Source organism: Tachypleus tridentatus, chromosome 7 (genome assembly GCF_004210375.1).
Source record: "Tachypleus tridentatus isolate NWPU-2018 chromosome 7, ASM421037v1, whole genome shotgun sequence".
Classification (NCBI taxonomy): domain Eukaryota; kingdom Metazoa; phylum Arthropoda; class Merostomata; order Xiphosura; family Limulidae; genus Tachypleus; species Tachypleus tridentatus.
The window spans coordinates 28,504,425-28,792,782 of record NC_134831.1 but is presented as its reverse complement, the minus strand read 5'-3'; the positions used below and the strand labels follow the sequence as shown (position 1 = coordinate 28,792,782).

The 288,358-nt window shown below is 31.3% G+C and overlaps 1 protein-coding gene across 2 annotated transcripts; it reads left to right on the top strand.

Annotated features, from left to right (window-relative positions):
- The first annotated feature begins 63,310 nt into the window (after positions 1-63,310).
- Positions 63,311-223,353, top strand: LOC143255354 (neural cell adhesion molecule 2-like). 2 transcript variants are annotated; one of them, XM_076510868.1, is made up of 13 exons: positions 63,311-63,712; positions 134,689-135,018; positions 152,232-152,342; positions 158,559-158,762; positions 164,738-165,046; positions 165,669-165,959; positions 167,665-167,952; positions 179,963-180,265; positions 203,258-203,374; positions 218,041-218,071; positions 219,043-219,131; positions 220,663-220,793; positions 221,500-223,353. In XM_076510868.1, exons 1-13 carry the CDS (start codon positions 63,604-63,606, stop codon positions 221,689-221,691), a joined length of 2,505 nt encoding a protein of 834 aa, XP_076366983.1. In that variant the 5' UTR covers positions 63,311-63,603; the 3' UTR covers positions 221,692-223,353. The 2 variants fall into 2 exon arrangements, with proteins under 2 accessions (XP_076366983.1, XP_076366982.1); XM_076510867.1 differs by having other exon boundaries at positions 219,025-219,131.
- The last annotated feature ends 65,005 nt before the right edge of the window (positions 223,354-288,358 follow it).

The following is a 288,358-nucleotide window of genomic DNA, read 5'->3' as shown; positions in this document are numbered from 1 at the left end:
CCACTAAGTAGCTATATGCTTAAACAAATCTGAAACACCATATGGTTTTGTAACATTTGTATGAACAAATTGCTTCAAATCTCTAATGCTTTGTTTGTTTTAGAGTGAAGCCACATTTGTCTACTTGTTGTATTCACTACAATGAATGGAGCCCCAGATTTTAGGCTTGTAAGTCATTAAAGTTCTTTAATTAAATACTTAGTAAAATGTAGTATGGAGTCAAAGTTAGTGTATTAATGCTTTCAGACTAAAATGAAGTAAATTGAAACATTTAAACCTATATGTATATGTTCTCCGAAAAACAGAACTTTTTTTATAATATCCTAGAATCATTCAAGTCTGAAATTAGGAGCCTAAATACGCAGAAATGCTATAGTCTCAAAGTTGAGTTAAACATAAATTCAACTTCTTCATGCAAATAAAACGAATAGTAAATAAACTACTTGAATAGCGCCATATGCAAAAATACAATCTTAATAGTTATAACAGTAAACGTTATTTGCTTTTCATATTAATCACAAGGCTACACAATGAGCTATCTTTGCTCTGTCCACCATTGATATCGAAACTCGGTTTCTAGCATTGAAACAATGAAAATGTTATTGAGGTATGCTTTAGATATTTGCAAAAGTTATCTATATTTTCATTGTATTATAAATTATTCAGTCTTATGCATACATATTTGCTATTAAAGTTTTGTGTTTTTATTGCATGAAACGAATAACATTATAAGCAAAAAGTTTTAAATCCACTTATGTTTCCAATTTGTCGATACTGGGTGCCATTTTGTATCTGGAGAACAACCCATGTTTTATGCAAACAAGATTTAAGAGAAAGAAATTCAAACTTCGGGTAATCTCCTACAACAAAACGTTACTATAATCTGGGAGGAGAACAGTATCAATGTGAAAATTAACTTAGTTTTCTATAATTATTATTATAAAACATCGTTGGACAAACATCTAAATGAATCTTCAGGCTTCACGTGCGATCCCCAACTAATATGAAGGGTTGTAAGACCTATATTGTAGTCCAAAGCCATAAATGGTACATATGAATAGAAATGAACTATACATGTAATACACTTTAAGATGCAAGAGGCCCTAAGTTGCCATATGGTGCAAGTGCATTAACGCTATTGCTATAAATATTCTAAATATAAATATTTGTCTCCCTGAATATGTTAATTAATTCTACTAATCAACAAGTTATGTTTCGAACGATTTCTTGATGGTCAAACCAAAACCAAGTAAAAAACTTTTCATGTTTTTCCCAGAGAACCGAGACAACATTTTTTTTTCTTTCCTTTTTGGAAGCTAGTAGTTCTTTCTAGTTGTTCGGATGTTATATAACTTTTCTTAAGAAGAAAAAAAAAATATTAGAGACACTTAACTTAGTGTCCTTAATTTTCATCATGTTAGAGAAGATATTTAGAACAATTAGAAAACATCGAGATGTATTTTTTATCTCTGAATTAATAGAAATAATTTTTATATGCAAAAACGGCTCGTTTGGGCTGAGAAAACACTTTACATAGAAGAGCGAACAACGTTTCGACCTTCTTCGGTCATCGTCAGGTTCACAAAGAAAGAGGTAACTGACCGGAAGCTGACCACATGTTTGAAAGGGGTTGTGTAACTGTGTGTCGAAATGTAGAGGGCGGTATTAGATGTTTGAATATATAATTTTATTTATTATATTATATTAATATAGGTATAAAGGCGTTCCTTTATATTGGTTTATTTTGGGTTTAAGTTGTTGTATAAGTAAGGCTTCTTTAATTTTACGTTTGTTTATCTTTGTTTCTTTATTTAGTATTTGAGTGTTTTCTATGGTTATGTTGTGTTTATTTGACTTGCAGTGTTCGAAAACGTGTGAAGGTGACTTTTTATTTACAGATCAGGTGTAAAATTATATATTCAAACATCTAATACCGCCCTCTACATTTCGACACACAGTTACACAACCCCTTTCAAACATGTGGTCAGCTTCCGGTCAGTTACCTCTAGGTTATTAAATTCTGCTTTTGATCTCAGTTTTTACATGTGTATACTTCTGTAGTATTCATGACTTTGAACAAATGATAGATGAAAAAGTTGAATAAGGCAACTGCATAAATTCTGAACTTGTTAAAATAAAACTGGGAAGTTTAAAGAATAAGACTTTTGACCAGATAATATTTCTCCAAGGATTATAAAAGATCGAGGACTGAATAAATCACTTCCCACAATTCTGTTTTCGTAAGTCATTGAATATTGTACAGGTACCAACAGATTAGAAGTTAGCCTATCTATCTTGGAGGTAAGTAATAGTTGTTCCAATAATTATAGGCCAAAAATGTTGTGGGAAACTTTTTGTAAAGTCTGATAAAAGATGGTTTGTAAAGTCATTTAACAAAGTTTTGAATTTTATCAAATAGTCAACAGTTTCACAAAGGGAAAATCTTGCCTTACAAATCTTTTGACATACTTGGGAAATGTTACTGCACATGTAGATGAGAGTAAGGATACAGATCAGGTGTACATTTATTTTCAGAAAGCATTTGATAAAATGCTGACTTATAAGACTTGTAAAGAAAATTTTTTTTCTATAACAAAACGTACATTAGACCAACAATAGAATATGCATCACCTGCCTGGATTAACATAGCACCCACACATGTACAGAAACTTCAACGTATACAAAATTCTGTACTAACTTCAGCATACAAAGTACCACGTAGCACCTCAACCACATTCATGCACAAGTATGCAAACATAGATACAATAGCTGAAAGACTCTTGCATAATTCTCTAAAATATTTCAATAAGAATTGGCACAAAAATGACTTAATGTGTGATCTCGACAGATATCACGTACATGATGTAAATGGTACTAAATACCTCTCCCCTTTTAACATATATTTAAGAAATGTAACACAAGCTGGCCACTATGCACTAGACACTTAGTCCTTGTTTCTTTTTATTTTTATAATTATTATTTTCTTTTTTTAATCATTATTATTATTTTTATTTTCTTCTCTTTTTGAATTATTATTCAAGTATTGAATAATAATAATTATTATTACTTTCTTTTCTGTGTGAGTGTTTATGTTACTACAAGTAGTAGTAGCATTCTCTCAATCGAGAAAAAGGAGAAAAAATACAAAAAAAAAATATATATATGAAAATACAAAAAAAAAAATAAATGAAAAAAAAAACCAAAAAAAAACGTGTTCGTCCATGCATGGACCGAGCCCTGAAATGGACCTGAGTATGATGTTATACTTTTACTCTGGCCCAAAGCTTTAAAAAAAAAAACAAAAAAAAAACCCTAAAGACAGACGCTATAATCGTTCGGGAGGGAGGAAGAGGTCAAATGTACCTGACCCTCCTGGGTATTTAACAACATCAATACCCAAATACCCACACAGTCAAACTTCGAACTTCAGTTACCTCTTTCTTTGTGAACCTGACGATGACCGAAGAAGGTCGAAACGTTGTTCGCTCTTCTATGTAAAGTGTTTTATCAGCCCAAACGAGCCGTTTTTTGCATATAAATTTCTCAACAAGTGGGTTTCTCGTCATCACTGATTAATAGAAATAATTGTAAGATGGCTTTATATATTTACTTTTTTACTGATCCTCGAATTTGATAGTGTTTATTACTTACTATTCTTCATTAATATATTTATTAGTTATATGACATCGCTTTGGTTTACAGTGTTTCAGCGGTGTTTTCACAAACATTTGGCATGTGTGAATTTTCTCATGCTTTTGTAGTGTATGTTGAACTCTTTTTTGAAACTTTAACCTTTCATTTCAGTTAGTTATGTACCGCAGATAATTTTTTCTAACTTTATGTTTCTGAAAGTGTTGTGCACTAGTTCATTATTCTTTCGTTTGTGAATTAAATCATATGTTCCTGAAATTTTGTGTTTCTGTAAGTATACATACAAACTTAAGCCTCTGTGAAATTAGGAGAAAATATTTGAACAACCAGTATTAACACAGGAAAGCTATTATTCTATGAGTGTTACTTGGAAAGACTCTTATGTCAGTATCCAAGTTTTTATAAGAAAAACAAGTGTCAGTGTTTATAATAAAAGTTGAAAGAACGAAAACTATACGTTTAACACTTAAATTGATGTGTGCTGTACAACATTCGACAAAAGACGAGGTTTCTGTTAGCAAAGGTAGGGTGGGAGTGGTTAAAATAGACTTTCCTTCTCTTGGTTGTTTGAAACCTTTACTTTGTAATTCCTGTATGTAAGTTGTTACTTCCAATATATGACAAGGTGTCACTGCTGATTTTTCAGAGTAAAATGTGTTTCTGATTAACGTAACTTAGTTAATATTGAAACTGAGGGTACTCTAAACGTGTACGAGACCAAAATCATTTCAAAACATCAAGGCCACTCAATATGTGTATTTGTATATAGTTATTTCTAACCAGATCAAGAAATTCTTAATGTTAACAAAATACTCACAATGAAGTTTTGTAAATCTTTAATTCCCTATTTGCACAAATACATCTTATTACTGCTGAATACGAGCTGAAGGTTAATTGAACGAGAGTGATGCAGTAACACATCTCATTTTCCTGCATAGTAACTCTTACTTCTAGGTTCTATGTCTTGGTCGTCCCTCCTTTATCTGGCTGGAAAAAATTTACATTTAAACAACCTGGTACTTGATGAGCGTAAATATAGCATGCAGGAACTCATTCACGAACAGTGAAATATTTTGAAATGCAAAACACATTATCTTTGAGACATTGTTGAATAACTTGTAATCAATCAGAAAGAGAAAAGAAAATGAGATACCTGGGCAACAAACTGTAGAAAAATGAACTTAATAGTAATGGTTTATAAACAGATATATTGTGATAGCTGTAAGAATGATGGCAAAAGAAAAAGTTGAATTTGTACAGTTTTCTTCTATAGAAATAAATTTATTTTAGCACGTTATTTCATTTGAAATATTTCTTGCTGTTTGCAAACATTCCACAAAGCAGATACATGTAGCAATGAAAACATACTTGTAATCTTGAAAGTAATGAGGTGAAAAGATTTTTATAGAGTATTTCATACTGTTAGAATTTTATTGAAATATTATTGTTTGTTTTGAAATTTGCGCAAAGCTACACGAGGGGTATCTGCGCTAGCCAGCCCTAATTTAGCACTGTAAGACTAGATGGAAGGCAGCTAGTAATCATCACCAACAGCCAACTCTTGGGCTACTCTTTTATACCAACATATAGTGGGATTGAGCGTCATATTATAACACCCTCACGTCTGAAAGGGCAAGCATGTTTGGTGTGACGGTGATTTGAACCCGTGACCCTCAGATTACGAGTCGAGTGTCTTAACCATCTGACCATGCCTGGCCAAATATTATTGTTCTCTTTATAGTGTTTTTTGGATCAATTAATAGCTAGTAATCTTTTTTTTATATTCAGAGAAAAACAGTTAGTTGTAGCAGTCTAGTTATTTTACTGAATAAATTAAACATGAAGAGTTATCATTCCATAGAATTCAGGCAAAGTAAAACTATGAAAAAATCCTTTTTGTTAGTTTTTTTTTTTCTGTGCAAGGAAATAGTTATTTTATTTCAAACATTCCATACTTATATCTTCGCTTGTTGTTTGCGTATCGGTATGGGAATACGAGGACCTGGGATTTCGAGCTGAAATATAATTTGCACTTTCAGGGTTAAAAAAACAAGAGTCAATAACACTATTCAGTTAAGAATTATTGTTTCAGACGATAGGTGCTGCAGACTGATGGATTTCTCTTAGATTTACGTTTCAAAGTTAGGGGCAACTAAACTTAAGCAATAAAGGTTTTTGATCTATCTGTTCAGCCCTTTGTGGGCTCACAGTGTCGATGAGGTAAATAAACTTTCTAAATTTATTATAAAATATAAAAAATTAGGAACAAACAATTGGTTTGTTGATTGATTTTGATAAATATGTCTTGCTGCAGTCAAGATATATTAATCATTAATTAATCGTCCAAATACTAAAGCACGAGTACTGTCTAAACATAATTAGTGTTGCAGCTAAATTTCTTCATAACCAAGTTAATTAACAAGTTTACACAGATTTCTTCAACATGTGACGTATCAGCAATGTATACACCTCTCCATGATAAATAATGGCTAGAGTGCTATCTTACGATAAGTTTTATAAACAATATTTATAAAAAATCCAAAATAAATCTATTATTTATTTTCAACCATATCATATGTGAAGTTATAATAATAATAATAATAATAAAAACATTTATATTCATGTAACAAGACAGTTTATTTTAAATTAATACTCGTTTTCCTAAACGAATATATGTCTCCATTTTGGTCTTATTTATAATATTTAACAATTTAATATTTATAATATATATTTTATTTTCTTCCCATTCATAATACAAGCAAAATTTATTCTTGCCTTAAAATATTTATTTATCATTCAACTGTAGATCAAACCATTGGATAAGCAATAAATGTATCGAATAAGAGGTTACTTAGTGTAATTCCATTAATTTATGGTATTTATAAACATTGTATTAATTGTCTTCTTTCGTAATCAAAACGAAACAATGTAAACTTAAGGACAAAGAGTAGAAATAATGGATATTTAATTGGAGTCCTGAAAACAAATTTTCTAGAGTAATGTCATCTACTTAAAACTGTTTTACTGGTGTTCATTTCATACGTTGTAACATCTTTTAAAAACTCAATTTCGAATAAAGTCTGAAGTTTATCTTCTCTTGCTTCATAACTTACTGTCAAACAAATTCTAACTAAATTTTCAATTCGCATATTATCATAGCACATTACGTTTAACTAATAATTAAGGTTGTTCTTTGAGAAAAAAAGTATCAAGTGATTTCAATTTCCTACCTCACGATTAAGATTACTGATAGAACAATAATAGGTTTGTTTTTTTTTAGTTATTTTGATAACGTTTAATGAAAACTTTAATGTTGAATTGAAAGCCGGTGGAGTTGTATTTGTTTTGGAAGTTGGATCTATTACAAATTGTTGATAATGATTGAATTACTCATTTAACAGGTTTCGGTTTCAATTATTCACACAAATATCAAGCAAAAGCTGGCAAACTTAATTATTTTGCACGCTAAAGTGAAATGAATATATATGTTAATTACTATCTGGACATTCCCAAGAGCTTAGATTAAATTTCAGTTTGACTAGATATTAGCATAAATCCGTGACAACTAAAGATTGACTCTAATGATTACTGACAAAGGAAAGACAAGAAATTAACTTGTGTAGTTACAAATTAAACAGTTGTTTTTCTCTAAAAATAAAATTTGTGGTGATTATTTACATTCAGCTATTCATGACAAAGGGAGGTTATTTTAGGTCACAACTAATTACCACACACATGCAAAGATACAATAAAATGTAAATGGATTTGTATTTAATTTCCATACCAGAATTAGTTTCATCAACTTAATTAATTATCTTATTATTTGTTTAGTTACTGACTTTATTCTGACGAGTTACATGTATAAATATGGATATGTTAAGCTAGAACATCGTTAACATCAAAATGCAGCGATATTTGAAGCTTTACGCCCATCAAGAAAAAACAAAATCAATATTATCGTAAGTTTTGTTTCCTCTCTTAAATAAATCTTTTCTCAACAGGCGTTAAAGAGATAAAAACGAAAAGCTAATGTCTGGTAAAATAACAATTCTTTCTTGCAACTATGTTTTAGGCTAAGGATAATCAGCAATCAATCACAACTAACATTGATTTTTGTGACTAACATTTCAACATTACGTTTTAAATAATGAATCACCTTTGGCTAAAACGGTTTCAAAATGTTTTTTGGACGAAGTTGACTATCCAAAAATATTAATAAAATTGTAAAACTTCGTGTACTCATCTAGGAAACCTTCAACAACACAGTTTGTGTCCATTACCTTGCTAAACAAGATTATTTGCGTTTTAGCATATGGAAATTTACAACATTCGTTTATTTATTTATTAGTTTAATATGTTATTGCGTCGATTTACTTAGTTTCCTTACATATTTTCAAAGCTTTGACCTAAAATGTTGAATCAGATATCGAAAAGATGTAAGTGTTACGTTTATATTTTATAGACTTGCAAGTAAAAGAACAAATATATGATTACCGGTGTATCTAAACTGGTTTTAATTTTTCAAATAAAAGTGTTAAAGTAAAGAGAGTGATTTTATTTTAAAAATAAAAAATACATTTTTGGCCTCAAGAAACAACTAATACTAATACACTTTATTAATTTTCTCTCTTTGCTGTTAAGCTTAGCAGACTGATAAGACGTAAATCTTAATCAATGTAAATTCATATTTAAAAGGTACTCTAAATCACCACTGTAAGATAGCTAATACAAAATAGTATTCAATAATCCAAGACTTGCCATTTCGAAACATACTACACATTGTTACAGCGTTATAACATTTTACAAGTTGTATGTTTACAGTCTCTTAAAAGTGTGTATCAATGTAAACACAATAACACAAAAAAACTACATGTGGTTGCATGTGATCGAACAATTGTATGGTTTGGAGCTAAATAAAGTTGCATTCCGACACTTTCAGACAGTTAAATGAAATCAATGTTGATTGATTTTTGTCCTGACGAAATACACTTTCTTTAAACAAATCTTTGTACTCTCTTTAATTGTCAGAAAGTGAAGAAAGTAAGCCTGTTCGATAAATCGATAGTTCAGAAACGAATAAAAAAGGAGCTAAGCGAAACGCTTCGGGTTTACATAATGTTGTTTAAAAGAAAACTGTGACTGAGATCTACTACCAATTGAAATACAACCATTATAATATATAAATATTTTATCATTCACTTTAAAAATACAACTATACAATATTAAGGCTGTTATATTTTTCTCCCAAAGCAGCTAATATTTCCATTTTGCAAGGATATTGAGCCCTGAATTTGGCAATATAATCCCTAAACCTGCTGAGAATTGTGAGAAATTAATATCATTATTTGATAATAATGATACTGTAATTATTAAAATAGATTATGTACTAATTCTATCAAATATTTATTTAAAGTTTATTTCAGAAATTGTTTGTTATCAAGCACAAAACTACACACAAGTCTATCTGCGCTTTTTTCACAACAAGCAGCGAAACCTGGTTTCTAGCAGTATAGGTCCACAGACATACCACTGTGTCATATTTCTGTCGTAAATCGATCGTTAAAGCCTGCATTGTATAAAAGCATATCATTTATTATAAGTTGAGTTATCAGTGTCAGAATGGAGTTAAAACATTGCAATAATTTTGTTTGTTTTGATTTTCGTGCAAAACTACACGAGGGCTATCTGCGCTCGCACTTCATAATTTAGAATTATAAGACCAGAGGGAAAGCAGCTAGTCATCACCACCCACAGCCAGCTCTTGGGTTACTCTTTCACCAATGAATAATGGAATTGTCCGTCACTTATAATGCCTCCACGGCTGAAAGGACAAGAAAATTAGGGTCAAACGCTTTAACTATCTGGCCATGGTGGGCCTCAATAATTTTGGATCGGAAACTTTAAACGAGTTTTACTGATTAATAAACCAACTTATCTGCTTATATGTTTGTAATTATTTCTTAATACCAGTAGCTACACACATAACTTTCAAGACTATTCAGATATTTTTTATGTGTCAATTATAAAACTTCAAATTTAGTTACTTTTACCTATATTTACGCCTTTCCACTTGTATAAATGTATTTTTTTTATTATTTGAAATTGTATAAATGGAACTCTATTTTGAGCTATTATGGAAAAAAAGAAATGAAAACCGTCTAAAACATGTCCAGTTTATCTTTTCAATATACCAGTCAGACCAATTAGTCTATTTTTAATAAGAGTTAATCCATTTGAATTTAATTAGTTAGTATTTTGCTTACGTAGTATATGTACCAAATACATTTATTTTATTCAAAATGAAAACACGTTAAAATCGAAGAGTGTATTTCTCACTTTAAATACTTACAACAGTTTTTAACTCTAGTAATGTATTACAAAGATCGAAAGAGTGTCAAGAATAATATACATCTATATACAATATATTGTTTTGTGGCAAATTTTATATTTCTCCCTGTTTTCTTTTCTTTAATAAATAATATAATAATGAGCTTTTACATGCTAAACACTAAGGTGAAAAATCAAATAATGTATTTACAGGTAAAAAAGTAAATCATGGATATGGTTCTTGCGGAAAACAAAGTGTACGTTTTTCTTTCCGTTTAAACCATTTTAATCCGTATTACGTCATAAATCACAAAAAGTGCTAACAATATGCATAGCAGACATTTACAATGACATAACTCATAGACTGAGGAAGAACAAATTAAATGCCACACTAGTTAACTTTGTGATTACAGCAAGAGAGGCAAAAATGCGGAAGTGGATAGGGGAGATGCTATTTAAATAATAACAAGATAGATATTATTACTCAAGAAAATTGAGAAGATTATTGTATGGAAGAGAGAGCTTGTGCTAAAGCAATGTCAAGCTTCTCAAGGGTAAAATATTAGCACAAGTAATAGTATTATGACTACAATATTTAAATTAAGTAACTGGTGTTAACAGATAAACAATTACAGAAACACATACACAGTAATTAATAATAATAATATGGTACGAGATCAAAATAGTGCTATAAGTACAGGCCAGAAAATGAAGCAAAGGAGAACTATATATCTGAAGGAAGCAAATCATGAGTCAAAATAAAGATAAGTTACCATTGGCATGGTAATAACATACCATAACTCGTCCATAGTGAAATAACTAGACAAATAAATATCAACAGAAGTTAGTATGGCAAAGGTACTTACTTAATTACATTACTGTGATGCCTATCTGTAGAAATATTAGAAAAATAATTATATATATATCTTGTGATATCTTCTCTACTAAAAAACAAATCAAGTGAAATTTAGATAAGTAAGGAAATAAAAAGTAATGAAAAGTTTTCTTAGATTACACTACATTGAAATAATCCGCCAAAACTTGCATGTACATCACAGCGTGATTACTTTGTCTCTATTTAGGCTCAGATTTGAAATTTAATTTCTTCAATTATTATTATAGTTACACATACACCAGCACAAAAACTAAAAAATTCTGCTTAATGTAATAACGAAATCAGTTGTGGGTGGTGTGATTCTTATTTACTATTTTTACTATATTAAATTAATAACAATCCATTAATATCATTTACTATGTTAAAATGCCAGAGTATCAACAAATATTTGAAACATTTGAAAATGAAAGAGGTTTTTTACAAAATGTGTGAGAATGAAAGTTAAAAAAAAATATGTGCTCCTCATACAACTCCAATAAATCCAATTTAACTAAAATTATCACTTTTTTCAAATATAATTCTCTGTTCAGAAATGTTTCATCTAGCTTCCAAAACCCAAAGCATCATGAGTTATTGTTTGTTACGACAGCTTATTAATTAGAGCTTAGCCACCAGGTGTGGCGACTTAGCTAGTAAATGATTACCCTCACATCCTCAGCCCAACGTCAAACGCGGAAGCTAATTCGTTTACTTTCATGTACTCTTTAAGATAAATGATTAATGTCAAACAATATTGGCAAATACGCAATCTGTTAGCCTTTCCATTCTGAAATTACGAGCAGTTATCCGGTTTCTTTTAGTTGAAGAAAGGCTAATCATAAAAAAATGAATGTGTATATTTTCCACATACATTAAGAGATACATTAAATCCCGTGAAAATTGTTGGGACTATTTATATCAGTCATTATTAGGTGTTTGAAAATTTGTATATATTAACTTGCAAAATACGTGAATGCAAAGAATGCGGGTATTGTTATTAAAAGGAATTTATTAAACGTAATATATAAACATGCTTATGTTACTCATAGAATTTACTACGATGAAGATAAGCTTCATGTTCAACAACTACAACTTTCTACAAACAAATGGCCTATGCATTGGCAACCCAGTATCACCAGTTCTAGCCAATATTTTTATGACACAAGTTGATACACAAGCAATTAACATAGCATTACATCCACCACTATATTGGTACAGATATGTAGACGACACGATTGCGGGATTCACATTTACAGAACACACACTTATTTTTTTCAATCATATTAACTCTTTACAACCCAACATTAACTTCACATGTGAACAGGAAGAAAGAAATCAAATATCATTTCTTAACCTCAAAATTACAAGAACCGATACACAATTTAAAACATCTATACATACCCTTTTGTAATAAACAAAAACTCAACATACTAAAAAACCAAATAAACACAGCCATAAAACTATGCTCAACAGATAAAATTAATGACGAATTAGACAAAATAAAACAATATTTCATCAACATCAATAATTTTCCTCCACAAACCGTAGAAAACATTATACGCACACATCTAGACTAAAAGCAAAATCAACTAACGAAAGTAAATATACTCCACGATTTAAAAAATCACGAAACCATATACTGCTGCATACCATACATTTCCGACATCAGCAGAAAAATAACCAACAATTGGCAAAAATCAGTAACAAAATATGGCATTCCAGTTAATACCAAATTTATTCAAAACCCAGGCCCAAAGCTGAGGTTTATACTATGTAGAAACTACACTGACAAACACCACACCAACATTATTTATAAAATGCAATGTGATAACTGCCACGACATCTATATTGGAGAAACAAGTAGAAAAATGGAAACCAGATTCAATGAACATAAAAAGTCACTTTCACACGTTTTCAAACACTGCATGTGAAATAAACACAACATAACCATAGAAAACACTCAAATACTAAATAAAGAAACAAATATAAACAAACGCAAAATTAAAGAAGCCTTACTTATACAACAACTCAAGCCCAAAATAAACCAACTCAAAGAAACACCTTTATACCTATATTAATAAATACAATCAAATATCTATGCACGCCCTCTACATTCCTACACTCAGTTACACAACCCCCTTCAAACATGGGGTCAGCTATCGTTCAATTACCTCTTTCTTTCTTTGTGAACCTGATGATAACCGAAGAAGGTCGAAACTTTGTTCGTTCCTCAACATAAAAGTTTTCTCTATTCACACCAGCCGTTTTTACATACATATTTTACTCTACAAGTGGGCTTTGTCGTCATCTCGGATTATGAATCATTGTAATTGAATGCACAAATTACTTTTGTGAAATTATAACAAGGAAAATTTTAACCGAAATGGTTAATATAATGATATTTTATATAAGAATATACAAATAAGTGTAAAAAAAATATTACATCGTACATTGTTTTCACACTTTTTCTTCGTAATCATAATTTGTTTTGATGCCCTAATGCATGTAAATGCAAATATGTTTCATGGAATGCAATATTGGTTAATTACTGTGTGTTTGTGTGTGTTTTTCTTATAGCAAAGCCACAGCGGGCTATCTGCTCAGCCCACCGAGGGCAATCGAACCGCTGATTTTAGCGTTGTAAATCCGGAGACATACCGCTGTACTAGCGGGGGGCGGTTAATTAATACATTAGTAACTTTATAGGATGCCTGATAACTGATTTTTTTTTTAAGGATAAACCATTCATTAACAGAACATACTGCAAAATAATTACTTTCAACAAAGTATAGTGTGAGTTACTGTGTGTAGAGATACCGGCTGTATGGAGACTCATGGAAAGGAAGCTGTAGGGAGGAAGCTTCCACAGCAAGTGACTATTATATTCTGAAACACATGAGCCTAAAGAATAGTCATGTTTTATCCAAAGGTCCCGAAAAACATGACAGGAATCTTCAAGGTTCAGTTTCATTACGTGCACCATCCATTATTACCTGTGTTCCGTTGATAAAACAACATGGAACAAAATGATAGTCTCATATTAATCAAAGTTCTAACTGTACGTGTCTGATGAAAAGCACTTTCTGTGGCATTAATCTGGAGAAAAGTTTCATCCAACATGTTTGAAGCAAGTATGAAGTATCCTGAGAAACAGAGAACATGGAAACGTATCTCTGGTTAGGAAGTACGATGTATACATTTTGTAAAGACCAAATGCAATGCCAACAAATTTATCGAGATTCTCGAGTCACTGTTAAAGCCAGAAATTTGAGATCGTTGTGATGGAGCTGACCAGTGAACATTCCAGAATGACTTTGCTCCATGGCAATGGACTAAAAAGTTAGTCATACCCATGCACTCAATACATTAGACATAAATTAAAGAGGAATATTTACTATACGTATAATGTTAAAAATGTTTTCATTGCTTCAAGTGAGAGACTATTTTCAAACGTGATTAAGACACAATGATTGACAAGCAACAGTTTAGGTCTCAACCCTATCGAAAATTGCTGGTATTTTCGATAATAAGGTACAAGCGGAGTAACCGCCCTTATCAAAAATGATAGAAGATAATAGGCGTTTTCTAACTTATAGAACATTTTCGTATTTCACAACTACTTGATGATCATCTGCTGTAACACGCTTGTCATTGCAGGTTTATTAATAAAGATGCATGTGTTTGAAAATATGAGTTAACTTACACCATACAATGTCCGTAATCACTTTACACTAGTTCTGACAGATATGTAATGTACAATTATCGTAAACAAATCACAGAAGCCAAGAAAAGTGAAAAAAAAAATTGGTTATACAATATTTTTTTCCACAGTTACATTTTTATATAAAAGCAATAAAACACCTTACGATTACTATATGTTATAAATATAAAATATGGTTATTAATATTATTGCCAAATATTTCACAAAAATTCTAATTATTTATCTTCTATTTATTCGTTTGCCAGAGAATTATTAACTAACATAATGACTTTCAGAGTGCAATAGTCATTACAACAGCCAATACTTAATTTAAGAAGTTTGGTTTGTTTTGAATTCAGCGCAAAGCTACACGAGGGCTACCTGCGCTATCCGTCCCTAATATAGGAGTGTAAGGCTATAGAATGGTGATGACTAGCTGCCTTCCATCTGATTTTACACTGCTAAATTAGGAACGGCTAGGTAATCTGAGGGTCGCGATCCCAAGATTACAAGTCTAGTGCCTTATCCACCTGGTCAAGTCGGACCTGTTTAAGAACTTATCACATATGTTTCTAGAGCGGTTATAAATTGCTAGGACAGTGCTGTGTTCTTGGGCTGAAATTAGTGGCCTGAAAAACAAATCTGAAGTACATGATTGATTGAAAGTAGAGATTCACGAAACTCTCTTCTCGTGCTTTGTAATAATATTTTAGTCTAGGTAAAATTTTCAATTAGTGCACTCTAAGTATTGTTTCAGCAGTATTTAGGAATGGGTTAACGCTGACAGAATGAACAGAAATATACTGGACAGGATTAATCTGAACATAAAATCATGAAGTTAAAAATATACTTGATGAATTATATCGTCTGGTATTATGTTTTAACAATTATTTTTAAAATCAGTGAAATAAAAAATACTAAGTTTTATTTAATTCTCTTTATTGATGTTCACTGTAAGAACATAATGATTCCGCTGATATTTCTTAACCGATGAATGCTTGTCCATTTTATAATTTCCGATGTGTTTCTTATCTCTGTGTATTAGTACAATTCCTTGTTTCCAGGTGTGTGTCTCAACATGGTGTGTTCTTGTTAATGCTATTTTTAATTAATGAATTATTTGTTTGAAAACAGAAAGAAACACATCTAAGATTCTGTTTTTTGTCACTAGCACATCACTATCATTTTTTACAATATCGTGTTTTAAAATATTTCACTCTTAATGGTTTTCAATTTCCAAATTAAACATTATATAAATATCCGTATACGTCACTTCTTCCACACACAAACTGTGTTAATTTTGGGATAAATCAAAACTGTAGTTTACAGTAGGCTTAAATATATTTTTCATCTATAAATTAAAGGTAAAAGTTAAATTGGATTGTTTGTTTGTTTTGGAAATTTCGCACAAAGCTACTCGAGGGCTATCTGTGCTAGCCGTCCCTAATTTAGCAGTGTAAGACTAGAGGGAAGGCAGCTAGTCATCACCACCCACCGCCAACTCTTGGGCTACTCTTTACTAACGAATAGTGGGATTGACCGTCACATTATACACCCCCACGGCTGGGAGGGCGAGCATGTTTAGCGCGACGCGAGCGCGAACCCGCGACCCTCGGATTACGAGTCGCGCGCCTTACGCGCTAGGCCATGCCGGGCCAGTTAAATTGGAATGAATAGGAACAAAACTTATAACTGTAACGTGATGGAATTAGGCTAGTAAAATAATGCTGAAAAAGCTTACTTTATTTTATAGTAATATTAACATTATCTTATATTTGGACTTGAGTTTGCGTTAATTATAATTCTTAAAGAACACCAGCCCCCCCCCAGTGGCTCAGCGGTATGTCTGCGGACTTAAAACGCTAAAATTCTGGTTTCGATACCCGTGGTGGGCAGAGAACAGATAGCCCATTGTGTAGCTCTGTGCTTAACTAAAAACAACAACAAGGAACAACGCCAGTATGGACATTAACGGTTCAACAGATTGATGTGTTTTGTTTACTAAAACGAATGTATATCTATTGCTATTTTCGTTTAATTGGTGAATTACAATCACAAAGTACCAGTAATTTAAATAACATCTAATTATTATTTATCGAAAAATAAATAAAATTATCAAATGAACTTTTAAGAAAACAAATGAACAAAAGTGAGACAATAAATTTTCCGTTATGTCCGGTAGTACTCTTTCTGATGAACTGCTTGGTTTGTTTGTTTGTTTTGGAATTTCGCACAAAGCTACTTGAGGGCTATCTGTGCTAGCCGTCCCTAATTTAGCAGTGTAAGACTACAGGGATGGCAGCTAGTCATCACCACCCACCGCCAACTCTTGGGTTACTCTTTTACCAGCGAAAAGTGGGATTGACCGTCACATTATAACGCCCCCACGTCTGGGAGGGCGAGCATGTTTTGGCGCGACTCAGGCGCGAACCCGCGACCCTCAGATTACGAAGTGCACGCCTTAACGCGCTAGGCCATGCCAGGCCCTGATGAACTACATCTTGACATTTTTCCTACAGTAGAATTTTCATTGCAAAATGCTCTATGGTTAACTTTTCATTTTTAACATACATTCCTCCTTTTTACAGCTTTCCATAACCCATTTAGTGTACGAAGACGGTGGTTTTTCAACGCCTCCTTCAACAATTCGATCTCATAGATATCTACATGGAAATAAATGTTGGGATGGCTAATATCAGTTCTTCACAAACAATAAAAACATAAATGTAGGGATAACATTTAACCCATTCCTACATAATAATGCAGACACCCAGTGTAGTAGAATACTAAGAGACGAAAAGAGTATACATTAATATAGTTATATATTTACTATACTACATATATATACAGTTAAATATGTTAATTCTTGTCTACGCTATTATGTAGGGATGATGCAAATTTAATTCCTACTATCTTGTTTACATATTTTAAAATAGTTCGTTAACCATCTCTACAACTACTTTTTTTTTAAATACTTGTTTGCTTCTGGCTGTTTTTATTTAATTCAGTATTTCGATAGACATAGGAATGTTGAATTTATAACCGAGTTCTAAGTGCATTGAGTGTTTAACTGTAACATAGGTTGTTTATCTATTATAGGCTGGTAATTCCGGTTTCATCCCGTACTTAAGCTTCCTTAAAAAAATAGTAATTACTGTAAGAAAGTTGACTTTAAGTTGTAATAATACCATCGTTTACACTAGAATTAATGAATAATGCTATAAAAAGCTGATACTCTTTTCGAAACTATTTAACTTCAGTGAAATTTGTTGACGCCATTGATTTGGTTTTTCAGTTATCATGTAATAAAAACGAAGCTGAAGAAAGAAGGGCAAATAATTCAAATTTTTTCTACGGTATTTACAGATATTCCTAGAACTTGTGACTCAGTAATTAGATAGATATTGTTATAAAACTAAACACTGTTTAGTATTTCAAAGTTCTGATGACTTATCGAAGATATATTTGAAATATCACTTAGATGAACAATCCCAGCCATCCCTACATAACCAGTGCTACCGACTGCCTGATATGCAATACATCTGGTAAAATGAGGGGCATGCATCTCTATAAAATACATGAATATGTCTTTCATTCTCCGGTTGCTTAAGAGATGTGACGGTTGAATAGATATATCGTGGTAGCGGCTTGTGTCACTTTTGAAAGCTAACATTATTCTTGATAATTATAAATGTTATTCTTTGTAACTCGTAGACGTCTTTCGCTACTGGTATTTTTATTCGTGAATTATCACCTGTTGAAAGATGTCTCTCATTGTTTTCAATGGCTAGAGTACGACTTTTTGTAGGTATCTTTCTAGATGAATTTGGTACCCCCTGCTGACCTGTATAACTTCTAATAACTTCTAACCTGTATAATTTCTAGATGTTTAACGGAACATGTTCAAAGAATATCCCTGTTTTAGAAATTATACATTTTTAACGTGTGAATGTTTTAAATTAATAACTATATGGATGGAAGTAATGTTAATACTGTTATTCAAGACTTTACCAGCTTTGAAAACAGAGACTCAGTGTCTCCTGATTTTTACCAATCTAACTACACAGTTCTGTTACAATGTCAAATGGTCAAATACAAGATGAAATGTCTGATAGGGAACTGTCAAGGCAGATAAGATTTCTTTTAAAAACAAGTAATATTGTTTTTATATACTTTTCTCAACGATATGAAATCATCTAATCACCATAGAATTCAAAATATTGTATATTAAACATGGAAATGGTAGTTACACAGTTGAAGTGCAAATTATCTAAATGTCTACAGAATAAAATATAATCGGTATTAAGACTATCTATCCTAGACCTACTTCCTGCAGTTATTTCAAAATTATTTTATTATTTGGTAATCCTGAATTAGTATGAGAAAAGATAATAAATGCTTCAGGTCACCTCTCTCACCCGATAATTACACTCACTACAAGAGTTGTTTAGTCATGACAGTGATTTTTACATATCTATTTTCTCGTTTTTAAGGCAATTACTAAAATATATTTAAGCTTGTCATTTGTTTAACTTTCTTTACTTATACTAACATTTGATTTATGACTCATTTGTCACTGTGTATTGAAAATGCCTTTTTACTTTATCTTCTTGAAACCTTTGTACCAGTAATCTATGATTATTTCGTCTTTGATGAACTAAAAAGATCCAACACATCAAAAGAGATAGCTTATGATAAAACCTGGCTGAATGCCACAGATAAAAGTTTTCGTGTGCCTTGAGTTGCGGTTCAAACACATCAATCTGAAGTTCTTGATTTTTTTTTTAAGTTTTTACTCAATAATGGTTAAAACATTTATTGCAATATTTTTTTTGGTACAACTAGGTGTCTCATTTCTGATGACTCCAGACTTATTTTTTGTAAATATTTACTTTTATATAATCCTTATTTCGTTTCATTTTGCTTTGTTTAACTACAGAAGACTAGAGAATATTGATAAACAGAAAACTAATAAACGAGAACACATTACATATGTAACTTCTATAAACTATAAAAGGAAATTTCAGAAAGGTGAACTAATTTCGAAATTAATTAAGTCATAATTAATCTATTTCAAAAGAGCTTAGTAGAGTAATGTTGAATACAAGTCGAATACTAATGTGTGTTTTTAATAGCTAATGAATAATGTTAAATATTTTGTGTTGATGTAATATCCATACATTTTGAGTTTTCTTAGCAGTATGCAATGTTTCAATACCTGTAGACTGTGAAATTTTAACCATTTTACTATATAATAGCAATAACAAATGTATATATTTAGATACAAAATTCTACTGTTATGACCTTATATTCGTATACCACGCAAATACTTAGCAATCCGAGATTTATAATAGTATTTACATTTATAAGCTTTGGTTTCGTCTTTTAGTACGTAATGCATTTAACAGATGCATGCACACAAATATTTTTCATAGATACCGGTTTTATTGCACGAAAGAAATGATCAGAATCGTTGATAACTTCATGCCATAGCAGTAACAATGTTACCATATAACAAAAATCACATTAATAATGACAGAATATGTACAAAACCGCATTTATTATTAACTATTTTGTATAAATTGGCAAACTTATTGTTTGGCATTTACTGGCACAGATAGCCTAGTATCTCTGCGCCAGAAAGCTGAAAACATTATCACAGGAACTGATGTGGTTAACTTATTTAGCAAGTAACGGTTTCAAGTAAAATAATATTACATTGTTTAATGCTTAATCTGCAGAGTTTCATTTATTATTACACATTCAAATTGATTTTGATAAACATTTGATCAGGCGTGACTAACCAGTTAGTCTGTGAATCCAAACACGAAAAAAACATGAAACTTCTACACGCTGAAGTAACAGCTTATTTCGTTTGATGTTTCTTTATGTAATTAACTTTGGTAACTGTGTAATCTATATCGAATGTCTAGTATATTTAAATCCATCGCTGAGGTAATGTGTGCGTTGTAAAATTTGGAATGAAATGTTAATATTCGAACAGATAAGAATAGCTCAAGTATTGAAAGGGGGTTCTGTCTTCCCACTGCCATCCCTGTACTCTATCAGACCAAAGAAACGGACATCTATGGATAGATAGTCCTTTGTTTGGTTTTTGAGCAAAGAATCTGAAACAAACAACTGTAAACAATTAATACATGTACGTCTTTTTCCGTTGCCCATCATGACCATATGGTTAGAGTGTTTGACTAGCAATCTGAAGTTTGCGGATTTCAATCCCATTCCATTCAAACATGCTCGCTCTTTCATCCGCTGGAGTATTATAATGTAACGGGCAGCACAACTATCCGTTGATGAAAGAGTAGTCGAAGAGTTGGCTATGGGTGGTAATGACTAGCTTCCTTCCCTTTAGTCTTACACTGCTAAATTAGGGCCGACTAGCACAGATACCCTCGTGTAGCTTTGCGCGAAATTAAGATAATATATAACTTTGCTGTTAAAGGTATAAATTTAACATTTATTTAGTTTAATCTCAATCTGGCTGCTAGCGCCACCACTCACGTTTTTAATGGAAACTGTTTATAAAGTTTTAAAATATGATATTCAACTAAAGCCAAACCCATCAAATATTTCCTGAGAAGTCTGTATTTCTTGTTGTTGGGCTTATAGTTCGACAAAGCAAAAATCTTTTAGAACTGTGTGCGTATATATTTTCTTCTAGGAATGCCAAATCGAGCTATTTACTGTGTCCACTAAAAGGAATCGAACTTCTGATTTTAGCGTTAGAAATCCAAAGACTTACTGCTGACCCAGGGGACTCTAAAATCTGTTTTACTTCAACATGATAACTGGTAATAACTGGTATAACCATCCATAAGCACTTATTACTATAGATTCAAATGTCTGTAGTTATACCTGTTTAATTTTAACATATGTTTATACTTTTTGTGCTTTGATGTATGTATACACAGGTGAATGCTTTGTATACCGAGAAAGTTAGCAATATATACTATAACTACTACCTATAATAATGTCTAAAGTTCAATAATAATCGACTGTTTATATGAAAATGGAAATGTTTTCATATTATGTATCTTGGATTTTCTACAATTTCAACAAAATATAACAGTTGTACAGCAGAATAGGAAGAAATAACAAATTTAAGCGGACTCGGAGAGAAAAGGAATCAATGTAATGGATATTTCTTTAAACGAAGAATATAGGTAAAGAAAAGATGTTGATATTTGTATCTCAATTCTATATAAAACATGAACTAGGATTAGCTAATCTGAAGAATGTGATTAGTTGAAAGTTAAGTGGTATAGATTTTAAATGAGGTAAAAAGTAACAGCAAATTATATTAAATGTGTATATACTCAAGCTAGCGAAAAGACATAATCATCCATATTAATTTGTCTGAATGAAGTACTAAATCAGTATTGGTGTACGTATATAAGAAAAAAATAGACTACAGAGTTATAACGAAAATACAAAGCATGTTATTAAATCATTTTAGAAGTTTTAGTTGAAGTCCTAGTATTCAAGTAGGTTTGCTCTGTTGCAGTAATTTATTGTTAATGAGCTTCATCGCTATAATTAAACCTGTAGTAAAACATGAAATTTTGAAGTAACCTTTATATATTTTACGTGTGGAAATAGTTAGAAATAAAGTTATAAAGGCTATATTTTAAATGTATGCAATTATATGGTGGGCAGAGCACAGAGAGTCCATTGTGTACCTTTGTGCTTCATTCAAAACAGCAACAACAATATATCTACACAATAATTTTAACTTGTTATTGAAGAGAACTGAATTACCCAACCTACATTTCTCGTATTGCCTCACTTTACCAACACATTTCCTCTCCGCGTTGCTCCTTCTTCTTTCACTGAGTCTATTACGGATTTTAATTACGTTCATAAAATTACATAAACGCAACGTGTTTGTGTCCTATTAGTGGTAGTTTATACACTAGTTGGTTTCTGTTATGAGAAGCTGTGAATAGTTGAAACAAATGGTTTCTTCCTCCAGTAACTCAATAAAGTACTTGAATAATTGTTCATATTTTAACATAATAGACATTTCTTTATTCTTGACATGATTTTTACTATTACGAATATTTTAATTTCTATAATTTCTAACAGTAAGCAGACACTTTCATTCGTTTTTCGCATCAGACAGATACTTTTGTTATATACATCGTAAACATTTGGTGCTCATTTGCTTTTATTTTTTCAAATGCCAAACTACTATAAACAAAGAAATGTTAATGAAACCAAAATATTTAGAACATGAAATTGAACGCTGTTGTTGAGAATTTTAAAATTACTGTCTAAAAGGATCGATATGTTATTGAAGTATTTCTATTTGGACAAAAACCCTATTGAATGTGTTATATCCAATGTATGACAGAAATCAGATCCGATAATTTTTGTTATGTTTAGTATGTTGTGCTCACTCGATGGATGTAAGCGGCAATCTAATGCATTAAAGAAAGTTTTTGTTGCTGATTTTAAGGAAAATATTGTCTGAAATAAATATTTGCAATCGTATATCTATATTATAATTTAATTCCTTAGAAACTTCGCGTCATTGTACTAAGGTAAAAATCGTCCCACGAATCACTGTTTCGTTTTATAATTTTAATTTATGAAGTTTATAAGTTACGGAGTAAAATTTTCTCTAAAGCTCATAACTGAGCTTGAACTTTAAATAAACAACATCAAATATTAAGCGGATTTTTGTGTTAGTGTATCTGAAAACATGTACCAACATCTTGAAACTACAAAGTAATAACACGTTACAACTTGTTATCCGTAAGTTAAACAGTTTGTATTTGCTGATATTTTATTCATATTCAATAATTAAGATCCCCGTTCTGCGTTTACTCTCTGATTAAGTTGTGTATTGTTGTAAGTTACAGTTTTCACAATTAGGATTTATATACGTGTCAGATATATACAGCTAAACTTACATAAACTGGTTTTTTACTTATGTCGTCCATCAGAGGCTAGGCACTCCTATATTTAACATACACAATGTTCATCACAGAAAACACTGACGACTGAGTTACTCACTTAACTCAATGCATTACTAATGTAAATCAGTTCCATACTAAAATAGTTTCAGAAACTTTTAAGGAATCTAAAAAATATAGAAAAGAAACACTTACACACACACAATCTCAAATACTCGACAAAATAAATGAAACATAATCACTTGCACCATTCCTTTTATAACTCAAGAGTTGGCCGTGGGTAGTGATGACTATCTGTCTTCCCTATAGTCTTACACTGCTAAATTTGGGACGGCTAGCGCAGATAGTTTGAGTGTAACGTGGGGGAAAATTTAAAAGAAACAAACTTATATACCAAGTATTAACATATCTGTATCACAATTATCTAAAATACCAGCAGATAAATATAACATTGACGTAACGACTAGATCCATTTTCACATATAGAATGAAAGTAAAACGTATATCAAGAAATTTATATAACGAACCCACCCTATCAGGAATCATGTAGAAAATAAAATATAACAAGTGGTTAGCCTTTTAATATAGGTGAAAAAGACACGACTTAAAAATCAAATTAACAAAAAATAACTTCACCCCAGAAAGAACCTTCCTAAGTCCTTGAGCATATGAACAAAAACAAACACCGTTTTTGTTTTAAGTTGACTGTACAAATATATCCTTAAAAGATAATTCACATATAGCTTCTGTATTCTTCCTGTTGTTACGCTTGACATTTGTACATTCAAAAAATAAACAAAAAGGTTTTTGGTAAAAAAAATAATATATCATTACTACGCATTATCGAGTAGTGTAAAACCTATTGAAAATCCATCGGGGCATAAAGTGTGAAAACTCCCGTATAGGCATGTAAAAACTCAGTCAACAAAGATTCTTCTTAACATATCTTACACTTAGAGATGACGTAAATGCAATTAGTGCATTTTTCATAACGATTTTATTGTGATTCACATGGGTTTTTTTATTGAAACAGTTGTTATCAAAGTTATATGGAATAAGAAAAGGTCTTATTAGCTGAAATTAAATAGAAGCAAGAAATGAAAGTGATAAGTTTCTGAAATGTCAAGTTCTTTGACACCCTCTTTAAGATTACGGAATTCTACAGAATGAAATGACTATAGTCACTTTTAGGGTAATGTCAATGCATGTTTATAATTCTATATGAATATCTTTGGTGATTAGCTTAACAAAATCAAGCAGTTTAGCGTGACGTCCATATTAAATTCCAGCTCACCGGTAACCCGGTGAATAAAAACCTAATGTTGTTACAAATACCAAAAGTTATTGGTTAAACAATATGCATAAACTCACAAATAAATTGAAAGCATGGTCAGGTACAAAACCTTACAATCACTATAATAAAATAACCAAACAAATGGTATTACTTCGGTAAAGATTGATGATCATTTATATTTTCAACTTTAGCTAATTATGCCTTCGAAGAGAGACACACTGTTTTCATTTACTACTAAGAATTAACGACCCTATAACTTCAATTGTTGTTTTTATTTAATTGGACTCTCAACTTTTCATTTTATCGCCTCTTTAGGAGCCTTCTATTAAAACACAAACCGCAACGTTCCTGAAGAAACTGTAAAGTGAAACGTTGAGTGAATAATTACATAAAAACAACAGTTTGATGTGATAAAGCCGTTTGTGTGTGGTGATAAAATATCTATTCTATTCAAATATGCTCTAAATAAATTAATTAATGTTTCTCTCAAATACTTTTCAATGAACTACCATTTTTTATTTTCTATGTATTCACTTGAAACGTGTTACAGTTATGTCTTCGTCCGGAATATTTGTCTTTCATTTTTTTCTGACTTATGGTTATTTAAAAATTATCTTGGTTGAAAGGCCAAACAATCCAAACATGTATATTTTTGTATTCCTTGGGGTTATATTTAGAGGAATCAAGATACAAATTGGCAGAAATATAAAATTTTATGCGTCCAACACAGTTAGATTTTAAGTAAGTTTTCTTAGGAGGCCAGAGCGTACAAAAAGCACAATTTTGGGTTTTTTATCAGTTACTCGACCATATTTTGATAAATTTATATGGGATTTAGTACAAAAATTACCTTCTTCAGGTTCCATACATATACACATAAAAGATTGTAGTATGTCTATTTTGAGCCATTTTGGTGTATCAAACAGTTAAAGATATCATAGTTTTTGGGGTTTAAATCCGTTCTGGTCCATTTATCAACCATTTTACGTAAGATCTAGTGCGAAGATATCTGTTGCAGATCCCAAATAGAGATATAGACAATTTTCGATTATTGTTTATTTTTAGTGATATTTCTGGTGTCAATATGGACCATGTTGGGATTACGTTGAAAAGAGATGTTGGAATCGTTAGCGAATGTTGGCTTCTGTAATATCGCTATCGGAACAGCGGTAAACCTACGGATTTATAATGATAAAATCCGCGGTTAGATTCCCTGCAGTAGGCACAGCAGACAGCTAAATGTGACTTTCCTCCAAAATAACCAAATGAAGACTCTTTAATTGAAGCACAAAATAAAAAGAAGTAAAATGACAAAAAAATTTATTATTCAATTAAATAAATAATCATGTTGAAACAGTTATATCAAAATAAATATATATATTTTTTTTCATATGAATTTAAATATTATTATATATTTGCATGACAATTTTTCATTAGAAAATACATCGTGAATAAGCGGGTATATTAAAATTCATGTTGCTGTTTTTTTTTAAATAACTTAAGGCACAAATATCAATTGTAATTGAATATATCCATGGAAACAAGGAGAGATATATGAGATCCAGTTTATATTTTATATACTTCGGTGACTTACCGAAAAGGTACTTTCATCAATCATGTTGTTGGGAAGAATTTAAATACTACGCTGCATTTTCGTCAAAAGTGGAGAAAAACTTCCTTATTTGCGAAGCCTTAAAAACAAACATTGGATTCAAAGAGATTCAAAAGTTTTCTGGTGTTCATATCCCTATAGATTTTTTAGAAAAAAACAACAACTTAAAATTAAGTAATCGAATTTCATGTTTATAACTAAATGTTGTTCCTTCATCTTCCATATCTATAATAAATTATAATTATTACATTGAAATAAGCATCAAAATAAATAAATATTCATCATAACCAACAAGTATTATAGTTATTTTAAATTAGTAAATTTCGTATGGAAAATATCTGATATAGCAGCATATGCGGTGTTATTACGTCCCACGTTGGGATAGCAGTAAGTCTTCGGATTTACAACGCTCAAACCAGGGGTTCGATTTCCTTCGGTGAACGCAATAGGTAGCCCGATGTGGGTTTGCTGTAAGAAAAACACGCATATACACATTGTTCCCAAAATGTGGATACAAAATAGTAAAAAAATATATACTTCTAGTTTTTCTCTTCTTTGGGTTTTATAGGGCTTTCACTTAACCATAAAAAATGAATGGACTTGATGTAATTGTTTATTTTTCCTAGCATACACTGTTTGTAGTACGAGATAAAAAACAAATGTAATGATCTGTCAAAAGCAATTCCTCTTATTTTAGACACTAATTTTGTCAGTTACGTTACAAAATAGACCATTTCTTCATGACATAAGCCGTTCAGACTTCAACAGGGACACAAAAACTTTCCGATTGTCCATTTTTCAGTGGATATAAAATGATGTGGAAAACTTTCTTTTCTACCAAACCAAGTAAATAGATGTAAATCAAACAAAAAGTACTGGCTTAAAAGAGTGTCTCTTTGTGTGTGAAGGGAATATTGCGGTAAAGCTAGTTTTCGTCTGAATTTCTACATAGCAGAAATCATGTTTGAATCTTGAATAGACTATCAATCGATTTCCAGTAAGTCTGATATCATCTGTGAGAAGACTACAATAATATATTGATCAGCTGTTCCTCACTGAAAAATTTCATAATGCTCTAGGCCTATTTTACTAAAATATCAAACGCTTTTACGATTCTCAAGTTTCTCCAACGAGTTCAGATTTTATTTCATTTTGTTAAACACATAGCTACATAACAGACTATCTGCATTGTGTCCATCGAGGGCCAGAAATCGATTTTTTTAAAGTTAGAACCCTCAACTTTACTTTCGTAGTAGTTAATAAGTTTAAGATGTTAAAATAGAAAAACTTTCACAAAAAAGGTGAAAAGCATTGTTTAATAATGTACTGTATAACAGTAACGTTGAGCAACATTGATTATTTACTTGCAATAATAAAATATTTCAAAACACATGTTTTATATGGAATTAAATACATTCATAAAGTTAAAAAAATAAATATAAACCTGTAATCATGATGTGATCTACTATGAAGTGAATATCTTTATTTACAAAACTGATATTAATAGTTTCACACATTGTTGTGTAACTTAATAATTTGATGGGTCATTTTAAGACCATTTCTATCTATACTAGAAAATAGTGATTATAGTTTTCATATTGAAGTGTGACTGATTTAGAAGTGAATATACAATTACATTAGGATTTGTGTGTATCATATCACTTATCTGCAGAAACACTTGACCAACACTAAAATGAATAAAAGTTTTACTTTAATAACACAAAAATTATGGATCTAAACGTAGAAACATAAACCGGATTGTCCATTTCTTGAGAAAAAAAAAACGAAGAAAAACATGTGACTTTCGAATTAATAAATATGGTTCAATATCTGCTTAAGTGTAAATTACGATGTATTGAGATTCGAGCTACAGAATTACCTACATTAACCTTTTATTTCTTCACACGTGTAAAACTAATTATGACATTTACATCTATACTTGCACCTAATCTTTATGCTTCAACTAAATATTAATATTGATTTGAATTTTAGTGTTTAGACTTTAAGATCTATTTAAGTCAGTTTTTGAACTGGTGATGCCAATTCGATATTTAATACTAGGATTTCTACTTTTTATCTTAAAACATCGAACATTACAGTTATGTGTACTTACCATAAAGTATAAATTATTTTCAATTAAATATAATGTCTATAATGGTAATTGTGAAAGGGAATTGTCACGGTAGTATCTGTTTGATAACTATGATTATGTATGATATGTGGTCAATGAAACAGAGGAATGTCTTTTTTTTTTCATTTCTATTTTTAATTTCTTTTATTACGTCAGTAGATATAGTGAAACCGTAAAAAAGCTATTAAAACTTACAAAAAGGAAAAATGTAAGTACAATTCGAAATCATTGAATAAATAAATTTAGTGCATATGAAATGTATAATAATAATAATAAATATAATTATAACAAGATTTTATTATTAAATATTGAATAATTTTATTTGTTTTTAAACATGTGTTATGTACTTAATTTATATATGAACTGTATTATGTATTTGTAGATTTGAAAAAAATATATGTTTAACTTAGATCATTTATATTTAGTTGAAAAGCGGTATTTGTATGTTTTTAGTTATAGATTTTCTGTAAAACTATTTCGTGATGAGTGAATGACCTTTCAAGTCGGAAAATCCGTAGAGGAAAATAATAAGAGAAGGCAAAAGTATAATATTCCAGTGTTTCTTATTCGAATCTAGAGACGAATCTTTTTAATATTTTAGTTATAAATACATATAAATTGATACATAAAATATGTATTAGTATTTTTAGTTTAATATGATAAGTTTTCATGAATGAACAATGTATATATATGCATAATGTAGTGGAACAAATTATGTTGAGATAATGCCCAAACAACAAGGTGTGTGTGTTGTCTTATGGCAAAGCCACATCTGGCTATCTGCTGAGCCCACTAAGGAAATCGAACCTCTGATTTTAGCATTGTAAATCCATAGACTTACTGCTGTACTAGCGGGTGGGCCCAAACAACCTATTTGTTATCAAGACATTTTAGTTGAAGATGTGCTATTAAATCAGACTGCTTTAGCTTTAGTGATTTAATTTAATAAGCCTCCTCATTAATATTAGAATTTTAATAAACTATAGGAAAATTTATGTTTGATTCTGGTTCTTCTGAAAGCAGTCTGAGATTATGACGTATTTTATCAGTTTCATTATCTCTTGTCTTACGTATACATCTTAAGTCATAAAACAATAGCAAAGTTCTATAAAAATCAATATGTATTCAGTTGACGTAAACTTGGTGTATATTATACGCATTAATGTTTCATGAATGTCATCTATGTTTGATTTCATAAGTAAATCTGTAGCAAGACTCCATCGGTAGAGTAATCATCAATTATTCTATGTTTGGATGTTGCTACAAATAAATATATATCGTCAACGTCCAGATCTGGAACGTACATAAACAATATTATTTTTACGATAATAAATGAACATCTTATAAACAGTACAGGATTTAAATTACCTGTTGATGTAAACAGTATTATATTCTAAGTGACAGCAGCGTGTATAATACAAACGAAAGTGTGATATAAGATCTTGGTTTGGTTTGAATTTCGCGCAAAGCTACACGAGGGCTATGTACGCTAGCTGTTCTTAATTTAGCAGTGTAAATCTAGAGGGAAGGCAGCTAGTCATCACCACCCACAGCCAACTATTGGGCTACTCCTTTACCATCATATAGTGGGATCGACCGTCACATTGTAATGTCCCCACGGCTGTAAGGGTGATCATGTCTGGTATGATAGGGATTCGAACCCGCGACCCTCAGATTATGAGATGAGTGCCTTAACCACGTGGCGATGCCGGGCCATACAAGGTCTTGTTATAACATTTCTTGCCCTACACGGCAACATGGTAAGGGGGTTCGAATCACAATTCAAGAGTCTTGGGTACGAAACCCCATGACACTAACCATGCTTGCTCTTTCAGCCGTGGTGGCGTTTTAAAGGAGGGTCAATCCCACTATTTGTTGCTCAAATAGTAGCCCAAGAGTTGGCGGTGGGTGGTAATGAGTAACTGCCTTCCTTCTAATTTTACACCGTTAAATTAGGGAAGACTAGCACAGATAGCCCTCGTGTAGGTTTGCGTGAAATTTGAAACAAACAGTTTAAATTTTTCAACATATTTTACATCCATGTAATCTCGTCTTTTACTGAGTCTATTACGGATTTTAATTGAGTTCATGAAATTACACAAATATCACTCGTTTGTCTACTAAAAATGAAAGTTTATACATTGTATGGTTTCTGCTACGAATAGCTCTTAACATTTCAAAAAATGTATCACTTCTTCTTCTACTCTGCAACATATGTCTTCAAGGACTCAGTATAACACTCACGTAATTATTGATATTTTAACACAACGCGTGCGCTTGACTTAATTATAACGATTCCAAAGCTTTCAGATTTTACGTTTTTCAACAGATAAGAACTATTTTAATGTACCTTTCGTATCATACAACTATGTTTTTTTCTTTTTTTAGTTGTGCAGCCTAAATCTTAGTTACTGTCATATTCACGTTTTCTTTGTTTCTTTCAATGTTGCAAAATTGCAACATATTGTTATAGAATTTCCTTCATAATGAGTTAACTTTTAAGCAAGGTACTTTTAGTTTAATTTTAGCCTGTCATTTAATAATCATTTTTAAGGGTATCTCCAATTAACTTGATGCACCTAGATGGTAATCGTGTACAATGTAATTACTAGTACTGAATGTGGAAGAGATATGTTAGGAAATCGTGTAATAAATATACCAAAAACGTACATGATATGATACCGTAATTTATTAGATGTTTAGAATTATTGTACTAACACAAAGAAAAACAGCATCACGTACGAAAATTAGTGTACTAACACACAAAAAAACAGTATTACGTACGAAAAACATTTTTTTCTGAACATAGAACCTATATTTTATTCATTAAAATGATGTTAAACAGAGAATCATATATTATTAAGTATAAGTATCAGAAAACATTTGTTTGTACAGATGTTCTGACCGGTGAGATATACAGATTTATTTTATATGTGTTTTTAAGTTAATATATAGTTTTATATTAAGATAGCTTTTAATTGTAACGCTATACAAACATTTATGCGTCTCGTTTCATTTCACGCGAAAGTATCTTTGCTGAGGAGTATTCAGAGAAACGATCTAACTTTTTTTACTTCATTTTGAATTTTTCCTGAATCTACATGAGAATTGTTTACAAAAAAAAGTCACCTCTAAGTTTGAACTGAGATAATAGAGAGAGATAAACCACTTGACATCACTCACTGTCAAGACTTTGGTTACCCTTTGCATGGTGTTGAATACTGGAATTTAAGACTCGCTCTTGTAGTGATTTACGGTCTAAATGTACAAATCATTATTTTATGGCAACCAGTAGAGAACAACGAATCATCGGATTCACAGCAGTACACCACTAGTCTACGGTTTTGGTTTACAATAGCATATGAGTCTGTTTATCACAAACAGTTGTTATTTTTGTGTTAAGCACAAAGCAACATAAACTATTATCTGTGCTATGTTCATCACGGGTATCGAAAGCCCGGTTTTTAGCGTTGTAAGTCCTCAAACTTACCACTTTGCACAGGGGGGCCACAAACAAACAGAGCCACGTTTATAGATTCCCGGTATTTGTGTTATAGAAAGTTATTTTATACTATTTTTCTCTTCTTTTAATATTTATCTACGTTTATATTAGCAGAATAGTTGGCTGTGTTAACATACAGACATCCCCAGAACACCTGTATAACATTGTCCAAAAATCGTGTCTGTACTCCCCCTGTTGTCATTGTTGACGATTATGCATCGTGTATTTAAGAATTTAAAAAAATGTTACATAGAAAAGTTAATAATCTGTAACGATAGGGTATTTTAGCATAATGCGAGACTCGTTAAGAAATGAATAGAGAAATAATGTCGCAAAAAACCTTTTAATAGACCTGTAAAATCTCATTAGATGGGACGAGAAAGCTTCCTTTTAAGACTTCTTACAGGTACAGATGACGTAAAAAAGTGAGTGTTTTGTTCGTTATAAAAATATATACATTTAATTTTATTATGATGCACATAAAAACAATAAAATAACTGTGTATGAAATTTGTATGAGTGGCGAGAAAGATTTATTAGCTGAAATTAAATAGATAAAAGAAATAAAGGTTATTAATGTATGAATTGTCAAGCTTTGTGACGTTGTTCTTAAGTTTACTGAATATTTAGCACAAAGAGAATACAATCACGTGCATATGTTCATATTTCTATGTAAATATTGTAGGTGATTAGTACAACTTAATCAGGCAGTTTAGCGTGTCTTGCATGTTAATTTCAAGAGCGACAGAAACCCAGAAAATAAATTATTAATACCATTATAAATACTAGAAGTTATTCGCTAGATACTTAGAGGACTATATGCATGCTCACACAAGCAATTTAAAAATATAATCAGATGCAAAGATTTACCATCAGTATAATAAGGTAGTTGAAACATTCCATTGCTACGGTAAAAGTTAGTGATCACTTGTATTATTTTATACAAGATAAGAATAAGTAGATAATTTAAATATTTTTATTATACAATAGATTCAAATAAATAAATAATTTTAATGAAATGATTGTAAGAAAGACAAAATAAATTTACATCGCCACTTGAAAAGAGTTTAAAAGTAAGTATTTATTGATACGGTGGATTCTATTGGGAAATCTGGCAAGAAAATTTAACAAATATTAGGGAAGAAATTTATCGCTAAGTAAAAAAAAACTTACATACGATTGTCTATTTAAATTTAAAAAATGTCGTGTTTATATTTCGCGCAAATCTAGCGTAGCAGTAAAAGTTTGCAGGGAAGTTAGTTAATTATAGCCATCCACCACCAACTCATAGGCTATTTTTTTACCAACAAATAGTTGGACTGATTTCACATTATAATGCCCCTAGACCTAAAATGTCAATCATGTTTGGTGGGACAATGATTCGAACCCGCAATTCTCATTTTGCGAATCGTGTTCCCTGACAAACTGGTCATGCTGGATTGCATTTGAAAAAGAACCAAACTAGTTATGGATAGAAGTGGACATATCACTTGATCACGTATAAAGCCCTTGTCTCGTGTAGAGCAAATATTCGAATGAAAACAAATTAAAATAAAACAAATATCAGGATGCAATATATTGCTAAATAACAAAGCTATGTAAGGCTGGCTACTGAACATGAAAAATGAACCAAACAAGATAGGAATGGAAGTGGACATATTACTTCAGTGGCTAATGATGATATGACAGACTAAGCCATCTCGAGTTTGCATGGAGAATAAAATTTCTACAATTCTGGTCCATCCATTTAGTCTATCCACTGCATGGCGTTTGAGTAGAATATTAGCTTCCATCGTTATACCTTTTTTTTAGTAATCTTTATAATACTAGTTTTATGGTTATTTAACAATAGAGTAAAATTTTACGAATGAAAACTCTGGTTCTATTTCTTTTGCCAGCTAAGTCCACTTTTATCCATATCTTGTTTGATTATTTTTGTTTTCACGTTCAGCAGCCAGCCCTACATAGTTTTTTATTTAACAATAATAATTTTTTTACTAGTACTTGTTTGTTTACTTTTTTCTATTAAAATGACGTTCGTTGGTTATTAGGTTTTACAGTGTATTTATTTGTTTTTGTTTTTCGCTCAAAACTACTTAAGGGCTATCTGCGTTAGCCGTCCCTAATTTAGCAGCTTAAGACTAGAAGGAAGACAGCTAGTCATCACCACCCATCGTCAACTGTTGGGCTACTCATTTACCAACGAATAGTGAGATTGACCGAACATTATAACGCCCCCACGGCTGAAAGGGCGAGCATATTTGGTGTGACGGAGATTCGAACCCGCGACCCTCAGATTACTAGTCGAACGCCTTAACTCACCTGGCCATGCCGACCCGACACTGTATTCTAAAGCTTCTTAGATTTTGCATTGAATAATAATGAGGCCCGGCACGGCCAAGCGCGTAAGGCGTGCGACTCGTAATCCGAGGGTCGCGGGTTCGCGCCCACGTCGCGCTAAACATGCTCGCTCTCCCAGCCGTGGGGGCGTTATAATGTTACGGTCAATCCCACTTTTTCGTTGGTAAAAGAGTAGCCCAAGAGTTGGCGGTGGGTGGTGATGACTAGCTGCCTTCCCTCTAGTCTTACACTGCTAAATTAGGGACGGCTAGCACAGATAGCCCTCGAGTAGCTTTGTGCGAAATTCCTAAAAAACAAAACAAACAAACAATAATAATGAAATAGATGATGTAATTAATTAGAATTTATCTCAACCAAGTCTTCTGTTTATTATGTTATATATTACGATTTCAGTAGTCTAAAACTGAGTTAAATTAATTTTAATTTAGAAGTCAATTAAGCGTATAAATCTATCAAAGTTATGATGTTTGCCAACAAGATTGATAAACATATTTATTTTCCTAATACAAATATATTTTAATATACAAACAATAATACAACTTATAATAATGATTTACAAACAAAAGTTATACGTTTTTACAAAAAAATATTGAGTCTGTTATCCAAACCAAAACTTCCTTAATACCTCATCAAGGGCTTACGGCGAACCAATTAATTCTGCGTTGATATAGGAACAATTCAAGAAATGGGGAGTTAGCAAGGCTTCACGAGTGTATTTTTTACAACTGAAGTCATGCAATGTTGTTTTTTTTTTGTAGGAGTATTATCGTCCAAAGTTGATCCGCTGAATTTAAAGTTTTTGTAATTTTCGAAATATATAAGCGTTCCTGGCCAAATATCTGTAGTTTCCCCGATTAATAAGCGTTAAGTACAGTTATAGCTTCCGAGATTTATCGTATGACAACTGTTTGAAGCTAACAATTAAACCGTCTCTTGGCGCGTCGGTTTATGAAAGTTAAGCCAAGGTTCTGAATAATTCTGTTGACTCAGCAATACGCTAATCTCCCTCACACCAAACACATTTGCTCTTTCAGAAGTGGGGACGTTTTATTCGACGGTCAATCCCACTATTCGTTGGTAAAAGAGTAGCCCAAGAGTTGGCGGTGGGTAGTAATGACTAGCTGCCTTCCCTCTAGTATTACACTGGTTAATTAATGACGGCTAGAGCAGAGTAGCCCTCGAGTAGCTTTGAGCAAAACTCTAAAACAAACAAATTGGTTATTCGGCGGTTTCGACTTTGGGACGGTCTAGATGGCTGAAAAGTAGCATATACACTGGAGATAGAGGGACTATGTCAGAGAGCTTTTCATTTCTAGCTTCTGATAATCTGTATGGAAGAAAATCCAGATTACTTTTGTATTGTTTTAATAAGTGGCATCCGTGCCATTCATACATAGAGAGTGTTGTCACACTCTCCGTTTACCACCTATCTTTAGGTGTGTTTAAATTTAGGCCTTTTAAAAATTATTCAAAGCTAATCAATGACTGTAACTCCGCATATCCTTGGAAAAATCAAAATGATCTGAGACCCAGTTTGTATTTTAGGTACTGTGGTGACTTACCGAGAAAGTACTTCCATAGTTAACAACTATATATATTCTTGTAAACATTCTAGATTCAATTAACCGAATTCAATAAATTTAAATAAGATTTCGTTCTGAAACATCTAAAACTTAGAGAAATTATAATTCCTAAATTGAAAGAAGAATTGCAAATAAATAAATTATCATTCACCATAACCAACAAGTGTTACTTTTATTTTAAATTAGTAAGTGTATTGTAGTAAATATTTAATATGTCAACCCATGTTGTCTTTTTTCGAAAAGGGTTCAGGAAATTTGATTTCATCTTATTCTAGTATGTCTGTTCTTCTTGTTTATATATTAATAGTGGATAGAGGACTTAATGTTATTATTTAATTTACTCAATATACACTTTTAGTTGGCACTACAAGAAAAAGTAAAAAACAAAACATAATGATCTGTTAAAAGCAACATCTCTTAGATACTAGAATTATTATTTACGTATCAAATTAAACCACTTATTTGTACCATAAGTTGTTCTGACTTGAGAACTGACAAAAATATGTTTTATAGTGGCTGTTAAAAATGAAGTAGGAAACTGTCTGATTTCTATTATACCAATTAAATAAATTTTATTTAACGAGACATACATACTTAAAGGTGATAAAGAGGAAAGTACTACTACCTTGCTGGCATTGTTCGACTACTATTAAACTTTCTACATCACAAAAAGCATAATTGATTTTTGGATAGTCTATCAATCGATTTCCAGTATGTCTGATGTCATATTGTGGAAGTACAATAATATATTATTGAGCTATTTCTCACTTAGCAATTTTGTAATATTATAAGTCTATTTTAGTAAAATATAAAATACTTTTACGACTTCTAAATTTTTTCAACGATTTCATTTTCTGCTCTTCTTTTTATTAAGCACACTGAAGAGGATGCCTGTGCTGTGCCCACAGCGGGTGTCACTACATTGTGTTTAGAGTTATAAGCCTTATCGCTTAGCTTTCCGGAAGTTAATATGCTTAAGGTGTTACAATATTTTGGGTAATAAATAGGTTTCAAATGAAACCTGTGAAAAAGAAAAAGCTTCGAAAAAGCAGAGATTTATTATATTCCGATAAATAATTTATTTCTGAACAGCAATATTTGAACAGCGTTAGTTGTTTAACAACTGAAAGCACCTTATAGTAAGAGATATCAAAGTATCTCTGATCTAAAGCCTGAAAATAAGAAATAAATATTTGCGTGAAATTTAAAACAAGTGTATAACTATAATGATAATCATAAGATCCACTAATATTATACAGAGTCGTATAAAATAAAGTCACTGCTGATGCTTATGCCTGAAAAACTGAATAGAATAAAACAACAACAACAGAAAACAGAAAATATAGTTTTAATATCAGAGAATAACTGATTAAAGATATTATCAAAAATACATTTGACTACAAAAATTGTATTAGACTTATAATAGTACAAAATATCTTTTTTCTACAAATATACTTAGATAACAGTTAAGAGTGAGTAAAATCCTTACGTTTTATAATCCAACAATTTTATTGACATAAAGATACGAAGATGAAATAAATTACATTTCATTTTTTTTAAATATTTAGATACCTGGATCATAAATTACGATTTATAGAGGTTATATTAACATAATTAGGTACATTTTTGTCTCATTCCGTAGCACCGAAAAACTAATGCCGACGGGTATATAAATAACTATAAAAAACCTTTTATTGACAAGTAAATCCATTTAAATACTGTCTGCCACTCATAAATTTGAAACTTAGCTTAAGTGAATCTTAAACACTTAGACACTCAAATAGAAATCAATACTACATTTTATTAGTGTAGCAAACTCTAAAAATACTATAAAATACGTACAATAGCTATAAATCTGTGAACGAAAGGAAATTTTGACAGCAATGTGCGTTTAATAACTATATATACATATGTATAATTATTTAGCGTCAAAAATTTAAAACACATATTTTATGACGGATTATTAGTGTTCTATGCATTAATTCGAAAAGACGCGATAATATAATTGGAAAAAAAAATATGAAACCTAAACGGACGTCAAATATTTGTCAGGATGAGAAATAGCTATTTGGAAAATGGAAGTCAGTACACTACATCCAGATGTTACAGAAGATTTAATATAACTAGACCTTGATCATTGCTTCCACATGAATAATAAAAGTATAGATGGAGTTTTGATATTCTTTATGTATTATTGAAACGTGTGTGTGTGTGTTTTCTTATAGTAAAGCCACATCGGGCAACCTGCTGAGTTCACCGAGTGGGATCAAACACATTGATTTTACGGTTGCAATTCGATAGACTTACCGCTGGACCGGGGGGGATATGTATTATTGAATGAAGAAACACAAATCAAATTTGTTATAACTTTAACATATCTCTGATGTGTGATTACCCTTCAAGTTAAAACTCTCAGATGGAAAATTTTAATAACAACAAAGAAAATTTACTATGTCTATACGGAGATTATTATTGGAAAAAAATACCGTTATTACTAATACTTTAAAAATATCATTTTAGTGAAATGAATATGTGATAAAAACAAATATAAGTCTAAACTCTATATAAGTGCAATACACATACTTTTCAAAGGTGAAAGTTACTACTTAATAAAATAATTAACTCTGCTAATAATTTTATTAAAATCAAACATAACCTCTCGTAAACAAATCACATTACTTCTAGAAAGATAAAAATACAAGTATTCTGTACGCATATTACTGTTTTGAAAAACAAACTTTAATATTCCCATATAGAAATTAAAATTCTTGAAATATCAAATATTTTTGCGATGAAAGTTAATATCGTTAAGGATAGAAATACTTATTTTTTTACACAAAGGATGAGTATTAAAATATCTAAAAAATGCTATTGCATTGTTGAAGATTTTTGTGAGTTATTATAGAAATAGAAAATCTAGGTAACGGGTATTGTAACACAGTAAAGTTTTTTTTTTGTAATTATCTTTTGAAAGGTTTATGACTTGTATGTATTTTCAGTTGTTATTTAAAACTTAATCTCCTAATTTCTATAATTTTAATAAAGAACGAGAAATAAACTATAAAAAATATAGGAAAATAAACAGTACTTATAAAATACAAAGAAATATAGTATATTCTTATGAAATTAGAGCAAAAAATTACTTCAACTGTGTGAAAGACAGTCTTCCTAATTTCTTCTCCAGGTAAATGACCTATATGAATACTACCATCAGCTTTAATATACGGGAAATAGGACTCATCTGAAGAAATGACATGTCATCAATGTCCTAAGTGTAAGTAAGCATGATGTCTCACCCAAGTAACACAGTGTCAGCAGTGAATTCTGGTTAATATCGGTTTGCAGATAGTCCTTGTTGCAAAAATAGGAATACGGACAATGTCTCATCGGATAAAGTCTCACCAGGTTTTGGAAAGAAAAATACAATATCTTACTCAAATATTTTTTTATATATTCTACCTTTTTATTTATTTTTCAAGACATCTTGAAAGTTTGTTTATTTCCAATTTTAGGTTTGGTTGTTTCAAAGTGAGAATCAAATTACGCAGGTAAGTTAATAATTATAGCAGGTATTTTTAAAAATGAGAAATTACACATTGTTGCAGAACATTCGCTATTTTGTTGAATGGCAGGCGTGTTTCTAGACACGCGTCTGCCGATTCGAGAGTGGTGTTTCTACTCGCCGTGGTAGCGTGCACCGAACGAGAAAAGGAGCCTGGCATGGCCTAGCGCGTTAAGGCGTGCGCTTCGTAATCTGAGGGTCGCGGGTTCGCGCCCGAGTCGCGCCAAACATGCTCGCCCTTTCAGCCGTGGGGGCGTTATAATGTGACGGTCAATCCCACTATTCGTTGGTAATAGAGTAGCCCAAGAGTTGGCGGTGGGTGGTGATGACTAGTTGCCTTCCCTCTAGTCTTACACTGCTAAATTAGGGACGGCTAGCACAGATAGCCCTCGAGTAGTTTTGTGAGAAATTCCAAAACAAATCACCAGTACACAGTTGTAGCTTTCAATAGCATACGCCATTATTTGTGTTTAGAAGAAAATTAGAGTAACTAAATTTATTTTATATTTATGTTTGTTCAATATTTTCTACATAGTTTAGATTAGCAGAATTGTGGGCTTACAGAACACCTGTACAACATTATCCAACCACCACGTCTCTATTCTCCCTTTCATCATATTTGATTATTACGTATCGTGTATTCAAGAAATAAAAACGATGTGTTACATACAAAAATAAACAATCTATAATAATATTGTATTCTCGTATAATGCAAGACTCATTAAGAAATGCACCGAAACATAAAATGCTAAATATTCTTCCAAAGATCTTTAACATCTCATTAAAAGGAGTGTGACAGTTATAGTTGGCATACATAAAGTGAGTGCGTTGCATATTATAAAAGATTCAGAAGTTCTATTTTCTTTTGATCTACATTTTTTTCATTGAAACAGTTGTATATTTAATCTTTATGTATAGAACAAAGTAGTTTATTGGCTGAAATTATAAACAGGCAAACAAATGAAACTAGTAGTTATAGGAAAATGAGTTTATGATAATGTATACTACAGACATAATGCAGCAATATAAAAGGACAATGCCAGTCTATGTTCATATTTCTATGTGAATTTTGTAGTTGATTAGTATGACTAAATCAAGCATTTAAGCGTGTCTTCTAATGTAAACTCAAATGTATCGTAAAACCTGAAAGTAACCATTTGATACTATTACAGATACTAGGAGTTACTCGTCAGACACATAGAGGACTGGACTCACAGTAATTTAGGAATACTAACAGATAAAAAGCTTTAAAATCAGTAATCAGTTATATTCATAACTATTGCTAACAGACCAGATAATACAAAGTAATATAACGAATATATTTTTATTATGGAAGAGTTTCAAATAGAAAGTATTTTTTTACGAAACAAAGTTTATATTGTTATCTTATAGAGAAGTATATTTTTGTAGAACAGGGCACGAAACGATATACTGCAGTAATGTGTTAAAAATTCACGTTTTTTAAAATTATTTAAGATTCAGGCATTGAATAAACCTAATATATATATATGGAAAAAGAAAAAAAAAAGACATCTAAACCATGTGAGATTTTTATTTTATCTACTCTAGTGAATTGCGGGAACAGTACTTACATCAATCATTTTATTGGTAAGAAGTTAAACTCGAAGATATACCTTCGTCGAAGTTAAAGGAAAGCTAACATCTTTGCAGAACCAGAAACGAAATATAGTTTTTGTTTGTTTTCAATTTTTTGCAATTCTATACGAGGGCTATCTGTGCTATCCATCTTAATTTATTAGAGTAAGACGATAGGGAAGACAGCTGGTCATCCTCACCTACATCTAACTCTTAGGCTACTTTTTGCTGACGCATAGTGGGATTGGCCGTTACATAAACACCCCTACTGTCGAACATGTTTGATGTGACAGGGATTTGAATCCACGACCCTCAAATTACGAGTTGAGTGCCTTAACCATTTGAACAAATTTCGTACTGGAATATCCTCTGAATTTAACATTCTTGTAGTTTTGGAAAAACCTTGAATACAAATAACGAATTTCGTACTTATAACTAAATGTTCATTATTAAACCTTCAAAACTTCATGTAAGTATAATTTCTAGAATCGTAAACAAACAGATCACCATCAATCATATCAAACAAGTATAATTATTATTTTAAGTTAGTAAACTACATTCAAGAAATATTTGACATATCAGCCTATGTATTAAAAAATAGAAATTGAATTAAATTTCGTGTATGTATAAGGCTTTTGCTTAACCCTAAGCAGTAAATAATAGGCTTCGAATAATATAATTTGACCAATGCACATTGTTGATATGCTTAACAACAATGATAATTTGTTAAAATTAATTTCTCTTCTCCTTGATTGTAACTTTATCGGTTACTTAAAAACATTGGCCAGTTCTTTACGACATAATTTTCTTGAATTTCAACAGTGTTACAAGAAGCCTTTTGATATTCATCTTACATCAGATACATCGGTTAACTGTAATTCTGTTTCCTTTCTCACTAAACAAAGTGAATAAATGTAACTCGAACAAAACTCATTGACTTAAATTTGACAAATAAAGTTATTGCTAGCCCGACTGACTAAATTTTCTTTGTTATATGCAGTTTCTCGCAGTATAATTACGTGCCGCTGGTGGGCATTCATTATAGATAGCATGTTCGAATTTTGAGTATCCATCACTCGACTTCCTGTAGTTTTAATGTCATCACGTAAGGATAAAATCATAAACTGATCAAAATATGAAACATTTTTATGGCTGTTAAATTTTTTTGACGGTTTCAGATTATTTTTGTCATAAAGGGTCCAGCTTCATTTCAGATTATCTATTAGTTGCTCGCTGTGGAAGTCAAACCCTACTTTTAGCTTTATAAACCCTCAGACTTCCCGCTGAGCCACGAGTGGTTAATATGTGTAAGATTTTAGAATAGTTTGATATTTTACAGATTTTTAATTGTGAACTATGAATGAAAGATTTTGTACAAAGATTAAAAGTATTGCCAGCTGATTAATGATTTATTATTGAAGAACAAGATGTAAACCACTTCAGTCAATTTACCTTCGAAAAGGCTATAGAAAAAATATATATCAAAGTACTTGTTTTCTAAGGCTCAATATTAAGAAAATATACCTACGCATATAATTCAAAATAACTGTGTAGCTATAATAATGATAAGATCGCTAAGAAGTTAATATATTTATCTTAGAATTAATATTAAATAGTTTCACACAAAGTTGAGTAACTTGAGGTTTAATGAGTCGTTTTGTGACCATCGTTTTTTTAAACCTGTGTTGCTTGAAGTTAAGCATAAAGTTGCTGAATGGACTACTTTTGCTCTGCTCTCCAAGTGATCGAAACACGGTTTCTAGCGATGTAAGTCCGCAGAAATATCCACTGTGCCTCCAGGAGAGTTTTAATAAAAAATTAAGAACAAAACAACACTAACAAAAAGTAGTTCCTATAGTTTTCAAATTCAACAGTCACTGATCTTGAAGTGTATATGCAATCACATCGGGATTAACATACAAATCTTATATATGCATATTAATTACATTTAAATAATAATAACAAGTACATATATATTTCAACTAAAAGGTTTATAGACAAATAAATCCCTAAAATTATCGCCTTTCATTCATGTTAAAATTTAGCGTCAATATATACTTATCCACTTGTTTAATTTCGCACAAAGCCAAACGAGGGCTATCTGCGCTTACCGTCCCTAATTCAGCAGTGTAAGACTAGAGGGAAAGCAGCTAGTCATCACCACTCACCGTCAATTCTTGGATTACTTTTTTACCAACGAATACTGGGATTGACATTCACATTATAACGCTCCAACGGCTGAAAGGGCGAGCATGTTTGGTGTGAAGGGGATTCGAACTCGCGACCTTTAGATTACAAGTCAAGTTTCTATATTTGTTTTGTAGATAAACACAAAGCGACACAAAGGGCTATTTCTAGGGGTATAATTACGCAGACATACCTCTGTGTCACTGGGATGCAAGCTTCGGTAAATCTTAAGCATTTAGGTACTCAAAAGAAAAAAACACTACATTTTTTACGTACATTTTGCACAATACCTTCATTTTGTGCTTGCAGTGAAGTATGAAAATATTTTTATATGTACACAATAGTTATAAAATATATTATAAAAGTGAATTTTGATAACACTGTATGTTTGATAATTACATATATATGTAGGATTATTTCCCATAAATAATTTTAAATTAGATTTTATGACACATTATTACATGTTCCAAGTATTAATATGAAGAAGTGCAAAAAATTTGTCGAAAACTTTCAAGGAACTTTAGCAGACTTCAGTGAATATTTCAGAATACTTCAGACATTAACATGAAGAAGTGCAAAAAATTTGTCGAAAACTTTCAAGGAACTTTAGCAGACTTCAGATAGTTGTGAGGATCAAAAAAATATTTGTCTGTAATATTAGAATCAATTTATTACATCAAGATGTTGCAGAAGCTTTAATATAACTGGACCTTGAATGTTGCATCCACGTCATTCATAAAAGCATAGATATATTTTTTTTATATTCCTATCTTCTGTGTATTACTGAAAGATGTTTGAAGTAAATTCAACATTTTTGTGAAGTTAAATTCCAATAGAGTTTGATATTGTAGGTAGAAATGATTACTAGTAAAGAGTTGCTTTTTATGTTTATTTTTTCGTAAGGCTGTACAATGGGCTATCTGCTCTCTGTCCACCTAAGCGAATCAAACGCTGGATTTAAGCGTCGAAAGTCCGAAAATGTACTACAGACCCACCAAAAGACTACTAATACAACGCAAAAAGTTAACATTTCCAAGCGAAGGATACGTCTAAAAACTGGTTTAATGAAATTAATATGTACTCAAAATCAAAATAGAACCATTCGTAGGTAGAGTTACTCTTTGATATAACACTTATATCGGTCAGTTGTATTGTAGAAAAGAAAGTTAACCACTCTGAGACGAAAACTGTTACTTATTAAACAAAAAAGAGAAAAATATAATATTGTATGTAAAAATTACTATTAATACCTCCTTTATAAATGAAAATTATTACAAAACGAAATATTTTATCATGTGAAAGTAAGCAGCGTTAAAAATTAAGTAGTATCCTTCTCTAAGACTAATGATTAAAAATACTAAAATGGATATTAGCCTGATTAATATATCGTAGTCTTGTGAGAATTATGCCTACAAAGAAATATAAAATCTATGTTACAGATATTGTATTCGAAGAACTGTGACGGTTATAACGCAATCGCTGTACTTGTTCAACTACCTAAACAACAAGAAATTATGTGATGAAAACATTTAAAATATGTGTAATATACGATCATTATTTTCAACAATACTTATGGTAACCATATCACATACTAGCTTAAGATTAAGCATTTATAACTATACATTAGCGTAATTAGCGTACAAAACTGTATCCTTTTTCCATTAAGACTTCAAATATATTTGTATTTACATAATTTGAAAGCTAATTTATGTTTTAATTTTGTTTGTATAATGAATATAACTATAATACTAGCATCAGTTACAATCAAGGTTCTAAGTTTGTTTTATTGTTTAAATATCCACTTCACCAAAAGTGCCAAAACATATTATATAAACTATTGTAACCAAATATTACCTCTAAACGTAGGCAGAAAGTTTATTTATGTGTAGTTAAGCACAAAGCTATAGATTGGGCAATCTGTGCTCTGCCCACTTTGGATATCAAAACCAGGTTTCTAGCGTTGTAAGTCCTCAGACATCCCTTCGTGCCACTGGGAGACAGGTAGTAAAAAACATAATACATTGTCATAAAATTAAATCAAAACTCACCCTGTCACACAATCATAGTGGCAAGAAAAACATTGCAAAAGGTTAAGCCTGTAAAACGTCTGAGTAATTTATATCAATATCGTTCTTTATTTTATAATGTTTCAAATGATATATCTTTGCAATGAGATAACATTAATGTATCAGACAACAAGTATCTAAAACTTCTGAAAAAAAAATATCTTGATTTTCTCACAGACATATGGGTACGCTTTTCCGGTTAGAAATTAGACTATGACAGCATGTTGGAGAAATGATATATTTATACAACGTTTTATACCCCGTTTCGGAATCGCATACAATGTTAAGAACGCTATGTTTTGAAGTTTGTTTTTATAATATATTTCATTTTGCAATGCTTTATTTTTGTTGATTTCTTAGTGCAAAGCTATACAAGGGGTTATCTGCACTCTGTTCACACCTTATTTTCTTACATTGTAAGTCCGTAAACGTACCACTGACTTACTGGGGGACTTTTGAATAAAGTGGAAAAGGACATTTGATATGAAAATAATATAGATACTTTTGATAATAGTGTCTACAGTGTGCTTGTCCGGAATATTTAAGTTTACATTTCTCAATTTCATACTTAAATCAAATCAATGTAACTTGGAAATTGTTCGGTCTCTAAGTGGTAGTATCTAGTGGTATTCTTGAATTAATAATCTTCTTTACATTTTCAGTGAGTGTTTTAGTTTAGGCAAAAGTATTAAGTACTGTACTTTCGACCCTTAACTTTACTTCATGGAGTAAACCAATATTCGCTCGTAGTCTGCAAGTTGCACGTGATCTAATTGCTAATTTCTCCTTCCTTTTGTATGGTATGACCACGTCTCAAAGTTATTTTCATGAAGTAATTTGTGTTAACGATTGAAGTACATGTATATCCAAACCAAGCGCATGTGAATAATGCGTTGTCTTATGTTGCTAATGTGTTATCAATGGATAACTTAATTACATATATATGTGTGTAATAAACCACTTGACTACAGAATAACCAGATTAACTATACTAGAGTTTGATAAATTCAGCAGAAGGTTATCCTTAAAATACCATATTTTAAACGTGTGCACCATATGCATTATATATGAAAAACATTCTTCTATTTCAACTATATTTCTATTCACATTTTGCTATGCTAAAATGAAAGATCATAAATTAATAGCAAAAGTAGCTTCATCTAGTGTTATCCTGATCGAACTGTGGATCCGAAGGTTCGTGAAAAAACGTATAAAAAAGCACTAATTATATTATGTTATTTTAGTGAGGTTAAGCTCTATAATTTAGTCAGACAAGAGTTGTTTAAATGTTGGTAAAAGATGCTGTTGACTAAGCTACCTTCTCAGCATTCAGTTTGTTCAAAACTAAAGACATACTGCTATGTGACCATGGTGCTTTTCTATGAGCAAATGGTGCTTGTATATTCAGCTTAGCGCAAGGATCCCATAAACAATTAAAAATAATCCTTCATATTAATCTCGATACTCAAGTCTATCACACATTGAAACAAAATAAATAGCTACATGTTTATCTAATGTCATCGGATCTTATTTTATTTCGTTTCGTATTGTGAAATATTTAGGTCACCGCAGGAAAAAAATACTGTTACCTATTATTTTTTCTTTCTCTTTCAATATCCTTTGGTGGGACAGTGGTATGTGTGCGGACTTATTCAACACTAAAATTAGTGGTTCGATTCACCTTTGTGAACATAGCAGAAAACAAGTTGTAGCTTTATTATAAGAAAACACGAACACACTTCTAAAAATACTTTTCAACCAATCGTCATTCCTTTATTTCTCAGCAGACGGACTTTATTCTTGTTAGAGTTATACACAGATATTTTTTATTACTTAACCAATTTTAAGGATTTTATTAGATTAAAGGTAAAACAATCCAAAATATATATTTTGGGCTCATGTGCAGTCATATTTTTAGCAGTTAATATGAAATATAGTTTCACGAGCCCGACACAATGACATACAAAAAAATAGTGAATAATAGAGAATCATTTCAGTAATTTTAGGGAGGGGGGTCAGAGCTAATAAAAAAGCGTAATTTTTGGGTTTTATTCAATTAATTGAATACAATTACGTAGGTTTTGTTATAAAAATATTTTCCTGCTGGTCTGAAACAATGATAAACCATAAGTTTCCACTTTTATGTATTTCCCAAGGTTTTTCTGGTGTTAAAATTGGCTATGTTGGGAATGCGTGGCAGAGACATGTGGCATTGTAAGCTACACGAGGGCAATCTTTTATCATAAGTTGGCATTTTTCATCTAAATTTCGATTCCTATATTTCTGTTATTTTCAAACATATGTTTGAAAAATAATCTTACGAAATAGAATGCAAGAAATCTTATAGTTTAAGTAGTTAACAAAATGTTAATTGTTTCACTAATAAATTAAATGCATAGTGCATATATAAGTATATATTTAAATGATACTATATTGTAATTAAATTTACCAAGGCAACAAGATGGCTAAATTTTTTCCGATCACGATATGTCAAATTATGTGGGACTAATTTCACGATTTTTACAAGTTTCTATTCTTTCTCCTTATCTTCTTAAATCATAAGAACACACATATATATATATATACATGTGTGTGTGTGTGTGTGCACTTGTACATATATCTAATATTATTACACTGTGTAACAGAAATTTTGTTCCTGGATAGTATGTGTTATTTCTTAATTGCTTATGTTGTAAAGGTACAGAAAATGGCCATTATTCGCTTCAAACTTTGCTTTTGTAACCTGGATAATGAAATTTAGAAACGGGCAAATTTTCACATTTTCATTTAAATATGGTCTGCATAAAACAACATATGAATCAAGATTTACATTATTTATACTGAAGTTATACAAAATAAACAAAATTGTTTGAAGGTGAGTAGTTTTTCAAGATAGCTGCTTTCTCTCTGGCGGAGTGGGTACAGTGAGCTCAGGACAGTGTGGCACTGGAGCGATGGATGATGGAAGGTCCGGATACATGATTATTGTCAGCCCGACGTTTGGAAGGGTCCACCATGTAGAAAGAGCAATTGCTTGAGTGGTCAGTGAGTTTACGTCAAATTCTTGGAATAGTGAACCATCTCTGTACCATCTTGCAAAAGAGGAAAATAAAATTGTTATTATGAAGAATGAATTTATTTCATCCACAACTAATCTGTAAGAGGTTCAACAAAAATATTTTATATGTGATATTTTTTTATACTACTGGAATTTAAAAAAAATAAATTAAGAGATATTTAAATTTCAAAAGGTATAAAATGTGTGTAATATAAAATATTACTATTCAAGCAAGCAAAAATTGTCCTTCTTACTTTTTAGAGTTTTTTTCGGTGCTCGCAGGTAAAATGAGTTGCTCAGGGTTTGTCTTTAATCTACCCGGAATATTCTAGAAAATGGGTAAATTTGAAAATTTCATTACCCAGGCTACAAAAGCAAAGCTTGAAGAGAAAAATAGGTATTTTCCATTTACTTTAGGCGTAAACAATTAGGAAATAACACTTTCTGCCTAGGAACAAGAAAAAGTAAAATTTTGTTACATAGTGTTATTTATCTTTATGCTAACACATTTGATTTACGCTAGATGTGTATAACTCGTTTTTGGTAGCTAAACTCCATCTCTTTTTTCTACCGTAATTTGGCATTAGTGTTCACACATGTATTGTGGATTGTTACAGCAACAGCAATGCATGTGTGAACTCTAAAATCAAATTAACAACCCACGCAATTTGAAGGCGGCTGCTGTTAAGGAGTCTAGAACAAGTTAATGTGTGAATTCTTACACATTAACTACTCACTTAAGCGTTAAAAAGTCTGCAGTTAAAGAGTCGAAAGCCAGCTAATTAAAGAAAACGAAACACTAAGGTAACTTATAGCTGTTCATATACCACCGACTCTAAACCTTCAGAGCTCTGAGCCCCCCGCTAGTACAGCGGTATGTTTATGGATTTACATCCAGGCACAATTGGATGAATTGGGTCTGTTCTTGGATAACATTGTAGAATCCACTGGTCAGCCTATCCCACCATGGCTTATTACTGCCCCCAAATGTGACCTTTCTTTCAGTCATCTGAAAAAGGCAGATACTCCCGATTAGAAGTACCGCCTTTTATTTACTGAACATCTTTCGAATAATCATTCTGTTCCAATTTATACGGATGGTTCCAAATCCGGTAATTCTGTGGGCTCTGTTATGGTTTGTTGCGGTTCAGTGGTTGCGCGCAGAATCCCCTCTTCAGCTTCTGTGTTCATTGCTGAACTGTACGCCATATCTCTTGCCCTGGATCATATTAAAGCTGAGCAGTACTCCAACTGCACTATCCATACTAACTCGCTTAGTTATCTACTGGCTCTGGAATCGCTTCACGTTGGCTCACACCCTGTTCTCGCTGATATTCAAAACCGACTGGCCCATTTCTCATTAACATCTACTTCTATCCATTTTTTTTCTGGATACCAGGCCACGTAGGTATTCGCGGTATTAAAGGTAGGTATTAAAGGCTCGGCTCCGTGCCAGCTGGCAGTCCACTTGGAGTGAGCAACGTGACAACAAGCTTTTTTCAAATAAAACCCTATATTGGGCTTTGGCCGTCTAGCTTTCGTAAGGTTCGGAAGGAGGAAGTTGTTCTAACTAAACTACGCATTAGTCACAGTTTTTTAGCTCATCGTTTTCTTTTATCTGGAACTGATGCACCAGTGTGTAGTTTGTGTAACACTCAAATCACTGTAAGCCACATTTTACTTTCTTGCCATCATTACGACTCTCAACAACGGCACTATTTTAAACATGTTTTTTTCCTCTGGGTTTGTCTGTAACATTGGACAGTGTTATTGGTGATGGTGACACTGTCCACCTTGATAAAGTTTTTAGTTTTTAATGGCCATTAATCTTTTTTAATCTCATTTAAGTGTTTGATATTTATTTATTACACATTTTTAATTGTAGTTCCCTTTTCAGAGTCTCAATCTCTCTCGTTCAATTTGAAATTGGAAAATGGCCAGAACATTAAATCACTCGACACCAGGATTGAAAAGGCCAACTTCAGGTGACTAACGCTGCTGTTTGAACTATCCGCTTGAACTACCCGTTAGTCATCCTGGCGAGTTGTTATTACAAATTTGCTGCATGTCTTTTAACTCTTTTATTGCTTTACCTTTTGGTACTGGCCATGATAACCCGGAACCAGGACTGGAAAGACCAACTTCAGGTGACTGACGGTGGTTCTTGTACTTACCTGTTAGTCTTCGTGGCGGGTTATGATCATTACCATTTTGCTAGAGAAAGTCCTTTACAACTTCTCTTACTCTGCCTTCTCTCTTAACATTGTAGACTAGGTGCCAACATTGGTTTTATGCTTTTTTTCTGTTTTTCAATAATGTTTTGTTTTACCTTCATTTCTTTTTCTGTAATTTACTACATTTAATTTATTTCTACCTTTGTACCGGACGTTTGGCGCAGATAGCCTAGCTGCTTTGTGCCATAAAACACTAAATTAATCAATCAATCAATCAACAACGCTAAAATCAGGGGTTTAATTCCTCTCGGTGGGCTCAGCAGATAGCCTGACGTGGCTTTACTATAAGAAAAACACACGAAGACAGGCATTTTTAGGTCCGGCATGGCCAGGCGTGTTAAAGCGTGCGACTTGTAATCTGAGGGTCGCGGATTCGCATCGCCGTCGTGCCAAACATGCTCGCTCTTTCAGCCGTGGGGGCGTTATCTGTGACGATCAATCCCACAATTCGTTAGTAAAAAGAGTAGCCCAAGAGTTGGCAGTGGGGGGTGATGACTAGCTGCCTTCCCTCTCGTCTTACATTACTAAATTAGGGGTGGCTTACACATTTAGCCCTCGAGAAGCTTTGTGCAAAATTCAAAAAACAAACAAACAGAGCACTGAAACACGTACACAAGTTTTCTGTAACAACACCTGTCACAGAAATTGACATATGGCCAACACATGTTGTATCCCATGTCACAATTTTGAAAAGCAGATTGGGGTTATATGAATAAGCATCAGAATCTTCCGATATTATTGCGTATCATAGTTTTATTTTGTTGCTGTTCTGTGAACATTTCCCTCTATTCAAGATTGACAAACGACTTCAAAGAGGAAGTTGCCATTTATTGAACGTAAAGTTTCTGGAAGATTTGTGTGTGTGCATATATCTCAAATAGTCACTTGTCGGTGTTGGAAGTTACAATAACTTAAGCGCACATGTTACACACGTGACCTGCATCACGCCCCATGGTCGAGTGACTCAGCATTAGCTTCGTGAAACATGTAGAGAGAACCTGAATCTACGAGATGGTTTGAACGAAAAATCTCTCGTAAAATCTAGTTTTGTTATTCGTGTTGTTTTACTTCAAATGTTAAATGCATATAATAGATATAAAAGTAAATACTGATTAATAAAAGCATTTAATCAAGTCTACGTTTCCGATTTAAAAGTTACGTCTTCATTTGAAACGACTTCAGACATTTTGTCAAGTGTGTGTATCGTTATTTTGTTATTTAAGCTGCAGAAGTTAGAAACGAATGTTTTAGATTCTACTCTTTTTTTTCTTATTTACCTCTTTCGAATGTTTTTAGTGCCTCTGTTTAACAACGGTAGTTTTAAAACTACTCTTGAAATGCTAAAATCCTGGTTTAATTCCCGCGGTGAATACATCTGGTAGTCTAATGTGGCTTTGTTCTAAAATCAACAAATAATCAATCAATTTTTGTTTTTTAATAGAAAAAGAGCAAATATTTGGTTTTTTTGCTTTTTTTAGAATGTTAAAGTAAAACAAAACCGTTTCTGTGTATATATATATATATATGTATATTTCAACTTTGTCTCTTTAGAAACACGATATTTGTTTTTCTCGATACTTTATACTTCCTTAGTAAATCAGAATAAACGATTCGTCAGCAACTCATCTTTAGAAAGTTCTGCTCTAAAAATGTACGCAAGTGAATACGTTGTTATAATTCATCTTTTCTAACAACTAATATTCCCTCTCCATACGAACATTCTGACGTGAATGTGATGTGCTTATTCACTTTTTGTACGGCATGTTGAATTATCGTCCGTGAAACTAGAATGTTACTAAATCATGGCATTGATTTTCATAAAAAGACTAATCCGGAAAACGTAGTTTCAACAATTTAAGTAGAGCTTATTAGAGGTAAGGCTCTCTGATATGAATGGTAACTGACAGAGAAAAAAAATAAACATTTTATAAGCAAGGTTATTTTCATGGAGACACTATTTAAAAGCACTTAAAATTGTTCGTTTTATTTTTATTTTATTTAAAACTATTAGACACCCCAGTTTCAAGACTGTATATGGTAGATCGGTCAGTAGTGATAAGTTTACAAACTTAGAACGCTAAAATCTAGGATTCGATAATACATCAGTAATTTGAATAAAGCTAATCACAAGCTATTTTTTGTGCAAATAAATGAAACGAAATAACCTCTTTTTTTCTTTAACTGCAATCAATTTTATTGCAGATGATACCACAGCAGAATATCTTAGAAAGACGTACTATTAATTTATATTAAAAGAAGGAAATAATAAAAGAATGAAATTATCCAAGGACTTTACACCTACAATGTAGTAATTGAAGATAATAATCACTTACTATGATACTGCGAAATATTTGAGGGTTCTTATATTTCGAAACGAAATTCATTTCTAAACGTCGTAAACCTTAGAATAATATTGTTAAGCTTAACGTTCAGGTGTAAAATAACAATGAATGAATAAATAAAGAAATATTTCACACAGCATTTCCTGTGAATATATCAGAAACTATATTATTATTGAGTGCAGTTTGGCCCAAAAGTTTGCGTACTGTGTTGTTATTGATGATATTAGCTGTAGAATATCGGTTCATACAATGTGAATGATTTGCTTTTGTTTTTTTGTGTTCTCTTTTCTCCAAGTACAAACATATAGATCATCGCTCCGTCATCAATGGACTGATTTAAGATCTAATTACAATTTTGGATTCAGAAGGTCAGTCATTTCTATTAATGCATTTGATCAAAACAAAGGTCTCATGGATTAATTCACTTAAATCTTACCTAAATTGATAATTTGAGAGTAGGCTGATAGAGATCCTGATGAATAATGAAATTAAATCTGGTATAGGTGCGCCCCATTCTTGTTAATGCTGGTACACAAAACTATAGTTAATAAATGTAGGGAAAGTGGTCTTACAATTATTTATTCCAATCTCACCTAAAATAATTCTGAGTGTCGCGACTATTGAGTGTTGCCTCTTGTTGTCTACATAAATTGATTGGTTATTAAGTAAATGATCGAGTAGTAACAGAGAAGGTATTGTATAATTGAACAGATATGTATTCCTTGTTATTATGGTCTGTATAAATTATTTTGAGCATTCGTTCGTTAATACACACATATCGACACCTGTTTGTTTGTTTTGTAGATTTGTTTACTTGGACAATTTCTCTGTATTTGATGTAAAATCATGGCTTGTCACGTGCCAGATGTTATAGGTAATCAAAGCATTCGAATGTTCAGAAATGTTAACAAACAAACGGACGTTGGAGAACACTAGGGTACCCCAGTGTTCTCTATCTAGAATCTTGATATGTCATTGTATATAAGGAAACCTTGTTGCAGGAGGGTCTACAGAAAGAGATGGAAAAAGTTACTGCCAAGAAAACCATGTTAGCTCGTCAAAGTCGAAATAAACACGTTATTCAGCATGAACTTATTAAATTTAGGCTATTCAAAATAACAGTGAATAAGATACTGATCGAACAAAATTGTTTCGAAAGAATGTTTATCTGCAAACCAATATTAACCAGAATCTATCACCGTCACCGTGTTACTTGGGCAAGACAGCATGCTTGCTAAACGTTAGGACACTGGTGACATGTCGTCTTTTTAGATGAATCCTGTTTCCGGCTTGTTAAAGCTGGTGGTAGAATTTTTGTTCGTCGTTCGCCTGGAGAACAGATAAGGGAAGACTGTGTTTTTTTACAAAGTACACACACACAGGAGGTGGTGCAATATATGTTTGGACAGATGTTCATTACGGTGATTTTGATATCATGAAGAAGACGTCAGTGGCGCCACCTACAGACATCAGACAGAATATTTCTGCCATATGCTAGGATGAAATTTGGCAATAGCTTTATATTCCAGGATGACAGACGTATTGTACAGGATTATCATGATGAAAAGGATATAAAATAATTATGGTCAGCCAAGTCTCGAGATTGTGATTTGAAAGCTGTTAGGCAGAGATGAGCCGAAAAATTGCCAATCATGATTCTAAATCAGATACTGTAGCTGAATTGCATCGCCTTCTTGTGACAAGTTGGGATGAAACATCAATAACCTCATCGACAGCATGCCACATCGCCTTGCTATGGTTAGTAAAACAGGAAGAGGACCAAAGAAATATTAAATGTTTGTTATTAACTGGTATAAAGTTACACACATCATTTAAAACAATTTGATGTTATACTGTGTCGTCATATATGTTTTGGTAAGTTTTATTTATGACAGAAGAAATTGTGGATTACATACACATTTACTATTTTAATAAGTTCTTCATGATGCCTATAGAACTTTTCTCATTATACAATTAGGTGCATTTGTATTCCATTTCTGCAATAACAGTCTTATTTGCTGCAAAATATGCAAACATTTTGACCAAGACTGTATAATGTAATTAGTCAGTTTCGAGTGATCCATACTGAGAATCTATAATATGCACTTATGTACTTGGAATTAATTAACAAAATATAAGTATTCGAGTAAGTTGTTGAAGACTTTTTTGTTTTGAATTTTCGCGCAATGCTACACAAAGACTATCTGCGCAAGCTGTCCCTAATTTAGCAGTGTAAGACTAGAGAGAAAGCAGCTAGTCATCTCCAGCCACCGCGAGCTCTTGAGTTTTTCTTTTGCCAACGAATAATGGGATTTGTCTTCATATTATAACGTCCCTACAGCTAAAAGGGTGAGCATGTTTAGTGTGACGGAGATTTAAACCTGCAGCTCTCAGATTACGTGTCGAGCACCTTAATCACCTGGCCATGTTGGGATCAGTTGAAGATTTAAACAATTCTAAACTTTATATCACGGAAAATTAAGAAGAAAATAATTTTTATGTTCTTCACAGAGTATACTGCTCGTGAACTTATTTAGAACGGTTTGTCAAAGCAAACACACTAAAATTTAATCAGGTAGCTATGTTATTTTTTAAATTAAAGCATTAATGAAGAATAGGAATTTTATTGCTTATACATACTGTTACGTCAAATCTCATATTTATGTCCACAATTACAGATGTAGAAAAGACAACAAAACTTAATTAGATTTTTACAGAGTTTGCCCGGGGATTGAAATCATAATAACTGTTTGTTAAATTTGAAGACGTTTTTATCAACGACACTTTTCTCCAGGGAATTCAAAACAACTTATGGCAGTTCCAGAACACGCACATATCATGAAATCTGTTCTTCACAATCAAAGATTGACAAAAACATTATGCATCATTACATTTCTTTATTTAAAGTAAAGTTAATAAATACAGTAAACACTGGATGCCTGATTCTGGTTCAGTAGTAGGTTTGAGAGCTTACAACGCTGAAGATGGGATTTTAAAAGTGTGAACAACATAAATAACAACTCATTGTGTAGCTTTGAGCTTAAAAACAATCAAGCAAACGAATACTAAAAAAAGCTAATAGCTCATTATAAAAATAAAGTGGATATAAATAGAACAAAAAGCGATAGAAGGATAAAAACAATAGGCCTATAATACTTTTCCAGACAATTTAATCCTTCTTTTATTTTCAAAGTTATTGTACAATGTAACTAAAATTATCATATATGTCTGGACTCTGCGTAATGTTTTTTTATTTTTTAATCCAATTAGTTTAGTGTGACAAAAGCAATTTCTTGGCATATTTTTGATTCATTAGGACCTAATGTATCTATAAGTTGTGAGAATTATTTTGAAATTGATTTTTCTTCCTTGTACAACAAAGAAACATTCAAAAATTTCCTTAGATATCACTATTTTGACAAAATGTGTTTTAACAATATAAGATGTTAAAAATAAAGAAATTAGACATTCAAAACATGTGTGTGTCTTCTTATAGCAAAGCCATACCGGGCTATCTCCTGAGTCAACCAAGGGAATCGAAACCCTTATTTTAGCGTTGTAAATCCGTAGACTTATCGCTGTATTAGCGGGGGACCATTCAAAACATAACGAAAGTGCACAGGAATCACAGGAAGTAAGAATCTATGCTATATTTAAATGCTAAGAAACTTGAAGCAACCTCATGAAACTTTACACGCAAATGTAATTTCTAGTAAACGTCTTTTGCTTTGTTAATGCAGTAATGATGAAAGTACTAACTTTAATATTAAATTATTTTGAAGCAGATTGAAAGTGGGACAATGGGGTTTAGTGGCTTCATGTTTTCAACTTGTGGTCAGATGGTTGCAAGTTTTATTTTGACCTGTTTGATACTGTTACGTTCTTTCTTCTGCAATATACTTTGCCTCTGTTGTTTTGTCTACTTATTTGTATAATGCCAGCTGTTACTTGGGTTAGCTACCTGCAATAGGCTGGCATCCCGTTCAGGGGAAACGTATCACCATTATCATTTGTTTGTATCAATTAAACTGGAGTTCACCTCCGATAATTCCATTTACCATATCGATACGAGAGAAATAGGAGCTTTGAGTTTGAAAAGGTTGAAATAATTTCATATACTTCACAGTTTCTCTAACTTCCATTCTTCTTCGTCTAATTAATTAAATTCTGATTACCTTTCACTCGTTAAACTATCGAATCTATTAACTTTATAAATTTGACTGCTACCTTATTTTGTGTTATTCTTCATATTTGCTTCACACATTATAAATTATCCCTTCATATTTTAAAGTTTCCATCATCCATGTGGGTTTACAATAACCATTAATAACTTGACTTAATAATCAGTAGAAACAGATGCAGACCAGGTAAAAGATGTTAAAAAATTACTGTTTAGATATCCTGTTTTTGAGAACTAATTTACTCTGTTTAATGAAGAAATAAATGTGAAAATATATTGAATTATTTACAACCAGTGCTTTAATAAGCTTACAATAGAATCATTGTTCACTCTCATACATTAAGTAGGAATTTCAAGACAAAATCGCTTGCTTCAAGTGTCCAAAAGCAGAGAAGAGCTAAATTTCTCTTAACACATTTTTGATTCGTCTTCGTTAAGATGAATGATCCAGGCCAAGAGAATCGAATTGCTTTTGATATTTATACCTCTTCTGGAGGAGTCAGGGAATGAGTGTTTGCCATTTTAGTCTGGAGTCTAGTAGTGAGATTTTTAACTGCCTTTAGCAGTTGAAGGAAGGAAACGCAAAGTCCTAGCAAAAATGTATATTTTATGAAAGCTTTGTGTGAGTTAAATAGGCTAAATCAAGCAAAATAAGGAAGAGGGAAGAAATGATGTGCAAACTCTTCAAGACAAATAAATTTGTTTGTTTCGTTAGAAATAAGCACAAAACTACACAATGGGCTATTGTTGCTCTGCCCACCAGAGGTATCAAAACTCGGTTTTTCGCGGTGTGAATCCGCAGACATACCACTGTGCCACTGAGGAGAAACAAACAACCCTTGAAGTTCTTAAAGTTACCACCCACATTGGGAATGCTGAAATCTCATATCCAACAATGATAGCAATCATTGGCAAAAGGTGCAGGAATCCATGGCTAATAATCACCCGTCCTTTATAAGAACGGGTGATTGACAACTGAAAAAGGAATAATGTATCTCAGTACGGCTGGTATGGGTATTAACACTTTTACTAATAAAGTTTCTACTACGTTTCGACCTTCTTAGGACATTTTCAAGTTAACGAAAGGGTTAATACTGATACTAGCCGTCCTGTGATACGTTTTTAGTTCAATTGGGTTTCTCGTCATTATGAAAAAGGAACAGTTTTAGGCTTCGAATTACTAGCATCACTACCAATAATAAATTTCGTCAAAACAATTATCCGGGTCAATGCACTGGGAAGTACAACTGTTTGTACTTGAAAACAATTTATCTCGAACTCCACTTTGTAAATTCAACGACAAATGAAACAAAGGATACAATTACTAAGCTAAGACTGGAGATGATGAGAAAGAAATGTAAACACCCTCGAAATTTCTGATGTGTAATTAAACGTTATATCTTACACTAAAAATTATCGATTAAATTACTTCATTGGTCTTGTAATTAATCACAATCCTACATAATAGGCTATATGTGCTGTGGCCATCACGGATATACAAACTCGATTTTTAAAGTTATAAATTCGTAGAATTATCTCTGTGTCACAGGGAGGCTTGTCGATTAAACACAAATACGTTGTTCACTATTTTGATAATATTAGCACGCATATCAGGTGATAATAAATGTAAAGCAATAATTTTCAATTATGTTTTAAATATGAATTTGATCATAATCTTATTATCCGATTTTGAAAAAACAACAAAAAAGTTCGTAATGAATATGAATGAAGTTAGATCTACCCTTCATTCTTAATAAATTTGTCACCAACTATGTTCTTAGTGCAAAGTAATTTGCTTAACCTAATATTGAATATGTATAGAATATAATTTTCGGTGTTATGGTGATAGTTTATTTTGGTAATTGTTCAAATACATGTCTTATATTGCGATATATTAGTAATGTCTTGTGTCTGTGTCACATAATTTTGTGATTTTTTTATACTTAGCAGTCATATAATGCATGTTCCGCAATTTTTTTTAATTGTATTCTTTACTAAATATCATTAATTAACGTATACTTATATATATATCTATACATATATATACATTTACCTGTAATTATTAGCTGGTTGTGAACTATAATTCACTTGTTATCTATTTATTTACTCCTCCTGCTAGGAACTGAATGCTCGTTTGTCATCCAAATCGTTTTAGTTGACATATTATAGCTAGTGTTCTTTCAGTGTGTCCCGGAATTCATCATTTACAGTTCTATGCTCTCTTACTAAGAGTTTTTGGTTTAATCTCAGACCGTTTCCGGAAACAGAATATGCTACCCAGAAAATTATTTTCTACAAGGAACGAACAATTACCTCGCTCCACTTCTTATTTGAACACCTTGCACTCATCACGAAGGACACATACGAGGTTTAAATGTACAAAGAGTCTTGAACAAGGAACATGTTCCATTCCTGGCTCATATTTCATGCCATTATTTCAAGCCTTTTCTTTTACTAGCCATATATCTTACTCTTCCTATTTCTTTCAATCTGTGTGGTTTTTCACGTTGAAATGCACTTTACTTTACTCCTTACAAATAGATCTGTGCTACTTTATCATAAAAAATGCACTAATAACAAAAAATATGGAATCCAAATAAAAACTAGGTTAGTAAGTTGTAATGTAATATACACACTTTTCAGCATAACAAAATGCTTAAATTATATAGCATAAAATATCATTCTTTGTTTTCAATATCAGAATAGAACGCTGAGGAACAGTATTTGAAGATAAATTCAATATTTTTTTAATGCTATCATACTTATAACTATAACAGAAATTAACAGTTACATCAACATAATACGTGAAAACATATTTCGTTATTAAAACTCAGTAGGACGCATACTTTCGCCACAAATTGTTGATCATATTTTGAAAAAAATACGAAACATTTGTACGTCGTTATCAACAAATGCCGACCGTTTTGGGCAGAACAATGAAGAATAATATTTTACATAGGTCTATTAAATTTCATCAAAATACGACAGTTTTTGAATAAGTTATAGAACAAAAATCATGTGCAATATCGGCCACCATGTCACTTGTCAGATAAAAATTTTATATTTTTTAATTTGTGACTTTAATCGTTTATCTCAACCAAATTTAGTTCAAATCCATTCGGTCGTTTTCGGGAAATTTTGCTGATCAACACACACCCACACAGAGAAAGAAACATAACCCTAGGTGGCAGAAGTAATGAAATACATTTTGAAAATGCCTTGTATTTTAGTAATTATATCAAAAAAGACACAGTGAGATAAGCGTGGGTTTTCTAACTTTTACACAATATTTAAATTAAGAAAATAAATGTAGTTAAACCTGACTCCATAAACTTGTAGACATTTTAACAATAATATAGAATAATTTGAAACAGTTAGTAGCTAGCTGCATTCCAGAATTTTTAATTTGGATCAATGTTCATGGCAGAGTACGCCACAAACACTCGGAAAAAGATCTTTTTTATTTATATAGATACACTCTTTGAACGTTTCCATAAAATACTGTACTTTTTTTTTTCGTATATACCCCTTGTGGCACTTCAAACGAACATTTTGTATCTTTACACATTACCTTACAACTATAAATTCAGGACTGAGATACATCACCTATATTTTGCACACTTTAAGTTAAACCTGTCACTAAATTTAATTATTATTATAAAAGTGTCTTAAAAACTCTTATGACATTCACAGAAAGTAGAAGAATATTTATTTATACCCACATCTTTTCAGTCATCTCAATTTTTAACACTCCTTACTTTATGAAAATTCAGTAGTCAAAAACACGGCTCGTCTAGATGATAAAACATGAACATTGGCTTTAAAAGTGAAAAGTCTTGGTTGTAACACAGTCAGTTGGTGCAGGCGCTTGACTCAAGATGTGGTTGTGAGTATTTTATCGGTGAATTTGCCACCAAGATATCTTTCTATCAGCATGTCTTCATTATTATCCAATTTTGTTGTTAAACAAACTGATCCTGATACATGACGAATAATTATAACTTAAACTCATCTCTAAACAGCATTCATTTTTATTAGAGAGTATTCAATTTAACCTCTTTTCAGAAGACGTTTCTGAGCAATTCATGACCATTGAGACAACTTCGTACTGTTGTATGTCTTATAATTATCAAGAAAACGTCTACTCCTGTGTTTACACCAGTGCCAGTTTTATATTACTTTTTTTTCCGAATTTTACTTCCAACACTTCCTACTGAAACCTGAAATTGACAAAATATTTCTCATAGTATCCTCCATGAATCAACATTTTGATTTATACATTATTGTTATATGATATTTCCTTCACAGCTCAATAAATTAATTCATAATACCATTTCTTGGCATTGTATTAAATACCTAAACCTTTATAGGTTTTTTGTACCGGGTCATTAGTTCATGATTGTTTAAGTAAGTCTAATAACCATGATTAGCAGGTGACTGACTCTGGTGTAATTTATTTTCACATGATAAAAGGATAGTTTTTCATGGTATTTACTTTATATTACGTTCTTGCTCGCCATTTCGATAATTATTTCAAACGCTGTATGTATATATTCTTTCTTTTTATCTTTGTGACAGATTTAGTCTGGGCCCAGCATGGCCAAGCGCGTTAAGGCGTTCGACTCGTAATCCAAGGGGTCGAATCCCGCTCGCACCAAACATGCTCGCCCTTTCAGCCATGGGGGCGTTATAGTGTTACCGTCAATCCCCGTATTCGTTGGTAAAAGAGTAGCCCAAGAGTTGGCGGTGGGTGGTGATGACTGCTAAATTTATACTGCTAAATTAGGGATGGCTAGCGCAGATAGCCCTCGAGTAGCTTTGCGCGAAATTCAAAACAAACCAAAAACAAAGAGACAGACTTGGTCAGTAATTAACTGTAAATCGAGTGATCTGTGATTCAGTATGTTATACCGCTGCTTACGAGTTAAATATTAGTTATAAAAGTGAAAATAAACTCTGCTATGATCTAGGCAAAGTTTTTGTAAAGGTGGATGTTGCTGGCTAGTTATCTATCCTTTTTGTGAATATTAATTAAATGTAATACTTCCGAAACCTACTGGTCTCTGATTTGGTCTCTTTAACCAAGATGCGAATGACGCACGATTCTAGTTAAATATAAATTTATTGTTTTTATTGCATAACCATTTCTCAGAATATTTGCATGATAGCATTTTTTCGAGGATAAACAAATTACGTAGTATTTTTATATCGCGATGCCAATGTTCTAAAGAGGAAATTTTGGACCTAGTATACATAATAGCATGCTTATTTTTGCAATGGATTTTCCAGATGATATACAGTGCAAACACTCGGTTCTCTGTTTCTTGATTGTTTGTTTGTTTTTGAATTTCGCGCAAAGCTACACGAGGACTATCTGCACTAGCCGTGCTAAATTTAGCAGTCCAAGACTAGAAGGAAGACAACTAGTCGTCACCACCCACCACCAACTCTTGCCTTACTTTTTCATCAACGAATAGTTGGATTGACCGTCATTTTATACCGCTCCCACAACCAAAATGGAAAGCATGTTTGGTGAGACGGGGATTCGAAACCGGTGTGTTTATGGAAGTGGATGGAGTGGAGATAAATTCATTACGTATCATTGCACTTTTAGTCAACAAAAATGTCACCTGCAACTGTTTGTGCCATATGACTCACAACGCAAGATGTTGGGTCAAATATCTCAGTTCAGACACCTGATGATGGCTAACACCAACTATAGACTGATACATTTGCATGACAATACATTAGCTATAATTTAAAACATTATTTACTGGATAACAGCCAAGATTTTGTATTCATTATTTATCTGTTATTATATCAATAAATCTGTTTATTTTCACATTTTGGCCTCATGACTGTTTATCTGTATGTCTCTTTGTTTAAAGGCACTGAACAATCATAACTTTTCCACTCTTAGGTTTACTCTAAAAGTTTTATATTTTAACTTTGTGAATAACTGGATCAATCACTCCAGCATTGGCACGAGGATAAAAATATCAGACTCACATAGATGGCGCTGAGATAGAAAATCGATTATTTGCGTTTAACCCGCCGACGCTGGGCAAGCAGACCATTTCAAACACCGCAGTAAAGAACCGTCTTTGACAAGAGATGGTTGGTCGTGAGCACTCATTGATAGAGAAAACTGATAATATGCTATACTTTGCTTATCTTTTGTTGCATACTTAAGTAAATCAATGTACATAACATCACTGTTTACAGAAGGTTGACATCGTATAACAATACTATTTATACAGTTATAGACGTGGTCAAAATGAATGGTTCGAATATGACATCAGACTCCCACAGTTTGAAAAAGAAACTAGATTTTCTTCTCTTTTTAACATAAAAGTACAACAAAGCACAGTAGATTCACGCCATTATTTGTTACTTCATCCACAGAAATGCCAGGAAAAAAGAATTTAAACAGAAATAAATCTCGCATGTTGAAATTCTATTTGCTTTATTTTATCGAGACTATTCTTGTCCGTCAAGCGCAAAATGCAGTAGTTGGTAAGTTTCATTTAATAATTATTGTTTTGGATTATTATTGTTGTTTAATGTAAGATTATTATTATTTTTATTTATAGATTATATTATCAGTGTTTGATGAAAGAGTGCAATAAAATACAATCTTAACATCAAATGAGATTCCTAGAAAATGTGGTTTTAATGTTTTTCGTGCTATTTATTAGTTTGTGCTAATTGATCTGTACACAGCTTATGGAAATACCACGAAAAATCAAGTTCAAGATTACAAAAAAAGTGACTTAAGTCTAAGTCAATAATTTACAGAATTCTCATTACAATGTGTATTGCATAAAGAACAGAAACGTAGATCTTAATGTAATTATTTTAACATATGTTGTTTTTCCCCTTTGGATGATAAAACACTGCAATTATAAATAGCGTTATCAAGTATCTTCAATAATGTTAATCAACTGTGAAAAATATTCCTCAAAGGAAGTTTTTATAAAATTAGTTTTAGTCTTCAAAACTAACGTTAATTAGGGTTTGTGTGAGTGATGTATTTTATTCATACCATAAATTATATATGTTTTTTTACATATCCTTCTAGCTAATATAAGGAATTATAATGGATTATAGAAACTTAAAGTTTCGTGATTTTGTACTCAGTTAAAACAATTTGGGGTTAACAAAACCTACTGTTATATAAATAAAATTATTAAAATAATACTCCACATCTTAGTGTATTTTTTTCAATGTAGGATCTCAATAAGAGGTACAAAGAAGTACCTGAAATTAATTGCTAATTTCTGACTTACATTTTAGAAAATATATTTTTGGTTACATTTCACCCACATATTTATATATATATATAATATTTTAACAACAGTGCATTTCATGCTGTTGTAAGATTTAAAATAGATCTAACCGACTTATTTCTAAATTCTATTGGTATGAGTGAAAATTAATTTTGGCTTAAACTTTTAGAGTCGGAAATTAAAAACTGGACTCGTGGGTTTTAAGGAGTAAAAAGCTAAAACTGTGTAAAGTCACAGTAACACGAAATGTTATTTGTTTGATATATCTATTTACTTCAACAAACATTATATAACCTGAAAACCACATGGGGCAGGGTAGAGTTGATTGATAATTGTCATAGAAACATTTACTGTCTCACACTCCATGATTAGTTTTTGGAGCAGTGGATGCTCCTGTCAGATGACATCACCACACCAACATTCTGAAAATAATATGTCATTGTGCGTGTCAAAGTCTGTTTGAAATTAGTATAATGAACTTTGAAACAGCCTGGAAATATTTTAATTTAGAAGCGATAACTGTTTTATGAAGCGAAAATTATAAATTTCGAAACAGGTAATTTTTCAAACGTGTTGTTTATAGCCGTGAGGTTGTAGTAGACTAAGTGGCTGAAAAGATGATTTTAGAAGGTGCTCGTAATGAATGTAAAATAGAAAAGTATTAAATAAAGATTTAGTGTTCCAATGAAACGATATATTCAAAACGCTTTCATAAGAGTGGGATTCACTTTCTCAATGGGACGCAAGAAGTTAGGATAAAGCCAATAGTGCAATAATGCAAATTTAAGCGCATAGATATATTTTTTGATTAATTAAGATAATAGGTAATTACGAAAATAAATATAACATTTGATATGTATCCGTGTATTATATTTCGTCACTTAACTCACTGTTGCATTCATTTGACAAAAAATTGAGAGGGGCGCACATGAAATCATATTTATTAAAGGGAGTTGACTAAAGTTTGGGAAAAGCTGAAATACTTTTTATACTGCTGCAATATATATATATATATACAAACAGATATGATAAGTACGTTCATAAATATAAACCAAACTAGTGTGTTATAAAATAACCTATATTTCCTCATTTTTATTACTAGTGAGTGCAGAAAAAACTGAAACTGTGACGAATATAGTTTACTTATTTGCAATATTTAATAAGGATGATTGCTGTAAGGTTAGGAAAAGATACATCTCTATATATGGACTGCTGAAAGTAAGAAGCATTAACTATAAATAACCAAAACAATAAAATTATAACTTAGTCACTAGATTTTGTAGAAGAAAATAACGTATTGTAAAATTACCTTAAAATAACAACATGACACATTTAACAAGATAAAGTAGGCATTACTTACGACAACAAAAGTGAATGTATGAACTATTTGACCTCACGAGTGCAGTACGGTTAATCAGTTTATAGGAGGTGCCTCTGTCTTCATACCTCTGGTTGGCTTGAAATCGGATATAGAACATTTATCACTATTTCCATAAACTCTATGAAGGTACAATGAGTACTTTTTTGTTTTATATTTTTCTAATGCGTAAGGCTATATTACATATATTATATTTTAGAGAATATCGTAATATTCTCTAAAAATTATGTCTACCAAATGTAAGCTTGAAGATTTATAATACTTAAATTCAAGTTCAATCCCTGCGGTGGTACATCACTAAAACTGTCTGTATCTTAGATAACAAATGAAGTTTCTTATTTTTAAAGAATATTACGAAACATTGGAATACATAAGATAAAAATGTCTTATTTCATACCGATCAGTTTAATCACTAGCAGAAATTATATTAAAATTAATTATATCTATAGAAATAAATTAAATTTGTATTGTATTAGGCTCCCAATAACACAGCGGCATGTCTGCAAACTCATAACATTAGAAACCTGGTTTCGATACCAGAAATGAGAACATTTAGCCTATTGTGTAACGTTATGCTTAATAACAAACAAATTTCGTATTAAATCTTGAGATGTTTCCTTTTGGACAAATAAAATCATTGAATGATAGTCAAAAATAAAATTATGAATTGTGTGACGCGAGCATATATAAATCTCACTTTATGCCCCGAAACTTTGTAAGTAAATGTTACATAAACCGTATCATTTTTTTGGAAATTTTCATATAGCATTGAAGTTGGAAGCACATTTGAAACCATCAAACCGTCAAAAACGAAAACACTGTTTACGGTTTTGGCAAAGTACGACGTGACGAGACATTACAAATGGCAGAAGGATTATCTGCTAAACATTCCGTTTCTATCTGTCTCGTAGCTAACAAATAATTTTACAATTTCTCAAAAACAATAAGTAATATATACAAGTATGGAACAATAAAACACGTGTCTAATCTCTCAAATCAAAATGTTTAACTCTTATTAGGCCAATAGCACTCTTTTTAAAAACGTCTATCATTTTAAACCGTTTTGATCCAGCAAATCGAGAACAAACAGCGTTAGGAAATAATTCATTAATGAGGTGTAGAAGTTATCGTTCTTTCAAACGTTGTTACAAGGAATGACATTTCTAAAAACAGATTTTCTGGTTAACATTCGTTTGTATCTTTTTTTTAAATGTTGTACAATAACATGTTCGGTACGTAAGAAAAACAATAATTATTAACAGATTATTCTAAAAAATAGTACAAAATTTTGAAATGTGTAAATATATATAATTCTTTGATATAAAAGCCGAAATTGTTTTATCCACTTCATATTAGTAGCAGTTGTCATTTACTTCACTAGCTCATCGATATTGATCTCATTGCATAAAATTGAAACGCGGTTAAAAAAGAATGACTTCACATTACCTTGCTTTTTTGAGAACAATAATTTATAATTATGCTAAATAAATATAATGTTGAAAGATTTACATCCATGTAGAGCATAATTTGGAGTTTCGAATTGTCTGAACTATACAGAGTACAATATATTTATTTAAATATTCAATTTACACGCGTACACGAAAAGAGGGTGCTCTCAGATAGTGACTCATTTATCACGTAGCACAATAGAACGAAACAATAAAACAACAAGCTACAAGATAAGCCATGGCAGTTATAATTTACATTCACACTAGAATCAATTCATTATGCTAGATTAAAAATTTAGGTCTCATACGCGTGTCCAGTCGAATCCAAAAATCAAAGTTGATAATGGTTGATCACACAAATGGCACGCAATGGCAAATACTTCTCGAATTTGCTATCTGTTTAATAATAAACAAAATATTCGCTTACATATTTAAAACATTTGTGCTTTAGGTTTTAGTAAGACACAAAATAATTCATAAATTTCTAAGCTTATTGTGCTTATTCTATTTAAAGAAATGTGTGCAGCCTGGATAAAATTTTACTAGTTTAAATATCAAGTACGAATTCTACGTTAATTATTATTTTTCTGACCACACGTTGTGCCATTCGAAAGTATATCGAGTCCAGATAGCTGTAAGTCTTCTGATTTACAATACGAAAACTAGGAGTTTGATTCCCCTCAGTAATCAAACCAGATAGCCTGATTTCTCTTTATAAATAAAGAAAAACGTCACAAAACTCAATTATCTGAGAAGTCGTAATGTATCTAACGTAAGAAACAAAAATGAAATAGAAATACATTATTGCTTATGAATAATACAGGCCAGGCATCGCCAGGTGGTTAGGGCGCTTGACTCTTAATCTGAGGATCAAGGGTTTGAATCCCTTTCGCTCCAAACATGCTTGCACTTGAACCCGTGAAGTTGTTATAACGTAACGGTCTTTCTCACTATTTATTGGTAAAAGAGTAGCCTAAGAGTTGACGGTGAGTGGTGATTATTAGATACCTTCCCTCTCGTTTTACACTGCTAAATTCGGGATGGCTAACGTAGATAAACCTTTACCTTTACGAAAAATTCAAAACAAACAAATATGCGTCATACATCAACTCTTAATGAAACTGGCACATTTTTTAAGGAAGTTTAAGCAAAACAGAAAAAAAAACTACTTACAAATCTTGCAGAAAGAGAAGGTGTATATATATTACTCCTTATATGTGTGTTCTTTTATAGCTCAGCTACGTCGGTTTCTCTACTGTACCTACTGAAAGAGTAAACCATTTATTTTAGTGTTTTAAATTCGAATACTTACAGAGACACTTACGAGTGGCATAACCTGTCGCCTTGCCGGGCCTCTTGCACATGGGAAACGACAACGAAAAAAAAAAGAAGAAAAACACATATTAAAAAATACAGCTCATTGTAAATGCATCAACATGAAACCTGGAGAATACATGTAAACACAAATTAATGTAAGAGTGCTTGCAGTTTGAAGCTAGTTTATATATCAAGTTCACATTGTAACTTAAATTTGCGTTTTAATTAAAGCATTATAAATTCATAACCATTAAAGTATAAGTTATTAAAAAACTATACATCACAGCTTTAAAAACACATTGTTTTGAATAAATATGATTATAGGATTAATATGAATATTATGAATTTATATAAATATAATAGTATTGTATATTGTATGTTGTAAGTCCATGTTACTAGTTCGTAGGGTGCTGATGTAGCTTTATCAAATTTGGTATGGAGGTTTATTAGATCTATGCAGGGGTTTTGGTTTTTGAATTTTGCGCAAAACTACACAAGGGCTATATCTGCACTAGTTATCCCTAATTTAGCAGTGCAAGATGAGAGGAAATGCAGCTAGTCATCACTCTACCTAGTATTTCATAATATTTGGTAGACAGCACTAGAACAAATAGTATTTGTTTGTTTATTGATAAACCCAAATAAATTTTCTGTGATGTCATCAAGTAGGTATAGAAACACTTTTGTAGCGTTATAATCCTACACGTAAAAAATATTTTCACTAATTACTATAAAGAAGCCAAAATGAGAAGTTTGTGTTGCTCGTTCAAACTATTGCAATACTATTAATATACAATATTGGATTCAAATGTAAAATTTATATGTATGAAGCCTCAAAAGTTTGCAAAGGCTATTTTTACGATGAGATATTTGTTGTTTCGTGGTATTTGATTATTAAGAATAACATATTTTTTCTCCAAACGTTACCACGAGAGTGGGTTACAATCTGGCACGAACCAAAATTTTCAAGTACAGCCACTTGTATATTTAATATTGCAACCCCAGCACTGTTTCGTTGTTTATTTTAGAGTAAAGTCATATTTGACTATCATCGGGAATCGAACCCCGAATTTTAGATTTCTAAGTCTGTAGACTGACAACTGTACTTCTTTCGATTTCAAATATCCTATTATTATCGGATTTAAATTTGCAAACGAAAAAGTTAGATTTATGTTTTCTATCAATACATTTCTCTGACACATTATGGTAATCGTAAAGCTTGATATATGTTACAAATTATAGAAAATTAAACTTACTTATTCGCGCACAATAAGTATTTGACTTTATTGGTTTACTTTTTAACATGCAAAAATATTAAAAATATTCATGCACTCTCTATAATATGTTGTTATAAATTAATAAGCCAAACCTAAAAACATGACTAAAAGCAATTAAAGGATAATCGGATTTTTCTATTTTCTCATTATAACAAGGTACAAATACCACTAATGGTATCCCTGAAGTGTTTATCATACGAAGCACGTTTTAGTTGATCTACCATCTGACACGCTTATTTTATTCAGAGTGCACAAAACACAGTGTATTGTTATCTAGCAGTGTGAACTGTAGCAATAAACACAAAGAGAAACCAGTTGATAATGAAACATTCCAAGACCGTAAGTGAACCATTTGGGCATTTTAGGACATGAGACGTCATAAGCTGGTTGGAAGCCGATTAAACGTAAATTGCAGTAAATTGGCTAGGTCCTAGGAACTATGGTTAGGGAGTTCTAGATTGGGGAAGACCATCAATACAGTTGGCCTAGAAACCATTCTCTCCGTAAAAGGGCTGCTATTTATCACTACGGACACGACGAAACCGTCAGATTTCACCTTTTCAGCTGAATCAACAGATTTGATTAGCAGCTGAACAACAAATTAGCAAATAGGTTATTAAAACAGCTTAATGCAGGTCGTTTTTATACCAGATAAATAATGCTGTGCTTTTTTATTTCAAATCCACGGTGAAAATACAGCTCGCCCTCACTGGTATCATGAGCATATGGACTGGTCAAACGACATACGAACCATTTTCTTATTCACAGATATATTAAGCTTCGTACCGCGACCAAGTGGACACAAGCACATTTGGAAAACAGATTCAATCACAAATTCACAAGATATTGTGTAGTTAGTATAACGATCTTAGCAGCAGTTGCTAATGATGAATTTGTGTACTACGTTATGGCACTGTGAATGACATGGGATATAGGGATACTCTCATATAATCATTGGTGTTCTCATACAAAATTACAGCTAGAAAAACTTTAATATTTAAAAGTGCACTCAGCTAACGGGCTTAATTATTTAGATAATTCTTGGAAGAATAATTTATAAAGAAAACGAACTAGTCGGGATAGTCACTGATTTTAATCTACGTTGTTTATTCATAAGAAAGTTCTTGTAGGATTATGATTCGTAACCAAATAATGTTGATGAAATGAAAGTAGATCTGATGAAGGAATGAGTAATACTATTTCAGTTTGTGTTTCTTATAGCAAAGCCACATAGGGCAATTTGCTCAGCCCACCGAGGGGAACCGAACCCCTGATTTTAGCGTTGTAAATCGGGAGACATACGCTGTACTAGCGGCGGGCGCTATTTCACTAGACCATATAGTTTAGAAATTTCACAACGTTGTACAATTTGCATTAGTGTCAAAGGTGATCTTAAGCCTTATAAACATTTATAAGATTGCAAACTTTGTAATACAGTATTACATTTGCACCTCAGATCATATGTTTGATGTCGAGAAAACCCACTTGTAGAGAAAAATATATATGTGAAACGGCTCGTCTGGGTTGAGAAAAAAATTTACATATGGGAGCGAACAACGTTTCGACCTTCTTCGGTCATCATCCCTCATTGCATGTGGTAATCAGGATATTTGGCATCTTAAATATTAGAATTTTTCTAAAATAATTTAGTTTATTCATGTGTTTATTATTAGTATTATTTAATAACTGTTTCAATAAAATGTTTTCTACCAGTTTAACCTAGTAAACACATTTATAATTTGTTTAAATTCAAACATGTATTCAAAACTTCACGGATAATACAACACATACAAATAAAGTGCATAGGCACTTAAATCAAGTTGTTAGTGAATAATTTTGAAAAGCAGTTGGCTGATTTAGTTTTCACTAAATATTATTTAAATAAGAATTATCTGATATCCGTTTGTTTTTGAATTTCTCACAAAGCTACTCGAAGGCTATCTGTGCTAGCCCTCCCTAATTTAGCAGTGTAAGACTAGAGGGAAGGCAGCTAGTCATCACCACCCACCGCCGACTCTTGGGCTACTCTTTTTTTACCAACGAATAGTGGGATTGACCGTCATATTATAACGCTCCCACGGCTGAAAGGGCGAGCATTTTTGGCGCGACGGGGATGCGAACCCACGACCCTCAGATTACAAGTCGCACGCCTTAACACCCTTGGCCATGTCGGGCCTTATGATATCTATTAACTAGTCAATGAAGATTTTTTGAATGTGTTGTAAAATAGGGGGAGATAAAAACGTGTAGCTTTAAAGTCACTAGTGATATTTAAAGTATTTTTTCTTTAGCTTCAACTAAAGTATGTACCAAAGAAATTGTGTATTACTAGCTTAGAGATGTCATTAACTATGCTCTTAATAAATACGGCCATCAATTCTCTCACAAAAAACAACAACACACACTCTATTTTCAGATCAGAATTTAAATATTCATCTCAGGTTGTTTTTCTGTTTTATCGGTTTCTTACATAACACGATTTAGATGACATTTAACTGACCTGTTTGTTCAATCCATTTTCTTGAAATGCTTCTGTTATGTTAAATAATTTCCAATTACATGTTTCATATTCTTATAATTTTCTCGTTTTCTTCCCCTTTCATAAAGAGATAAGCGTGGTTGCTTAAAATAGTAAATGTTTCAGTTTTAATGTGTTTCAATCATTATCTCCACCCTTTGGATTTACAATGATGAAAACCGGATACCGATACTCGTGGCAGGCAGAGCACAAACATTCCATTGTGTAGGTTTATGCTCAATTACATACAAACAATCAACCATTAATATGGTATTATTTGATTTTTTTTTCTTTCTTCGTGGTGTTTATTTTACAGACTAGAAAATTTGTTTCTTTTTAAGCTACTCATGTTTTATTTTGTTAAGCTGCATAAATGTTTAGCAAAATTGTTAACTGAGCTATTTATAACTAGTGATTGTTATTTAGTTGATTTTAAACTAACCTATTTGAAGCTGAATATTAAATTCACAGACATCGTTAACTTGAGCCTTTCGGACTTCAAAAATTACTGGTAACTTTAATAGTTCAGAAGTGTTTAAATCTATTATTATAGAAATATATATTCTGATATTTTTTCCTAAATATGTTATGGTTTTCGAACACATTCAATGACATTGCAAATAATAACTATTGCTCATAATTAGTGTTTACAATTCATTTTATTATATGCTGCAAATCAATTTATTTTGATTTCTCTAGTTTACAATTTTTTTTATTGAATGGTCGTAAATCAAAATTTAGTTTTAATTATACTATACATTTATTGCTGTGCAATATTTTTTTGTAGTTTATACGATGAAACACGATAGTTTCACAAACTATTTTACTGAATATTTTTAAGTTGTTAACATTATACAACTATGTTATGAAGTTCGATGAAAATGTATGCTTAATTTTCAAAGCAGTGTATTCGTAAGTAGTTAGTGTAACAAAATTAAAAATGTTAACCTAGTTTACATAAATTATTAATCACCCCACTAGTTTTTTCTGCAGTAAACACGATATGACTATATCAGTTGTAGAAATACAGTGAACAGGCGTTTATATCATAAAAACTTATATTTCTGGGAAAATATTCTGCTGACAGTATGATAATTTTATCGACTAAATTTCACAAACTGCTTTTGTATGTACTGTATTTCATAAATCCAGACTTGTTTAATATATATTCTTATTTTAGATATCGAGTCCTAGAGTTAAATTTTATGTTAATTTAATCTTGAATACCTACTCTCTAAATTCTTCCTCGATAATTTTATCATCATGTGAATTTATCGTCATATTTCCAAAGAAACTAATTAATAAAATCGAGGTAAGGGTGATCTTTACATATTCAATAAACACTTCGTTTTATTCTATTGTTTTAGTTAATTCTTAACTTTTTCAAGTTTTTCATCATATGTTTCAAATGTAACTCGTTATTTTGAGATTCGAATTATTTTTACTTTATTAGTTGATACACTTACGAAACGGGTTGGTACTGTGGTTGAGCTTAAGATTTTAAATTATACTGAAAATCTTATGACACCACAAAATATTTCCCACAGATCAGACTTTGAAGTGGTGGTAGATATCCTAAGTATCTTTTCCATAAACACATAATATAAATACACACACTATACAATATTCGTCAAGACATTTATGTTGTTGCTTATTCGATAGCTTGTTGTTTTTAATGATGTTCCATAATTATTCTATAAAAGTGTCTTTCAATAGTTTTTGTTTATTTCGATCTTGAGAAGTAAAAACGCATATATTTCAAAATCAATATCACTGAAATTTATTGCTAACTTTTATTTCACTAAAGTACTATGTACAGCAAGAAATGTTGACGAAAAGTAAACTTCATAATAATCATTGTTACAAAGTGTAATTCTGTAATTTTGTTTATTTCGATCTTGAGAAGTAAAAACGCATATATTTCAAAATCGATATCACTGAAATTTATTACTAACTTTTATTTCACTAAAGTACTATGTACAGCAAGAAATGTTGACGAAAAGTAAACTTCATAATAATCATTGTTACAAAGTGTAATTCTACCCATAAAATAGACTTGTGGATCGAAAAATGCCACAGAGTTTTATTAGAAAGACAATTACAATATATAATATTGACAAAAACACATTCTATATATAGCGTACTTAAGTGTTAAATCTAGTTCAGGAATACGTCATAATAAATGAGTCATTATGCTAACATTTCAATTAGATTGCACTGACGATCATTGCTGCCATGAAAAAACAGATGCATTTAACTAAATACAATTCAGCTTAGTGTATCGATCGGTTCATATTACATTACATGTTTGCTAAGGCAGCTCATAGATACTGAAAGTGCGTTGTACAGATTGATGAACTAAGTAGAACTTAGAGGTAAACAAATTCAAGTAAACAAGAGCGAATTCTAGAAAGAGTAAAATACGATAGAGAGCGTTTTACAATTTGAAATAGTTATTCTCTAGCTTACAACAGTGTAAAAAGCATAGATACATTTTGAAATTTAAACATAGCGTGGCTGAGAAAATTGAATCGCGAAAGGCCAGTAGGATATACAACATTTTTATTATTATTCAACAGTGTATCGAAACCATTATATTTTTAATCGCCTTAGACAAAGAAATGGTACTACGTTTTAACTTTTGGTTCGTTTTATATGGCACTGTAACGTCTTAAGGAATTGTTCCTTCATTGGACAATTGTATATACATATATATTCCAGATGAGGCAGTATAATGAGTTATAACACACAATTTAAATCATATTATTTTTATGTCTATTGCTTAGACTTTTATACGAATCTTTAAGTGGTCTCGATGTTTCCTCAAAAGGTTACTCCTTTAATTGTATTATTATAATAACTACAGCGATAAGTTGTATTGCTGCGCTTGTATTTTTTAGTGTAGTAAAGAAAGACAATTTTGTAAGATATTTGCTCAGTTCACTTTTATCAGCGGTAAGTTTATGAATATGCATTGTTAGAAATTGGTTGTATTCTCTACGATGGACAGAATACAGTGTGTAGTTTAGCACTAAGAAAATAACACTTTACAACGAAATTTCTTTCTTTAACAAGACTTTGTTAACAATGTCTTGCCCCTAGTGATTTGGCGCTATTTCTGTAGATTTATTACAATAAAAACCGGGTTTCGATACACGTGGTGGAAAAAGTCGATTGTGTAGCTTTGTGCTTAGCTTCAAAAGAACACTGTTGCTGTGCATTTTTTTAGAGCAAAGTTTTAGCGTTGTATGTTGTCGAAAAGTTTCTGCTGTCCCAACTCGGACACTTTTAAATTGAGCTGAGCAAACAAATATACGTATCTCAGTTTTATTATTACAACATATACTAACACTTTTTCTGACGTTTAGCTAAATGTGCAAATAAATTATAAAATATAAGTATACATAAGGCAGTGTTATTGACAATTTATTACGTCTTATCTATTTTCACTTCAAAAATATATCACATCTTACTGAAAAATAACATACAGTTGCATCATATGCATTATAGTAAGTTCAGAGATTTCAACAGGAACAGAAACTAATAGGCCAATAGTTTATGATTCGAAATAAGAGTTTTTCTCCCAGAGTATTGTATATATACACCCATTTGTATTTCAACCTACCAGCTAACACTTTATGGTTACACAATATCTAAAATTGCAATTAAGAAGAACCATAGACTTATGATGAATAGATAATTCATCTTTAGGTTATTTTAGAAAAACAGAATACAAGATGTAATTGCAAAAACAAAGTTGCTAAATTTTGGCCCACCATCTTTATTTCTTTAATTACCAAGTACGATCAATATTGTATCGATAGCTTTTCCAAATTTCAGTTTCTCTACCTTACAAAAAGTAATTCTGCCCAAATGCAATTGTAAATCCATACAGAAACAATATTACTCGTTTTAAACTAATTATAAGGAAATTAATAATACTATTAGAATACTTCTGACCTACACTTTGACTTAAACCTTATTTTTGTGTTTCATAAGCAATGAATCTTTAAAATAAAACGGAATCACAAACCAGTTTATTAACAGTCAATAAACCAATAACTGCAATCACGTGTCACGTCACATTTAATTTCTTGAAATAAAAGTTATAAAAGCAAAAGGCATTTATCCAAATAGAATAGTTTCATTACTGTCTGCCCATTACGATTTAAGTGACAGGGGTCCCATGAAATATTTTAAGTTCAGTGAGTATTGAAATAATAAGACTAAAGCAAAGTGTATAAAATTTATCACGAAAGTAAAAATATCGATTCATTTCTTAATTAAGCTATTTTTGGCTATATCACCAACGTTTTTTGTTTTTTTTTAGAAATAAACAATCTCCTTAATCAAATGACTCTAAACTAAGAAAGGTTTGCAGTTTTGTTGTCTCTACATTCCATTTTATACTTCTATTATATGGACGAACAACAATATTAAACTACACTTTTGTTGCTAAGTGACATCACACGACACCCATTGTTGGAATGTAGTGCTATAAGAATTAACTGGCTTTTCTCTATATTAGAGGTTGTTAATATAATTAATTTTTACCAATAATTATTCCACGAATACGGCACGAATTGATTTCACAAATGATCCTAAATTTTATTAGCTCACAAAAGAATTTTCTGACATTTTACTTCCTTGACTGAACGTTTCTGCATTTTTATTAGTCAATCTTGGTTCTACAAAATTTATTTCAGTTTTTCAGTTAGTAAACGTAAAGTTAGGGTATACTATGAGATGCCCGTCATTTTTCTCAGGCTATATAATATACCCTGTTAAATATATAATAAATACTTCGATAGAAACATATGACTTTAAGAAATAGTTTAGTTACAATACAAGGCAAGATTTGTATGTACAAAACCTTAAGACAAACAACGAAGAAAATGGGGCTGTACAAATAAGATTAAAATGGTAAAAATATCCTAAATTACTGAATCTTGTATGTGTTGCAAACTTTCACTTGGAATTAAGAATGCAGTTAAGTGTAAATCATTACACTTTTTATTATTGCCTAAGTTCTAGTGCCTCAATAAGCCAACTTCCTTTACCCTAATGGCTCGTAATAGCTTTGATAAATCAATGTCAGCAAATGTCTGAATGACCTCTTGGACGAAAGTTTCCCAAGAGAATCCATCTGTCTCGACAGCTGTTGTGGACAAGAATTTACTTTTTCTCCACTGATGAGAAGTGCTGGTCAGTTGAAGTAGACACAAGTCTTTGTATATTCCCATGTGACTGGACCACTTCGCTCGACACCAACCCCTAAGTTGGATGCTAAAGAACATGAAAAAAGGTAGTTTTCCAGAATATGCTGCAATTAAGAAAAGACTTGTAGGTACTTCTTCCTTTTTTGTCGAATTTCTTTTTCACTAATAGGGTTTCGGATTAAAGCTGAAAAAAAGCTTTATGGCATTGGCGTTCATGTCAGACTTCCTTTTATGTAATTTTTCAGGTACACTTTTAGCGAAATTCCTATCAATCACATTTTCAATAACCAAATATCGTGCAGAAGTGGCATCATAAATTGTACACAGCGCATTAATAGCTCTCAATATAGAATACTAATAGAGTGTTTATTATAGTACTTTATGTAATTAAGGGTAAATAGGGACTATATAGAGGATTGCGCTTTATTTATTATAGTAATTTACTGCTCATAAACAAAGATGTGTCTGTGTAAATATAATAGTACTGTTTGTTGTACGTTCAAGTAACTACTTCGCAAAGTGAGCATGGATCTTCACCTAAAGTTGGTATGGAGATTTATTAGGTCTTTGCTGGGGTACATAAAGATTTTCAGGTTTGCATTTTGCGGTTTTTATGGGCCATTTTTTTCACACTACTTCACCCCTTTTAAATGGATATTCACCACATGAATTGCAGGTTCACGGGGTTTATAGAAAAACACAAAAAATTTAGTTTTGCACTTTTCATTTTGCTGTTATTATAGTCATCTTCATGTTCGTTTTGCCCCCTGCTGATAGATCTTCATAATATTTGGCACAAAGGTTTGATGAATCCATAGGCAGAAACAAAATAGACTTGCTGTTTCCTGTTGTGTGCGTTGTATTTTTTTTATACAATTAAATATAAGGGAAGCAACTTTTCTTGTCCTAAGTTAACATTTCAATAATCATGAATTCACATAATTTCCGTTCACAAAACGGGTATTCCAGCTAATTATACATATTATAAGATATTATTTATATTAATTTACAGTTTATCTATTTTCATAAACACTTCAGGATTACAAGTTAATTAGAGTCACACATGTTCCATACGTATTTCGGTATTTACACTAAGCTGAGTAAGTGAAAATTTTTAATATTTTATTATTGTTTTAAACATTTCGTTGGTTTGTTTCTGCTGAATTACTCGTACTCGATTACTGTCTGTGCTAGCCGTCTCTAAATTAGAAGTGAGAAGTGATAGTTCAAAACTTGCTGCATCTTTTGTGTTACAGATTATGTATAACATATTCTAAAACAAAATCAATTAAAATAAGCCAGTCATCATTTCATTATTTCTTACCACCAAAAAAGGAGAGTGACAGCTTTAAAGAAGAGTTTAGTCGCTGATGAGATTTAATCCTGTGACTTGGAAATTGAACGTTTTAATCAATACATCATGTCAGTCTTATTTTATTAGTTGTTTTTTTTTTCCAGAACAAATATCAGTTTTGGGGAACAAATTAAATATGACTAGGTTTCTTCAGAATATTGTTAAACCTCGTGTGTTGCGTTGTTGTTTGTTGTTAAGTACAAAGCTTCACCCACCACGGGTATCGAAAACAGGTTTCTCGCATTATAATTCCTAGACATATCCTGTAGCTACTGTCGTTGTTGTTATGCCTGAGAAAATATCAATAAAGAATGTAATAACAACAATAAAAATCAAATAATACGAACAAAGCACGCAAGCTATTTGGGTAACAATGAATATCTATTTTAAAATAAACTTATTTCCATTTATATTGTTATTTCGGCCACCAAAATAACCCAACAAAAACTAAATTATAAAAAAACAAGAAACATTAACATTCTATCTTAACATGCGCGAAATTGTTAGAAAGCAAATTCCGTTGTCTAAATAATTTAACATAGTGCGCCTCATACGAGTATCATCGAAATTTATTCAATAAGTTCCGTTTCATTCGGAAGGTATCTGTTCGAGTCTGTGAATATAATAATGTGAGGTACAACGAATTTTAAGTTGAAGTACCAGTTTTCGGGTATTTATTTATTTGTAGCTTACAATTAAAGTCGTTTGATTATTTTTTTCTACGATTATTGCAGGTTAATAACGAATAAATTGAGGTTAATCAACATGGTTTGATATTCAGATTTCATGTTATTTTTATTGATATTAGAATATTATTCCAATGTTTTAGTAAACGTATAGAAACGCAGTTGTATGTGATAAACTTGAAGGATGTGATCGCTATTATCATGACGCGGATTTCGTGAAACTCGAGTGGATACATCTCTAGTATAACTCAGTTGTTAAAGGAAAGCAACGTTAAAGGTTAACAAATAAATATTTAACAATTAGATTGTCCTTAATCTCGAATATATTAAAACATTTACTCAATAATTCACTGTATGGAAATAAAACTCTCGAAGCTGTACAAGTAAACATTGGTTTGTTTTAACAACCGTATTATTTATAGTTCACAAAGTGTAATTTTCGCTTTAACATTAGCGGAATTTTATAGATGTAAATATTAATATATTTTCACGCTGCTTTAGCTTATGTACTGTTTCAGGAGCTTAACATCTTTCAGCTTGACATTTTTATGTTTTTTTTCTTTTACATTTGTAAAAGAAACACACTTGGAGTACAGACACAAATGGTATAAATATATAATATAGAAATAAGAAAAGTGGAAACTAACTAAATAAAAATTTACTATTTATCATTCTTTAAAGTTTAATTTAAATAAATATATTCCGTTTAACTATTAACTTTCCCTTTTATGACATCATGGTGGAAACAAAACAGCAATAACATTGTTAATATTCTAGTGTTTCTTTTAACATGGCTTAGTGAAAAATCGCAGTAAAACATTTTAAAAATAACGTGGCATCAGAAATTTTACGTACTTACAATGTCATAATCAAAAGTCTGAATACTCACTGTGGACAAAGTGCTGGTAGTCTGTTGTGTAAGTGTGGGTTAAAACAACTAACAACAGTAATAATGTAGTACTTAATACTTCGGAATTTTTTTAAATAATCCTAATCTAACATATGTTTTGTGACATAAATAAACAATGAAAGTGGAGGAATACGAAAATATGAGAAGAAAAATATGCCTCAAATCGATCTATAATATTTTAGTCACTGAAGAAGAGAGTTTTTTCGATAATATTCTTAAAATAGAAATGAAGAGTTGCATAAGCATCCATTATACTAGCTGTTATATATTGAATTTGCTGTTGTTCGAAATGTTTATGTGTTATTTAAATGTCTATAAATTTATAAATGTTTATAAATTAAATTATTTAGGGAAAAAGTTTATAAATTGAACTAGGACGTAATACAACATCATTGTAATTAACATATTACCAAATACTTCACAATAAATAGTTTACTCTGGAAGAATCTTATAATTACTGGATTTTTTTTTTCAGAAATAGGAACTATTAACTCATCTAGAACATAAAGTTGCTTTGGTAAGGTAACCAATTTCCCTAGTAAATTGATTCTTAAGTTAAAATCGATGAACATTTTGATATACTGTAGTTGACTGAAGTTGTAAACTGCAATAAAATAATACCACTAATTGTTATATCCCACACCTGTAATGCACATGTTATAATATGTATATATATATATATATACCTGTGTGTGTTAATAGCTGGAGTACCAGTCTATTGGACGAATGAAACAAAACCTCGTTTGGGCCCCTAGTGACACATTTGTATGTTTGAGGACTTACAATGCTAGAAACCGCGTTTCAGTACCCGTGATTGGCAGAGCACAGATAACCCGTTGTGTAGCTTTGTGCTGAATAACAAACAACAATACAATACAAAAGGTTTAACATAAAAAAAATGTAGAAAATCAATCCTATTTAATTTGTTCCCCAGAACTGATATTCGTTCCTGCATACGAAAAGGCAAATAAGTTACACATGGAACAACAACTATCTATAGCGATATGTCAGTGAAGACTGGACGGAAGATATTATTGTTTTTATCTATGGCTTGAACAAATTATGCTACTAAATTAGAAGTAAAAGATCAAACTACTTTTCTTAATAACGTATCAGTCACATAGATAGCTGAGAGTGTTTAACACTGAGGATTTCATTTGTTGGTAATTTCATTGTCTCCTGTGTATGTAACAAAATATAGGCATTCGGAAATAAGAAGTTGACTTGTTTTCGTTCCTTTTCTTCTAAAGCCCTTTACTTTCATCTTATATGGTCACAAGAAAGGCTTCTAACAGATGAGACAGGTGCTGTTATTTTACATAGAGAAAAAATTCAATCTATTAATCAAGTGAGTTACTTATAAAGGTCGTACTAATATTTAGTCACTGTCGCTACACTAAACAAACTGGTAATGAAATTATATTTTTAATTCGTCACTTTCCAAAACATATTTACCATTTATATAGAACATTAATATTAAGAATATTGTAAGAAAAGAGATACAGAGAAATGTCAAAATGTATTTGCTACCTTGTCTGGCATTACATTGGAGAGTATCATACAGTGAGTGACATTTTAAAGCGAATATACTTAGTTTATGACTGCGAAAATAATCGGACATTTTCTCGAATTTAATATCACATTATTAATCAAAATGAATAATATTTTCAAATAATGTTTTATTACATATTAATTGACAAATTTTAAGCTAGTCTATTGTGTGATATTACACAAATATTGGTTGTTTCTCCTTATAGTTAAGCACAAGGCTACTCGACGGCTATCTGCACTAGCCGTCCCTAATTTAGCAGTGTAAGACCACAGGGAGGACAGCTAGTCATCACCACCTATCGCCAACTCTTGTACCAACGAATAGTGGGATTGACCTACATTTGTTTGTAGGCGAGCATGTTTGGTGTGACGAGGATTCGAACCCGCGACCCTCGGATTACGACTTGAGCGCCTTAACCACCTGGCCATGCCGGGTCCTAACCAGGGATATCGAAACTCGGTTGATATCAGTGTGAATTCGCAAACGTACCACTGAAAGGGGGGCTGAACCGATATTAAAAAAGGAGTAATGATTTCAATATAAAATCCAATCTAAATGATATTCCTTTCCGTCTGTGTGTATTACTAGGATACGAATATATTTAACAATTATATATATATATATACACACCATTGGCCCAAATATTCGCATATGTTGTTACAAATAAGACCATTATTACTATAATTGGGCAAAAATACACTTAGCGTTGTGAAACTGAAAAAAAAAAATTAATATTAAACTTCAAAATATAACGAGACATGTTCGATAGACAAATAATTTAATGAAACACCTGTAAAAAGGTGTGAAATTCAGCATTTCATCCATCACAAAGAAACCTTACCAAATCAAATATGATGACAAAATATAGCTTGGCATTGTTGCAAATAGTGTACTTAACTTTATATTAGTTCGTATTGAACATTCAGCACTTAGTTAATCTCTTCGTATTGTAATAGGCTCCGTAAGGCGTCATGAAATGCTGACGACAAGGTATGGTATTCACATCACACACCATGATTTCATCCTAATATGTCACTAGAAGGCACTGCAACGCAGCTATATAAACTGGTTTAGGGTCATGACTAGCAATTTTCTGTTTCATTTCTGGCCAACAGTTCTTAATGAGATTAAAATCTGGAGACTTTGCTGGCCCTGGCAAACTTCTAACGTCCTTCTCGTTGAGATAATAGTGTAAAACATTCACACTGTGAGCACTTTCATTGCCATCATGGAACACAAAGCTATTGTCAAATCTTGCCCAACATTATGATAGAAATATCGAATTCATGTGATTCCTGTAGAAAATGCTCTTGTTGTTTCCCTGGACGATATGAAGAATAGTTTTTCTACCATTAAAAATAGCTACCTAAACATGTACTGCATCACCTTCTGGTTAATATCGGTCTACCCTTAATCCTTCATGCAAAATTACCTTGTTTGGTCAGTCTCCTATTCACTATTATTCTGAATACCCTATTCTTGTTATAAGATGTTGTAAAACTTCTTTCTCCCTTAACTTAAATCTGATCCAAACATGACCATCTCTGGCAGTAGGTTTTCGGCACCTACTGTAGAATATCTTGGAACCATACTTCCTCTAATCCTATGACGTTTCAATTTTCTGAATACAGTGCACTGGGGCAGTTTAATCTTCTGGCAATATCCATTTGCTTCATACCATTTCCAGAAAGTCGAACAATTTGATACCTTATAACTTTTTACACGTGACGAAGCATGATTCTACACGAAGTACAGAGTAATTGTTTGAACATAGCATTGATCTGTTTAGAAAAAAACTATGAAAAGCACGCTCTTTTGTACAAAACAGGCGTGTATATGTGTTTTGAGGAACAAATGCTCCAAACAATTTATATAGACCAGAATAACAAAGCTTTGTTAACCTGGAGAAGGTGGAAACGTTGTTATCTATTTTATTTTAACAAAAGTTTTAGGCATCTTGAGATACATAATCACTAGTTTTCTCTAATAACACTTAATAAAACAATCTCTATTCCAGATGTTAAGAAAAATTTATAACATGGTATTATTGCATCTAAAGAATAGCTGAATGATTGTGTTTTCACTTATAACTAAATAACTAAACAAGATGCCACCAAACCTAGCATATACACTTAGCAGTTCCTCCACCCCATATCATCCTCAGTTTTTGATGTTCCTGGTGCAGTTCCATTGACATCAACCAAAACTGACATTCAACTTTGCGAACCCTAACACCTTGAATCTTATTTTGTAAATTTAATCTGCTTATTGACAAATTCTTTTCAACGAATTGACCATAGATGTTACCTGTCATAAAGGTTTTTAAAAGTTTTCGTATTGCTTTACTACAATAAAATTAAAAAAAAAAGATTAAATAATTACATTATATAATAAAGCAGAGATCTTTTTATCATTTTACTATGGAAATTATACAGACATAATATGGAGTATAATTTTAACTCTTTCAAAAGCAATATATAAAAAGATACTTCGTTAAATGTCACCGCCATCAAATTTTGTACGACACTCTGAAGAAGACGAATGTTAAGTATTATGGTATCTGAACTTTAATTTAATTATATACTTTTTAGGTGAACAACAAACACAAGAACTATGCAATAATAGATTTATATTTGAACACGATATAGCAAGATTTATGTTACCTAGTCAATACAACTTTGATCAAGTTATTCAAGTTTATTATTATTATTACAAAATTAATGAGAAACTGGATGAAATGGATTTTTTTGAAAAAACACGTACACTTTCTGATCAATTATTGGTGGTTGAGTTAGGTAAGTCTTTCATTGATTAAATACACGAGTTATCGAAAATGAAGTAGAAATTCTAATGGTATTGTTGGTCGTAACATATCACTCAATAGCTTATATTTCCAAAGGAAAATTGTAATATGAAATGATATTTGTAGAAAAATTAGGAATGCTCCAGTAACGTTGTTTCTCAATATTATTGTCTATGACAATAGTTCAGGCCCAGCATGGCCAAGTGTGTTAAGGCGTTCGACTCATAATCCGAGGGTTGCGGGTTCGAATCCTGGTCGCACCAAACATGCTCGCCCTTTCAATCGTGGGGGCATTATAATGTAACGGTCAATCCCACTATTCGTTGGTAAAAGAGTAGCCCAAGAGTTGACGGTGGGTGGTGATGACTAACTTCCTTTCTTCTAATCTTACACTACTAAATTAGAGACGGCTAACGCAGATAGCCTTCGAGTAGCTTTGGGCGAAATTCTAAACAAACAAACAGACAATAGTTCAAGTCAGCATAAGCTGTGTTTGTGTTCTCAAAATAAGGTGAGGTAATAATGAATACTCTAATAATATTCTGTGTTTGAAATACCTGGTTGGAAGCTATGAATTTTGTATTATTTATCATAGATTAAAGTGAAATGACATAGAACAATAAAAGGTGAAAAGACGTGCAAACACAAATATTGGTTAGGCCAAGAAAACTACGTTAGTAATTTCTAATTAAAATTTTAAAAAGAATCATACTGGTAGACAGTTATTATTTACGGTGAACTTCTAAGCCTAAATTTGTCAGTTTTATGAAGTTATCCTAACTGACTAGTGTTTAATGTCACGTGATATTAGCTTTAGCAAAACGTGTAAATGCTTGATACGGCTGTACTAAATGCATGCGGTGATGACAAGAAACTATTATTCTAAATTTCATGGCGCTACCATAAAGGAAGGTATGAACACTCTTTTTAGAGAAGAAAACTATCATCATATATTTTAAAGAATCTGGTTGGTTCTGTAAGGTATAAGCATGTTCTAAATGAAAGGGTTATGATCCTAAAGCTAATGTTTCTTACTTGCTTGGTTTATTAGTGTGAATTATTAACAAAAAGTCGTAATATCTAATCGTAACCACTTTACTTGTGAAGATAAAGTGCGGTCAAGAAAGGATTTAGGTCACACGCTTAATCCTTTTTTGACCGTGCCTTTTCTTTACACTTGAGGTGTTTTTGATTAGATGTGTATTATCACTGTTTTAGCTTTGTCCACAGTGTGCAATTAAAATACGGATAGTTTTAACTTTTCAAATAAATAATTACAACAATATCTTTTTAAACTGTTGTATTTCTTAATTATTAGAAATTTAACTACTTTTGTTTTGGTTTTGTTGCGTGTTACTCGGCGTATTCTTATACAAAATATGTAAGTTTAAAAAAATACTAATTCAATTGAGTTATCACAAATATTTGATTTAATTGAATGATATCTGATGAACTACGAGAATTAAGGAGGATTTAGATAATCACTGAAATGTTGTATAAAAATTAGTTATGTTCTTAAGATAAGATATTTTTGAGTATGTGTGTTTTCTAATAGCAAAACTACAGCGGGCTAGCTGCTGAGCCCACTGAGGGAAATCGAACCCCTGATTTTAGTGTTGTATATCCGTAGTCATACCGCTGTACTAGCGGGGTCCTTTTTGAGGGTTAAATTCTGTGTCAATTTATTTAAATTAAAATATTTTTCTTATGAATTAATGGCCTGTAACCAAATTAAAAGAAATTATATTAATGTTTTAAAATTGAGTTCAAAGTCATATTCATATCATTATTGCGTAATGCAATCACATAGAAAAGTTGATATTTCAATGTGTTTCATATCTTGTTTTGTGTACTTTAACATGCTTTTGATAAAATGTGACAGCACACGTCTAATAATAGGCTATTTGAATTAGCTTACAAGTGGTAGTTCGAATAGCTTACGAGATATTTACAGAAGACTCAGACAGTTTCCGAGTCTATAACACTTGACCATCAAAAATATAAATCTAGTTAGACACATGACCATAGTGTCATATCCATTTATATGTGAAATTATTCTTATAGTATTACTTTCTAAAACAAACAAATGACAGAATGATTTTAATATATGTGGGACAAAATACTGCTCATTGTGGAAATGTTTGCCATAGGTGACCGATAACTAGAATTGTTTTCGTAAGTGGCACCTGCCGTTACGTTTACGACATCTTAGGTACAGTCACTTATACGATTTTAACAGAAGAGTTTGTTTTTGTTTTTTTGGAATTTCGCACAAATCTACTCCAGGGCTATCTGTGCTAGCCCTCCCTAATTTAGCAGTGTAAGACTAGAGGGAAGGCAGCTAGTCATCACCACCCACCGCCAACTCTTGGGCTTCTCTTTTACCAACGAATAGTGGGATTGACCGTCACATTATAACGCCCCCACGGCTGGGAGGGCGAGCATGTTTGTCGCGACTCGGGCGCGAACCCGCAGATTACGAAGCGCACGCCTTAACGCGCTAGGCCATGCCAGGCCCTTTAACAGAATAAAACCTGGTATTTATCAAAAGAGTTACGTAAGAAAAAAAAATGTTAAAAAACAGATAACAAAACACATAAAAGGTATTGGTCATAAAATTAATATTTAACCAGCATTAAGAAAATTGTTTCGAGTATTTTTCTGTGAATTCTAATAATTTAGTTTAATTCTATAACCGAAATGAGTAATACAAAAAAGTTTAAGTCGAACAGTATGACATATTTTATTAAACTGTTGTGCATAATGTATTTATTTGTACAATATTAGATGTGTCTTTTATTAATTTCTATTAATTTCTGTACAAAGCAAGTTAATTATTTAAAACGAACGTAGAAATTAACGTGACAAACAGTATAGATAATATGCTTTTCTTACCTTCCAACTTATGGACATTATAATAGATTACTTTCCCAATTGGATACTTTTGCTTCTGACGATATGTTTGGATATAATACCAATAACATATCACTAATATCTACCACCAGAGAATATTTAAGTAAGAGCTTCTTAAGCTTATTATATATTAAGCTAAAACTGTAACTCATTCTTCATAATGAAAGTAAAAGCGAAAAAAATTAAAAGTAATAATATTCGATGTATTAAACAGTTCATGACGGTATGAGCGTGTTCTGTTAACCATTTTCAACACCTATCTATCTTTATATCCTTCCACGTTGTTTCACGTTATCAATTAATTGATACGGCGGTCATTGGCGGTAGAATTGTCTTATAGGATGAAGTTCTAAATTCACGGGTGAAAGATGGTAGTGGGTATAACTCAGTAAATGACTTTTCCTCTTCGCGTTATAGTGCTGTTGCAGTATAACCCTTATTTGAGTTTATGCATTATTGTAATAATGGCGGCTATTTTTGTCGTTGCATTCCTCCGTAGAGAATGTTAGCGCAATCTTGAGATATATAAGATGTATTACCCCCCAATATTGTGTGTATGTTATCGTAAATAAAATTTAATGTTGTTGTTTTTTTATTTACTTATAGCAAGACCACATCGGACTATCAGTTGTGTCTATTGATAGAATCAAACCATTGACATTAGTTTAGTAAATCCGAAGACTTAATTATGTCGTAAAATTTAATATTGTTTTTTTATTGTGTTGTAGTTTTGTATAAAAACGTTGCTTTGTACAGAAATGTAGTTGACATTAACTTACGTCAAACATAATAAATAGTCAAGAACATACCATAATTACAGGAGGATGGGTGCAACCCCGTTAACATGCCTTTTTATTCAGCCGATCGTCCTACAAAGTTTGATTGAGCTTGGCCTATTAACCTAAATCTAATTAGGTAAGAGACATACAGACAGACAAAAACATTTTTTTGTGTGTTTCATATAGCAAGATAGTTTACAGTATTACACTTTGAAAGATTGGATCGGAACTACTATTTGTTGTTGCTGTTCATGGAACTAGTTCTTTCTAAAAAAAACATATTTATTTTGATATAAACTATAATATTTGATATTAAGATATGAACACTTTTAAGGATTTACGTTATAGATAAATATGTGTCTGTAAAAAAAAATTGTGTTGTTTAAAATGCTCGATCTTTAAAAAATGCTGACTAAATATAGATGGTTATACAAAAATTTAATGTTTCATTGTAATGGAATGGATTACTTTAAAAAATGTTACTTCTATGAAAACATAGGGAAAAAATAAATGTTAACAGTATAGAACCATTAAAAACAAAAACGATGATAATTTATAAAACAACTCATTTACAATTCTACATAAAAAGTAGATGAAAAATAAACACCAAATTTGTCCTAATTGAGATAATTTTAAACCACTTTATCAGTATTGGACACAACTAAAATGCAACGTAAGACATACTTGTAAACAAAAAAAAAATGTGTTTCTTGAAACAACACCTACAAGTAAAATTTAGGTGCCAATAATATCATCGTGATCAATTTCGAACTCTAAAGGTGTCTATAAACATTATAAAGGTTATATATATTTGTATGTAATAAAAGAAAATCTTAACATAATATTTGAGAAGTATCAAGAATAATACTAAATGATATCGATTTTCGTTTTCACTTTGAAAAAATGTTTATCGGGATTTTAAACCTTTCTTTTTGAGCTGTGTTTAGGCTATTTAATATGTAATAATGTGAATAAAGTTTGCAGTGAATACATATTTACACTAATAATAATTCGTCTTATTAAATTAAAACAGTAATGAAATTTAACACTTGACCAATATTTACAAACACTATTTTCCAACAATATAGTATGTTTATATAAAATGTCTATTTTGGAGGAAGGAGTTCGAAGCTTCCTTGGTATCAAACACGAAAGTAAAAACCGTTTGACTATGTTGTGTTGTGTTAAGTTTAGGAATGACTCTTCGAACTGGAATATAGTAATAATGTAATCTATACCTAAAGTATCATTAATCTCTGCTTCTGAAAACCTCATTAGATATCCTTTAGGTTCTTGTGAATTGCAAAACCACACAATATGCCATAAATCCTGTGTCACTATGGGAATCGAGTCGCAAATTTTACAAGTTTACTGGTGAGCCAGCCACCTGAGGATGCAGACGAAAGTAGATAAAATTAATATTACCTACAACCTTGATGGAATTGTAAATATTTTAAAATCATCGTTTCGTTCAGTGTTTGAAAAAAAATGTGCAAAGCTATTCGAGGACTATCTGCGCTAGCCTTCCTTAATTTTGGAATGATGGACTAAAGAGAGGCAGCTTGGCTTGGCATGACTTGTTTGTTAGTAGGATAGAGTTGGGAGCTACAAACCCTGTCATGCTCGTCCTCTATGATTGCTGAATAGGCTAGACACTCGATAGACTCTGGCCGACCCCAAACCAGCTGAGATCAAGGTCGCTGTGGAGAAGGTGGGGAGAGAGAAGACAAATAGTCAACACCATCAATCGCCAGCTCTTATACCAACAAAGAGTGGGATTACTGACTCATGGGTGAAAGGGCGAGCAGGCTCGGTGACAAGAATCGAACCGAACCCGTGATGCGCTGATTACGAGTCGAGTGTCCGAACAATCAGGCGCAACCAACAAACAACAAATGGATATCATAGCAGAAAAAGATATAAACATTTCTATATGAATTATGAAACTATTATAGCCTAAAGTGTTATTAACATGAATAAATTAATTGCTCACGTTGCAGAGAGAATAAGTAAAATCTTAGCCTAAAATCATCGTAAAGGAAGTTGATAAAATGCAAACCAATTCGTAAGAGATTACGCACAAAAAATACTCATTATATAGCACAAGAATGAAAAAAGGTAAAATCTCATTAGTAATACCGTACATGTCAAACAAAAATAAATAACACGTGCGTCATATTCTCATAGCAAGTGTTAAAAACAAACAATTTAGAATCATTGTCATATTTCACAAAAAAAAAGCAAAACTAAAAAAAAATCATGCCGGAAGGGTCTATTTTTAAAGTAAATAATTTCAAAAACTAAAAAAAAATTAAAGTTTAAAACATATTTATGAAGAATTTTGGAACGTACAGTAAATTAGGATACATTAAACACTATGATATAGGGTCATTCTTGTCAGTGGAGTGGTCACTACAATCGACTTTGTTTAACACTCATACGAAAAAAAAATTACATTCACTAAAGTGATTTTGGGGCCTATCAGGCCGCATATATTTTTCCAATAGAAACACAGTGATTTAGCAGCATTCATTACAAACAACTTTAGAATTGCTCTGACAAACATTTTTTTTTACAATTTGAGCAAACAATTTTCGACTGTCTATCTTTTGATCTGCCGCACAAATGGCATCGTCCTCTTTTTGCCCTCTTTGCAGGCGGTTCACATGAGGTTGTTTTGTCATTATCTTTGCAGTAAATTTCTTTGATTTCAAGCACCAATTGCCGTATAAATTGTCTTCTGGCTCTTGATTTATGTTGACGAAGAAATTCTGGATGTTTTGTCGAGTATAGAACGAAAGCATTGTACTCAGCAAGACCTAGAATGTTATAGAATATGCAGACTGACCAGCGCTTTGATCGCCTCTTTGTTGTATAATATCTCACCAGTGTCGACACCTGCCTTCGTTGCATTGTAAAGATTGACGATTTCGGGCTTTCCATTCTCTTCTATTTCACCAGACTGATGCTGAGAACTCAGTAGTAGAACATATTTTCCTGGTTTGTCTGAGTGCCTGAGAAGAGTGGTGTCGTCATGGTAGAAAAATTTTGGTGATAACTCTCTAGATTTTGCATTTATTTCAGGAGGCAGGAAGGTTCTTGATTTCCGTATTGTTCCAACAAGTCCTGTTCTTTTTTGTTCGCAGGTACTTGGCAAGTGTCATTGTTGTGAAGAAATTATCTGTCGTTATTGTCCTTCCTTTTTCAAGAAATGGCTGACTCAGTTCTCTGACTATTCTTTCTTCTCGATTTGTTTCTGTCGTATTTCCAACCTTTCCAGTATAAATTTGAGCGTTGAGGAGGTAACTTGTCTTTGCATCTGTTAGGCACCAAATCTTTATTCCGTATTTGCCTGGCTTTGTCGGAATGTATGTTATGAAGCCAACTCTTCTTTTGAAGTTACATAGTTGTTCATCCACTGTCAGGTATTCGCTTGGGTTGTAACTGTTTTTGCAATTTTCAATGAAAAAATTCCAGACTCCAGAGATGGCGGCATCTTTGATTTCACTATTTCTTTGAGAGTGGATGTCAAATCTGATTTTTGAGCACATTTTTTTGAATTTGTCTTGTGTAATCAGTTTTCGCAAAAATGGCAAACCGAATTCGGTTAAAAACATTTCGTCTATCGATGCATTTTTGGATTTGCTTATTCCAAGGAAAAGATTAGCTGCGATCCATTTCCAGAGGTCTTCTTCAAAAAATTGGTTCTTTCATGACGGTGTTTGTTGAGTGAATGATCTGTTCCATCATATTATCAGAAATGAAACTTTTGAATGTTTTGAATGGTGTAAAGACTCTTGGAGCAGCTTGCCTTGTAATGCTTGGGTTCCCATTGAATATATTGAGAACTGCGGTTCTCCTGTTGATCCTTGAAGGTGTTGTTGAATAACTAAAATTCTTATTTTTGGACAAAGGTTCGTTCACTGGCATCGTAGTAAGATCTTCTTGATTACTTTCTTCACTTTCAGAAGGGTACGGCGCGATTTGTTCATCATTTTCGGCTTCAGAAGAATCATCATCACAACTTTCAGAGTAGTCTTCGACATTATCATGTTCACTTTCATCGTCGGATGGTTTTGTCAGTAAATGTACAGCTTCATCAAGAGATATCATTTTTGACACGGTTTAAAGATTTCAGCTCCTATATATATAGGATTTGTGGATTCTTCTAAAATATTCTAGAAGCTTCAAGAATATTCTAGATTATTCTAAATACTTCTGTAAAGTTTCTAGAATGTTCTAGAACAGGCGTGGGCAAACTAGGCAATAATCAGGACCGTCTAAAATTATTGTTGGAGTAGAGTTATTATCCTAAATATCCATCTTTTGAAAAGAAGTTGTAAAATTAATATATTTTTACTATAATTTGCTTTTTTTCGGTTGCCCAGGCCTGTTTTAGAATTATTCAGGAAATAAATAAAGTCATTTTTATGTTTTTTGATCTGGGGCCTAATAGGCCCCAAAATACCCTTAGTGGATGTTTTAAAAAAAATTTAAATATTATTTCGCAAATGTCTGAAAAGTCAAAATATTATTGCTCCTTAAAATATAAAGGGATAGAGTCAGTTAATGGCAATTTCATTTAAATACAAAATTATTAGCCTAATATTAATAACCTTTCAAGTTGCTCTGGGGCCTATTAGGCCCCAGTTTTCGTAGGAGTGTTAATAAACCGTACACTTTTTCCATGTTATGTTATAATAACACATTATGTTATTTGCTTAGAGCATGTCAATATTTCTCACTTTGCTAAAAGTAACAGAGGCTGTGACAATTGTTTACTGTGAAATTGTTTCATTTTTCTGTCAAATATTGAAAACCAATATGTTTGCCTGGAGCTGAAGGCTATACTCAAAATCCAAGATGACGCACTGAAGAAATATTAACTTATAATTCAATCAAGATTTCTAAACGAAAATATACTTCATTCTCAATAAAATATTATGTAATTTATTCAAGAATGAAATTTAGAATACATTGCTACTAACAAACATTAAAACTTATGTTGATGAAAATCAAATACAAGATCTAGTACGATGCAGAAGGCACATTATTAAAATATTTGGTCCTATTCATATGACCCACTGAACAGAAATAAATATTGTGCCCTTTACAATAAGAATGGGAAGTAGGTTTTAGTTGGCGTACATAAAATATTATAATAAGTATGTAATGTATTTATATTTCTGTTTAATTGCACTTCTTGGGTACCTTTAATAATTCTATCTTCAATGTATTCAGAAAGGTGTTGATCTGTATCCTGTAACTAGTTTAACCTGTCTGGCTATTCTATTTAAAATTTTGAAACTGACTGAACTATTCGTTTCAAGAGTCCATGTTCTTTAGTAAAGAATGTGAATACAAATACTTAATTGTATATCTAGGTGGTTAGGGCACTTGAATCAGGAATCTAAGGGTTGCGGGTTCGTATTTCCTTTTTATCAAACATGATTGCTCTTTCATTCATGGAGACGTTATAATGTGACGATCAATCCCACTATTCGTTGGTAAAAAGTAACTCAAGAGCTGGTAGTGGATAGTGACGACCAGCTACCTTCCCTCTAGTCTTACACTGCTAAATTAGGAATGGCTAGCGCAGATTGCCCTCGTGTAGCTGTGTGTGAAATTCAAGTTAATCCGTTCAACATTAATTGACAAGTTACATAAAATGTATTGTTTAAAAATGACATTTATACAATTAATATGTATTCATATTAGAAACATAAATTTTTATATTAGTTTTATATATTCTTTAAAAAATATTCATTATCGCTATGTTGGAGCGTGCCAATAAAATTGCATCGCGTGCCATGTTTGACAAGCATGCCGCATATATGCCATCCTGCTCTACACCCATATAATAAACTTCAGGTTAATATTTAATACAAGGTAGTAACGTGTAGAGGAAAGCCGATGTGCCAGAGTTCACGATGAAATTTGTTTGAATGTGCCAAGAGACGAATGATCCACAAAAACAAGCTTTATATATATGCTATCCAAACTAACTCTAATGTGATGCTGTGATCCATTTCCTTTTATGAATTGAAGTCCTTTTTTTTCGCTCACTTAAACATTGAAAATTCCGAACATCACTTCTATCCTGAGAAATGTCCTATATATTTACTACTCCAATTTGTAACTAATTGCAATCATTAGTTAAGTGCTTTGAAAATGTAGAAAGTGCTTATTTTTTAAATGTTGTTCACGATTGCTTATATTTTCAAACAGTTATCTTTATTTAACTGGCCTTTTGAAGACGTATTTATTTTTTACTGCAAGTGTTACCATATAATAACATTAAGCGATTGAATAATTATCATTAAATTGGGGGAAGCGTCAGATGAGCATATAAATAATATACCAAATATATATATCGAAGCATTTGTTTGAAGGACTTCAAACCAGGAAGACATCGGGAAAATTTATTTGGATACAAATAAATAAATTCTTCAACAATATGGGCAAAAATAAAATCAATTGGATGTAAGATAGTTCAAAGTCTAGCTGAATTTCAAAACTGTTTAACGATGGTACAAATTGTCCAAGTTTTTCTATTCAAAGAATCATCCTTTGTATATCAGGTTAGCCTGAAGGTGATCTAAGAAGGCAAAAACGTTGTTCTTTTTTTATAAGTTAAAGTATTAATACCCATACCAATACTTATAATGGGTTTCTCGTCATCACAGAGAATCATTCCTTCCATATCAAAACCTTATAGAATACTTTTGCTCATTGTTTCTTCCATGTTTCTCATTGGCAGAAAGAAATTTCTTTGGGTTTCATACTATCCAATCCTCATGACATAATGTAATTGCCCCTTAGTGGCACAGTCCTTAGACTCACATCGCTAGAAACAACTTCAATACCTGTGGTGCGAAGAGTTTTGTGCTTAATAACTGACAAACAACACAATGTAATTATTCAGGTCGCACTGTCTTTTTTGTGTTTTGTTTCTATACTGGATGACATATAAATGTTCGGCGGAGGGGTCTTTAAACTTATCCATAACATACTGTGAAGGGCACTAAATGAAAATTATAATAAACAATCTCAAAACTACGGAAAAAGAAGCATTTACTTCGTAGTTATTAGAAGAAGACACATGTGTATAAAAGTTATATTCTTCTAGTGATATCATACTTAACTGCTGTAGTAACAGGCTTTATAACATGTTTTTCACTCCTTTAGGTTTAAAAATCTTCACAACTTTAGTATTTCATATTTTTGTTCCCATTTAAAACATAGTTTTTATCTTTTTCACTAACTAGGTAAATGGAGATTAAGCGTCTTCTTGTTTCATTGAATTGGGGTATTTCCGACATGGTCAGGTGGTTTAGGCGCTCAACTCGGAATTTGAAGGTCACGAGCTCCAATCCCAGTTCCACCAAACGTGCTTGCTTTGGGGGCATTACAATGATCGATGAATCCCATTAATTGTTGATAAAAGAATAACTCGAGAGTTAGCGGTGATGACTAGTTGTCTTATCTGTAGTCCTTAACTACTAAATTAGAGACTGCTAGCGCAGATATTCATAATGTAGCTTTGCTCAAAAAAACATTGAAAACAAAACAAACCAGTCTGTTGCTGAATTGAAATGTGCTCTTTAGTTTCTTCACTTAGTTATTTTTGTCAGAGAATCGAGTATTAGTTGGAGGTTAGCTCTATCATTATTTTGACTGCCCAATGGTAAACTGATTTAAAGAACACCAGTAACTATTTACTTGCTTCCGAAACTCACTATCATGTTTTAACATTTAAAGAAATATTTGAATTTGAAACAGGATATTTCTGTAAATTTCGGCAGATTATTGATGCTCTTCACCTTATTTTACACATGATTCCCACAAACATTAACGAAAATTTTTGATAATGTATAAATATAATATATAGCAAGAATTCCTAAAGCTCTCGCATTAAAACTGTGTGTGAAACTTTTGATGTTGAATATTATTAACTTATTTTATTGTGTTCTGTTTTATTTTATTAGAGTTACGCATTTTATAAGCTTTGTGTATTCAAACACAAAATACTACAGCTAAAAAAAAAAAGTCCGAACTCGAAACACAAGTTTTCGCCTTTGAAACAGGATAAATCAATAATATAAACACAAGTAGTTAGTGTGATATTTTATTACAATTTAGTGTGTGTGTTTTCTTATAGCAAAGCCTAATCGGGCTATCTGCTAAGCCCATTGAGGGGTATCGAGCCCCTGATTTTAGCGTTATAAATCCGTAGACTTACAGCTGTACTAGCGCGGAGCATACAATTCAGAGTAACATAATAAGTATGGTAAACTTAATGAAAGACATCTAGCGAGAGATATATGAAACGCTGGCGATGTACCAAATGAAATAAGACTATAGGCCCGGCATGGACAGGTGGTTAAGGCACTTGACTCCTAATCTGAGGATCGCGAGTTCAATTCCCTGTCGCACCAAACATACTCGTCCTTTCAGCCATGGGGCGTTAAAATGTGATGGTCAGTCCCACTATTCGTTGGTAAAAAAGTAGCCCAAGAGTTGGCGGTGGGTGGTGATGACTAGCTGCCTTCCCTCTAGTCTTACACTGTTACGTTAAATACAGCTAGCGCAGATAGCCCTCGTGTAACTTTACACAACATTCACAACAAACCAAACCAAATATAAATATGCAAATAAATGTGTTTATAAGTTAGTTGTTTGTAGGCAATTCAACTGCAAGGCAGAAATATTTTTAAAATAATGAAATGTTATTAATCAAATATTTTCTAGGCTTTTTTGTGGAGTTGTTGCTTGTTATTAAACAAAAAGCTATACAAAGGGCTATCTGTTCTATACCCATCACCGATATCGAAACCCAATTTCTGGGTTTAGAAGTCCAGAGATACACCGCTGTGCCAATGGGAGATTTTGTTGACAGAGATATTATTGTTTTTACAGGAATGACACAAACAAATTCTAACTGTTTGTTGGTTGTTTGGCGTGTTTTGGCGCAAAACAACTAAGCTAACTGTTCTAAACAACTGACAGTAAAATGCTATAAAATGTGAAACTAAAATCGAATTTAAAACTAAACAATGTGCAAAAATTGTGATTAAAGGTTTATACAAAAGAAAGGCCAATGACAAGTAAAAATTAAAAATACAATAAAGCTAGAGTGTGTCACCATTGTTAATGACATCATCCAATGTCAGAGCTAAACCCTAAAAAAAACACGTGTGTAAATGCTGCCCCTACTTACCTACATAAAGATAACATGAAAGTAAAATTTGGTGTAGTGTGATTTGAATTTCACAAAGATTACTCATTTGTGGATTAGTCCCAGATAAAGGAAAACAATGAGTTAAAAACTATGATCCTTGCGTAACGAAGCAATGACAACTCTCAATCCTTAAGAATACAAAAACGACCAAAGAGCAATGGAAGATTTGAGATGGAAAAGTCAAAGTGGGGTATTTTAGGGCCATAGACACCCCTTAACCACAAGTATCCTCTCCTGCCTTCGTGGGTGGCCATGTGCGGAAAACATGTGGGTGGAGCCTCGGATCTACTATAGGGTAAACTGAAAATATAGAACATTTCCTGGGAAGTTCCCTCACCTTGTACAAGAATCCACCTTGAGGGGAAGTTCAAAGAGCCGACTCAGAAATTACCGAGCCACATCTTTACCTTCAAGTTTCATATCAAATACTGGAGATCATTTTCATACTTTATTCGACCGATCGTTTTTCGTTATTAACAAATCTTTGTTAAAGGCCACATGAGACATCTGTATACTCTTGATAGGTCTTTATATCAGCAAATTATCAGTTCAGCATATTTAAATACAAAGAATATTTCGAGTTACTATATCTTTTAGTTGGTAGTTAAATCCAAACTACACATTTGGCTCTGAAATCCGATCATTATGACTCAATTGACTTACCTCTTAACAACTGGGGGCTACGTGTGGGCTATTGATAAAGAAATTATTTTGTTATTTTCTACTCTTTGTACAGATATTCCTTTGTATTTTACTTAACATAGAATTGAAAAAGAGCAATTACATAAAATTATCTTTAAAAATTCAGTTTCTTTTTAACATAGCGATAGAATTTCCTCACCATTGTAAAATATTAGAAAAAAATAATATTTATTATCATTAGTGTAGTTGTTATAAGGTAGAGTTTAGATTCTGTTCATTTGCATGAGGCTTTTGATAAATATCACGTATTACATTTTCTACCTTTGACTTTTCGATCATGTTGTTTAATATAATTATTAAAAGTGTTTTTTTCTGTTAAGGTAATTTAAACTTGATTCTATTATTTGTGGGTGGAAGCAGTTCCAAAGTGGAATTCAGTTTATATGGTGATTAATATGTATATAAACATACATATATATATATGCCGCTCAGCAGTATGTCTGCGGACTTCCAACGCTAAAAACCGGGTTTCAATACCCGTGGTGGGCAGAACACAGATTGCCCATTATGTAGCTTTGTGCTTAATTTAAAAACAACAACAACATATATATATATTTATATCTGTATTTGTATGTGTATATATTTAACTAATTTACTTAGCAAGAGTAAATGAAGGTAATCAAATTTTACTGTAGTTGTTGTTTTTTATCTCTGTGTAATAAGAATGTAAATATCTAAAGGTATTTTCGCTGATTTTACATCTTTAGAAGTAAATGTGAGTAAATCTAGTTCTGCTCAATTATGTTTTATTAAGTGATCGTGAGTCTAGGGATAAAAAGAACTGTTATATGAATGTTTTAAATAATTAAATATTATCTTAGTATTTAGAAATTGCTTAGTTAGCTCTTCTCTTATTTCCAGAACTAGATAATAGAAATTATGATTCACAAACGTGTATTTCTGTTATTTAGTTTTTTGAAAACGTACTTATCCAATTATTATAGTTTTATTTATAGACGTTTAGAAGAGAATCGTTAATATACATATATATATATATTTCTATTTTTTTTAGAAATTTAGATCCAGGTTTCCTTATTAAAATCAAAACAAAGATAATGATTTTAGCAACACGTTTCGCTATTTAATTTGGCAAATGATTCAGTTCGTGCAAATATTTTGCTGCCTTGAATTAACCATTTCATTTCATTAACGATATTAAATTACTAGGAAAAAAAGTACAGTTAATGAAATGAGATAAAAGTAAAAATAAATATTAATATATCGTGCACTATTAATATGCTAATTTTCATGTAAATCAATAGTTGAACGAAATGAAACTAATTATCTCCATTCAGACACAAATACATAATAAAAAAGCTAAACACCTTAGACAAAAGTTATTCTTGTAACTGAAAACACTTATTCTTTTGAAAATAGAGAAATAAGACTGTACTGGATCTTTATCATGTTTGATGGTGTAACTAATCACGATCCAAACACAATGGATATAAATATATGTACTTTAAAGAGGATAGCTAATATATTGAATGAGCTACCATCACCTTGCTCTAACCTGCCCTATTTCGAAGGAATAACTATTCAACTATATTAATGCTGTAACTGTACAGTAAATCTTATAAGTTCTCTTTTGCCCAGCTGATGCACATATCATTACAACAACACTCTTTATACAAGTTCTAACCGTTCTAATGTCGTTATACGTATTTTGCTGTGTTTCATGTTTTCTGTTTCAACACTAACTTTGATCAATACAAAGTGACTTTGCTGTATAGTAATAAAGCCTGATCTGAAAGCTCTCAATCGCGTCACAGTACACTAGTAGTTTGATAAAGAATAACGGAAATGATTCTTTTCCTGTTGATAGTGGTTAGATGTATATGTTTAAACGAGACTGTAACGCATATTGGTTGATTTTTTTTGTTAGATACGATGAAAGAAAAATCAACTAAGCAGATTTGGGCAGATGGACAGAATAACAGGTTGTATAGAAAGTGTAAAAATGTTAACAAAAGAACTAATGCAAGTGTTAAAATAAAGAAAAACACAGATTTCAGGCTGCTTTCATAGAACAGTGAAAGGTAAATCACTGATGAAACATCAACATTTTATCAACTTTCACATTTAGTACTAAAGAAACTCAGTGACAGTGCTTGTGTTTAGCAAACAGTTCATACTTTGTGTGTCTCTGTCGTTACTTTAATAATTGTAAGTAATTTTCAGGGATAATTTCAACACATTTGTCAAAGTTTCCTTTGATATTTTAATTCAACTGTCTGTAATATACTCCCATAAAGTTTATCTAGAAATGACTTTTGAATTATCAAGTTTCTGATTTATCAAATCGCAAATCTGCTCAATGGGGTTGAAATAGGTGCTCTGTGGGGGCCATTGGATCATTTGAATGACTCCAGCAGCTTCTTCGGTAAGTAATTTCTGCATAAGTTGGATGGGTGTTTAGGGTCATTATCCTTTAGGTAGTATAATTCTTTACCAAAAATACATAAACCACTATGTATACTGTGAATATCTGATAATATTTGTGGTGGTCCATTATTCCATCTATTTTCCAAACATCTCCTTTCGCCTCAGAGAAAAAAAAACACTCCAAGCCATCACACTGCCTCCTTCATGCTTCATTGGAAGTGATATTCACTGGGGTAAATATATTTCAGCTTTCTAACTCAATATGTCCAACCTAAAATTAGAACCAAATATTTCAAACTTGAACTCATCTGTTCACATCACTCTTTTATAATCATCATCAGTTCAGTTATTGTATGTTTAAGCAAATTTCTGTCTCTTGACAATACTTGGAGAACAAAGTAAGGGTTTTTTGACCGTTACACGACCAATATACCATTCTCTTTGAGTCTTCTTGAGACTGTAGATTGAACACTTTTCTGTCATTTGGTATATGCTCGTTTATCTCGTGCTTGAGATCAGAAGCAGTCTTTCCTCTCTCCTCAAGGCTACATAAATAAATGAAGATACTTAGAATCAGTATAATTCAGTTTAGATGTTCTGTCTCTTCCTTTCCTATTTTCAAATTTACTTGTCTCAATCTCACGATATAGAGTGTATTTGACAATTTTGGGGAGCATTTCAAGTCTGCAGCAATTTGTCGTAGAGAATCGCCAGTAGAGAAGAGAATTCGTATAAAAGCTTTACGTGATACTGGCTGGACTCTTCGAAATTAATATATGTTGTTAAACTTTGTTGTTATCAAGGTTTAAACGTGTAATGGTATTAAATTTATTTCTTCTAAGATATACCAGTATCTCATCTTAGATTCTTGTTAGCCTCTATCTATATAGCCAAGACACTGCATGTAATACCATAACAGTTATTTAAGACCCTAAATATGATCACCATGTTCATTCAATCAGAGCCCTTTGACATGCCCTCGGTACAAGTATATGGGAATTGTAAAGAATGATAAATATTCTTACCCTGGCTCATTCAATTGTCAACAGAGCTCAGTGAAGCATTATCACAGTGTTGAAATTTATGTTCTTTAATGATATGAAACAATTAGCTTCATAAAATGGAAAGAATGATAAAATATTCCTTTTTTCTAACACTTTTTTCAGAGTACTATGCAGCGGGATAGCACTACTACAACCTGGCTTCAAAAGAAATTTCTGATAATTGAATTTTGGTAAAAATATTTTAAACGTTAAAATTTCGACCAACTTATCCGTAATGTGAAAACCTATCTCTATGAATATGATTTCAAAATAATACAGATGTAACTTATAAGCTGTCATGTTGTCAATGTCACTAAAAATCTATTAGAGTTTTTCAAAGTTCAGGAAATCTAGCAGCTTGACAGTTCTTTTCATGAACAGTGCGTCAGAATAAATTGCAGTATTTTTACGACTTCTTGAAAATAATTCGCTACAATATAGTTTACAAACTGTGCTATGTCTCAAACCAATAATATATGCTGCTTAAGATGTTACAATAATGTTGTACATCGATTATTTAACTTATTGTTTTGTAGTATTCATTGAGAATTTGTCTTTGCTATATAAAGTGAAAATAATTATGGTTAAATAAAAATTATTAATTATACTTTAATTCGCCAGAAAATGTTTAACGAGAAATGAGAGGGACAACGAAAAACTATAACTGAAATGTGTTGTTTCTAAGTTTCTCTTTCTGTACTGACTATTTTTCTTATCTTTTATCAAATCGAACTGGCGTGTGCATTATGTCACGCAGTGAGACAAGTACAAAAGCATATACTGTAAGCATACACAACGTCTCGTTTCACCGTGAGGTGCCTGTACCATTAGTGAGAAATGTCTTTAGATGGCGCTCACAACAGGGACAATGACAAGATTACATGGAAACGTTATTTTTAACATTTCCCTCCAGAATATTGCTCATTTTTGTTAGCTTTGATAAGTCTCGTCGTGGTTATCTTTTCACTTGCCATAAAGTAAATGGTTAACCATTACAAACGAAACACTGAACATTTTTAAGGTAATCCATAAATTACATTTTTGACGAAATGTAGGGATAAATACCATCCTTACCTAAGAAACATTATCTAAACCATATATAAACCTTTAGAAATACATTTTATTCACTTTTTAATCAAACAGGAAAAGCAGAAAGGTTGTTTTATTTTCTGAGCTCGCCAGCCCTAAAATTTTATTTCAATTCGAATGATAGGCCCACAGTCTTCATGACTTAAGAGCCTCCTGCCAGCATACACAAAACAAACTATTTATGTATATTTTACGCCTTATATGACCATTTACTTTACGCATAGACTAACAAAACCTGATAAAAACTTTCTAAGATCTACGCACATTAACGTTTAGTTACAAAACATTTTATTATTGACGAATATAAAAAGGTCAATATCAATAAGACACAACTGGATATCTTAAATCCTGTTTCTGTGATTTCCTAAGCGTCGCGTGTATGTTTACATCCATGATATTATTACTTGTCATATGGTGTTTTCAAATGACTCAGCCGATCATAAATCAAACGCGGTGCGATATTACAATTGTACTAGAACCTAATTTTTTGTATAACTGGAAAAGTTTATTTCTATTTTGCAGCAAACATTTGCTCCGAGATCAACCATGCAGTTTAATTGAAGAAATTTTTCAAAAAATAAAAATACATAGAATCATATCAAAAGGACAAATATTTTCTGATAATACAAAAGTACCGATTTGCTAAATCTGTAAGAGTTTTAACTGAAATACCACGTGAGCTCTATAACTACCATAAGTTGTTATTTGTTTCTCTCAAAACTACAGTAAACCGTCCCAAATTTTAAGCGGATCTACAATTGTGGTAACATTTTCAGGCTACGCTCTGATCAGTTGAATGAGTAAAGTGTTTAGTTTTTTTAAGTATGGATTATAATTATATATTATAAAATATTATTAACTTTTTCACTCAGTATGACACTGATTTGCTACGGATAGAATTCGGATTACGAGATGCGGCAAAAATGTTCTAATTCTCTACTACAGAATATTCGATTATCACCTGATGTTATTGGTTTCGCGCAAGACAAAGAACAGTGTCTTGCCATCATATTTTACTTGTTTTAAGATACTTGGGCTACGACAATCTTAAAGGTACATCCATGTTTCTTTCAACACCACACGAGCAGTGTTAACATGAAGTAATTGAGTAGGACAAGATTCTGCTGATGAAAGTTATTCACATTACCGAAATAAATAAATGACAAAAATTGGTTTCATTTAAATGTGGGAGAAACTGCGTAAAGCCTTTACTGAACAAAACACTGCACTGTCTCAGAACTAAGCAAACTTGCAAACAGCGCGTTTTGACATTCATGTTTCCATAGTAAAGCAAAACAAGCAATATTTTTAACATTCTGAGATGGTTTACTCTATTAAACTTTGATGAAACATAGTTTCACATGTTGGAGAAAGTTTAAATGCTTGAAAAGAAAAATGGAAGCAACTAAGCAATGAATGATTATCAAACGAATGCTCATTTTTCATTAAATTGAGCTTCTTTCATAGAAAGGACTAACAACCAATTTGTAATGAGTATACGTAGCTAAGTACGCTCATTTTATATTATGAATTATAAAGATTAGAATATATTGTTTCACCCGTTATGTATTCTTAAGCGGTGTTTTTGGCAGTAACCCCAATAGTATTTTATAAGGTTCTACTACTTTTGGAGACTTAGTTTAGTCCCAAGTCCATATACTAAATTAAAATTTGCAAAATATTCTTTATAATAAAAATAGTATTAAAAAGAAATTGAAATAATTTAATATTCTAATCAATACTATTAATGAAAGTAGTATTATTAATGAAAAAGAGCATATTTACTTTGGCAACAAAAACATTAGCCATTGATTTGAACTACTGTCATTTTCTTTGAAATACATTTACCTCACGAATTACAGTCGAGTTAATGTTCCTTGAAGAACCTGATATTATTATAAGCAATTATTTATAAAATCCTGCCTAAGATCGTCTTGTCACTAAATGAAGGATCCTTAAAGGGGTTTAATTATGTAGCCATAGCTTACTCTCAAAGACAAAGGTTTACAATTCATGTTATCTAGCTATAGAATTCGGTAATACAACAATGAAAATAATACAGCAAAAATGTGTCTTCATGAGAATAATGAATAATAGCTAATAATAACTTAACTAAATAAAAAGTGTGAAGTAATTGGAAATAATATTGGTACTGTAATTAAAATGTAACCAAGCTGAATATTTTTATAAATACACATGCTTTGAAGTGTTTATAAAACATTTAATATGGTGGGAGCAGTCAGGAGTAATAAATAAATCAAATCCTAAGTATTGCCTGAAAATTATACGCTATAAAATTTGAGGAAGATCACAGCATTAATGACAATATCATACTTAGAAAAGGAAGCAAGCACAATGGTAAATATAGCAATTAGTTGCCTTTTTATTATATCCCTAACATTTCTTTTTTTATAAAGTGCTTTAATGTACTTTAAATTAGAAATAAATATCATGAATAAACAAGGCACATTTAAATTGTGTATTATGATGTAAATAGTGCAATATATATAAAACTCTAGACGTTGTCCAGTAATATTTCTTAAACCATTTTCTTAATCATTATAAGTAACAGAACACGGTCAGAAGAACAACGAATCAGTTATGGTACAATACATTAATATTCTGTGGTTTAACTATAACAAACACATTGAGTAATTAAAAATAAAATAGGTTTTAAAACCAACCTTGAACTTTCGATGTGAGGATTGTATGGATAGTTGTAAATTACAAAAAATAAAATTTTGAAAAATCAAACTCTGTAAAGAACTGTCAGTAAACTAATAGCGTTATGATATCATGACAACGCCAATATGGCACTATTAATTAAAATCACTAGCTGAATACAAATTGCTGTCAGATCAGAACTATATTGAAATAAGACAATAAACATTATAACAGGGTAAAAACGTCATTGTGTGAGAGAACGTAACCGAAGAGATCAGATTCAAGCTGAACAAGTACAAAAAAATGACTATTCTTATGAGATCTGCCGAGTAAGAGACTATTGGACGATTCGATTTTTCACAACAACGTATGGTTTTCCATTTAGTTGAAGCAATTATTAAATTAAATTAATTCCTAATCTTAAAAGTTGTCAAATTAGTAAATCTGTTTTTAATGTTGAAAAAATATTTTAGAAGGTGTAAAAAGTTTTAGCAATCACGTTAAATAAAGATATTTGCGGCGGCATCGACACTCCCAGAAAAAAAAATCACTCAAATATTTTCACACTTTATGTGTTTTCTTTAAATGTATAAAAAATAAAACTAGCGTTACCAAAACTTTTAGGAGATTTTACGAAACAAAGATAATGGTCCTTCTGAAAATTTTCGATTTATCATTGGAAACAAAGAGAACGAGATTTATGTCGATTTTCAACAAACATTTGGAGTATGATTTTTATTCCAGGTTTACGATTCATTGTAAACCTGGAATAATGGCTAGATTGTTCGAAAAAGAAAATTTAGAAATACTTTGGAACTCACGATTATTTGTTTCTGATAAAAATCCTAGTGAAATTATATTTGTTCGTAGAAACGGATCGAAAACACTAAGAAGCGAGTTGGTCCTTACTTCTAGAGCTGAAATAGCCTGGTTAAAAACACGTTTACATTACTTCGAACGTTTAACTGTTTTACATCATACTGATACAAGATACTTGTTTGTATTAACCAATACATTTCATTCTTAAGCACGGTGTAGTGGTAATACACCATAAATTAAAAAACGTTATATCCAGGTAAATAATACGACATATTATCACGTTGAATTACTTGATTCGATAATTGGTATGTAGTATATATATATATAACAAATAGTTGATATCCTCACAATTTTTATTTGAAAAGCAATTTTGAACAAAAGTTAAAAACGTCAAACAGCTATATAATATAATCCAAAAAAATCCCTTGAAGTTCCATTATGCTTTATTCCCATGGATACATAATTACGATGTAAACTTCTTCTCATTTATTATCACAAGAAGTTGTATTGTTTTTCATACACATGAATATTTTTAACACATTCAAGTGTTTTTTCTATAGATTTTTCACCTAAAAGAGAGGTATTATACACTAATTTCTTTGTAGATTTCTGAATATTCTAAGGTATTGGTAAGCTTAAGTTTATATCAACTTATCTCAAACATTTTAAACAGAAATACGCTGAACATTTAATAAATGAGACTTACCTATGCGTACAACCTAAAATTTGAAAAATTTTATTAATTTTTTTTCCAAATGGTATCTTTCTAATCTGATTTTTTACAAGTTTATTTTTATTTCGTGTGAATTGACAGTTAAATTGTTTCTAATAATTTTATTTAGTTTTGTGTAATTTAAGTTTCATTATATCTTCGTATAGAGATTTAAAATACAAATGAATATTTCAGCATTCATTTTGTTCAAAACTGTAATACTTATTAACTAAGTTGTATTAATGTTTGTTTTATTATCACACAATTGCTTTTTTTTTTTTTAAATGAATAGTAGATGAATCCGTATCAGGTGGTTAAAGCGCTTTATTCGCAATTTCAGAATCGCGCATTCAAATTCCAACCTAACTAAACATGCTGGCCCTTTCAGGCTTGCGGCGTTATATTGTGACAGTCAATCCCACTACTCGGTGGATGTTGATGACAAGATGCTTTCCTTCTAAGCTTACATTGCTAAATTACGGACGGCTAACGCAGATCATCCTGAAACTTTGCGCAAAATTAAAAACCAAACAGACAAAGAAAAAACGCTTTTACCAACTGTTTTCGGTTTATAATAACATTCTCAGTGTTTAGTTATGAAGTTTAAAACATGTATGTACAAGAGATCAATTTAAGACAAAAATACAATACTCTATAACCCGAGTGCTTTGGAGAGTAGGACATTTCTTCTTCATTGGCAAAGTTGTTGAATAAGATATATATTAATTTGTTGTGACTGTTTCTTTTCTTTTCAAATGATCAACTAGCAAAACGCCCTCTTCCAAAAATTATCAATGATCTTACCAGTAAAAGGTCGTATTTTGGAATTATTTGGGGATGGTAAACTTGAGTATTTATATGAAAAACTTTCACATTTGTTTTCTGGGTCGGGGTGTTGACATTTTTTATACGTTTAAGAACCTTCTGGAACCTTTGGAGTTGGAGTTGGCTTTCAAAAACTCAATGTCGTTTCTTCTCAGGTGACGACATTTTTGGAATTCATCTGATCATTACCTTACTCTTGCCCAAGCTGTCACTAAAATGCTTCATATAGTACGTTTATTGATTTACACTTTCTCTGCTAGATGTTGAATGATAATTCATCCATCATATTTAACACAATCATGAACATCATCTATAATTTCTGTTATGGTCGATGACGAGGGTCGACCTGATTTGAGATCATCTTGATATAATTAAAATTTGCACGCCACTTTTTAATGTGGAATAGACCTGGCATGGCCTGGTGTTTATGACACTTAATGTCAAACTGAGAGTCGCGGGATCGAATCTCCATCATTTGGTATGCTCACCGTTTCAGCTGTTGAGAGTTATAAAGCAACGTTGAATCCCACTATTCGTTGGTACAATAAATAGTGGTGAGTGATGTGAATTAAATGTCTTCCCTTTAGTTCATTATTGCTATATTAGGGAAAGCTAGCTCAGATACCTATTGTGTAAATTTACACGAGATTCAAAACAAAAAAAAATAACCGAGAGCCTCCCTTTCCTAATGTCTTCATGTTCTGAGGGATTTTTTGTGGTCTCAGTTATCTTGAATACAATGTTTACTCACAGCATGAAGTTTGAGTTTCTCTATTAATTTTAACCCTTTCCACTTCTTTCCTTCAAAAACCAGCAACACCCAGAATAAACTCGTTAACTGATATATTACATGTTGTTTAATCATTAAAATATTCTAACTTAATAGTTATGAGAAACAATGTACCTTCCCGTCGGGCCATGAACCTTTCAGACAATTTTAATAACTAGAAGCTTATGGTATTTTGGCTTAAAAATCTTTGTCAACTTCAAATTATTGTTTATTATATTCTTAACGCAGCCACATATATATCCAGCTTCTTGGAATTGGTTGGTTTATTTTGAATTTCCCGCAGAGTTAAACCAGGGCTATCTGCGCTAGCAATCCATAATTTACACGCAATAGACAATATTTAAGGTAGTTAGCTAACTACACCCACCACCAAGTCTTGGACTACTCTATTACCAATAAATAGTGGGATTGACTTTCATATAACAACGCCCCTAAGGCGTTGGTGTGACAGATTCCAACCCTAGACAGTTCCTTTTTTGTTTTGTTTCAGAGTATTGTCTTTTGTAAGTTAGGAAACTTCTCCAGACTGGAGAATGTGGTTGGAAACCAATGGATTTTGCAAGCTCATTTGTGAGGGTTTCACCTTTCAATGAAGAATACTGTACTTCATATACTCACATTATAAAAATATTCTTTTTCTGCTGGGAAAGACATGAAGCACACCTTATATTTATACATAACGAGATTGTATCTCTGAATAAACAGTGATTTGTGGTGAACAAAACAAAAAAGTATTAAAGATGTCACCTGTGATACGTACTCACATAGTGCGACGACACACTACAAAATTAACTTATGTTATTCGGTTGCATAAAGAGTGATAAAGCTTCTGAAACCTTTTATATGTCATAACTGTATCCACTGTACTACATTTATATATGTATGTATTAAAAACAACTCTTAAGGTTACTAAACTCGTATTTTTGGAGAGGCATTCTCTTATTACAAACAAAGATCTCTTGTACTTACGAATTTCACATAGTAACTGAAAATTAACTAGTACTTAGATACCATCTTCATACAATTACACATACATTCTTACCCAATTTTTTGTCAAGAAAACATTTTCAGGATGTGAATATGATGCTATCATCACGGAAAGTGAGAAGTATAAAGATGTCTATTTGAATAGTCAGACATTAGTGTTGTATGGGAGGTGCAGTATGTGAAATTGGTTTGTTCTGTATCTTCCAGAGAGTAGTTATTATTATTTTAAGATAAAATATCTGTTCAGATTTTGAAAGTTTGTATGTTGTTTTCTAGGTGACGTATAAAAAATTATTGCTGCTTATTTTTTAAAAAGTACAGCAAAACTCACAAACGTTAAACTTCAATTTATCACAACTAGATTACCCGAATTCTCAAAGTGTAGTTAAGTTGAGTTATGAAATGGATCTTCATTGTGCTAGTTAAGATAAATTATTAACTGTTTCCTAATTTTGCTAGTTAAATTGAGTTACAAACTGGATCTTTAGTGTGGTAGTTGAATTATTAACTGGATCCTCAATGTGCTAGTTAAGTTGTGTAACTAACTAGATCCTCCTTGTGTTAGTTGAGTTATTTACTCTATTCTCAGTGTGTTAGTTAAATTAAATGATTATGTTAAAGAGGTCTTAAATTAGTTACAAATATTGATAATCTTGGATAACATTTACTTATTATAAAACAACGATAAATAAATTTTATCGTGCCTTAAGAAAATATTATTTTAATGTGTGGCTCGTTATTACATGTTTCTGATATCGTATCAACATTTTTTTCCTTATAATAGGTAGGATAAAGGTTCAAAAAATTGACAAGATGTTATTAGTTGGAAATGTCAGCATATTTGTTGTTTTTCTTTGTTCAATCTCATTATCAACTTGAAAGCCAAGCAAAAACATTACAGAATGGGATATCTTATTAGGCCAGCAAGTTAGGCGTAATTCTGTTTCTGTATATTATCCTTGTCACGCTACCACGTTCCACAAGAAATTATATTCCCGTACTATGAACCACCGTTAGGAAATATTCCAGATGATTTGCACCCAAACACATCAGCACATGTGACAAGATGGAACAGTGAATTTTGGAATTAGTAATCCAGGACATACCTAACCATTGTGTGAGGCGTGTTTAGGAACATCTATGTTTCATTAATCACTTCATGGATTGATGAAACAAGCGTCATAGGTGATATGTCTTCTAAAATGGTATTTGTTAGATCAAAACAATTCCTTTTTTTGTTTTTTTCTAAAAGTACAGGGAATATTGTTTAGAACACTAGGTTATTTCTGAGACATGATATTGCTATTACACAATTGTCTGTCTACATATAAAGTTCATACCATAAATTATATTGACCAGTATTTCATCAGTATAAAAACAAATTTTAGAAATTGAAAAACTTTCAGTTTATCCCGAACCGTTAAAAAATTTACAAACATATTTTATGACGTATATCTTTTTTTTGTAAACATAGAGCTTTTTTAATATGTTTGTTTTTTGTTTTTTTTAATTTCGCACAAAGCTGCTCGAGGGCTATCTGCACTAGCCGTCCCTAATTTAGCCGTCTAAGACTAGAGGAAAGGCAGCTAGTCATCACCACCCACCGCCAACTCTTGGGCTACTCTTTTACCAACGAATAGTGAGATTGACCGTCACATTATAACGCCCCCACGGCTGAAAGGGCGAGCATGTTTGGCGCGACGGGGATGCGAACCCGCGACTCTCGGATTACGAGTCGCACGCCTTAACACGCTTGGCCATGCCGGAGAGTATGACTGGAGTATTTGTATTTCAAAGCAGTGAATAATATGAACCAATTTAAAGCTTCAACACAGGTTTACTTCAGGAATAACTCTTCTATTTCAAAGTATCATTTAATTTCTTAATAGTTTATTTGTTAATAAATATTTGAAATATTTTGCTTCCTAACACTAAAACATACTGCAAGATAAGAATTAAAAACAATTTTAAGTAATGTTTAGAAATATTCAGAGTACCACAACAAATATAACTGAATGCATTTAACGTTGTATCTTTACATCAAAATGATTTTGGAGCCTCAACAATTGTTACAGTTTTCGTCACCACATTCTATGATGCTCTCTCTAATAAACATGCATCTTGACAATGTTCCTGCGACATAGTTTCCATTAAAAAAGCTCTGATGTAAGGATGTCATGTCAAGAGTCCCTCAGTTGTTCCCGCTTACTGTCAATTAATAATCTAGTGCAGGGGGCACCAAACATTTTTCACAGAGGGCCAGATTACTTATGGAATGAGAAGCGCGGACCGCATGATCATCATGTTTAATACTCATAAGCCAGAACAAAAGCTCTCTGTAAAAGACTTGACACTAAGTTTAGGATGCCACATTAGCCATGTGGGAGTAGCATGAAATACACACATATAATGAAAAACAAACAGAAATACAACCAACATTTTTATTTATCAAAAGGTTATCAAAGAAGGTGACATGAGCAAAAACAGTTGTCACATCGCACATAGTGAGTACATATTTGAATTTCACTAAGCCGCAATAAAGTTAGTGAGATTTATAAAATTGGCGTTTGGCTTTCAAAATATCTTCAATGTTTGGTTTTGAATTGCTGCATCCAATCATTAGAATTGCTTTCAAATGTTCATCAGTGAACCTTGATCGATGTACCGACTTCACATACTTCATTTTTGAAAATGCTTGTTCACAGACATAAGTTGTTCTGAACATTGATGCCATACCAGATGCGAACTGCTTCTGCTTTGGAAAATCATCTTCAGGTATGCAGCTGTAAAATTCAATACGTTGCCTCTCTTTTTGTTTTGCTTTCAACAAGTCATTTCCTTGCAAATCGATGACCTCCAGCTGAAGTTCCACTGGCACGTCATCAATAACACAATCAAAAGGATTCTGAAAAAGGAGAATGTCACTTTTGATTCTGTCGAGACCCGAAAATCTCTCTAAAAATGCTTATTTAAATCACCAATAATGTTTTTCAAAAACTCAAGGTTGACATCTTCTGTGGTTCCAGCATGAAACTCATTGAAACACTGAAAATGAGAGAGGTTTTCTCCTTCCAAATATTTTTCAAACAACGACAGCTTTCTCCGAAATCCTTTATTGATTCTATAGAGATCACAGGCAAGGTTATTTATTCTTTCCCTGAAGTTTTAAGTTCAATTCATTCATGGGATGTGATGTCAACCAAAAATTACAACTTTGAAAACCAGGTTGAATCCGACAGAAGTGGATCGGCTCTATATTTCTCGATATTATAGTGTCTTGTGTTTGCTAGCTTAAAGCGACCATCGGTGTGATTTATTTTGTTTTGATTTTTTATTTCCAAGCGGCTCCAAAATGACCTCGAGGGCCGAATCCGGCCCGCGGGCCGTAGTTTTGTGACCCCTGGTCTAGTGCAACAGGAGGACATATTCTCGAAGCGTGTTTCAACAGTTCTTTCTTACAAAAATGCATAGATATTAATTCTGGCGATTTGTGCGATATGTTTTAATATGGAATAGGATTATTAAACTTTTTCTTCAGAAGATTGGAAGAAAATGTCCAGAAAGTAGATTATGTAGCATACGCTGCTTAAGTTACTTTTTCAGACAAAGATACATACTATTTATATTGAATATCACAACCCCAAATAGAGCACGCATTCTTGATTTTATATACGAATTCTTGTGTCGGAAAGTTCTCTTACATAAATTTCTTAAACAGATAAAATTTTCGGTGACATCGTATTGTACAGAAAACGCTAAAAATGTCAAATTGTATTTCTGTTAAATATCATTTTCCGAGACATTATATCGGTTATGGTTGTAATGCGACTTATTGATTTGCATTTTAAAAATAATCTTAGCATAACGTAATCAATCACACACAGTGTACGCTTAATAATATTCATAACTTGTTTGTCTGTTGTTGTTTTTCTTAATTTTGCGCAAAGCTACACGAAGGCTATCCACTCTAGCCATCCCTAATTTAACAGTGTAAGACTATAGGGAACGCATCTAGTCAGCATCATTCACCGCCAACTCTTGTGCTAATCTTTTGTCAAAGAATAATAAGAATTACTGCACCTTTACAGCTGAAAGGGCAAAAATGTTTTGTGTGACAGAGATTCAAACTCGTGACTCTTCAGATTACGAGTCTAACGCCCTAACCACTTGACTATCTGAGCCTTATATGCATAAAATTGGCTTATACCATGTTCAAACTACTTTAACAGCAGGTTTTCATTGGTATTATGACAGTCTTAAATGTCATAAGAACATGTCACATGGACTGCTCTTAAAATACTGTTAACTATCTGTAAACTAATTTTATGCTTCTGGATATTGTTTTATTCTCAGGTAGCAGGAATGATATCACATGATAATATAGTTTGGTTAAGTAATTATTTTTCCCTTAAGTTCTTGAAAAAAATACGATTCTTAAAGAAAAATTAGTTAAACATTTAATTTTAACATGATATTTTATTATCATTTCATCGCGAACGAAATGAAATATTTTTAATTTTATAAATATTATGGTCAGTGCGAATAAACTCTTTCGCAATAAAAAAAAACAATGTATGTAACAGTTACATATATGTATAATGAATAATCAGTTTTCTATGGACATCATTCTTATTCTTACCAGTCAGTATTGCACCATTAAACAAAGTTGATTTATTTGTCAGTAAACAGTAGACTCGGCATGGCCAGGTAGTTTAGGCACTCGACTTGTAACCTGAAAGCTGCGGGTTTGAATCCTCGTCCCACTAAACATGCTCGCCCTTTCAGCCGTGTGTGCGTTATAAATTTACGGTCAATCTCACTATTCGTTGGTAAAAGAGTAGCCTAAGAGTTGGCAGTAGGTGGTGATGACTAACTGACTTCTCTCTAGTCTTACACTGCTATATTAAGGACGGCTAGCACAGATAGCCCTCGTGTAGCTTTGCACGAAATTCCAAAATAAACTCTAAAAAACATTTTCCTACAACTAATTTAAGATTAGTAGGACTAAAATTACTGGGAGAACTTATATTACTTCCCTTAAGGTAGGAGTGATATTAGCTAATTTCCAGTCTGTTGGTACTTATCCACTATTCAAGAACTTACAAAAACTCTGGCAAGTCACTCACATTTCTTGTTCTTGACCTCCTTTAAAACTTGCGAAGAAATATTATATGTTCCAGGAGCCTCATCGTTCCTTAAAATTCCAAATTTTGTTTATCAAGTTCAGAATTTATTTAATTGTCTTGGTCAACTTTGTATTCCTTTATCAGTTTTTCAAGATAAAGAATACTGCTCAAGTATTCGATAGTAAAAACTGAAGAAAAGACGAAAGTTAATTACCTAGCCATTTCATAATAATCTTAAACGAGCTTTCCTTTGTTATTCCTAAAGGGTTCTAACTGCCTTCCCTTAGTCTTACACTGCTAAGTTAGGGACTGCTAGCACAGATAGCCCTTGCGTAGCTTTGCGCGAAATTCAAAACAAATCAAACCTTAAACAGTAAACTTTTTGTACATGATAACTGTTTGTTCCACTGACAAGCACACATTAGTTTTATTGAGAATGAAACGAGAGACGTCTAGCGTTCACAAAAGAAATTCTGTTTTTTATAGTTTTTTTAAAGAAACCATATTGTAATTATAAACAAAATACCAATATTAATATTATTCCAATTAAAGATATGTTATATTAGGTACCCTGTCTCAACTATCTTGACTTATTTATAGTATGTCAATAAACTTAATTGTTTTGGTTTTATTTTTCAAACGAACAAAATTATTGTAAAGGATATAATTTTTAGAAAGGGATAAAATTGTCTCCCATTTCTTGATTGAAAATAAACAACATATATCTAAGTTTGGTGATCATGTTCATGTGAACTAGGATGTTTTCATTATTAAATAAACAAAACTGTTATAAGCCAAACAAACATATTAAATTGTGCTGGTATTATCCTTTCCTTTGAATTGAAACGCTACTTGGTTTTAATTATATATGTATTACGTAATGACTTTTATATTAAAAGGCACAACATAGAAAGAGGTCTTTTTAATAATAAGTTTATACGAATTAAGGACGATGGCTTTTTATTTGTTAAACATATAGTTACACAATGATTTGTCCCGCGGAGATCAGAAGTTTACAAAACAAAAACCAAAGGGAACTCCATCTTCTTTGGTCTAAAATGACTGAGCAGTAAGGTCTGAGGACATATAGAAGTAAAACCTGAGTTTAGATGGCTGCGGATGCCACAGTACAAATAATCCGTTGTGTATCTTTGTGTTTAACAACAAATGGATCAAGAAAAATCTATATTTTCTATGTTAATATCGAACAGTTATTTAATGTGAGGTATTAATTAACAGTTTTTAGACATATCTAAAACAAACACGTTAATACATTAAAATTTATTGTATAAAGCAATATATGGATAAATAATTGTTAGTAGTGATATTCAGATGCTACTAGACTTGTCTCGTTTAATATCAAATACCTTATATGTTAAAAAATGATATTTCTTCGCTTTAAAACAGCCGATTTTCGCTTGTGTTTTTTCGCTTAATTTATCGATTTATTAACAGCCTCTGTAAATAATTAATGCACTGAACATGTTTCACACTTTAAAACATTTTTGTGATTTTTCTTAAGATGCATTTTACTGTTTTTTTTGTTTTTTTTTCATTTTCCTGAACAAGCTAATGTCAGTTTATGTTACCAGGGGCAAGAGTGTACGAACGAGATTGTAGGGGGCGTTGCAGTTAGATGTTAGGTTACTAATTATTATATGTTTAAGGGTGTTCCTTTATATTGGTTTAATTTTGGTTTTTGTTCTTGTATAGGTAGGGCTTCTTTTATTTTGCGTTTGTTTATCTTTGTTTCCCTATTTAGTATCTGGGTGTTTTCTATGGTGCCTGGCCACGGTTAGTTACAAACTCTCTTTGTTAACCTGAAGACGACCTAAGAAGGTCGAAACGCTGTTCTCTGCTTTATTAATAAAAGTGTTAATACCCATAACAGCCGTCCTGAGATACGTTTTTATTTCAAATAGGTTTCTTGTGATCACTGATGTCAGTCTATTATTGTTCCTGAAATATTATTTCGAATTGTGATATTTACATGCGCATCCCCATATCCTAAATTTTTAACCTATTTAACATGCTAATATTAGTTACATTTTTCTGGATTATGCATTAATATTTTACACTAAAAGTCTAGATACAAATATAGAGGATTATTTCAGACTTGTTTAGTTTATATATGTCATATATTGAACCATTTTTGTTTGCGAGTATTCATTATTACACATTGAAATAAATCTTGATTTGGTACTGTTAATTATTAAAAAAATATCTTAATGAGTCTTCGATTTATTATGTTACTATGTTATGTACAACGATTTCTAATACCCGGGAATATTAATTTTGATTTAAAAGTTAAATAACTGTCAATATATATTAAAGATCGGTAGACCCGGTTTCCTTTCTTAACACAAGTATATTTTAATATACAAACAACAATACAATTTATAATAACGATTATTACAAATAGCATTTCCAAATAATTGTTTACATACAAAAAATTATAAATTTACAAACAATATTCAGTTCTTTACTTGGTCAAGAATTAAGTATTTTATTAACTGTCCAGGTCCACAACCAGCGAATTAATTTTATGTTGAGATACAGATACTCTTCACTTGACAGGAATGCTAATTGTCTCTATTCTTGTTTTGCCTAACGCGAATTTACCAGCTTACTTTTTACAAAGGAAAATAAAAGTCTGATGTCCTTGTTGAAATACTAACGTCGCAAGTTAATTCCCTGGGTTGAATAGCTCGTAATGTTCGAAATTTATAAATGTTTTTTCCAACTATCTCTAATATTCCGATTAATAAGCGTTTCTCACTGTTATAGCTTCCGAGACATAGTATACTGACTGTAACAGACCATCAATAATTTTACTAAACTGTCTCTTGGCGTGTCAGTTTATAAGCATTAAATCGAGGTTTTAGAAAGTTCAATTGGCAACAATACTGGCACTCACTAGTATTTTACATATATCATACATTGCTGATTCTTCTGTTCGAATATCTACTATAAATTTAACAATAAAAGTTACGTACATTAGTAAGTATATATTTAACTGAAATAAACATTAACATTAAAATAAATGTACAACAGTAAATCCGCTACACTTCTCTCCTCAGACAATTAAAAATTGTCTAACGCCAATTTTGTACTAATATATATACATATAGTGAAGATCCATACAACTTCTAAAATCATGACAGTATATAAAGCAATATAAAAATAACATTATGATAATAAAATAACACAGCACGTGTAAGTGCTTAAACACAGATGTTTTTGGCTAAGCACAGTCAAAAACCACATAGCTGAAGGGTTCTTCGAAAGCTGGGATTGGTTTTGAAGGAGTAAATTTAATTTTCTGGTTAGAATTACCAACCACGTGACATGTATAACAATTTTTACAAACCTGAGAAACATCTTTCTTATTTATTTGGCCAAAAGATGTGCCTCATAATTTTGTCACACGTCTTGTTGATATCTAAATACTTACGATGCGGTATTCATAAATAACTTTAAATATTTTAGAATGATATGCTTTTGGAACAGCAATTTGATAAACTACATCTCATTCCTCTGAAACCGGTTCGTTTGGTGAAATCATGATCTTTATAAGTACACCATTTTTGAAAAATACCCATTTGGAACTTTCTCCAGTTCATCTTTCGAAAATGCATATTTAAATAGTGAAGAGTTCTCCTGGTCCTTTTCTTCATCGGTGATCTGTTTACTTCTAGCAACCGGAACTTCACCAGCTGAATCAGATCCCTCACGTTCATCAGTGTAACTCACCAACAAATTGTCAGTAGGATAATTAAATTATTTACGAGTTCTTTGTAAGAGCCAAAAATGTCTGAGACAAATCTATTACATTATCCTCTGAATACACGTCCATCTTTTGTTTTTGGCTTACTTTCTCAGTCTGAGCTCAAGTCACAGCACACGTAGGAAACACGACTGAATCTCAAGAATAAAATCATCCTTATATGAAATAATGATCAGCTCCCTTACCATTTTGGGTTCGACAACAACTTTTAACCGGATCAAATCATTTCCCAACAATAATGATACACCTTTAATTGGCAAGGTAGGTCACAATCAAACACAACGGGACCCAAAACAAGGCCTGGTGTTAATAAATGTTTTGAAGAGGAACATTAAAAAAGTCATCCTCAAATAGCAGACTCAACCAGTGACAGTAATAGAACCTGAAGACAGCATAGTTTATAAAAACAATAATCGAATCCCTAATCTCACGTTAATTGCCTTAATTTGTCGAAACCGTTGCTAATATACATAGAATTCCACCATCGATAAAAAGCACACTTTTCAGTAGACAAATTACAAATAAGTTTGACTATCTTGCTTGCAACAACCTCTGATTCTAACACATATGCTTTAAGAATAGCTGCTTTAACCTAATAATAATCCAAACAATCTTCTAGAGAGAGAGCAGTATAAGCTTCTTGTTCTTTGCCAGTTAAAAGCATTCTCTAATAATAATGATCATTTCTCGGTGGGCCATTGTATAGTTTTGTCAACTTTCTTAGAATTTTGGAAATATTTATTAGCTTCGTTTTCATTACTTAGTGGTACTATAATATATTGATTAAGTTCAAAGTTGACATTTTCCTTTGGTTGATCAGAGTTGAATCTAATTTCCATTTCTTTCACCCTAATTTTTTTCGTCTTCAATACTAGTTTTCTCGGTTTTGAGACGTTTAGTTTCCCTTTTATCTTCGATACTAGGCATTTACTTTATTATATTTTTTAACTTGATTTCTAACTTATCTTTATCGCTAAACTCTGATTGGCTAGTGGAGACGGTAGAATATTATCCAACGCTTTCTCAGATTACAAATCATCATCGACTAGTATTTCAATAATACGCGTCCTTAGTTCATTTCTTCTCATTCATTTATGAGCTTCTAATTCTCAAAATTTGGCAATATCGAGAAATTCAATTTCATATAACTTTCTTGTTGTTTGAGGGTAGGTAGTTTAAGAAAACTTTGATAATCAAATATGATCAAATATTGTTGGCACTGATAACTATAAATTCAATTGAGGTTCGAATTTTAATTTATGACGAATTTTGTTTCTTAATCAGATCTCGAGCATTAACTCCTATTTTACTATATATCACGTATTATAATTATAATTTATCCTGGACGAATCTCTGATTTATGATGTTAGGTATTACGATTTCTAATAGACGAAAATTTTAACTTTATTTAGAAGTTAATTAAGCTTCGATGTGCATTATATTTATAATATTTGCCAACAAAATTGATACACACAGTTTTCTTTCTTAACACAAATATATTTTAATACACTAATAAAATGGAATTTATAATAACAATTACTGCAGATAATTATTTATACACAAAACTTTACAAACTAACAAAAATATCCAATCTTCTCTTTAGTTTGAAAGTACTTTATAAATACTTTATCGACGGCCCAGATTCACGACCAACGATTTAATTTTATGTTGAAACGCAGATAGATACTCTTCACTTTACAGTTATGTTAGTTATCTCTATTCTTGTTTGGCCGAGCGCAGTTTACAAGCTTACTTCTCACAGAGGAAGATAGGTATCTAATGTCGTCGTAGAAATACTAACATTGGAAGTTAATTCCCTAAAGTTGAAATGGGTTCGTTACGTTTGAAATGCATAAACGTTCTTAGCTAAATCTGTGGTTTTCCTATTAATAAACGTTTATTACAGTTATAGCTTTCGGATATTATAGTATACTGATTGTAGCAGACCAACAATAATGTTATTAAATTGTCCCTTGACGCTTCAGTTTATAAACATTAAAGCGAGGTTTTTAGAAAGCTCAACTGGCAACAGTACTGGCAGTATTTCACATAAGTCGTACATTGTTGATTCTTTCGCTCGCGAATCTACTAAAAATTTGGATAATTGGTGGGACTTTTGCAATACACATTTAATAATAAAAGTTACATATATTTTTAAATTATATTTAATGGAAATAAACAGTAATATTACAATAAATATACATTAGTAAATTCCTTACAATAGGTATGTATATATTTTATTTTCCTTGAAAAATAAAACAAGTGCTCAAATTCGAAGTCGCATTGAACTGTTATTTTTTGACATTTTGCTGCGTGATTGACGTCAAACTGAAACTACCATAAATCAATAGCAATTTGCAATTTTTGGAAGTAGAGATAGTACAGCAACTTTTTTGTAGGATAGGAATAACAGTTCTTTTTTGGTTTGTGTGCTCACATTTCTGGTGGCAACGGATGCAGATCAAGACATAGATATTTCAGCAGTTTTTTGTTGTGTTTTGTTTTATTTATGTACAATGATATGAACAGGGACGCAATGTAAATATATGCTCAGCTGAAGAAGTATATAAGTATGCCACTAGGTATAACTTTACTTCTTAGCATCATTTGTGATTCTTGTTATTCTGCTTACTCTACTCACTAATCAAGTGTTATTCTCGTGTCTGTTTGTGTGTTTTGATTTGAAGAAAATAACTAATGTGCTTTAAAGAGCATAAATTTAATCTCTTCAAGTACATCCATAGGATCAAATATCTTGAAGCTAATGGAAACTAACTTTCTTATATCAGTAACATTTCGTAAAAGTAGCTATACTTTCCCTAATAAAACAATAATAGTATATTGAGTGTAATATGACTACAAATGATTCGTCGTCGTTCGTTTTTAATTTTCTTTTCAAATGTGTCTGTAAAAAAATTGAATTACGCACGATCTTTAAAAAAATACTGACTAAATATAGATGGTTATACAAAAATTTAATGTTTCATTGTAATGGAATGGATTACTTTAAAAAAATGTTACTTCTATGAAAACATAGGGAAAAAATAAATGTTAACAGTATAGAACCATTAAAAACAAAAACGATGATAATTTATAAAACAACTCATTTACAATTCTACATAAAAAGTAGATGAAAAATAAACACCAAATTTGTCCTAATTGAGATAATTTTAAACCACTTTATCAGTATTGGACACAACTAAAATGCAACGTGTGACATACTTGTAAACACACAAAAAAATGTGTTTCTTGAAACAACACCTACAAGTAAAATGTAGGTGCCAATAATATCATCGTGATCAATTTCGAACTCTAAAGGTGTCAATAAACATTATAAAGGTTATATATATTTGTATGTAATAAAAGAAAATCTTAACATAATATTTGAGAATTATCAAGAATAATACTAAATGATATCGATTTTCGTTTTCACTTTGAAAAAATGTTTATCGGGATTTTAAACCTTTCTTTTTGAGCTGTGTTTAGGCTATTTAATATGTAATAATGTGAATAAAGTTTGCAGTGAATACATATTTACACTAATAATAATTCGTCTTATTAAATTAAAACAGTAATGAAATTTAACACTTAAGCAATATTTACAAACACTATTTTCCAACAATATCGTATGTTTATATAAAATGTCTATTTTGAAGGAAGGAGTTCGAAGCTTGCTTGGTATCAAACACGAAAGTAAAAACCGTTTGACTATGTTGTGTTGTGGTAAGTTTAGGAATGACTCTTCGAACTGTAATATAATAATAATGTAATCTATACCTAAAGTATCATTAATCTCTGCTTCTGAAAACCTCATTAGATATCCTTTAGGTTCTTGTGAATTGCAAAACCACACAATATGCCATAAATCCTGTGTCACTATGGGAATCGAGTCGCAAATTTTACAAGTTTACTGGTGAGCCAGCCACCTGAGGATGCAGACGAAAGTAGATAAAATTAATATTACCTACAACCTTGATGGAATTGTAAATATTTTAAAATCATCGTTTCGTTCAGTGTTTGAAAAAAAAATGTGCAAAGCTATTCGAGGACTATCTGCGCTAGCCTTCCTTAATTTTGGAATGATGGACTAAAGAGAGGCAGCTTGGCTTGGCATGACTTGTTTGTTAGTAGGATAGAGTTGGGAGCTACAAACCCTGTCATGCTCGTCCTCTATGATTGCTGAATAGGCTAGACACTCGATAGACTCTGGCCGACCCCAAACCAGCTGAGATCAAGGTCGCTGTGGAGAAGGTGGGGAGAGAGAAGACAAATAGTCAACACCATCAATCGCCAGCTCTTATACCAACAAAGAGTGGGATTACTGACTCATGGGTGAAAGGGCGAGCAGGCTCGGTGACAAGAATCGAACCGAACCCGTGATGCGCTGATTACGAGTCAAGTGTCCGAACAACCAGGCGCAACCAACAAACAACAAATGGATATCATAGCAGAAAAAGATATAAACATTTCTATATGAATTATGAAACTATTATAGCCTAAAGTGTTATTAACATGAATAAATTAATTGCTCACGTTGCAAAGAGTTTGTTTGTTTGTTTTGGAATTTCGCACAAAGCTACTCGAGGGCTATCTGTGCTAGCCGTCCCTAATTTAGCAGTGTAAGACTAGAGGGAAGGCAGCTAGTCATCACCACCCACCGCCAACTCTTGGGCTACTTTTTTGCCAACGAATAGTGGGATTGACCGTAACATTATACACCCCCACGGCTGGAAGGGTGAGCATGTTTAGCGCGATGCGGGCGCGAACCCGCGACCCTCGGATTACGAGTCGCACGCCTTACGCGCTTGGCCATGCCAGGCCCATTACTGATTAACAAGCAACAAATAAATAAGAATAGAAATTTATATCAAACATAAATCCAAACCACTGTCTTAGAATGACTTTTTTTAAGTCAACTAGTACAAATATACTAACCACAAGAAAATAAATTAGACTTATAAAATAGAATTCAGGCCATTTTCTGACTTCCAGGCTATGGAACTACACACAATCCGTCAAAATTCATAATGTTACTTCAGAAAATTGTATTGTAATTATAAGTAACTATGAATAAATTAATAACTCGCTACTAATGTATTTTTTAAAATATATATAAGAGGTTAAAAGACCGCATGAAGAATTGCTCAAATCTTATCAAACTTAAAAAAATTCTTTTCTGTCCACTTCAACTTAAAATGACACCATACAAACTTAATTGAAAGGTCTGTGCTACTTTTTAAAGATTATACAATTACTCAGAAATTAAGGGCTCTTCAGCCTCTGATCATATTCACGTATATATGTGTAATCAGGCGATAAGTGATACAAATAGGTGCCTGAATGGAGTGCAAGAGAGAATAAATTCTTTTTCCTTATTTTTCTTTGTCTCGTCAAAAATAAAGATTCGAATGGTTCATTTGCTACAGAAAGCTTGCTCGACTTTAAAAAAAGGATTGTTCATGAATAGTCTAATCGTTTTGAGCACAATGACGAAACGTTCTACCTCATATTCTGTGCTATTTATAGAGATTTATTTCTTGCCTTTCAGGCTAATCAATCATTTTATATAGACGACTGTCATCATATTCGTGTTCCTGATCTGCTAACTTATAAAATATTTATAAGAAAATGGACACACTGGGATATTTGATACAAAATAAATAAACGTTTTGTTAGGGGATACACAGAAACTAAAAAAACAACTATGTAAACAGCACATGGTGTGCTGTACAACATTCATTATCTTCGGAAATCTGAAGGTTTTGTGAGGATTTCTAATGTACAACACAACACTTCGGACTTTATATACGTTATTAAGAAAATCCAAGACATTAAAATTGTCATGCTATTTTCTTTTCTTAATGCGTACAAACTAACTATACTACATTATACATATTAATATGGATTGTTTTAACCCTCTTTCCCCTATCTTTACAAAAAGCACGTGACAGAAAGCCTTTATATGAGTTATAATAGGTAATTTAGAATTTTCTTTTCAAATTTTGTATCTCTTCGCCTGCTTATTCACCAAAGCTTCCTGAATAATGACATTTAACATTTAAAAAAATATTATTAAGATAAAATAGAAAAAAAATAGTCAAACAACTTCAGAATAACTTTGTAGAACTTTCTAAGATAGAAAAGTAAAATAAATTATTAGGTTTTCAATGGTTTTATATATGATCCAGACAATTGTGTCAGTCTACCTATTGAATGATAAGTTATTGTTACTTAAAATAAAAAAGTGTTGATAGTAAATTATAATAATTAATGAAGCATCAATGATTACAAATGCTTATTTTTATTTAAAAGAGAACTTCTGAAGTTATAGTACATTTTTTCTGTTCGAACTGATAATTTAAACCTGTAAAGGAAATAGTTCTTTTTTCCTTCTTAGAATTCGTCGCGATGATTGGAAAGGATTTAATCGAAATCTTGCTCTAACAGTATTGTTATAAATTCTTACTTGTCATCTATAAAACTTTTAATTTATATCCTTTGCTTCAATACCACACATTGTTCATTTTTAGAGAAAAAAAAAATCCTTCGACACAACAATTTTGATCCGAAACTGTCATTAAAATGCAACATCTCATTCTTACTTTATATTGAGTCTACAGTCAATGGTTGAATATCTGTCAGTAAGAATATCATTCTTCATTGTCTCATAAAAATTTAATACCACATATTTTATAATTTTGTATGTACATTAAGCAAAAATACCCCCAGTAATTTCGATAAAACATAAATTCAAGTTTTCAACAGTCTTTTTTAATAATTTTTTTGTTGGACGATACCCACTCCTAAGGCAAAAAATCTCGTCTGGTGATTGGATATAAACTCCTTAAAAACCAAATCTGGGTTTCATAACGACTAAAAGAAATTGCAGAAAAACATAAGATTACAAAACCAACTCAACTCGGATTTCTAAAAAAAAACGTATACGCTTATAGAATATTGTTACAGAACTTTTGATATATATATAATTAGAATGACAGAAATCACTTGAACTGGTTGATGTTCTATGGAAGAGGTGTTGCAATTAGCTTTGATCTCCTACGGTCGTCATAAGACAAAGAAAGTGACGGCAATAAGAATATTTATAATTCCGCTTGATGTCGCTAATAGGGTTCTCAATTTATTGACTGCAATCGCTAATTCACAACTTAAATAGTTTAGTATAAATTAAATAGACGGGGAGGGAGTTAAGTATTAAATAACAATATTTAAGAATTTTTGCTCTTGACTTTGGACTTTTGGAAAAAAAAATGAAAGTTTTAATTCAAAGTAATGAAAACATTCTAAAAACTATTATCTCTAACATAACTTTACATTTATATGGCGGTTTACATTATTTCACAGGAAGTCGCGAGGATTCCTCTTATTTGGAAAGAGACGGGAGCATTCATACGGAACAAGTAGAGATCTACATGCAGAATACTTGTTGTAGCTTGACACATATTAAACCAACAGGAAACTCGAGCCAAGTGATCAAGATTGCACGTGTCCTGCTGTGATCGTGTGGCATGAGCGTCAGTCTTTTCAGAAGCGTGTATGAATTATTAATATAGTTAGATTATTTCGTACGTGGCTTCTGTCGCATCTGTGCCTCATTGAAATAGAGGTAGAAAGCAGGTCTAATAATCCACGCCTTTACAACAACTGTTTCGAACGTGTATGTTTATATAGCTAACAGAAACGTTTCTGAAAAGAGTTAACCAAAAACACGTATCTTAAATTAAGTCATTTTGTAAAAGAGAGGTTTACGTGCTTACATTTTTTTCTGTAATACACTTTGGACTCAACTCAGCACTGATCGTTGTATCTAAAACGTCAGTTTGTTAGTTGTGAGTTACGAAGTGTATATGACTTACTATATGTGTGGTTCTTGATGAATAAGTAATTTGATTTATTTACAAACACAATCGTAAAAGAAATATTTAATCGCGAAATTGTAAATGAAAACCAACTTTCAAAAATTATTTATCAAACATTTGGGTTTGAAAGATACATAACATGAAATACTCAAAATAAATTAGTATATTATTCACATCAAAATACACACAATAATACCATAACATAAACTTTTGAAAGACACATGCTAATCAGGTACTGAAATAAGCCTCATAATAATTTCAAATAAACTATACGGAACTGTTTCTTAGAAACTTAAAGTATGAGCAAAGAGAGTGTAATTAAAGGTGAAACTGTTTGCACTGAATGCACAAAGGTTGTTTTTCACACGATTAGAGTAGCTTGAGAGATTGTACAGAGAATGTCTCTAACAAGGTGAGAATAGTTAAACAGCGTGCCTTTCACGAGGAGAGAGAGTGTGTTTATAAAATGTTCACCGAGATGTTTATTATTATTACTACTTTACAGAGAGTTCATGAAAACCTTGTCTTATATTATGGAACTAATTACACAGGCCTGCAAATTTAAAGTTCATAAAAGTTCGTTTAGTTTTAATAACTTATTTTCTATAATTCAGCTACGCAAATGTCGAGAAAAAATATTCATATTTTCTGTCACGTAAGGATTTCTTACATATTACGCATTTCATTATTATTAGAACAATCGATAAGACTCTCACGTCTCGATTGACCTAGAGAAATCTATAGCCAGTGGTTGTCAACACTTTAAGCATGATCAAATGCGACTTATAAAACAGTACATACAACGTTTTGTAAAAACTCTGTACGTGAATAACATTTGATATCATTTTCGGATTCATGTACAGGAATAAATAATAATAATGTAGAATACGTAAAAAAATAAGGCGATATAAAGGTGAGAGTGTTTATAGAAAAATTAGATGTCAAAACTACAGCACCATGAGAAGACCTGTAAAAAAATTAATCATATTACACTTTATTTTCTTTATACGGGTTTTTCAACAGACCAGTACAATGCAGCATGGAAAAATATAAGAGAAACGTATAGTTGAAACACATACGTAAGTTACAAATATGAGTACATGGAAAATGGAATAGGTTTAACAATGCTCTATTATTGTGAAAGTGATTTCAAAGGGGCAGTACACTATTATACGTTTATTAATGTATGATTTTATATATTGTTACATATTTTCTGTATTGCTTTCCAAAATCGATCAAGTTGTTTTGTTGCTGTTTGACTTTTGTAAGTGCCGTAATAATGTTCTCATCAAGGTTTCGTACAAGTTTTGAGTGCTCTCTTTACCTCCAGGTATCGCTTCTCATGCCTGCTTTGACTCACTGTCTTTATGGGAGTTGTAGCTCTTGTTCCTGAGAGAATAATGGAATGGCGGGTATGGAAATGAAAACACATATCAGCAGCCAGTGTGACATCAGTTATGTGTACAACTCCAACACCTCTAATTGAGATGCAACACAAAGATAATTCACTGAAGATGTTGTATGTTGACCCTAATAATGGTTTCTTCTCAGTCTTTGCATCAAACGAACTGTCTTTGAAATTGTTGCAACACTTTTTGGATTTTGATCCGTTTATCCTAACCTCTAGCATTGATGATTTCTTTGTTTGAATTCTGGTACACATTTAAGTTATTTGATTTGGTTATCTCTTATAATCAGTATTTTTAACAACTAAAAAACTGCACAGCAACATTTTAAATAGCGAAATCTGACTTACCTATGATCGCTTTAAGGCTTATAGTTTTCCATCTTTACTGGTACTATTATCAACAGTATTAGATTTACCTACTGAAAAGTGAAATTTTACCTCAACGTTTCACAGAGGGTAGTTTTCACCAGTCTATTCTTTGATTTGTACACAGTTTTTTCGTATGGAATTGGTTGTTAAAAGCCACGAGTAGAATCACCATACAGCTGACGAAAAGAGTATACTTGTATGTACTTTGATAGACGTTACATTGGCGTGTTGGATGACGGCCAATCACAATATAATCTATTAATATGCGACTGTACAATTCCGTTTCATAAAATAAAGACGGAGAAATACTAAAATATTTTAATCACACAATTTTATTCACTGTTTCTGAAAGTATTTTAGAGTATATTAGATTAAATACAGAGAATTTGTTCTACACTCCTTCAAAGGAAAATACTTCTCCAATATTTTCTTGTGGTCCAAGTACTAATGCAAGACATGAAAAAATAAACAAACATTGCAAATGATACAGTTAATTAATATCCACTAATAATGACAATGATAAAATGGCCCACGCAGTAATGAAAAGTGGAAATAAACATTAAATATCAAAGGATATATTTTTTATTATCCTCTTTGGAACGTATTTATTTGTTTGTTGTTATGACATTTTCTGTCTGAAGCGGTCTGCAGAAGTCAAAGTGTACTTGAAGTACTATTATGTCTTATGCTTAAACCAAACAATGATCGATTCAGTGAAATGTTATTTAATTAAAATTATGATAACTGCTACTGATATGCAATATTACCTTATGTATAAGGTAGGGAAGTGTGCATTATACTTGTCTATAAAAAAAAAAAAACAGCCCAAACTACTAAAAACACAAACTTTAATGTTTCTTAATGTTTAGACCAAAGTAGTTTTTTTTTTCATTTATTTTTGAAGAGATTAATCCTGTAATGATAAGAAAATGGCGTCAGTACAGTCAGTATAGGGTTTAACCTGTAAAAAAAAAAAAGAACCTAAGATGAAATATAGAAATAAATTGGAAGGTTTCTCATTGGTGGCCAGTTGTGTATACACTACTTAGAGATGTGGTTCTGAAAAATATTATTAAAGACAATTTTATTTTAGTAAAAGCGAAATAGAAAATCACGTTGGTAAAATAATGAAAATGGTTTTTCGTTATTCTTACGCAAAATAGAAATTGTAATGTGAAATACAAGCTTTTAGTTAGAAAATAAATGTCAGTTCCATACAATGTCATGGTAAGTGTTACATGGGTTTAATTGTTTTCACTATACAGGTTTTGAATACATAAGTTAACAAACAGGCTTCTGAATGCTGTGTTTGATGAAAGCTGGGTTACAACAGCATCATTCCATTTGGCGTAAAAATGAAAAAAATAATAACGATTTAACCGTTATATATAAAATTGAAAATACTGCAGCGAGGACGACAGCATTAAATATTTAAAAGACCAGTAAAACCAATTTCTTTATCTCTTGTTACTTTATTTGATTTTAGTATTAATTTCTCGTTATTTTCAAAATTGTAATAAACATCTCTTGCAATAAAAAGGTAACACAATCCGTATCAATCATTGATTGTTTTACTATTAAAATATCTATGTATAAATAGGTATTTCTCACTGATGTTTTTCAATCTCGTATACTTAGAGTAAGATAGTTTAGAACTCCTAAATTGAAGGTAGGTTACCTGCCATTCAATCGCTTACATGTATGTTCTTAAGCATTCAATGTAAGGCAATGAAGCCTAATGGTTGACTATGCGCATAGTACTGTTTACCAATATATAACGTAAACCTAATGGTTAACTATGCACATAGTACTATCTACTATAACGTAAGCATAAGAACTATTTCAAAAATAATTATCAATCAGCATTAGATAAAATATTTTATGCTTTATTAGGCTGTATATAATAAAACTTTTAATGTTATTTTTTTCAAATCTCAAATCGGCACACAATAAATTAATATATTTTTGAATACATAGATCTTAAAAAGTTACTTTAACAAAAAATAATTTATATATATGTAAAAACGGCTGGTATGGATAAAGAAAGCTCTATGTAGAGGAGCGAACATTTATTTTTTCTCATTCGTTGACACTGATGTCAAGTCATTTGAAGCTATTTCGGTAGATATCGACATAACTCTAAAACGAAAAAGAACACACAAAAACTAACTATAATTCTTATATTTATTCTCCATTGCAAACATGGCATTTTTAATTTGAGAATCGCTAAGGACGTCATATTGTAATACATCGTTTTATTTGAACTTTAATACTGCCTTTGTGGGTTTTACTTACTGTTAGCTATACACATTGAAACTTATAATTTATTATCTAAGATTCTAATCCAACTTTATGAGGACAACGATATTATATTTCCCGTATTCTTTTTCTCCCTCTCTCAATGCAGTAATCAACTGACGAAATTCATATTCAATGAGATATCAAATCGATTAGGATACGTCCGAATAAGTTCTTTCCTGGGTCCACGGTTTGCTTTAAACCAGGGGTTCCCAACCTTTTGGCGCTCGCGACCCCTTACCTAAATGTTTGAAACCCATGTGACCCCCTACTTAGGGCTTACTATCAGCAGCTTAATTTTTCTTTTATTTTCTGTGAAGGAGAGGGAAAGAAACATCTAAAAAAATATTTAAAAATTCTGTAATTATTTATTAGCAAATTAAATCACATTGGTCCAACCTGAATTTACAAAAATAACATATATTTCTTAAAATAATATTAACATAGGTTTGAACAGCTATCCAACGCAGCCAGTGAGATGCCTGATGTTGCATTTCAGCAGCAAGCTTTGAAATTCGTGGCCGAGTGTTTGTTGGAGCCAGTCCCATGTGATCTCCAACATCCAATCTGTTCCTATTCTTTGTTTTTATATTAACAAGAGTGGAAAATCCTGCCTCACACAAGTAGGTAGAAGCAATGGAACAAGGACACGTAAAGCTATCATGCTGACTTTGGAGTATGACTGATACATAGCGCACCAAAACTGAGTCACGGATTTCACCTTGAAGAGATCACGAGCTGAAGAGTTGTTCCTTAGATCCAAAAATTCATCTTGAATATCATCTAGGATGCTGGATACATCAAGTTCAGTACAAAATGGGTTCCTTACCAGGGCCTCCTGTTCCTGTGATAGCTCAGGGAAGTAACGCTCGACTTCCTTTTCTGGAGACTGAGGATGTTCGATAATCTCATCCTTGAGGAACTGATCCAGTTGGATTGAGACTCATCCGTCACTCCACAAAGTTTTTCAAACATAGCGATGTTTCCAAGATTGTTTTTCCGACGCCAGTTCTGCAGTTTGGAAACAAAGGCCCGAAGAGTATTTTGAAAAAAGAGAACATGTGTTTCCCTTCCTTGAAGCTTCAAATTGAGCTTGTTCAGCTGGTCAAAAATGTCGGCTAGGTACGCAACCCTTTTATTCCATGCTTCATCTTCGAAGTGAGCTACAAGATCTTTCCTTTCTTGAGTCTCCAGGAATAGCTTTATTTCATCTTTCATTTTAAAGACACGATTAATAACGTTTCCTTTCGACAACCAACGTACTGCTGTGTAGAAGAGAAGGACTTCGTGGTCAGCATTCATGTCTTTGCATAGTTCTTTGAATAGGCGAGTGTTGAGTGCTTGAGTCTTCACATAATTTAAAATTTTGATTACAGATTCAAGCACTTCCTGCAGAGAGGCAGGGAGAGTCTTACTGGCGAGAACATGTCGGTGAATCATGCAGTGGATACCCTTTGCTTGAGGTGCTAGCTTCTTCACTCTCGACTGGAATCCTGATTTCGATCCCAGCATAGCCGGTGCCCTCTCCGTACAAACCCCACACACGTTTTCCCATTGAAGATCTTCGTCTTGAAAAAAAGTTGAAACGTTTTCCATGACATCATCAGCTTTTGTTGTGGTTTCAAGTGCACTGCAGAATAAGAATTCGTCTTTGATATCACCTGAATTAATGTATCTCACGAAGACAAGCAACTGAGAACATGAACTTACATCTGTTGACTCGTCGAGCTGAAAGGAGAACAAAGGGGAACCCTTGATTTCAGTCAAAACCTGTTCCTTCACATCCATAGACATTTTAGAAATGCGCCTCTGTATAGTATTATTTGACAGGGATACTTGCTGCATCTTCTTTGCACTGGCTTCTCCAAGAATAAGATTTACTGCTTTCATCATGCAGGGTTTAAGAAGTGTTTCTCCAATCGTGTGAGACTTTTTTTGTTAAGCAATTTCGAATGCAATCTCATATGAAGCTTCCACTACCGCTGCACTCTACTGCTGAAACGACACACTTCTATCGATTCTTTGGCTTTTAAGACACCGTTCATGCCGTTTGAAGAAATCCAAACCCTTCTTTGCGTGTTCTGGATGTTTCATATCGAGATGACGCTTCAGTTTTGATGGTTTCATTGACTCTGCACTCAGGACAGCATGGCACAAAACACACTGTGGTTTCTCGATGCCGTTGTTGGCGAGCACAGTGGTGAAGCCAATGTTGAGGTATCATTCTGAGTATCTGCGCCGTTTAGCCATGGACACAACTCACCTCTACTGCTTACTTATCTCCTTGTTAAAATAAAATAAAAATGTTGAATAATGAACGCTTTGGCAACTGTAGATCTTACACTGACTACTTGTGAGGGGTGCAGGTAGAGTAATGATGGGGTAAGTATTGGGAGGGAAGGGAGCGTGGCCAGTCGCGCGATTCATCATCCACCAATCAGCAACGGACATGTGACTCACGTGTCGACAGCGAACACACACAAGCATACGTACATGCGCGTGCACTGCCATATTTGCTACTCACTAGTACACACATACATACAGTTGCAGACACATACACATTCACACAGGCACGCATACATACACCCATAATATCACCTAATGACATTGAACTAACGTAGCACACGTTTTGCTTTGCACCAAAACAAAAAAAAATGTAAGAGCATGAAAATGTAATTGATGAAATAAAATTAATGTTATCCCAAGCTACTTCTAACAATGCTACGCGACTCCCCTGCCAAGGCTTCGCGACCCCCTGCCAAGGCTTTGCGACCCCCTGAGGGGTCGCAACCCACCGGTTGGGAACCCCTGCTTTAAACGGTACACTTACACCATCACCTTTACCATACAGAGCATTTCAAGCATGTTTCATTGCCACATCGTTTTATTTTTAACTTAAAAGGTATCTTCTAGACCTCGAAAATAGTGTCAAACATTTTCTTTCTGTCTAACCAAAACAACCCAGACCTTTCAGGAATGATTCATATTTCCGCGTAAAGTAATGTGAGACGTGTGAAATGCATGATTTGTAGAAAAAAAATTTTGGTTTGTCAATCACTTATGAGGTGAAGTTACTGTAACAGAAAGCAAATAGCTAAATTGGTAATTTTGCAAAAAGAACAACCAAAATAAACTAAAACACAGTAAATAACAGTGTAAATTTCATTAAAGTATACAGTGAGGATGTTTTTTAAGACATGTACCCAGTTTATTAAAATAGGTATGTATGAAAAACAAACTTTTTTAGTCAACCGGGCGAGAGAGATAATCAACGTGAGTGAAACAATGTTTACGTTACTATTTACGTTTCACTAATATTGCAAAATGCCTGTAAGTATGAATAATCATAATAGAAGTTTGTAATTGTCATGTCCAGCTAATAAGTTTACTATCTCTCGTTAAAAATGTGACTACGAAACATGATGGATTGTGCATACTACATCTTTTTTGTAGAACTAAATACATGTAAACCGTATTAAATGTTGTTTCGGAGCGCGTTTTTTTTTTTTTTTTTTGTAGTTGACATTACCTGACACGTAGCTGACATCTTACTTTCAGAGGAATAAACTCAATTCAAGATTAAACTTGAGTATTTGAGTTATGAATTTTACAGCAAAGTTTCAGTAAAAAGACAAATTCATGCATAACAATCTTGCATCCGAAGTAGGCTGAAGAACTTATTACATTGAAAACGATAGAACTTATTATCGTATTTTATCATTCATAATGACAAATATATTTGCGATATCAGTATCAAAATATCATTGACAAGCAAATTAATGTAGTTTTACTTATTTATTTCGTGTACTGATTAGTTTTGTAGTTTTTTTTATCTGTTTGATTTAAATTAAAGAGAAGAGAGAATGAACATGCTTAAAAAACATGTATTAATGTTATGTTTTTATTACTGTGTACTTAATTTTTCAGAGAAAGTGATTGGTGTAGTAGGTATGAAAGTGGCCATCCCATGTAACATTACACCACCAAGTCCAAATGATGACGTGTCATTAGTTCTGTGGTACCGCGGAGATACATCTAATCCACTGTACAGTTTCGATGCCCGAAGAGGCAACACGGACCGTGGCCGACATTCTCCGACAGACAGCCTCTCGAATCGTGCCATGTTCAGTGTTATTGACAGACCAGCTGTTTTAATATTGGATCCTGTTAAACCAGGAGATGCTGGGACCTACAAATGTCGTGTAGATTTTCGTGTCGCCAGAACGAGATATTCGGAGGCTGAGCTCTCTGTTACGAGTAAGTAATATTTCATAGTGTTTCTTCTTATCTAAGAGAATGCACACAGTTTGTTAAGATTGAATTACAATTACAGACCTGTTTTTTTTACTGTAATTATGAGAATGAATTACATGATAAACAGAAAATTAAAAGTTTCACTTTGTTCACTTTCGTTTACACTTCAAGAGACAAAACAACATTATTTACATTACTCCAACCTAAGCATAATGTTATAAATAGACAATTAATTTAAGTTATTATTATCCTTGTCCTTCAAGTTGAGGATTCAAAAAATTACACACACTTTAGAATGTGAATTAATATCATTCTTGTTTATTTCAAAAATATATTGTATAAACTAACATTAGTATACATACGTATTTATATATACGTATATAAAAAGGAAAATCCCGTTTCGAAATTTCAGGTGGTAAAAGTTCCTAAAACCCAAAATGAAGGTTCTCAAGCTTTCCGTGTAGTGTTTATTTTCCGTAGCAAATCGTTAATGTAAAGTTGTTCTGTAAAGACAACTTTGCTTTACAATATCATTCTTCAATATTTGAAACTATTTTCTGACTATAATAGAGCTGAAATATAGCTACGAATGTTATAATAGGCTAGGATTATATTTTGGAAGCTTTCGTGAACTCGTTTAATCTACAATTTTCTTTGTCTAATCTTTCCTAGAAGTCTTCACACTTTAAAACAGTACCCAGTTTCTTAACTCACTGATTTAAGATGAGAAATATACATTTTGATAATATCAAAAATATTGGGTTTCAGTATTTATCACTTCCAATATTTATAAAGTATGTTGTCTCTTTGTTTTCTGCACTTTCCCAGGGGTTTTCATAATAACCGGCGTCAAGCCACATAACTTATTCATGTGTTCCATAAATCACTAACTCTTCGTTTGGTGCTTGTCGCTACTGTATTCAGAAAGGCTTGAGAGAAGATCACATATTTGTATATTTGATAATTCTTACCTCTCAAATTAAACATAATCTGTTGTTAAATGGTACAGTTCATAAGTCTAATAATAATTCATTTTTCATATTGAGTTATTATCAATAGTTTTGTTTCTAATACAGTTGATGTAGTTGAAATTAATTCCATTCTAAATCATGGCAGTAACACATGTTTTATTATACGTTTCATCTAATTTTGCTGAATCCATTCATGTGTTTTGCTATTATATGCCTGTATGATTATGTAAGAACAATGCGATGTATGTCATGGTATGCACAAATCTACTTGTAACGGGTTTACTGTTGTACATCTATTTTAATACTGTTGTTTGTTTCAGTTATCATTATATTTGGAAATGCGCATAGCTTATATTGTTAAATCTGTATTGCAAAATTTCCACCTATTCATTAGAGTTGTAGAAGATTCTTTGGTGTAAGAATTAACAATATGCGTGTGTGTGTCTGTACTGTCAGTATTGTTGTGCAGGCTGAAATTTCGAAAACTCTCCTCATGCCTATAAATGTAATCATAAAGACGTGTGAAGAAACAGTTTATATTGTTGTAACTGACCAACAGCTGTGGTCAGTTTATATTGTTGATTTGCTTCAGTTGTTATAGTACAAATATCTGAAATCTACAACTGTGATTAGCGTTTATTAATCGGAAACTCAGACATATTGAACAGGAATGTTTATAAATTTCGAATATTACAAACCATTTAACTTCAGTGGATTCATATCGGACAATAGTATTGTTAAGAAAACATGACATAACTTCTCCTGTGGAAACCTTAACGCAGAGCTGGCTACACAAGGGCTATCTGCGCTAGCCGCCCCTAATTTAACAGTGTAAGACAGGGAAGGCAGCTACTTATCACCAACCACCGCCAACTCTTGGGCTATTTTTTCACCAACGAATAGTGGAATTGACCGTAACATTATAACGCCCCCATGACTGAAAGGGCGAGCATGTATGATGTAACAGTGATTCGAACCCGCGACCCTCTGATTACGAGTCGAGTGCTTTAATCACCTCTAGTCTTACACTGCTAAATTAGAGAAGGCTAGCGCAGATAGCCCCCATATAGTTGTGCGCAAAATTAAAAACAAACAAACTAAATTTGAATTTCAGTTTTACTCAGTTTCAGACTATTTTGAATTGTAATACGTATCATGCTTAATGCAAGGTATGTTTTTGATAATAAAATCTACACAGGGATTGCCTATCACACATGTCATCGCTTTCTTTCAACAATATAAATGTTACAAATACTAGAATAATCTTTATAACATTCAAATGTATCATTTCCAGACTTAATTACGCCTACGCTGCATTAAAGACGTGTCACTCTCTGAGGTAAACTAAGATTCCTACTCTGGTGACTATACTTCTTTCTACGTAATGGAGTGTTGTCTATAAATATATGTTGAAAGAATTGTGATTAGTTTACATGTCGTAAGGACTGCATAAACGTGTCAATAACGTATGCGTGTGATATTCAAGTTTACTGGTGACCATCTGAGAAACTTTAATTGATTTCCGAAACGAAGATTCTGGACAATTAACGAAGGAGAACATAAATGAGCAAATAAACAAAATGTTTGTTCGTAGAGAATAACATGTCGTCAAAAACATTCCACTAACTGGCCAGTCCCTAATTCTGCTGTCGTTTAACCAGTTTCTGAGGTTCTAAAGAGAAGTATTTTTTGTAAACATCCGCATCAGACAAAGACAAGATAAATTCTTGTTTCAGGTAAGGTTAACGACGTAGTGTACCAGAACTTAACGCTTTACTCGTACCGATGATTCCAAACAGCATATACATGAGAATGAAACCTCCTAATTCAGATCAATTAGTACAAGCATCTGTAACATCTCTTAGAATGGGCTTGCTTCCCCTTCATTCAAGGGGTTTCAGGAACAAAAACCAAACTGGTACGAATTGCTTGTCTTTGGCAAATGAAGCTTTACCTGAGTGAAAGTATTGGTACATATTTCTGCCATTTCTGCATCCTTTTATCAAGAACTGGATTAACTACATAAAAAAAAACTGCCTGAGAATGTAGAAAAGAAAGATAAGTAAATATATTGTCCAAGATGTACTGTAAATAATCATGGAAGGTTGAAGCTCATGATTAATTAATATGTCCAACAAGATAGTGTTTAAACATATCACGAAGGTGATTAGTTCCTTTAAGTTATCTGTTTAACATGTTGATCTCACGTAGCACGGTATGCATAAGAAAATAAAATGCCGTAAAGCACCAACTTTACTTAGATTAAGTCAAAACTTTAGTTTTGAAAATATTTTGTGCGATACTTCATTTTGGGGCAAGTCTTATTTAAGAATATATATACAAAACTTTTCTAAACGCATCGTTTTGTGCAAATTATATTCAGTTAAATTATAGAAAGAACTTAAATTCTCCAAACATGGTGTAAAAAAATAATGAGCATGAAAGGACTAAAAATCTAAGGAAAATATTCGGTACTGTCGCGTCTACAGTAAACAACGTGGCTCACATTACTATATCCTGTAACACAGCTAATAATAGAATAAGGAGATTGCAATAACACATTATCAGAATTATTTGTGACAAGTGACAGAAACAGCTGATCTGAAAAGTTACAGGTTAATTTATCTTGCACAAACATGATATCAACTAGCCTAAAATCAAGCTTCCTAATTGTTAGAATGCACAACTCTGCAATTTTAGGCATCATTATAGCTACTTACCTTCGAGTTGTACGTGCTTCAAATAAATCAATATACAGATGAGAGAGTAAAGAGACAAAACAGGTTTAGGCTTTATTATAATAATAAAATTGGTTTGGAAATAAATTATTGCCTTAAATTTTAAAAGCGAAGGAAGCCATTTCGGTGCAGTTGTAAAACTTTACTAAAGAAAACTTAATTATACACTGATAATAATGAATTTCTCTGAACAATCTGCAAAAAAATGAAATCAGTATGATAATGTAGCTAAACTGTACTCGTTTCATTCATAAGTCCTCAGTTTCAAAATAGTGGCGAAATCATTAAATGTATTACAAAGTATAGCCTCATGTGAATAATTGCGACAACAAATGATGCAGCGAGTGATACGAGCTTTTGATAATTGGAAGTCAAGGTTTTATTATATATTTATATACCTCACATGACCAATTTGAAATATAAAATTACCATGGGTTATAACTAATAATGGCGACCACGAAGTGTTGTAAAACGTTACAAATTCTACCTGTAGGAATAAATCTTTTTTACAATAATCTTACAATATTATCTCTTAATTAAATACTTCATCCGTTTAGATATTTCTCTGATAATATATTTTGATTTAAGAAATACTGTTCATCAATTATTTCCTTTCAGTTACGTAATTAATTTAACTTGGACTTGGTAAACTACAATATTATTGAGGGAAACCGTTAGCATATACGTTTTTCACTAGTAATATTTTTTCATTATTCAAATTACTTGTGTAAAAGTTTACTGTTATTCTCGTAAAAATTAGAAATAGTTTAAATCAGATAGCTTCGAACACAAAATTTAGCAATACATATTTCAATTAGACTAGTGAATCATATTGTTTGGAAGCCTTTTTTATTTAGTTTTCCGTATATAAATAAAGTTCTACTTTTTTCATTTTCTCATTTCAGGGAATATAAAGTGTTTTTGATATATACATTTCCCTCATACGTGTAAAATGCATCTTCTGCAGTCTTACTTATTCCAGTTGTCTTAATTTTGGTTGAGCTACATTATAACATTTTGTATTTCATTGTGATTTATGTTTGATTTGATATACATAAGTCTGGACCTGGGTTATCACTTTTTACAAATTTTAAGGTAGACTACAACACATAACGTTTTTTCAGAATATTTCAGTTTAGCAGAGTCACAAATCTAAATTATTACATAACTGATTATTGTGTAAATTTAACCCATTAATTCAAAATTACTCAAGGGCTATCTGAAGTTAGCTATCACTAATTTTGAAATGATAGGGAGGGCAGATAGCGAACATCACCTTCTTTCAACTATTAGGTTACTGTTTACCAATAAACAGCGGGTTTTACCACCATTTTATAAAGCACCCAAGAGCTAGCATGTTAGCATGTTTGGCGACAGGATTCAAACCCGAGAATAACCTTATGTTAGATTTTAACAAACAATTACTTAGCTTTATTTATATTTTATATTTCAAGTCCAACAAAAACTATTTTTGCTGATAATTCATGAAGTTTAAAGTACAGTATATTACAATATGTGTATATATAAATATATCACAAGTAAGAAATAACTCTAAAGTGGTATATATAAGCTCACAAACCTGATAAGCTCCTTTTTTATTCATAAAATTAAACCATTTACAAATATTATATCTACTATAATCTACAATGAAGTGAAAGTTTTGATAAGTTTGAAAACAAAATCTGGATTTACTAAAAATATAGATCTTAACTATTATTTGACAAAAATTTATGTGAATCTTATAAATATTGAACATTTGTATTGATTCTAACCAATCCTGGCACGACAGCTAAAGAAATAATTCGCACACTGTTTTTGTTATTGTTAAGCGTAAAACAACAGTATAAATTATCTCTACCCACAACTGGTATTGAAACCTGACTTTTAAAGTTAAAATACTCAGACTTTTCGCTAAGTCAACCAGGGACCACTAGTAAACGACTTTGGTAAGATTAATTATCATTTAGTTTCCTTATCACAAGTTAGCTAGATCATAAACAAAGCTCCAAGAAAAAGTAAAAAAAAAAAAAAAAACGCTATTGGAAACAGTTACACGCTTGAAGTGAAATACAGAGAAGTTGTAATTCCATTATGCTTTGAAATACGAAGAAGTTGTAATTCTATTAAGCAAGATAGGTGACTATTCAACCTGTTTATTTATCTTATTAACGAGGTTTTTAGTGGCATTTTACTATTAGGTAAGTTTTATTTGTATTGTAAAGCATGGACGTCAGACAGCAAGATTTCTTGCAAAATTAGCAAACATATCCATTTCTTAGGAATTGCAACCTTTGAGGATTGTCATACTTAATACCATATAAAACGTAGAAATTGAAATGCAGACAGTTTGTGAACTTTTATTCAGAATGAATGACCAGAAAACACTCCAAGAAATTAAGGAGTTAAAATGCTACAACAAATATTAAATTTTCACTGTTTCTGATTCAGTTTTCAGGTAGAAAATTCAGTATACGTAATTTATCACACTATCAGTGACATAAAATAAACACAGAGAAGTTAACCTTATGTGTATCGTATCATTTAACATGAATATAACATTGTTATATAAGGAATATTTGGCGCGCTGAAAGGAAATAGTGTATTTTACTGCAGAAACATATACTGTTTAGGTTAGCATTATGTGTTAAACAGGAAATAATACTCTAAGTTAGGAACACATACTATGGTTAATATTAATTTATAAGAACAGTATTCTAAGTATCGGTGCTTCTCTTGGAACTACTTACTTCGTTGTTCATCGTCATGTCCGGAAATTTTAACATTTATATAATAACAAGTTGCTGTTAAATACGTCAAGAACGACAGATATTACACCGCACGTCTTCGAAAGCCTGTCACACATGTGATCAAACTAAGGCACAAAGATACATGGGAAGACTTGATAGAAATTTTCGATCCCAGCTTCTTCCATTACACGAAAATAGCTGCTAAGTTTGAGCTGTTTCTCAAGCCTCTTAAGGTTTATTTCTTAGCCTTCATCAACATACAATAATTATTTTAAGTCTTTATATCTGTGGCAAAAGAGGTACTAATATATATCACATTTATATTTTTTGGGTGAGCAAGCTTGTTTTATTGATAACGATGTTGTTCTGAACTGGCTTGAGTTGTGGGGTTGAAACCCATTACTATCCTAAAAGTTCTGCTTTGAATTTTACAATTACCTAAATAACACCAATAGGTTCAATTTCTGGAAATATTATACTTATTGGATATAAACTGTTAAAATGATCTTACCATAGGTGTTGATTAAAGTAGGAGGTGAGAGTTCTATAGTTTGCATTAACAGGCGCTGACCCCTAATTTGAAGTCCAGTTGTTTTACAGGAGGTAGAACACGATTGATTTACTGAACGTTGCCAGTAGTTACCTGACTTTAAACTTTTTCATTAATTCCCCGTATTTTACTTTTCTGAGATAAGACATAATGTACCTTTGTTTACCGGAACTAATATACTTTTTATTTCACTAGTTCCAGTGTAGAGTTGTAATTATTTTAATAAAACTATATAATGAATACTTTATGCATTTATGTCTTTGCATGTATATCCATATGATGGTCTTATCATGTAGTTGCTTTGTTTCTGATATCCATATAGGGCAGCCCAATGTAAATCTTGTGCTATTCGGTATACATATGGTTCATTGTTTTCAGTAACTCAAAGGTAAGAACCATCTGTAACAATAATGACAAGTGATTGTTCACAGTGGTCTTTAGATATGTTCTTACAGGCTTCTTGTAATGCATTCACTACCAAATATAAACATATTCTGTCTGGTCTGAAGGTCAGTAATCTCATTAGTGCCAAATGTTTATTCCGTGATTTGATAGTTACAAATTATTTGAGTATTTGCTATATAACTGTCTTTTGGGGCATTTTATAGGCAAGCTCTTGCTAACTGCTGTCTATAGGTTTGTTGTGAAGCTCAAATATACCAGGTTTTCACCTGTGGTGATCTTTACTTTGCTAGTCTGTTCTGAATATTTCTGCTTGTCAGTGTTGTTTGTTATATGCCATGATGCTGAGGTTTGTGAGGAGTTAGAGATTTTTAAAGAAGATGGCTTAAGTAGATCCCCTGACCAATCTTAATCAGGTATTTTGTATCTATTCAATCCTATCTTTATGAGTAGCACTTATATTGATCATTTATACTACATAAACTTGGATGACATTGGTAATACTTTAAGAGATCATAAACATAAGCAAAAAACATTCTTCAGCTTTATATATAGATGTAACTTTTAGTACACTGAAATACCTGAAAGAAACCTTTGACAGGCTAGTTGACTTCACCAGCTAAATTAACTCGGCGATAACGAGAACTATCGAAGGTATCAAAAATATAGACTGTGTAGAACAATGCACCATTTACTCTTATTATTCGGGGTTATTTGTAAGATGCTTCCAATTACACTTTTACAAGAGAATCACTGCAGAACTTCAGAATTTGATAAGAAAGGTCAGCACAAGGCATGGTATAGATGTTGAGGAGGTATGGTGCTATATGAAGCACATTCTTGCAGTTAGTGCAGCTTTAATTTATCACATGTTATATTGAGGCCAGTTTTGAGCATGTCATTAGCAGTAATAGATTATTGAAGCCTGTTGTAGGCATCTCCAAGATAAGATAAAGGTACTGATAATGTTTCCTTACCAGCCTTAAAACCTTCCTATTTATCAACTGCAAATTCATCATTGTTAATTTACATTATCTTTCTCTGTAATAACCACCTAATGGTGGTGGTTGCAGTGGTTTAATATGATAGGTAATCCTTCTGTGAACAGATTTTTCTCTGGGATCTAAGTAATGACGTTTCGTAGGGCAATGATTTGATGATCTTAAAACAAGAGTGATTTTTCTTGGGTTTGAAAAAAGAATCTGATAAAGACATCAACCCGTACTCCAGGGATGATTCTTGTTTCCAAACTATAATTATATTCCATACTAAGTTTATTATGTTGACTTCTGTAAATTTATTAGAGATATATATTCTTACACCATCCGGGGCAGAAGCTTCGTATTTGGACCTTTTTATGTGTCTGTGTGACTTATCCAAGTTACATTTAGCTTCTAGATCTACATGTAGATGTAATTCAGATAGTGACTGCTGTAGTCTGAGCCTTTTCAACAAGCCAAAATTATTAGTTTGGTTATTATATCTGAATGTTATGAATTTTTTTATCTTTATAAAATGTGATAATCGCGTCATTCTAAATGATTAACATCACCATGTTTTTGGTTACTAGATCTTATGGAAGTCAAAAAAACATTTAGTTGTGAAATTAATCTTACTTCATAGTTCAATTCATTTGATATCACATCCTTTATAAGATAATTACCTTTATAGAATCTATTCCATGCAATTATTGATTTCTTTACCAAGGCTGGATAATACATTCTTTGCTTGAAATCAATCTGTCGTTGATTTCATAAATTACAACTTTTGCCAGTATCACTCACTATTCTATCGGTACTGATGTCCCTTTTGCATAAGCTGTTGTAATGACCTCTGCTAGGTATGGATTTCATTCTAAGGACAAGGAAAAGGAAGATAACCACAGATGTCTCTGTCACTTTGTTTTGAGTAATTTATCTTGGTTCTCCAGACATGAAGAGAAGAAGTTTAGGGACTATATTGTGGATAACATCATGCAAACTTTATGATTATTGTTTTCACTTGCGTTACAAGTAAAGTGTCTACCATTTACGTTTCCTACCACTAGATACATATTGTTGTCAGACAAGTCAAAACAAACCTTCCATCTTTGTCATGATATATTATCATAGGCTTAGTACTCATATTGTTGGTTTGAATTTGTGGGATAACTTTGGTTGAGATATCTGGATGGTTTGCAGCTTGCAAATGATTCTTGTTATTCAGAGAATTCTCGTGATATTCATAGCAGTTTGTGTTTTATTTCAAACTGCAATGGTCCATGAATCAGCAAATAGTATGGATATAAATCCAACTGGAGTGGACTACTTAGGTTATAAGACACTTAAAAGTATTTGCTTTTACTGATTCCTTTCTCCTCATATTTAAGTAATAATAATAATATATAACTGCTGTAGTCATGTGCACTTTTTATTCATACATCATTTGCCAGATTTACATTTAGGCATCTCATTCTCTGCTCATTTCCTTTCCCTGCTGAACAATCAACTATACTCACCGAGTGCATGATCCGACGGTGACTTGGAATACAATTTTTAAATTGTAAAATGTTGGTCAACTTAACTGTTTCAGTTGGCTTGAATCGCTAATAAAGTATCATACCTACAAAATTACGATTTCAGACTGTTGAAAGCATTTTTTGTAATTTCTGAAATGCTCCTCATATGTGTAAAAATGTAATTATAAGATCAAAGCAATAAAAAATATTTACCTCAGTAAATGATTTTTTCAAATAATCAACATCCATTTTTGTATTGTTTTCATTACAATATGGGGCCTGGCATGGCCTAGCGCGTTAAGGCGTGCGCTTCGTAATCTGAGGGTCGCGGGTTCGCGCCCGAGTCGCGCCAAACATGCTCGCCCTCCCAGCCGTGGGGGCGTTATAATGTTACGGTCAATCCCACTATTCGTTGGTAAAAGAGTAGCCCAAGAGTTGGCGGTGGGTGGTGATGACTAGCTGCCTTCCCTCTAGTCTTACACTGCTAAATTAGGGACGGCTAGCACAGATAGCCCTCGAGTAGCTTTGTGCGAAATTCCAAAACAAACAAACATTACAATATATAGCCTAAAATGTTTTTAATACATTGCAGCATTATTTGAGAATGGTATTAAAACCATAATAGCACACACAAAACAGTTCAAAAGAATGTATTTGATGTAATGTTTATCGAAGAAAGTCTTCAATTTGGCAGCAAGCTAGTCAGACACATTATTAATTAAATATAACTTTTATACACCCCCGCTAGTACAGCGGTAAGTCCACGGATTTAAACGCTACAATCAGCGGTTCGATTCCTCGCGGTGGGCTTTGCTATAAGAAAAACATATGTAACTCTTATAGTTTACATCAAAACATGTGTGTGCAAATGGAAACGACAAATATCTCTGTCAGTATTGTACATCTGCCTGTGAACATGATAATAGTATGTACGAGTTTTCTGCAACTGTGTCTAAACGTCCTTTTATACAAGAAGGGAACTACTTACCAGTAAAGGCTGTGTTTTCTCTCCCTTCATGTGGGCATTTCACCTCGACAATAACATTGTCTCCAGCCATTTCACAATGAAATACGGTCAGTAAGGGATGACAGTAACAAAAACGACTAAAATACTTTTAACAGCGAGTATGGTGCAACAACATTAGAAAATTATATTTAATCAACTATACTAACTAGAAGGTTAATTTTTAGTCCTTACCCAAAGTATGTTTCCTACACTGATGGGAAGCAAATGTCAACAACATTTAAGGACAATTTATTTTGTTTTACGAATAAATTTTTCAATGTGTTTGAACACAAAGTTTTTCTTTTATTACCTCATTGGGAAATAATTATACCTCATAAACGATAAAATAAGAATAACTATACTTATTAACTTTTGAAAATTTAAGGCCAGCAAAACATTTTAACAGCAATTATTATTTTTCTGGATACCGAGTGTTTATAGCGTTCATTATGGCTAAATTCGATGAAATAATAATTGCAGTAACACCTCTGCCAAGTGGTACATCAAAACTAAGGTTTACGAATATAACGCTACAAAATATTATTTGAGTGATGTCGAGAAACCCACTTATTGAGAAATTTATATGCAAAAACGGCTCGTTTGGGTTGAGAAAATATTTTACATAGAAGAGCGAACAACGTTTCGACCTTCTTCGGTCGTCGTCAGGTTCACAAAGAAAGAGGTAACTGACCGGAAGCTGACCACATGTTTGAAAGGGGTTGTGTAACTGTGTGTCGAAATGTAGAGGGCGGTATTAGATGTTTGAATATATAATTTTATTTATTTTATTATATTAATATAGGTATAAAGGCGTTCCTTTATATTGGTTTATTTTGGGATTATTTGATTTCCTAATAGAGTAGAATACAAAGAAGGAAATACCTTAATTATTTTTAGCACAAGGTACTCTCTGATCGCTGTTTTTTTTTTTTTGTAATTACACAGGTAAAATAAAATCGGATAAAAATCATAAATAACATGACATATCTAAAAGCTCAATATCAATATCAATAGTTCTTCGGTTTTCGTTCCTCTTCTAGCTACTTTGTCTTTCAGTTTAACACAGCTCAAACTGAAAATATATCTATCACCCTAACCGTGCAAACTGGAAATGATATTGATCGCGCCAGCTGGTGCTAAGAATTTTATACCCAGGTTCTCTATTATTACATGCACTGCAATTTTATTTATCAGTTTTAAAATCTTTTGAATTCGTGCTTTATTATTTGATTTCCAAAGAAATATATCATAACGTTCACCTATCATAAACATTATGTTTGATAGAAGTTATTGTGTTTTAGAAGATTTTTAGAGAGAATTTGAAGATTAACATTTTAAATATTTAAAAATATATATTTTAGGTCGCTGACTCAGTATTATATATTACATAATTAATACAGTCGACACAGGATAAAAAGCATTATTTATATTAACCTTAATTTCTCTACCACAAGTCTGAGCATTTACATTATCAAAGATAGTTAAAAAGAGTTACATTATATACTCAACTTCTCTACCTACTTTTCTTATGTTATTTTTCCGCTTGTTTTCTTCATTATATCCAACTCTGGTCATCGGTTATCTTCACTTCAACACACACTAGTGTATTTAAACTTGATGAGATGCGCCATAGGTTATTTATAAATAAAATAAACTATTGTTTTGTGTACATCTGGCTAGGACTTGACACATAATGAACAAGACGTAAGTTTAAATGCGTTCGTAAAACTTAGAGTAAATTACAGTATTACATTTAATTAGCTTTTAAAGTATTTTAGTTACTTATATTATAAGATAGATTTAACATTTAGCATTAAATATCTTAAATAGTAACAAATGTATATTTTGTTTTGACATTTCTAACATTATAAGCTATTGTTGAAACGCGTTTTATCATTGAGCTAGTTCTTTTCAATTATTTAATAAAATATAAAGCCCACGTTCAATCCACGTGACATTAAAAAAATAGTTTGTTTCTTTCAATTTTCTATAATGCATTTATAACCTACATTCAATTTCATACACGTTGTAGGGCTAAGCTCACAAACAACCTTTCAACAGAAATTCCTCGCTAATGGTACTACATCTAATTAGCAAGAATAAACTTGTACAAGTCAACAGTTAATCGATCAAGTAACTGAATATACGACTAACTTTCACTGAATACATTTTCCGACAATTAACTGAAATATCGTTATTTGTTACTCGTATTTCAAATTCAGCGGTCCAGGTGGTTAAGGCATTTGACTCCAACTCAGAGTGGGGCGGGCTCGAATCCCTCTCTAATTCCCAACACGTGCTCATCCTTGCAGAGGGGAGAACGTTATAATTCCTATTTATTTTTGCAATTTTACGTTTGGTTTTTCCAAGTAAAAATCTAATTAACTAGGTAATTTGGTAATTATAGCTAGTATTTTTTTTAGAAATTACACACTCTTGGAAAAATTTCATAAGAAAGAAATACTTGTATTTCGATAAACCAATTCTCAAAGACATTTTTCGTTTAAATACACGAACCTAACATTTTTCAAGAAATGATTGGAAAATACAACAGACATAATAGTTACATGAAAATAGAAAAAATCTTAACACAAAACAAAAATTATGACGATTCATTTCAAGTAAAGAAAAACTTAGAACAATTCCCCATAGTTGAAAAACAATTTAAAAAACTTAACAGAAATTTATATAAACTAGAGAACTTTTGGTGGTCGGTTTCAAATGATTACCACATTTGTGTCTTATAGTTATAGGTTTTCACAAAGTATGTTTTACCAAAGTAACGCCAAAATTTGGTAAAACCCTGTATTTATAAATAGGAATGCAACATCAAAATTTAGTTCGTTTTAAAGCGAGAGTCAGTGATCATGGAGGTGAAACAATGTTCTGGATCCGAGATTCATAGTTTTAATGTTTATAATAAAAACGTTCCAATCCCATATGAGCCTGTTTAAAAAGCGTTAATCGAAAGCCTTAACTATATGCACTTCGTTCTAGTTTCCACTTTCAAATTATTACTTAAAACTGAATTGCAAATTCTGAAAAGTAATTTTTTTGGGGAAAACAAACAAACTTTTTAGAAGCTATGTAATAACCCGTAACACGTTTAAGAAATTAAGTTAACGCATTTTCATTCTAAAATTATTGTTTTAATTATTACAGAATTTGTTAGAATAAACAATCGCGAATTGTTACTAGAAATTTGAAAATAAATAGTTTGCTCCATTGATCAATGTGAAAAATCTAATTGTATACGTGTTCATGTAGATGAGGTATTTTTAACAATTTTGATATTTTATCAGGGAGGATAGAATATCATCATTAATACGATCAAATGTAATATAATTTGAAACGAATAATATGTAATTTCAATAATTATAACATTCGGTTAGAATAATAATTCTGAAAGATAAATATTCGAGTAATACCACACTTAACCTACAATAAAATATATTTTTATTTTTTTTATTTTTTGAATTTAGCACAAAGCTACTCGAGAGCTATGTGTGCTAATCGTCCCTAATTTAGCAGTGTAATACTAGAGGGAAAGAGGCTTGTCACCACCACCCACCGCCAACTCTTGGGCTACTCTTTTACCAACGAATAGTGGGATTGACCGTCACTTTATAACGCCCCCACGGCTGAAAGGGCGAACATGTTTGGTGCGACCGGGATTCGAACAAACAACCCTCAGATTACGAGTGGAACGCCTTAACCCTCCTGGCCATGCCGAGTCACAATAAAATAATTCAATGTTATTTATGATGTTGGATGCTCAAAATTTGGTAATATATGGAAAACGTCTTAAATATGACAATCTTAAACCATAATAGGCCCAGCATGGCCAGGTGGTTAAGGCACTCGACTCGAGGGTTGCGAGTTCGAATCTCCGCCACACCAAACATGATCGTTCATTCAGCCATGGGAGCGTTATATGTGACAGTCAATCCAACTATCCGTTGGTAAAAGAGTAGCGCAAGAGCTGGTGGTGGGTGGTGATGACTAGCTGCCGTATTACATTGCAAAATTACCAACGGCTAGCGCAGATAGCCTTCGTGTAGCTTTGCGCGAAATTCAAAACAAATCAAACCATAACAATAAATCGCATAAAAAGTCTCCCAAAACCGATAAAATCAAATAGATGTGACGAAGAGAATATGAAAGTCAGAGAAGTGTCTTTAATACTTCGTACTCTTACGCTTACAACTGTAATCAAATCATGTCAATTTCAATATTTCGCTTATGGACGTGTCGAGAAATTGAATCGGGTTGATAAAGTATTGCACACATTATACATCTGTGCCTAAATACATCAACTGTCTTTCCTGTCAGCTTTATCAATTAATTGGTAAAATGATTTTGATGTGTGCAGGAATCAGTTTCTATAACTATCAAATGTGGACTAATTCGTCAGGAATCCATTTTTTGACGAAGCAGGCCTGTAATTAAATGCAAAGTAATACAACAACCCCTCTAAAAATTAATAAAATGTAAGCATACACCCAAAAATATCTAGTCGAAATAAAATAGGATGGAATTTATTTCAAACCTGAATGGTCAAAAATGTAATTTTTTGAAGTACTAGAATTGAATTGGTTTCCTCTTGAGCTTTATAGATAACTGTGTTAGGCAAAAATGTATGTGTTTATTTTTCACAGGAAAAATCGCGTTTTGCTTAAGGGAGTTTATCAAATATACTGCAACTTTTTCAACTTTAATGGTGAAAGTGAGTAAAGTGTTAGAATTATGCAACGGCGCATTAAAGATGCAGAACGAAGCATTATAATACATGTACTTAAATGTGTAATACATATGCTTTAATGAGTTAACTACAGTACCAATAAATGTATGAAATGAAACAAAAAAGCCAGTAGCTAACAATATATGATATTATATGCATTTTAGAAATTAAAATAAGTATGAATCTATGCATTTCGAAATACAACAAGGATTGCTTTTAAGTACGTAATTGTTAGTGCTTCTGTAATACATAGTATAACTGTGTATTAATATAGAGAAATGAAATCTTGAAAACAAGAGCCCAAAAACCGTATTAAGGCGAACACATGTTCAAACTATCTATTTCTTCCTCTTCTAGAAACTGGTTCGCTTCTACAGACCATCCGTATGTTTGAAAGAAAATAAAACTGAAACCGAATGTAGATCAATATTCGAAGAAAAAAAAATAAATCGAATTCTACTATTATAGTGTTGAAATAAACCAATATTTACATCACAGCTCAAATTCAGTAGATTTATATTTATGTAATAATGATGTTAGTAAATTGTTCACTAATTACTCAGGTCTTTGAATTTAAACTTCTTAAAAGATGTTTTGGTTTTAATAACGGATTTCCCATATTTCAACTACGCAGATTTGTTTACAAATCGTGAAGAAAATATTTTATTTAAATCAAATTATTTTTTCATTTACCACAATTAACATTTTTTTATTGTTGTGCTTGGATTCTAGAACGATCATTAACACTCTCACGTCGAAACTGGCTTAGAGAAATCTATCGCTAGTGGGTGTCAACATTTAGACCGTAATAGAGTGTGACCCGATTTTAATATAAAATGATTCATTTATTTAAAAATACGTATGACCTTTTGTGAAACACATGTAACTGCTGAATCAAATGGATATCGTTTTCGGATCCAACATACAGGAATTACTGCAGAACATGTAAACATTTCAAGACAATAAAACCACTACAGGACTGTGTTATACATTTGTTTTCATACTGTTTGTTTTTGAATTTATAAAATTTTCTAAAGTGTGGTTTTAAATAATGATGTAGAACTATCTTTATTATTAAGTTCACACATAATTGCCTACAAATATCTTAATTTTCTGCTTGTTTTTAGTTTAAAGAAAAAACTATTCAAAAGTTATATAAATCTATGAAAACTGACCTGGTAAATCAGAGAGACGAAATTAAATAAAGCTAAAAATGTATTTATCAGAGACAAGTATTTCGTTTTACTTATTATCAACAACATGCTTGATGTTTAAATTTTTAATTAATAAATACTTATAAAACCAGCGTTAGTCTTTTATATATATTTTTACTCTTGTCTGTGAACTACTTTTCTGAGCTTTAAATACATCTTGTCATGCTAAGAGCTTTTCTTGAGATAAATATGCTCAACTTTCTAGGTACCAAAATGTCCAATGGCTGAGTTCTCTGAAACACTTCAACATGGAAGGAACAAAACGGGCAAAAGCGCTTTAATTTATATTAGTCTAACATGTGTTGAATAACAAATTAATCAAAAAATTATGTTAAAATACTTTGTTTCAGTTCCTCCAAATAAGCCAGTGGTGACTGATGTGAACGGACAGGTGTTGGAGAGTTTGGTGGGTCCTTTCAATGAAGGAGAAAGCTTGACACTTGTATGTGAGACAGAAGGAGGTATGTCTGAAATTACTTGGAGAACCATATTAAAATATCGAATTGTTTTATCGGGCGTTCAGATTTTACGATTTTTTTTCAACAGCATATCTCGATATATATGATTTGCAAGAAAGAAATCACTTGACTTATTTTACATCTATCATACTTTCTGTTGCTTAAAGGAAAAATATTTACAACCATTCTTCTATTCGTCCATAAATTGAGTATATACTAATTCAAGACACATTGTTTGTAACTATTATAACAGTGCAGTTATGTCATCAAATGTAGTGAATTACTTAGCTGACAATACATTATTTCTTTTCTTGAAGATTTCATTGAAGGTCAAATCTCATATTGTTTCGGTTTGTGTTCAACCAGACAGATTACGAACTTCGTAAAATATGATCATATCACGTTACTTCAATAGCATGTATACATGTATGGTATGTTTCTGTCTTACCATCGTACTTCAAGGTATTTGAGGTGTGATGTTGTCAACTTATATATTAAACTTCAATAAGATTTAAATTTGACAAGTTACGATTTAATTTTTATCACGTGTTCTTACCATATTTTTTTACATCTATTGTTTATTTCTGACTTCAAAATTCACATGCAAAAACATTTTCGAATAATGAAATTATATGTATTTTATAAAGATACGTCAGATCTGTCATATCAACATTTTCCATATGATAGCTAACTATAGTTAATGTTTTATGTAGAGGTAGAATTAATAGTACTTTGTGAACTACTACGTAACTTAATGACCTTTGTAATGCACATTTGAGAAAAAATATCTATAGAATAAATAACGTTCTTTTTCCTAACTAAAATTATTTATGTCTTTTGAATGTTTTTGAAGTTAAATAATATTTTTGAAATGATATTGGGGATTTCACTTTAAAGCCTTTCAAATGTTATATAATGGTACTAGAAATGAACGACCTTATAAATAAAATTATTTTTATTTAATTAGACATTCAACGTTTCTCTTTACAATTTCTTTAGGAGTGTTAACTATAACACAAACCGAGACTGACAGTACAAATACTTTGAAGCTTTATCTAATTATGTTCATATCAAATATTGATAGCATTCTTACATTTAATAGTCCTAATAATAACAACAACAAAGGAGCCATATTGTGTTAGAGACTTAAATATAAAATCATTGAAAAATCAACAGTTTCAATAACCACAAAACTATAAAACGGATATCTGTGCTTTGTGTTCGATATCCGGATTCTAGTGTTGTAAGTCCGCAGACATACTACTGGGAGGCAAATCAGGGTTTACCAGAATGGTACTGTCCCATTAAGGTGAGTTACACTGCGTCGTGTTTGGAATTATATCAGCCACTTAAACTGTGTGTATACAAATACGTTTTGAAAAAAAAACACCTAAATTCATAAAATATATGAACATGTTTGAAATGGTTTTGTGAGAGACACTTTCTTAAAAATAATTTTCATATTCTTATCGTAGATGTCGGTGAAGATCATTAGTTAAGGGTGTGTGTTTTCTTATAGCAAAGCCACATCGGACAATCTGCTGAGCCCACCAGGGGGAATCGAACAGCTGTGTTTAGGGTTGTAAATCCGGAGACATATCGCTGTACTAGCGGGGTTCACGGTAGTTAAGACATATTTTCAAATATCAATTTTCATCTGAACCACACGCATAAGAAACGTTTTACATTCTTGAAAGAAATGTTTCAATACTTGTATTTAAAAAAAATTATAGAAGTACTTATTTCCTGCCCCACCGTTTCTTGAAGCGAAAAAAAATTCTACAAAAATATATAATAATAAATTTAAATTGTATGGACTTAAATATCAAATAGAATTACATCTTCATATGTTTAAAAACAAAATAGTAATTGCAACAGGAATGCATAATTATTTCAGTTGGTAATGCAGAACCTAATTTTGTATTTATCTGTAGAAATATTTTTTGCTACAATTCTACTTAAGTTGGTCCGGCATGGCAAAGCGTGTTAAGGCGTGCGACTCGTAATCTGAGGGTATCGGGTTCGCATCCCGGTCGCGCCAAACATGCTCGCCCTCCCAGCCGTGGGGGCGTTATAATGTAACGGGTCAATCCTACTTTTCGTTGGTAAAAGAGTAGCCCAAGAGTTGGCGGTGGGTGGTGATGACTAGCTGCCTTCCCTCTAGTCTTACACGGCTAAATTATGGACGGCTAGCACAGATAAACCTCGAGTAGCTTTGTGCGAAATTCCAAAACAAACATCTACTTAAGTTTTTCCTTTTTATAAATTTAAAAAAATAATGATACTCAAACAGTGAATAAGTTATGACATTCAATAAAAATAGAGATAACAATATTTCAAATTTTGGTTTTCTTTGTGGCATTTTAAACCTAGGGAACCTATAAAATTCAGATTTATTATGGTTCTGTAAACCCTATAATAGAATCTACGCACAATATTTTGTATGTTATTCTTAAAGCGATAAAAAAAATATGGAAGATTCCATATTATACGTCTTTGAATTATCCACAATAATATTCTTATTTTTACATGGTTGGAACATTAAAAAACATAAATTTACTATTATTTCAATCTTCGATTTCATCAATCCTTGCATTAATATCTTATTGCCTAATATAATTAGAGTTGTCAATTTTTGTTTAATCTTTTTTTTTTCAGATGTTGCTATTAAAAATCCTCTTATTACTAAATATTTTACTATTTATTTTTCATTATATATCTGTATTAACTTCATGATTACAATTCTTTAAATAGTTACTGGTGTGCCTGTAAGAAGGAACAAAGTGAATCAAGAAATGATTTAAGTTTACTTTCACATAAATTGAGAAATTAACTAATCTTAATAATCAATGCTATACAGAAGATAATTACTTTAGTTTAGAAGCTACAGTTAAACGTAAGACTCTCATTTGAATATTTGATAAAAGAGGAACTTAAATTATGAAAACCTGCGCATATCATAACTACATAGTGTTATACATAGATCTTCAAATCAAAGGTTTATGTTTTCAGAACTTAAACGATTTCAAACCTATAAATATAATTCGGTTAATGCAATGTGACTATTATTAATAAATACGGTTGCTCAATGGTAAGTCTGAGGGGTTACAACGCTAATATTTGATTTTGATACCAATGGTGGTCAAAGCAAAGGTAACTTACTACGTAACTTTACACTTATCATCAAACAAACGCACTTATGACAATATAGAAGAAAAAAAAATTCTATTTTTTTGAAATGCCGTTAATGTTACTCTAAAATATTTCATAAATGAATGTGAAAACTGTTTTCTTTCAGGATATATATATACTGATGTATAGTCACTCAATAATGCAATAATAGATTCTGCACAATAATATGGACACTTTTGATCACTGCTTCACAATTTAGATCTTAGTATTTCTTTTATAATAAGTTGCAATGATTATTATATATAATACGAAAAAGACTAGCTGAGCAAGTATAGAAATCTAACTTATTCTGTATTTTATTAAAATAGATTATTGTTGAACTAAGAATGTTATGAACATATTACTGCCTGGTTGTTTTCTGGGTTTTAATCTGCCTATGTGTGTATTGTTTATTATATCTAAGCTGTGTTTCATAATTGATATGAATTGATTATTTATATTACAATGAAATGGTATATTTGTGGATTATATGACTGATTTCGAGATGACACGTTTATTTCTGTGTTTTGTCGCTAAAAGGTTGTCTAAAACGAATGTTATGTTGATTTTAGAATTTTTACACCATAATGTTTTGTCATTACATTGTTATAGTTCATAAATATTTTTTACAGTTTTTCATAATTGTAACGATAATTACCATTCCATAATCGGTATGGATGGTAAAGGGTAGGACATTAAAAACATTGTGGTTTGAAGCACCAAAAATCTATTCCTCACAAAAATAAAGTATTTTATTTTCATATATTGCTTCACAGTTAATATTTGTATTTTTGCAGTTGTATACTAGTAGATAGAATATTCATAAATAAATTTGGTGTTGAAATTACAGAGAACTATTATTATTAATATTTTTTATAATAATCTAGTTCTTATTTTGATGCAAATTGTTTTATTTGTTTTTTTTTCACATAGGTTGTTTCTTGATGTATATTTGGAGAATTTCTACGGTTATAAAATCAGTTATTGATTAACATTAAGCACATGGGTGTATGCTTTTTCTTGTATGATCGATGCATTTGTATTATTAAGAAAATATTTGTTCGTGACACTCAGTGCATATTTGTAGTAATTTTACATGTTCATTAAGTGCATTTTAAAACCTATCAAACACACACATACGTATATATATGATATAATATACTTGATAACAGTTGTTTTGTGCGTGTTATACTAGTAAATTATTCGTTTTAGAACGATAAATCAATAATAAAAATAGTATTATCGTTCAAGATACCTTGTTTTGCTACGTTTAATCATTTTGTAGTTACTGCTAACAAATAAATACAAATATGTCCTTGTCTTGAAGGAGAAAAGAACGACTATCAATAATCAAAGGAAGATCAGAAGAAATTTCTAATTACGTGAAAAATAAGGTTTATTCATTTTTCCATGAGAATCAATTCTGCAAAGTTAGTTCGTACATTAAATCACCCTTCAATTATCGAACAGGACAACAAAAGTGATCGTAACTGGTGTTGAATAAAGTCAGTTTGAGTAACTTAGCTTGTAAGTGATATAATTATTGTAATTTTTATTGACAAGCATTTTAAATGTAACTTTTTCTTAGGTAGTACAAAATTTGAATTTATATCTAAAAGCAAGTTAGAGCAATATAATTTTTAAACATATGTTTGAAATTTGAATAGTATTTATGTATTATGTTTATTTATATATTTTACGCATTACACAAGCAGCTTTGAAAGTACTTACTATTAGAATAACTGTATACCAACCACAATACTTATTTCAAGTACTTAAAGTAAAAATAACAAAATTGATCTGACAATTTAAAACGACAAAATGCTACAAACAAAGTTCAGAGTAAAAATATATGTTTGATTTAGTAGAATAACGCATAATATGTTTAACAGAACAATTCATTATACCATATGTTTCTTTCAAATACGCGTATTTAATTATAAAGTGGGGAAAGTGAGAGGATAAGCGCATGAATATAAATCTTATATGGTGAGTCGTGCGCGTGCCCATAAAAACAATATGGCGCCAAAATTGGTGAAACACCATCACATTAAAAGAGATCTTATCGTTGCGTGATGTAATAATCTCTACTCTTGCTCTGAAGATAGCAGGAAATACTGTGAATGAGATTAGCTCTTTTGTTGATTACGACACTTGCCTGACAATACAAAGACATTAAGCTGAATCTCGTTTAGTATTACGTATGGTATGTTGTACATTTCTTGTTGTGAGCGTTTACTTAAACAGAAATATCTGACATCTTACAAAAGATTAAATCGAGTGGTTGTGATTATGAATTGTAATAAAACATATGCTGAAGGCAAAAAGGTTACTTTCTTTTACCACTGAATTGTATATCAGTGGTAGGAAAATTGAAATAATAGTATGTGAAAGACAAACATTTGTGTTAAGCAAAATATTTCATTACGTTTAGATTTTTGTAATTAAGCAGAAAGCTACAAAACGGGCTATCTGTGTTCTAATCATCTCTGGTATGGAAACCCTGTTTCTAGCGTTGAAAGTCTTCAAACAGACCGCTGGTCCACCAGGGGGTATCACGCCATTGTGTTTTCTTTTTTTCTTGTGATTACCTGTTTTATCATAAGAACAGATGTTTATTTACACTCTATCTAATTCATCGCTTTAGGTAAAGGAAAAACGTACCAATAAGGATTTTTATTAGCTGAGACCGATTTGGAAAACAGCATTGTCTTATTGAACTATTTTATTGTAATGAAACCTTTTTAGAATGGGAGTCGTAGATTTATTTACAATATCAAAACCACAAATGTCTAATAATACACTCTAAACTAAGGTACGATAATATCAGACTGACATATATTTGGTAATGAAGGCATATAATTTTAATTTAAGTAATTAAAGTAATTAATTTAAGTAAGGGTAGTTTAATCTGTCATTTGAAAGCTACAGCTAAGAACATAAAGATGGTTTGCAAATTTATTAAAATAAGAACAATTAAGTATAGCTGGTACAGGCAAAAGACGTTGTGGATTTGTATTTGATGCTGAAGTAGTGTATTTTTTTCAGGTAAACCACTGCCCTCTGTATCTTGGTGGCGAGAGTCTGTACTATTGGACGATACGTATGAGATTATCTCCAACAATATAGTGAAAAACGCCCTTGTGATTCCAACATTGGAGCGTCAGCACTTGATGGCTACATTCTCGTGCCAAGCGTTGAACAATAACCAGTCTTTACCACAGACTTCAACGGTGACAGTGGACATGAACTGTAAGTGAAGAAGGCACTGTTTACCCGTTATTTACGAGTACCCTAAACTCTCTGTATAAATATGTTTAGCAGTTTTAATTTTATTAGTACGTTTTTGCAATACCTCACTGCAAACTGACGAGTTCTACGTGAAAACTTATATTGTATTTGTTTCAACGTTTATCCTACATAAAAACACGCAAGGTGATTTAGCTTATAATTAACGAATTTTGAATTTTTGAAATTATTTAATTTTTATTATATAGATGGAAGTGTCAGTATTACTATTTTATTTCCAAGTAGAGCCTTTGTTTTGTTCTCAACAAATTCAGGTTTCATGTAATGTCATAAGATGTTTCTAGTTTTGTTTTGTTGATATTACAAATAAATAAAATATGAAAGGTGAGGTTAAAATGAAGAGACAAAGAGAAAAAATAGAAACCCATAAGAACAGTTCGAATCTAATGTTATTTTACCTTGGTCAAACCATGATTTTTGGAGGTGATTATTCTTACATGCGTTTTTTTTTTGTGAAGTAATAAGAGCACACACAGTTGGTTTACGCGGCAATCAATGATTCTTTGGTTTATATCGAACTTAACGTTCGTTTCAGCCTTAATAAGTTTATGTGTGAAAAAGAAAAACCTTAGCAAAGAATAAAAGTTCAATATTATAAAATTTTTATCTCCAAACTAGGTTCAACTTGAGTGATATCATTAATTAAAAGGATTTGTGTCAAAAGAAAGGAATTATTTTAAAACCATGTTATATTGTAGTAAATTCAGAAACACATCAGAGAAACAGGTTTACTCTTTTCATCCAAAGACAGTGCTAAAGAGACTAAGTCAGTTCTAAGCACTCTTTAAAAGTCATTTTCTTATCGGATTGCGATTTTACTTCTTTGTGTGGAGTAACAACTCCTAATGAAAATCTAACTCCTTGGGTATCATTATTCGTCCAAATAAAACAGAAATAAGTCATTGTTATCATTTTGATTTATTGATCATTGTTATTTATCTATGTAGAGAATTTTGCTTATTTACTGTTGTAGAGTTTTACATATCTTACTTGGCATACTCTTTGGAAAAGAACTGGTCTTTTAAACCCAAATGCAATAGTGACATCAGTGACAGCTACAATCCCTTCCTCAATTTGCATTGTTGATCGCATTAAAGGAAGAAGTCGACGGCATCCACCGGCAATGAAACAAATAAGAGAATAACTGTTATACTTATAACACTCCCACAGCTTATAATGTTAAGTGTGTGTAACGACGCAAATCTTGAAACCTCGATACACAGTCATTCGAAATAGTGAATAAAATTAGGGAACCTATGAAACAATCTTATCCTTTCCTATATTTTATATAATTAAACTTCTATATGGTGTTAGTGACTGTAAAATAACACTTGAGTAGTATTTTATTAATTATTACAGAGTATCATTTTTAAATATATTTACGGTTATATACTTCAAGAGAAGTTAATCTTATGATTTAAACAGTTATTTATAGATGATGATATTTATTTAATAGTTTGAAGATTATTGAGTATATGTAACATAATAATACGTTTAAGTTTAGGTATTAGAAAATATTGATTCTTCTACGGCTTATAAATATAATTTTTTTATATATCAAATTTTGAAAAATTTGAAAAAATATACAAATTCCAATTATCAGTTGTAAATATTATATTCTTTTTTCTCTATTCATTCCTTCTTACTTTTTCAGAGTTTCTTTTTATAGTCCTTATTTATAAGCGTAACACCTTAATTAGGGATGATGACGCAGAGCTATGTCGTATTGATATCATAGACAGAAGAATTAACGACCTCCTTTATATCACAAACCTTCGCTTGCTTCTAGAACCTAACCCTAAGGGTGGGTTATTTGGTTTTATAAACGTGAAGTATGAAAAAGAAGTATGCAACTGATTCAGCTATTTCTACAAACAAGCCAGTTATGGTAATTATTTTTAGAAGACAACTACTTCTGAAATGATGTAGTTATGAAAAAAAAATACTTTAAACATTCTGATCGGTTTGGTAGGTTTGTCTATTTTGTTGACGTTGAGCAAAGCTACTCTACGGCAATCAACACTAATTGTCTTTAATCTTGAAGTGATATACTAGAAGTAGAATAGCTAGTCAACTAAACCCATCGCCAACTCGTTACCAAGGAATAATGGAATTAACACCACGGTTTAACGCTTCAACAGCTGAAAGGACGAGCATGTTCGGCGACGGGTTTTGTTCCTTTGACTCGAATTTTGCAAATCGAGCAACCTAAACACCAAAAGGTCATAGCTCTTGTTTTAGTTCTTTCTTTAATTTCTAAGTAAGTAGTGATTCGTTAAGGTTTTCTAGAAATTTCTGTGATTTTGTTTTTGCAGTCATGGTAATGTACATTCTTAATAATATAAAAATTATTTTGATAAGGTTAACTTTAATAACATAAAAAATGCATGTGTGTCCTGCCAACAATTATCGTTTGAGTACTGTGCAGTAGATATATATATATATATTTAGATCCACACAAAAATGTCAAGCTTTATCTGAATCATTTTGATATATTTCTATTCTTAAATCTGAGAATATTGATTATGGCATTTGAACACCATTAATTTTCTGGAGGAGACAGCATCAATTAAATTTCGATTATGCAATTATATTGCCACAGTTTACTGAAATAGACAGGATTATGTATATATATATATAAGCTCTTATGTTTACTGAAACAGACGAGCCATATATCTAGAGATTCTTGTGATAATTTATTGAAGTTTCGTAATTGACGATGATATAAAATTTAATTTTAAAGAGTGATTCTGTAGCAATTAACATATCTGTCTCTTGAATACTTCTTACGTGCGTTGATTATCTAAGTATTAATATCAGTTTTGGAGCTGTTGTTGTAAATATAAATTATATATAACTTACATCAAGGTGCCTTATGCAGTTTATACTAAATCCTAAATCAGCCACATTTATAAACCCAATCAATTTAGATTATGGGGAAAAGAAATAACTATTATTGTCTGTTTGTTATTTTTTTAATTTCGCACAAACCTACTCGAGGGCTATCTGCACTAGCCGTCCCTAATTTAGCCGTGTAAGACTAGAGGGAAGGCAGCGAGTCATCATCACCCAGCCCCTACTCTTGGACTACTCTTTTACCAACGAATATTAGGATTGACCGTCACATTATAACGCCCCCACGGTTGAAAGAGCGAGCATGTTTAGCGCGACGTGGATGCGAACCCGCGACCCTCAGATTACGAGTCGCACGCCTTAACACGCTTGGCCATGCCAGGCCATCTATTATTTCTTAATATCACAGATGTTTGTACGCTTTTATACGAAGACCTGTAGGAGAGATATTTAGTTGTCTAAAGTATGCAAAATATGGTGACGTCACAATTTATTTTTAAAGACAACCGCTCTATGCCTGTACAATGGTACATGTATACACCATTTAGTATTTTAATAGATGTTTGGTTTGCTTAGAAATGTTTATGTTTATTTTAAACACAAATTACTGCTGAGAAAGAACCACGCAAGAGCTGAAAGGGATTTTGTTGTGTGGTATTAATCATACATTTACACAAAGAGTTATCTGTGCTCTGCCCACCATTGGTATCGAAGCCCGATTTTTAGGGTATAAGTCCACAAATATACCACTGTTCCACTGGGGAAGGCAGCTAAGAGGGAGGAAAAACGTTAATATGAATTTGTTTTTTAATTTATTAAAAAAAACCATAAACGCGTATTTTGTTTTAACCCTTAAAAATTGTCAAGTGAAAATAAAAAAAGGAAATTGTAGCCTTTTCTTCCTACATAATTAGTTTATGTTCAAAGAACTCGTGGTTAGCAACATACGTTATAAAGTAAGTGTTATTTTCATCATTACTCTTGTCTGGTATATGTGTAGTACATATAATTAATGGTACCGTGCATGGAAATTTGAAACAGATAGAGATGTAGGATGTTCATATTGTGCAAATACTTTGTTTTTATTGATTGTTTTCTCTTACACCAAAACAGTTTACATATGTTCGATGTGTCGATGAAATGAATAATATCTATGTAGATTACAAACCAAATGTCAAGAGCTCGAAAAAAAGATTTAGTCTACTCCTCTGGTGTGTCAAAGTTTCAAAACGATTACTAAAAAAAAATTATAGCTATGCAAGGTATTACTTCAATACTTCTGTGTATTTAAATATATTTGTGAAACACCAAACGTAAAATTATTTTATCTTACAGCATACTTAGGATACGGGACTCAATTTCTCATTGACAGTCATAAATTTTACACACGAACACTTGGGTAGAAAAAAATAATGTCAAAAAACAAAATAGTCGTAGATAATAGTTCATTCAAACAACTTTACAAGCTATTGCAAAAGGAAACTGTTCTGAAAAGTGTTTGTTTATCTCCGTAATGTTCTGTTTGTTGGCACGAGCTGTGTTCAGGCACCCATCTAAAAGAAAGTAAGAGGAGAAATAATCCCCAAACGTAGAGTATGAGAAAGGACATTTACTTATTTAGTCTAATATGGCCTTAATCAGACTGTACAATATTCAATTAGTTTTCAATACGCCTGTGATGAAGATTTTCTCTTTCTTATAATCAAATGTATAATTTATTAGGTTATTCAAGTGATAACTTACTTTTCCAAAGCTTTCAAATAAAGTACATGTGCTCAACTTCTTATAAAACTCTTTTAGTAGTTTATTAGAAATATATATTTCAAATCTAAATTATTTTCTATATATGTGTATAACGCCATAATTTTGGATATTTCGGAAAAATATAGTTATTATAGTTATCCAACCCTGTCTGAGACAACTCTTTTTTTTCAGTGTTGTGTTCTTTAAAGATCAGGCAAGTACCACCTGTTTGATCTCATGTGCAAATGAGTCAGACTAAAGCTTTCGCATCAAACACTATTCCTTGTAGCTGTTCACTCTAGTTTATTAATATGCTGTTTTTTTTAAAAAAGCGTTTAATGAAAACAAAGCAAAAATATTAACGTTAAAGCTACAGTTTTATAAAATAATAACATAGAAATTTAAATACATCAATCCAAACTGAATTGTTTAGTTGTATGATGATTTATAAACATATAATTCTAGCCAGGATCTAGCTTAACAGTTCGTATACACATTTTGCAAATTTAATTCTAAGGAAAAAATGTATTTTTGTACATTACAACTGAAGCGTACTGGTTTGGTATAAATTTCTTCATCAAAATAAGCTACCTACCAAAATATTCGCTAAAAGTAAACCAGGAATATTTTAACTTTGTGCGAAATTCAAACCAAATCATTTTATTTCCTACATTATTTTTAAACAGCAAACTCAAAATAGTAACAATAATTTGGTTGTAATCACGCTTTGTTTTATGGGAACATGTATGACACAAGATATATTACAATTTTAATTTTGCAGATAAAAAGTAATTTCAAACGGAATACTGTGGTGATAACAAAACAAATCATATATATTACCTTTCCAATTAGTTTACAGCAGGGACTGTAGTGTAACATACATGTTCACATTAAGTAATAAAGCCACATTATGATCAGCTAAGTAAGTGTCTAGGAGGTAATTTATGTGAATTAATTTGTTTCATATATGTGTGTGTAAAAGGTAAAGTCAACATAATGTTGAACCTACGGTTGAAATGGCATAACTTGTTTTAATCACAAAGCTTGAAACAGAATATACAAGCAGGAAGTGGACGAAAATTTGAAATATTGTCTTAATAAATTGCATATTTGGACATTACAGTATTAATTACAATAATTAGTTTAAGTTATGCATTGACATATTTCATTATTTTATTATGAACCAAATATTATGCACGCTTTGTTTTACCGAAAACTCACCTTAGAAGCTAAGAAAAATTCTATGAGGTCTATGACGATAGATCCAAACAATATCTTCACGTTACTTCAAATATAATTATAATTGTGTTTGTCTCCCATAGTTAGACCTGTAGCTGTGCAGATCTTAGATAAAGATCACCCACTTTCTGCAGAACATTCTACAGATCTGAGATGTCAAGCTGTTGGGTCAAGACCACCTGCCAAAATAACATGGTGGAAAGGCAGCAAGCAGCTTAAAAGTACAAAAACAATCACGCCACCACACCAGAGTACCAATGGAAATATAACCATCAGCGTTCTGACGATCACACCTACTAGCGACGACAATGGCAAATACCTGTCTTGTCGAGCAGAGAATCATCTGATTCCAGGAAGTGCTGTCGAAGATGGCTGGAAGCTCGACGTTTATTGTAAATACAAACTGACGTAGATTTGAACTCGCTATATCATTATGAAATTTGAAAAATTAAAATAAGATGTCACTTTACAATAAGATACATTTCTTTGATGTCCAAATCTGATGAATATGGATGTATATATATTTCATTTTCTCATTGTAGAAAATCGGTAGTTTTAGCTGCTTTCATGTTAAGATTACGCCTTAGCTTATGTTAACTTAAGAAAAAAAATATTTTATAAAAACCTTAAGTTTTCTTCTGGAAGAATAAACAAAAATTCGATAAACATTTTGAGACCATAGATTATGATTTCGTTATTAAATTTAAAGGCAGCAAAGCAGACAAAAAATAATAAATTGTTGGAATATATTCATGCGATTTAAATAAACTTTTCATCAAACACCTGATTACAGTGATTTTAATAATTAATAAACTTGCCATCAAACATTTGATTACAGTGGTTTTATTTTTTACAGAAACTGAAGTACGATATTTGAATAAGTCATTTTAACACCATTCTATAGTATTTTAATGTTTAATAAGTAGCTTATATGTATTTTATTTTTAATTTTTATCAAAATTTTTATTCAAGTGTTTAATCATGATGATTTTTTTTTCGAATGTGCACATGTAGTTGTTCCACAAATGTCACTTCGTCTCGGAAGTAAACTTCGTCACAGCCATATCCAGGAAGGAAATGATGTTTACTTCGAATGCAATATTCGAGCTTATCCTTCAGTAACAGATATCAGCTGGCGTTTCGAAGGTCGTGAGCTTCAAACCAATACTTCAGCAGGCATAATAATCAGCAACCAATCTTTGGTGCTCCAGAAAGTTCAGCGTTCTAGTAGGGGGCGCTATACCTGTCTAGCTACCAATAGTGTAGGACAAGGAGAAAGTAATTCAGTGTTTCTGAGAGTGCAGTGTAAGTGATATCTTTGTACAGAAATGTGTAAGGTATATGTTTGTTTAGAAATGTGTAAGGTATATGTTTGTTTACAAATGAAATAAATATTTGTTGTAATATAACAATATCCTTCTTTTTTCTCAATATCATGCGTAATTAAAAACTAAAGAACCTTATATTTTCGCATAGCAGTCATAATGAAAAACATATTGGGTTGAGGAATAATTCGTGAGCGTTTTTTCAAGTTAAAAATATATATTCATAAATGAAACGCTTTCGCAAAATATTTCATGTCATTTGGAAGATAATTTTTGCTCTAATAGATGGTGTGTTTGATTTTCATATGTCTTTAATTTTTGCTTTCATTTTCAGCTCATTAAATGGAATGTCAAGTGGACAAAATCGAGCATTTTCGACACCATCTGCTTTTCGCATTTAATTTCTTGCAATTTCGTTTACAACAATGCATACTATATACCTAGGTATTACATGAAATAAAGTATCATAATAAATGTTTTGGGTGTAATGTGTTCATGCATTGAAGTATTGTATAGTCTTGCATGTAATGCTTGAATGAAATTATTTAAAAATGCTCACGAATTATTCCTCAACCTAATATAAAACTGGTTTGAAATGAGATTAATACTGATTTTGTTAGTGAATTAAAATTAGTAGTATATCTAATTCAATGAGAATTGTCTTTTTAATTATTGTTATTAAAGTTACTGTATTTGCACAAATAAAACTGCATATGACATACACAATTCCCATTGCTACTTTTTACAATAAGTAGTTTGAAAAATGTTTTTCACAGAGTAATTATGGTGCCTATTATTGCAGTTGTATTGTTATTTGGAATTAATCATTTCTTTAACTGTTATAACATTATTTTAATTTCATCAACCTCATAGCTTTATGAATTGAATCTGTCACATTGACATTATTTGATCATTTATCTTATACATAGCAAAATGTCCAGTGGATAACACGGTTATTTATACGCATTACTACACGTACATTTCATCGAACACTTGATGACTATTGATTTTCTTTTAAATACTTGTTAAACATGGGGTATTAAAGATCCATTTGCTTCGATTTTACATCAATTAGTCCTAAGTTAATATAGTCTAAAATTACTTGCCCTAATTCTGGTTCATTAGTTCCAGTTTACAAATCAACAACACGATCCATACTCATTTTGATTATGTGACATTACCGTGTCTCCATATAGTCTGACAAGTCAGTGATATAGCACATTGATTTATTTTTGGTTGTTTCTTTGAACATATCTAACTATGAACAAAGAATAAAATAGAATCGAATAAATTTCTTCTTGATGCTTCATGTCTTTCATATAATAATCTATAATGTTGCGTTACCATGCGGTCAGTTTTAAGCTCTTACTAACAAAATTTAAGTTATGAATCGATTATGCTCTAAACCATTACAATATTCACAAGTTCTCTGTCAATGTATTACTTATATCTCGCTTTTGTTTGTCACACATAACAAGTTCTATTTCAGCAAAAGTGAGATTATTTAACATGAGTGCAACATTACTTGTATTAACGAAACAGTCTTTTGAACATTTTATAAAAAAATATAGAGATAGTAATATAAATGTTTAAAACAATCTAACCCTTATTTTATGTCTTTTGTGTCTAGTTATAAAATACCACTGTCTTAGTAGCCTTATGATTTTATAACCAAATTTTAAAAGATGCACCTCGGTGTGAGAAGGATCAGAAGTTATTCTATGGAGCTGCAATGAATGAGGCAGTAAAAATATCATGCAAGCTAGACGCAGATCCAACGGAGATACAATTTGAATGGAAGTTGAATAACAGTCGGGATATGGTGGACATAATCAATTTTATCAACGATGGAGCCACAAGCTACGCCACAATCATTCCACGAAATCAGTATGATTATGGGTCATTGTATTGTTGGGGTACAAACACAGCAGGAACACAGAAAACCTCATGTAAATTCAATATCATTCCAGCCGGTAAGTTATATTGATTTATTTTAACCTGTTATTAGGATTACGTCAAATATTTTTAAATCTGTTTTTTTAAACATTTAAAATTATCTTTTGATTTATATTTGTTTTCATTAATATAATGCATATGATGATGATCTGCTATACATTAAACAATATTCGATTTTCAGTTTATTTACAAAACACTTAGTTATATTTGATTTTTAGCAAGTAACAACTGAAAAGAACTAGGAAATATTTAGGAACCAAAACCAAATATCCGTCCATTATTCTAAAACTGCATATAACAAGTGAATATAATAAACAACTTTAAAAAATCAACCAAAAACAAATTGTTTGAAAACATTTCAACTTTAAACTTTCGTAAACAAACACAGGTCTTGAAATCCCACGTGATTTAGCGGACACATTTTGTTCAAAGAACATGTTATTAATGATATGTTAAGGTGTAGCAGTCTTCGTTAATAGCTACACATTTCAATCAGTTAATGTATAAAAGAGACTGGTGTTTCTTTAAAAAGTTATGACTAATATGCTACTGCCATTTACTATACTTGACCTGAAAGCTTATTTCGTGAGGATTAAATAGGTTACAGTGGTGCTTCTAATAATCCTCTATGACTAACAGCTAATATCAACATAATTAAATGCTCACATACTCAGTTTTTGAACGTTGTCGACTACAGACGTATTCATTTTACAGTTAGTGTACGTTACCCTGTCTTCATATTAAACTTGTGATCACCTAACCACTGATTTGCTACATTAAAATTTGTTTTATTTTAGGAAATTAATCCAAATATAAAACTATTGTGTCTTTGTTTCACAGCCTACTGATTTTCTATTAAGTCAACTACTTGAATGTTCACACTTTATTAACTCATTATATATTTTGTGCGACATTTATATATTGAGAACCTGAAACATCGAAAATTACTTTCATATAAGTTAATGCGTTACATGTATTAAAATATAACGTTTTCTTTTTCTCACCAAAGCGTTAACGTGCTCATGGTTCTCATTTACCTGCAAGGACAAATCAAAACGGCACCACATGCAGTATTAACAGTCATATTATTCTAAAGTATTTTAGTATTATCAAACTGTTCATAAAAATGTCAAAATTCAGAAAGAGTCTGATGTGGTAAACCTATTAAAATCTAAAATAAACATTATTTTGACGAAACTTTAGGTTTTAGGAAAGAAATGCATTTACTATATTTTTCAACAATATTTATTTGTTCGCTGCGTGCAGAAGGCATTTTTGCTCAATGTCAGAACCAATGATATCAGGTGTGTGTGTGTTTTCTTACAACAAAGCCACATCAAACTATCTGATATATCCAGGGGAATCGAACCCCTGATTTTAATGTCCTAAATCCGAAGACTTACCGTTGTCTCAGCGAGGAATCAATGATGTCGAAAGATGTAGATCGAGAAAATGTTATTCACTTGCACTCATATAATCCGCAAACTATTTAAGTATGAAAAAACGTTTTTTATTTCTTTTATTTACATTGAATTCATAGTCACATTTAACATTACTACTAGTACATTTATATATGCATATGCATTTGTGCTCCATGATACAAAAGATGAATTATTTGTTTCGAAATCATAGCTCATCAAGCTACAGATTTTCAAATGCTATATCAAACGTCTTTATTACAGTCATTTAGGAACCATTGATTTAAAAATTTAACGATGTCATATCTAGCCAAGCGTGAGCTTATTTTACTTTGAAATGAAAGAAATTTCAACACAATTGAAATATTTGTAACGTTTTCTAATCAGAAGAGCCGATAAGTCAGCGTATATGATGAGTTGTGATATTGAGCGAAATATCTCGTTGGCTGATGCAGCAGGAACATAGCATACAACGAGATATTTAATAACATTTAATCTTCTTTGTGTGGTATTTTACGACCATAAAACACGCTTTTTGGAGTGATCGAATTAATCTTTGGAAATAAAAGTAGTTAAACTCTCACGTACAACCAGTAGTTAAACTCTCACGTACCAGCAGATTCGTAACATCAAGTTTTGTTTGTGGTACATTATAGCTATACAGCATTTTGGGTCATCTCAATACTGCGGAAATGATAAAAGTTGTTTTCCAGTTGCAAAAAAGTTATCGATGCCTTATTCCTTTAGTTTCGAGTATTTTCAACATATGGCAGAGAACAGGAATAACCTGCACATCAAACAAACAGAATGCATTTAAAACACATTGTTTGTGAAGAAGATATATTGCGTATTTTGCAACAACAGCATTCTCTAATTTTATTGAAATCATAAGACATTGAGATATTTCATATCTAACATCTACCTCAATTCACAAAGTTATGTTATATTGTTAAATCATCAAAAACAATTTTGAGGTAGAATATTTGGCTCAAAATAAAGCCGTTTTTTTTTACTTCTCTTTGAATGATTCCATAGACAGTGTTTTGAAGTTAAATAAACTATAATATTGGTAATAATTTTCATTAATATATAAAAAAATCATGTATATAGAACCACATGGTACAAAATTTAAGATTTTGTTTTTCAAATCAAATTGATTTCATAATATCATCGTAATTTTACACAAAACAACAGTTTTAAATATTTTAACAACAATTTCCAATATCAAATAAGTGTAGCAAATACGATTCTTGTTAAATTGAGAAAAATAACTAACTCGCTTAAAAAGATGTCTCTCCAGGTGGATAGAAAGGTGCGCTATTTAATTATAACAAGGTAATCCACTACTGATCTAAAACAAGATACTCCACTACTGATTTAAACAAGGTCCTTCACTACTGATTTAGAAAAAATATATTGCACTATTGATTTGAAACAATTATCTCAAACTTGTCATATAGCTTAATAATTGGTTATTTCTCAGGAACTTCAAGAAGACATCTGTGAAACTGGACTTATGTCCGTTGAATTTTGATTCTTACTAACGATTATTTATTTTTTACCTTGAGCTATTAATTGAAGTTTATCAAGTTCTACTGGTCACAAAATATTACAATATGTGTACAGTATACAAAATTAGAAAAAATAATGATCTTCAATTTACAGTGTATAATTTAGGCTATTTTTGATAACGCACAGGTATGTCTAGGATTTCTATATTTGGGAAAGCAGAAGCTAGTTATCTTTCTCACATTTTATTTTTCCAAAAAGACTAAATCGCATGGCAGCTGCTCCCATAATCAAGATCTTATTGATGTGCCATGAACAATAGTTTCCAGCAGGATTTCAACTTAGGTTCAGTGTTCAAAAACAAAGCGGAAATAAGTAGAAGAACAACTGCAGAAATACGTAATATGTGATTGGAAACGTTGTACTCTGAGCTACATTGACACGCAGATAAAGCTATGTGTCAAGCATCAGTTATTAATGTCAGTTAACTCAATCACCTGAGATACAGTGATACAGAAGAAATATCAGATTAATTCAGTAGATTAAAAAACGCATGTTTGTGCCTACAACAGTGTAATTACCACAAATTTTAGACTCATATTATTTTTGTTTATTGCAAAAATTCGCACTAAACTACACAAGAACTGCTCTAGTCATCGCAGTTTTCCAGTCACAGACTAGAGAAAGTGCAGTTAGAAGCAGACTCACTTCTAACTCATAGGCTACTGTAATGGAATAATGAGGCTTGCTGCTATATCATCATGACTCTAAAGTAAAGAGCGAATGTTTGTTGTAACAGGACATGATCTATAAATACTCAAATTTAACTCCGATGCTAAACCAAACTTTTAGAGATGTTATCAGTCCTAACTGTATTATTTACATCAAACACATATTAAAGCGGACAACAAACACTAATTGCACTAAAAGAAACTATTTTGTGAATTACAAATATGTGTAGCAAACGGCTTCAGCTATATCAAATCAAAGCAAATTATTTGTATGTGTTTTTTGTTGTTGTTATTTTCAAGATCATTCTATTACTCTATCTGTCGTTAATGCAGAAATAGAATTGAAGATACAATTTTAATACATTTCTTCCATTAGTTAATGGCTTGTTTAATGATACAATTTTATCTTGTTTTGTGAGTTATTAATCATAATAAATTAATCAGTTTTCTGCTGAAATGTTTCGTAACACTGAAGTGTTTGAAGTTTAAAGCTAAAGTAAGTTTCACGTTTTTGGAATATACCTAATATTATTATTATTTTACAACACTACAACTAGAACTTTATCGAATACTATAATGATCCTACTTCATGTTTTTTTTTTTTGCTTTATTCTTAATGGTGAGTTTTTTGTTTTTTAATTATGTTGAAATTTTTAACTAATTTTTTATCCTTTGTCGTATCGGAATACGGTTTCAAATCAAAACTGATAGAGCAAGTGACATGATTTCTGTATTTACTACAATATTTACTGCAAACTAGAGAAACCTAGGAGTGTTTTGTAAAATTTTATTATCCATTTAGATTCAACGTTAAACTTAAGCTTAATTTCTAATGCGATTAGTTTAAGTCTTTCATGTTGCAGCAATTTCTCAAGCCAATTGTTCGACTAATTAGTTTAGCTTAAAGTTAAATTTTAGTTAGATACCGATTAGACTTCATCCTCGTCTACAATTTGAATACCAATAACTCTTTCTTTACTGCCTTATATTATTGATAGTGTTCGTGTTTGGGAATATTTCCAAACATTATATTGACATTTAGTCACGTTGGCATGACACTGATCTGCTATGTTTATTCCGTTGCGCATATCACGTTATTCTACGCACTTCAGATTCACCCAACCTAGCTTAAGGTTGATTTGCGAGACGACTTTCAAATAATTATAGTTTGACCCAATTTTGACCTCCTCCCAGTGGCACAGCGATATGCCTGAGGAGGTACACTGCTAGATATCGACTTTCGATAAGCCTGTGGTGGACAGTGCACAGACAGCTCATTGTGTAGATTTTTGCTTATTCTAAACAAACAAATAAACGTAATCCCATTCATATTACAATAGCAACAGAAAATATCACTCCTTTTGACCAATTTGTTTTACTCCTTTTTTTTTTTTGTATTCGAAAACAATGTTAACGGTTTTATGTTAAGGTGACTTTATTAAACTCTTTGCTCTTTATTATTTCTTGTCATCACGTTCTTCTTCTTTAATGAGCTCACCGCAGCTAACTGACCTTTCAACAAAAAATGAAATTTTACAAGTGGCACAGAATGGAACATGTAAATTGGATTAGGAAACTACAAACACATATAGCTTATCTGAAAAATGAAGTTACACATCATTTACGAAGCCTCTCCTTAAAACTGTGCATTTTGGTATAAGCAATTCAACTAACACTTTAACATACAGCTACAAAAAATAAAAAAAATGCAGAAATATGTAACTGACAGAAAAATATGAGAGGTAAAAGTGTATCACGTTGGTATCCAATGTATGTACATACAAGAAAGTAAAAGGGAATTACTTAAAGAAGCCATCGGTATCGTAAAGCAGACAAGTGGTACGTGTGATATTTAAAACAAATGTTCAACAAAGAAATCATGCTCAGAATAAAGAAACTCGCAGAAATAATTAATATTTTTTATAGCCTGACAAAATTATCTTATTTTATCCTGGTTTAATAAGTTTCAACTAACATTACAACTAGTCCTAATCCAGGTGAAAAGTTTCTGTTCTTCACATTGAGTCGATACTGAGTTGATATTTCTAGATCTGCTGATACCATGCATTGTGAAATTCATGAAATTTTGTAGGAGTTATTTTAAAGACTTCTGTGTAAAGTCTAATAGGAAAATGTACATCACATCTATGAAAGAAATAGAACTTACGATGAACACCACACATTGCAATGCATGCCACTTATATATTGAGTGAACACCCGCATTATATCCCTTAGTGTTCCACCCATTATTATTTGATTAAAAGCAGTGCTTAAAACATGACTACTACGTATTTTGGCCATATGCCAGAAGATAGTGGATCCCATTATGTGTCATTAGCAGTGTCTCAGGACATGTCATAGGATGTAAGTATGGGCATGTCAGAGGTTCAGAGCAAAGATATGACTGATGATGTAGTCAATGACAGTTGTGATGAATAGGTCTCTGACAAGCCAGAGAAACATTGCAACTTCCCATTGACACAATAGAGATAATATTGTCCAAGTATTCGAATGATGCTATCATGATAAGTATTTAAGTGTTACATGTAAACTCTGTTACCAAAAATAAAATTCAAGTATTCATTTATCTCAATTCTTTATTTTAAATTCGACTACGGGTTGTCGAGAATAGAATGTTTTAGGACAAAAATTAATATTTTACGCTTTTGCAGAAAGTGGAGTCATATTGCATCTAAAAATACATTTCAGCTTCATGAATATACAATTTGCTTGGTTTAGAGTGAAAAAAAACACGCCACGAATATATTTCAGTCTCATGAAATAAAACTTTGGTCGGTTTAAAGTGAAAAAACACACCACGAACATTTATGAAACATAGATACTGCAGCTTTATGTTATTACACGGACAATAGAGCTGGATAGGTGAAATTCTATTATTTAGCATCGCGTGTTATGAAGAAAAGAGGAGACGAGATATTTATTTAGTTAGTGATTGTTGATAGAAAGAATAATAGGTTACATGTCTAGTTATTAATTTTGAAACATATATGTGTGATACTATCTCATAGTATAATTTGCTTAGAGCAAACAAGGATAAATATAGAACAGATTAATCTAGTGACACTCAATTATTAAGATATTAAAATGTATTTCCTGGTTTATTATTTACATGATATCCAAGCACAATCGAGTGAATTTTGTATTATAGCAAAGAGGACGTGTTTATCTTTTCTTTGAGTGCAAGAGTATTGTAAGTTTGTTTCGCATTCATACTGTTAACAGATTTTGTACGTTGCTTATGTCGAGTTTTATTCTTGGTTTGGCTGATTTTTCAATACTGTGACAAGAGTTTATATATGCAAATATATTTTTAACTTTTACATGTACTTTAGTTTTGGAACATTTTATAAAGTTTATGACTATTATACATATAGTAATAACTGATTTAGATATACACTTCAAGACTGGGTGATGTAACAATGGAAATTGAAAGACTTGTTTCTCTAATCTGATATACATTATTCTTGCAACATTATCATCCACTTTTAGTTGGAAAAACTGTAAGTTAAGTCCATTAGATTTTTGAAGTCAGGTGTCACATTAATGTTATTCCAAAAATCAATGCTACTAACATATTTTTCCTTACAGTTCAATATTATCAATATCTATAATAATTATAAAGAAATAACAGTAGTAACTTAATATTTTCAGAAGTATTATTTGTGTTGTGGCTCAGCGGTATGTCTGCGGACTTACAACGCTAAAAACCGGGTTTCGATACTCGTGGTGGTCAGAGCACAGATAGCCCATTGTGTAGCTTTGTGCTTAATTATAAAACAACTCATTTGTGTTAATTTATCTTATTGACTGAATGATCTTGGCCAATTGTAAAGAATACAAATATATTTGACAAAGAAAGTAAGAGCCTTCCTGTGAAACGTGGAACCACTCAGACCAGAATTAACTGATTGGTGTACTTATGAAGTCTTTACTATGATTAGTCAAGATATCTTTTTTTCTTTTTAGAAATGAAAACCTATATACCAAAAGAACCCCTTTCCAAAGTTGGAAACACTATCTGTAATATGGTAAATGGGCAGCTTATCAAAATTTGGCCTTGAGTTTCAAATAAAGAAAGCAGGACGAAAATATCTCATATCAAGTCAATGGAATGCAGTACTGCAACTACGTCGTAATAATATTTTGCCTCTGATCCACGTAACGTTATTTGATACATTTAATAATTCTATATACCCTCATAGAAATTGCTACAGGTAGTCCTTTTTACTATAGTTAATGTTTCTATACTCATCATTACATGAGTTTATTACTTTTGACGTAGTTACTAGAAATAGTAGTTCACCAAGCTCGACGCACACTCAAAAAGAGTGGGAGAAGTTTATAAGGAGCAGACGAGTCAATACACATTTTTTTCTTTCTTCAGATGAACATATATAAAAGCAGTGACAGCCCAATAAATTTTCACTCTCTAATGCTTTATTAAAACAGTATACGAATTGCAAGAACGTTCAATAAATTGTATGCCGACTCTTCTAATATAAACCTGGTATGATCATACTACTCAAAAATAGAATAATAATGAGTTATTAGAAGAACATTCAACTAGATGAGGTTAACCCTAAATTATAGCAGTTATCTCACAACTGATGTATTTCACTATAGCAATGAGCCTGTTTATACTGAAAAATATAATACAATTTGTAACTAACCATATAAATGCATTCCTTCAGTTACACATCTACCCTGCTAGCTCCAGCGTTAAACCTTACTCTAATTGGACTATTATGAAGTATTCAGGTAACAGTCATTTGATTTGGTTTTCTACATTCATTTGTTTTTATCTATTTGTGTGTTTGTTTGGAATTAAGAACAAAGCTACACGACGGGCTATTTGTGCTCTACCGAACCACAAGGAGAAGGGAGTAAGAGCTCAACCTTTTTATAGCACAATATATATATATTTATAAGATATATATATCTTATAAAAATAAGATCAATCTTATTTTTATAAATAATTATTAATAAAAAATAAGTTAATTATTCATAAGCGTATGTATATATTTCGACGTTCGGGATAAAAATAAACTGATTTCACTTGAGAAAAACATTAATAATCTCTTTATATATGATTTTCAGTTATTTATATGTTATTATTTCCACTATAAGGCCTGGAATTACCTCTCGACTCGTAATCTGGGATTCGGAGGTTCGAATCCCCGTCACAACAAACATGCACATCATTAATTTGACGGTCAATCCCATAACAGCCGTCCTGAAATACATTTTATTTCAATTGAGTTTCTCATCATCTCTGGTCAATCCAATTATTCATTGGTAAAAGGGTATACCAAAAATTGGCGATAGGTGGTGATGACTAGCTGTCTCACACTACTAAATTAGGTGCAGCTAGCGCACATAGCCCTCGTGTAGCCTAGGGTGAAATTAAAAACAAATAAACATGTATCTCAAGACGGCTGGTAGGGGTATTAAAACTTTTATTAAAATAAAGTATAGAACTGTGTTTGCCTTTTTGGTTTATAGTGTTAACCTATTTTAACGAAATAATAAAAATTATAAAAATTTGTTTTTTTCTTATTTCACGCAAAGCTACACAAGGGCTATCTGCGCTAGCCGTCCCTAGTTTAGCAGTGTAAGACTAGAGGGAAAGCAGCTAGTCGTCATCACCCACCGCCAACTTCTAGGCTACTTTTTACCAACAAATAGTGGGATTGACTTTACATTTAACGCCCCCACGGCTGAAAGGGCGAACATGTTTGGTATGACTGGGATTCGAAACCGCGACCCTCAGATTACGAGTCTAGTGCCTTAATCACGTGGCTATGCCAAGCTGCCGTTAAGAAATTACATTATTGAATTTTTTAAAACATTTTCATGGTTTATTCTATAACGTAGACTGCGAAATCTAACTTTTTCAAACAAAAGTTTCTGCGGGAATAAAATATTTCTCTTTTCACTGTAATGTTAAAGGCCAAATATCCACACTGCGATTCAAGAGAACAAAAAAGGTGTTATTACGGTACTTCTTGGAAGAATTTTAAGTAAAATAAGAGGAAGCATGATTCTTGGATGGGAGTGTTTATAGTGTTCCGTACACGTTAATGGAAGCCTAGTGTTATTACAGCGGGACCACTGAAGCTTGATAGATTAATAGACAAGCAAGAAAATACAAATATCTATGTATTTCAAAGTGATATTTCTTGAATTGTGCGCTCCTATTTTTACGCTCTGTAAAAATAATTCCTTATTTTGTCCGATTCACTTTCTTATCATAATCTACACGAATGTATTTTTGATCCTGTTATTTCCTAGCTCAGTTACAATGATTATTAATGAATTAATTTATATTGGCGTGATAGTTAGAGCGTTTGACTTGTAGTCTGAGAGTCGCGTATTCGCATTCGAATCCCATTACCGAATATGCTTAACCTTTCAGCCAAATGAACGTAACCATCTGATGGTCAATCTCACTATTCATTGATAAAAAGGAGCCGAATATTTGGCAGTGAATGGTGTTGACTAGTTGCTTTTTCTCTAGTTTATAAGTTCAAAATGAGGGATGGTTGATGCAAATAGTTCTCGAGTAGATTTGCGCGAGGTTCAAGAAATAAATAAATATTTATTTGGTTTCATGAACTGTCTTCACATTATCGCACAAACAATATTTTTTGGGATTAAAGTGTAAGTATCTAAAGAATTGTAACTGCATTATTTATTACCAAATATTTTCTCTAGGAAACTGTAACTGAAATGAAAATGAAATACTTCAGTTTGGAATGTGATAGATTTCATTTAATATACGTTTAATCATTTTGTGTGTGTGTATATATAATGTCATTAGATGAATTAACTATTAAACTAACAAATATTAGTTTATCTTTTTACCAGAAAAACTGCTCAAATAATGAATGAACAATACATACTTCCAAAATTTATCCGAAATATTAGGTTGAGGAATAATTCGTCAGCGTTTTTAAATAATTTCATTCAAGCATTACATGCAAGACTATACAATACTTCAATGCATGAACACATTACACCCAAAACATTTATTATGATACTTTATTTCATGTAATACCTAGGTATATAGTATGCATTGTTTTAAACGAAATTGCAAGAAATTAAATGCGAAAAGCAGATGGTGTCGAAAATGCTCGATTTTGTCCACTTGACATTCCATTTAATGAGCTGAAAATGAAAGCAAGAATTAAAGACATATAAAAATCAAACACACCATCTATTAGAGCAAAAAATTATCTACCAAATGACGTGAAATATTTTGCGAAAGCGTTTCATTTATGAATATATTTTTTAACTTATTAAGTAGAAGTTTTATTATAGAATAATATAATAGAATAAGAATAAGAATTATTCCTCAACCCAATACTTTTGAACAAAATTATTTTTATGCCTAAAATTTCACTAATGATTCCTATCTAACCAGAATAGTATAGCTTCCCATTAAAGGGCATATTTGGGCTTCTTTTAAACATTGCTGAGATTAGTCATTATTTATTTCAGTTCTGCACCTATCAGATGCCTATAAACAATAACAAACATATTAACATATCAACCTTTAGTAATAATTACAACTTCTAATTGTAATTAATGCCATTCAATATAATATTTGACATAATAAGTTTAATCATTTCATTAACATCAACATTATAATTCATACTAACGTAAAATATCCACGTCCTACTGAAGGGTTAAAAGGCCCCTTGTGATTCACAGAGGCTCTAAGATACTAATCCAAGTCCTTCATTATTCCCAATTACATCTACAGCTATCCTAACAGAGTTCCTACTCAAACTCAAACCCAATTGGAGTGCTCGACTGCAGTAATTAAGCATGTTTGCTAGCTTTGGTTATTCTAGACAGTGAATTAGGGTAGAATTCCAAAGATGACACACCGTAATTTTGAGGGGAGCAAGAAACTCGAGCTTTTTTGTCAAAATTTGGCTCGGCGTTCTCAAAATCTGCTCACAGATCGTCATCATGCCAGATTGATTTACCATATAGATAATTTTACACCTTGGCTCTCCTCGAGTTCGTCAGCTAGCTCCAAAACTGTGAGCAAACAAATAAATTTATGACTAAAGTGAATTTAGTGTAACTATTTTACACCATTATAGAAACGACGTAACGGATAGCTTAACAATCATTCCAATTATTCGTGCCTTTACTTATTTTTACCTTGGATGTCTAATGGAATCTGTTTTATCTAGTGTAAACAATGGGATTACTATTGCACAACAGTAAATTTCGTGCCATCATTCAAATGTTTTAATAATGTGATAATATCAAGAAGTAAATGCGTAAAATAGGCAGGTAATTAATTAGCTGTATCTATGTTAAATGTATTTCAGGTGTTCCGGAAACGTTATATAACTGCACAGTCACAAACCAGACACACTCTTCCTTTCGGATAGAATGCGTGGAAGGCTACGACGGTGGCATGAGCCAACATTTCATAATGGAAGTCCACGACACAATGCACAATGTAATTCGAGCAAATTTAACATCTAACTCTCCAGCGTTCCAAGCAACAGATCTGCCTCCTGGTGCCAGTTTTGTAGCAGTTTTATATGCTGTTAACAAAAAAGGCAGAGGAGAAGCTGTCATCCTCCGCCCTGGTACCTTGAAAGTCCCCGAAACTCTTACTCAAAAAGGTAAATAAAGTGCATTGGAACAAATGAACATTTCTATAATTATTTAACAGTTACTTTAATTGCGTTTAAAAACTAACTTTAGCCCCGGAACAATTTGATTTTGATAACATTACATTAGAATATAAAATCAGTTTGCTAAAGTTAATAAATTGAAATAAATAGGAAATATAAGACTACTTTTTAATATATACATAATGTTGTCATTACCAAGAATATTTTCTAAATGTATACTGTTATTTTTATTATTAATATTATTCTAAAATATAATAAACATTTAGCATTACATAATATTTCTTTTAAGTCACGTATGTGTTATAATATACGTATGATGATATGCAACAGCCTTGGTTAATGAAGCAACAACAAACATTTAAATATAGGTTGAAATTTTAATATCTAATGAAATAATTGTATCAATTTAAATCAGAGAAACAATATGTTTTTGTTTTTTTCAATTAGAAATGATTTTTAGATTTAGTAACATATCTTAAAGGAAATGTTTACGAGTCTGAAGACATATAAAATAATTGAATTATTTAACAAAGTTCATATTCTAAAGAAAATATTGATTTATATACCATTAAACCATTGAAGGCATTTTAATAATCGAATAAGACGGTTAGCATTGTTTTTGGACCGGTCAGTAATAGCCTTATTATTGCAAAGCATAGCTTCATTCATATAATTATCGTTAATTCAGTGCTATGAAACAGTACTTCTTTGAAATACTGGTTTATACTGACTAAATTGAATGTCAAAAGTAAACAAACCTGATTTTGATTATGTCTTTTAAAACATACGATTGCAGAACAAGGTGTTACATTTGTACAATTTAATCAATCGAAACTGGATTTATTTAGAATTTCTAAAGTTACTAATTCTGAATAAAGACTCGACATTTAACACAATAGTATTCAAACACCTGCTAAACATATGCAAATAAACATCAGCATTTACACATACAACAAAACTTATTTCCACTGAGCTACATTAGTCATTATTAACACACATTTAGTGTTTAACATTTTGCGATATTATGTCATTTAACAAATGACAAATATATTCTGATATAATTCACAATCATTTCTTTTTCTTTGCAGCTCATACTCAGTAGGTCGTGCCATAATTTTAGTCTTATATTATACATTACACAACATAAAATAATGAAAAAATATTTTGTTTTATAAGAAAAATATAGTACTGATTTGTAAGTTTTCTTGGCAGCATATGTTGAAATAGTGAACCACAAGCATTTGAAACACTAAACTTCTAAACTTTGTGTCACATCAAGAATTAGTTGGCAATCTTTTGGATATTCACAATGCGTTTGATATCTGTTTAGATATTGCTGCTAAATCTTGAGTATTATTTCTCTGACACTGGTAAATAATTTTATATTCATAGTGAAATATGTCCTAATATTTTAAAATCAAACTTACCTAAAGGGCTATCTATATTCCATCCACTGCAAGGACTTTAAGCCTTGATATTGACATGTAATTCCATAAACTTATTATTGATACTTACCAGTATACTGCGCTGCATGTAATAATACTTAAGAAATGTTCAGCTTGCATAATCCAGTTTTCTAACACATAGACTTTAGATTATAAATGAAGTTACTGCATATACAAAAAAATAAAAAAAGATGAATGATAAACTTTCATAAAACTTGTATATGTACTCTTCTGTAGCAGTCAGTCTTTTAAGAAGTCTTAGGGCCACAGGCATTGATGTATAACCATTAATGATCTTGTAAGTTTGCTGTCGTTTTGTAGTAATCGATATTTTCAATGATAGAATAGAAACTCCGAAAACTTTAATTTGTACTTGAAGATGTAAACAAGTGTGTGTATAATTACTAACTGAGTATATGATACATTAAAGCGAAGTCTAATCTATTTGACAATATTTACATTTGAATAATCACATATTACTTTTATTTGACAACAAATATCAGACATTTTTATTCAATTTGAACAACAACGTTTGTCTATCAACAATGATACATACTAACATGATAACAGAAATAGAAATAAAATATTTATCTGTCTGTGGTATAATACAGAAACAATAACACTGTCCAAATTTGTTTAAAATGTGAGTTTTAATTTGATAGTGTTATTTTAACCTAATTTTCATGCTTCGTTTGAGATTACTGTTTTCCATTGTCTTTTATTTGATGTTTCACAATAATATATGGTTAAATTAATATGTTTCATTCTTAGTCAACATCTCGGAAATCAATAACCTAAAAGCAAATGATTTTCTGCATAATGTGAAGTAATTATGTAGTCAAGAAAGCACGTAATATGCATCTTTAAAAAACTAATATAGAAAAATGGAATTTCTGTAGTTTTCTTTTAGATGTATATTGATTAAATGATGCTTGTAACACAGCCATAAAAAATGCGGGAAAATTGTACGTATCTCTTCAACGTCAAGAACTTTTCTGTAACTACCTTATTCTCATTTAGACACGAATCAATTATTCACTCCATTAAACAAGCAACGTTAAAGCGAGAAGTTCAGAATTCTTAATAGTCAGAAACCAGACAACCATTAAACCGCACAACTTTATCATTGGTTACTTCAGAAAGAAGTCCAATTAATCGTTTCGAATGTAGTCTTATTTCCTTTGAACTGAAAATTTTGTACGTGAACTGCTTCCCTTTGAGAGGACAGTTCTGGTAGCGTGACATTTGTGACATTAACAAACAACAAGAACAACAGAAAAAAAAAACACCAGTTGCTAGGGAATTGGGTTCTTTCTATGCGATGTTTTTGCACTGAATGTGGTATGTGTTGTTCTTAAAAGTGCAGCTTACGAATTAGTAAGGATAAGATAAATTAAGGAAATTGACTTTCGGTAATGCCACATTGATTACTGAAAGAATCGAAGTATACACTACAATATTAAATCTCATAAAAAGACACATTAGGTGTGAAAAAAAGGTGCAACCAAGAAATTAATGAAATCAAAATTGGCAGTTAAATTGCACCTACACTTTTAGTAATGATAATAATTTTAGATAAATATTCACCCATCCATTAGCTAGGCCATGTTCTTTCATTTATCTTGGAGCACGAATATTTGCTTTAAAATTATTATCAACGCTATAAGTGTAGCTACCAGTCTGACCGCCAAATTTTATTTCATTTCTTAAAGTAGAATGCTAAATCCCTTTTTGACAACACCTTTTTTCATATGAAAATTGTTTTGTTTTAAATATCATGACTTTCTTATCAATACGAACCAACAAGTGAAATAAAGTAAGAAAGTGACACTCGATAGTAACCCTATTATTTGGAACAGAACAATATTTTACAGAACCAACCAGATTCCCTAATATATATGATAGTAGCTTTTCGCTTTAATTTACTTTATTAGTGACGGCATGGAAAGTAGACTAGCAGTTTATTTCACCACCCATATGCACTCGGTACAGCCATGTATGTGTTTTCGTATAGCAAAACCACATCGAGCTATCTGCTAAGTCCATCGGTACAGACATATCAAGCATCATTATTTACACTAATTACTTAAGCCAATATCAAATAACGCTAAACACTCTTTAATTAGCCAAATTCAATAAAATTTAGCAAATTTCTGCTTAAAAATTGACATTGAGTCGTAATGAATAATAACCGTCCACCAGTAAGATTAATTTGAAAGATTGAGCGAGAAACTGCTAATCTAGTTTTCTTGGCCTAACTAATACATGTGTATCTGCAGGTCCTCTCATCCAATAATTTTACTGTTCTAAACCCGCCGTCTTTAAACCAAATGACAAAATCAAAAAACCTGAAAACGGCCTATCCTAAGTCGTATATGAAGCAGTAGCAAAAAATACAGACCAATAATTTTTTGTTGAATAACAATCGTGTCTTATATTTAGACCAAATATGACAACTAATTGTAGATTGCAAGGATCTATCACATAAGTTAAGTACGTTTTTCTATCGAACAAAGTTCCCGTATGTGCAATGCGAAGAAACAAAACAGGAAATATTCAATCAAAATTGGAAATTTTATATCTCATGTATTTCTTAACGTATTGTCTTAAAATTTGGTATGTGTAGTAAACGTTCAGTTCAACTTATCCACTGAAAGTATTCGATAGTTTTGATTTACACAGCTCAAGCTAAAGAAAGTAGAAGATTGCTAAATTTTCACTCGTATTAATAATGTTTGGTCGTACAACACACTACCATGTGTGTTGATCTTACCAAAGCTTCTGGTATGTTCATTGAAGGTTTCAAAAATATACATGAAGCTCAGTGTCATGTTTAATTACGACAACTTTCATACTTTGATATGCACACAAGATCTGTGTGTTTAAACTTTAACAATATACGGTTATCTTGCGATTTTACCAATATACAGGTCATAACTTACATACAGTAGCTGTATGATTAAATATGAGTAGCATACAGACGTCAAGACGTTTTGCTCATATTATAACAGTTATCATATACACACAGTAGCTGCTTGATTAAGTATGGATAGCATATTGTTGTGAAGTTATTGTCTAATATCGTCTAGATATTAATTTACACACAATAGCTGTAGGACTAAATACTGACTGCATATAGACATCAAAAGACGTTGTCGATATTATACAAGTTATCGTATACACACAGTAATTGTATTATTTACTTTAGTAAATATACAGTTAACAATAGATGGTGTTAATATCATTAAAGTTATCAGATACACAGAATAAATGTATGATTAAATATAATCACAATATAGTTCTTAACAGACGTTATCAGTACTATCCAGGTTATCCTGTTTTGTCAGTTACTCTTTATGTAGAATGTTTATCTTAATAACGTATTAGTTCAATCAGATAAATCGCGATAAATAAACAGCTTCACTGTTACCTTCATCATAAAATTCTACCATATAACTAAATATTTATTGTTAAGTTTTCCAAGATACGCTCTTGTTGTTGTTGTTTTGAATTAAGCACAAAGCTACACAATGGGCTATCTGCGCTCTGCCCACCACGGGTATCGAAACCCGGTTTTTAGCGTTGTAAGTCCGCAGACATACCAATACGCTTATGAATCTGGGTTTTAATTGTACGTTTACTTGTGGTATAAATTTCTTTATAGTATTATTTGGTAAAGAACATGACAAAGTTTCATGAAATTAAGAGTTGTGAAATTAGTTTATCTCAGTTAAAAAAAACAACAAAAAACAATCTCATAAATCCAATAAGTCTGAAAAGTTCTCAAATAATTTCCGCAAGTTTTTTTTTCTTTATATGTGAACTGTGAGATATAGAGAGCCCATTTTATTGTTTCATCAAAATGAAGTACCAACCATAAGGTGCTAAAGTGATTTAATAGCATGGCGATTTCAGATTTATGGAATGGCCCGAAAATTTTATAGATATAACTTTAAACTCCCTTTCATTACAAACACCATTGATGTTTTCCCATGTGGTATTGAGAATCAGGCTCGATTGACGTTTATCTAATTATTTCTTGAACAAACAGCTTTCCAAGTGGCTTCACTTTGACTGAGCAATTCGCCGGCTGTTATTTATGGGACGATGGTATGTCTGTTTGTGGGTGTTTTGCTGTGTGTAAAAATCTTTGATGGAGTGCATGAAGGAGAATATCAAATCTCAGAAGTGTCATTGCAGCAAACCATCTATTCAACTTGTGGCCAACTTTCTTTCATTTTGAATCAGATTTTATTATTTTATTACCATTTTCTTCCACCTAAATTTAACACATCTAGTAGCAAGCTTTCTCATTTTATGTTAAAATTCTCTTTCATTAGATAGAAAGTTAAAAAGTGCAACGAACTTCATTCACAACTTACTCAATTGTATGAGACTACAAAAATTAAATAACACTAACTACACATCAATTGCGCTCACGTATGGTATCGATCAATACAAAGGGAATCAATGTCAATCATAGTCAACTGATTTTATCTCCAAAGAAAAACGTCTTAAAAGTTCTACTAATTTTTACAATCGTGTCTATGTTGCACCTTAATAAAGGAAATCTTCATTTCTGTCTTGAATGCGTGTACAGACACACAAATATATATACACATATAAGTAGAACAGTAAACATTTTGTTATTAAGTATAACTTGCATTAAGATGTAAATTAAATATCGGTTGAGTACATTTTCCAAAAATGTAACTATTACAAAATCATTATATCCTATTGTTATATCATGTACACAAAATAATACTCTTCTAAGTATTGAAAATCATACGTATAACGATCACTACCAGTCAGATACAATTAATATTAGATATAAAAAAACTTTAACGTTTCCAATATACCTGTAAACAAAATATGTATTTTGTATCTAAATTTATTTCAATCAATAAATTAGAAAAAAAAAACATTTGCTAATAACAAACTGCATCATCGGGATTTTCTCTTTGATATAGAAAGCTTATTATTTTATTACCTGTTATTTTACTCTTATTTCTTTTATTACAAAGCGGTACTCAATTTTTATCCTATAAATTACAACTACAGTTCTTGAAGTATTTGTAAACTTTTGATGGAAATTGTATGTAAAATTATATTTCAGCAATCGATATTAAAAACAATGCCAGTTTAATTTAGAAAAAACAAAAGGTATTAATGTGCAATTTTCATAAAATAAATAGGCATTAAAATTTTGCACTTTCTTTGTGTGATGCCTTGATAGTTTTAGTAGCGACCTCTGTTCTTATGCTCATTTTTTATTTTTTTTATTTTGCGCAAAGCAATTCGAGGGCTATCTGTGCTAGCCGTCCCTAATTTAGCAGTGTAAGACTAGAGGGAAGGCAGCTAGTCATCACCACCCACCGCCAACTCTTGCGCTACTCTTTTACCCACGAAAACTGGGATTGACCGTCACATTATAACGCCTTCACAACTGAAAGGGCGAGCATGTTTGGTGCGACGGAGATTCGAACCCGCAACCCTCAAAATACGAATCATACGCCTTAACCCACCTAGCCATGCCGGGCCACGTTCTTGTGCTTATGAGATATCTTAAGGAAATGTACCCCTCGTACATTTTCGTTTAGATGCAGAACACTAATCAAATAATAATAAAAAAGAAATCTCCAAAATTCTGCCGGAAAGCTGTTTCTTTTTCTAATTATAAAATAGTTTGCAGCTATTTACATTATTTTCTCAACTACGTTTCGAAACAAGTGACAGAAGCTTGTTTCTTTGTTCTAGCGCATGGCTATTTGAAGTTCCTCTGCCCTAATCGCTCATAACTTTAAGGTGATATACTGAAAAGAACGTAACTAATCAACACCACCCACCAATATCGTTTGGGCTACTTTACGCCAACGAATAATGAGATTAATTGTTACATTGTGACACACCCATGGCTGAAAGGGCGAACATATTCGGAGACGCATTTCAATCCCGCAACACACGGATTGCGAATTCATTGCTCTAACACCCAAACCATCCTATGACCTGTAAAGATTATGATCATTAACAAAACATTTTGATGCAAAATAATAGATATGGTGATACAAAAATATATAAAATAAATTTTGAAGAAAACAAGTGGTTTATCCAACGGCAGTTGTGAAAAGTGGCTTGAATACCGTTAATACGTTTTGACAGTGATGATTTATATGGAAACACAAAGTACCACTTCAAAACAAACGAGAAAACAAACGCTTACGCCAGCAAAATGTTTTAATATGTGGAAAATAATGGAGTCTTTGTAGGTTGAAAATAAAATCAACAATCACATGCTCCTGGATGCGATAATAATTCAATGTTGGCAACAGTGCGTTATTTCGAATATATTTTTTTAATCACTTATAACAGTTTTAAGTAAAGAGTTCATCTGAACTGCTTATTAATCGCCTACTCACTGTTTCAATGGTTTCTCAACATCTAGTGTTGTTTGATAGATGTCAGCCATGTACACAAACAACGTTAAAGTATTTCATTATCAATATAATATCAGTTAAGGCGTTCCATTCAAACTTTAATCCTAGGTAAAGAACTTCTCTCTTTTCTGACTTTAGTTCAAACTCTACAAGTGCATATTTTAAAACTACGATCAATTCTTGAAAAAAGTTCTTAGAGAAGATTTTATTGCTGAAATATTAACGAGTAAATTCCTCTTTATCTGTTAAACTATGATCTGTAGTCACTTTAAAATGGGCCAAAGTGCATTGTTTATCAGTCGATGTATTTGTTGAATAAAGATAGTTGAACAGATACGGAGAAAATATTCACTGTAAAGTGTTTGTTTTCTCACAGAGCTCTAATGTCGTATCACCGTCCCAAATATTGAAATGATAGACCAAAGGGATGGTGTTACTAACAGTCAACATTTGAGCTACTCTTGACTGATCGAATAATGATGTTTATCCGTAACGTTCGAGAAGTCTCAATAATCTCAAAGTGTAGAGTGCATTATTTTTTTTAAAACAGGTAGCAGGTTATGAACTCTTGGTTTTACAGTTTGAGCTTTTTCTATGATGTACAGTGTACAATGAAATAGTTTCTATACATGAAGGTGGGGGAGCTTGATATGGAGCGAATGGATTTCGTTTCACGGTTAGGGGTGTTTGATTTTCATTAAATGGTGTGAATTAATTTAGAACATTTTACCTCACTGTACAACCGTCCCAAACTATTGATATTTTTGCAAATGAGACATTTGGATTCGTGAGCAAATTTCGATCGAAGTCGTATGTAGTTATGGACTCATAATTACTTTGTCATTAGTGGAAAGTGGCTGACAATTCAAATATTACTATTATGTATTTTCTGACAAAATATTTAAAATACAAAGGAAACATGAAACTGTCGCAACAAGAAAATTATCGATATTAGAATTATCATAAAATAAAACTAGATCAGCCAGCTAAGGGAATTATTTAAATTTAAGTTTAAGCTAAAGTATAGCGACACACTATCAAACTTTATTGTAACGTGTGAAATAGTCGTCCCTAATTTCGAAATGATAAATTAGAGGTAACACAGCTAGTTTAAACCGGCTACAACTAACATTTTGGTTGCATTATCAGCTGAAATAACGTAACTTGCCCACCAATCTTATAATACACTCATGGCCCCAAAGTGCGGAGTAGTATTTTTAGGGTTTGAACTTTAATTCTACTGGAAGAAAAGATATGTTAGTGACTCGACATTGCCAGATGGTTGGAGTCGTAGGTTCAAATCCATGTCACACCATACATGCACGCTTTTTTAGCTGTTGGAGCGTTATTATGTAACGGTTAATTTCATTATTCGTTGGTAAAAAGAGGAGCCCAAGAGCCGGCGATTGGCAGTGATGACTATCTGCCTTCCCTTTATTCTTACACTGTTAAATTATGGATGGCTAGCGCAGATAATTCTCTAGTGGCTTTACGTGAAGTTTCAAAAACAGAAAAACAAACACAGATATGTTACAGGGCTATTTATTGTCAAGAAGGCAATTGTCACGAAACAATGATGTTCCAAAATCGTTTTAAGGTACCGTACTCAACCTTCTGTTTTATTAACATTTTCTCTATTATCGTATATATCAAAATTAGCACAAAGTAAGTGAAAATGTTTAGCCTATATAAATGTAAATTTTTCGGATAATGTATTATCATAAGACAATACCCGTATCCGCACAAACAAATACATTAAGAAATGCATCACATTGTTATTTCGTTTTCTCTCTACTATTATTATTTGATGATTTAATTAATTTGTGATAACTTTAGAATCTCAGAATTTAATTTGTTACCGTTTTCGTTCATCAGTGTTTTGTGTGAACAGTGTACAATATATATATATATAACTTTTCAATTAAACTTATTTTACTTGTGATAAAACAATTTATTTAATTATATAATCATTTCTATCAGAATACATTAAAGTGGTATAAATGCACATTATATTAGAAGTTAAAGATTCATCAAATTCTCTAATTCTATACTGGCCCGCCAATTGCATAGCAGTATAATTGGATTTATACCGCTAAAAACCAGGTTTCGATACTCGTGGTGAGCAGAACACACATAGCACATTGTGTTGATTTGTGGCTATCTTTCAATAAATAAACAAACAAATCTGTCCTGATAATCTCATTTTACTGATTAACATTTATTGTTGTGTTATATATACTGTAAATAATTACGTTATCTTGAAATATATTATAAAAATGCATTAATAATGTAAATAATTGTACAAAAGTAAATGTCTTATGCCTTGAATTTCAATGCACCTTGAGCAATTTACAATCAACTGATGAATTGAATCTTTAGAAAATAATGTTGTTGTTTTCCAAATTTATTTACAAAATTATTACCATTAATGTCCAAAGTTGAATAAAGAAACAATTTCATGATAACATGTTTATTTTTAATTAAGTAGTGGAAAAGGGCGTACTTCGTATTTTTGAGCTAGTAAGCTGGTTTCAAATGTGCGTGATATCATAACTTTCGCTGCACGTTAAACTGTAGATACGTTATAAGAGTGACAGTCGATGGTAGATTGTAAGGTAATGTCTTAAGTACAAAATATAACACAAAACCTAAGTGGAAGGTAATGAATATCTTAATAAAATGCAATACCATTGTTATAAAGTTGACCTATATTATGAACAAAATTTAATAAAATTTGTAGTACGTACTAACGTTTGAGATGAACACAATGATTTTAAATAGTTACTCTAAATTTAAAAGCAAAACCAAGAAAAATGTTTTTAAGCCTTATCAAGTTTTCTACTTACAAAACACTAATATGCAACGAGCTGACATGTTTCGTTTTGTTCTTTTATGCAAATGAGCTAAAAAGCGATAAATATTACGTGATTAGTGAATTAAACAAATCTATCATTTGTTAAAGTTATATAGTTTAACTAAAAGATACAATCTTTTATACTCTATCCAGCATATAACCGTGGCTACTACGAGTAAAATTTGCGTTTTTTACTTATTGTTTTTGATGTAAAAGCAAGTCTGAGAGCTTATAATACTAAAACTTGGGTTTAAGTACTTACTGTAAGTAAAGCATAGAAAATCCTTTGTGTAACGTTACTTTTAACAGTAAACAAACAAACCTTTACAGTTTTTCTCAGACATATAAATTTCTCAAAACTCATCTTAGTTAAATACATTTTATATGTGGTGAGTAAAAAAAAAATCAAGTTTTAAATTCAAATGTCAATGCCATTTCAACCATTAAATTGTGTGTATTGAGCAAACAAGAAACGACATGCGACTCCAACTAAATAAAGTTATTAGCTTTGTTTATTTGACACAGCATTAGCAAATATAATGAATTTTAACCTTTCATATAACCATGAATAGAAGAGCAATGGACACTGAAATTTTACTTTCACCCACTTCGTGGATTATAATAAAATACAAACATATATATATAAAGAGGGACAAACAACGAGGAATAGTATAGCAGTTTCATGTTTCTCAATTTATTCTCTTACACATAAATACCTAAACATTGTTGCAAAAATGAATGAATGGATACACTTGGTTTTGCAGAATATCCGATTTCTTGTTAATCTGACGTGTCAAGTCAGCCGGCATTTATGTTTTATCATTCTGTGCGTGGTTTAATCTAGAGAGGAAATTAGAAACCAGCTCCATGCAATGTGTACTGTAAAAGGAAATTGATATGCTCAGTATACTTGCTTTTTCACCGAAAATATAATGTAGTTTATCAGATACGTTCAGCGAACAAAGATATGTACTGTTGCGTGTTTTATGGGTGCTCAGTCAATTTGTTTTCATGAAGTGTATCTAAAAATACATTTTTGTTTTTTGTTTCTCAATAGTATACTGAAATGATTTTTTGGTTTTTTTTACAATATGAAAGACTTTCTAATTTTTGCTTATGATGATAGAAAAAAGTTCAGGCTTGAACGAAAAGTTTTGTGTCAATTATTCTGAAATGGAAAGTAAATATTGAAAGTCATATTATAATTTTGGAGATATTCAAAGTGTACTGCTTAAGGGTAAATAAGATAAAGAGGGTTTAGTTAGTTTAAGACCAAGCCATTTCGGGCTCTCTGCTGTGTTTATTACAACGAAATGAATCTAGGTCTTTAGCTTTCTTATTCATTAAACATTCTGTTCTCCCACCTAGAGACATTGGGTTTAGTATGTTCCATTGTTCGTGGCTTATAGACAAGAAAAATCGTATATTACAGAAAAACAAATACCTGATGCTCAAAAAAAAACGTGTAATTTAAATTCTAATTATAGCAAATTGATATATATATACTCTCCTGAACTCAGTCAGTAAGTGCTTTTTAATTTAAAAACAACCCTTTTCAAAATCCACAGATGTGTTCAATATAAAGTCTTTATCCTTTATTACCTTAAGAGTTGTAAGAGATTAGTGAAAATTAAAGTATGAATTATATACTAGACAAAGTTTTATATATTTATTCAATTGAAAATACTGTTCTAACTTAACTACGATATACATTTTCATATAAGATGTGAAGATCAATAGGTTTGTAAATTATAAAGAGCATGTCAGGTATTAGAATCGATTAAAGTTTACACATTGTTTTTGGAATCATATGCATTTTAATAAACCTTACACTATTGTTTACTGTTTCAAAATATTAACTTCAAACAAAGCATTTTCTCTCCCAACTGAAGAAACTTGTTAAAAAAAGTTTTGCAAGAGTTCAATATAACAATTTTGTAAGTCGAAATAAGTCTAACGACATAAGTTTATCGCATCTCTGATTGCGCAGGATTACTATTTTTTCCTTCACTTGAATTGAATCTAGTTTTACGTATTATTATACAAGAGATGATGTGTATAATAACATACAGCTAGACAAATCATAAAGTATACGAATCATTTTGCTATTAAAATGTAAGCATAATGATGAGATATTGGATTTACCATGGTCAATAGTCACTTTTGATATTATATTTTTCTGTCTTTTTTAACAAGTATGTGTATTAATATGATTTTTGTGTTAGTTATATAATACAAAAGTTGCAAACTAATTAAATCCTGCTAAAAATCAGAAATAATGAGCATTAATTATTACATTGTTCTGTATATTTATATGTCAATTTTTGTTTAAATTAGGTTATCGCTATACAAGCATACACATATTAAATATGAAAATATACAAGTAAAGCACAAAACTATTGTTAAATGTTAAGAGCATTAAGTTTGAGGACTTGTAATACTAAAAATCTGGTTTTCACACTCATAGTAAGCAGAGCAGAGATAGCCCATTATGGTCGATTTTGTTGTAATGTGCAAAGTATGTTGTGCTAGCTGTATAATTGAATTTCAAGTCACAAATGATTTCATATAGGCTATATGAGAATTGTTTTTCGAGCTGTTGTTTTCGAAGTGTTACTTCAGACATTTTCCTTATTGTATCAAAAGGTAAGAGGCACTTCACATTTATGGTATGGGTTAATATTCCTTGGTAAGGCTGGTCCATACTTTGAAGTGAATTTAAGTTGTGGGTGTTGAACATGTAGACTGAGTTTGCCTTAGAGAACTAAAGTCAGAAGTTGGTGCAACAGAATTTCAATACGCAGAAAAAAAACAAAAACACTTTCGTAGTTGAACACTCATACAAAAAAAAAGAAAATCATTTGAATGGAACAAGTAAGCGAAATTTAGAAAGCTAACAGGAGAAGCTCGAAAGTAAACTCTATACTTAACTTTGTTTTGTTTCTTTCCTGAACTTTGAGGCGTATGTCACGTAATTCAAACGATATATTCAAATATTATACCAACAAAATAGTAGGCGAAACAAACGTTGAAAGAAAAGGAAAATGTTTTTTTTTTTTTTTTTTACGAAGAGCTGTTTATGACATGTTTATATTTCTTTATATAGAAGCTGAAACGTCGTCCCCTTTACATTCAATAGGCAGTTGCGGTCCATTAAACATTTCAAACCTGCTATGTCTATTCTACTTAAAGTTACACTAAAACAACTTTTTCACATCCTGTTCTAACAGTGCAAAATATTTAACAATTTTTGCTTCTCCAAGATGGCCATATGCCGACAAAATTTTTGGACTATTATTTTCTCTGATACAGAAGACTTGTTTGAGATAAATTCTAATAAATTACATTATCTATTTCATTATTATTCTATGCAAAATCTAAGAAGCTTTAGAATATAGTGTCGACTTGGCATGGCCAGGGGGGTTAAGGCGTTCGACTCGTAATCTGAGGATCGCGGGTTCGAATCCCCATCGCACCAAACATGCTCGCCCTTTCAGCCGTGGGGGTGATATAATGTGACTGTCAATTCCACTATTCATTGGTAAAAGAGTAGCCCAAGAGTTGGCGGTGGGCGGTAATAACTAGCTGCCTTCCCTCTAGCCTTACACTGCTAAATTATGGACAGCTAGCGCAGATAGCCCTTGAGTAGTTTTGCGCGAAATTCAAAATAAAAAAACAAACAAGGAAGAGTCTAACTTTACAGCACTACACTTCAAATACAGTTCTTACATGTGATAATAATAGTACTTATGTTTTTTATATAGATAAAAACATTTAAAAAAGTATGTAATGTATGTTGAATGCAAGAGAAAGTTGACCAGAATAAAAATGTGTTCATATGAGATATCTTTGTTTATAACAAAATCATCATGTTCTACGTTGCACGCACAAACGTCTATAGTTTAACTGTACTATGCAAACGCAAAAAAGTTAAAGCTTCGACCAGCACACTAGACCAGTTATTGCTAATTGAAAGAAGAACGGCCTTCACCAATATAAATTAGCGTCTGTCGTAACTGGATGAAGGGAGAGTCATAAATTAATTTGCTTATCCTCATTGGGTGAAGGGCGACTCGTAACACATTAATAACGATAGTACTGCCCTTTCGGATCTTCCAAATGTACCAATAAGCTGATGTATAGCTTGCAAATGAAATTTTTCTTTATTTGAAACAAATTTGACCACAAGTTAACGAATTATGTTAACTTGAATGCATGTTAGTCACGAAATATTTGATTGGGAAAGAGATACAAAATGAAATCTTATTAGTAAAAATCAATAAACATTGTTACGGAAATCATTATGTTTAAAGTGCAAGCATGACCGATACAAAAATATCACAAACTGATTAGGTTAAGTTTATTTGTGTGATAAATTCTGCTCAGTTACTTTTTAACTTTTTGAACTAAAAGAAAATAAATGTTTAGTAAATTTTGATTTGGTTACGAAAGATGAAGAAATTCCACTTGAAGCTTCGAAAAAAAATCGTTACTTCTCGAGAGAAATTTAGAGAAAATCGATTTGAAATTATAATGAAACTTAAGCTAACACTTTTTTAAGACATAAGTAAAATAAAGACTAAAAATAAAATAATTTTATGTGATTTACCAAACCAGAAAAACCAGAAGGGGTATACTTATCTTTTATTTAAACGAAAGAATAATGTTGCAAAAAATGTATTCGAAAACCGATTCCTTAAAATGAACAATTAATTCCGGTTGTTTTGACCTAAGATAGGGGATTTAGCGTTTTATTCAGGAATATTTCAACATGAACATGCAGAATTTTTGAAAAATATATATGAAGTCCAACTTACTTTTGATTCATAATTTATCACAGAATAAGTTCTGTGTTTCAGTGCAATGTTAAACATCATAACAAAAAACATGCTTATTTCACGTTCTTTATGTACTGTTCGTCTATGAATCAAAGAGGGTTAATCGTTTTTTAGTTTATATATGTTAAACTAATGAAAAAGTATAAATTTTAAGTTAAGAGATAAGATGAGAAACACATTAGTACATAGAATAATCTAATAGTTTCTCTACCAAGTAACGAAGTAGTTTTCCAATAACTGTATTATATGATAACAATCTAACCTCTTGTCAGCATCCATGTTTATATTTGTCCTCCAACTGCTAACAAATGAACGTCTTAGATGCACAAATAACCAACGATGACTTGTATTTATGAACTCGATTCAACTACTAGAATTGTAGACTATAAGTTTAGAGTAGATCATTAACCTATAAAAAATACTATTCTACTTAGTGAGATTTAAAACGCCATTAAACGATACTTCATTTTGAGTATTTACTTTAACATACATTTCAGCATATATCAGTTATTTTGGTAAATCATTTCCAAAGTATAGAAACAAACAAAACCGTGGCAGGTATTTCGGTTCGAAGTTAATTGACCCCAAACAAATATATCCGGATATGCTCAAACGTTGCTTTCTGTAGAAGTACTGAATATATGTATCTGTTTATCTACTTTTGACATTTACATACAACCCATACGAACTAATAATAATCCCTAGTGGATCCGTCTGTTCGTGCTTTAACCAGAGTTTCGTGGATACGAGAAACTTTACTGAGTCAATTGTTCTAAGCAGTAATCAGCGATTCAAAGCACTTTAACACTATCGGAGAAACAAGAAGAAAAATGGAAACAACATTCAAAGAACACAAAAAAACACCTTCACACGTTTTTGAACACCACAAATCAAATAAACACAACATAATCATAGAAACTACCCAGATAGTAAGTAAAAGTATAAAAGGTTTTTTTTTTAATTTCACATGAAGCTACGAAAAAGATTTCATCTCTAATTTATCAGTTCAGACTAGAGAGAAAATATCTTTCCATCACAACTCACAGTCAACTCTTAGACTACTCTTTACCAACCAATAGTGGGATTGACTGTTACATAATAACCTATTCCTGACTAAGAAAGAGAGCATTTTTAGAGCTCTGATTTGAGTCCGGGACTTTCATATTGCGAGTGAAGCGCCTTTACCATCAGGCCTTTGAAATTGAATCAAATGCTTTTGGTAATTTTTATGATACGATAATTGAATAGGAATTTATATGTATGTATTTTTAGCATACTTTAGATTTTGGTAGTCGTCATTAATTGTTGTTTCCCACCACATAAGGAAAGAAAAAATAAGCCAAATAAGTTGTGTACCTACTTCATGTTTTACAATAATAATTACCGTTGTCTTATGCTTAGAAGAGCTGCTAGCTATTCTGAAACTCGAACAAACAGTTTGCAAGTTTCCAAAAAAATAACTTTCTAAACTCTGGACACATTAACATTTTTTTTTGTTATTTATAGTGAGTTGAATTGTTCATTGATCTAAATAAAACCGTAAAACTTTTTATCTATCTTGAATCTGTGTTATGAAGTCACCTACCTTTATGCTCAATTCTGAAAACCATAGCAATTCGGAACAATTCCCCAAGTTCCTAGAATCAGCATGTTGTCCAATACACTGTCATGACCATGAATCTAATGAGGATAGGAACAGTTCTTATAATCTATGTGATGTATTGCCGAGTGTTATGCTCCTTAGCTACAAAGGTATTATAGGAATACTGATGTCCTGTTGATTCCTGCTCTCTACAATCGCACCAAATGTGTCGTTGAAAACTATGTTCTTCACTTTGACGAGCATATGATAATATCTGTCAAAACATTTTACCCATCGATATTTTGAGTTAAACTTTAAACTCATAACACATTATTTTCACCAGAACATCCGTAATAACAATTCTAATACGGAAAACTCTTAAAAGCACTATTTCTTCTAGACCATCCATCATACTAAAAGTCTCACGCTACTTTATCTGTCAATCATAAACCACTGACCTATATATAACAGTCAGCAACCAAATAGACAATTAATTCAACTGGCTCATATGCAAGTAGAGAAAAATAAAGCATTGTTGAACATCATCATTAAGAAAACAATTGTGGCTAACATAGTTTGTTAAATTAGCAATTCAATCATTAAAAGTTGCAAAGTACTGCATGTCACCCAAATATATATATATAAAAGTAAAATTCGGATGTTCCTCGTTTTTTTTAGTAACGCAGGGTACATACCGAGTACTATATTTCTTTCGCATACATTATTTACTCTACGGTTCCTCCTAAAAATCAACAAAACAAACAACTATTTGACAAAATCTATACGTTATAAATTGATGTATAATCTTATTGATTTTATAACTTCTTGCCTTCATTATTTATTCTTGATGATAGATAACATTATAATGTTACTTGTTTTTTATTTTTTAAATATGTACACATTATTTTTTGAAAAGCAAAGCCTTAAAATATTTTCGTAGCGGTTTACTTTCTTAACCTGTTTTGTTTAGTTATTTTCCCCTTCAGCGCTGCTCCACATATCTAATAAAAAAACGCATATATCACTTATAACGTCACTAAATGACCAATCTCAAAGCCTTTATCTGTTTATTATTCACGCGATTTTCGAGGATGTCAACTGTGTAAATTGCTTGTGAAATACTTTAATAAAGAAACAAGCTGAACGTTGAGACGTTTTCGAACGAGCAATTTATTTTGTATACTACATCAATGTGTGCTTATTAATTGCTCCAGTATTTACCTCGTAACATCAAAATCAATGTTAGTTATAAAATGATAATCCCCTATGTGGTTTGGCCATGTGTTACATTATATAGAAAACGTAAGCTTCATGTTTACCCAACATGTTACACGTGTATTTCCTGTACGAATTATAGTTTCAAAAATATATTCAAATGCATAAGTCGTCTTTATTCTAACATTTTAATGACTAATCAATAATATATCATCACTTGAATTATATTAAAAGTACAAAGCCAACGTTGAATAAGTATGTTATAAACTAAACATTAATGATTCACATATTTATTTGAAAATTCATAACTTAAACAACTCAATTTCACATTTAAAACAATATATTATAATTACAATACGTTCAAAGTTAACATAGTATGTGATATACTACTTAGAATCATTATAAACCTTTAACATATCCTCACAATACATAATCTACTAAATTGCTATACACTGTGGTATAATAATACATGATTTTTTGTAGCCCAGATTTGAGTTTGAGGGCTTATAACGGTAAAAAAAGCAGATTTCGATGTCTAAAGTTGGCACAAAACAGCACATTGTACATATTCGTGCTTAATAACAAACAAACAAAAATAACAGCAATGTATAAACTAAGCAACAATATGTTTTATACCTTTACAATATCTTATAAAACTAAAATAAAAAAAAATATTATAATAATAATATACCGAAGCGTTATTACAACACATTATAAACTAAACAACAATTTACTCCCTCATACAGACTAGAATAATCCCTTATTTATTTATTTAAATGTGTAAAAGATGGAATTTAGAGAAAATGTTCTGAATTTCCAAGCTGAGGTATTCGGTGATATTGTTATTCTCTTATCCCCACTATTATTAATTTTAATTATAGGAAGTTAAATTGCTTCTTATGCTTTTCAAACAAATATTTCTAAATTAATTTCTAAACACTCGAGTTTTTTGGAATCTAAAGGAATAAAAACATTTGTAGTGAAGCTAAAATTGGCAACTAAAACAACAAGCAAACCACCCTTTATCAGGGTAGCTGTGATCATTAAGTTCAGTGCTATAGAATTTAGTGTAAAGAGGACAAGAGAGGACTCCAAGAAAACTAGCTTTAACAAGACAAGTACAGAACAATCTACCTGTCCTGTGTCAGAGCTAAAATTCAGAACATAACAGTTTTTTTTTTTGATAAAACTGCATGTTAGTACGTAAGTAGCTGCATGGTTAGTCGTTCATTATGTTTGTATTATAAGTTATGTGGCCAAACTGCTTGTGTGGCGCTCTCTAATTTACGCGAAAGCAAATAATGTGGTAGTTATGGATTCAGCTTTTTTCATAATATTTATTACCAATGTTGTAAGTCTGTCATTTAATTGGAACAAGTTACTTGCTTTGTTCATGTAATAATACTAACATGCATCTGGTACGGCTATTCCACTTCAGCGTATTAACACGGAGAGAAATAATTAGTCATTAATCACAAAATAATGCATTGATAATATAATATTAACAAAACTATGAAGATATGAATTACTTTCATATAAACTATATTTTGGAAGCACAATATGTAACATTACAATGTAATTTTCAAAAGGTTATCCATACATAAAGAATAAGTGCTTTCCATAGTCATTATTGTGATCTGATATACACAATGTCAAATATTGTTTTCTAATGAATTTAGGTTTTAAATTTTATTTAATATTGTTGCGACATTTTTTAAAACCATCTATGGTAACATGAATGACTAAATTTCCTTAAAGCTGGGAAAGAATAGTGTGGAAATTCTGCAAGAAGATTTTAATATAAACCTGACTCTTTGATGAAGATTTGTTCGACATAATCAAAAGATCAGCGAAGAGACTAATTGTTCCGAATCTAAATATTCGAAGTGCACCTGTTCGTAAAGTTCAGCTGTGAGATTATGCAACACTAATACGTCAAAGCTTCAAAGTGAAAAAGGTCGAATCTCAGAAATTTAGCTTACTGAATCTGATGAAAAGAATAGAGTAATCAAATAAGGAGTATACTAAATTATGACTTTAAATAACTACAGAATAAAATATATAACAAAAAAATATAAAATCGGTGGTATTGGTATTATTACAGTGACTTTGTTAAGAATATATTGGTTTGTACCCACATTAAATAAATGTCTAATTATCGTAACCCATTTAATAACTTATAGCCAGATATCTCTCGAATATCAGTTAGGATAACATTAAAGCCATAATAAATTGTGTTAATACCATTTCAAAAAGAAATGTCAAATATTTGAAAATCCAGCAAAAAGTAATGTGACTAAGATTTATTCCCATAAATACTTTTATAGTTTTCCCCCTTTTTAGATTTTATCACGCTATAACTACGGTTGGTTGTTACACTGGCGACCAATAGCGTGTTTGTCGATTTTTTTGAGACAATATTTACGTTACACACATCGATTTATTATTTTTAAAATAATTTATACGCGGCATATATATTAAGCACTTACATACAGCTGCGAACAAATTAATTTAAAATAATGCTTGATTATGAATATATACATTATAGAGGGTTGATGTGCACATCGTTTCAAAAAGATTAAAAGTTGGGCGTATAATAAATACTGACAGAACGTTCGTCTTTATTCTATCCAATTATGTGTATTTTTATGTACATAAAACAATAAATTGGAAACAAATACAACATGTGCCTGTTTTTCTTCCGTTCAATATAAATTAAAGTGACAATAACATGTGAAAAAATTTTCTCTAGCTCATCAACTTAATCTAATTTGCAGTAGATAATTTAAATTAAATATTACAATCAAATACCAAAATGAGAACTAGTTTTATATTTACATACAGTCTACTCTTATTAGTCCATCAGTGTTGGTTAAAAGACAAAACTGCAGATTATCATTTTTGCTATCATAAATATGGAACATAAAAGTTACAAAATAAACCATTTATGATGTGATTTTTCTCATGCATACTGTAAATTTGCACGTCTTTAACTGCATTAAGCTTCAAAGTTTTCTAGCAGTTATAAAGAAATCCAAAAGCATCGAAAATTTTCGATTTTATATGCTGTAAACAATATAATAAAAATCATATATTTATCTAATTTGGAAGGGGGATTATATTTAACGAAATATTTTAACCATTAAGCGCTGGCGTGGCCTTACGACTAGATAGGTCGACCTGCTATTTTTTCAATGTGGGATCAAAATCGCTGGCAAAATGTTTTCTTTCTAGACTTTCATTCGAAAATTAAGAAAGGTAAGAGAACATATTACTACCGTAGTATCGCGCGAATTGAGCAGAGAAATAAACTCTAACTGAAAGCTTATATATGTAATTAATTTATGTACATTAATCGAACAGGTAATTTAACAGTTTAAATGGCATTTAATTAAATCTGTAAAAATACATAGCTTATTCATAGATATCGTTTATTAAACGTCAAAAGGAATGTCATGATGTAGAGTTCGTGAAATAAATGTTTTTTTAGCTTTGTAATATAAAAAGGTTATCGCAGTAGAGCACTTTGGTTGAATAAAAATATTAAAAACCTCTTAAAAATCTACAGTTACAAGAAAATATACATTAAGACTATATCAAGATGTTAAATAAAAGAACTTGTTTAATTTTCTTATTTGCAGCTTTTAAAAGTATTGAAAAAATCAATAATTTTATTTCTTTAGTATGTGATATTGTGAATAACCGTAGGTAGAGTATGTTATATTACAATGAATTTGAATATCGAAATAATCCATTCACGTGACAAACACATTCAATATAAAGTAATGTAGAAACATCAATTTTTTTTGCTTCACCTAAATATTCTGATGCCACTAAAAATTTATTACTGTTGAGAAAGGTGTGTAACACTTAAAATATTCATACACTCTTATCACAGAGACGTGATGACTTCGGTACATTCAAATTTCCATGTTGACAATATTCAATGCGCTTAACATCATGAGTAAAAAGAAAAAGAAATATAAATCAATCTGGTGCACCAAGGACTTTCAGATAGAGTTTTGAAACAAGTTGTATCCCAGATGTAATAGACAAAGTTCGATGTCTTCTAATATGTGAGATTACATGAACATAAAGTACAATGAAAAAAAACAAAAACATCCTTGTATTCACAGGCAACAGTACCAACACAGTCATGAAGTGTGTAAGTCACACGTATACAAACGTTTTATATGATACATCACTTAACTGTTCCGTACTTCAAGCATTTGTAAAATGGAACGGGTGTTCATATGAAGATATAGTAGTCAACTGGTCAAAATCGGAATAATGAAACAGGGACACGAAATCCTCGTTTTATGTTAAATATATTATGAAAAGCAAGCTGGTAGGGATGTTTTCCTTTTGACATTACAGCCTTACCAAGAAACCTTTGTGCAGTGGAAACAATGCTACATGGCTACTGTCAAAATTAAAGGTTATTAAGATGCGTGAGAAGACTAGGCGGCATGGATTGCAACGATATGGTAAGGCTCCAAAGTCGCTTGAATATAATGCACTCAAGCTGTGTACACTACTATATTTACAGATATGAATAATAAATATGTAATATATTTTGAAATACAGTTAATGGTTTCTTTTTACCTTTTAGACACCCACTGGAAGGTCACCCTCAACCCTTTACTTATTATTCTTAGTGGCATAATTGGAGGGCTTGTCTTAGTGGCTGTATTAATCGTATTCGTGCTAAAGCTTCGTGGAAGAAATGGTAAGTGATCATCTTATACCAAGATGTGTGTTATTTCATATTATTTTACAATATTGTCAAAAACAATTAGAACAATAAATCAAATATATCATTAAGAAATAAATTTGATTAGGATAGGAGCATCTAACTTAACATATCCTGTAGTCTTACTCATGATAACAATTGTTTCTGATTAACTAACAATACGGTCTGTTGCCGATTAAGCCTCAAAAAGAAGAACCACTTACTTTCATGAGCAGCATACACACACTACCTGCAGATAATTTGTATTCCCCTGAAGTAATATTAAGGTTAATTCTCTTCCATATATTAACTCGAGCCAAAATGCATACTTTAGTCCTGTTTTTATCCCCTGTTCGTGACCTGAACTCTCTAATAAGCCTTACAAAACTTACCGATGGTAATTAATCAAAATATCTATTTTCTCTCATACAGCTAACAAACGCAAGAACAAGTGTCGTAATGGTGGGAACAAATTAATCTACTTTCTCGTAGTTGTAATGGGCTCATTTGAGTAATCAATAAAGTGCTTATCTTTAGTAATATCTACATATATGTGTTCTGTAAATTTCATTCAACATTAGCTAACCTGAAAACAAGCATATGATGTTATAAAAAGCACTGCTGAAATTATAAACATTCTTAATTCTCAGCTACGTAAAATCGAATATTAAAAACATTTTTGCAATACTATGATATAGAAATCCACATCATTTTATATGTTAATCTGTATCTATGTGTATGGCATGTGTATGTATGCAAATATATGTGTACACGTGACATTTATCAGAGTATGCTATATTTTAGTATAATAGGTGGTTCTTTTCATAACATATGCAGCAACTTTATCTTCTCTTAATTTCGTGTAATTCAATTAAATGTATTATAAATAAACTTGCCGGTATTTTATGGGAGAGTTTTGGTTAATAATTGTGGTGCTAATAAAATGCTGTGCTGGTATAAAACCAATTTACTGCTTTACTTTAAAAGAAATGATCCCGAAATTTACGAAGTGAAATACCCCTGAACACTATGTTATTTAAGGAATATATATGTAAAATATGGAATTTAATCATTTTTTTTTTACAATTACACGGGGACAAATAACTTATAATTTTCTCTCCATAATTATATAGTTAATAATTTATTATTATTTATGTTTGTTACTAATCTTCAGTTATTATCAACTGTATCTATATATTATTATTAAATTTAGTGAATTACACTTTAAGGTTACACTCAACTGCTGTTCTGAAACGTCTCTCCAGGAATCAGGTAATTTGGTGCTAATTAGGAATTATATTACACTGTATTCTTATGTTGTAAAATGAGTATATTTTAATTTATCAAAAAAGAATTTACGTAGACTCTGTTACTAACACTTGCAATGAGCAATTTCAACACATCCGATGGACTAAATCGACACGTCTTTTGTAAAGTAGCTCCAAGTACAATTTTTTTTGGTCCATCTCTATGTCGCTCTGTAAACATCACAATATGTCCAAGAGCAGGTCAGCTAGATTCACATCTGTGGTTATGTTTGGTCTAGATATAAAATGCGTCTTTTAATATTTCACCAGACAGGATATTGGTGTGGCACTGTACATAATCATGTTGAAAGAGGCGTAGTCTTTCCGCTGTAGAATTTGTCAGTGGAACTTTATCTGCAGTCTACTAACATGACAAGTAATTCACGGATCAATAGTGGATCAAGTCCAAGTTAGCTAAAGAAAAATACATAATTATACGACATCACTCTTCACAGTTAGCACGACGAACTTGTATCGAAGAATTTTTCAACCTTGTAATAGATCAAAGACTCCTCCATCTGAAGAACATAATGAGCATTAGAATTACCTTTTCTATATAATTGTTTCATCAGTGTTATTCACCAAAATTTTTAGGGTGTAGACACCATAAGAGCTGACTTCCTATTCAAGGATAAGTAAATAACTCAGGGTTACATCCCATTTATAACATCTGACAGCAAGGTCCTTGAACAAAGTATGTGTACTAGTCCGTAGTCTTTAATTCTATTAAAGCCCTGGTTAATAAAGTCAATTTCAATTATCCGGTAGAGTTTTAGAGCTCGGTTTATTTTGCACAGTAGTGGTGGTCTATCATTTATTCACCTCATTACCTTCCGTTTGATTTATATACAAGTAATACGGGCTGTTTGAAGTTCCTTAAACTTTTTCCTTGAAGGCTTATTGACTGTAACTGAATAACTGTGACATATACAGACCTTTATAAACGTTATGCAACAATTCACAATAGAAGATTTGCATGCATATTCAGTGGTACAGTACAAACTGGGATATGTTGTTCAAGTATGTAATAATGCAATATATATGACATTGCATTACACATAAAACACTAAAGATAAAATATTTATTAAATTTAACATACTGAGACGTACGAAAGTTGTCGGTTTAATTCAAATTGTTCGATAGTTATCGAGATATCAGACTGAGATGTAAAATAATAACGTTATTTTATTCAGTGCTGGGCCCGGTGTGGCCAGGTGGCTGAGGCACTCGACTCGTAATCCGAAGGTCACAGATTCGAATACCCATTACACCAAACATACTCGCCCTTTAAGCCGTGGAGGAGTTATAATTTGACAATCAATCTCATTATTCGTTGGTAAAAGAGTAGCCCAAGTGTTAGTGATGGGTGGTGATGACTAGCTGCCTTCCCTCTAGTTTTACACTGCTAAATTAGGGACGACTAGCGCAGATTGCCCTCGTGCAACTTTGCATAAAAAAATCCACAAGAAAAACAAATTATTTAATGCTTTAAAATCATGTTTTCGATTAAATCAATTTTTTCAATACATTTTAATATATGTATTACATAAATATGCTCTAACTTAAAAGCTACAAACATTTGAACTCCACATAAAAATTACACACAGAGTTATGTAGTAGCACTGTGTAATGTTAATCTTTTATTGTTTAAACTTAGGCAGTTATGCATAATTATTTCCAAGATTTGTGTAGCTTTTCTTACTATTGGAGAGTATATTATCATTCAAAGTTGTGTGCATCTTTATACAGACATTTGTGTAATATGCACATAAACTTAGAATATAAAACTTTGTACTGACTGAGAATTTTATCATTATAAAGATAAAGATTTCAGTGGTTGAAAGAACCTTTGTCAGAGATCTTTCATGTTGAAATCGTACCATTCCTTCCTGTAACCTTTTTATTAACCATTTAGTGTACGGGAAAAAGTCAATTTCAACACTCCAATCACACAAATATTTATAGCTGATGGATTTGGTGACTTGTTCGGTACATCTTCGTGAAAAATAGTATCGGTAACCTTTTTGTTTTCAAGCTGGTTTAGCAAAAGTTAAAACTAAAAACATTATATTGGTGAAAGTATAACTTGTTGGCCATCTTATCCTTACACATCTGACATTTCTGTGTTATATAAAATGGCAAGAAAATTGTTCTGGCAATAAGAAAAGACTACTTTGACCTTTACGAAAAGTTTCGTAACATGCCTTTAACGAGTTTTTGAATTTTTCTACATCCATTAATTAGAATGAAACTATATTGTTGTTTTTTCAATTATCAAAGTATACATTTACTTGATATGGTGTTACCACATATGTTACCATTTTATCCCAGCTAGACTCCATTCAAGCAATTTCATGTATTAATTCTTCCTTTCCGAGATTTGCCGTGAAAACAGGTTGTGTACACGTGAATTTTGTCGTTTCTTCAAACATATAACCATCCTTATTATGTTGCGTACTGTTGTTTGTGGTATGTGGAAGTTTTTCGCCCATGACTGTTGTGTTTGAGAGTTCTTGCCTGTTATATAACGCAGTACTTTGATGGCACGAATAGAGGTATGCCTTATTGCAAGTCTCTTTCTTAAGGGTTCTTGTGTTTCATATTGATCAGTATTTTAGGTTAGAGAAGTGAAATAGTCAGTACAAAAAAACTGCCCCAGTAGCGTATAGTACCTTGAAAATAGAAACAAAATGGAAAATGATTAGCTGAAATTCTTCAATACTATTTTCTTATTTAAACAGTATAATGAGTATTTTTGACTGCTACAAAAATAGTTAAATAATTAATTGTTCCTAAATTATTAAATGAATAAAAATCACGAAAATTAATTAAAGATAAATTTCATGAATAATAAAACAATTACACAAAGTTTATCTTAAGCACTTTTCTTACTTTGGTTCTAGTTATTTAAATGTTTGGACACACATCTCTCAAAATATAAAGATGATTTTGATAATTTCTCTGATTATAAGCACTTCTTTAATTACAGTAATTATTTCCATCATAATTTGAGCTGCACCACAAAGGCTTTATCATAATTATTTCGATAATAATTTAATCTGCATCATTGTTATTTAGCATAAAATAGCTTTTAACTGAGCATTTTTTTCTGTTTCGTTAACTTAACATTTTTCAAAAATTAATATAATTCTTTGAGTAACTGTTATACAGCAATATGTTCCAAGTGTCTAGACTAAAATTACTGTTATTTTCTGTTATTGGAAAAGTTTCAAAATGATATATATGAGTTTATAATTTATGACTTATCCAATATTTTCTAAAATTTGGTTTGGTTTGTTTTGAATTTGGCGCAAAGCTACACGAGGACTAGTAAGACTAGAGGAAAGGAAGCTAGTCATCATCACCCGCGACAACTCTTGAGCTACTCTTTTGCCAACGAATAATGTGAGTCGAGTGCCTTGGCCACCTGGCCATGCCGGGTCATTTTTCAAGGTATAGCGTGATCTGAACATTAGATTCGCAATATCTGTGTCACAAGATCGAAACCCTGCGCCAAACTTTCTCTCTTTTGCAGCTGTGAAAGCGTTATAATGCAACGCTAAATCCAACTAATAGGTGGTAAAAGAGTAGCCCAAACATTGGTGTTGAATACTGCTTGTTCTTTGCTTTATTTGCGATCAAAACTTTAAAATGAGGGACGACGGCAGGTAGTCTCAGTAACTATGCCATGAACGAACCAAACAAACAGTACTTTCTGATTGATTAATCATATGAGTAAAAACGACGAAAAGGAAAATATTAAGAAAGATGATTATAAAATACTCTTTAGTATTTTAGTTCCTAACAAAGATTAGATTCTTTTTTTCTCTCAATGAAACGAGAAATATTGTAAACGATGCTTTTAATAAAGAAAACAAGCATAAACTGTGATACGATACAGCACTTAAAAATATACTTTAAACATTTTATTTATTAAAATATATTGCTTGAAAGTATAATATAAGATTTGAGCCTAAGTTTTGTTGAACTGAAAAGAGCAACTGACACAGATCAAGACAATGAAAAGCTGTAAAATATTTAATATCCTTCCTTTTTTTATATCGTATGAGTCGTCTAGCGACAAACATTAAAACCTTTTGGAGAACGACTTAGGAACATAACATTTTCATTTAATCATAAACAACTTTCTGTAAGTTAAATAAGAGTTCAACTCTTTGTATGATCACAACAATGAACATAAACTCCATAATAAAGTTATATTTATTTCATTCAACGTTTCTATTCTACATTTTCTTCAAAAGTGACCTACTGCTAATGTTACTAAACACTCACAAAAAGAAAATACAAGACAATTTGTGTGTAGACAAATAGAGATTATGGAACAAGGTCACGTGAATAATATTGTCTATAAAACAAAAATATACAGCAATATTAATGAGTAACGACAAAAATATAGATGTGCAGTTTAAAATTTAGTTAAAATCATTTAAACACTGACGTACAAAGCTATAGTCAACATATTTTTTTATAAATCTATGTAAGAAAGTTATAATTAAATATAAACTTAACTAGAAATAAAAATAAGGATCTACGAACATATTGCTCCCTCAAATCACGATTAATTTGTGGTAAACGTTAGAGTTTCTTTATATTTATGCTCAAGGAAATAAGAAGTTAAAGCAAGGATTTCACATGTAAAGGTTTGACTGATGTTTTTATTATTTGGAATTAAGTACAAGGCTACCCAATGAGATATTTGTGCTCTGCTCAACACGCGTATCGAAACTCGGTGTCGAGGTGTGAGAGATTGCAGACAATCCGTTGTGCTACTAAGGAATTATATATAAAGAACCGTGAGATTTTTTCTATCATATTTTCTACATGATGGTCTGCTATAGTACTGGCACCTTTGTTGAGCTAATTTAAGGCTGTTATATCCTCAACAAAGCTATCGTGCTATGCACAAGATGTAAAATTGCTTTTATAGTCCAAAAGTTATTTTATAAATAATATTTTAGTGTGCATTTATTCCTATTCCTGTGTTTTTAATGAAACATTTTGTTTTGCAAGCGTTATCTAGATATTTTCTAATTTCCTTTTGTTGTTGAATATATACTATTTTCAATTGAGTTCTTCATTAGTTATTAGTCTTAGAAACGTAGTTTCAAAGAATATTTTTATTTCCTTATCATTTCGAGATACTTTTGAAAGTACACACATATATTATGTGTGTGGTTTTTAACTAGGTTTTATATTCGTATTATTGGCTTTATCAGCATGTTAAAATATTTAATTTTCTAAATATCAACCAGCAGTTTAGTTTTTTTTTTTTAAACTTTCTTTTCAAAGCCATAAATGTTATCGAAAGTTATAAAAAATTTGTATTTTCTGCAAATTAATGACTTTATTTGCATTATTCTCGTAAAATAGGTAATTCAAATAAAATACAAAATTTAAAGCAGTATCTTCCATTCTCTAATAAATTTGTATTCGTATAACTTTCCTACTGTTTAAAATTAAACAAATAGTGTTTATTCATATCCGTAAATTTGGAGTTTACATATTAATATTTCATGATTTGTAGTATCAAAAGCTTTATGTTACTCTTAAAATTAACCGACTACCAATTTATTTTTTTAAATTAAAGTGTTTAGTTATACACATTACGAATATTACAGCTATTTATTTTGTTGATTGGTTAGCTAGATTTTCAAACTGAAATTACAACAACATATTATTTACACTAATGAATTTTCTATTAATCTAGTTGTTATTTTTTCTAATACGTTTTTAAATAAATTAATAAATAATAAGTCTGTAATTTTTAAGCATTTGACTATCTGTTTTTTTATAATTTAAAATAATTTTCCTAATATTCAACAAGTTCAGAATATCAATTAAGGAATCATCAGTTTCTTTAGTTAACATTTTAATATGATATCGATTGATGTATTATATCTAGATGATCTCTTATTTTCAAAATGTTTTATTGCGTTCATTATTTTTCTGGATGTAGTTGGTTTGGTGTCTTTATCTGTAAATAATATTTGTATGATTTCCAAGCTAACTTAGTTCTTCAGCCTGATTATTTTACAAAGTAATTATATTGGACTTATTATTAATTTTTAGTTTATCACTAATTGTGTTATTACTAAAAATATATAATAATCTGGTTGATATAACTTCTTTATACGACTTTATTAGCTGACTCAATGCAGAAGAAATTCCTCTGCTGAATAATACAATATTCATAAATATATTTGTTATAGTATGGTATACTGAAATTCCGATGATAACTGAGATCGTAAAAATGAAGTAAAGAAATTGGACCGAATGTAACTTACACTGAACTAATCTTATTTCATCAAAAATACCAACACATTATACATATATATATATATATATTCACTTTTACTGAACTGTGAGATGTCATATCTCCAAAGGTATTGGTTAAACTAATACCAGATTGTTCAAATCTAACATTCCTTATTAACAATTAATGCTGGACTTACTCATGTGAATAGAACTATCTGTGTCACTGCTCAGTGGTATTCAGAGATCAGGGGGTTATAACTTCAAGATATCACCTGATCTATCCTTGAAGTTACTTAGGTGTTTACATTATTGCACAATGTGCAACATTAACTCTTATCTGCTCGGGCATCATTTACTGCGCTTGTCTCGAGAAATTAGTGGCTTACACACAAAATATTATAAAAAATAATTTTTATTTAAGTCATATCAATTACTATAACAAACAATATTAGTAAATTATCAATATTTTATTCGTATATAAGTTTTAAGTTTTTATTTTATAAGGCAACATTTAAAATAATCCTGAATTTTGCTCGTGTCTAACATGTTATACATTATCCCTAGCACCTCCTCTTTTCTATTATGTTCACCACCCTCTAATGAATACAAAACAGAACGCTAATTACTTAGTATTAAATCGTAATTGCTCAGACAAACCATACTTTTCATAGCTTTTAATTGTGTTTGGTTACAGAGCCATCACAGAAAATCGGACCTCCTCTTGCCACAACCACATGCCACGTCCTCTTTTTCTGTATTTTTAATAGTCTTTTTCTTACGTTTAATTATTTATTATTTATAACCAATTGAAAGCTAAAGTTTTCATCTATAAAATATAGTATTATATTATACTGTTTTTTGAACGGAGAATTGTCAGTTTCTCTCTTAGTAAAATCTTCGTTTCTTCGGAAAGGATAACGTTTGGATTAAACGAATTTCTAACGCTCTAGTTGCATACTTAGACAGCCAGAAAAATTATGATAGTTAGAGGAAATTGTCTGCTTTTTTTCCAAATTGACCAACCTTGTGTAGAATTAGAGTAGAAAAAACAGCAAATTATTCTATTTTTCTTTGGTGCAATATATAATTAATTAAAAACCATTTAGTGCATTAAAACCATTAGCATTAAAAGTGGGGTTAAGTGACATTAACAAAAGGAATAGTCTAGTAAGTACTTTATACCTAGTTTTTTATGTTTATTCTTTATTCATAATTATAAAAGTTAGTAAAATATAAAAATAGGGATCTTTTTAGGTTAGTTAAAGCTACATTAGGTAAAATAAGTAATAATATATTAAAATATTTCACGAGACATGTTCGTGAGCAGTAAGCAGCATGTGAGTAACATAATTCGATAGTGGAAAGTGAGCTTTGCGTTCTTCCAATGTTTTACAGCTTATAATGACAAGGTATAAAGTTATACACGGTTCTAAAGACAATAAAAGTTAATTATAAGTAGGCGTATAGTGTTACAAACCTAAATATACTTAGAATAAACAAATGTAGTTTTATATTGCATTTTGAAGTCATTCCACAAAGAAAATAACAACATTTTATAGTTATTTTGATTTTTCCTGGGTGATTACAAAGTCGATTAATTTAAACAAGTTTGTATAATTTTGGGGTGGAGAAAAAACAAACAAAAAGTATAAAAAGTTTCTTTTTTCTGAGAACAAACATTTGAAATCTGTTTATAAGGTTTTCGGGATTAAACAATTGTAATGTAAGATTTTTGAAATGAAAAAAAAATAATATTAATAATAATAGAATAATAATCTTTTAATCTTAACATAAAAATTAATTTGCACGCAGACTATCAAAACAAATACTCGATATATTTGTGGACAAATATTTTTATTTAGTTTTGATTTATTTAAAATATTTTAATAAAAATATGAGTTTTTGTATATGAAATACTTATAATGTTTAATGAAATTCTACAAAATTTTGTGAAGATATGCTTACTGTATTTGAACTTAATTGCATGGATCTGTAAAGTATAAAATAGTACAAGCAGTTCACGTGGTGGATCAATTCGACCGAACCCATGTTGATTATGGTTAAATCCACCAGTAAGAAGTGTAATGTGCTTTATACTATTCTTTCACCGTTCAAATTAGGCCACCCTTCCAAACTAAACAGTCAAGCAAGCAGAAAACTAGTTAGGGACGCCACTATGAAGCTGACTGTAATTTTCAAAATTTTTCCAGCTTCATATCTGAGATGGGACTCAATGTTCATACATCGACAATATCTCAGTCAATAGAAGAATCTTAAGTGGCAAGAAAATGGATTGCTAAAGAGTAATCACTTTAAATCTAATATTAAGTGTACAAAAAATGTAAATGATACTGCACAACATTTTGTTTAAGTTTTAGTCTAAATTAAAAACGTCACATCAGCACATCACCAAATCAACACAATCCCACTTGTCAAGCATGGGGGATGCTGATGCTTAACATCAGTGATGCTAGGATGTCAGGATTGAGTAAAAGATGGATGGTGAAAAATACGACGGAGTCCCAGAGGAAAACCTGTTCGAGTCAGTCAAAGATGTCACGTTTCTGAAGTACGATAACTAGGAGCACAAAGCTAAGTCACATTGAAATAATTTCTAAAGAAGAAAATGAATGTTCTACAATGGCCCACTGAAAGTCATAACTTGCATCTATTGGAAAATTTATTACGTGACTTGAAAATTTTTATTGCGAAAAATCTTGTCAGAATTGGATCAATTTTGCCAAGAAGAATAAACAAAACTTACACCATGTCATTGTACAAAGCTGGGAGGGACCTACCCCACCAAAAATACAGTACTAATTATTGTCATAGGTGCTTTCATCAACTAATTACTTAGGGGGCTGAACACTTCTAGAATTAGCAAATTTCAACTTTATATTTTTTGTAAGTTTTAGTGGTATTCAAAGTTCTTCACACACATCAGTGCTAATTTTGACCATTAGAGTTTTGAATGGAAACAAGTTCAACAAATAAAACTGTTTATGTTATTTGTATTTCGTCAAAATGTGACATTATTGGTAGGTCATGAACACTTTTACAAGACACTGTACTTTTATTCTTTATTGTACGTGTTATCGGTAGAAAAAATGGGGTTGTAATACATTATTATGTTCGAAGCTTCATTTTTCAATCTCATCTATTCATGCTAAAATATAATAAAAACATTATACCATTTGATTTGTTTATTTGTTTTGTAAATTTCGCACATAGCTACAAGAGGGCTATCTGCGCTAGTCGTTCCTACTTTTGCAGTGTAAGACTAGAGGGAAGGCAGCTAGTTGTCAACACCCACCGCCAACTCTTAGGCTACTCTTTTTCCATCGAACAGTGGGATTGACCGTCACGTTATAACGTATCCACGGCTGAAAGGACGAGCATATTTGGCGTGACGGGGATTCATACTCACGACCTGCAAATTGCAAGTTGATCGCCCTAACCACCTGGCTATGCTGGACCTTATAACATTTATATAGATAAAATTAAAACTACTTCTATTTTTATGCTTTTTATACAGTACTGGAATTACATAAAATAACTTTAACTATTTATATATTTTGTTTAATTTGATGTAAATATACGATAATTGTATAGTAGAGGCAGAGAAATTAGCCAACACCACACATCGCCCACTCTGGGGATATTATAATCGAATAGTGGGATTAAATGTCCTATTATAACATTTCCATTGCTGAAAGTTTGGGTATGTTCAGTGATGGGACTCGATCCTGCAATCCCTCGTATAGCAAGTGAAATGCACCTAACCACAAAGCCAGGTTAGCAAATTTATGTGTAAAGTAGTGCTTAAAATTGTGAAGTCCGAGTGAGAGATCTGAGATCTAGTGTTCTCTTTATGACTGCAGTTTGTAGGAGCAGGATGACTCGAAATTACAAACTATATTGCTAGTCTTAAGCAACATTTCTAGATGTCTCCAGTTACAAAAGAAAATAAGACACTTTTATTTTTCCGGTATACATGAACTTGCTATTGCCAAACAAATATTATGCATTGCTAAGAGGTTCAAATATTAAGATAGTACTTTATGTGAAAGAGAACGTTTAATATCAAAGTTGATTTGAATATTAGATTTCTTTTAACTTGAGAGAAAATAATTTTTAATAGAGTCTCAAATTAAAAAAAAAATCTGAGACATTTAATAAGTCTGGATGATTCTTGTTGGCATCTGAATTTATTAGAACTTCTAATAAAACAAAGTTCATTAATAAAATGTAGTTACTCTTTTGATAACAGCGAGTATAAAAAAGTCCATGAAATATATATCTAGAATCATTAAACAACTTATCATGTGGAATCAAATAATTCGTAGAAGAAACAACTGGATTTGTTTAACGGTTAAACACGTGCAGAAGAAATTTGTCATTATATTTGACTTCCTGAACATTAAACTTGCAGAACATTTTATTAGCTTTCGTGATATATATTACGCATACTTTATAAACGTAAACTCATTATCAAGCACCTTTATTCGTATGTTTAAATACTGAAATCAATAAGTTTATGTGATATTATTTTCACATTAGTTTTATACCAATAAATAACATATGATTATACTAGACTAAATAAAACAGCGTTTTCAACTAAGACCTCATTGTTTCGACTTGGCCGGACTTATGAGTGGTGTGTTGTAAACAAGGCATAGCTGAAATACTATTACAGTAAAAAATGGTGTGCTTTAGATTATTTCAATTCTTTGATGATGTAATATCATGTAAATATATTGCCTTTGTAGTTTAAAAAAAATCTGAGTGGGAAATTATGCGTAATTATTGTCGACAAAGGTAAAAGAAGAATGTTATAGGTCAAACCTTCAAAAGGTTAACTACAGATATATATATTACTATTGTCGATACAAACTTCCAAGCTGTTCCCTTCTTCAGGTATCACTAACTTTTTTCTTTTATATAATTTAAATATACGAGCATTATAAGCGTATTTTCATTAATCATGTAATTTTAAATGAAGTATAGTTTATAAACTGTTTTATTAAAATATATTTTAACATACAAACGTTTCAAGAGAAACTGTTACTATTATACGAATGCCAACATCGTTTTATGCAATATTATTCGGTATTGACACGGTTATGATAAAAATGTGTTTGTTTTGAATTTCATACAAAACTATTCGAGAAATATCTGCACTGGCCAACCCTAATTTAGAAGTAAAAAACTAGAGGGAAGGCAGCTAGTAAATACCATTCATCGCCAACTCTTGGGCTACTTTTTACCAACAAATATTGGGATTGACCGTCATTTTGTCCGTCAGGTACCGGATTGGAATTCGTGACACACATATTGAAAGTTGAGTGCCTTAACTACCAGGCCAATTCAATGCCAAATTTCTGTCGTGAGGAATCAAATAAGTCGTAGAATAAACAACTGGATTTAATCAACGGTAAATCACGTGTAAAAGAAAATTATCATTATGTGGATTCCTGAACATCAATCTTGCAAAAAAATTTATTAGCTTTTATGTTGTATATTAGCGCATTAGTATACAAAATTTAGTTTTAGATTATTTCATTGAAGTCAGTTTCAAACATTAGATAAGTGTCTTATCAATAATAAGACATTTGTAGTTAAAAGTAATTAAACTACTAAATATTAAATGATTATAGATAATATCTTATGTCGTATAACAAACATGTTATATGTTAAAATGTTAATGATATTCTCTATGAACAAATCAACAGATTCAGGAGCCGGGTGCACTAAACATAGTGATGAGATTGCACCAGGAAAATTTTGGACGAACTTTGTTTCCCCAAACTTCAAACGTTTAACTTTTACAATTTTTTCAATAATAAACAAAATGTTTAGTAATACAGTTGTTAGTTACCACAGTCTTCTTAGATAATAAATAACAATGAACCTCGTAAATTTAGGAAAAGAAACACTCATTAATATCAAATACGTAGTGTTTGTAAAGTCCTGTATAATATTTATTTGATGTTTTAAGTACTTAATTAATATATTTTCGATTATTAGAATTTCCCGATCACAACATTTAAGGGTGATGAATCTTTGTTGTATTCTAAAACTGATAGATACATAACCCTATAGTTGTTCACTAGAGGTCCAACACTAGTCCCATTATAGGACTCTGTTTTCACATATCGGATTTTTCATATAAAATATTCATGTTAAAAATTGTACTCACGTTGATAGTTAAGTAGACTTTATAAGCGTAAACTGATGACACAACCAAACACTTTTTCAATCTCAAGTGAAGAAACTGGTGAATGCTCATAAAAAATAAACACACGTCTTAACCAAATAAATTTGATGTGTAAATTTATATTTAAGAGGTACAATTTTTTATATGTAACAAACATTCCATGCTCACTTTAAAATATGCTTTAAAAATCTTACCAGTAAGTATCTAAACCATTTGAAGATCGTACACATAATTTCAATGCAATATAATCTATGTTGAGTGCGAAAGTTTCAAATATTAAAATGTACTTCCAGTGTTCCCCTCGGTGGGCTCAGCAGATAGCCTATGTGGCTTTGCTTTAAGAAAAACACACAAACTTCCAGTGTTAGCATGCTGTGAAAGCATAAATATTTATGCTTTAAACAACAACTTGATGACATGATAATGAGTTTTCCCAAGTGAATGATTTCGTGTTCTTCTTAAAAATTAAGGCGGTTGAGTTTAGCTTGAAGTATTATTATATAAATGTTTCAAAATAAATATAAAATAAATATTTTATTTTTCGATTGTTTGATTTTGTGAGAAAGGTATGACTACGATTTATATCATGTCTGTAGAGTTGTTGCTTATCTTCGAAAAAGTCAACATAGATTGTCGGTTGTATCCATCGCAGAGAATCAAACACCGGATTATAAATTCACAAGTCCGCAAACTTATTACTGTTCCGCTGAGGGAGCTCAGTAGAGAGCCGAATAGGTGTTAAATGTGAAGTGTTAAAATTGCAGAAAAAACCTATTAAATGTTCAATCATTATTATACTTCAGTTAATATAAGTACGCATTTAGAATATCTTAAATATTAAAAAATATATTTCTTTGTTTCAGGAAATCACCAAAGAAAAAATCGAAATGAAAGGTAAATAGAAAACTCATATTGTTTCATAATTCGATTTAAGTTATATTAGCAAGAAAATATCATGTGTTTCAAAATGTATTACTGTGTAGCCCACGTAAATTCGGTGTAAACGATGCTCTGCTCTGTGTAACAACGGTGTGTAGATTCACTTGCTTTTATAAACGAAGAAATGAAATTTTAGTGTTAATTTTTTGTATTGTCCTTTGCTTTCATCAGACAAAATCCATTATTATAAGTAAGGTTTATTGACTTAAATATAAATATGAAATGTATTACATTATCTTTACAAAATAATACTCAAAGATTAATTTTTAGATCAAATTTGTTTGTTTTAAACTTTTGCTATTACTTTCCATCTTTCACTAATTTGTTATTAAAACAACATCCAAATGGAGACAGTTATTATTTTCTATTTTGAGTTTAAATACTCTTTCTATTCTGAAACAAAAGGGAATCCCCAATAGCCGCGGTTGTAAATACATCTGTAATCGAGATGTGAGCTAATACTTTGGACTTGTAGGAAAAAAAAAACTCAAAACTATTGGATAAAAATAGACAAACATTATTTTAATGCATGCCTTTATTTGTCTATAATATCACTATAAAGTTATTAAGACAAATTTAGTTTTATGCTCTTTCAGTGTTTGCCAGTAAAAACAAACAAACCTAAATGTAAACATTTAAAATTAAATTAAATATGTAATTTTTATTTCAATTATGAAAGCAGCACTTACTTTTTAGTATACAATTTCACCAGGCTTGTTTACGCTCATAAAATAACTTGTAAACCATTATTACTTCTATTTATATAATTGTTAGTTTTATATATTTTTATCCTCCATAATTTATTCAAAATTCTATCCTTGAAGAATAAACATTTACTAAAATATAAATGGACAATACATACAATATTTAATATATTACTTTTCGAATAACAGTTGAATATTTTCCAGCTTTCATCTTTACATTAGGAAAGAAACTGCGTCACAAAAATATGACGAGCCAGAAGAAAAACTAGAAGTACTAGCCACAAGAAAAAAATGTCCAGATATTATACCAGGTCAGTTAATAATATAAGATACGATAAAGTAACAATAAATATCTCTAAAACATCCTAATTTACGTACTATATGAATATATAGTGTTATTAAATATTATTTTCAATTATTTTAAGGCATTTTACGTCCTTTTGAATTAATCAAATTTGTAAATAATATATTCCTACAATAAAAACAGAAAGGATTTTTTATATCCACATATTTAGCACAAACACATTGTTTCATCATTTTCTTAATAATAACACCAGAAAGCCTTTAAGCAATAAAGAAAAACGAGTTTGTGTTTCTCTTGCGTTAGAAAATAATACAATTTAGAAAGAAAAATATTTATAGACATGCACTGACATATTTGAGATTAAAATACACGTAAATGAATCCTATAAGAAATGTGTGAAGAGAACGTTTTACGTTACGTGCCTTTGTATAAACTTCCAAATGACAAATTAAGTAATTTGTAGAGTATAAATACGTTGTATTTAGAGAGTTTTGGAGCTACACCAAGTACTAACAGTCCGTGTCCGAAAGTTCGGATATACTCTCTATGATAATGATGCATCTTGATAATAGCGCTGCATCGCAGTTTCCAGTGGAGAGGGTTTTAATATAAGGCTATCAGGTCTTAAGCATACACCGGTAATCTATGTTTATTTTTTCATAACTTATCTAGTGTAAAATGTCGAATGTTGCTCTGCATCCATTTAGACCAGCGACTTTAGTGTTATGTATTCTTATTATACAGCATGAATAATATTTTCATTTTATATACGTATGAGATATATGGTAGTGGAATGTATATTCTTTAAAAGCAGCCTTCTACACATGAATTGTATCAATTTTTTGGACAGATAGTATTCTTGATCGTGTTGCTTTCTGTTGCCTGGCTACGTAAACGGATTTTTTTCCATTAATCTTTGGATATATAGCTCCTTATTTGTTCCAAGATGCTGTTCTTTACCTACTGCCATTAAGTAGGACTTGTTGCAGGCCTATCTTTTGGATGATCCTGGGTTGTCTACCACGTTCATCCATATTTCTTTGTTTTCCGATATCATTGTTTCGGAAATTCTAAATCTCCAATCTGAACTAACTTTTACGATCAAAGTATAAGAATACTTTGCATCGGATAGTGATGATACATACTCTTCCAAAATCAAATAATTTCCGATGGTTTTTCCGCTATGCCAAACTATTAAAAAAAATTGAATTTATATGTGTTTTGTCACTGGGACATTATATCAGGTATGGTTATTAAGTGGTTTGCTGATTTTCTTATTCAAAGTCGTTTTGATATAACGTAATCACTCTTTTCTCTTATATATGAAACAAACACAAAACCTAAGATCACAATAAAAAGAAACTCAGCTTTGTCACTTGTTGGAATTTAGTATGCAAAGTTGTATTTGAACTTAACAAAAAACTTGTCAAAACTAAATATTTTGTTCGTTATTATGATAAACTTTAAATCAAGTGGTTGTGTAAAATTGACTAAGTGACAATAGTCATAAATGCCGTTATATCTATATACTTTTACAGGAGCCACAATAAGGGGAAATCATGTAACGTGTTCGAATACTTACGATGATTTCAAAGAAGATTATGACCCCCCATCAGGTGACTTGTGGACAGCAAATAAACTATTAGCTGATAGACAACGACTCGAAATGGTAAAATTATACGATGCTGAAAATACATCGCATTATTCGATTTTAATTTATTTTTATTTTCATATTCAAAGGTTTCATGAATATCATAATTTTTAAACTTTATCACAACAAATAAAACTACAAAAAATTTATGTCTTTCATTAATCACAACATATTCTTCAATTACTCCTAAACGTTTATTTAATTTCAGAATAACAGAAAATCAACTGCCACATAAGATTACTAGATTATAGCTTCTCAAATCTTATTCCTATACGAATTATTCAAAATTGCCTTTTAACGGCACAGTATTTTTATTTCATGTATTAGTAGCTATACTAGTGCAGTTTCCACATTCTATAATAATATCAGCAATAATCCTAAATAATCCGTATAAAGCATAAAATAATTGTTAGGATAAAACACGTACTATTTTTTATTAAAAGAAAATCATAAACATTTTTACAGGTGAATAACGAACGTCCAAGAATCAAATCATTAAATTGAAACACAGTTGAACAATGACTATTTCTTCTCTTAAATAATACTTACAGTTATAGTCTTCATAATTGACCAGATCTAAACAAATACATCTCTGAGTTTGTTTGGGTTTGGTGATTGTTTTTTGTCTTGGTGAAGGTACAGAGCTTATTGCCTGGCACTTAGTTTACAAAAACGAATCCTTTAAATAAGACAATATTTTCCCTTTTCTCCTTCTCAAACCTAGGAACCATTATCAACACAGTCTAAACTAAAACACGATGATAACGAATATACTGAGGCACAGAGTTGTTGGTCCTCATCGAACGCACAGAAGAGGGCTGTTCGTGTCCTTCCTACATCACCAGTTCATACGTTTGTCTATGACACTGGACAACCTGATCTTCCTTTACTTTCTCCCCGACAAACGGACGTCTGAGATATTCCCGTCCAAAGTGAAGCACACAAATTCATCGGGATGTGGTCTTGTCGGTCCGTATATTGCTATTCTATTAACAGTAAGAGTTGCATAGCAATGAATGTCTACAGACCGAGGAGATAACCTTCTTCAAAATTGGCCCATGTTTTCAAATGTGATGCATTTACGACAAATATTCAATAAAGTTTGTTGCTAATTTGCTGGCTTTACTGTACAGCCCAACAGTAACATTACAACCATATTTATTTAAATGAGTAAAACGTTGATGTTTGTATTTATCAAGGCTTGTGATAGAACACGCATTCATTCAGAACGTCTTGAGCAATTTATACCACAAAATTATGGTCATACTGTGTATATTGTGGCTTTCTTTGAAGTAGTTATGAAGTGCTGTCTGTGACATACATATATGGTGATATTCTAGAAACCCTCATTGTTAACGACTGATTAAAGATGTATATATGTTTCCTTTGTTGTAGCAATTTGTATTTTAAGAGTATTTCTGCAAGGTTTCTCCAGACGTCACGCAAACGACTGTACAGACATCCGATCAATTTGTATAACACAATTTTAGCATATGAATTTGAAAATAAAACTGCTGTAAAACTATCACCATTACATTTATTTTATTTATTTATCGACTATAGCTGTTTTAAAATTTATTTAAAAAAAATTAAATACCATTTCTGTACAAGGTAACGCAACAATGATATTCTCCAGCAAATGGAAGGATGGAAATTTATAAATTTAAAAGAACGTTTGAGAAATATAAAAAATTATGCAAAAACACAAATATGAAAATTGCTTAACCATCTATGGGAATACCAAATATGGTCAACATGGATCCTCAAATCTCAGAAGAAAAGACAATTATTAACAGAAACTACTTGAAGCGAGTGAATGATTATATCTAAGACAAAAATGCTCGAAAGAAGCCTTGCAGTTTGCTAGTGAAGTTTTGTTTCTTCTATACATAGCAATGACTTTGTGATAGTATGTCTTGATATCGATTTTCTAGTCTACAGCTTTAGTATAAAATATATTCTACTTTACAGGATATTGTTTTTTCTTTTGAGTTTCCATAACCATTTAAAAATTCTTTAATATTTTTGAATATTAATAGAATTTCACTAATTGTTTGCTGTATGCTTTTATTGCTGTTTTTTTTCGGAAAAACATTTTATTATTACTGTTTTAATAAAGTAAATTATATTTAAAGTATATTGTTTTGTGCATTTTGTGGTGTTTCATTTAGGTTTAGAAATATGCAATACATAAGGATTCTTTTAAGTGTTTTTTTTATTCTGTCACGAACAGTATTTGAGTACGGATAGCACCAACTAATCATATGAATATAAACATAGCTCTGCATAAGTACTCACAAAAACAGCAAGTTTTACAAAAGCCTATTTTATTTTTAATATTCATTTGTTCCTAGTTTCATACATGCTTCGAATACATTGATACTTTAAAGTTTATTTTTCTTTTGCTCCCATAGTTTTAATTGTAAACATTCCGATGTTATTTGATAGGTTTGAAGAATGGTATTTATAAGTCAGGAATACTATGCCTACCAAATGCGTAAATGACTAAATGAAATAACTTTGACAAACCCAATGACTGTTTATTCTTATATTATGATTTGTGCAAGGATATCTCTTTCCCTATTGAAAATAATTATTATAATATCTTTAAAAAATAACAAAAATCAAAACATAAATAATTACTATGATATATAAAAGATAATACGACCTAAGATGATCATACAATGTTGAAAAAGAGCTTGAAAATAAAATACATAAATACAACATATGTATCCACCAAATGGTTTGGTTTGAATTTCGCACAAAGCTATACGAGGACTATCTGAACTAGCAGTCCCTAATTAGCAGTGTAAGACTAGAGGGAAGGCAGCTAGTCATTACCACCCACCGCCAACTTTTGGGCTACTTTTTTACCAACAAATATTGGGATTGACCGCACGTTATAACGCTTCCATGGCTGAAAGGGCGATCATGTTTGGTGTGACGGAGATTCGAATTCACGACTCTCAGATTAGGTGTCGAGTTCCTTACCCACCTGGCCGTACTGGACCTTCCACCACATGAGAGTCACGTAAAAATACAATTATAATTGTCTAATGTATCAGACATACAAACGTGTAAAATACAAACATACATATACACTATTTATGATTTATTTTGCTGTTTTGTTTTTCAGTTTCCACTATATAACCATATAAAATATATTATTCTAAAAGTAATACATATATTTGTATAAACATGATATTATATATATGATATTATTGTTTGTTATTTTTATTCTGTATGGTATATTATTACACAAACCGCTTTATTTATTAAGATTTGTAAAATATCATTGCAGTTGTTGCAGGCCGTTGATATATTGAAGTCTCTCAGCTGGTCAGCGGTAAGTTTATGGACTTGCAAGCATAAGATGTGGAGTTTAATTACCGGGTGTGAAGAAAGCGCAAATTTCTCATTATTTACCTTTAAGCAATTTGTTTGGGGTTGATTTTCCTAGCACAAAATCACATTGGGCTGTTTGCTGAGTTCACGTGGGGAATCGAATCTCGGAGTTTAGTGTTGTAAGTCCATAGATTCACCTCTGTACCACCGGATGACAGTTTTGAGCAAGAATAACAATATATTAGAAATAACTAAATCATCATGTATTCTGTACTTCCTTCATACTGGCGAAATAAGAATAGGAGCTACTAAGTTTTATATCAGTCTTTACTAATACACCTTCTGTGTTTGTAAAGTTATGTTCAACATCTATTTAATATAGGAAATTTGAAAGGAAGGCTAAACAGTTTTCATACGTACATAATTATACAGAGTAAGAAACAGAGAGATGATTCCTTTCCTCAGGCTTACTTTGTTTTGACAGAGCATTACATATCAAAGTTCTTTATTTGTTTTGAAATAAAAATAGAGTACATTTTCTTCATCGTTTACATTTGTATCCCGGAATCAGTACATTGCTCAACAAGGCCTTTAGAAAATCAGTACACTCTACTTCGACATGAAGATTCAATTATACAGTTTTTCCATCTAATTGTAGAACAATTTATTTTTATCTTGGAATCAAATACACATCAGATTCCTTATTAGCATTCTGTTAATATAACTAGTACAGATTAAAAATCCCCTGATATTTTTAAAGTGTCGTCAGAAAAGGCATTCTTCATATTAAATGGAAGCTATAATGCTTATTATATACATACATATGTATGCATAAGGTTAATATGAAATAAAACATAGTTATCGTACATCATGTAATGTGTGCTGTAGTGTTTCTGGTTATTAGTTTTTTACCTTGAAGTGGAATAAATTCAATCATTTATATATATATATATATATATATATATATTATTTTGTTTTACTAAAAGTATTGGAAGTTTCTCAAATTTCTTTCATTTAGTTAAGGAAATTATTCCAGGAATGTTGTTCTAGGTTTAAAAGTAACTTATTCATTTTTTTAATAGGGACTTTTGTATCATTTACGCAAATATTCGATTTTGGAACTCACTCACTTGTCGGATTATAATTGAAATTCCACTTTGTAACTTCTAAAACAAAATTAAAAATTTATGCAAAATTGTGAAACATTCTATTTATTTTTCCTCAGTGGAACTTCTTTGGAACACCTAGATTTTGTTTGTTTTTTCTCCAGGAACTTTCTTTTTTTTTGTAGCTTTTGTTAAATGTTGGCATTTCGGTTCAGCTTCTAAAGAAACGTGATTCTGGATTCTACACGCAATCAATTGGTTGATATCAAGACGACAACAAACTAGGAAGATCGAACTTCTTTATATCCAATTGTACCTTAACTAAACCTATCTGTTCTTAGTTGGAGTAATCACTAAACGTTGAGAGTACAAAAATAAAGAAATAACAAGACAATTCACATTCTTGGAGCATATGTCCTTCCCTATTTTGCAATTTTATCTTGTTATTACTTTTGGATTTTCTCGTTCCAATTATTATTAGAAGTCTAATTTAAGATGGAAAATGAGTGTGTACGACATCAACTATAAAAGCATAACCTTTTTGTCACAGCATTAAATATAAACTTCTTTTTTGTAGTAACTTCATCCTCTTATAATTACGCTATACATATTTTTCTTCAAGATATTTATAAAAATTAGCATAAATATTTGTTTCAGAGGACGTTTGTGCGCACAAACGTAAGAGAAAAGTAGCCTAGGAAGAAATATCAGATTAGTAGTTATGTTCTTTGTAACATTTCTGGAAATAATGCATTTTGTGTTTTAAAGTATTATTTATTCTTAATTTGAAATTAGCGTTGATCTAATGTATTTGTTGAGATATTATGGAAACACTAATAGAATTGTGTATGCATATATATACATTTTTTTGGAATACAATTATTGTAGGATACACAAACTGCCTTCATTTCATAAAGAAAAGTATTCCGGAAACAATATTTCAGTCTGAAAATTACAACACTTTAGTTGTGATATTTCAACATATATATATTTTTGTGCTATTTATTCTATTTTAGTATTCAGTTGTTGTATTGTTATTATTTAAGCGTGTTAGTATTTCGATGTACGCCTTCATCTTAAATCTTCAAAGTAGAATTAAAGCTCCATACAAAATCACGACTAAATTAGATTTATTCTTATTCGCGAAACACGCTTACAAAAAGACTAGATTTTTTGTTTTCTTTGTTTTTATTAGATGCTGACATTCTGTTTTAGCTTCAAAACAAACGTGACACTGGCTTTCACACACAGTTAATTGGTCGATGGAAAAACGACAACAAATCAGGAAGATGGAACTTTTTTATCCACTTATATCTTAAATAAACCTATCTCTTTTCAGTTAGGGTACCCAATTAGCGTTTGTCTTTTTTAATAAAGAACAAGAATTAAGGTTTTTATTGTAGCTCTTTATCATGGTTAACTGAAGCAAACACAATAAGATCTTACTTTTTTTTTGTTTGGGAAGAGCAAAGTTCAATATATTTGAGGTTAATCACTTTTCATTCTGTTAAAACAGAGACGATTACATTGTACTGTAGGTGGTATTTCAGGCGTTTACTTTTTTGGTTGATTTTATTTCATAATATATTCAATATTCTGTTCTCTAAATAGTTACATTCGGTAAGAAAAAGTGTGAAAAATTATTTGAAAACATTATTGTAACATCCTGAATTATTATAAGAAACATTTTAATAAAAACTTAAACATATTTGAGTTTTACTCGTTATGTTCATTACTTTTTACCAGATGCATTTGATAGTACCGAAAACTGAATTTATTCTTTTTTAGCAATCCCGCCTATAGGGAACAGTGGCAAATCTCACAGTTTACGATGTTCAGATCGAGCTTTCATGCGCAATATGAGCAGAACACAGATAGCCCCTTGTATAACAAACAAAACAAACCTGATCATACCTAGCTGTTTCAGTATAAAACTTGTTGGCTTGTACCACTAAATATGGAGTTTGTTATTTTGTAGCTTTAAGTTTATAAATTACAGTGAGTATCTGGTCCTTTCGGTTCTTATTTTTAATTTCTCTGTGGAATACACAATATTCTGGCGTCTGGTAGTGCTTATTACATGTGTCATAAATCCACGTATAAAGTTCTCATTGTTCAATACAAATGTATTCTAAATACTTCGACTCGGCATGATCAGGTGCTTAGGTCACAGGTTCCAATCCCTGTCCCACCAAATAAGTTCGCCCTTTCAGTCACGGGAACGTGGATAAAAGAGTATCCCTGAAGTTGGCGGTCAGTGGTAATGATTAGCTGCTATCTCTGTAGTTTCTCGTGTAGTTTTGCGTGAAATTCAAATCAAACCAAATTGAAAACTTCAAAGCTTGGGAATACGCTCAGCCCTTTCATTTGACGTTAATAAAAGTAGTTTACAAGTATATGTCTGAAAAAGACAATTACTAGTTGTCTATTTTGGGAAAATTCATATCATATTATACAAAATTTCCTAATGTTAAGAAAAAAAGAGGAAACTTTATTAAGTGTTATATTGAAATATCTTTTATGTCATTCTCTACACATTTCAGTTTATGTAAGTTATTTATTAGCTTTTAAATTTATTTCTGATGATGATATTGTAATATCTACCAGTACTGTGGATTTATGTATTGCCATGGATCATTAACGTTGTAGTAATCCTTTATTTGATCGACAGGCTTTATTAAGAATAAAAGTATTTGTAAAATCTAAAATAGAATCGGGAAATTATTTCTAAATTTTATATGATTTTTCCACACACTACTATCAAATTCACATCCGAACTCGAAGAAACTGAATCTTCACTTTTTCTGACTATCAGTATTACCAAAGAAGGTGAACATTCTCTTCCTCTATTCATTGTAAGAATACTTTCGCTTGCTTTTTATACTATATTTAACAGCTGTATGTAAGTAAAATAGTAATATCTGCTATATGTTGTGTGTCCGCTTAATTATTTCGCAGAGTGTGCATTGATCTTCAAAAAAATTGGTATGGAGATTCATTAGGTTCATGTTAAAACACAAGTAAATGTTCAGCTTCATATTTCGTTTTTTTCGGTTCTTATGGGCGTTATTTTACAATTTCACATAAAGGAAGCAACATGTCAATTTTAAGATTAACTTTGTTTAATCACGAACACGAATTTACATAAACTCCGTCCAAGGGACGTGCACTTCAACTAGATACGAATAACATTGGGAAGAACGGATCTGCCTGTTCTCGGATTACACCCAAAAAGCAAGAAAAGGAATTCAAAGCAAAGTAATCAAAACTGTTTTAATGGTATGAAAGATTTGCTCGAAAAGTATAATATGCAAATTCAACTCTTTTTCATCCTAAGATAATCTTTACACTCAATATAAGGTTAAAAAATCATTTAGCACACAAACGTTCTTTCTTCCTGGGAAGTTTGATTACCATACTGGAAGTATTTTTAAAATGAATAAATATTGTGTGGGTCTAAAATTGAATCGTTGTTTATACATTAGAATTTTTTCTAAACATTTCTCTTTAATCTTTTATTGCTTTATATTAGACAACTATAATTCCAGAAACATATTTTTGTGTCCCTTTCTTTTCTGAAATGATAGTAATATTTATAGCTAAACATTGAAAGAACACTCCTAGTCATATTTCTTCGAGTTTTCCAAATGCCACATTTAACAATAAACTTTTTTTCCATCTGTGTGCACAAGTATAACAACGTTATGAGCCAAATCACGATTAAATTGGAAGTGTTTCTTCTTTTTTTTCTTTCTTTCTTTCTCCTTCTTACGCAGTGTGACACTGGTAAGATTGAAAGGCTACATGAGAAACATTAATTTTCACCTTATTTGTAGAAATGAAGTGAATCATTTCTTATGTACAATATATATTTTATAAAAACGAGAACGTTGTATGTATATCTTTGAAATAAACAATATTTGTGTGTGTGTGTTTGTTTGTTTTTTCTTATAGCAAAGCCACATGGGGCTATCTGCTCAGCCTACCGATAAACGATATTTACCGATAAAAATAACTTGAAGAGAATTTATAACTTTGTTAATTGTATATCACAGACACCAGTTTATTTACTGATATAAATATCACAAACATTTTTTTAAATATTTTAACATTGTAAATTGTATATAACAGACTCTGGTTTATTTATCGATATAAATAACATAAACATGTTTTTAAAATTTGAAATTCGTAGTTTGTTTATGACAGACACTCGTTCATTTACTTACAAAAATAACATGAGCATATTTTTTCTTTATTTTAACTTCGCGTATATTGTATATGACAGACATATTTAAAACACTGAAGCACGCGAGTAAACATCTAGCGAGCCTTTCAGGCAAATATATTTCTTCATCATTGTAATGAATTCTCCAGAAATAACAATGAACCACATGGGAATTTTTTACTACCAATATTTTAAAAAAAATAACTTGTTCCTGTTATACATATATACATATATATATTTGACATACATAATTAGTTAGCTCATATCATTATTTGGCTCCTACATTTTTAAATATATTTTGTACAAAGTTAATTAATTTTTCTATCCATTAATATTCTAGTTATATATGGCTGTCTTTCATGTGCAGTATTTCTGATGATGGTCTTGAAGAGACGTATTCATATATGAACAAAGTTAAGGATATTTTGTTTTCGTTGTTGATAAATGTAGCAAGAAACATATACACACATATATACATGCAATAATGGGTAAATGTAGCCACATACATATATATGTGTGTGTTTACATATATATATGTAATTTGGATAAATGTCTGCTTGCAATTCAAAAAGTACTTATTTATTTGTTTGCTTGTTGAGTTTCGCGCAAAATATTTGATAGCTAGCTGTGCGAACTGTCTCTAAATTAGGAGTGACAGAATATGGGCGAAAGCAGCTAATCAACATCATTACTTATCACCAACTGTTGAACGTTTCTTTACTAACGAAATGTGGGCTTGATCATCACATTATAACGGCCCTACTGCTAAAATGGTGAGCAGATTCAGGGAAGGAATTCGAGCCTGCCGCCCGCAGATCGTAAGTCATGTGCCCTAACCGCTAGACCCTTCCGAGATCAATGAAAATAGAGTTTCAGAGGGTAAAACACCTATTTTTTAATATATCACTTACGAGTAGGTGGTGACTAAGATCTGTCACTATTTTCAAAGTATTTGTTATTGAGTAACAATACGAATAACTACAGCACATACAAACCCTCACTCTCTATAAAGTACTATAATTAATTTTATCCTGTTAATTAGAAAGTTAAAACTTAGCAATGCACCAACATGACCTGCAGTTTTTCATGTTTTTAAGAGTTTTGATATGGATTATAACTTTTCTAAATATATAACAGAAACCTTTCACTGTATCGAAACAAATGAATTATCAGTGAATGTTCTACGTTGACAGAAATAGAATATTGCGTTTGAAAATGTATGGTAATCAGAAATTAAAAAACTTGGAATAGCGGTATGTATACGGATTTACAACGCTGAAGTTAGAGCCCCTCGTGGGCACAGCAGATAGTCCGATGTGACTTTGTTATAAACAAACACATGCAGTTAATTTTGTAACGGATTTACTATTATATATTTGTTTTGATATTGATATTTGTTTAGTGATGTCGATAAAACCCACTTGTAGCGAAATATATATGTAAAAACGGCTCGTTTGGGTTGTGAACCTGACGATGACCGAAGAAGATCGAAACGTTGTTCGCTCCTCTACGTATAATATTTTCTCAACTCAAATATGCAGGCCGTTTTTACATATATATGATGTTTGTTCAAGTGAAATTTATATTTAGAAATGTAATACTACTAAATACGTGCTGTAAAATTTTTACCTAGTTAATGAATTTGTAGAACACTCTAGAGTGTAAGAATGAACAATGTATGTTTGTGTACGTAACGATTAGTGTATTGTCAGTATCGCTGTACAGGCTGAAATTTCTAGAATCTGTCTTCATGCCTATAAATTAACCAATGCGACGCTACAAGTTTGCTATAGTTGGTTCACTATAAACTTCAAAAACTTTCTCTGTAGTTGATGATTATTAATCGGGAACTTCATATATTTTACCAGGAACATTTATAAATTTTAAACATTACAAATCATTTAACTTCATTAGACTCTTATTGAACATTAGGATTTTTACGAAGACATTACTACATAGATTGTGATTTGTAGTAAACGTCATTATAAATTGTATTATTGTCTCAGTATAAAAATATTTTTGTTTTAAAAAAGAAACTATCTGTATGAATCTCAATGGAAAGAATCATAAATTGAATAAATATCGACATTTATTTAATTTATAAATCTAAATTACAATTTAACTCAGTTTTAGGTTATTTGATATGAGTTTGGCATTTTGATACACACCTATTAAATAACATTGGATGTAATCATCATATGACAAAATACTTATACTTCTTTGTTTGATCCAAATAAGTTCATATAGTTTTGTTTTTCTATATAAACGTGGTTTCTAACTGGGATTAAAATAATTGATATTCAAAATCAAAGATTGGAAAAAAAAAGTGATAAATGTAAATATTTACACTTTGTGAATCGTGTTCGTCGTTGCTAATTTCAGTCTTTTTTTTTCTGAAAACGCTATGTTTTTTAACAATAGCATTACAGTTTCATTTTTATCTGTTGAAACTTATTTCACATCAGTCTAGAAGTTATGAATTTTTATAACGCTATTCAATTAGTGTTTCAGCTTACGTATTTCCATCTCCATAGTCAGGTTTTGTCATCCTTGGATAAGTTTCAAATAGATATTATAATTATCGCACGTTTGAAATTTAAGCTAAAAACTGCAAAAAATAAATAAATAAACATGGAACAGCTTTGCATATTTCTATATAGTTTAATGGAATAAAATGAGTTTCGACGGAGCTGTAGTCAAATTTTATGAACAATGCATGGTTACTTGCAGCAAACGACACAAACAAGTGGCATGAGACAAGACATGATTAGAAAAAAATCTAGGGTTATCCAATTTAAGCTTTTTTTTCCAGAAATTTTCTTTGCATAATTTGCAAGAAGAAATATTAAATAAAATAAGTAGCTTATATGGAATATCAGGTGAGTCTAACTTTCTAATTTTTCCTTATCTTTCAAACTATGCTCTTATTTTGATGTTTTTAAAACACAAAAATTGCACCTTTTGCGAAACAGTAGCACCCATAGTACAGAGTAATAAAGCAGTATGTCTACGGGCTCACAGTGTTAAAATCCTGGGTCCGATTTCCTACAGAAGACACAGCAGACAGTCAAATGTGGCATTGCTTTAGAACAAGTAAACCGGAGTGAAAAAAAAAATTCAGCAACAGAAATGAACATAACCAGTTATCAAAAGTTTTACCTGTTTTGGGATTCGGAAGTTTCACAAACTTAATTATATGTTTTGACACTATTAATGTTCCTGAATTACTTAATCTAATCTTATCGTCTCACTTAACGTACTTTAAAATATAGATATAAGTTTTTTCTGTATTTTGTATAGAAATAAAATACTTTGAGCGCATATAGGAATGTTTGTTAAAATTCTACAGTTCTATTTATCCATTAGGTACCTAATCGGAGAAGCTCGGCATGGCCAGGTGGCTAGGGCGCTCGACTCGTAATTTAAGTTTCGCGGGTTTGAATCCCAATTACATCTAACATGCTCATGCTTTCAACCGCAAGAACTATACAATAAGACGGTCGATCCATTTATTCGTTGACAAAAGAGTAGCCGAAGAGATGGCGGTGGGTGGTGATGACTAGCTGCTTTCTCTCTAGTCTTTCACTACTAAATTATGGATGGCTATAATAACCAAACCTAATGCGGAGAGGCCTATTTCATGTTAATATAAAGATACAACGGCTGTTAGTCGTCCGGTCAGTGTCGTTAAAAAATACAACATTCCCCATATTCTTACACGATGTAGTTCCTTTCTTTTACTTCTAACACTCTTAGCATCTGTCAGTGAAATGTTTTCAACAACATAATAGGTATGAGTAAATTAACTGTAGTCCTTGGAGTAACAGCTTATTGTTTCTCAAAGAAAATTTCTCTGAAAGAGGATTAGGTCACAACACTATCGTTTCATCTCTATTCCTTCTCCGGAAATAGATAAAATCCCTTTCACAAACTTGGTTGCTTTGTCCAACAGCTACGCAGACACAGAGAAAGAGTTCAAGTCGTTAAGGTCTTCTTGTGATATTTAACATTTTTTTTTTTGGTTACAGCGGCTAAATTATAAATATTTTAGAGATTAAGATATAAGTGGTTGGATACGTCTATATTATAAATAAAAATAACAAAAGAAAATATTTAGAATTAACAGAACGCTTAGTCATATTAAATAAATGAGTATTTGTGATTAATTTAGACATAGTTATACAAATATTAGCTTGTTCTTTAGAAACTGCATAAATCTCAAAATTAATAATACGCCTTATTATTATATATAAACATGTTGAAACTATTTATAATGGTTAATTTTACATGGCAACAATATGAGATATATTAATACCATCATCTGAGCTTTCTAGCATATGCTTAAAGCGATAATGTGTGGTGCTTTCAAAAGTGTAAATAGTTTCAAACTATTTTAACTTTGAACTATCATTTTAAAGTCAAACTTTATCATAAATTATCATAACCATCAATGGATAAAATGTACACATTACTTAATAATTAAATATATATAAAAGGTTTGACAGAAACTCAGCTTTTCCTAAAAGCACATCTAAATGTAGAAGCTTATTTTTTATTCTTAGAAGTGTACAGAAGTTCGTTGGAGCACAATCGAAAATAATATGATGTAGTCGTCTATTCAATTAATTTTAATGCTTAAACCAGGGGCCAGTTATAAACAAAGCTTCCACATAAAAAAACGTAACCATTCAAAAGCTGAGGTAATAATTAGTCAGTTCAGTTCAGCTTATAAAATGCTTATTGTTTCGAAACTTAAAAGAAACTTTTCAGCTGTTTAAAACGTCAAGTATTATGCATTTTTGAGGTCTCAAAAGAAGAAATTAGAAAGTGCAAAAAGTTTTATATTATTTTTAAGTTAATGTTTTGATCTTTTTTTTTATTTCATTGATGGTTTCGAGTTAATAAAGAGAAGTATCAATATTGTTTCGTCAACCGTGAATTTCTTCGTTTGTTTTGAATTTCGCGCAAAGCTACACTAGGGTTATCTGCGTTAGCTGTCCCTAGTTTAGTAGTGTAAGACTAGATGGAAAGCAGCTAGTCATAACCACCCATCGCCAACTCTTGGGCTACTCTTTCATCAACGAATAGTGGAATAATTGGCCGTAACATTATAACGTCCCAAGGGCTGAAAGGAAGTGCATGTTTGGTATGACGGGAATTGGAACTCGCGACCCTCAGATTACGAGTCGAGTGTCTTAACCACCTAGCTGGCCATGTCGGGCCTTCAACCGTAAGAAGCTTATTGCATAAAACTGTGGTGTTAAGTTATTAAAACGAATTAGTGACAGGATTATTTAGCAATTAATTTATTGTTGCAATTAAGGTTGTATTAGCACAGGGCAACATGATAATAAAGTCACCGAGAGTTTTTGTTATCTTTTAACTTTATGCCAAATTTTGATGATTAAAATTGTCGTATCTTTGGTAAGACAAATAAACAACTAATCACTTTTAGTGGACGACTCAAGTAATTCAGTTGCTATTGGTTTGAAAGTATATATTAAAACTGCTAATCCTATGAGACTTTTTTCATTATCAGGAGGACCATTCAACTGTGATATATTTATGAAAGAATTGTATTACAAATTTGTCGTAAATGATAAATTTCCACAGAGAAAGTAATGTTTATTGTTTTAAGTTCTACTAAGGATTGAGAATGCTATTTTGAATGTAATAAAATATATTTATTCATATTTTATCTTTTGAGATAACGATACAAAACTAACCTTCTGAAATTAAAGTTCTTTTTATTTTACATATTTTATTTTACAGTATTTCTTGACAAAAGTAAGACACTTCAAGTAATATTTCTCTGTTATGTTTATTTTACGTTACACAAAAAGCTATACAATGGGCTATCTATGCTTTTCTAACATATAGTAAATATTACTCATATTCATGCATTTAAGGTACAATAAAAATTAATATTATATTACAATTGCACATTGTTAGTGTTTCAGCGAAAAATCCAATTTGAAAACTCAAAAGTTTAAATAGTCATAATTATTTTGTCTTTGCTTCTGCAGACAACCAAGTAACGGTGTTCTTGCATCCAACTCAGGTAAGAATACGATTTTCAAAAATAAATTCCATAAATGTCGCAATTAAACCTCTGCTTAATATCTCGTACTGTATAACATGTTTTTATCACGCACGCCTTTAGTTTTGCTTTTTATTATTTTCAAATGTTTTCATGAAGAATAGAGATTCAATTTCATTTTGTTAAGGAAAGCTTTCAAAATCATATTGTTTAATTTATTTTTGTTTCGGCTTCTTAAAACAAAATAATATAATTATTTTGAGGTTTGGATTTGCTGTTATTAATGTAGTTCTTCCTTGTGATTTTATTTACTTAACTTTCTCAAAATATGTTAATTAATTAATCAATACGAGACTGGCGAGTGGAGGTTATAATTGATAGACAATGTATCCTCACCGCAAAGTGGGTCCTATTTTCGCACTCACCTCCAAAACATAGGATACCTTTTATATCCCACATTATATCTTGTACTCTGGAAACCTTTCAATTAGTGTAACATTTTTTTTTATATTTCTTATTGTTTCGGCATGTTTTTGGTTATAACTAACTGATATATTTATAATTTTAAGGTACAGGTTATAATTATTAAAAATTCAATTCACTAACTACAGTTCATACATCGCGTTTTATTTACTACTTTTACAAATTCGTTAGATTTTTAATAAAATATTAGGTGGTGTAAAAGTACTAAGGAGAAAGATTTATAAATGATATGATTTTGCAAATCCTAAGATGTGCTGATTTTTAAAGTTTTTTAAAGCTTAAAAAAAGTCGAGTTTTAAGTTGTCTGTCCACTGAAATATTGGATGTATGTTCTTTTTTTTTTTCTCTTTTAGAATGTATACGTGAAAATAGCTTTTCAGATCTATCTTTTTGTCTGCCACAATCATTGTCTATTTATAATCAAATAGTTATGTTTGTTTTGAATTTTGCGCAAAGCTATACGATGGCTTTCTGCGCTAGCCATCCATAATTTAACAATGTAAGACAAGAGGAAAGGCAGCTAGTCATCAGAACCCACCGCTAATTCTTGGGCTATTGTTTGACCAACGAATAGTGGGATTGACCGTAACATTATAACGCCCCCACAGCATGTTTGGTGTGAGGGGGATTCGAACCCGCGTATTGCGATTGGAGTGCCTTAACCACCTGGCCAAATGGTTATGTATATCTAATATTTTCACATTCCAATTCGTTCTGGATAAAATATAAAAAAAAAACAGGAAAATAGTACTGGATAAATATATTAAATTTATATAAAAAATGGATTATTTTATAAATATTGAACAAAGATAAACACATAACATATTTATATCGGTACTTTCCTTTTTAGTATAGTAATTTGTTCAATATAATGCATGGATTATAAGAAATATTAATTTCATCTTGTATGAAAAGCATTAGGACAAATTTCTACATCGCATTATTTACATATCAAATGTGTTTGTTAAATCGTTCAAGAAAATATAAATAACAATTATCATTTCACATATTTAGAGCAGAGGCAGGCTTTCGGACATACAATGCTAAAATTTGGGGTTCTATTTTCCTCGGTGGGCACAACAAATAGACCAAGATGGTTTTGTTCTAAACAAACAATTGCAATGAAATGAGTAAGAAGTTATGTGAATTTTAGCTTTTGTTTTATAGTAACGAAACCACACACACATATACATATATTTTATTCAGTGTTAACGTGAGCTTTGAAACTCGTACGAAAAACAAACAAACCTGAAAACATTGATGGAAATGCAAAGAACTGAAAGTAACATGAAAATTGCAGCTTCCAACTGCTATACTTATAAATAGATACAGTAAGCCTACCAGCAGCAAGTATTGAAATTGTTTAGCATAATTAGGAAAGACGAGCAAGAATATTCGGCTGACATCTCGAACATGTACATTTTATAAAAGTAGATAAATTTTTGTTTGTGTTATTATGTTTTCAATGATTGGTCATTCATTCTATTGTAAATCTCGTGATGTATCTAAGTTAGAGGGCTATTTCTATTTTATTTGAAATACTTCTGTTATATAAAACAAAACATGCGTCCGGAAAAATAATACACGGTCGTATATCTACAATTTCATATATGCTCCTGTATAACTCAGTACTAACCGTGACACAATGATACAGGACGACATGAGAAAAGTCATTAGGGTATTGAACTCTCCACCTAATTTGGTATTGAAAGAATTCTTGAAAAAAAGGTATATTCTTATAGGATTCCTTTGTGAAATATCTTAGTGAAGGAGGTCTTGTGATGTTTTTGAAAAATTATAAGCATGTTATTGAAAAGTGACTTTCAATATAATAATTAACAACACAGCGGAGAGGGTGTGAAATAGCTAACAAAACATAACTGGTAATAAAAGAAACTTTCAATAATTATTACTTTTCAGATATAATAATTTATTTGTTTGTTATTAAGCATAAATTTACACAAAGAGTTACCTGTGCTCTACCTACCACGGGTATATAAAATCGGTTTCTAGCAGTATAAGTCCGCAGACATACCGCTGTGCCACTGTGGTGTTTACTGACAGTAAAAATACCATTAATATTAAGTGGTTTGAAACATAGCTATTCATAATTGTTTATTTATTTGTTTTTGAATTTCGCGCAAAGCTACACAAGGGATATCTGCGCTAGCCATTCCTAATTTAGGAGTGTAAAACTAGAGGAAATGAAAATAGTGATCACTACTCACCACCAACCCTTGGGCTACTATTTTATTAACGAATAGTGGGATTGAACGATTATTATAACGCCCCATGGCTGAAAGCGCGAGTATGTTTTATTTTGTGACGGGAATTCGATCCCGCAACCCTCAGATTGCACGTCGAGCCCCTTCACTACCTAGCTATGCAAGTCTTGCAATTTCTAAGTTATCTACTTTAACACCAACAGTACTTACCAGAAAGTTTGATAGGCGTTTTTTAGGAACAATTTCAAGGTATATTTATCAAATATACTTATATATATTCCTACTAAAGTTTGAAACATGTTAAACCTATCAAAATTGATGAAAGTTTGCTACATTGTTTTTCTTGTGAAAAAGACTTCGGTACATGTGAACTCTGTAAAAAATTAAGTTTTCAAAACCGACTAGTTTTTAAAATAAAATTTCACCTCAGTAGAAGTTAAATGCTTCAGTCAGTATGCTATCTATCGTTTTTAATTTTTTATTAAATATTTAGGTGGTATCAAGAGTTCCACTTCAAAATCTCACCCATTTTTGTGCTTATACCTTTCAAAATTAAAGAAACGGAGTGATTTTATGAAAAAAATAACTATTCAAAATTAGAAGGAAATAATATTCACACTTACTTAGAGTTATTTCTTGTTTTATACCATATACAATATTTCATCATGAGTTAAGTGTCTAAACACTGACGAATCTGATACAAAATATGTAACCACATGCTATAGTGTAAACTAAATATTTCTTAACACATTAGGAACCGTACTTTCTGCTAGTTTATGTATCTGTTTAAAGTTTTCAGGTAGCTATAGTTAAATAATCTTGAATTATTCATTATAAAGCATATTTTATCGCCATTTTTCTATTGTATATTGTGTGCATAAATAGGTGTCATCGTAACAATAGGTTTCTTTACAGTGAAGGAAAGAATGAATGCCATTATTGTTTTTGAACATATCTGACTAACAGAATGACAAATTGAGTTTTAGCGTGTATCTGAAGCCATACAAAACTGGATTGGATGAACCACACACAGATAATGTTTTACCCATATTACTTAAGATTCCAGATATTTATTTTGAAAAGGCTGGGCAAAAGTTTAAAGGTTTATTATACTTAGGTTAGGTTAGAACAACATTTAGATCTCAACTATGAGTAAAAACCTATTTAATATTAATAAATAAATGGTATAAAGGTCGCGTGTGGCAAATTTTGTGTTAATAATCGTTGTGTGCTCGTGAACTTGTTTGTTTGTAAATTAATCCTATAGTTTGTAACTATCACTAAAAAACACGACATTCGCAATCTATTTGGTTTGGAGAAATGTTCTTATCTATATAGTTTAGTACACTTACGAGACAGATAAAATGCGCGTGGAAGATCACTAAGCATGACTGGGGACTATAAGTGGGTTTACAGGGTCACTTAAACCCAATACGAGAGAGGATTTTGTTTTCCTAGAGACAGGAAGTGCTATATGTTAACATTTTCATTCACAGGAAAGCAGAACTGATAGTGGTTATAGTGGTTCACGGGCTCGGGTGATACAGAAGGGTTTCTTTACTGGTTGTGTTTTCTAGTAATGTCCACTCTGGAGGTAGTTGTTGAACTAACTGGACATAATGGAAGAGGTACTTCTGTACATTGCGGTTTTGGTGATTCTTGAAAAGGTTTATGAATGCTGTAGCTAGATAGTTGTCATTCTAGACAATACCACATTACATGTGTAAAAACCAAACAAATTATGTGTTTGGGAAGTATTAAGCGCCATCTAGGTGATTATATAATTATTTTTATTCGTTAATTTGTTTTCAACTTTCGCGCAAAGCTGTCCAAACTTTGTGTGCGCTACAAGGAAAACAATTAGTTAATTTATATGCAAAAACGGCTCGTTTGGGCTGAGAAAACACTTTACATAGAAGAGCGAACAACGTTTCGACCTTCTTCGGTAATTAGTTAATGTTACCCACCGCCATCTGTTGAGTTCATCTGTATTACCAAATAATAAACTGGTCATCACAATATAATACCCACAAGATCGAATCGAATCATGTCTTTAACGACTAGACCACATCAGGACCTCGTGAAAAAAAAAAGATATTGGAAGAATTCAAGTATCTACCAAGAAGAGTTGAAATGTGGCGTATTAGTAAGTATTTAACCACGACATTCATGGAGACTACACTGGCATATCAATAAAATTTTAACCATGACACTCATAGAGACAATAAGTTTTAACAACGACATTCATGAAGACAACATTAGCATATAAATAAATTTTAATCACGACATTCATTAGAGACTGCAAAAGCATATCAATAAGTTTCTAACAACGACATTCATAAAAACCATGTTAGCATATTAAATTTTTAAACACGATATTCATAAAGACCACATTAGCATAATAATAAATTTTAACTACGACATTTGTAAAACCACATTACCATATTAAAAAGTGTTTTTTAATAACAATATTAATATAAATCATATTAATTGAGCAATTTCAATCGAAGTTGACTTACGTGATTTATTCAGCTTTTATTTTTTCTCTGTTTTTGGTTTTTAAGTTACGAGAACTCGAAACTGAATATAATTTCTTTGAAACTGAAGCAAAGATGTGTTTGGGCTGTTTTCTAGATTATATTTCTCCCTTAACTGAATAAGTTTAATAACTTGCATATGAAAATGTAATCGGTAAGAGAGATTAACTTCTTGGCAGATGGAAAAGTGCAACCTAAATATCTAGATTATACATATCTTTGAACGATTACTTATATTTTACGTGAAATATTACTTAAGGTAAAGGTAAAAAATATCAAAACTCTACGTCTAATTAAACACGGAAACAGAAGTTTTTATATAAAAAAGAGGTCCTGCCGTATTAAGTAGCTATATTATTGTACGTATAACTTATTCATTTTAACGAACGTAACCATGATTAGTTGTGTAAGCATAACATATAACCTAAATATATCCTCTCGTAATCAATCAATGCAACTGCTTTATCGAAACTTTAAAGGTTCGAAGAACGATATTGATCATTGTTTATTTCAAAAAAAGAAAAAGGCACAGAACTTAACAATGGTTGCGCTTCGGCTTGATTGTTGTTAAGGTCAAAGTTGCACAATTGACTATGTGCTTTGCCCACTACTGGTATCAAAACCCGAATTACAGCGTTGTAAGCTTGCAGTTTACCGTTGAACCACTGAGGTGCTGCTGCTTTAATAATATGCAGAGTAATTAAGTGAACCACAAATATAGCTTTTAAACTAGGATAAAATTATGTGCTTTGTATAAAATCAGCTCTAGGTTAATAAGTGTTGTCATATATATTTAATAATGCATTTATTAAATAGCGTATCTTTGGTACAAAAGTTGTACAATTTACGAATAAATTCATTCATAGTAACATTTACACATCTATGTAATAATTAAAAATTGGAAAGTTTTTCGCTGCTGGAAACAATACATTAAGTTTAATTGTCTTACAGATCTTATTTTTTATTGGGCAAAGTAACATGTACATCCAATTTTGAATTAAAAACTCAGCCTATTGACATCATAAATAATGCTTTTCAAATACGCTAAAAACTATACACGATCATTTCTTATGTTAAGAATAGAAGTCATATTTCGAAATGTCTTGGAAAATTAATAAAATGAAACGTGGTTTTTATATTATTCGAGGATATTTTTCCAGTGGTCATCAAAAAGTTGCAAAGCAAAAAAACCAACTTTGATTTCAACATTTGGTTTCTAGAGTAAGAACTTAATATTAATGACTATAATTAAAGGCTAGCTTCTGATAATCTGATAAGAATTAAGCTTAAAATAGTGATATTACTTTTATTTTGTAAGGAATATCTGGATCGATTTTCTTCTTCTACCGAAATTCTTTACATGACTGCGTTCTATTCCATTAAGCAACAAAGCAGCTTGATGGACTGTATGTGCAGTGAGGCACGTGTCTAGATGCTGTCACTTCCTTTCGAAAAGGCTATCGCCGATTGATGGTGTTATACTGAAATTACCGATTTGCATAATTTAGTGATTATACAGTTTGAAAGTAGTTTTCTGACTGCTTCACTCTACAAAAAGTCTACTACTAAAGGCAAATAACTTACCTCTAAGACCAATCAAGTCCAACATTGTCGGAGTGTTTATAAACTTGAATAATCTACTGCAGTTTTCTTCGAGTATACGTATCATATGTCAAAAATATTTAGGTTAGAGGTGATAAAAATGTTCCATTAAAAGAAAAACTGAGTAAATTAGATGCTTTTTATATATTAGTTAACGCTAGATCAATTAGTTCTTTTATCTATTTTTTATTATTATTATTAAGAATGACTCTTAGACATCTAGTTTTTCATATTTTACATACTAAAATTATTATATTTTGAGTCTTACTTTTCACGTATGTTTACAAATATAAAATCAGTAGAGATAAATCAAAATACGAATATACTCCTGATGGTAAATGCACTGATTTATTCTCTGGCTGTTGATTCCTTAAACCGACTGCCTCAATAAAAGATAAATTAAAAACTCATTTCAAAACAAAAGTTTAAATAGTTTTTGAACATTTTTCAGTGATATAAAAATAAATATTAAGAATTAGTATTAACACAGGTATTGATTTTTAATATAAGATTGAAATTTCTTCGTAATATTAGATATTTTGATAAATAAATATGAAAGAAAATTCGGATACAGGTGAAAAACGTAAATAGGTTTTAACTAGGCAAGAGAGGCAGGTATATCTGAGAAATGAAAACGAAGAGAACGATTGTGAGGATGAAAGAAGCACTTCGTAAATTTACCTTCAAGAATTACTTGTAGATAGGCACAAGTAAACTCCAAATTTTTAAACTTTAATTAATGACTTTTTTACTAGAAGACAATAAATATATTTCAGAGATACTTTTAATTGGGCTAACCTCAACACAAAGCTTAGATATCACTAATAAGAAATTTGAAGTTAATTCTATGCGTACGAAAGTTTGGTATATTTGTTTTGTGAATTTCACGCTAAGCTACGCGAGGGCTCTCTACACTGGCTGTTCCTAATTTAGCAGTATAAGACTAGAAGGAAGGCAGCTAGTTATCATCACTCACCGTCGATTCTTGGACTACTCTTTCACCAACGAATAGTGTAATTGAACGCACATTATAACGCTCCACGGCTGAAAGGAAGAGCATTTTGGTGGCAGGATTCAAACCTACGACCCTCAAGTGACGAGTTAAGCGCCCTAACAACCTATCCATGCCGGAGCTCTATACAAAAGTTAATCTAACAAGGTCGGCTATATATTATATTGCATCTTCCATGGTGGGTTGTTTAACAAAATTAGATTAAATTTAACTAAGGTATTGAGTATCAAACTGATATAAATTTAGTTTCTGATTGGAAGAAAAAAAGAAGATAAGATAATCAAGCCATCAAAATGTGAAATGTCAAAGTTATATAAAACAGTAGGTATGAATTTCGGTATGTCATAGTTCCTGTTCGCTTTTGAATTGTTCTTAAATAAACTAAATTAAATAAATGAACGTATATCATCGGGACACAAATCAAAATTGATTATGGTATGTTCTTTACAAATTATTTGAGAGCTTCATCATTTAATGTTTAAAGATGTTCATTTGTAAGTTTTTCAAAGAATATTGCAGTCTTAGATTTAGTTTTTTTCAATTTAAGCCGTTAGAATGTCTAAAATTACTTGAGAAAACGATTTTGTTATGTTACGTAAAATTATCCAGTAAAATGTACGTATGTAAAAAAATATATATTTAGCTGTAACATTTCACGTATTACCTTAAACTATGATTAAGTGTAATTTTCATTGGGTTACTCCATACTTGGTAGTCTGTTACATAATATAATCATATACCGATCGAGAATGTTATTTTTCCTGGTTCTAGAACACACATTAAATAAAATTGGTAATAGTTAGTATTTCGTCAAAACAAAGATATTATTACTGAGGGTATACAATAATGAATAAAAATTCGTTACAGGTTTGTGTTTTCTTGTGTGTAAATTTAAATTACTGTTTATCTCTTGTTAGTTGTTGAAGGGATTTATCTCAAATAATTTGATAGTTAAGCTTTAACTGTAATTTACAATATGATTTTAATTATATTCAGAGGTTTCTGAAAACTTTCATTAAAATAAATGATAAATATTTGTCAATATTTTGAAATTACTAAACGCTCATATAAAAACCATTATTATAATAGAAATAAAATGTAAAGTTTATCGTCAGTAGAACATTCTTTAGCATCTGCGAAAAAAGAAAAAATGACCGCCTTACGTTTTTATATTTTGCTATAAATTATATTGGCATGTTTTCCTTCTATTAACAGAAATAACTGCGATTACCGACTTTAATCAATAAGTACAATATTTTAATCGAATAAAGGACTTCTATTGTAAAAATGTATTTCAGGACGGTTGGTTTGAGTATTAACACTTTTACCAAAATAAATCTTAAAATAAAACAACGTTTCGATCTTCTTAAGTCATCTTTAGGTTACCAAAGAGTACGTTTGCAACTGGTTTGTTATCACGAAGATGACCTGAGATGGTCGAATCGTTGTTTTCTGCTTTATTTTGGTGAAAGTGTTAATACTCGAACCAACCGTCCTGAGATACATTTTACTTTATCGTCATCATGAACCTCCATTGTAGGATGAATCTCATGTAATATCAGTTTTTACTTTTTGCAAAAATATAGATAATTCATACATACACTATACTACTAATAATATTGGATATTATGGTAATTTCAGTTGCTAATTACAGTACTTTGTTTCATTGTTAAGTAATGTATTGAACTTCATCGTATGTTTATCATTGATTTTATATGAGCTGATTCTGATATTATTTTCTTAGTGTAAAGCTACACAATGGACTATCTGCACTCAGTCTATCATGAAGTTCCTGTTTTAAAGCTACCCATCAAGAGACTTTTATAAAGTTAACCCATCTCTTAAACACTTAAAATTCTCAGAGATACTTTAAGAGGAATCTCCTTTATTTTTTTTTTAATTTGGTGATTATTTTTCCTTTTTATTACAAAAATATAATATAGGTTAATTTCCAACCATATAACGTTTAATAATTAAATAAGAATTATAGAAAATATCTTCGAATCATATCAAAATTTGTTTAAAAATATCTGTTTTGTATATTGTTAAAATGGATTGTATTTGATATTTTGGTATATTTCAAAATACTTTAGGTGGCTTTAAAATGTTTTTTATTCAAAACTGACGACTTTTTCTGTCACGACTGATGTTTTTTCTGTAACGTGAGGTGGTAAGGAACTTTTGAGTAAAAAAGACTAGTGTTTTTCTTTCTTGGTTGTATTATCCACTTAGTTTTTAGTGTTGCTTTTGATTACTAAATAACTCCATGTAGACGCGAAGCTTCCTGTTCATTATTTGTAACATGCCTGTTAGGTAGACATGCGGGTGGATTGTACATGTTTCGATCAAAGTGCAGAATCATGTTCTAGAGACTCTAGGAAAATTAGATTCCTTCTTGTACTAGGTAACTGTGCTTAACTGTCATAGCTATAAATGTATAGATAAATACTGCCAGGCTGTCGCGTATAGGTCTACCGTAACATAATGCAGTGAACGTCTTGTTTTCGCTACACTTCACCTATCTTGATGCAAAATAAACACATCACAAGTGCATTTGTAACATAACTGTTTGTCAAAAAAATTAGCTTGCCGAAAGGTATTAAACAGGCTATGGTTGCTTTCACAAACACTATATCACTGCCATATTTTCTTTCACTAAGATATCTATGAGTTTGATTTTAACTTCGTCATATAATATTTTTATTTTTATGCCTGTAATCGTACTTTTTGAGGACAGTATCCTTCATGACGAAATTCTTTGTTTTAAGCCAAATGTGTTTATATGAGAAAAATATGATTAGGTTTCCTCTTCATTTAATATAATTTAATCTTCAAACTTCTCTGTTTTGTTTATAATAGTGGAAATTAGACGGACAAAAAACAATCAAACTGGAATTTTTGAACCAATCGTATCAAATAAAATATGCAATGTTAAAATATGTAAGTCCAGAAAGAAAAAAAAGTGATTGGGATTATTTTCATTGTAAGAGGCAACAGCAGCATCTTGATTTTTTTTTGCTGTTACAGACCTTTATGTGGCTATTTGAACTACTTTATGTGCAAGTAAAATATTTTTTATCAGTTATGACTACTCTTTGTTTGTTTATCAATTTAAAATTAATGGAAAATAATATTATAAATGAAAATATTTTAGGTACAAAGCTTTTAGAAAGAAGCTAACAACACATTTTCAATATTATAGAAAACTAGCCATTTAATCATTTTGGATTTTTTGCCTGCCTTTAAGATCATTCAGTCATCACTTTTAATCTAGTGAATGTGAATAGAAAATCAAATGTTGTCAAATGACGAAACAGTGCACCATAATCATTATAAATAACATAAATCAGAACTAAATACACACACACTTCTAAACACACACACACATATATATATATATACCCAGTAATAAGCTGTTCTTACGTATGTATTTTATTCTCTTGCTTGCCTGCTTCAATTTGAAATTAGTATTAAATGTTCATGATAATATTAGCATAAGTACTATACTTTTTAAGCCATGAGATTAATATGAACAAGTGGAATTCTGTTTCGTACCAGTTTTTGTCTATTCACTGTATGTGTTTCTTCTTTACAAAGGAGATGATAATTCTACCACATTGTGTAGTTTTGTGCTTAATTCCAAACAATCAATAAGCAATAAAATTATTCTCATTTATTATATGAAAATAATTCTCGTCAGTATTCAATGACATGTTGATAGGCTTCATCGTAAGTGGTTGTCATGTGACTTATAAGACAGTGTCACACCTACATAAAATGTTTTTATAACACAAACAATCATATTATTGCCAGTAGTTTGTAAAATGCATCCGTGACTTTAAGTAGAGAAATATCACAAATGAACGTGTAAAAAATATCAAAGTTTTAGCTACTGTATTCAGAAGAAGGCAAAGCTGTAAAATAGCAATACAGTTTCTCACGATTTGTAAGTGCAAGAGTCAACGTTAGCTCCTTTCAGTGAAGGAAACATTAGAGCAAATTGGTGGCAACAGAAGTATAGGTGCTCAAAATAAAAGCAAGAAAATCAAGAAGTTAAAAAGGAACAAAGAACAGGATGAAAACGAGAAACCTAGAAGATAGTGCTCTTTTGATATAGTTATAAATACAAATTATTTAGGAAAAATCAACGGCAATTTTTTGAAGGTAAAGCGAACGGTATGTGGATTAACTCACGACATCTACAGTGAAGCATACATAGAGAAAATCAATGCGGGCGTATTTTTCCAATGATTTAGAAGATCTGTACAACTCATGACTACCAGATTGTTCATAGGTACTAGGATATTTTCATTCATTACGTTACTGTTGGAGAACCAGATCTACTGAGCAAGGATTTTTCGTCATTTGAAATAGTATTTCCAAGAATGCAGCAAATATGATGTAAGGATATATGGACAAAGAAAAGAAGGCAATGGAATAAGCGTAACAATGGTTAGGCCTGCATAACGTCCTGATTTGATCATTAAGGCTGTACCGGTAGTTATGGAAACTTAGGAAGGTTAAATGTCAACCAGTCATCTTTGGATGAATGTAATGTAACAATGCAATATATTTGAAAGAATATTTGAGAGCCATAAATTTACGAATGTATTTTATAGCTTATGGGCAACTTGAATTTAATACATGTCAGTGTTTAAACAAGGCTGTACATTTCAAAGTTTCCTTGCTCGTATTTTAATCGAGAAATACAGAGTTTAAAATAATATAAAATTGTATCTTCTCAAATACGATAACTTAGTTACAATTACTCATTATCTGAGGTTAAAAATCGTGTTTCAGTTTTCGCTGTGGGTAGAACACAAATAGCTCATTGTGTAATACTTTGCTTAACAACATACTAACAAAAGAAAAGAACGTTTCCAATATTGTACATAAGCATACGTATAAGGTTTCAAATTAATTTAAAAAAATATTTTTTCCATATGTATAGATATGTCTTTTCTTTCGCCAATTTATTATATTTTCTGAAAACAAAAGTACTGTATTTTCATGTTTATAACGACTTATCTTATAACAGTATTCTAAATACATGATTTGGTAAATAATAAAATTCTTAAATCAGTGACTTGGTGTTGTAGAAGTGATATATTTCGATACATAATCTAAACTCAGATATACAACATCTAAGTGCCAAGAAAGAAACACATTTAAGCTTCCAGATCAAAACCCATTTGCTATACAAGTTTTCCACCAGAATTTTTCACTATTATTGTGAGAACATTAGACGTAAAGTTATCTTTGTGAGACACTCTCTCTTATTTTCTTTCCAAAGCTATTATAGATAAAAATAAAAAACAGTATAGTTATAAGCTGTGAATAATTACTTCACAGATATGATACGACAATAATTCCCCACAGAGGAAACAAAAGATATCTTTCTCCATTTTCCATAAGATTGTCTGCAAAACACATCAATTAATCTTGCTTAAAACACTTATGTACTGTTCTCACCCCTTTCCAAGTTTCGGTAAGCTTGAAGACAAATGCATTTTTTTAAAAAAAGTATATACTACGTTCTTCCTTACATTATCTGTAATATTACATGCTATATTATTAAAATATCATGAATTTCATAATTCTCGAAACTCATTCCAAGATTATTTGGCAGAAGAATTTTATTTATAGAATTATAAAAACTGTCTTTTTCTTCTTCTTTTTTTTTGGTGTAAGGTCCTGGCATGGCTTAGCGCGTTAAGGCGTGCGCTTCGTAATCTGAGGGTCGCGGGTTCGCGCCCGAGTCGCGCCAAACATGCTTGCCTTCCCAGCCGTGGGGGTGTTATAATGTGACGGTCAATCCCACTATTCGTTGGTAAAAGAGTAGCCCAAGAGTTGGCGGTGGTTGGTGATGATTAGCTGCCTTCCCTCTAGTCTTACACTGCTAAATTAGGGACGGCTAGCATAGATAGCCCTCGAGTAGCTTTGTGCGAAAAACAAAACATTTTTGATGTATTTATTTTAAACGTTTATTATATTATTCATATTCTGTCCCGCTAAATCGTTGTTGCTGTAAACGTTATGTTTTAGTATAATGTAACATGATGATTAGATTACAATTTGGCCTAATATTAAAAAAACTATAACACACCAAATGAAACGGGTCGATGTTTTTACAATTAGGTGAAACAACTGAATGTCCGTCTTACAATATAACTACGTTTGTTAAGAAAATTAAGCCTATTGAACGAGCACAATAAGGAAAAATCCGCCTATTTTATTTCCTTTTTTTTTCGCATCATCATTTCTGTACCTAGAATAATAAACATACTTTAACTAACAACACGTAATCTAGCTAAATTAATCGAATGGGTAGACGTCAATCGCATGTCAAATTTCTTAAAAAATTGTTTGTAAACATGCTAATATTCCCAATAAAAATATTCGTGTAAAGTGTTGTTCTTTGCGAGTTTTAATTAGTTTACATATGTATATATATGTGTGACTCACAGACGTATATGTATGTATTTAAAATTAACTCGAAAAAAATAATTTTCCCATATATATAACATATAATCGTTTTTTCGTCTCTTTATTACACTATATATATTTCTTATTAAAGTACTTTTTATCTTTCCCACAGCCTACGTTATTTCTTAACTTTATTTCTCTGTTTTTACGTGCGACGGTTATTGTTTTCGTGGTTTATACAAAATGAAAACTTTCAAAGAATATGAAAAACGTCAAAATTTAAATACTTAAGAACTACATGCTTTTTTCCCCTCAATATAACATGTTGTCTTATTTTAAATATCTCTGCTTATTATGCTTCTTTCTTTATGCTCGTAATCGATACATTCTTCAATTATTTTGTTAAAATCGATCCTTCAAAATGAAACCAAAGATGGAATCAGCTGGTTCTTTATTTGATAATAGTCTATTTTTAAAGTACGTATCATCAGTCTCATGTAATATGAAAGCTGCTCCAAACCGTTCCCTATTTGAGAATAATATAAGAAAAATTGGAAAATGATTAGCAGTTCACTGATAATGATGGGAATTTCTTTGATATATCTGTTTTACCATTAGATTTAAGGTTTAAGTGAATTAAAAATATATTCAGATGAACTTCAAATCTGTATGGAAGATAGCTTAGTTTTCTTTTATTATTACAGCGGTAAGTCTGCGGATTTACAACGCTAAAATCAGAAGTTTGATTCCCCTCGGTGGTCTCAACAGATAGTTAGTTGTAGCTTTGCTATAAGGAAACACACACACACTTTTGTTGTTATTATAATATCATTATTGCCAAGTTGACATTTAAACTTAGCACTAAACTAAAGCCATTTGGGGGTTTCAAAATTTCTCTGTGTTAGTCATTTAGAAGCTAATTAATCAAAAACTTTTAATTTCAGCTTATTCTTATTTTCTATCATTAATATTCCAACTCACCTTTACATATGGCATCACTACTTCTAGCCTCTTACACAACACTCTGTGCAAACTACTTAGCTGCATAGCATTTTTAGACATAAACATAAATTTTAACAATCTCTATTGTTATAAGCTCACCAATTTTTACAAGTAATATTTAAGTTTTGTATTCTTCCTCCGTATCCTACTTTGCAGTATGTAGTAGTGTAAATAAAAGTATTGATGCGACTAGTTATTGATCTCTTTGGCTTATACATTGGTTTCAGCTATTTTATATTTCAGCTTGAAATTGAATTCATGTACGACCACCTGAAGCATAATGGATACTCAAGTTTTTCGAAAAAAAGATCTTTTGATATATTTCTAGTGTAAAAAATATAATTCTTTGTCAACCAATCTACGTAGTTTTCTATTTTACTGGTTAGTCATTTTGTTTTATAAGAACTCAGGTTTTACAATTGATATTAGAAACTTATATTCTAAATCTGTTTAAGAAGAACACTAGTCTTATTTATGAAAACAGTCAATCCTTTTAAAAGATATTTTGTTACTTTTTCTTTCACTCCTAGTAGCCATTACATGTAATAAAATATTTCATTATGCTTTAAACCTAGAGTTAATTTCCAATTATCAATTGTTCTTTTATTGCAGTTTTTCTGTTAGATTAAGTCTCCAGAAATAAATTGTTTATTTTTTCTTCTTTGTAAAAAAAAAAAAAATCACATTATATATATATAGTAGATAAAGAAAACAGGTAAAACCTATCTATATGTAAAAGTAAGAAGTCTATGGTAAAGCAAATTATTCTTAGAGTTACAAACACATTTTCTTTATGTTGTTACGTCTGCAGATACCGTTAATTCCGAGACTTTGCATTAACATTAATTTCAAGGTAAAATAAAACATTTTTTCCACAGAAACACAATAGAAGCTGCATTAGATAGCGTGATGTGTGTTTGTTTGTATAAACCTGTATATCCTTATAAGCAGTTAAGGTAAAAAAGGACTAACTTTATTTAGTACATATAAAGTACTACATCAAATGTATAAGGACAATATTTTCGACTGTATAGTAGCAGTGTTTTGTATTTTCTTTAGGTGTGTTATGAAACCCAGTTTTCTGGTGATACTTATGCAAACCAATATAAAACAACACTAAGAAACTTACATAAAGATATTAAGATTGTTTAATTAGGCTCTTAGTTTAAATCTAGCTAGTGGATAACCGTGAATCCATCTTGAACAATATATGTAATAAAATGGAAAATGTTAACCATAACAACATTTGAAACAATATCCGGAATGCAATGAAAACTGCTAAACGTACTACATGATTAACCAGATAACATTCGAAACAGTACCTGAAATACGATGTAAACGACATTTGGTTAGCATATAGTGACAAGTTTGAATACGTTACAAGTTTCATTAAAATATGAAATAGTTTTTCAGACAGGTAAACTAATTACCCTTGGGATATATCTTTTGTTTTCAACATACATGTAACTTTAACATAGGGTGAGTTAATTCCAAATGTGATTGTAAAACATTTATACCATAGAGAAACATGAGCGATGAGTAATAATGTAACTATGTTGATAATTAAAGATTTACGTATTTTCAGCTTATATCTAAAAACGTTTAAGAATTTCCAAGTGTCTGCTTCCTTAAGGAACTTTGATTAATATACTGACTTGAGTGATATCAGAATTTATGTGAAATATTTACTGATTGTTTAAAATTTAACGTGTACAGTTTAACGTAGTATCGTTCGTTTCTTTTCTCGTGCTTCTCATACAAATTTATTTCTTGAATGAAGTATTAACAAAAATAAATATATCCTAATCAACTCCTTATTAATAATACGGGATATTCACGTTCACAATGCACAAAATGTTTTAAACAGTTATGAGGAAACAGTATACCCATCTTTGTCTGGAGTTCGTAGGTAACAACCGTGGTGAATATTTCATTTTGATAATTATCGTTTAATTAAAGCTTCGATCTGAGCTTTTAGAAAAACTCGTGTTAGGAAGAGACTATTTTTGGTTTAAAAAATTATTAGACTGTGTTAATATGCAGCATGCATATAGTTAAATGCGTTAAATTAAAAAAAAAGTTTTAAATATACGAATCCGCAAATTATGTGACAATTAAAGGAAATGTAAAGTCGGAGTAAAACGGATTGTATCAGAACTACAATCAACAATGTTTGGTATTCAGAGCTAGTATATTGCCATCGAAAATTCATCTGTTTGTGAAAGGTATGCAACAGTCCTTTCTGACGCAAAATATCATGCATTTAGATCACAGAGGTGGGTTGTAGTTAATGGCATTGGAAAACAGTCGTGCCAAATTGGGCACTAGAACCTTCTGTACAGCCACAAAAACAATATTCCTGTTGTGTCAAAGAAAGAGCGTCATCTTATAACACAAAGATTAGTGACAAAAATCATCCACGTGCTAGGAAAAGCGACACCATTTACGTGTACAAAAGTTTATTTTATAACACATCTACTCAAGCATGTCATATCTCAGAAAGCTAGAAAAGGAAACGGATGTTTATACTATTCCATACGAATACATGGCAGTCAAACAGTTGGATGCAGTGCCTATAAATTTATTTCGAAATAAGTGCTGAAAACTGCACACTTAATTGATTATAAAAGACCAACATGGTAGAAAATGGTTGTGTTTTTATCACTGACAGAGATAGCGACGTGATCTAATTAGTTCGAATACATATTTAATGAAATAGTTCAACATTTTAGATTCATACTTATAAATATTTCGCAAAAATCAATTTAATAATACAATATGTATATGCTTCTATTGCGACTGAGGATTTGGTAAAAATAGTTAGTTACAATATTTAATATAGCATCATGTGGTAATTAAACCTCTATTGACATCACACACTGTATACATCTAGAAATGGTTGAAAAATTAGTGCTCTATACAACAGAATTTAATTAAACGTATGACCCTTACAGAAACCTCTTAATAAAAGTTTAAATATACATTACAGATATATAGGCAGATATATCCAATTTATATACAAGATGTATGTGAAAAATACCAAGATTCGTTTATATGACATATTTACCATTTTATTAACTTCAAGAATTGCATGATTATTTTTATTTTATACTTTTCTCAATGAATCAAAGTGTATCTTTTTAAATAACGAATTCGTGAACCTAACTTTTATTAATTTTTCACATAAACTGGTCAAATATTTTAATACCGTCTTAGATATTATAATCCGATTCTTAATAAACTATGTTCAAGTGCAAGATATCCGTATAACGTTTACTGTTAATGATAAGTTAATATCATTCGCTATGTTTCTGACTTGCAATGCTAAAGAATCTTCGTTTCTATTACGGTAGAAGACAGAGAAAAGAACTTTATTTAGTTTTGTTCTAAATCAACAACAACAGATCAGTTAATTACTTCTTGCAATTTCTGGCCATGAGTATCGTAAATAACGTAATTAACTTGTACTTTAGTGTGCTCCATGGTTTCCGTTTGCTTTTATTTTAACTTCATTTCGTTTATCTATAAATCTAATACACTCTGCCTGAAATGAGATCAAATGACAACTTCAAGGTTACTCTAATTATGAAAAAAAACATTATAGTTCAAAGAACAGTAATTTTAGTATTTAGACTTTGTTTACACTCTTCAAAAGAGGCCTACATAGTGGTTCAGCGGTATCTCTGCAGAAACTGCTTTACCATACCCGTGGTTGACAGAGCACATACATTCTATTGAGTAGATTCATGATTGATTACAAAAAAAAATCTTTAAAGAAGAGATTTGAGGTGATATTGTTTTAGTGATAATTCCTTCTTCCTAATTTTGTTTGTATATTTTGTAAACATAAATTTTGTTAGCAGCTTTTTGTTAATCTTTACATTTTGAATCAAACATTTCTCAGAAAAAGCATGCCAACAACGATGAATTTTAATCATGACGTGAGTCCATGTTTCCATTAGAATTACATTCACGGAGTTTTGAGCTATCGTAAACTTTATAAAATTTTGTAAGTTGTAAGTATGTAGTTGAACAATTATTACAAGAATGGGACTGCCGGCTAATTGGAGCGAAATGTTATACGCATTCTGCCACTAAATGGTACTTTAAATCCTCTAAGTTTAGAAAACGGCTACTGTAGCCAGTTTAGCATATTTAAAAGGAGAAACACAAACATTCGCAAACTACATTGAATATATGTAAGATATATGTATATGTAGTACACAAGATAAGTCAAGAGATAGGCATAATAAACCTTATGAAATTAATCATCTTATCTCAGTTAAATTAAAATAAAATATGTCTTGACAGACATGCAACATTAGTTACTACTAATCCATTTTTATTGTGGCCATGTGTACTTATATTTCTATGGCTTTTACTTATAATGGTATGCAGCGTGTTGAATGACTCTTGAAGGATGAATCCCTTTCAGAATGTTCTCCTATAGCGAGCTTATGATAAGGTTCTGGTCATGGAATACCAATGATTGTAATTGTTTGTAGCGTACTAATTCACAAAAAAATAATTGCATTTAGTTATGTTTTTCATATTATGATTTTTATATTTTGATTACGTTTGTAATATTTATTTGTTACTGTATCCAAAGAAGTTTTGATGACTGTATTTGTGATGCCAGGAGCAGGAATTTGATATTGTGTTGTGTTTTTTTTCTTTCTTAGAATGTCAGGTCAACTAACAATTCGTCTGATTTCTCGTTTTATGAGGAGTTAAATCAACGTGTTATGTGGATAGTTTCAAAAAGGATACTAAGGTTTTAGTGACTTCTCTACTATCTCGACTGTGTTGTTTGATAAGTGAATGTAGAAGGCTTCATTTATTTGCATTTTACTTGTGTATGTGTGTAGCTCATATCGGATTATTTTCAGTTAATCCATTTTGTTTTATGTTATTACAAGTTTCGTATAACTCTAATGATCCAGAATTATGACTTTTCTTTGTCTTTCTGATTTTACAATTGTGGTGGAGTTTATAGTCGTTGTAGATATCGTTAATGAAGTTCTTTCCTCCACTGGGTCTTCAAATAGTTTTCTGTGCATTAAATGCAATAAGGACAGAAGCTTCTTCTATTCTGTAATGTGCTCATATCCGATTAATGTTTTAGACAGACCTTTGCAGACATTTCTTCCTGCTTATACTTTGTATTTGTCTTCTTTATTTTTATCAAGTGCTCAAAAGATAATCTTATTTCTAAATCCAAAGAAATCAAATAAATCTTAATATGAAATATTTTATCTTAAAGAGAATCAATCTCTTTACACCTTATAGAATTTTGTTTAGCGATCCTCATGGTGACATGTTAAGATACATGTAGATGGGTATAAATGCGTATTCATGAGTAATTTTCAAATTTTAAAATATTGACTAGCCTGTCAGCAACACCTGTCGCTACTAAGATTGTATCTGGCTATAAGATGCGTAATGAAATTAGCTATCATTTTCATAACAGGTTCATGGTTGAAAGTCAAAATCACGTCCAGAGGGATATCTGAACTTTGAACCTTGAATCTTCTGACCGATAGCAAGGCAAGCTAACCACTAATGTCACGCTCAGAGTACTACACTATTACCAATAAAAAGAATGTATAAATTTCTTAATTGGATATTTATAAAATTAAATCAAGACAGTTGTTGATAAAACTATAATAACTGACTAATATCGAAGCATAAATTATTTCGGGTTATTTTATCTGTTTATTAAAAGAAAACGATTTTAAACCAGTATAGAAGAAAGCTAGACAGCAATAGACTACCTAATTGCAATCTTGGTATACTTGAATGGGTTTCTGAATTAGCATGCGTGATAAGATTTCATGGATTTTATAGCAGGAAGCAACTTCTTAAAATCTTTGAGGTTATATCAAATAATTAGAAATTTAAGATACATGTTCTATTACATTCGATTTTCTTTTTAAATTAACTAAGCAACAAATATATTCAGTGTGTTGTAACGTTAAATTATGCACTATCTTAACGTTATGATTTTTGTTCAATACAATATTTTCAAGCATACGCATAGTTTAGCCTGCAGATTCAATTTTAATGTATGATATTCTGTCAAAAATTAAACACGCAAAGGTTTGGCTATGTGTCCTATACATACAAATATTTTTTTCAGAAGGAATGTTTTGGTTACTCTTTCTCTAGTTGCCCGGCATGGCCAGGTGGTTAACGCGCTCGACTCGTAATTTGAGGGTCGCGGGTTCTAATCCCAGTCACAATAAACATGCCTGATATTTCAGCCGTGAGAACATTATAATATGACTACCAGTCCTCTATTCGTTGGTAAAAGAGTAGCCCAACTGTTGGTGGTGGGTGACGATGACCAGCTGTCTTCCCTCTAGTCTTACACTGCTAAACTAGGGACGGCTAGCACAGATAGCCCTCGTGTGGCTTTGTGTGAAATTAAAAAAAAAAAAAAACTTTCTCTAGTTCCAAGAATACGACGTCAGTTACATTAAAGAAGTAGTCAATTATTAAAGCAAACGTCCTCTAGCAGCACAGTGATATGTTTACGGACTGATAGTGCAAGAAACCGGGTTTCGATTCCATGGAGGACAGAGCATAAATATACTTTTCTGTAACTTTGTACATAATAAACAAAGAGTTAAAGCAACTTTTAGAAAACGTGTTGGTTCAAATGCAATATATTTAAATTCAAGTTATATTTTAATGATCTAAAGACCTCGGATTTATTTCATTTTTCATGCACGTGAAATATTAATGGTAATGCAGGGAAGCTTTAAAACTGCGTGTGCACTGCTATAGAATTAACTTGGTATAAAGAAGCACATTTTCGATGACTTTTTCGGTTAAAAGTTTTAAAAAAAGAAAAACAAGCGTAAAAGCCAAGTGGAAACTTTCTGATGTTTTAAGCAGAAAAAAGTTAATGGCTCATGCTCCTTACTTTTAAAGATTTGATGTATTGATTTTTTACTAGTAAACATCAGAAATCGTCATAAGGTAATGTTGCATGACACAAAGATGTTTCCACATTAAAGTTGAGTTTGTGAGTGTGGAACTCTAAATCTATATTGATTTTTTGTCTTCCACTTCTTTGTACTTACTTTCAACAAAGCTGAGAGAAACACGTTTTATGTTTATATTAAGTGCTAAATTAGTTCGTATTTATTTTTATTTGTTTAGTATTTCATCACTTTCATCAGAATAAACAACATTAATCAAAAGAAAAAAATTCAGCATAAACTATCTTAGATAGTAACAAATCATTTTCATTTTTATACTGAGGAACAAAATAAATACGAACATTCTAAACTTGTGCTATAGGTGGCTTGTATTTTAAAGCCTTGTCGTGATAGCTTTGTGCATTTGATTATACATAAAAATTATATAACAATAAATATTGGCTTTTATATATTTATCAATAAAGTACAATTTGAAACTATATAGAAAAATAAAACTTTGTATGCAGCCTATAACTTCAGGGAGTTTGAAGTTACTGTGTGTGTACATATATGTGTTTTCTTATAGCAAAGCCACATGGGGCTGTCTGCTGAGTCCACATAAAGTAACTAATGTATTACTAGAAGTATAAGCGCGTTAAGGCATGCGCTTCGTAATCTGAGGGTCGCGGGTTCGCACCCGAGTCGCGCCAAACATGCTCGCCCTCCCAGCCGTGGGGGCGTTATAATGTGACGGTCAATCTCACTTTTCGTTGGTAAAAGAGTAGCCCAAGAGTTGGCGGTGGGTGGTGATGACTAGTTGCCTTCCCTCTAGTCTTACACTGCTAAATTAGGGACGGGTAGCACAAATAGCCCTCGAGTAACTTTGTGCGAAATTCCAAACAAACAAAACTAGAAGTATAGCTTTTTAATATAATTTTAAGCCATATTACTTTAAAACTTTTGCGTAATGAATAACAATATTGACTCGTATTCTCTCTGAAACATACTGAATATACGTTATATAATCAGTTTGTTTTTGTACACAGTACTGTGTAAAAGTGTCAGGACGAAATCAAAAATTAAATTTCTGGCTGCTTTTAAAAAGTATGGAAAGCAAATTACAGGTAAAACATCAAAAGTTTATTAATATTCATATTTAGTACAACAGAAACCCACTGGATGTACTTGAATTAAAAAAAAAAAAAAACATTTAATATTTAGTGTGTTTCCCTTTTGCTTGAATAGCGTGCAGAGTCTTTCAGGCATTTTTGCAACATATTTAATCAAAGTTTTCTTTGGGATTTTTACTTGAAATGTTTTTAATGCATCCCCATAAAGTTTGTTTCGAAATAACTTTTGATTTACCAAGTGTTTGATCTACAAAGTCCCGGATCTGCTTGGTTCGGTTTAGATCCGGGCTCTATAGGAAGGGGGGCATACGCCATTAGAATCACTTCGGCATCTTCTTTCTCAGCCAGGTAATTTTTGCAAATGATGGATGAGTGTTTAGGGTTACTATCTTCTTTGCAGTAGAATCCTTTACCAATAATACACAAACCACTAGGTATACTATGACGGATCAGTATCTCGTGGTACTTGTGCTGATCTATTATACCACCCACTTTGCAAATGTATTTTGTCGCATCGGCGAAAAACATACCCAAACTATCACACTACCTCATGACTCATGGTAGGTGCTAAGCATTGAGGTAAGTATTTTTTACCTTTCTTTGGTAGATATAGAGCCAACACTTGAACCAAATATTTAAAAATAGGACTCATCCGTTTTTAACACATTTTTACAACCATAAGCTACATAGTTTTTGGACTTTCTAACAAATTTCAACCTCATGTCAAAACTTGGAGATCGAAGTTAAGGTTTGTAACTAATAAACGAAAAAATGTTCCATTTTCCTAGAGTTGTCTTGATACTGTGGATCTGGACACGTTTCTGTCATTTGGTACATGGTTGTTTATCTCATGCATGAGATTAGTGGCAGTCTTCCTTCTCTCTCTAAGGCTGCATAAACAAATATACTTAACATCAGTATCACTCAGTTTAGGTGTTCTGTCTCTTTCTTTCCTATTTTCAACTTACTTGTCTCGGTCTCACGATTTAGCGTATACTTGACAGTGTTTGGGGAGCATCTCTAGTCTGTAGTAATTTGTCTAAAAGTCCAAACAACATCACTTAAAGCCTTTACGTGTCTATCTGCTATATTGACAGTTCTTTACGTTTTTTGGGACGTGAAATGGCAACAAAACTTAATATATACATATATAGTGCTAACACCGCTTTTATCAAGGTTTATTTGTGGAGTGCTATTAAATTACTTTCTTCTAGCATACACCAGTACTTTATGCTAGCTCCTTTCTAGCTCTTTCTGTATATTTAATGCAATGACAGTTATTTCAGACCCTAAATTTAATCAGTATGTTCATTTAATCAGAACCCTTATTACATGTCCTTGGTACAAATGCATGAAAATTTTAAAGAATGATAAGTATTCTCACTTTGGCTCATTCAATTGTCAATATGGATCAGTAAGGCATTATCATAGTGTTTAAATTTACGTTGTATAATGTCGTGAAAGAATTATATCCATATAATGGAAAGAATGACGAATATTATCTTTTCTTAACACTTTTACACAGTACTGCATTTCTCATTGCCTTACGATCACTTATATTTGCTTACTACTAACAAACTTTATACTTAATTTAAAAATGCTATTATGAGTTATAATTATAAATTACATTTTAAGTACTCATTGATAAAAGAGCTTACTAAAAGAAACATGATACGAAAAAAAGATTTTCATTTGAGGTTTGAAGTATTGATCAAAAGAGTTTTGACAAATCGCTATATTTAGTGATTTTAAATGAAGATTTTCAAATTTTTATACGATGGATATCAATTAGTTATTGAGTGGATTAATGGGAAACGTGTCGTATCCAGTATAAAATTAGTTAGTTCAATATAATGGAAAGTAACCATCTATTTACTGCTAACTAATAGAAGGAAAAAAAAAAGAGAAGAATATTCGTTATTCAGAGTTTGTTAAATTCTTGGTAACCATCATTCATTAATAATGGCATACAATTTGATTGCAAAGTGTTTTTTTTCTCACAAACAGTTGTGTTTGACACTTTTTTATTAAATTGACTAAGATCTATCACTGTGATTAAAACTACTTCATCCGTTTACTTAGTTTCTGCTGTCCGAAGAACAATTCATTTTCTTCAGCACCATGAACTGTCTGAGATAGAAAACACAGCTGTCAATGGAAGAGGAAAGTTCCCACCCTTACGATTTCATTATGTACTCACACACAATAATTCTGATGAAAATCTTAATGGTTTGTTTATATTGGAGTTTTCATTTTGTAGTTAACAATAAAACCGGTGTTGTACCAGTTTTAAAGCTCATTTAAATTTCTAAATAAACCCTAACGTAGTTAATATATCACAAAATGTACATTGAAATATCTTGTGTAAACAAATGCCATGAGAGAGATTTGACCAGCCATGTTGTAGCTATCGTCAGCTAATGTTTGTGTGGTTGGAGTAAAATTGTATGAATAATAAATATTAAATTGAAAATAAGATTATCCACTTTTGTCCGCTTCAACATTTTGGCTTTGAAATGAGAATGTGTATTTAGAATAGGGCATATTTGAAAATATGTAACGGTTTGAGGTTGTTTTATATATAGTATATATATAACGATGACGTCGATACGAGATTTTTTTCCCCTTTAAATCAGATAGTATTTCAATAAATCTTCACTATAGGAGTTGTAAACCTTTGTGAGAAACCACGTTGTTAGACTATGTTAGCAGAAAGAGAACTATTATTGTAAAATCAAAAGTAGTTTATGAACAAAAATCAGAAAAGTCTGGCAACTAGATTTCGTTTGAGGATGTAATAGCGACAAAATATTTTCAATGCAGAATATTAGAATTTCAAAATTACCTTGAATAAACGTTTGTACAGATATTCTGTGTCTTACTTAGGTTATTAATATCATTGTATAACTAAGAAGTTGAATTTAGTTTCTCCAACTGCTATATTTGTTCCTATTAACGGTGAATTCCATCGAGTCGTATTTTCAAAATGCGGTTCTTCTTTTAAAACAAACGAAAGACAGCTTATAATTTACGAAATAGATCCTGATTATTTTAACTATATTTTAGCTTTGAATTTAATATTAATATCGTTGGTATGAATTCAACTTCATGAAATCATTGTAAAATCTAATATGCATGTAAACCTAATCTATAGGTTGCAAAATAGCCTTCTAGTAGACTGATATAGAAATTCTTTATATGTTACACTAACGTTACCGACCAAATGAATAAATAATTTTTATTAGGTATTGTTAATACCGTCCATTTAGCCGTTATCTCTCTGGGAAAAGAGCAGGTTCATTCCACCTGTTCGTTGAATAGTTCCTTGTTATTTTTGATTATCTTTCTGCTCAATAATCCATTCGCAAAACCAAAGAAAAATGACAGGGGTAATGTAAAAATGATACTATGCGTCGTATATAGCTATCACCTTCGAATAACAAATAAACTAAATAAAAAGGCTAAATGTATAATAATATGTATCACATATTAGATTACCACATAGTGATCAAGAATACACCGTAAAACTCACCTTGCAAAAGCATAAGATATGCCTTAATTTAGTAAATGATAATTGGTTATAGCAATAAAACTCGGCTTAGTGTCATTTTATCTTAAGTAGTTCTGTCATAGTAGTGTTTGTAGCAAACAAAATGTTAATTACGTATATACGTGCACAAATATATAATTCAAATAAACTGAAAAGATGTCAAATGTAAACCTATTAGAATAATGCATATGCCTAAATCACTTCCAAGTGTCTAGTAACTTAAGAATTATTCTTTGAAAATAAATGTTTTCGTTTCATTTACAGTATAGTTGCTTATAGCTTTCATATTTTATAGTGAGTACGCCATAATCATTATAAATAAAATAAAGTTTGCAATAATTACATATTTAAACATGACTATGAATTAAGTTTTATCACTGTATGCGAATAGTAGTAAATATCTTTAGAATTACTCTCAACATTCTGATAAGTACATAACTCATTTTCGAGATATATGGGAAGCGTTCATTTCCCACATGCAGAAATTGTTTGTGTTTCTAATAATGCACAATGCTTTGAATGAGTTAAAGAAGTAGTTTCTATAAAGCAGTATTATATAAGAAGAGGTGAAATTACAGTTTAGAGTGCATATAACTTTATTTTACAAACTTTTGTAATTAACTTCTAGATCGTGGTTTGTAGATGAACAGGTCTGTAAAGATGTGGTTTAAGCCATGATTCATATCTACACCTACACTCATTGCTAGACGGAAATTATGAACCCAATTCTCTAGGGTATAAGGCGTTGTTAGTTTCAAACAGATGTAAATGCTGTATCGCTCATATTATACACTTGGGTATGTTTGAAGGTAATTAATCTATTTAATTAGAATTTATGTATATTTAAGAAGGAAGCAAATATAAAATAATTACTTTGATTTATTACTAAATGAAATGTCTTTTTTGGGGGTTTTATCAGTGTAGTGAATACTCTAAGTGTTGTTACTGGTTTTGCAAGGTACTTCCTATATATATATATAACAGGAAAAACTTAGGTTTGTAGCAGATAACAAAACAAACGTCGTAGATAATATGTTTATGCTTACTCATTTACAGAGTCTTACAAAACATTTGAAACGGATATTCATTCAGGAACAGTAGAAATTGTGACAATTAATAAAATATTGGTTCATTTGACTACAAATAATTTGTTTGCTACTGAACTCTTAAATTCACCCATTGTTAATTGTATAAAAACAATACCTGCCGTATTAAGTAGCTATATTATTGTACGTATAACTGATTCATTTTAACGAACTTAACCATGATTAGTTGTGTAAGCATAACATATAACCTAAATATATCCTCTCGTAATCAATCAATGCAACTGCTTTATCGAAACTTTAAAGGTTCGAAGAACGATATTGATCATTATTTATTAAAAAAAAAAAAAAGGCACAGAACTTAACAATGGCTGCACTTCGGTTAGATTGTTGTTAAGGTCAAAGTTGCACAATTGACTATCTGTGCTTTGTCCACCACTGGTATCAAAACCCGAATTACAGCGTTGTAAGCTTGCAGTTAACCGTTGAACCACTGAGGTGCTGCTGCTTTAGTAATATGCAGAGTAATTAAGTGAACTAGAAATATAGCTTTCAAACTAGGATAAAATTATGTGCTTTGTATAAAATCAGCTCTAGGTTAATAAGTGTTGTCATATATATTTAATAATGCATTTATTAAATAGCGTATCTTTGGTACAAAAGTTGTACGATTTACGAATAAATTCATTCATAGTAACATTTACACATCTATGTAATAATTAAAAATTGGAAAGTTTTTCCCTACTGAAAACAATACATTAAGTTTAATTGTTGTACAGATCTTAATTTTTATTGGGCAAAGTAACATGTACATCCAATTTTGAATTGAAAACTCAGCCTATTGACATCATAAATAATGCTTTTCAAATACGCTAAAAACTATACACGATCATTTCTTATGTTAAGAATAGAAGTCATATTTCGAAACGTTGTCTTGGAAAATTAATGAAATGAAACGTGATTTTTATATTAATTGATGATATTTTTACCAGTGATCATCCAAAAGTTTCAAAGTAAAAAAAACAAACAAACTTTGATTTCAACATTTCTCTTATGATTTCTAGAGTAAGAACTTAATATTAATGACTATAATTAAAGGCTAGCTTCTGATAATCTGATAAAAATTAAGCTTAAAATAGTGATATTATTCTTATTTTGTAAGGAATATCTGGATCGATTTTCTTCTTCTACCGAAATTCTTTACACGACTGCGCTTTTATTCCATTAAGCAACAAAGCAGCTTGATGGACTGTATGTGCAGTGAGGCTCGTGTCTGGATGCTGTCACTTCCTTTCGAAAAGGCTATCTCCGATTGATGGTGTTATACAGAAATTACCGATTTGCACAATTTAGTGATTATACAATTTGAAAATAGTTTTCTGACTGCTTCACTCTACAAAAAGTCTACTACTAAAGGCAAATAACTTACCTCTAAGATCAATCAAGTCGAACATTGTCGAAGAGTTTATAAACCTAGATAATCTATTGCAGTTTTCTTCGAGTATACGTTTCATATGTCAAGAAAAATATTTAGGTTAAAGGTGATAGAAATGTTCCATTAAAAGGAAAACTGAGTAAATTAGATGCTTTTTAAACATTAGTTAATGCTAGATTAATTAGTTCTTTTATCTAACTTGAAAATAATAAGATGATCCACTTTTTTCCGTTTCAACATTTTGACTTCGAAATGAGAATGTGTATTTAGAATAGGGCATATTTGAAAATATGTAACGGTTTGAGGTTGTTTTATATATAGTATATATATAACGATGACGTCGATACGAGATTTTTTCCCACTTTAAATCAGATAGTATTTCAATAAATCTTCACTATAGGAGCTGTAAACCTTAGTGTGTTTTTCTTATAGCAAAGCCACATAGGCTATCTGCTGAGCCCACGGAGGGTAATCGAATCCCTGATTTTAGCGTTGTAAGTCCGTAGACATACCGCTGTACTAGCGGGGGACAAACCTTAGTGAGAAACCCCATTGTCAGATTATGTTAGCAGAAAGAGAACTATTATTGTAAATTCAAAAGTAGTTTATCAACTAAAAATCAGAAAAGTCTGGCAACTAGATTTCGTTTGAGGATGTGATAGCGACAAAATATTTTTAATGCAGAATATTAGAATTTCAAAATTACCTTGAATAAACGTTTGTACAAATATTCAGTGTCTTACTTAGATTATTAATATCATTGTATAACTAAGAAGTTGAATTTAGTTTCTCCAACTGCTATATTTGTTCCAATTAACGGTGAATTCCATCGAGTCGTATTTTCAAAATGCGGTTCTTCTTTTAAAACAAACGAAAAACAGCTTATAATTACGAAATAGATCCTGATTATTTTAACTATATTTTAGCTTTGAATTTAATATTAATATCGTTGGATATGAATTCAACTTTATGAAATCATTGTAAAATCTAATTAAGAATTACTCTTAGATATCTAGTTTTTCATATCTTACAAACTAAAATTAATATATTTTGAGTCTTACTTTTCACGTATGTTTACAAATATAAAATCATTAGAGATAAATCAAAATACGAATATACTTCTGATGGTAAATACACTGATTTATTCTCTGGCAGTTGATTCCTTAAACCGACTGTCTCAATAAAAGATAAATTAAAAATTTATACTCATTTCAAAACAAAACTTTAAAAAGTTTTTGAACACTTTTCAGTGATATAAACATAAATATTAAGAATTAGTATTAATACAGGTATTGACTTTTAATATCAGATTGAAATTTCTTAGGAATATTAGATATTTCTACCACCTCAGAAACTTAATTATAGATATATTTTTCAAATATTCAAAAAATCAACATTTGTGTAATTTTCTGCTTTTTGTACGTGTAGAATTATTCTCTGGTATTTCTAACCGATATGCTATTCTTACTATACAAGAAACTAAAAAATGTTCCACTTCTTAACCATGAAAATGGATGCAACAGTATTTTGGGAGCAATTTTGTAAACTCAAAGAAACATTAATGCCACTTATGTGAGAAACTGCATTTTTTTTTCAAATTCCTAACCTATGACTTAAGTTAGAATAGGATTATCATTTGTACCTTTACACAATTACAAAATTTAATTTTAATAGTTGTGAAACGCAATCGTAAATAATACTTTAATTAATTCTTATACGAAAGGATGGTGGTCAACTTGCGCATGTGACGACCCTTTACAGAGTTATTCACTATAGTATTATGTTGATATCAGAGTTATAAACTATTCATTTTCATATACATAGCTAACACACAAACAGTTTCTGATAGAATATATATCAAATACATTATATAAGGACACTGAAAAACTGTATGGATTTTAATACGTATTTCGCATATTCTAGAGGTTATAAAAATACAATATAGTAGCTGTACGGTAAAAAAGTAATTTTATTCTTCACGTGAATGCCATTGCGCACCTCAAGTTGTTACAGGTGTCTATAATAATACAAGTAATCACTCAATTGCCAGTAGTCTGTTGAATGCACCAACTTCTTCCAGAAGAGAAATATCACAAAACGGACGTGCAAAAATATAAGATTTGTAGCTACTCTATAGATAATTTTGTACAACATGCTTGTACATATTACTACAATTTTGTCATATATTTTACGGATATACTTAACAAAAATTTAGAATTAATCAACATTTCATCTTCAATACCGGGTCAGTCCATTAGACATACGTCTGTAGGTAATGGCTATTGTAGATCATGTCTTCCACAGAGTGATGTAAAAGTCACGCATCGCCATAATTTGAAAGGTTTACCATAGGAGCTGTTCGAAATGTGTAACGTTGGTGTCACGACTCAATGCCACAACAATATTATTTATACACATTCGTGCAAGGCTATTGATTTTCAAATCAATTTTTCAAGAAAAGAAACCTGTTTTAGAAGAAAAAAGTCATAGTAAGGGCGTCAGTTAATAAAGCTACTTTGATAATCTCTTTAAGCAAAGAGTATTCTTTATTTATTGGATAGAGAAATGAGCTTGTAGTACTTGTGAATGTTAAAGTACTTTGCTTTAACGTTTTTAGAAAATTGAGTATGTTATAAATAATGGTTTGTTCCTGTTATTACCTAAATTATATAGTTCATCTGAAATAATGACACCTTTTTATTCTACAAAAAGGTGGCCCTTACTATCAATTGTCAAATAGTTAATTTTTGGTTATATTTTACTTTGTAGTTTAACAGCAAGTATTGCGCCTCCCAGTGGCTCAGCGGTATGTCTGCGTACTTACAACGCTAAATACCGGGTTTCGATAACCGTGGTGGGCAGAGCACGGAGAGCCCATTGTGTAGCTTTGTACTTAATTCAAAGCAACAGCAAGCATTGTATTACCTGCTATTCAAATGTTTCGATAATCTTGCTCTTTCAGTTGCCATTCTTAAAAATATAAATATGAAAGAAAATTCGGAAACAGGTGAAAAACGTAAATAGGTTTTAACTAGGCAAGAGAGGCAGGCATATCTGAGAAATGAAAACGAAGAGAACGATTGTGAGGATGAAAGAAGCACTTCGGAAATTTACCTTCAAGAATTACTTGTAAATAGGCACAAGTAAACTCCAAATTTTTAAACTTTAATTAATGACTTTTTTACTAGAAGACAATAAATATATTTCAGAGATACTTTTAATTGGGCTAACCTCAACACAAAGCTTAGATATCACTAATAAGAAATTTGAAGTTAATACTATGCGTACGAAAGTTTGGTATGTTTGTTTTGTGAATTTCACGCTAAGCTACGCGAGGGCTCTCTACACTGGCTGTCCCTAATTTAGCAGTATAAGACTAGAAGGAAGGCAGCTAGTCATCATCACTCACCGTCGATTCTTGGACTACTCTTTCACCAACGATAGTGTAATTGAACGCACATTATAACGTCCCACGGATTTTATTACATATTTCGCATATTTTAGAGGTTATAAAAATACAGTATAGTAGCTGTATGGTAAAAAAAAAGTATTTTTATTCTTCACAAAAATGTCACTGCGCCCCTCAAGTTGTCACAGGTGTCTATAAAAATACAAGTAATCACACTATTGCTAGTAGTTTGTTGAATGCACCCACGGCTTTCAGAAGAGAGATATCACAAAACGAACGTGCAAAAATATAAGATTTTTGGCTACTCTATAGATAATTTTGTACAACATGCTTGTACATATTACTACATTTTTGTCATATATTGTAAGGAAATGCTTAGCAAAATTTAATAATTAATCAACAATCTTCAATACCGGGTCAGTCCATTAGACCGACTTCGTGCACATATGTTAATATCTGTGGGTAATGGCTATTGTATATCATGTCTTCTACAGAGTGATGTAAAAGTCACACATCGACATAATTTACAAATGTTTACCATAGGTGCTGTGCGAAATGTGTAAGTTGGTGTCATGACACAATGTCACAACAAAATTATTTATACACATTCGTGCAAGGCTATTGATTTTCAAATCGATTTTGTAAGAAAAGAAACCTGTTTCAAATTACTTGAACAGCAAATACGAATTTGATTAACTAATCGACTGAATGAGTGAAATAAATTTAATAAGCAAGTTGTTAACCTGATGAATTGTAACCCCATCACTTTTGTTTAATCAGTAGACTAAAGGATTGATACTAGCTTGAAGATATATACCTGTAAATCTTACAATGATTTAGCATCATCTGCTATTTCCAAGAAATTGGAAAGTTTCGCTCTCATCTTGTTTGGTGTGCTTAAAAACAAGAAAAACAAAACTTATATCTGATTATTCTAATTAAGCATATAGACAAATAAAATTATTTCTCATGATAAATCTCACTTGCTCGATTAATTATTAATGTTTTGGTTTGCCATGATCTTGTTTGAGGCTTAAAATGTTTTATATTCCACTTTAATACTCAGAATCTGTAATGTGAAAAATATATTAAATATTAAAATTTCCATTGCACCACGTATTTCTGCACTAAACACCTAGGATTTATTAATTGTTACTGTTCTTAGTATGGTTCTTAATTCCCAGCTTAATAAAGTAACTAACCAAAGACATGTGAAAGTAGAAACCGACAGAGAAACTGGTTGGGCACTTCAATGTAATGTAAAAGACAGTTGACAAACACGAAAATAAATATATATATATATTTAAAATGCGCATAATAATAATAGATTTTATAACTAGGGTTACATCCAATGTGATCTGAATGTATACTCATAACACACACAAAAAAAAACTTGCCATTTGATACAAGAATTACAAGTTATAAAATAAACTGGAATTCAAAACATGAACAAACGATCCTTAAGCTTTAAGTAAAATATATTGTTCATTTACTTACATGTGTAAGCTTACGTAGCGATAATACTTTAACAAAAGAAAATGAACAGTAACCTTGAGTCTTAAGCTTTGCTATAGTAGGCTTAGCATGGTTATATGTATTGATTTTCTTTGTTTTGTTGTGCACAAAGCTCACGGTTTCTAACAGTATATGTCCGCAGAGGAGTATATGTGCCAGTGAGGAGTAGGGGTGTTATAGTAATTTTCTATCTCCCTAAAATAAACATTCTCACCACTCTGTATCTACTCTGCCTGTAGCTAGACGTGTTTCTCTTTGACCGATTGACATTTTTATTAATATCAACTGAATTCTTCTCGGCCTGTTAGGTTTCTTTGTTTGGTTTTGAATTTGGCGCAAAAACTACTTTAGAGCTATCTGCACGAGCCGTTTTAAATTTGCCAACGATAGACTAAATGAAAAACAGTCAGTCAACACTATTACTGCCAACTCTTGGACTATTCTTTTTCGAGTGTGTTTGACACAAACAGACATGGTTATTTAATGTTCTACACAGCAGACTATTACGTATATAGGCAACAACAATTTCACAAAGAGATTTTCCACACGTATTTGTTCTGCAGATAAATATTACATACAAATAGTGCTGAATGGTCTTTATTTAAAAAAGCACAAGAAAAAACATTTGTCATTCAAACAGAGAATAGAATTATTTAAAAAGGTTAGTCAGAGGAGTTGGCAATTTTAGTAGGGAGCTACTTCACAAGCTCTGAACTTCCCGACTAAGAAAGCTGTAAGAAAATATCAGGCTTAATAAATACACGAACATTCTTTTTTATAAAAGTCTTTGAAAAGAGAAAACTTTATTATTTCAATTATTCTTCCGCATGGCTAGTTGGATTCAACAAAATAAATATAATCACCTTCGAAATAAAAGAACCAAATTTGATCAAAATAAATATATCTCTGTATTCATTAAGGTCTAACATTGAACACAGTAAGCGGACTGATGTAATTAAAGTATATTTAGCTTAATATTGATTATATGTATATCTTAAGTAATTTTATCATTAGTCAATTGTTTTTATACTACACAACAGTACTATAATCATCATGGTGACTACAATAAAAATACCTGCTCTTTAGTGCTAAATTTTAAGGTTATCTTGTGATTCACAGAAACTCTATTGTGCCTATATAGCTTCTTCGCTGTCCCTAATTAATTTTATAGATAGTTAAGGAGTTCCAGTCCCTAAATAAAGCCCCATTATGACACACACCAGTGGTATTTAAGTACTTCTGCCACCTCTGTCCATTAGTGTGTGTATGAACAAACTTTCTAAAATAGTAACAAAAGAATCTTTAAAGGAACATAAACTTCAATGCCCGGTTTAGGTTCAGTTACTCTAAAAATTCTCTTATGTATGAGCCAAAATCATGCTTATATAATCTTCAAGTACGTTTTTGCTTTACTGTGTACTCCTTGGTAGTGGAGCTATGCCATACAGATAAAGGTATTGGACCAATCCAATACCACAAGCCGAGGTTTATCTTACTTATTAACAAATACTGTTGAAAAAATTCGCAGAAAGACAAGAACAAATTATTTCGGACATAGGAACTTACATGAATATTTTGTTTAAAACTTTGAGGTAATCAAAAGAGCATGCTAATCTCTCGTATAACACACACTTTGAATGATATGAACTGTAAAGTCAAAGTATTCAGTTTGCCAACATAATAATAAAAAACAACTACACATTAAACTAACCGCATGGTCATCTCAGATTCACACATCATATGCACGAGTTTTTATAAAAATACGAAATTTATATGTACATATGTATATATATATATGTGTGTATGTCCAAGGTGTTGCAAAAGATGTGATTATACTTATTCTAGCGATATCTTTAAATTAATAAAAAATATCAGAAAATAAAGTATTCATTCTTGTAAAAAATGCATTTAATATTTTTAAACAGGCAAAAACTGGAAAATAGTGAGTCAGGCGCAATTATAACTCCCTCTCAATAGTCCAGGCGTTGTATAAATATTTAAATTTCCATACCCACAGTGAACACAACACACATAGCCTTTTGCGTAACTTTGCAGTAACCCATCAACTCGATCCCATATACACACAGAAAAAAACATCTAAGGCATAAGTCGAATTCATGGCTTTCATAAAACCTTAATCTTTCTTGTGAAAGAGCTTGACACTTTGAAAGAGAAACAGTCTCTCGAAATTAAATAAAAACTCCACTGTGGGTTTGCTATAGCAGATTTAAGAATGTTTATTCAGCTTCTAACCTACAAAATCTATTAAAACACTTGATTTTCAGTGCAATTATGTGGAGTAAATAAAAATTTTAGAACAACTATACACTATTAATAAATGTATTTGGTATTCGATCGCTGTCGAAAAGCCAACCTTTTCAAAGCGCTCAGGTTAGATAAACCTACGAGTTTAAACATCATAAAAGTGATTTTAGTTTTAATAACGGATTTCTCATAATTCACTTACGAAGATTTGAAAATAATATTCATTTCTGCTTTCACGTAAGAACTTTTAATTTTTACAAATCTGGGAGGAAAAATTCTTACTGAGATTGTAATTTCATACACCACAACACATCTTTACTATTATGCTTGGGTTCTAAAACGCTCAATAAGACTCTTACGTCGCGATTGGTCTAGAGAAGTCTACAGCCATTTAAGGCGTAATAAAATGTGATCTGATATTAGTGAAAATGATTCACAATATAAAAGTAGATACGATGTTTTGTGAAAAATCTGTATGCGATGGCGAAAATGTATACATTTTTTTTTAATTCAGCGAACACGAATTACTGTAAGAATGTCAGCAAATACAAAAGTAAAACCATCTCAGGCCTGTGTTATGAATATTATTATTATTATGTGGATATTAATGTAGGTTTGAGTTGGAGATTCCAGAAACATTATGATATTGTATTCAAGAGGTTCTGAATTGGTTTTTGAGTTGAAGTTATGTTTGTTACTTCTCTTGTAGAGTTGCTGATCTGGCGAATCTAAACAATGGATATAAACAGGACTCTGACTGAATTCTCTTGATTCGTTGTAATGGGTCGTTAAAAAGGACAAATCGTTCATAAGCGGCGCACCTCTACCTTATAATTAGCAAGGATAAAAAAGTAATTTAATAGAAAGAAATTTGCATTATTCTTTCCGCTTTCTACACTCGTTCGCTTTAACTCAAACGAATAATAAAATATACAAAATACACTAAACATCATATGTTTTTTTTTTATCATTTAACAAAATGTGATTGACCATCGCTTGTAGTTAAAACTGTGAATCTTCGAAGTTTAACAAACAAGGGTTTATTTAAGATGTTACATAATTTTCTTTATCAATTATAAGCATTTATAACGTAGTAAAATTAAATATATTAAAATGATTGAAAAAGCAAGTTATGACTAATGTTAAAAATAAAGTATGCAAAATTGTACTTAAAATTCACCTAAAACATCAATAACACCATTTACTTATTTGAATATTTCTGTTTTTCTACAAAAGAAAAAAAAACTGAAACGTAAGTTTGAAAGTTTAATGATAACAAGGGTGTAAAGTAAATAATGCCATTAAGTAATACTATAAATTTAAGCGTAGACTGATACCGCCAATTTTTTTTTAGTGTATCACACAAATGTCCCGATTCCACGCGCTATATTGAAACAACTTTCGTTTGTTGTCTCTTTATGTATTTTCCTCCTTCTCGCCTCCTCGCTCAGACGGGCTTTCGTTCGTTCGATTAGTTATCTATTTAAGTTCCTGTTCCACGGTGGAGATAGGTCCACCTGTGTTCCAATACTAGCTTTCTTTGAAATTCGTTCAACCTGTTCCTCAATTAAACTTGAGATATAAGAAAGACGGGCAGATGAACAACTCTGTTATATATATATATATATATATATATATATATATATATTAATGTTTATTTCATTGTTCTACAAATTACTAAATATTTATGTAACAACGCACACAAGAAACGTGTACAACAGAGAATTAATTTCTGTCTCTGAAATACACTTGTTTACAATTTAATCAACAACGTGAACTCTAAATGACATTTACTGGCGGTACAATTTATGGTTTAAACATTTTTTTACCAAAAAGTTTGATATTCTATATCAATTCATAATAGATAAGGTACATTTAAAATAGGAGAATATATATATATATAATTAATAGCCTCTATATGCTATACAAGTCTTCATTGTTAAAGTTTTTATAAAAAATGAAAGTAATTATAAACATTTTACACTTGTAAAATAAATTTCAATAACATAAATGTCTCGAGAATCAACAAACTTATCAAGAGCTACGGCATAAACTGTTGACTTAAATGTCAACTTGATAATTATTTCAGATTTCTGGGATAACACCGACGTTTATAACAATCTAGTCAATTCTAGTTTCTAGCAGCGTTATGAATGTAAATGTTCTTCCATTAATGTTATTAAAACATGTTTCTAAAAAAGAAAATGGAAGATATTTCTTTTTTAAATAATTTAAACGACTCTTTAGTTTTATAGTTTACAAGAGTAGTTTCTACATTTGAGAAAAGAATGCTTCATATAGTGTGTAACATTTTTATTCTTGTTTTTATGATATTTGAGCAAGCTTAACATTACCTTTAGAAGGCATATGTTTTTGAAATAAACTGCAAAATTCTATAGCTATAATAGTCTATAAGTCTATGCTTATGAAATAAGCATTATTTCATTATTACTTTGATTGTATTATAAAATTGAGAAAAAAATTCTTATAACAATACAACAGTGCGTTGGCTTTTCTTGTGTGCTTAGTTTAAAAACTAACAAAACATTAGCTCAGATTGTACACTTGCTTTCCATCGCCTTCTGAGATGAACAAGCTTAAATAACTACATTGTTTTCAATCACAATATTTTTCTCCAGTAAATCAATTTTCCACATGACACTAACAAGCCGTTAAATGAATCGTCATTTATGTTAAACGTTTTGGCTAAATTATATATCATTTTTCACTTATTTAAAATATTTCTTTCAAGTTTTAAATTGCCGGCCTGGTACATAATCTCAATCCTACTTTTATGTAATTTTAATCGCTTTTTATTTTAACGTACAAAGTATAACTGCTTAAAGTATAACACAATATCAGTGCCTATGCTTACCTAGAAATCCTAGCATTTTACTTTTCTTTACCTTAATTTTAAATATTGTATATTATGCTTAGGGTACCAAGTATATTAACTAATATATTAAAATCTGTATTAGTGAAAGTTATATTTGTTGTATTTTTCCTATTATTTTTTATGTTTATGCATATTTAGTTTGTTCGCTGTTAAACATAAAGTTAATCAATAGACAATCTAGGCTGTAACCACCACGGTAATTGAAAGCAAATTTTCAGATTTATGATACTTCAGACTTATCATTGTACCGATGAGGGTGGGGTTATTATTATATAATGATTTCAATTTCGCTATTTGAATAATTTAAGATATAAATTTCAAATACTTGTTTGTTAATATTTCCGCTCCATTACAGTTAATAAAATTGTCTGATCGAATTTTTTGTTTTCCAATTCTTCTTAGTAGTGACAGTTTAATACAACAAAATAATAATTAATAACATATTATGTTTACATAAAAAAGTAATACAGTGTTAAATATTCTTGTCCTATTTTTGATCTATTATGACATAATTAATATTGGTGACAAGTTACACATCACTGACTTAATACTGATTACACCATGAAAGTTAAGATGAAGCACTTTAATAATATAAATGTTCGAATTAGTTTACCGGCTGAGAAGACGAAGCCGTAGATAGAAGCTTGAAACGATACATTTAGACTTTAGTAATACAGTTTCTTGAGCTTTGTCTTGTTCTTTTTTACTAGAGATGAATTCACTATTTCGTTCTTGATAATTAACTTCTACTTTCACGTTAAAGGACCTTATTTCTTTGTTTTGTGATATTACTGGGGTGCACCATCGTCCGCACTGGATGGCAGATCAACAAATACTGGCTTAACTTGCTATTTCACCAAACCGTCGCCAAGAAAATGAAATCTTATTTAAGATTAGAATCAGACTGAAAACAACACTACTATAAACATTCCACATGTCACTTTCCTTTTACACCAATTGATGTTCCTATCATGATTACTGGCTCTCAAACTTTCTTATACTGAAATCACTTTACCGTTCTTATGACATCAAGGTTGAAACGACGGGTTTGCCTCCAGTATTGTTCTTATTCCCTCTACGGGTTTGAACTCACAACCTATGGATACAAATTTAACATCAAGCTTATCTCTTTCTTCCTCAAAAGTGGGAATGTCATATGCTATTCAGCTCTTTCTTTTGGTTTTGTTTTTGAAAACTCCAGCTATTTTCTGCGTGTTGATATCTAACGAACCCGTTCCTATATGCAACAGGCATGAGTCAAAACTTTTAAAGAAATACTTTTTGATACACTCTTCAATACTATTAGCATTACTCACTTTTGCAACAACAAGTGTAATACATTTTGGTGCATCTAAGCCCAAACAACAACAACACCCTTTACGTCGTATACCTACACTCTCTTGTGTAATCTGTGTCATCCACAAGGCCTAAAACACACGATACAGTTCTCACTGCGAGTAGTGACATTGTGGATTAACTTTTTATTTCAGTAATTTCTTACTAAGTATCGACATAGAATCGAAGCATCAAGAACTCCACTACTAAGTCACTGCTCTATGATTGTTGCCCTGCCTTTAACTCTCATCATACAATTGAACACACCGTTAAACTAATCTGTTTTACATTGTCGAGGACTCTGTTACAATTGCTTTGGGATAAACTGGATGTCACTTCTGTCTGTAGCATCTGTGATCTAAAACATTCTACTTATTATTACAAATGTAAAGCCAAACCTACTCCTACGCCAAATGATCCTTCCACTGTAATACCTATAAACATATATGACACTGTGGCTCCTATCAATAACTCTCTATCTCCATTTCTAACTGTAAAAGTTCTTATGCGTTTCTCTAACTATCACATTACAATATCTATATATCTATCACCATGACTTTTTGTGGTCAGTGACATTCACTTTGGACCTAAATCTGTTTTCAAAATCAATATGTAAGATATCTAGTTTAAATACTCATTTGATCCTGATATTCCTGATAACTGAAAATTCCCTGTCTTGCCAATACTCACCTTCCACAAATCGTTCCAACTTTTTCCCGTGCTGTGGATGACAGCTTTCCAACTGCACTTGTTACAATATCTGGTATTTAACGTGCTTTAAATAAGAAAAAATACAGCATCTGAATTATATAAATCTTTTTTTTTCTGCGGAATACTCCTCACAAATTGTATTTACTATTACCCACGTCATTCAATTTCATTTTGTGCACTCGATGTTACACTCACTAAAATCAACTCTAGAAAATCATTTTCCTTCTTAAGCGCCATAAACCGTCTTCAGTTGTGACCTCTTATTATAGATGTCGGAGTGTATATGAGTCTCTTGACTACAATAGTTCACTTAGGAAAACAATATCATGCTCGATTATTCAACCGGATTTCGGGCTTGCCTTCCAATCCTGTACCAGCCGATTTTTTTTTTTTTACACTGGTTCAGCTCCTCAGGTTGTCTAAAAGTATCAGCAATCATTTTAATACCAGTCTTCCATCTTGTGCTCTGTTATTGAAATTGAAGACTTCTGATACCAACTTGTAACTTTTTTATCATGAACGTCAGGTTTTTATTATATTATCTTTTCCCGTCCAATACTCTACTGGTGTTTCATAAAGTTCTATTTCGTCACCTTTTCCTTAAGTTCTCTGTCGTTGCAGGTAAGTCAAAACTGTTTATGTATTTTAGTATGTCTATGACACAGACTGTGTACTACTTGTTTTATCGTGATCGTTCTCAGCAGGGTTCTTCAACGAGCTGTTGATATTTCTTTTCAATGGCTGAGGGTGGTGATGACTAGTTGCTTTCCCTCTAGTCTAACACTGTTAAATTAGGGACGACTAGTGCAGATAACTCACGTGTAGTTTTGCGCGAGATTAAAAAAATAAAGTATCAGATCTGAAAGACAAGATTTAACTTTATTTACATTTCATCAGTACGAAGTGATCAACTTACGTAAATTTATATACATTTTTGCTTGCTTTCTTTCACTTTTATATAGCAAGAAATCGTGAATTATATATACATTTACACGCAAACGTAATGTGTTTTATATAGTCGGCAAAGTTAACTCGTCATTAAGTGAGGGGTGACGTGTAATTATTTCTTATGTTGCTTCAAACCACTGTGTTATTAGAAATGTGAAGAAATATCTAGAAATATAAAACTAAAAGAAGCTTCAGGAAACACAATAGTTTAAATGTGTGTGATCGTAATTTGATAAAACATTTTTATTGGGTAAAAACCATCATTGGTTTGAGCGGAATAATCGTATTAATCTGGAAACATGAAGATAAGTCGGAACTTAATATAATGCTAGTAATTTGGAAAATGGCAAAAAAGTAAGACGTTTGTTTGTTTGCAGTGAGTACAAAGCTGCAAAATGGGTTATCTGTACTCTGTTCGCCATACGTATTTGAAACACGGCTTATAGATTTCTAAGTCCACAGTATTACTGGTGTGCCACTGGGGAGCAAAAGAAAAACAAACCTTAATTTTCGTTTCATTAGAAACAGTATAAAGTGAAATCAGTGATATAAATAAGAAAAAAAACAAATGCTGAGAAAAAATCCAATACATAGTGAAACTTGAATCAACAGTAGAAAGAACACATAATAACTATGTAACAAATACAGTCTGACAAAACTATGAAATTATATATTATTAGAAAAACGAATTGATAAATTTGTCGAAATACAAAATCCATTAAAAAAAAGTTAAATAGACATAATTTTAACAGAAAGAACGTGCTTAATCACAATACTATAAAATTAGACATAAGCGTATACTCTTCATACGTCGTTGAGACAAGGATAGGTAGCCCAACAAATCGTGACTTCCTGTTATTCTATGTTTATATTCATTTGCTTGCACAAAAATCATGCGCGAAGACATCCTGTCAAATATACGGTTATTAAAATATTTGAAACGTTTGTTGTTGTTTTTTCTCGTATCACCAGTGATGCACTTGAGACCTTATGTAGTTAAGCTCAATGGAGCCGAGAAATAAGAATTATTTAGGAATTGAAATGGTTTTATACTATCTGCAAAATATATAAAATAGGTTTAAAGTAATGATTAGATGTAAGAGCTTCATCGTGGGGTAATTTTATTGGGCGTATAGATATAGACGTTAGAGGTTATACACTCGAGCAATAGGCAGTTGCCGTTCATTCTACAAAATTTCATACACATGGGATCATTTAGGCGGAATAATATTGTGGAAGTCTTGAAACAGAAAGTCAACAGACACTTTTTATATTAACACAATGAACATTCACTTTCTTTTATTAAAACCAGATTAGAACTTTGAATCATTTTGCTCTAATTTTTCTTCACTTTTTAAACAAGAACAACGTAAACAGTGTAGTTACTGAGCTTTCTATAGTGAATAAAATAAACTGGTGCTAGAAAGTAAAATATAGAAAAAAATCCGTTAACTACAATGTAGGAAAAGGGAAATTATATAAATAGTAAGTACAATGCATATGTCTTCTATTTAACCATTCAATTCGAACCTCTCCATGGTACAGTAAAGTATTGATACTTTACCCTCTGATTAGTATTTATCCAAAATGAAATTGCTACACTAGTTTAAAACCTATAAAAGTGCAAGCAGTCGCACTCCCAGTTGTAGAGACATAAATCAATGATGGCTACTAGGGCTAGGACATCTTATGAGCAGATTGTAGAAATCAAAGTCTGAGCTTGTGAAGATTACTCCACGAGAAATGAGAAAACAATCTGACAAGATCTCATTTATCCGTATGCAAGATTGAAGATGGGTTTTGGAACAGAAAAAAAATAGTAATCGGTATAGAAAACCATAGTTTCCAAATTTAATGTTAAATACTTCGGAGTTTCTTGATGACAGGAAACCAACTTCAAATAAAAATGTATCTCAGAACGACTGGTATGGGTATTAATACTTCTACTAATAAAGCAGAGAACAACGTTTGGCCTTCCTAGATCATCTTCAGGTTAACCTGTTAAAAGTGTTAGTACCCATACAACCTGTTCTGAGATACAATTTTATTTGAAGTTGGTTTCCTGTCGTCATGAAACTCCGAGTTTGTCCTTTAAGAGAATAGTGATGGTCGAGTGCATATCTTTTCAACGCTTTTGGTTTAAACACAGGTGTTAATACTAGAGTGGGAGCAGTAAAATACACATTAGTACATGAAAGAGTCTTAATGGGCGTGCTGCTGTTCAAAAAGAATTTCTGAGAAGAGGTAACCAAGTCCAAATGTCGGAATGTGCTTAAAACCACAAACAATAAGTTGACTAAAGTGAAGAGGAAAATGTAAAAACTGTTCAATAACAATCAACGACAATTGTTTCAACTGTGTAGAAGAGAACGATATCAAAGTCAATCCACTCATCCACGGAAAAAGTCTTGTACAGAAATGATAGACGTGTGAAGATGCATCTTAACACATAACATTTATGATAACCTAGTTATTGATAATTACAACAGATTCTGGTTCATCGTGCAATTATGTCAAGAACTTGATTCCTTGTGTGCGGTTTTCTATTCTAGAAAGAAGCTGATACACAAGTATAGAGAGAATATGATGAAACGATGTTGTGACGATAAAACAGTCACAAACATCATTTGGAATTGCATTAATTCCAGATATGAACATTCTTGAGGTTGTATGGACATACGTTAAAACTGTAAAAGTAAAAACGCAAATACAAAAAGTTTATTTGTTTTTTTAATTCTGTGCAAAGCTACACGAGGGCTATATGCACTATTTGCACCTAATTTAGCAGTGTAAGACTAGAGGCAGAGCAGCTAATCATCACCACCCACTACTAACTCTTTTACCAACGAATAGTGGGATTGACCGACACATTATAACGCCCTCCACGGCTGAAAAGGCAAGCATGTTTTGTGTAACGGGGATTCGAACCCTCGACCCTCAGATTACGAGTCGAAAGCCTTAACATACCTGGCCAAAGCGAGGATGTAAAAGTAAAACAGAATATTTGTAACAGCATTCCAGTATCGCACGTTGGTGAACTGTATGGAAAAATAGAAACATGTAAATCAATGGGTTCATAGACAAAATATTATTTGCTTGTGGTATCCACTGTGAGGCATTGAATCCTAGATTTTAATGTTGCAAGTCTCTATACTTGCAGCTGTCATACCAAGAGACTATAGGATTGACCTTTATTAATATTTCTTTTGTATTTTGTCCTGATGATGTTTTACGTTTACGTCATTTATAAGCTCACCATGCAATTGCTATCATTCGTTGTTTGTGATACCTATTTATCGTTTTCGTGTTTCCGTAATGTATATATAATTATTTGATCTTGAACATTGTTATCCGACGTCTGTTTAAAAAGTGGTTATAAATACGATGCATGGTCGTACAAAATTTATTACAGTACTGTTATGGGTGTGGTCTTTACGATAAGTTAGGTTCGTGGACGATAGATAACACTCTAAAATTATCTTTAGAAATATTGGTTAAAATCGAAGAATAAAATGAAAGAAATCCATAAGATAAAAATAAATGATGAAACTGAGGAAATATTTTAACACATATACATAGGTTGGTTTTCCCCTCATTTTCTCACATTTTCAACTTAAATATGAGATTTGGTAATCGTTGTTTGTACGGCTGTAAAAAAATATCGAAAAGTTTGTTATTAGTTCGTCTTGACGTTTAAGTGTCACTAATAACAACAGTTTATCTGATGCATCGGTTTTAAAGTTTCAAATCATTGATAACGTCTCTCTAAGTGATAACTGAAAATACAATTCATCACGGTTTTCCGTCAAACATTTGTCAAGGCTATTACTATATGTTATAGGACCCACGCTGGCTCCACCCACTGAACACGATTAGTTCAAAGTTTCTTGTTACTCTATGCATTATATTTCTGAGTTTTTTTTTTTGCTTTTTTATTTTGGGTTTGCTCGTGTTTATGAAAAACATTTTGATTTTCAGGTTTCTACGTAAATACCTTTGAATGCAAATCTGAACAAGCTTATTAAACTGGTGAAAATATCTATTATCATTATCAGTCACGTACTGAAAATTTTGTGCTGAACAAGATTAGTAATAACGTGCTACGCTATGGATATAAAACTTGTTGTACGTGTTCTGTAACTAAAAACCAAATAAATTACACTTCGCATATTAAGGCGTTGGGTGACTATCAAATCCCATTGTTCAGTCAGGAAAAAAGTCACCTAAGAGGTTCAGTAGATGGTACTGAATAGCTAAATTTTCTTTATTCTGTTAGTTAAAAATTAAACATGGCTGACATAGACAGCTCCTCAGTAACTATGTGCATGTATGTGAAAACAATCTGAGCTCTTACGAGTTGAATTAATAAAGCATCATTAATTTTTCTCTTAAAAATAAAATAAAGATTTTTCTGTTGAAAAGAAGAGGATAAAATACAAAGTAAAGAATGCAAAAGCATAAAAGAAACATGCAATTAGCAGGTGAAGAACATATCTATGAAGTATAAGAGAAGCGCTACTTAGTTTTCTGATTGTTTTCTATACGCTATACGTTAACAATAACTTGTAACAAACCACTCAAGAAAATACCTGAGAATTTCTCGGGACTTTATTCTTATCTATTTTAGAGAATCGAAAGAGTAAATGGATAAATGTTTAAACAATTACGAAAAAATACCTCCTAGTTTGAAACATTTATTGTGTTGAGACCTAGTTTATGACATACATGACTCCCTTTAAAACTAGAAAAATCAAGTGGACCTTTCTAAATAAAATTCATTAAACATTGTTTCATAGCTTAGTTTAAGCTTTATTACATATACATTTTTTTAAGAATATCAATGATCTGGCATTCCTAGAATTTAATGTCTGCAGCATTGTGTTTGTGATGTTTTTGTGTGATGTTAAACAATATGACAATGTGTTTGTGAGATCTGCGTGCTCAGTAAATTAAAGAGTCAATTTGTGATTTATCTTATCATTGTATATATTTTCTACGTATTTCAGAAGGCTTAACTATTTCGTAATATGAAAAAAAATCGTTTAGAATAATATTATAATAAAATACAATACGAGAAACCTAATGGAAGTAGTGGTTTCTGAAAGTAGACCTTCTATCCTCCTCAGAAATAAAAGTCCACCTTTCAAAGTGCTTAGTTGTTAAGTGTCTTCTACAAGTGTGTTGTTTGTCATTAGATACAAAGCTACACAAAGGATAACCTCTGGCCTGCTCATCACGATTATCGAAAACAGTTCTAGAAGTAAAAGTCCGCAATCATGCCACTGTGTCACTGGGGACCTCTCCTAAATGTGAACACCCGATCATAAGTAATCTACATAATTTATTGTATCTGTTTTTATTTTACTCGAAAACTTTTGTGTGTGTGTTTGCTTTCCTGTTTATTGTATAAACTTGCAAACATTTTAAATAAAATTTGTGGATACATTTCAATGAACTATTTATTAAAAAAATAAAAAGAGGTTGTCACGTGATAAAAAGATGTACTTAAAAAGATCAAGTATGAACAGATTTAAAAAGAACCAAATAAATAAACCACACAAGGAAGCAAATTAATAAGTCTTATTAATACTTTGATATTCCTGAAAATATTCATTAAGCAATTTAAGGAATTATGTATTATATATAATTATTCCACCATTAAATATTTTGGACCCAATTCAAATCACGTATTTTGGGCATAATGCTCAAAGTATAAAAACAGTAATTTATCAGACTTCCTTTAAGAAGTAAATCCCCCCAGTGGCACAGCGGTATGCCTGTGGACTCACATCACTAAAATCCATGTTTCAATACCCGTGGTGGGCAGGTCACAGATAGCTCGTTGTATAGTTTTGGGGTTAATTCAAACCAAACCAAACTCAAGAAGTAAATCATATGCTATTTATCTTTACCAGACATTAAGCAATAAAACTTACAGATTATTTAAATGTCTATAGTCTTCTTACTCGCAATCGCATAAGTGAGGATGACACGATGATGAAGCACATTAGGTTGGTACAAATATTTTTTATCACTGATCATAAAAATCAAATATAAGTGTAAAAGCCTATAGAAAAGAATCGATAATTTTAAAGTAGCACTAAATTAAAATCAAACTATTAACCTTGCAACATCTGAGAAAGCTCTAAAAGGTAATAGTGAATTTAGTTTGATATTGCCACCACATGGCATGTTTAGAGTTGTGTTGGTATTGAAATATTGGCAGGTTTTCTTTTATTGTTACTAATTAACAAAGTAAATTATTTTAACTATATTATGAAGATAATTCTGGTTTGTTTTTTCTGTAAAAGTAATGAAGTTATGATGTTAAATTAATTAATTTTTAACGATATAAACTCAGAGGCTCAGCGATAAGTCTGAAGACTTGTAACGCTTAGGAACAAAGAAAGAATATATTTTAATATAGGTTCATTTAAACGTCTCTGTTCAGTATGTTGAGGTAGTTTGCATGATTTGTGGATACAGAAGGCTTACAAAAAAGTGAATTTTTGGCATTGCTTCCGTGGTTTTACAAGCCTGTCACAAGAAATAAATAAATAAAATTTCTAGAAATTACTCTTAGTGACAAGTATGAAGAAAGAATCGGTCAAGTGTATCTCCAACTTTCTGTATATTCTTTCTTTATCACCTTATTTGGCCTCCAGACACTCTTCTTGCTAGCAGCTGTTCAAGGATCACGATACCTGTCATAAAATCGTTTGCTTGTGACAATAAAACGAGTGTAAGTTTTAACGTTCTGTAATTTATATACATTTCTACGTTTATGTGTGATTTCATGAATTCCATAACGTATCACTTACTTCCGGTTTTCTAGGTTTATGCCATATAATCTAAAAAAGACACAAAAGGTGAGTTTCTATTTACACTGTTACTTGTTTCTGAATTAGGGACGTTCTACGCTTATAAAAGGGGGAAACATGATTAATTGAAGTACCAGCTATGCGAGATGAACAATACCAACTCCGTATTTGAATCTAAAGGAATTACGAAGCTTCCTTGTTCTTTATTTAATGTCTGACAATGAAAGTAAAAATGTTAGTAAACAAAAACTATTTCAATACCGAAAGTTTTGTTTTCAATAATCTTATGACTACCTAGAAAAAGTTTCATAATCTTAAATATATTTTAACGTTATTTTTTAAGTAGTCATGAACCGTCAAAATTTGCAATAAATCTAACCTCAAGAATAGTTCAGCAAATCTTTTTCATTTTGTAACATTCTAGTGATACGATTTGACAATTTAACCAAGTGGTTTTAAATAAATGCACAAATACATTAAAGTACAAGAAGTAGAGTCTGTGAAATTGATAATAAAATTAAGATCAAAGAGAAATTCAAATTTCTCTTTTTTACAATATGTGTTAGTTGTTTTAGGTCTTTTCATTATCTTATGGCTAATCAACTTAGTGTATGAATGATTTGAATGTGTTGAACAACTAGGATTGCTTGATTAGTATAAACTAATGGAAGCGTGTACTTATATTATTTCAGAGGTTTTGGAACGTTCTTTGCTTCAGGTCATAATAATGAACAGCGTTCAATTATAAATGCTGTAATATCATTGTCTTTATTCAGAGTTTGGATTTTCATAAAGGAGAAATCAGATGTGAAAACAAAGAATCATTTATTCTATGTATGAAAGTAAAGGATTGTCTGTTTTAAAGCAAATTTGCATTGGGCTATCTGCTTGTTCAAAGCGAGGAATCGAGCTCAAGATTTAACATTATAGGTCTCGAAAATTACCGCTGTCCCACCGGGAAACGGAAGTAAAAGAGAGTTGAAAGTCAAGTTATCATGATGAAAACCTATTATAGTTAATGTTAACAATCAAGTAATAAATTTTCTGTTCTATTCTTGGGGGGAGGGGACAAAATCTTCAAGCAGAATTTAGTATAGCTGCTTATTTATGAACCATAATATTTATGAATTTTACATAAGTCATAATTAGGCTTCATTAAAATTAACTGTTTAAAAACCTAAGCTATTTTGACAAATTTTATTTCACTGTTAACTAACAAAATTATACTATTTAAATTAAATTATATATAAGAAAAATAAATTAACTATGGCTTTTTTTCAAAACGTCTGACTTAACTGATATTTGTTATATTACTTAACAATATCGAAATATGGTAAAATATAAATCTTTGATATGAAAGGTACAACTGAGGTGCCATGTGGTCCGTTTTGCTCTTTGTTCGATCGTTAGCCTTCGCTTTCATTCGAATGGTGTTTTAATCTTCTGTCATGATTTTTGCAATATCAGACATTTAGAAACATTTCAAAATTCTTTTGATACTCTTAAAAAAGTGATGAGAAACACACCCAACAAATTTCAACTTTTACATTTTAACCTCAGATCTTAAAACTTTGGATTACCTAATTATTAAAATATTTTATTTATTTTTGAATTTTGGTGGATTATACAGAATAATTAGCACGTTATATTAAAATGATTTTGAATATGCAAATCAGCAAGTAACTTGGCAAACACAATCAATATAAAGTCGTAATGAACAGTATATGTCACAACTACATACTCATATATCTTTGGCTTTACTTAGAAAATTAGGAGTCTGTCACTGAAAATGCATTGCCTTTGTAAAAGTTGTTTAACTGCCATTTGCACACAAAATATTCAAACATTCAGATAATAAAGATTTTTTTCACAATCAGGATTTATAACTTCCTAGATGGGGATATTAGATAAAAAAATGAATATGAATCAATATGAGACATCAGGAACATCCAGGAAAATACCTGCGATTAGTCGTACTCTAGTCATGGTAACAATATTTAACAGATAAGAATCCGTGAGTACAAAGGTCAGTACCAAAATCCGTTCAGTGATCAAATTTGATGTGCTAATTATAAGCACTGCTAGAAGGAATTTTGCGGGTTAATTATTATCAGTTAATTGCTAAGTATTTGAAAGTGTAATCTACGTGATTATATATTGCTATATATACAGGTAAATACTTGTACTCAGAGTTTTTTTTCTTGTGGAACGTTCATAAATAATAAAAGTATAGTAGCGACCTGCACTCAGTATCTGAATTTATTTTAGATTTTTTGGCTTCAATAAAGTCTTGGTATAGATACATGATGATTTTATTCGTGGGTGAAAGAAACTTTTTTATGGATGATATGGGTATTAACACTTTTACTAGTTATGTCGAGAACAACGTTTCGAATTTTCAAGTCATATTCAGGTTAACAAAGAGAGATTTTGCAACTGATTAAAGAAGATATGTTTATTCGTAAACAATTTTCGTACTTAATTATATTTTTTTGCTTGAAAGCAAATAAATATCTTTACGATGGTCGATTATTGAGGAGTCGTGAGATACTTGTGAAACCTTCTATGTTCCTAATCAATTTCAGTGAGGCTAAGAACGGCATTGGGGCCATTCATTCCTAAACAAAAATATTCCAGCCGTCTCGCAGAACCCTAGTATTGGATGAAAAACCTCGTCCATGCTGGATATAGTAGATATAGTCTGGTTGATACTAAACATTTTTCCTCTTTTTCACTGTCGCTGATACATTCTTGTCAGTAATGTATTACTTACTGATTGCAAGCAAAACTAGGAACTCGTAGGAGTTCTCGAAAGTGTAATAGTGCATGAGAAAATATAATTAAATTGACACAATTAGAAAGGTTCAATGAAACTCAAAATTCGAAATGCTACAAGGTAAAAGTGTGATAAACCTCATAATGGTATAAAACCTGTCAGCCTATAAACTAAAAACGAAAGGTTATAGCCATATTAGCATATCACCGTGTCCGATATAAAATAAATCATTATTAACGAGAAATGATATTCTAATCTCAACATTTATTTAGTGGGTTTTGATTTTTTTATAATAATTGGGATCAAGCATATTAAACCATGTCTATATACTAATGTAGTTTATACAAAAATGTTTTAGTTTCATTTTCTTGTTATTATCGAACAATACCAGACACAAAAATTTAAAAACAATATATCCATTATTTGAACAAATCCTTAGAATAAGTTTTCTTTCTGGTCAGGTTTCACCAAACTCACCATAAAGAGAGGCAATATAATATTTTCGTAAAGTTATGATTAAAAATGAAGCCCCTAAGTAGTTAACATTACAGAACAATTGTATTAAATGTGCAAACGTTTCCCATTTACAGCTTTATAAAAGTGAGAGTGAAATCTACCTATTCTATTAAAGTTGCTGGAAGATACGTTTATTTGTTTTGGATTTCGATCAAACCTACACAAGGGCTATATGCACCAGCAGCAGTCCCTAATTTAGCAGTATAAGTTTATTTGTTTTGAATTTCGAGCAAACCTACACAAGGGCTATATGCACCAGCAGCAGTCCCTAATTTAGCAGTATAAGACTAGAGGGAAGGCAGCC

Coding starts and splice junctions, on each gene's coding strand:
- LOC143255354 (XM_076510867.1), top strand. CDS start 63,604: ATGCCAGGAAAAAAGAATTTAAACAGAAATAAATCTCGCATGTTGAAA. Junction 158,763..164,737: donor GGTGACAGTGGACATGAACT/GTAAGTGAAGAA, acceptor TGTCTCCCATAG/TTAGACCTGTAGCTGTGCAG. Junction 219,132..220,662: donor ATGTCCAGATATTATACCAG/GTCAGTTAATAA, acceptor ATACTTTTACAG/GAGCCACAATAAGGGGAAAT.